Source organism: Salvelinus fontinalis, chromosome 14, assembly GCF_029448725.1.
Source record: "Salvelinus fontinalis isolate EN_2023a chromosome 14, ASM2944872v1, whole genome shotgun sequence".
Taxonomy (NCBI): domain Eukaryota; kingdom Metazoa; phylum Chordata; class Actinopteri; order Salmoniformes; family Salmonidae; genus Salvelinus; species Salvelinus fontinalis.
Window position 1 is genome coordinate 4261810 of NC_074678.1, and position 236035 is coordinate 4497844.

The 236035-nt window shown below is 44.8% G+C and overlaps 6 protein-coding genes and 1 long non-coding RNA gene across 12 annotated transcripts; 3 read left to right on the forward strand and 4 right to left on the reverse strand.

Moving 5' to 3' along the window:
* Positions 1-9852: 9852 nt before the first annotated feature.
* use1 (unconventional SNARE in the ER 1 homolog (S. cerevisiae)) lies at positions 9853-18092 on the reverse strand. Of its 2 annotated transcripts, none has more exons than XM_055943812.1 (8): positions 17738-18091; positions 16858-16907; positions 12942-13020; positions 12609-12758; positions 12443-12458; positions 12318-12348; positions 12014-12176; positions 9853-10903 (listed from the first exon to the last, which is right to left on the reverse strand). In XM_055943812.1, the coding sequence occupies exons 1-8, from the start codon at positions 17837-17839 to the stop codon at positions 10721-10723; spliced, it is 774 nt and encodes a 257-aa protein (XP_055799787.1). In that variant the 5' UTR covers positions 17840-18091; the 3' UTR covers positions 9853-10720. The 2 variants fall into 2 exon arrangements, with proteins under 2 accessions (XP_055799787.1, XP_055799788.1); XM_055943813.1 differs by having other exon boundaries at positions 10819-10903; positions 11941-12176; positions 17738-18092.
* Positions 18093-18328: 236 nt separating this feature from the next.
* On the reverse strand, positions 18329-30865 carry LOC129869417 (uncharacterized). 2 transcript variants are annotated; one of them, XM_055943815.1, is made up of 13 exons: positions 30719-30865; positions 30255-30527; positions 29418-29723; positions 28701-28757; positions 25915-25962; positions 25727-25783; positions 23343-23390; positions 23173-23229; positions 20836-20883; positions 20666-20722; positions 19251-19298; positions 19061-19117; positions 18329-18791 (listed from the first exon to the last, which is right to left on the reverse strand). In XM_055943815.1, exons 1-13 carry the CDS (start codon positions 30774-30776, stop codon positions 18631-18633), a joined length of 1275 nt encoding a protein of 424 aa, XP_055799790.1. In that variant the 5' UTR covers positions 30777-30865; the 3' UTR covers positions 18329-18630. The 2 variants fall into 2 exon arrangements, with proteins under 2 accessions (XP_055799790.1, XP_055799789.1); XM_055943814.1 differs by having other exon boundaries at positions 18329-18794; positions 30719-30864.
* A 2871-nt stretch (positions 30866-33736) lies between these two features.
* On the reverse strand, positions 33737-37518 carry LOC129869418 (torsin-1A-interacting protein 2-like). 3 transcript variants are annotated; one of them, XM_055943818.1, is made up of 8 exons: positions 37321-37518; positions 36776-36874; positions 36498-36677; positions 35843-35989; positions 35592-35735; positions 35393-35515; positions 35249-35299; positions 33737-35121 (listed from the first exon to the last, which is right to left on the reverse strand). In XM_055943818.1, exons 1-8 carry the CDS (start codon positions 37388-37390, stop codon positions 34322-34324), a joined length of 1614 nt encoding a protein of 537 aa, XP_055799793.1. In that variant the 5' UTR covers positions 37391-37518; the 3' UTR covers positions 33737-34321. The 3 variants fall into 3 exon arrangements, with proteins under 3 accessions (XP_055799793.1, XP_055799792.1, XP_055799791.1); XM_055943817.1 differs by having other exon boundaries at positions 35843-36004; positions 36776-36871; positions 37321-37517; XM_055943816.1 differs by having other exon boundaries at positions 35843-36004; positions 37321-37517.
* A 21957-nt stretch (positions 37519-59475) lies between these two features.
* LOC129869422 (torsin-1A-interacting protein 2-like) lies at positions 59476-68715 on the forward strand. Its single transcript, XM_055943821.1, has 5 exons — positions 59476-59641; positions 62721-63035; positions 65424-65672; positions 66915-67109; positions 67308-68715. Exons 2-5 carry the CDS (start codon positions 62753-62755, stop codon positions 68072-68074), a joined length of 1494 nt encoding a protein of 497 aa, XP_055799796.1. The 5' UTR covers positions 59476-59641; positions 62721-62752; the 3' UTR covers positions 68075-68715.
* A 98-nt stretch (positions 68716-68813) lies between these two features.
* Positions 68814-94205, forward strand: olfml2ba (olfactomedin-like 2Ba). The gene is made up of 8 exons (XM_055943819.1): positions 68814-69576; positions 69805-70068; positions 70388-70495; positions 71586-71750; positions 88154-88418; positions 90056-90994; positions 91580-91756; positions 91911-94205. The coding sequence occupies exons 1-8, from the start codon at positions 69343-69345 to the stop codon at positions 92525-92527; spliced, it is 2769 nt and encodes a 922-aa protein (XP_055799794.1). The 5' UTR covers positions 68814-69342; the 3' UTR covers positions 92528-94205.
* A 5196-nt stretch (positions 94206-99401) lies between these two features.
* Positions 99402-204663, reverse strand: atf6 (activating transcription factor 6). Of its 2 annotated transcripts, XR_008761902.1 has the most exons (17): positions 204394-204663; positions 199268-199344; positions 198103-198163; positions 197845-197942; positions 196995-197115; positions 196423-196626; positions 182799-182950; positions 163161-163346; positions 162846-162937; positions 162056-162190; positions 152313-152411; positions 148185-148287; positions 143432-143496; positions 139388-139499; positions 115369-115453; positions 103153-103721; positions 99402-103070 (listed from the first exon to the last, which is right to left on the reverse strand). XR_008761902.1 is itself a non-coding variant. In XM_055943820.1 (16 exons), the coding sequence occupies exons 1-16, from the start codon at positions 204488-204490 to the stop codon at positions 103525-103527; spliced, it is 1884 nt and encodes a 627-aa protein (XP_055799795.1). In that variant the 5' UTR covers positions 204491-204663; the 3' UTR covers positions 99402-103524. The 2 variants fall into 2 exon arrangements, 1 of the variants encoding a protein (XP_055799795.1); XM_055943820.1 differs by having other exon boundaries at positions 99402-103721.
* Positions 191205-195954, forward strand: LOC129869423 (uncharacterized). Its single transcript, XR_008761903.1, has 5 exons — positions 191205-191421; positions 192000-192059; positions 192145-192304; positions 195440-195505; positions 195704-195954. It is a non-coding gene; the product is annotated as an uncharacterized LOC129869423 (long non-coding RNA).
* Positions 204664-236035: the final 31372 nt, after the last annotated feature.

Sequence of the window (236035 nt, forward strand, 5' to 3'; positions counted from 1 at the left end):
TTTATTGCCTTACCTCCCTTATCTTACCTCATTTGCACACACTGTATATAGACTTTTTCTACCGTATTATTGACTGTATGTTTGTTTATTCCATGTGTAACTCTGTGTTGTTGTCTGTGTCAAACTGCTTTGCTTTATCTTGGCCAGGTCGCTGTTGTAAATGAGAACTTGTTCTCAACTAGCTTACCTGGTTAAATAAAGGTGAAATAAAAATATATAAAAAAAATAAACAAAGACTACCCAGCTAACTAGCCAACTTAGCTGCGTTCTTCTTTGCATGTGATTGACTGTGGTTTTGGGTGGCAGCGAGGCAGACAGGGCTGACTGTCAGGCATCGTTCAGGGCTTAAATGCCCCACGGAGGATTGCGACCAACGCAGCCACAGGCCTCCTCGATGAGGTGGTTATCGTGCATCTGGTACTTTTGATGATCTTCTGATCTTGACAAAACAACTTTTGTTATGTCTTTATCGTGATAAAAATAAGCCGCGATAGACATAACGAGGGACATTTTATTTTGATTCACATGTCCTCGATGGACTACCGTAGCTGCTGAGAAACCACTATGAAACAAAAAACAAAACAACAGCAGACTCCTCCTGCCAGCCTCAGCAGCATCAGTAGGGAGGGCACAGATTGGGATTGGTACCGGTGCCAGGCTGTGTTTACCAGACCCTATTGCCTACTGGCAGCATGTCATAGGTAGGACTGCCAATGGTCCGATGGATTGCAGGTAAACTAACATTACCTATAAATCTTCAAGAGAGACTTGTGTGGTTCAGGCCAGAGCAGGTCTACTAGCTTACAGGGGGTGGGGGTGGGGCCAGGCTTAACGGTAAGTTGACGGTAACGGTAAGTGATGTCATAGGGTGAACTTCAAAACAAGGAAATGTTCCTTCCAGTTAAAAAAATATTGATTGAAAACTGAGAGAGGAGGGGTTAGAAACCTTAATGTGGGATTTATGGCCGATTCTCTGACATGACAATATTCGACTTACAGTTACTACCTCATTAAAACGACATATGTAGCTGAGTAAAACCCGTTGTGAAAAGATGTCAATCAATCAAACAGAGTGTTATAGAAGATGAGCCGCAGGTCTCCTGGAGCTGAAGTTAAACTGACGACATAGGAACAGAGACAAGAGTGTGTTTTCTGAGATAATGTGTGTGACAGGGAGTGTGTGTGTGACAGGGAGTGTGTGTGACAGGGAGTGTTTGTGACAGGGAGTGTGTGTGACAGGGAGTGTGTGTGTGACAGGGAGTGTGTGTGTAACAGGGAGTGTGTGTGACAGGGAGTGTGTGTGACAGGGAGTGTGTGTGTGACAGGGAGTGTGTGTGTGACAGGGAGTGTGTGTGTGACAGGGAGTGTGTGTGTGACAGGGAGTGTGTGTGTGACAGGGAGTGTGTGTGACAGGGAGTGTGTGTGACAGGGAGTGTGTGTGTAACAGGGAGTGTGTGTGTGACAGGGAGTGTGTGTGTGACAGGGAGTGTGTGTGTGACAGGGAGTGTGTGTGTGACAGGGAGTGTGTGTGTAACAGGGAGTGTGTGTGTGTGTGTGTGACAGGGAGTGTGTGTGTGACAGGGAGTGTGTGCGTGACAGGGAGTGTGTGTGTGACAGGGAGTGTGAGTGTGACAGGGAGTGTGTGTGAGAGGGAGTGTGAGTGTGACAGGGAGTGTGTGCGTGACAGGGAGTGTGTGCGTGACAGGGAGTGTGAGTGTGACAGGGAGTGTGTGCGTGACAGGGAGTGTGAGTGTGAGACAGGGAGTGTATGTGTAGCAGGGAGTGTGTGCGTGACAGGGAGTGTGTGTGAGACAGGGAGTGTGAGTGTGACAGGGAGTGTGTGTGTGACAGGGAGTGTGTGTGAGACAGGGAGTGTGTGTGAGACAGGGAGTGTGTGTGAGACAGGGAGTGTGAGTGTGACAGGGTGTGTGTGTGTGTGACAGGGAGTGTGTGTGTGAGACAGGGAGTGTGTGTGTGTGAGACAGGGAGTTTGTGTGTGTGAGACAGGGAGTGTGTGTGAGACAGGGAGTGTGTGTGTGTGTGTGTGTGTGTGTGACAGGGAGTGTGTGTGTGTGTGAGACAGGGAGTGTGTGTGTGTGAGACAGGGAGTGTGTGTGTGTGAGACAGGGAGTGTGTGTGTGTGAGACAGGGAGTGTGTGTGTGAGACAGGAAGTGTGTGTGTGAGACAGGGAGTGTGTGTGTGTGAGACAGGGAGTGTGTGTGTGTGAGACAGGCCTGCTCTACTCTATTATGTGAGCTGTAGAAAGGAGGCATCCAGCCTGGCTGCAGCAGCCTTACACTGACCCAATAACAACACTGACCCAATAACAACACTGACCCAATAACAACACTGACCCAATAACAACACTGACCCAATAACTACACTGACCCAATAACAACACTGACCCAATAACAACACTGACCCAGTAACTACACTGACCCAATAACAACACTGACCCAATAACAACACTGACCCAGTAACAACACTGACCCAGTAACTACACTGACCCAATAACAACACTGACCCAATAACAACACTGACCCAGTAACAACACTGACCCAGTAACTACACTGACCCAGTAACTACACTGACCCAATAACAACACTGACCCAGTAACTACACTGACCCAGTAACTACACTGACCCAGTAACTACACTGACCCAATAACAACACTGACCCAGTAACTACACTGACCCAGTAACTACACTGACCCAATAACAACACTGACCCAGTAACTACACTGACCCAATAACAACACTGACCCAGTAACTACACTGACCCAATAACAACACTGACCCAATAACTACACTGACCCAATAACAACACTGACCCAATAACAACACTGACCCAGTAACTACACTGACCCAATAACAACACTGACCCAGTAACTACACTGACCCAATAACTACACTGACCCAGTAACTACACTGACCCAATAACAACACTGACCCAGTAACTACACTGACCCAATAACAACACTGACCCAGTAACTACACTGACCCAATAACTACACTGACCCAATAACAACACTGACCCAATAACTACACTGACCCATTCACTACACTGACCCAATAACAACACTGACCCAGTAACTACACTGACCCAATAACAACACTGACCCAGTAACTACACTGACCCAATAACAACACTGACCCAGTAACTACACTGACCCAATAACAACACTGACCCAGTAACTACACTGACCCAATAACTACACTGACCCATTCACTACACTGACCCAATAACTACACTGACCCAGTAACTACACTGACCCAATAACTACACTGACCCAATAACTACACTGACCCAATAACTACACTGACCCAATAACAACACTGACCGAATAACAACACTGACCCAATAACTACACTGACCCAATAACTACACTGACCCAATAACAACACTGACCCAATAACTACACTGACCCAGTAACTACACTGACCCAATAACTACACTGACCCAGTAACTACACTGACCCAATAACTACACTGACCCAATAACTACACTGACCCAGTAACTACACTGACCCAATAACAACACTGACCCAATAACTACACTGACCCAATAACTACACTGACCCAATAACTACACTGACCCAATAACAACACTGACCCAATAACTACACTGACCCAATAACTACACTGACCCAATAACTACACTCTAAATCTCAGCTAGCACTCATCCCTCTCCCACTCAGGGTGGCAGGCGAGGGGAGAAAGCACAGCCTTTTAACTCCTTAGGCAATCCTAAATCTGTAATTTTCATCATAGGTACACTTCAACTATGACAGACAAAATGAGAAAAAAAATTCCAGAAAATCACATTGTAGGATTTTTAATGAATTTATTTGCAAATTATGGTGGAAAATAAGTATTTGGTCACCTACAAACAAGCAAGATTTCTGGCTCTCACAGACCTGTAACTTCTTCTTTAAGAGGCTCCTCTGTCCTCCACTCGTTACCTGTATTAATGGCACCTGTTTGAACTTGTTATCAGTATAAAAGACACCTGTCCACAACCTCAAACAGTCACACTCCAAACTCCACTATGGCCAAGACCAAAGAGCTGTCAAAGGACACCAGAAACAAAATTGTAGACCTGCACCAGGCTGGGAAGACTGAATCTGCAATAGGTAAGCAGCTTGGTTTGAAGAAATCAACTGTGCGAGCAATTATTAGGAAATGGAAGACATACAAGACCACTGATAATCTCCCTCGATCTGGGGCTCCACGCAAGATCTCACCCCGTGGGGTCAAAATGATCACAAGAACGGTGAGCAAAAATCCCAGAACCACACGGGGGGACCTAGTGAATGACCTGCAGAGAGCTGGGACTAAAGTAACAAAGCCTACCATCAGTAACACACTACGCCGCCAGGGACTCAAATCCTGCAGTGCCAGACGTGTCACCCTGCTTAAGCCAGTACATGTCCAGGCCCGTCTGAAGTTTGCTAGAGAGCATTTAATGATCCAGAAGAAGATTGGGAGAATGTAATATGGTCAGATGAAACCAAAATATAACTTTTTGGTAAAAACTCAACTCGTCGTGTTTGGAGGACAAAGAATGCTGAGTTGCATCCAAAGAACACCATACCTACTGTGAAGCATGGGGGTGGAAACATCATGCTTTGGGGCTGTTTTTCTGCAAAGGGACCAGGACGACTGATCCGTGTAAAGGAAAGAATGAATGGGGCCATGTATCGTGAGATTTTGAGTGAAAACCTCCTTCCATCAGCAAGGGCATTGAAGATGAAACGTGGCTGGGTCTTTCAGCATGACAATGATCCCAAACACATCGCCCGGGCAACGAAGGAGTGGCTTCGTAAGAAGCATTTCAAGGTCCTGGAGTGGCCTAGCCAGTCTCCAGATCTCAACCCCATAGAAAATCTTTGGAGGGCGTTGAAAGTCCGTGTTGCCCAGCAACAGCCCCAAAACATCACTGCTCTAGAGGAGATTTGCATGGAGGAACGGGCCAAAATACCAGCAACAGCCCCAAAACATCACTGCTCTAGAGGAGATCTGCATGGAGGAATGGGCCAAAATACCAGCAACAGTGTGTGAAAACCTTACAGAAAACGTTTGACCTCTGTCATTGCCAACAAAGGCTATATAACAAAGTATTGAGATAAACTTTTGTTATTGACCAAATACTTATTTTCCACCATAATTTGCAAATAAATTCATTAAAAATCCTACAATGTGATTTTCTGGATTTTTTTTCTTCTCATTTTGTCTGTCATAGTTGAAGTGTACCTATGTTGAACATTACAGGCCTCTCTCATCTTTTTAAGTGGGAGAACTTGCACAATTGGTGGCTGACTAAATACTTTTTTGCCCCACTGTATATTGAAAATATTGGGTGTTCAAAAGCAACAGCATTGAACAGCATTCAACTTGTTCTTGTAGTCCAACTGTTAAAAGATCAACACAATTAACAGAGTCTCCACCACAAACATCTGGAGCTGCAGGAGATGGATAGACATGGTGCTGAACGAACACAGACAGGAAACAGAGGTCAAACACACTGCAGACTGAGGCCAGGCAGGACCATTTCACCAGGTTATTTATTAAAATAGGACACTTTTATATAACAATGTTTCTGTCAGAACATTAAGTTCTCACCACTTTATTTTGAGAATCACCATCCCTATGGCAACTGTAGAATCTGTCTGCAGACGGGAAATCGGGAGTGAAGGAGGGGCCTAGTCGGGAAGGGAGGAAGGGCCTGGTGGAGGAGGGAAGAAGGGACCTAGTGGGGGTGGGAGAGGGAGGAAAGGACCTAGTGGTGGAGGGAGGAAGGGACCTAGTGGTGGAGGGAGGAAGGGACCTAGTGGTGGAGGGAGGAAGGGACCTAGTGGTGGAGCGAGGAAGGGACCTAGTGGTGGAGGGAGGAAGGGACCTAGTGGTGGAGGGAGGAAGGGACCTAGTGGTGGAGGGAGGAAGGGACCTTGTGGTGGAGGGAGGAAGGGACCTAGTGGGGGAGGGAGGAAGGGACCTAGTGGGAGAGGGAGGAAGGGACCTAGTGGTGGAGGGAGGAAGGGACCTAGTGGTGGAGCGAGGAAGGGACCTAGTGGTGGAGGGAGGAAGGGACCTAGTGGTGGAGGGAGGAAGGGACCTAGTGGTGGAGGGAGGAAGGGACCTGGTGGTGGAGTGAGGGACCTAGTGGTGGAGGGAGGAAGGGACCTAGTGGTGGAGGGAAGGGACCTAGTGGTGGAGGGAGGAAGGGACCTGGTGGTGGAGTGAGGGACCTAGTGGTGGAGGGAGGGAGGGACCTAGTGGTGGAGGGAGGGACCTAGTGGTGGAGGGAGGAAGGGACCTAGTGGGAGAGGGAGGAAGGGACCTAGTGGGAGAGAGAGGAAGGGACGTAGTGGTGGAGGGAGGAAGGGACCTGGTGGTGGAGGGAGGGACCTAGTGGTGGAGGGAGGGACCTAGTAGGGGATGAAGGGACCTAGTGGTGAAGGGAGGAAGGGATCTAGTGGGGGATGAAGGGACCTGGTGGTGGAGGGACCTAGTGGTGGAGGGAGGGACCTAGTGGTGGAGGGAGGGACCTAGTAGGGGATGAAGGGACCTAGTGGTGGAGGGAGGGACCTAGTGGTGGAGGGAGGGATCTAGTGGTGGAGGGAGGGACCTAGTGGTGGAGGGAGGGACCTAGTAGGGGATGAAGGGACCTAGTGGTGAAGGGACCTAGTGGTGGAGGGAGGGACCTAGTGGTGGAGGGAGGGACCTAGTGGTGGAGGGAGGGACCTAGTGGTGGAGGGAGGGATCTAGTGGTGGAGGGAGGGATCTAGTGGTGGAGGGAGGGATCTAGTGGTGGAGGGAGGGACCTAGTGGTGCAGGGAGGGACCTAGTGGTGGAGGGAGGGACCTAGTGGTGGAGGGAGGGACCTAGTGGTGGAGGGAGGGACCTAGTAGGGGATGAAGGGACCTAGTGGTGGAGGGAGGGACCTAGTAGGGGATGAAGGGACCTAGTGGTGAAGGGACCTAGTGGTGGAGGGAGGGACCTAGTAGGGGATGAAGGGACCTAGTGGTGGAGGGAGGGACCTAGTAGGGGATGAAGGGACCTAGTGGTGGAGGGAGGGACCTAGTGGTGGAGGGAGGGACCTAGTGGTGGAGGGAGGGACCTAGTGGTGGAGGGAGGGACCTAGTGGTGGAGGGAGGGATCTAGTGGTGGAGGGAGGGACCTAGTGGTGGAGGGAGGGACCTAGTGGTGGAGGGAGGGACCTAGTGGTGGAGGGAGGGACCTAGTGGTGGAGGGAGGGATCTAGTGGTGGAGGGAGGGACCTAGTGGTGGAGGGAGGGATCTAGTGGTGGAGGGAGGGACCTAGTGGTGGAGGGAGGGACCTAGTGGTGGAGGGAGGGATCTAGTGGTGGAGGGAGGGACCTAGTGGTGGAGGGAGGGACCTAGTGGTGGAGGGAGGGACCTAGTGGTGGAGGGAGGGACCTAGTGGTGGAGGGAGGGACCTAGTGGTGGAGGGAGGGACCTAGTGGTGGAGGGAGGGACCTAGTGGTGGAGGGAGGGACCTAGTGGTGGAGGGAGGGATCTAGTGGTGGAGGGAGGGACCTAGTGGTGGAGGGAGGGACCTAGTGGTGGAGGGAGGGACCTAGTGGTGGAGGGAGGGATCTAGTGGTGGAGGGAGGGACCTAGTGGTGGAGGGAGGGACCTAGTGGTGGAGGGAGGGACCTAGTGGTGGAGGGAGGGACCTAGTGGTGGAGGGAGGGACCTAGTGGTGGAGGGAGGGATCTAGTGGTGGAGGGAGGGACCTAGTGGTGGAGGGAGGGATCTAGTGGTGGAGGGAGGGACCTAGTGGTGGAGGGAGGGACCTAGTGGTGGAGGGAGGGACCTAGTGGTGGAGGGAGGGATCTAGTGGTGGAGGGAGGGACCTAGTGGTGGAGGGAGGGACCTAGTGGTGGAGGGAGGGACCTAGTGGTGGAGGGAGGGACCTAGTGGTGGAGGGAGGGACCTAGTGGTGGAGGGAGGGACCTAGTGGTGGAGGGAGGGACCTAGTGGTGGAGGGAGGGATCTAGTGGTGGAGGGAGGGACCTAGTGGTGGAGGGAGGGACCTAGTGGTGGAGGGAGGGACCTAGTGGTGGAGGGAGGGACCTAGTGGTGGAGGGAGGGATCTAGTGGTGGAGGGAGGGATCTAGTGGTGGAGGGAGGGATCTAGTGGTGGAGGGAGGGACCTAGTGGTGGAGGGAGGGACCTAGTGGTGGAGGGAGGGACCTAGTGGTGGAGGGAGGGACCTAGTGGTGGAGGGAGGGACCTAGTGGTGGAGGGAGGGACCTAGTGGTGGAGGGAGGGACCTAGTGGTGGAGGGAGGGACCTAGTGGTGGAGGGAGGGATCTAGTGGTGGAGGGAGGGACCTAGTGGTGGAGGGAGGGATCTAGTGGTGGAGGGAGGGATCTAGTGGTGGAGGGAGGAAGGGACCTAGTGGTGGAGGGAGGGATCTAGTGGTGGAGGGAGGGACCTAGTGGTGGAGGGAGGGACCTAGTGGTGGAGGGAGGGATCTAGTGGTGGAGGGAGGGATCTAGTGGTGGAGGGAGGGACCTAGTGGTGGAGGGAGGGACCTAGTGGTGGAGGGAGGGACCTAGTGGTGGAGGGAGGGATCTAGTGGTGGAGGGAGGGATCTAGTGGTGGAGGGAGGGACCTAGTGGTGGAGGGAGGGACCTAGTGGTGGAGGGAGGGATCTAGTGGTGGAGGGAGGGATCTAGTGGTGGAGGGAGGGACCTAGTGGTGGAGGGAGGGACCTAGTGGTGGAGGGAGGGACCTAGTGGTGGAGGGAGGGATCTAGTGGTGGAGGGAGGGACCTAGTGGTGCAGGGAGGGATCTAGTACTATTACGCTGTAAATAAAAGGGACTAGAACACTTTACACAATCAAACATCTGAACTTTTAAGGACTAGTGTCATAATATGAGCTCAGTTGGATGCCGCAGTGATGACGTCAAGTGCCTTCATGTTGAAAATACCTCTTCTGGTCTCATGGTACCATTACATTCCTACTCTTCTGAGAATGAAAAATACCCACCAGGAGATCCCAGAATACTACAGCCCCACAGCCATCTGCTGCAGCTAGGGCAGGGTAGGGCAGCAAGCCTGGACAAGTCAGCCAGCCCCCAGAATAGTCTCCTGTCACAGTGACAGCACCGGTGCGTTAAACACTGACACGGTGTCAGAGCCTGTGAATGACTTAATCAGTGTTTCCCCTACCACATCTTTATTTGGGCAGCCACCCAACCAGGCAAGGTCATCTCTCTCCCACTTTAAAGTATTTGAATATGATTGGTTTCAATTGGATATGGGTGTAGGTTCTTTGTGATCAGTCTACTGTATATAAAACTAGGGGGAAAACACTGCCCACAAAACTTCAGTGTTTCTTTTGTGATCAACCATTGAGATTCAAGGAGGCCTGTGTTCCTAACGGTCCATTCTTCTATCTGAATCCTCTGCCTTGCTCTCTGAAGAGGGCACTTGTTCACCACCACCTTGTGTAAGGATTCAAAAGCATGGGATTGGTGAAGGTATGGGCCAATCCCACCATATTTCCTTTCTCTCACCCCTCATCTTTTAATCCATACAGCAGAGTGAAGAGTACACACAGTCTTCAAAGAGAAGGGTAAAGAATTGGATGGCAGCCCTACTCTCTCTTTCCCAGGTCAAAGAGGTTGTTAGTAGCTGCTATGCAGAGATAGAGACTGCCACCTACAGGACTGGTCTGGTCACAGCTGTAATTTCCCTTTGCTAGCATTAGAGGGCGCTTGTCAAACTACTGAACATTCAGCTTTTTACAATGAGGCAAAGTGATCAGACTTTCTAAACAGATTTTTTTTTTTACATACATAAAGTTCTCAAATCTCTCATGTTAAAAACATTTAATCACACAGCTCAACACAGACCACAGCGATAAAGGAGGGAGAAATGGGTTGGGAAGTAACACTCATCCTTCCAAAGAGAGGGCCAATCATATTCACAATCAGGTCACCATAATGAATCTATCACTGTCACTCACCGCAGCTGGCAACTATTCATGCACATCAACACTGACAAAAACAATGGCCAGATTCACACTAATACACACACACAGAAAATTAACAATGGAAAAGGCATTAATGCAAGGGATTTTTTTTTAGGACCAAAGACATTGTCAAGTGGTTAATTAATCAAATCAGATTTTTTAGGACAAAATTATAACATTTTAGTTCCTCATATAGGACAGAATGCCTTAAATCTCCACTTGTTCCAAACTAACAGATGACCAATGAGATTACTGATATTATTTGCAGTCAATCAATGGTAACTTAATCTATACGGTACAGACTGGGCCATGCTACTGTGTACTGCTGCCATACAGACATCCCTGGATTGAGATTATCGGCTCTTAGTCACATCCATTTTCCATTTGATAAGACTAGGCCTCATCTCACTGTCCCTCACTCTAAATAAATATCTATAGATCTATCGCTAGCTATATTTGTGTGCATATTAGTTACCCATAAAGGAGCAGGAGGAAGCTACCCCCTAGACAGTGATCTAAGGTCAATTGTACATTTCTTCCATCTAATAGGATTGGAGAAGCTGGTTGAAGGATGAGCTGATCCCAGATCTGTGCTTACTGGGCAACTTCTAACCCGGTTGGAGGTACATATACACCTAGGCCCACATGTGAATATGTACAAGCAGTGCAGCAGTTATTCTTCTAGGTATGTCCAGTCATCATCATCATCATCATCTGAGCTTGGGGAAGATCCTGATGAAGAGGATCATACTGATGAAAGTGAAGGAGACCAGGATGAGCATCAGCCACAGGGTCCAGTTGACAGACTTCTTGGTGTGCTGCTCCAAGCGCTCCGACTCGACCTTCAGCTTCTCGAAGTTGGTGTCTGCCTGCCGCATAGACTGGGTCAGGGTCTGAGTGACAGAGGAGAGAAACAGATAACTATTAGATCAGATCCTCAGCTGTGGCTGACGGATAGACTGGGTCAGGGTCAGAGAGACAGAATCCTATGAATTTTTCTGCTGTGGCTGAAGGAGAGACTGGGTCAGTGTCAACATAGACAACACTTCTTCTGTTTAACTTTAAAGGGCTGTCACCAAACACTTGCACTTTTCATAAAGAGACTTTATTGGCCTTTGAAATGCATAGTGATGCATATTTTTATCCAAAAATGGATTGACCCTGGAAATGAACCCGCCTTCCATTTAGACTAGGGGAGTTCCAGGCCTCAGCAGCTGTTAAATCATATATCCCATAAGTTGTTCAAACGCTTCAGTTCTGGAACGTTTCTTATGTAATACCGCCACCTTCTGGACGGACATGAAAACACTTTTCTGTCAAACAGAATAGAAGCTTTTGCTGAAATCCAAGGCTCATATAAATGATAAGTAATATGGAAATAGCTTCAACTTGTTAGTCTGATAAGTTTGGTGAAATTCTCGCCATATTGGATAGACCTGTCCAATCCTTTGAGATCTACAGGAGTGTTATGCAGCAGGTAGCCTAGTGGTTTTTTGTTTGTCTGTTTTTTTACCGTTATTTTACCAGGTAAATTGACTGAGAACACGTTCTCATTTGCAGCAACGACCTGGGGAATAGTTACAGGGGAGAGGAGGGGGATGAATGAGCCAATTGTAAACTGGGGATTATTAGGTGACCATGATGGTAGCCTAGTGGTTAGAGCGTTGGCCTCGTAACCGAAAGGTTGTAAGAACGAATCCCCCCCCCGCTGACAAGGTAAAAATCTGTTGTTCTGCCCCTGAACAAGGCAGTTAACCCACTGTTCCTAGGCCGTCATTGTAAATAAGAATTTGTTCTTAAATTGATTTACCTAGTTAAATAAAGGTTAAATAATAAAAAAATGTAAGTGTTAGGCGCTAAAACCCCGGGGGGAATTAATCCTCATTCTTCTAACTCTACAATTGCAGAGAGAGTCTTCCTGTTGTCTGACCTGAGAATGAGGCTAAAGGTGGAATTGTAATTCAGCATAGAAACTGTTCAGCAGAGCTCGTCTTCCTCCACACCTGGTTGTCCTGTTTGATAATGTTCTGGGCCACCAGCGTGTTGTTCTTCAGGTTGCGGGCCAGGTTCAGCATGTCTTCAGCCAACTTCTCCTGTAGGTTGTGGTGGTGCTGCAGAACTGCATCCAGCTCAGCTGCTGACTGCCTTTCATCCAGCACCAAACCCCTGCAGGGCAGAGGAGGGACTGCTTTTATTGATTGATTTGATTGTGGGTATATAAAACAGACAAATGCGAAATCGTACATTTGGTAAGTCCGGTTTCACATTTTAGAGCAGAGCGAGAGGAAATTAGGTTTTAAATGTTACCTTCTGTTTCGCAAGTCTGTTTCCAAGTTTCCTATTTAATTACACAGAAAAGAATTACACTTTAAAATTATGCTCATAATATTGTACATTTGAATATATATTTCAAAAAAAAAACGAGTGTTTACCTTTGTTCGACAGACCCTATAAAGAAACGCAATAAAACAGTTAGCAGAAATAGCACTTTATAAAGACGACAAATCATGTCCATTAAACAATCTGTAAAATTCTCAAAGTAAAACACAGACTATTGAGACTCATCCAACAGTGATAGACACTAAGAGGTTATCTTACGGTGCCTAACAGCTCGTTCCTCATCTCCCCTGTGCACCGGGCTTTGGTCTGCATGTGAACTGTCTTACTGACTGGCATTCTCTCATTGGCTATGGTGGGGGTGCGTCCAGGAGCTAGGAACTGATTGGCCAGGGCTTTCTCTGTCCCCGACTATAAAAGAAGAACATAGGACAGGCAGTGTATCATCAGTTCAAGTGAAGAAAACATTTAAAAACAAACTTTGGTGAGAAGAAAACACTTGTATAAATGTAATGCTAATGGATTCAAACAGAATTTAAAATCAGTTGTTTCAGCTACGTATCAGAATTAAATCCTTGAGCGGATTATACTAACCAGTTTCTCTGCTTCTAGAAGTCCTTTCAAGAAGTCAACCTTTCGTGTGTAGTCTGTCATCACCTCTACTGTGGGTTTACTGAAGGGAGAGATGGAAAATAAAGAATTCATATTTAAAAAACAACGATTGCCACAGGAGGACATGAATTAGGCCAATACAGATCATTCAGAAAGTATTCAGACCCTGACTCTTTCCACATTTTTGTTACTTAAAAGCCTTATTCTAAAATAGATTAAATCGCCCTCCCACCCCCCACCCCCCTCCCCCCAATACCTCATAATGACAAAGCAAAAACAGGTTGAGAAATGTTTGCAAATGTATTAAAAATAAAAACAGAAATACCTTATTTTCATAAGTATTCAGACCCTTTGCTATGAGACTCGAAATTGAGCTCAGGTGCATTCTGTTTCCATTGATCATCCTTGAGATGTTTCTACAACTTGATTGGAGTCCACCTGTGGTAAATTCAATTGATTGGACAGGATTTGGAAAGGCACACACCTGTCTATAAAAGGTCCCACAGTTGACAGTGCCCGTCAGAACAAAAACCAAGCCATGACGTCGAAGTAATTGTCCGTAGAGCTCAGAGACAAGATTGTGTCGATGCACAGATCTGGGGAAGGGTACCAAAAAATGTCTGCAACATCGAATGTTCCCAAGAACACAGCGGCCTCCATCATTCTTAAATGGAAGAAGTTTGGAACCACCAAGACTCTTCCTAGAGCTGGCAGCCCGGACAAACTGAGCAATCGGGGGAGAAGGGCCGTGGTCAGGGAGGTGACGAAGAACCCAACAGTCACTCTGACAGAGCTCCAGAGTTCCTCTGTGGAGATGGGAGAACCTTCCAGAAGGACAATCATCTCTGTAGAACTCCACCAATCAGGCCTTTATGGCAGTGTGACCAGACGGAAGCCACTCCTCAGTAAAATGGCACCTAAAGCTGGGGTTCTTAAACTTTTTCAGCCTGGGACCCAAATTAGAAATTCTGTGTTTAGGAACATATGCAACTATACGTAAGTATTGGTACATTTTATTGCCCTTATGCCTAAAAATAAATGCAATATAGACAAAAACAAATAACAATTAAATGGCCATATAAATATATATTCATGTTTATTTCCCCCATTAAAACACTCTTACATATCTCTCTAGGTTGGACCTGTTGCTGCTAAAATACAATACATCATTTACATTCTGAACTGGAACAAACTGGTTGATCACATCACACAGATGAATAACAGAACAGACACACACAGGCTTTTTGATAGTGTTGCACTAAGTAACAGTACAGATGAAAAATGATCAGGCCTACTGTACATCTTACTGTAGAAATTATTGTCAAAAGAAAGTCTAGGTTGGAACTGTTGCTGTTAAAATAGAAAATCATAGTTTTATTCTGAACTAGAATAAACTGATTGATCCAGGCTGTATCACATCCGGACGTGAGTCCCATAGGGCGGCGCACAATTATCCCAGTGTTGTCTAGGTTTGGCCGGGGTAGGCCGTCACTGTAAATAAGAATTTGTTCTTAACCGACTTGCCTAGTTAAATAAAAGGTTCAATTTAAATATATAAAAATATTTTTTTTTAAACAATCACATGGATGTAGATCAGAAAACAAACACACACTCCTAATGAGAGGTGTGTGGCTGGTTGAAGTATTCAACAAGCATGTCTCTTCTGGGATCAGTTTGACAGTACAACACTGCTCAGCATTGACACTGTTTCTGTACTTGTTTTTTTAAAGTAATCCAGAGTTGAGAACCCTGACTGATATAGTTATGTGGGGCTAAACTGGACCAGGACATCTACTGCTTTCTCAGTTAGGCAGGAGACCGCTTCATGCTGTAGATGAGCAACCCAGAACTCTGTGTGTGTGTGTGTGTGTGTGTGTGTGTGTGTGTGTGTGTGTGTGTGTGTGTGTGTGTGTGTGTGTGTGTGTGTGTGTGTGTGTGTGTGTGTGTGTGTGTGTGTGTGTGTGTGTTTTTGCCTCAAAAAGTATCTTGCTTCAATAAAAATGACGACTTGTATTTTAACAGCAACGGTTCCAACCTAGAATTGTTTTCAACAATAATTTCTACATATGTATCATCTTCATCTGTACTGATAGTTAGGGTTGCACTATCAGTAGCTAGCTTTGGCTAACGTTAGCTATTAGCTGTGTAAAAGGCCAGGGGATTGTTTGAAAGAGAAACTCTCATATACTACTATGATAGTTAGAACTCTCTTTCTGCTTATCATCACCTGTTTTAAAATGACAACAATGCCCTGCTAGCTGACTTACTGTCCCACTGTCGAAGCTCTGTTTTCTGAAGCATTCTGCCCTGTTCTGAAAGAATTCCCTGGGTATACCGTCATGCTGTGGATGTTTGGTCCGGATGTGTCGTTATATGAATTTGTTCGTTTTGATTGACTCATTACTAAGGCACTTCCCCACACGAAACACATTGAGGGAGCTCCACGTTATTTCTCAAAGGTTGTATGAAAGAGAAACTCATCGGTGTATTGGCTTTTCATGACGATTGAGCTCAGTCAGAACTTGTTGCTAGCATGAGTCCATTTGGTGACATCGGTGAGTGGGAATGACAAGTCAGTGGCTGACAGCGCATCATCTGCTGCTGAACCACATCGCTACAGCGTGTGTCAGGGAGTGATCTTCAAAAAAAACTCCAGAAAAAATGATCCGGTAAACAGCGAATCACACGGGCATCTCCTTCTCCCACTCGCGCAGCTGCCAAACTGAGCAGAGAGCGCACTGAACAGAGACCACAGTTGCACTTGGCCAAATCAATTCCAGTAAATCATTAAATAATTATACATTTACTCTGACACGTTGCGACCCATACTTGAAGAAAGGCTGACCTAAAGGACTCTCAGACAATGACAAACAAGATTCTCTGGTCTGATGAAACCAAGATGGAATTCATTGGCATGAATGCCAAGCATCACATCTGGAGGGAACATGGCATCATCCCTACGGTGAAGCCTGGTGCTGGCAGCGTCATGCTGTGGGGATGTTTTCAGCCACAGACTACTCAGGATCGAGGGAAAGATGAATGGAGGAAAGTACCGAGAGATCCTTTATGAAAACCCACTCCAGAGGGCTCAGGACCTGAGACTGGGGCAAAGTTTAATCTTTCAACTGGACAATGATCCTAAGCATACAGTCAAGACAGAGAGATCCTTTATGAAAACGTTTGGGACAAGTCTCTGAATGTCCTTGAGTGGCCCAGCCAGAGCCCAGACTTGAACCCGATCGAACATCTCTGGTGAAGACCTGAAAATACCTTTGCAGTGACGCTCCCCATCAAACCTGACAGAGCTTGAGAGGATCTGCAGAGAAAAATGGGAGAAACTCCCCAAATACAGGTGTCCCATTTTTTATTTGTAATAAATTAGCAGAAAATTCTTTACCCGTTTTGTCTTTGTCATTATTTGAATACTGTGTGTAGATTGAGTGTGGAAAAAACAATTTAATCAATTTTAGAATAAGGCAGTAACGTAACAAAACGTGAAAAAAAGTCAAGGGGTCTGAATACTTTCAGAATGCACTATAAGTTAAATGCAGCTCCCTTCAAGTACAAGCCTATCAATAATAAAAAATTAAAATTCATAAATATCTGCATTATCATTATAGCAGTTTCTGACAGCTTGATTGAGGTGAAAGTATCACCTTTATGTAAAATTGGAAACAATAAATCCATGTAAGATTTAGTTGAGAGAGAGGAGGTTAGTTAGGTAAGTTAAGTAAGTTCAAAGTCTGGCATTGCCCTGTTTTAACAATTTTAAATTGCTCACAAGATCTACCTAAGGCTGTATTGTGAAGACTACAATATTGTACTGTTAGACAAGAAAGTAAACTGTTTACGTTTAAACTTTGACACTCATAGGTGAAAGGTCTCAGCTTAGATATACCTTGGACTTTTCCTCAAAGCCACCAACATCTCTTCAAGAGCACCAACATACTAGAAGAGAAAGAGCAAAAGTCAAGATCTACAGTTTGGTAGTCATAATAGGGCTGGTATTTAGAGAGAAGACCATTTCCAAGCTTCTTAAAAGCATAGGAACACAGTTTGAGCAGCTATGCAGAAAACAACTAGTCAGCAAAATCTTTTTTTGCAAACGATGACAAAGGCAGGCTATTCGGGAGTGTGTATCTGTTAGCGGTAACGTTAACTAGTTCGACTTTTCTGAAGTCGACTTTTCTGAAGGGGGGGGGGGGGGGGGGGGTCAGCTGTAACGTTAGTTAGTTGCCATCAAAACATATGACTGATTGGAAAGGCCTGAATGTAATCTCCTAGCGAACACAAACAGTTACAATTTTCCCTGTGAAAAAAATGTATCTTATAACTACTGTAGTTAGTTACACAACCTTGTCAAATGATCTAACGTTAGTTTGCCAACTAAACCTAGGTGTGAGATGATCATGGCTAGCTACATAACTACATATTTCGCAAGATTCATTGACCTGTCGTATTTAGATTATAACGTTAGTTAATCTTATAATATAAAATGGTACAAATATGTAATGTGCGCTTGCATTAGCTAATACTGTTAACTACTACGATTAGCTACTGATTTGCTGGAAAATACAATACAGTCAGTTGTAGTATAGTTAGCCAACTTGCTCGTTCCAAGCTGCTGGCGACGTGGCTATCTAGCATGCTAACCCATTGACAAGCTAACGTAACGTTAGCAGACACTGTCAACATCATTTGACAGGACATTCGTTTCTCATTGACTGCGTTTAAAGAAGGTTGCATTGGTCAACGACTACAACGTCTAAATGGCTTACCTTTTCCAACCTCCATTCCGTTTCCACTCGCTTCTCCGAAGCTATAGATTCGCAGCGGGACAATAATCGGATAAAATTTATTTCTAACCTAGACGAAGCCATGTTTGAATATGACAGGGTGTCGCAAAGATTTTGCGGAAGTAGTACCGTTTCCACTAGTTACCACATCTATATCGGAAACATTAATTCAAGTTAAAATAAATAAAACATGTAAGTTTACGGTTAGACATAAGGTTAGCAGAGTGGTTTGGGTTTAACATATTTTACTCATTGAAATTGTTTTTCTTCTGTGGATTTCTTTTATGGCGATTTACGACGATAAATTGTAGACATAGGCGTGGTTTATGAGTTTGTGTCTGTGGTAACTAGTGACGACCATACAAATCCCCCAGAATAAACGTTCCACATTTACAACGTTATGTCTTTAAAAAATCTAGAATCTTTAGAGAAAAATTCTATAAAATATATTTACAATTACAACTTATAAATCAAAATGTATTGACAACATTGTAATATATAACAAATTGGCCTGTTTTACAAGAGGAACACGGTATATTGGCTGGCCTAAATAAAACAGAAAAATCACAAAAATCCTGTTTCTCAAGAGGTTTATTATGAACATATGATATTAATCAAACAGCATGCTTTATGTTAGTTACAATGTTTATGTTTGACTGTTCTTCTTTGGCATTTTTCCAGTAAATTATTATTTGGTTATATGTTTGCTTTAATTTTAATAGTTAGGTTTAAAAAAAAAGTTATACAGCAGGCAGTACATGAGGAAAGTTGTTATAGGAAAGGTGCGTGTAGGCAGGCTAGAGACCTACATTGGCATTTAACACATAGGACAAAAAAAAACTTGAGAACATAAGATGAAGCTGATGTCATGGTGGTCAGCAGCCATCAGGATGGTTCTCGGGACCACTAGGGGGTGACTTGCGTTTCCTCTGTTTGATCAGGTGAGTCAGGGAGCCCAGGAAGCAGAGAATGGATAGGGATCCCACTGTGGAGCCCAGTGCAACCATGGCCGTGGTGGTGGAGCTGGAGGCCTCCACTGCTGGAGAACATAGTCAAACCATCATCACATTGATGAAGAGGTAGAAAACTCAACCAACCGCTTGTCAAATTGGCTTTACTTAACACCATGTAGATCACTGGTCTTTCATTGTGTTTGAAAAGTCCTGCATGCTACATGAATAAGTAGCCTAATGTTTACTTTAGTGATAAGTAGAATGTATTACTATCATTTTTAATGGCATTCAGACCTCAATCTCATCCATTAAATATACTGTAGAACTGCCTGCTCAGATTTATCCATCTCACCTTGACCTTTGCCTTCCGTACTGACAGGTTCTGACGTTTGTGTTTCCATCTGTTCAGCTGACAAAGGAATAACAGCACAGTAAAAAAAGAAGTAGGAACAAATATTCTATTAGTTTTATCTTCAGTCTGAAATGTGGAGACGCCCAAAAGATGACATTCAATTCTATTACATTTTATATAGAATACTCACGAGACGTGGCAGTGGTTCTGGGATCATTATAGTCATCACCAGCATCACCTGACAACAACAAATCAATCAACCGTCATCACACTAATGAAGAGGTGGAAACTCATTTTTAATGGCATTCAGACCTCAATCTCATCCATTAAATATCGAACTTCGTGCTCAGATTGATCTTCGTATCTCACATTGACCTCCGCCTTCCTTATTTAACATTTCTGCATTTACATTTTAGTCATTTAGCAGAAGCTCTTATCCAGAGCTACTTACAGTAGTGAGGGCATCTATTCTTGTGCTTTTCGTACTGAGTTTTTTGTACTTTGTCATACTTTTTGATACTGAGTACTTGAACTCGTGCAGCGTTCAAAACAGCTGGGAACTCGGCCTGGGAAATCTCTGACTTCTGAGCGTTCAAGACAACTGGTAACTCAGAAGAAACCAATTTCCGACTGGGAACTTTTTCTTTTAACGATAATCCAACTCGGAATTCCAAGCCGGGAAGTTGGGCCTCTTTCTAGAGATCTGATGTTCAGACCTGAACATGACTGACGTCAGAGTTCCCAGTTGTCGTGAAAGCACCATCGGGACTCTAAAATCTCTTACTTCCTACTTCACTGCCTTCAAGACAACTGGGAACTCGGGAAAGAAAACAAGCTCCGACTGGGAAAATCGTTATCAACGGTCATCCAACTCGGAATTCCAAGTCGGAAAACTCTGGCATCTTTCTAGAGCTCCCCTTGTCAAATTGGCTTTACTCAACCATGTAGATAAAAAATAAAAATAAAAATAAATGTACAAAGAAACAAGGTCAAATCATGACGTCAGTGATCTTCAGGTCCGAAAGTCGGAACACTAGAAAGATGCCAGAGTTTCCGACTTGGAATTCCAAGCTCATATTTTTCAGAGTTACCAGTTGTCTTGAACCCACTGAAGTTGGAAGTTGGAGATATCTGTGTTCACAGTTCCCTGTTGCTTTGAATGCAGCAACAGTCAAACCATCATCAAAGTTGCCACGTTCAAAACAACTGGGAACTCAGAACTCTCCGACTTCTGACTTTAGTGCCTTCAAAACAACTGGGAACTCAGAAATCTCCGACTTCTAACTTTAGTGCCTTCAAAACAACTGGGAACTCTGGGGAAAAAATGAGCTCCGACTTGGGAAAAATCATTTTTAACAGTCATCCAACTCGGAAACTCTGCCATCTTTCTAGAGCTCCCCTTGTCAAATTGGCTTTACACAACACCATGTAGATCACTGGTCTTCCATTGAGTTTGAAAAGTCCTGCATGCTACATGAATAAGTAGCCTAATATTTACTTTAGTGATAAGTAGAATGTATTACTATCATTTTAAATGGCATTCAGACCTCAATCTCATCCATTAAATATACTGTAGAACTGCCTGCTCAGATTTATCCATCTCACCTTGACCTTTGACTTCCGTACTGACAGGTTCTGACGTTTGTGTTTCCATCTGTTCAGCTGACAAAGAAATAACAGGAACAAATATTCTATTAGTTTTATCTTCAGTCTGAAATGTGGAGACGCCCAAAAGATGACATTCAATTCTATTACATTTTATATAGCATACTCACGAGACGTGGCAGTGCTTCTGGGATCATTATAGTCATCACCAGCATCACCTGACAACAACAAATCAATCAACCATCATCACACTAATGAAGAGGTGGAAACTCATTTTGAATGGCATTCAGACCTAATTCTCATTCATTAAATATAGAACTGCCTGCTCAGATTGATCTACGTATCTCACATTGACTTTCGCCTTCCTTATTTTAAATATCTGCATTTACATTTGAGTCATTTAGCAGAAGCTCTTATCCAGAGTGACTTACAGTAGTTAGGAAATACATTTTCTTACTTTTTTATACTGAGCAGGCAGTATTTAATGGATGAGATTGATTTCTGAATGCCATGAAAAAATGATAGTAATATATTCTACTTATCACTAAAGTAAATATTAGACTACTTATTCATATAGCATGCAGGACTTTTCAAACTCAATGAAAGACCAGCAATCTACATGGTGTTGAGTAAAGCCAACTTAACAAGGGGTTGGTTGAGTTTCCACCTCTAAATCAGTTGCTGCTTTCAAGACAACTGGGAAATCCTCCCCCAAAACGAGGTCAAATCATGACGTCAGGGATCTTCAGGTCGGAAAGTCAGAACACTAGAAAGATGCCAGAGTTTCCGACTTGGAATTCCAAGCTCATATTTTTCAGAGTTACCAGTTGTCTTGAACCCACTGAAGTTGGAAGTTGGAGATATCTGTGTTCACAGTTCCCTGTTGCTTTGAATGCAGCAACAGTCAAACCGTCATCAAAGTTGCCACGTTCAAAACAACTGGGAACTGGGAACTCAGAACTCTCCGACTTCTGATTTTAGTGCCTTCAAAACAACTGGGAACTCTGGGGAAAAAAATTTGCTCTGACTGGGAAAAATACATTTTTTCGGTCATCCAACTCAGAAACTCTGGCATCTTTTTAGAGCTCCCATTGTCAAATTGGCTTTACTCAACACCATGTAGATCACTAGTCTTTCATTGAGTTTGAAAAGTCATGCATGCTACATGAATAAGTAGCCTAATGTTTACTTTAGTGATACGTAGAATGTATCACTATCATTTTAAATGGCATTCAGACCTCAATCTCATCCATTAAATATCGAACTTCGTATCTCACATTGACCTCCGCCTTCCTTATTTAACATTTCTGCATTTTAGTCATTTAGCAGAAGCTCTTATCCAGAGCTACTTACAGTAGTGAGGGCATCTATTCTTGTGCTTTTCGTACTGAGTTTTTTGTACTTTGTCATACTTTTTGATACTGAGTACTTGAACTCGTGCAGCGTTCAAAACAGCTGGGAACTCGGCCTGGGAAATCTCTGACTTCTGAGCGTTCAAGACAACTGGTAACTCAGAAGAAACCAATTTCCGACTGGGAACTTTTTCTTTTAACGATAATCCAACTCGGAATTCCAAGCCGGGAAGTTGGGCCTCTTTCTAGAGATCTGATGTTCAGACCTGAACATGACTGACGTCAGAGTTCCCAGTTGTCGTGAAAGCACCATCGGGACTCTAAAATCTCTTACTTCCTACTTCACTGCCTTCAAGACAACTGGGAACTCGGGAAAGAAAACAAGCTCCGACTGGGAAAATCGTTATCAACGGTCATCCAACTCGGAATTCCAAGTCGGAAAACTCTGGCATCTTTCTAGAGCTCCCCTTGTCAAATTGGCTTTACTCAACCATGTAGATAAAAAATAAAAATAAAAATAAATGTACAAAGAAACAAGGTCAAATCATGACGTCAGTGATCTTCAGGTCCGAAAGTCGGAACACTAGAAAGATGCCAGAGTTTCCGACTTGGAATTCCAAGCTCATATTTTTCAGAGTTACCAGTTGTCTTGAACCCACTGAAGTTGGAAGTTGGAGATATCTGTGTTCACAGTTCCCTGTTGCTTTGAATGCAGCAACAGTCAAACCATCATCAAAGTTGCCACGTTCAAAACAACTGGGAACTCAGAACTCTCCGACTTCTGACTTTAGTGCCTTCAAAACAACTGGGAACTCAGAAATCTCCGACTTCTAACTTTAGTGCCTTCAAAACAACTGGGAACTCTGGGGAAAAAATGAGCTCCGACTTGGGAAAAATCATTTTTAACAGTCATCCAACTCGGAAACTCTGCCATCTTTCTAGAGCTCCCCTTGTCAAATTGGCTTTACACAACACCATGTAGATCACTGGTCTTCCATTGAGTTTGAAAAGTCCTGCATGCTACATGAATAAGTAGCCTAATATTTACTTTAGTGATAAGTAGAATGTATTACTATCATTTTAAATGGCATTCAGACCTCAATCTCATCCATTAAATATACTGTAGAACTGCCTGCTCAGACTTATCCATCTCACCTTGACCTTTGACTTCCGTACTGACAGGTTCTGACGTTTGTGTTTCCATCTGTTCAGCTGACAAAGAAATAACAGGAACAAATATTCTATTAGTTTTATCTTCAGTCTGAAATGTGGAGACGCCCAAAAGATGACATTCAATTCTATTACATTTTATATAGCATACTCACGAGACGTGGCAGTGCTTCTGGGATCATTATAGTCATCACCAGCATCACCTGACAACAACAAATCAATCAACCATCATCACACTAATGAAGAGGTGGAAACTCATTTTGAATGGCATTCAGACCTAATTCTCATTCATTAAATATAGAACTGCCTGCTCAGATTGATCTACGTATCTCACATTGACTTTCGCCTTCCTTATTTTAAATATCTGCATTTACATTTTAGTCATTTAGCAGAAGCTCTTATCCAGAGTGACTTACAGTAGTTAGGAAATACATTTTCTTACTTTTTTATACTGAGCAGGCAGTATTTAATGGATGAGATTGATTTCTGAATGCCATGAAAAAATGATAGTAATATATTCTACTTATCACTAAAGTAAATATTAGACTACTTATTCATATAGCATGCAGGACTTTTCAAACTCAATGAAAGACCAGCAATCTACATGGTGTTGAGTAAAGCCAACTTAACAAGGGGTTGGTTGAGTTTCCACCTCTAAATCAGTTGCTGCTTTCAAGACAACTGGGAAATCCTCCCCCAAAACGAGGTCAAATCATGACGTCAGGGATCTTCAGGTCGGAAAGTCAGAACACTAGAAAGATGCCAGAGTTTCCGACTTGGAATTCCAAGCTCATATTTTTCAGAGTTACCAGTTGTCTTGAACCCACTGAAGTTGGAAGTTGGAGATATCTGTGTTCACAGTTCCCTGTTGCTTTGAATGCAGCAACAGTCAAACCGTCATCAAAGTTGCCACGTTCAAAACAACTGGGAACTGGGAACTCAGAACTCTCCGACTTCTGATTTTAGTGCCTTCAAAACAACTGGGAACTCTGGGGAAAAAAATTTGCTCTGACTGGGAAAAATACATTTTTTCGGTCATCCAACTCAGAAACTCTGGCATCTTTCTAGAGCTCCCCTTGTCAAATTGGCTTTACTTAACACCATGTAGATCACTAGTCTTTCATTGAGTTTGAAAAGTCATGCATGCTACATGAATAAGTAGCCTAATATTTACTTTAGTGATACGTAGAATGTATCACTATCATTTTAAATGGCATTCAGACCTCAATCTCATCCATTAAATATCGAACTTCGTATCTCACATTGACCTCCGCCTTCCTTATTTAACATTTCTGCATTTTAGTCATTTAGCAGAAGCTCTTATCCAGAGCTACTTACAGTAGTGAGGGCATCTATTCTTGTGCTTTTCGTACTGAGTTTTTTGTACTTTGTCATACTTTTTGATACTGAGTACTTGAACTCGTGCAGCGTTCAAAACAGCTGGGAACTCGGCTTGGGAAATCTCTGACTTCTGAGCGTTCAAGACAACTGGTAACTCAGAAGAAACCAATTTCCGACTGGGAACTTCTTCTTTTAACGATAATCCAATTCGGAATTCCAAGCCGGGAAGTTGGGCCTCTTTCTAGAGATCTGACGTTCAGACCTGAACATGACTGACGTCAGAGTTTCCAGTTGTCGTGAAAGCACCATCGGGACTCTAAAATCTCTGACTTCCTACTTCACTGCCTTCAAGACAACTGGGAACTCGGGAAAGAAAACAAGCTCCGACTGGGAAAATCGTTATCAACGGTCATCCAACTCGGAATTCCAAGTCGGAAAACTCAGGCATCTTTCTAGAGCTCCCCTTGTCAAATTGGCTTTACTCAACACCATGTAGATCAAAATAAATAAAAAAAAATGTACAAAGAAACAAGGTCAAATCATGACTTCAGTGATCTTCAGGTCGGAAAGTCGGAACACTAGAAAGATGCCAGAGTTTCCGACTTGGAATTCCAAGCTCATATTTTCAGAGTTACCAGTTGTCTTGAACCCACTGAAGTTGGAAGTTGGAGATATCTGTGTTCACAGTTCCCTGTTGCTTTGAATGCAGCAACAGTCAAACCATCATCAAAGTTGCCACGTTCAAAACAACTGGGAACTCAGAACTCTCCGACTTCTGACTTTAGTGCCTTCAAAACAACTGGGAACTCAGAAATCTCCGACTTCTAATTTTATTGCCTTCAAAACAACTGGGAACTCATAACTCTCCGACTTCTGACTTTAGTGCCTTCAAAACAACTGGGAACTCTGTGGAAAAAATGAGCTCCGACTTGGGAAAAATCATTTTTAACAGTCATCCAACTCGGAAACTCTGCCATCTTTCTAGAGCTCCCCTTGTCAAATTGGCTTTACACAACACCATGTAGATCACTGGTCTTCCATTGAGTTTGAAAAGTCCTGCATGCTACATGAATAAGTAGCCTAATATTTACTTTAGTGATAAGTAGAATGTATTACTATAATTTTTAATGGCATTCAGACCTCAATCTCATCCATTAAATATACTGTAGAACTGCCTGCTCAGATTTATCCATCTCACCTTGACCTTTGACTTCCGTAGTGACAGGTTCTGACGTTTGTGTTTCCATCTGTTCAGCTGACAAAGGAATAACAGCACAGTAAAAAAAAGTAGGAACAAATATTCTATTAGTTTTATCTTCAGTCTGAAATGTGGAGACGCCCAAAAGATGACATTCAATTCTATTACATTTTATATAGCATACTCACGAGACGTGGCAGTGCTTCTGGGATCATTATAGTCATCACCAGCATCACCTGACAACAACAAATCAATCAACCGTCATCACACTAATGAAGAGGTGGAAACTCATTTTTAATGGCATTCAGACCTCAATCTCATCCATTAAATATCGAACTTCGTGCTCAGATTGATCTACGTATCTCACATTGACCACCGCCTTCCTTATTTAACATTTCTGCATTTACATTTGAGTCATTTAGCAGAAGCTCTTATCCAGAGCTACTTACAGTAGTGAGGGCATCTATTCTTGTGCTTTTCGTACTGAGTTTTTTGTATTTTGTCATACTTTTTGATACTGAGTACTTGAACTCGTGCAGCGTTCAAAACAGCTGGGAACTCGTAATGGGAAATCTCTGACTTCTGAGCGTTCAAGACAACTGGTAACTCAGGAGAAACCAATTCCCGACTGGGAACTTTGTCTTTTAATGATAATCCAACTCGGAATTCCAAGCCGGGAAGTTAGGCCTCTTTCTAGAGATCTGACGTTCAGACCTGAACATGACTGACGTCAGAGTTCCCAGTTGTCGTGAAAGCACCATCGGGACTCTAAAATCTCTGACTTCCTACTTCACTGCCCTCAAGACAACTGGGAACTCGGGAAAGAAAACAAGCTCCGACTGGGAAAATCGTTATCAACGGTCATCCAACTCGGAATTCCAAGTCAGAAAACTCAAGCATCTTTCTAGAGCTCCCCTTGTCAAATTGGCTTTACTCAACACCATGTAGATAAAAAATAAAAATAAAAATAAATGTACAAAGAAACAAAGTCAAATCATGACGTCAGTGATCTTCAGGTCGGAAAGTCGGAACACTAGAAAGATGCCCGAGTTTCCGACTTGGAATTCCAAGCTCATATTTTCAGAGTTACCAGTTGTCTTGAACCCACTGAAGTTGGAAGTTGGAGATATCTGTGTTCACAGTTCCCTGTTGCTTTGAATGCAGCAACAGTCAAACCATCATCAAAGTTGCCACGTTCAAAACAACTGGGAACTCGGAACTCAGTACTCTCTGACTTCTAACTTTAGTGCCTTCAAAACAACTGGGAACTCAGAACTCTCCGACTTCTGACTTTAGTGCCTTCAAAACAACTGGGAACTCTGGGAAAAAAATGAGCTCCGACTTGGGAAAAATAATTTTTAACGGTCATCCAACTCGGAAACTCTGGTATCTTTCTAGAGCTCCCCTTGTCAAATTGGCTTTACTTAACACCATGTAGATCACTGGTCTTTCATTGAGTTTGAAAAGTCCTGCATGCTACATGAATAAGTAGCCTAATATTTACTTTAGTGATAAGTAGAATGTATTACTATAATTTTTAATGGCATTCAGACCTCAATCTCATCCATTAAATATACTGTAGAACTGCCTGCTCAGATTTATCTAAACTCAGCAAAACAAGAAACGTCCTCTCACTGTCAACTGCGTTTATTTTCAGCAAACTTAACATGTCTAAATATTTGTATGAACATAACAAGATTCAACTGAGACATAAACTGAACAAGTTCCACAGACATGTGACTAACAGAAATGGAATAATGTGTCCCTAAACAAGGGGGGTCAAAATCAAAAGTAACAGTCAGTATCTGGTGTGGCCACCAGCTGCATTAAGTACTGCAGTGCATTTCCTCATGGACTGCACCAGGTTTGCCAGTTCTTGCTGTGAGATTACCCCACTCTTCCACCAAGGCACCTGCAAGTTCCCGGATATTTCTGGGGGGAATGGCCCTAGCCCTCACCCTCCGATCCAAAAGGTCCCAGACGTGCTCAATATTATTGAGATTCAGGCTCTTTGCTGGCCATGGCAGAACACTGACATTCACGCACAGAACGAGCAGTATGGCTGGTTGCATTGTCATGCTGGAGGGTAATGTCAGGATGAGCTTGCAGGAAGGGTACCACATGAGGGAGGAGGATGTCTTCCCTGTAACGCACAGCGTTGAGATTGCCTGCAATGACAAAAAGCTCAGTCCGATGATGCTGTGACACACCGCCCCAGACCATGACGGTCCCTCCACCTCCAAATCGATCCCTCTACAGAGTACAGGCCCCGGTGTAACGCTCATTCCTTCGACGATAAACGCGAATCCAACCATCACCCCTGGTGAGACAAAACTGTGACTCGCCAGTGAAGAGCACTTTTTGACAGTCCTGTCTGATCCAGCGACGGTGGGTTTGTGCCCGTTGTTGCCGGTGATGTCTGGTGACGACCTGCCTTACAACAGGCCTACAAGCCCTCAGTCCAGCCCCTCACACCCTATTGCGGACAGTCTGAGCACTGATGGAGGGATTCCTGGTGTAACTCGGGCAGTTGTTGTTGCCATCCTGTACCTGTCCCGCAGGTGTGATGATCGGATGTACCGATCCTGTGCAGGTGTTGTTACACGTGGTCTGCCACATCAGCTGTCCGTCCTGTCTCCCTGTAGCGCTGTCTAAGGCGTCTCACAGTACGGACATTGCAATTTATTGCTCTGGCCACATCTGCAGTCCCATGCCTCCTTGCAGAATGTTTAATGCACGTTCACGCAGATGAGCAGGGACCCTGGGCATCTTTCTTTTGGTGTTTTTCAGAGTCAGTAGAAAGGCCTCTTCAGTATCCTAAGTTTTCATAACTGTGACCTTAATTGAACAAGCATTGGAAACAGTGTTTAAACCCTTTACAATGAAGATCATTGGGATTTTTACGAATTATCTTTGAAAGACAGGGTCCTGAAAAAGGGACGTTTCTTTTTTTTGCTGAGTTTATTTATCTCACCTTGACCTTCGCCTTCCTTATTTACAGGTTCTGACATTGGTCCTTCCGTGGGTTTAACTGACAAAGGAATAACAGGAATAACAATAGGTTTCTATACAAATATGCTCAAAAGTCAAGCAGTTTAAAAAACATATACACGTTATAACAACAATAATGACAGAGTCACCCAGAGACCCTAGGCTAGGGGGTCTCCTGGTTACTTCCTGGTTTTGATTTAACCAACCTGGAAAACCATATCTGTTGAATTCAGGCAATCACTGAACTGATCAATTAGCTCAGTTGGTTTGGTGTGGTGCCTAGTAGGAACAGAACTCTGCAGTAGTTGCAGCACTCCAGGAAAAGGGTTCCCTACCCCTGCCATATGCTATCTGGGAAAGGTGTGTTTTGAGTTTTCAAAAAAATTATTATGAGTTGACTGCGTCTGTATAGCCTACTAACATAGAACCTACTAACATAGAACCTACTAACAAAGAACATACTAACATTCAGCCTACTAACATAGAGTCAACTAACATAGAGCCTACTAACATAGAGCCTACTAACATAGAGACTACTAACATAAAGCCTACTAACATTCAGCCTACTAACATAGAGTCAACTAACATAGAGTAAATTAGCATAGAGTCTACTAACATAGAGCTGACTAACACAGAACCCGACTAACATTTAACTGTATTAAATATACTGTATGAAATACCTAAAATTGAAACAACTTACCCTGGAAATGTATGGTAAGACGAGCCTTTTCAGTAAAGCTGTTAGGGCCAATAGTAAGTTTGGTTTCACACTGATAATCTGTTTTGCTAGTGCCCATCTGATTCCTAGAAGACCACGTGTGATCACAAAATCTGTCACCATCACAGTTTTTGGAGTGTTCTGTTTCAAGCTTATCATGGTGGAAGAGACGCATCTCAACGTTGTCATCATCTCTGTGGTAAACTTTTGTCAGTGTGCATTTCACCTTAAAAGGTTGACCAGAGACAGGGTTCTCTGGCACCGTGGACAGAACAGGCACCGGGAAAGCTAGAGGAGTAGAGACCATGATATATATCAGTTAAGGAGCAGAGAAGAGAGTAACTTTAACTAGCCGATACATAATCACAGTTAAGGAGTAGAGAAGAGAGTAAATTTAACTAGCCGATACATAATCACAGTTAAGGAGCAGAGAAGAGAGTAAATTTAACTAGCCGATACGTAATCACAGTTAAGGAGCAGAGAAGAGAGTAAATTTAACTAGCCGATACGTAATCACAGTTAAGGAGCAGAGAAGAGAGTAAATTTAACTAGCCGATACATAATCACAGTTAAGGAGCAGAGAAGAGAGTATTTTAGCCGGTAGAGAAGAGAGTATCTGAGCCGATATGTAATCATTAAGGGGTAGAGAAGAGAGTATTTTAGCCGGTAGAGAAGAGAGTATCTGAGCCGATATGTAATCATTAAGGGGTAGAGAAGAGAGTAACTTTAACTAGCCGATACGTAATTCCAGTTAAGGGGTAGAGAAGCTGACTTTTAAACCCATTGACCTACATAAATGATCCCAGGTCAGTAACTTACAGTAAACTCTGAGCTGGATTGTTTCCTTCTTCTGTTTTCTACATTTTACTGCTGTGCAGGTATACTTTCCCTCATGATTCGGGTGTACATCTGCAATATGTAGACAACTTCTGTTTTTTGTGGTATTCTGAGGGACATCGCTCTCGTCTAGTTCCATCCAGCGTGGTCTGCCCTGGGGGCAGGTTGTCTCACAGATCAAGGTCACAGCATCTCCCACCTTGACAAGGGGTTTGGCTGGGCTAACAGTGATCTCTTTAGCACAGAGTGCAGGATCTAAATAAAAGTTGTTAACCGGTAACAGTAAATGACATGGTCTATTGAATATGATTTTTTTTTTACAGTCTTATAGATAGCTTTGTTTTACACAAATCTTAAGTTAGTCACTTCAAACTTTTTTTAAACAATAAACATTACATTATTGTTAATACATATATTTAAGAAAAAGTAGAATGGAGGATGGGTACCTCTAAGAGCCAGCAGAAGGTAGCAGAGTAAACAGTGATAGGATTGCAGGTACTCCATTGTCCTCTTCAGTAGTCTCCTGTGACTGTAGTCTGCAAGAGCTCCAGTGGAACTGACGACTGAGATGAGGGGAATTCACATCAGTTCATACACTCTACAGCAGGCCAGGCAGTTCTTGGCCCCCCTGCAGGGCACTCTACAGAAGACTCCTTCCTGTCTTCCCAGGCCTGCCAACATCCTCACACGCAAACCCAGGAGCATTAACATTGGGACAATTGATATGTTTTTATCTGTGTGTGTGTCTGCACAGAATAACAATGGCTGTGTTTTTGTTTCAATTTTTTGCAATTTTGTAAGTTAAATAAAGCTCTTATCTAGAAATGATAATCTTCCAATGTCACAGATTAGCATTTTTCATAATCTAAGTATAAAAATAATATTTAGAATTCTTCTGGCCTCATTTCAAATTTAATAGGAAAAGGAGTAACGCAAAATATCTGTTTGTCTTGTTTCACATTCAGACAAAACAACTAAAACAGTCTTTTGAGATCTGAGGTAAATGAGTAGATTTAATATATGAGTATATCATGACATTACTTCAACAGCCTAATCAACAGGGAAACAGCCTTACTGACAAGGAAAGTGATGGGCAGGTTAAAACAAGGGGCTGGAGATTCCCTCTATCAAACCGGATGATTTTTTTATTGAACCTTTTATTTAACTAGGCAAGTCAGTTAAGAACAAATTGTTATTTACAATGACAGCCTACCCAGGCCAAACCTGGACGATGCTGGGCGAAATTGTGCTCCGCCCTATGGAACTCCCAATCACGGTTGGTTGTGATACAGCCTGGACTCGAACCAGGGTCTGTAGTGACGACTTTTGCACTGAGATGCAGTGCCTTTGACCGCTACGCCACTCGGGAGCCCATCCGGCAAGGAAGAGACGGGGGGGTTTGGATTTCCATATCTGGTGGGGGTTCCTGGGTAGTTAATTATCGCTCTATACCAAGGTCAGGAGGAAGTATTTAACAAAGGAACATTCTAGATTAAAGTCATTTCTGTGAAAAGCTTAATAAATAAATAAATAAAGTGTTACCTAATTTTACAGCCACCCCGTTCCATAAACAGTCAATGGTGCGGAAACTCAAATATAACCTCTGACCCCTTCTCTCAATGAAGAACAGGTATTTTTGTTGTAATAAATATGTATCTCTTTAAACCAGTGGAGCAGAAATATAATGACCAGAGAATCGTTTTATACAATGTGGAGAAGTCTTATTTTATTAAAATGTCTTCCTCCTTCAACATCAGCATGTTTCTGTATATTTTGCTTTATCAACAGGAACCATCTTATGCCACTTCATGAGAACAGCTATTGTTTCTACTGTGTGCTACCACCAAGGTCAGTTTTAACCTCTACCATTGAAATCCCCCTTTCCCTGAAAACTGGTGCTGGAGGGAGGGCTGCCACAACCTTACCTACAGGATAACTGCTAGAGAAAGAGTCAACTGGTGGACGAGAATAGGGCTGTCACGGTGCGTGATATCACGAAATGTACAAGAGTCACAAAGTTAAATGAGGTTATGATAACGTTACCATAGGATGTCAGTTGAGAAAAATTCCCTTTCGGTAACTGCCTTGGAAGCTTGTCTGTTGTTCTGTTATTCCACAAGATACAGTAGGTTTTATTCAGGGATAGACAGTTTATTTCCTGCCGATGTCAGTGTTCAAGAGTCCACACATTTCACATTCAGCTCTTCCTTTTGACACTCAACCCTCAGTGAGCGATTCTAACAATAGGCCATCATTACCAGCCCATTAGTGAGGGGAACAGGCCAAAGATAATATAAATCAAGAGACTTCCTGCAAAAAGACCATTAGTACTGTTCTAGAAAGAGCATCCCTGTGGATAACAGGTGAATAATCGTATCATGACACTATAACTTTGTTCCTCAAGCCAAGAAAAACCTATCCCCTCAGATTAATAGTCAATAAGCAACTATTAAAATATTTTATTATTATAGGAAAACCAAAACAATCAAAGAGAACATACTTATTCAGGTGACAGCAATACAGAATATCTTCGTTACAACAACAGAGCATAAAACTAGAACATATTTCTCAGTGGAAAGAAAATAGTTGGTGTGCTGGGACAGGTTGTTGAATTACTTTGTTCAATATTCATCTTCATCACTGAGTAATTTGGTACAACGTATCAAATATAATCTAAATCTCACCAATTAAAATATTCTATAAGGCACAATGTCTGACTGGCAATACCAGTTATGTAATATACATTTTTGATTGACTGTTTCAATCAGTTCAGATTATACTGCTAAATTATGCCAACACTTATTCTGCAAATAATCTAGAATTGTTTACTTCATTAAGACACTCAAGCATTTTGAGAAAAAAAAAAAAAAAAGCATCATAGCAGTAAGAATCTGACCAATTACAGCGATCTCTCTCTCCTCCCAGAATTCTTGGAATTTCAGTGTGAAAAGTATCATATTCAACATGTCTTCTCTGTACCCCCCCCCCCCCCCCCCCCCCCCACCGCCGGCCAACTTGTCCTATAAAAATAGAACTACCACTGAACAATTATTTGAAAATATTTCCAATATAGTCATTTAATAATATTTTTCATTTAGCAAATACTATAACACAAACACACACACACACACACACACACACACACACACACACACACACAGAGAGAGAGATAAACAAACCTAATGCAGCATCCCAAATTACGATTATTTCCGTCTTCATGTCTGCCAATCCTCGAGGTAAGCTGGTAGGTTGAAAATGTAAAACCAGAGAATTAGTGCAAGACATTTCAGCCAAATATGCAGGGAATGGAGGTATTTAAATTATGTTTTTAAAATATGTATACATGAGTGTTTAACAGCAGAAAAGGAACTCAGTTTCAGTCATTTTACCAATGCATGGATCAGGGGTTGAAATCCTGGAATTTAAACTCAGATTCAATTTCATGCAGCAACAAACACTTTAAGTGGAATAGCAAAACGACTTTCTTTTTATCAATTAAAAACAAGGTAACGATTTCATTTTCAGTACAGTAGAAAAGACAAAACAAGAAAAACGTGAAACAATAGACATCATATTATAAAATCAATGCTGTACATCTTCCCTATAAAGCAAACTTTGGGTCTGAAATAAAAACAGCCCACAACAAACTGTTGTCCTCAACTCAGACCGTCACTCTGTAATTACTTCCTGATTTCAGCAGCTGGCCGTTGTGAAATGATCAGAAATAGGACAGAGGACCAGAAAGAGAGGACATCTCAGTTAAAACTAGACAGTGCAGTTGGGCTGAATATTAAATGTTGGTTTTTAATCTGTCAGCATAGAAATCTCTATTAAGAGCATATGACCTCTGGAAGATATCACCTCTAGGTCCTAGAGTTCACCTGTGAAGTCAAAAAAAAAAACAGAGACACAGAGCACCTCGGTGTGTCTTCATACCATCACCCCTCAGCTACAGAGCCACAGCTACTCCAGAGCTCCATAAAGACGGAGAGGAGCCCAGCCCAGCGAGCCTGCTCCTACCTAGCCAGACGTCTCCTGTAGCTGCCAGTTCAGTCCATGCATCCTCCCTGCTCTATGCTCTCCTCTACTGCCACCGGCAGGACCAGGTGGGAGATACGGCTCCATAGTCCACTCAGCTTGTCCAGGTCCATCCGATTATAGGAGCCAGGCTTGTCTGAGCTGTTACTTTCCACAAAGGTGTCCGTAATATAATCCTGGACCCTCTCCTCCACCTCATTCAGACTGAGCTCCTTCCCTAACTCCTCCTCAGGCAGCAGCACAGTGAAGAGCAGGAACACCTCTTTGTAGGCTGCATTCTCGTGGTCACAGTAGCGGTAGAATATGATCGTGGAACCCGGGGGCAGCTCCTCAAAGCGATGGATGACGGCTACGGGCTTGTTTCCCTCGAAGGCTCGCCCCAGCTGGGTGTCGATGTCCAGCTTGACCTGGTCGCTGTCCTGGCCAGCCATGCTGGCCCCGTCGATGTGGATGGAGGAGGCGTTGAGGGCAGAGGAGAAGGCGGAGGCCAGACGCAGGGCAAGGCAGTGCAGCGTCTTCTCCCCCCTGCGGCCTGCTGTCAGCATCAGGCTGACTGGCTCCGTGGGCCGGGCCGTCTGCAGGTGCCTCTCCAGGTGGATCCTGCTCCTCCTCCACAGCTCAGAGCGTTGCCCGGGGAACAGGGCCTCCAGAGCAGATAACTGAGAAACAAACTTCCCCTCTCTCACAGGCCAGGCTGGATGGTCTCCACCCCCTGAAGGCCTACGGTGCAGTGGGAGGTGCTGGTAGGCCAGAAGACCCAGAACACCAGAGACAAGCAGCACCAGAGCCTGACACAGTTTCCACATGCACCCTGCAGGGATGAGAAGATGACCATGTTTAATTCCAGAAACAAATGCAAATATAAATAATATTAAAATGCCTCCTACTTTAGGACAATTCAAGGAGAATTAAAACATTTATTTTTTATTTAAACTTACCCCCAAAATCTTTCCCAGGAATTGCCTTGATAACAGCTGATTTCTTAATATCTTAAAATAGAAATATATTCATATTGAAATAATACTGAAATAATCTCAAACACTACTTCCTCAATAAAAATGCACCAGTATACATAACGGTACCTTGTTTTCTGAGTTTGGTAGTTTGTTTTCGAGTAGGAATATTGTTCACCCGACAGCTCGATGTGTAGGACTCTTCAGAGGTGGGGTAACCTCTCATACTATGATGATTAGCGCTGGGCAATCCTACACAGAGAACAGTGTTTAAAATACATAACACTTTAGATTGACTAGGAAAACTTCATTAGCTCTGTCATTTTACCAGTTCTTTTGTCTTTCCTCTCCATATTATCCTTGTACTCTGCCATGCTGCTAGTCTTGTAAGTCAGAATCTCTGGTCGGTTCTCCAGGGGTCTGAGTTGGGTTGCAGGCTTGGTACCAGACGCAGCTCTTCTTGACGCTTCCACTGAAAACAAACAAAACACATGAAAAGCCCCTTCAGAGAAAAATATCAGTCTGATATTCTCTGATCTTTAGAGATCGTCAAGATTACAGGTTAAAATTAGGTCCTACTTCTCTTGGTTTTCAACAGATCTGTTTTCAGTTCCTCGGGTGTATGAATGGAACTGCGACTCGTCAGGTACAACCTGGGATCTACAATCTCTTGGGAGCCAACACCGACCGTCTTCGGTACGTTCACATTCATGCGCCCCATCAAAGCTGTATCAAAGGGACCTGTTACAGGATGGGTAAGCCACAGGACAATCATCAAGCCTAGTATGCACCATTAAAGCTGCAATATGTAACTTTTTGGGCACACCAACCAAATTCACATAGAAATGTGAGTTATAGATCTGTCTTTATAGATCTGTCTTTCTCAATGAAAGCATTTCTATGCTTCCCGTTATTACGTTTTTTTGTGTGCGTCTTTTACTTTGGGTTTTGAACACCGGCTTCAAACAGCTGAAAATACAATATTTGTGGTTATTGAAATTATATTTCACAGCAGTTTAGATGGTACAATGATTCTCTACATAATGACTGCTTGTTTTGACACAAACTGAAATTAGGCAAACTAGTTTTTGCAACCAGGAAATGGCGGAGCAATTTTTGCATATTGCACCTTTAAGTGGGTTAAGGGGAAAAAAACATCAAGACTCAGTTAAGTTTCCTATATGTGAATTTGGTCGGGTTGGGGTGAACGGTAATGCGGTCCTCCTAAACTCACGTTTATGCTGTGTGACATTGTGATGGGAGGAGTCTTCCTCTGAACTCATCTCCTGGTCTTCGTTCAGCTCCGAGTCCAGATCTTCATCCCCAGTGGTCTCCTGGACATCCATCTTATCCTCATCACAACTGCCATCCCCTGCCACTCCAATCTCTGACTTGGTCTTCTTGCCAGGGGACTCTGAGTTGGGAAAGGAAAGCAGTAGATAAAGTAGTACAATCTCAATCATCTGTTTAACCTCCTCAAGCCTCTACGACTAGTAGCCTATTGACTTTTACCATCGTCGTCCATGGAGCCATTGACAGGTGAGGACGGGAGCTTGATCTCTTCCCTCCTCCTCTTCAGCGGACCTCTGGGTGTCAACTCCACAGCAACTGCTGGCAAGGGCGAGAAAAGGAGTTTAGTGATTGACAATAACGTCAGCTAAAAGTTACATCCAAGCTGGATATATCTGACTGTTGACTTCCAAATTATTGACAGGTTAACCATTAACTTAGCTAGCTAACGTTAACTCATAACTAATTAAATTGGAAAGGCTGAGTTTGTAATGAATTAGTAACGTTAGCTCCGGTTAGGCTATTTAATGAGGACCATGTTAATACTTTTAATGACTGCTAATAAAGAGATAGCTAAGTTAACTAGCTAACTAACATGTCAAAACATCGTGTTAACTAGCAAATGTTTGTTTTCATTCATTTTTACGATATAGCCAATTTTGACTTTGTGGGTGTGTTATCTAGTTTACGGAAACAGCTAGAGGAAACGGAAGGCTGGCTAGCTAGGTTATGTAGATAGGATTAGGGTAGCTGCCTGGCTGACAAACCTTTCATCGATTGCCTTGTCGACCTCCTCGCTGGTTGAGCAGAGTTGTTTTGTAAAATCTTAGGATCCATGGTTACACTCTAAATTATACCTTATAGCGCAAATTAAATATTCACACCTATAGCGCAACTTCTCAAACGCATTTCCTAGGATGGGCCGTTTTTTACAAAACAGGAAATAAGTTGTACGTTCTACAGATTTCGTTGGAAACACATAGCTGGCGAATCTATGTTCCGGATGTAAGCGGTCATTCTGCGACTCCACATCTGTCACATTTGTTTTTGCTCCTCTGCAACAAGGGGCAAATTCAAAGCTGGTATTTATCTGAGGAATACGATACAGTGGGTATGTTCATAACACTATAGAAATGCAAATAATGCTGGTAAATGACCACTACAGGGTTTATACGAATAACATTAGCTTGCTAGCCCAAGGATGTACTCTTACATAACACTTCAAATTCTAATAGGGGGGTCTGAGTTTATGTGACAAAAGAAGCACTCAGAGTGTAGCAGAGAATCATTGTACTATGTCAGGGGTTCCCACATTTTTTCACTCAGGCCCCCCTTCCAGAACTCTCTAAGGTATACAATGACAAAACATCACAAGAGGAACTGATGATGCACTACCCGATTTCGGAATTGCACATTACAACTTTCAAGAAAACATTTAAAACCGGACTGAGTTCCTTTTTTGGGGGGGTGGTGGGACCCCACCTGCCGACTCCTCGGCCCGACAGTTTGGGAACCACGGTACTATGTAAACCGGTGTTAAATATATTTTCAATAAGCCAAAAATTGTATTTACAGTTGTTTGAAGCTGTGTACAAAACCAACATTTTAAGGGATACTTTGGGATTTTGGCAATTAAGTCCTTTATCTACTTCCCAAGAGTCAGATGAACTCATGGATACCATTTTTATGGCTCTGCATCCAGTATGAAGGAAACTAGTCAGCAATTGCGCTAACGCTAGTTAGCAATCTCCTTCAAACTTTAAGAACAATACATAAAAATGGAATCCACGGGTTCATTTGACTCTGGGGGAAGTAGATAAAGGGATTCATTGACAAAATCCTGAAGTATCCCTTTAAGAACAGGAAGTATAGCAATAGCTCACATTGAGTGGCTCAGCAGTCTAAGGCACTGCATCTCAGTGCTAGAAGTGTCACTACAGACCCTGGTTCGATCCCGGGCTGTATCACAACCAGCCGTGATCAGGAGTCTCATAGGGCGGCGCACAATTGGCACAGCATCGTCCGGGTTAGGGGAGGGTTTGGCCGGGGTAGGCCATTAATGTAAATAAGAATTTGTTCTTAACTGACTTGCCTAGTTAAATAAAGGTTAAATAAAACATTAAAAAATGTAATTTAACAGATCTAGAGCTTTTTAGACTTGCTTTCAATGAGTGCCAGATCTATAACTCACATTTCTATGTGAATTTGGTTGGGTCACCCAAGAAGTTACATATTAAAGATTTAAGCCAGAGTGTAGGCGAGCCGACCGCGTTACTCCTTCGTTCAAGGACCTTGTGTTATATTCAGAGGTAGACTGGCTCTGGTAAAATACATCCAAATACTCCATCTAAATGTGAATCAATTTTCAATTGCGATACGGTTCTAGAAACATAAAGCCCTTTACTTTAATATGACATCAAAATAATTTCACAAATGCTAAATATTCACTTACTGTTGTCACGTTCCTTACCGGTTTTCTGTTATTTTGTATGTGTTTGACGGTCAGGGCGTGAGTTTTGGGTGGGTAGTCTATGTTGTCTGTTTCTATGTTTGTTAAGGGTGACCTGTTATGGCTCTCAATTAGAGGCAGGTGGTTTTCATTTCCTCTGATTGAGAGCCATATTAAGGTAGGTGTTTTCACACTGTTTGTTTGTGGGTGGTTGTCTCCTGTGTCTGTGTCTGTGTCTGTGTCTGTGTCTGTGTCTGTGTCTGTGTCTGTGTCTGTGTCTGTGTCTGTGTCTGTGTCTGTGTCTGTGTCTGTGTCTGTGTCTGTGTCTGTGTCTGTGTCTGTGTCTGTGTCTGTGTCTGTGTTATGTTATGTTACGCCACATGGGACTGTTTTGTTTGTTGTTTTATGTAGTCAGTTTTCCTGTTCATGCGTTCTTCATGTTTCATGTGAGTTCGTCGTTCAGGCCTGTCTACGTCGTTTATTGTTTTGTAACTATTCAAGTGTTCGTCGTGTTTTCTGTTTTTTTATCTAAAAATCATGTCATTTCACAACGCTGCGTTTTGGTCGAATCCCTGCTCCTCCTCTTTGTATGAACAGGAGGAGGAAAGCCCTTACAACTGTACACTGTTTTTACCGGCTTAAATTAATTAAACGAATCAAATCTAATCTTTATCACAGTTGCAGATGACAGTATTTTTCAGTGACAACACGTTTCTTGCGGCCTTCTTCCATTACACACAGGTATTAGGAGCATGCTAGATTTGCCTTCCATCTGTCTTCCGTAAAAATTTTGATATGGTGTACCCCAAGAAATTGTGACAGATCTAGGTGCAACCTTCTTATCTAAGGTATCTATTAGGTTTCAAATGTATTAGGACCACTCCCTACCACTCACAGACAGATGGTCTTGTGGAGAGGTACAACCAGACGTTGAAATCCATGTTGAGGAAGTTTGTGACAGAAAATGGAAAGGACTGGGACCATTGGCTGCCTTACCTGTTGTTTTCATACAGAGAGGTTCCCTAAGCATCCACTGGATACTCACCTTTCGAACTCCTGTATGGAAGACAGGTCAGAGGAGCCCTGAATGTCCTCATAAACACCTGGGACAAGCCAAAGATCCCAGAGCCAGAATCCATTCCTCAACTACGTACTGCAAATGGAGAGAAAGACAGCCATGGAAACATGTTGGTTTGAGACAAAAATGTTGGTTTGAGAAGAAAGATAAAGACAGGGTCTTTGAGCCAGGACAACAGGTTATGCTGCTCTTACCTACCTCAGAAATCAATTGGTTAGCCCAATGGCAGTTGCCCTTTAAAGTCCTTTGAAATATGGGTCCGTCCTTCCACCTATGAAATTTAAATGCCGGCGTGCAGAAAGACAAAAACAGACCTTCCATGTCAATCCACTGAAAGAATGGAGGTAAAGAGATGTTCCTGTCAGTCAGCAACTGTTTGTCAGGGCAGTGAAGGAAGACGAAGACGAAACTGAACAGTTCTTCCCTTCAAAGTCTAATCAAACGGTTGGAGATCTGGATTTATCTCATTTGTCTCCATAGCAGAAGGAGTTGGAGGCCATCTCCAACTGGGGCTGCAGGTAGCCAAGTGGTTAGAGCGTTGGGCAGGTAGCCTAGTGGTTAGAGTGTTGGGCAGGTAGCCTAGTGGTTAGAGTGTTGGGCAGGTAGCCTAGTGGTTAGAGTGTTGAGCAGGTAGCCTAGTGGTTAGAGCGTTGGGCAGGTAGCCTAGTGGTTAGAGTGTTGGACAGGTAGCCTAGTGGTTAGAGCGTTGGGCAGGTAGCCTAGTGGTTAGAGTGTTGGACAGGTAGCCTAGTGGTTAGAGTGTTGGACAGGTAGCCTAGTGGTTAGAGTGTTGGACAGGTAGCCTAGTGGTTAGAGTGTTGAACAGGTAGCCTAGTGGTTAGAGTGTTGAACAGGTAGCCTAGTGGTTAGAGTGTTGGACAGGTAGCCTAGTGGTTAGAGTGTTGGACAGGTAGCCTAGTGGTTAGAGCGATGGGCATGTAGCCTAGTGGTTAGAGTGTTGGACAGGTAGCCTAGTGGTTAGAGCGTTGGACAGGTAGCCTAGTGGTTAGAGCGTTGGGCATGTAGCCTAGTGGTTAGAGTGTTGGACAGGTAGCCTAGTGGTTAGAGCGTTGGACAGGTAGCCTAGTGGTTAGAGCGATGGGCAGGTAGCCTAGTGGTTAGAGCGTTGGGCAGGTAGCCTAGTGGTTAGAGCGATGGGCATGTAGCCTAGTGGATAGAGTGTTGGACAGGTAGCCTAGTGGTTAGAGCGTTGGACAGGTAGCCTAGTGGTTAGAGCGTTGGACAGGTAGCCTAGTGGTTAGAGTGTTGGACAGGTAGCCTAGTGGTTAGAGTGTTGGACAGGTAGCCTAGTGGTTAGAGTGTTGGACAGGTAGCCTAGTGGTTAGAGTGTTGGGCAGGTAGCCTAGTGGTTAGAGTGTTGGACAGGTAGCCTAGTGGTTAGAGTGTTGGACAGGTAACCGGAAGGTTGAGCTGACAAGGTAAAAATCTGTCGTTCTGCCCCCTGAACAAGGCAGTTAACCCACTGTTCCTAGGCCGTCATTGAAAATAAGAATTTGTTCTTAACTGACTTGCCTAGTTAAATAAAGGCAAATTTTTTTTTTACATCTCTCCTCCTGAACTGTGTTCAGACACGCCAGGTTACACCACACTGGTGGAGCACAAGATCCCACTCAAACACCCCACTCCAGTTCACCAGAGAATGTACAGGATTCCAGAGCGGCTGCTCCCGATGCTCAAGAAAGAGCTGGGGTTGATGAAGTCTCTAGGGGTCGTTGAAAGGTCAAACATTGAGTGGAGTAGCCCTGTTATTCTTGTCCCCAAGAATTCCATGCGCTCGTATTTAGAATGTTGTGTGGGAACCGCCAAGGTTTTGAAGGTAGCTCAGCTATTGAATTGTTTCTCAGCTATTGAAGGTAGCTAGCTAAGTTAGCTAAACAACTACCGGTAGCCATATCTATGACTAAAAATCTTTAGTATCTCGATTGTAAAACCTCTTCTATTTTTAGTCGTAGATATGGCTATTAAACAGCAAGCTACAATGTTACAACCAGCCACCTAATGCTAGGTTTACCAGCAAACTAGATGGCTAGCTAGTTAGCCTGGCGCCTGCTAACTTGTTATGCGCCTCGCCTCACATTTGTCACTTGTTAGCAAACGTGTAAGATCAGCAACTGCAAATAATTTTATTAGCTAGCTATGTAACATAACTGACGAGGGTTGACATTGGTTATGATTATGATCGTGGATGCATTTCAGTATCACAAAATTATAGGCATGACGCAAGATAGGATTCCAAACAGATGTAAATAACATGTATATCCAGCAAGCTAGCTAGCTAAGTTTAATAGTAAACAGTGATAAGAAACAATAATACAACAATTTATTGTTGTAAATCTCTGAAACTGAAGCTGGTTTTATTACACAAATATTTGGCTAAGCATGCTTAATAGACATGGCTGTAGGTAGATACTGTCTGTCTGCCTACATTTGTACAGTCTGGTCACTGTGCAAAGCTTGAGGGTTATGGCACATTTCTTTCTATTAGGCTAAATATTGTTGTAAATGTAATCTCTGTGCCTGTGCACATGTATGCATGTTCATCTAGTCTACTATAATGTTGATGTTATGCTGGCACAGTTCAACTGTCGTTCACAAAGTACAGTAGAGTATAATTTATTATAATTTTTTGTCTTACAGACAATACAGTGTGGTGCCTGGACTTCATCCTTGATTTCTAGTTGATTCTAGATACAGAAACAGAATTCCTGCCTGCGTGTGTCATTGTAGCGGAATTGTATCCCGTAAACTGTATCTCTCTCTCTCTCTCTCTCTCTGTATCTCTCTTTCTCTGTATCTCTCTCTCTCTGTATCTCTCTCTCTCTGTATCTCTCTCTCTATCTCTCGGGATTAGACATTATGCTAGATTTCAAGCAAATGACTCAGGAATGGCAGTTAGATCATGATAACACTCCTTCCACAGCTTTACAAAGTATTCCCTGAACTTTACTACACTGATCAAGCTGTGTTGTCTTACTGTATGTTTCTTTGTGAATGGCAATTTCATCATGACCACCAGTTCTATTAGCTTCAGGTTGGTACATCAGATAATGTGATTTAACCAACGATTTGTGGTATATATTACTGGGAGTTACAGAATAGGTACTGCTTGGTGTAGCACATAGAATTTTCGACCAACCTTAGCGATGAGGTCTTCGTCCTCAATTTGGGGAAACCGGACTCTCAAAATGTCAGTGTCCAGTTGCAGGGGTTCAGTTTGAATGTAGAAAATGCTCCGTTCTTAAAATATAGATTTTTTTTCTCCATTAAGTAATCCAACAATGTGTACTCCAGCTGGGCCAGAACAGAGAGGCATGTCTTGCTCTTCATTGTAATCAGAGGGCTGATATAAATACTATGCATGCCAGTCTCTCTTGGCTATGAGTTGAGGAGAGACTGACTGCATCACTTCTGATGTTTCTAAGAAATATTCATGTGTTGAAAATCGCAAATTGTTTGCATGTTATACATACAGACAGCTCTGACACACACACACTTACCCCACCAGACATGCACCAGGGGTATTTTCACAGTCCCCAAATCCAGAACAATTCATGAAAGCGTACAGTATTATATAGAGCCATTATTGAATGGAACTCTGTTCAATCTCATATTGCTCAAATAAACAGCAAATCTGGTTTCAAAAAACGCCTCTCTCCTATTTGACATAGATAGTTTGTGTGTATGTATTGATATATAGGCTATGTGTGCCTTTAAAAAAAAAATGGAACATTTCGGGGATCTTTAATTTCAGCTCATGAAACATGAGACAAATACTTTACATGTTGCGTTTACATTTTTGTTCAATATAGAACTGAACCGACTGGGGAAAATCGTTATGAACGTTCATCCAACTCGGAAACTCAGGCATCTTTCTAGAGCTCCCCTTGTCAAATTGGCTTTAGTCAACATCATGTAGATCACTGGTCTTTCATTGAGTTTGAAAAGGCATGCATGCTACATGAATAAGTAGCCTAATATTTACTTTAGTGATAAGTAGAATGTATTTTATCCCGTTCCGTTTGCTTCCATTGAAGAAAAGTTTTTCAACAGAATCAGAAGAATGAATACACAGTTCACTTTTCAAAACAGCACGATCACTTTGCTCGTTGTATTTATAATTCCTTCTCACAACTATCTCGTTCAAATATTTTTTATTGAACACACACAGGAATGGTGTATAGGTATGAAAGGCAGGTATACAATTTTTAACTAAACATAAAAGAGCAGACAGAAATAAAAAGATCCAGAGTTCTGGGTACAAAACAATGATTACAAAACAAGACATACAAAACAAGGACAGGTAGAAAGAAAGAGGGTGGGTGTCACCCCCCCCTTATTCCCCCCCTTTATCCCTCCCCCCCTTTATCCCTTTCCCTTATACCCCTCCCCGCTGCTCGGGTGGCGGTGCCAGCACGCGCTGCCCAGAGGTGGATTAAAATATTACAATGGAGAGTGCGTTAAAAAGTACAAATTCACAGCGCCGAATGGTCCAAGTAAGAGAGGAAAGGCTGCCAGATCTGATCAAATGTTAATAATTTATTGTTCAGAATATATCTAATCCTTTCTAAGTGTACAGTGTTTGCCAATTCGCTGAGCCATAATTTGGTAGTGGGCGCTTCCCTCTTTTTCCAGAACAACAAGATTAGTTTTTTTGCCGAAATGAGACTGTAAGAGATGAGTTGTTTTTGGGGGTTGGTTAGTCCGATTAGGGAATCAGACACTCACAGGATTATCAGAAGCGGGTCTAGGTCAATTGAAGTCTCCAGAACTTCAGAGAGGATCCTAAAAATTCCACACAAGTAACCATGCAAGCTAGAGCATAGGGCAAAGCAGTGGAGAAGTGTACCCTGTGCAGCCTGACATTTATCACACATAGGGGATGTATCAGGAAATATCCTATGCAGTTTGGTTTTGGAATAGTGTAATCTGTGTAATACCTTGAATTGTATGAGCCGATGTCTGGAGTTAATGGAGCAGGTGTGGATATACTCCAAGCTATCTTCCCAGTCTGCCATCGAAATGTCAGTCCCTAGTTCTTCCTCCCATTTTGCCTTAATGGCATCTGTAGAGGGTGTGCTAACCGATTGAAAAGAATCATATAAACGAGATATCAGTTTGTCTGAGGTGGGGGATGTTTTTATGCATCCGTCAAACATGGAAGGCTTAGCGTTCCCAAATGTTGGGAGGTGTTTCCTAACATAGTCTCTGATTTGTAGGTATCTGAAAAAGTTACTTCTGGGAAGATTATAAGTTTCCCTCAGCAACTCAAAGGAAGCAAAGGTCCCTTCTATATATAAATCCCCTATGGTACTTATCCCCAACTCTCCCCATTGCTCAAAGGTCTTATCAAGGTTGGAGGGGGCAAAGGAGGGGTTCCTGGCAACAGGGAGCATGAATGACATTGGTCTAAGCTCAAAGTGGGTTTTAATTTGCTTCCAGATTCGGACTGTGCAATGTATAATAGGATTGTTACGATAAAGTGACCTCTCCAGATTGACAGGCGACAAAATCACAGCACCAATAGAGAAGGGGTGACACTCCTCCCACTCCATACTAAGCCAGGTGGGTGACGGACGTGCGTCATCCAGCAAAAACGTAACCGCACGGAGGTTGGCGGCCCAATAATAAAATATAAAATTTGGGAGAGACAATCCTCCTTCCATCTTGGATTTGCAGAGGTGTTTTTTACCTATCCTGTGTGTTTTATAATCCCAGATGAAAGGATTGATAATTGAGTCCAGTTGTTTATGAAAGGATTTAGGTATGTATACTGGGATGTTCTGGTATAGGTAGAGCAGTTGTGGGAGGAAGACCATTTTAATGGCATTAATTCTTCCGAGCAGAGAAATTGGGAGAGTTCTCCAAAATTGTATGTTTGTCTTTAGTTTTTGCATCAGCGAGGGGAAATTCTCTTTAAATAGTAAGGAATATTGTTTGGTAACTACAATTCCTAGATAGGTAAATTTTTCTGAAGATAACTTAAGTGGAAGATGTTCTAGCCAGGAGGTGTTTTGTAACCGTATGGGCATTAATTCACTCTTGTTCCAATTTATTCTGTATCCCGAGAAGGTACCAAACAAATTAATCACATCAAGGATAGCTGGAATACTAGCTTGGGGTTCTGTTACATAGAGGAGAATGTCATCTGCGTATAGGGAAATCTTATTTAGAGTATCTTTAGTATTATAGCCGTGTATTGCTGCATCAGATCTAATCGTTTGAGCGAGAGGTTCAATGATTAGGGCGAAGAGCATAGGCGACAGCGCACAACCCTGCCTTGTCCCTCTGTAGAGGTTAAATCTGGGCGACAATGATTGGTTAGTGAGTATTCTCGCACAGGGGTTCCTATATAAAAGCTGGATCCAATTTATGAACCCATCTCCAATATTACATTTCTGTAGGACTTTGAATAGATAGGACCACTCAACTTGGTCAAAAGCCTTCTCGGCGTCAAGAGATATAACGGCAAGGTCTACGTTTGGTAACCTCTGAGAATACATAATGTTGAAGAGGCGCCTGAGATTGAAGAATGAGTTTCTGTTCGGGATAAAGCCGGTCTGGTCCGAATGGACCAGTTTGCCAATTAAAGTGCTAACCTGTTGAGGATGGGGGCGCTGTTGAGACTATTTATGTTAATTGGGTAATTTTTGAAACGGCTTCCCACAAAATCCTTGATCGTACAATATGCATATTATTATTATTATTGGATAGAAAACAGTCTATAGTTTCTATAGGAGTTGAAATTTTGTCTCTAAGTGGAACAGAGCCCATTCTACAGCAATTTCCCTGACATGGAGTCAGATTTCAGAAATGTTGGCCACTGTTCTGAAGTCAGTTAAAAGGGCACTGTTATTGCTATGACTATACGGACACTTCTTACGTCTTCCCCTGGATGCCTTTACGTGATGACGATTCCAATGGGGTCGATTGCGCGTTCACAGGCACTACAAATTAAAAAACCCTGTAGCTAGCAAGTCTTTTCTTGGTGCGTAACGCGCGTGGAGGACACCGACCCTCTCCTGTTCCAAGCGTTAGTTTAGCCTGTTATATTTCTCCGGTCATCTTTTCACTCGTTATAGGAGTTAAAAACATCATAAGGTAGTTAATTTAAAGCGTTTTATAGCAATTTATATCCGTTTAGTGCGATTTTGGGACATTTATTTTTGAAACGATGTGAATAGCTGGGCACGCTTTTCAGTTCATCCCGAACGCAGTTGGCATTTCCACATGGCAAGAGGACAGCTTTCCACCAAAAGACGATTACTCCCAAGAAAGGATCCTTTGCCCAAGATACTGATGGAAGAACAGCTCAAAGTAGGACATTTTTATTATGATAAATCGTGTTTCTGTCGAAACATTTTAGTGGCTTAGGACGCCATGTTTTTTGACGTAGCTTCGCTTGGCGCAAACTGTATTGAAAAGTAAGGATAAATTAAAAAATGTAATTCCGCAATTGTATTAAGAATTAAATTGTCTATCAATCCCTGTCCACCCTATATTTTTTAGTCACGTTTATGAGTATTTATGTATAAGAGTAGATCACTGTCTAAGTGGCGCAAGGACATTTTCTGACCAGCTGAGTTACATTTCACATTGTCTAACCATGATTTTGGTGGCTAAATATAAACGTTTTCGATCAAACTCTATATGTATTGTGTAATATGATGTTACATGAGTGTCATCTGAAGAATTCTGAGAAGGTTAGTGAAAAAATTAATAAATTTTTGGCGATGTTGACGTTATCGCTCACTTTGGCTAGAATCAATGCTGGGCTGCTATGTGCTATGTGCTATGCTAATATAACGATTTATTGTGTTTTCGCTGTAAGACACTTAGAAAATCTGAAATATTGTCTGTATTCACAGGATCTGTGTCTTTCGATTCGTGTATGCTGTGTATTTTTACGAAATGTTTGATGATTAGTAAGTAGGTAAACACGTTGCTCTAAGTAGTTTTTCTATTCCATTTGTGACGGTGGGTGCAATTGTAACCTATGCCATCTACCTGAAATATGCACTTTTTTCTAACAAAACCTATCCCATACCATAAATATGTTATCAGACTGTCATCTGATGAGTTTTTTTGTTGGTTAGGGGCTATAAATATCTTAGTTTAGCCGAATTGGTGATGGCTACTGGTGTTGGTGGACAAATAAAAGATGGTGGATTATGCTAATGTGTTTTTAGGTAATAGATGTACATCTTTACATATTGTGTCTTCCCTGTAAAACATTTTAAAAATCGGACATGTTGACTGGATTCACAAGATCTGTGTCTTTCATTAGCTGTATTGGACTTTAATGTGTGAAAGTTAAATATTTAAAAAAAAAAAAATTTTTGAATTTCGCGGCACTGGTTTTTCAGTGGGGGGGGGGGGGGGGGGGGGGTGTGGCGCTAGCGGCACGCTGATCCTAGACAGGCTAAGCCTGTTAGCCAGGGTTTTTGCTAAAATCTTTTGGTCTGTATTGAGGAGGGATATTGGTCTGTACGACCCTACCTCTTCCGGATCTTTACCCTTCTTATGTATAACTGTAATGAATGCTTCATCCAAAGTAGATGGGAGAGCTCCATCCTCTCTGGACTGAACCAACATTTTGTGCAGGTAGGGAGAGAGCATGTTGCTGAATGTTTTATAGAATTCACCCGGGTATCCATCTGGGCCCGGGGTCTTGCCACTCTTTAGAGTTTTGATTGTTTCTCGAATTTCTTCAAGAGATATTTCCTTATTCAGGAAGTTAGAATCTTCCTGGTTCAGGGCAGGAAGATCACAGTCATCCAAAAAGTTTTGCATAATTAAGGGGTTAGAATCGGCTTTAGATGTATATAGAGTCTCATAAAACTTGATGTCTTTGGGGGAAGAGAGTAATTCCCCAGATGCAGATTTAACTTTGTGAATCATTCGGTCACTCACAATTTTTCGAAGTTGTCTGGCGAGTAATTTGTGTGGTTTGTCACCAAACTCATCAACCAAAAAGTAGTCAATTCGAGTATAAACATTGTGAACATGAGAGTGAAAGGAGTATTCCCTACCCGTAGGGTTAGTGATCCTCCATATATCAAATAAGTTAGAATTCTTTATGTAGGTATTCAAGAATTCACCTGAATAGGAGGTGGGGGTTCGCGGGGTAGAGGATCTGTCCAAATATTGGTCTAGCACGCAGTTAAGGTCCCCTCCAATGATCAGGTTAGTATGGGAGATATCTGGAATCAGGGCAAGGACTATTTTGAAAAAAGAGGGGTTATCAATGTTTGGCCCATAGATATTTAGTAGAGTTACAGAAGTAGAGTGGATCTCTCCTATTACGATCACATAACGACCCTCTTTATCCACAATAGTGGTTTTATGTAGAAAGGGAATTCCTTTCCGTACCAGAATCGCTGTGCCTCTCGTTTTGGCAGAGAAGTTAGAGTGATACACTTGCCCCACCCACCTACATTTAAGTCTGCTGTGAGAATTATTTTTCAGATGGGTTTCTTGCAAAAATATGATATCAGACGAGAGTGCTTTCAAGTGGGCTAGGACCTTGCCTCTCTTAATTGGTTCGTTTAAGCCCTTGACATTCCAGGAAGTGAATGTGAGCCCCGCTCCCCTCTCATTTGTAGTTCCTATGGTGGCCTGCATAACTTGTAACTCAATAAAAAGGTAAGAAAGCGCACCAAACCATCACGATCAGCATATGTAGCAGCTACACCCGAGCAGTATCCAACCAGCCCCTCCCCCCCTGCAAGCCCCTTTACTTCCCACCCTGTTCCCCTACTTTCCCCACTATTTACCCCCCGATCAACCCACCTTTAACAGGCATACACAAATAGGAGAGAAAATAAAATAAAAATAAAAATAATAAACACATTGTCTGGCCGATGCCAAAAAAGCACGGCGCGACCTCGAACAAGAGGTGAAACAGAAATAAAATCCCAACTGTACGTTCACCTCTCACTATCCTAGAACTTCTACTAACATATGAACTGAGGAGGCTCCCGCGAATAAAGTGTCCAATTAGCATCTAATAAACCTAAAGAGAATAAGTTGCAACCTAAACATATTGCGCACTTAAGCGTCATCTTGGGTCTATCTATCCCTGAGATAAGCAAGATATAGCATCACAAGATTATTTTGCTAAGCACTGCCGGTCTAAACATGAACCATCAGCAACCAACTTAGACAGCCGTACATTTACATATTGTGGGTTAAATCGGAAACAAGAATTTTTCTAAATTAAACGTATCCCCCAGTCAGAAAATAAATAAATAAAAAGGTTATATACATGTATACATACACACACATACACATACTTACCCATATATATATATATGTATATATATATATATATATATATATATATACATATACATACATACATATACACACATATATATATATATATATATATATATACATACACATACACACACACACATACATACATATACACACATATATATATATATATATATATACATACACATACACACACACACATACATACATACATACAAACACATACACACACATCCCCAAAAAATACATATAAAGGTATATATTTAAAAAAATATATATATACATATACATACACACACACCCATACATATATACATATGCGCATATACACATACATACCCATACATACAGAAACATTCATGCCCCAGAGTAATAATCTACACTAATTTAAAATATACACATACATAATAGTAAAATGCTAAGAGAAAATAATTATAAAGTACAAATAATAATTATATGTACGCACACCTACCTAGACACTACAGAGGGCTGGTAGGGATCTAATCGGGAGAGCGGCCCTCGGCTATATCAAAGGCAGAACGGCACAAAACATCAACTTGCTATCCAGGTGTCTGTGTCTGCCCCTTCCCCACCATCACCCCCAGTCCCCTGCAAGCTTTAAATAAATGGTATTGTAATAACAATAAATGTAAGAATTAAAAAATAAATAACGAAACAAAAAAAAAACAAAAAAAAAATAAAACTGGGGGGAATATAAGTATATTCATCCGAAAGTGTCAATGATCAAACCTGGAAGGCATCCTAAATAGGCATCGCTCTGAACACAGCCAGAATGAAAGTGACTTTAATTGAGAGCCAAGACCGCCCTCCACAGCATCTTACATGTTCGGTAGCCCTTGTTGAGACCGTTCAATACGGTTTCACCCGTTATGGTTTAGTATGGATTCGATTCCATGAGCAGACCCTAACACACAATGACAAGGCACTCTAACCTGTACGGGGGATTGGCGTATGTTCCCGGATAAACTTCTCTGCGTCCAAAACCGAGGAGAGACAAATCTTCTCACCGGAGGGCGGGGTAATTCTTAGTCTTGCAGGGAAGAGCAAGGCTGGGCGAAGATGGAGTTTGTAGAGTTTGGCCATGACATCTCTGTAGCCGCCACGGTCCTTTGCCACATCGGGCGCATAATCATCATAGACACGGAAGGGGTGCCCTTTATGTAACAGGTTGCCCCTCATTCGGGCCTCGCGCAGGATAAGATCCTTGGTCTTGAAACTGTGACAACAGATGATTACTGGGCGAGGGCGTTGACCCGGTCCAGGCACTGGGACAGGGGCGCGATGTGCACGGTCCAGCTGGGGGTCCGAAGCCAAAACGTCCGATCCCATTGCATCCTTCAATAGCTTGGCGAAGAAGTCGGTGGGGCGAGAGCCCGCCTCTACCCCCTCTGCCAGACCAACAACGCGAAGGTTATTACGTCTGGAACGGCCCTCCAGGTCGACCACTTTCACAGAAAGCCTCTGCACAGTACCCTGTAGTGACGAGCACAGCTTCTCTAACTCGTCGATCCTACCAGCGCTGAATTCAGAAGCCCTCTCAAGGTCCACAATACTCTGGCCCTGCGAAGCGACCGCTCGAATGGTGCCCTCGATTTTGGTGTCCAGTTCAGCAATAGTAGCCTTAAGATCCTCAGCTAAAGCAACACGTAGTTCTCCCAAAGCCTGGGTAAGTTCTTTAAGTGTCACGTTGTTGCCTGTGCCTTCCGCCATGTCTGTCTCGTTGTTTGGTGTGGAGTAGGCCTCCGATGTGGATTTATTGTCCTTTGGTCGCTTATTACTCGGCATTTTTACACAGAAAGTTACGATGTTGTATTAGAAAGAAACGTTTGTTGTAAAAAGTATCATAAAGTAGGTTAAGTTAGATTATTTCGGAAAAAAGTTGCAGGAGCCTCTCACACGCAGCCGTTCACTCCAACATGCTAGCTCCGCCCCCTTCTCACAACTATCTAAGTGTTCTCCTCCTATCACCTTTCCCTTCGCTTGTGGACTTCAGTGCACAACACATCAGCTGTCTGTGACCAGGCAAAAACCTTTCCAAGCCAAACCCTCATAACATGACTGCTATTACCGCTACACACAGCCTTCATCGTTGTCACATCATAGTCAACATAGCTACTAGAACTAACGAGCTAGTTAACCCGCTACCAATCATACAGTACAGTATACAGTCAGAAAGGAGTTTAGCAGTTACACCAGTGGGCCCTAGTGGCAATACATTTATGAATTTCAGTGAGGAGGATGGTCCTCCCCTTTCTCCTCTGAGGAGACTCCACTGACCCAAACATACACACAGTCAGTTGTCTGCTTGTGTTGAACATTGAGAGGATTCTACTGTTGATACTTTAATCCAAAGACAAAACAATACAATTGACAGGGATTGACTGATATAACAAACAGAATAACAATGGCTGTGATTTTGTTAAACTTTTTGGCAATTTAGTAAAAAATAAATAATAGTTAAAACTCTTGTCTACAAATGATAATCTTCCAGATGTCACAGATTAGCATTTTTCATAATCTAAGTATAAAAATAATATTTAGAATTTTTCTGGCCTCATTTCAAATTTAATAGGAAAAGGAGTAACGCAAAATATCTGTTTGTCTTGTTTCACGGGCCGACAAAACAACTAAAACAGTCTTTTGAGATCTGAGGTAAATGAGTAGATTTAATATATGAGTCTATCATGACATTACTTCAACAACCTAATCAACAGGGAAACAGCCTTACTGACAAGGAAAGCTGGAGATCCCCTCTATCAAGCATATCAAACCTGACGTATGTCCTGCAAGGAAGAGACAGGAGTTTGTCATTCCATATCTGGGAGGGGGAGGGGGGGGGGGGGTTATATCAGGGTGTGACTATAAGATAGAAAGTCTCCTGGGTAGTTAATCAACACTCTACACAGAGGTTAGGAGGAAGTTTTTAACAAAGGAACATTCCAGACCGAAGTCATTCCTGGGAAACGCTTGTTGAATAAATAAAACATTTCCATCCCCCCGTTTCCAATACGGTCTATGGTGCAGACACTAATATAACCTCTGACCCCTTCTCTCAATGAAGAACAGGTATTTTTGTTGTAATAAATATGTATCTCTTTAAACCAGTGGAGCAGAAATATAATGACCAGAGAATCATTTTATACAATGTGGAGAAGTCTTATTTTAGTGAAATGTCTTCCTCCTTCAACATCAGCATGTTTCTGTATATTTTGCTTTATCAACAGGAAACATCTTATGCCACTTCATGAGAACAGCTATTGTTTCTACTGTGTGCTACCACCAAGGTCAGTTTTAACCTCTACCATTGAAATCCCCCTTTCCCTGAAAACTGGTGCTGGAGGGAGGGCTGCCACAACCTTACCTACAGGATAACTGCTAGAGAAAGAGTCAACTGGTGGACGAGAATAGGGCTGTCACGGTGCGTGATATCACGAAATGTACAAGAGTCACAAAGTGAAATGAGGTTATGATAACGTTACCATAGGATGTCAGTTGAGAAAAATTCCCTTTCGGTAACTGCCTTGGAAGTTTGTCTATTGTTCTGTTATTCCACAAGATACAGTAGGTTTTATTCAGGGATAGACAGTTTATTTTATTTGTTTCTTTTTTAGGGGGTGGATCAGCTTTAATATTGAAGATAGATTGTAGCTTCCATCAATGTAACAAGTTGAGTATCTGGAGCATCAGCATTTGTGAGTTTGATTACAGTCTCAAAATGGCCAGAAACAACTTTCTTCTGAAACTTGTCAGTCTATTATTGTTCTGAGAAATGAAGGCTATTCCATGTGAGAAATTGCCAAGAAACTGAAGATCTCGAACAACCCTGTGTACTAATCAACAACGACGAGACGGCCTACAGGGAGGAGGTGAGGGCCCTCGGAGTGTGGTGTCAGGAAAATAATCTCACACTCAACGTCAACAAAACAAAGGAGAGGATCGTGGACTTCAGGAAAAAGCAGAGGGAGCACCCCCCTATCCACATCGACGGGACAGTAGTGGAGAAGGTGGAAAGTTTTAAGTTCCTCGGTGTACACATCACGGACAAACTGAATTGGTCCACCCACAGACAGCGTTGTGAAGAAGGCGCAGCAGCGCCTCTTCAACCTCAGGAGGCTGAAGAAATTCGGCTTGTCACCAAAAGCACTCACAAACTTCTACAGATGCACAATCGAGAGCATCCTGTCGGGCTGTATCACTGCCTGGTACGGCAACTGCTCCGCCCACAACCGTAAGGCTCTCCAGAGGGTAGTGAGGTCTGCACAACACATCACCGGGGGCAAACTACCTGCCCTCCAGGACACCTGCACCACCCGATGTCACAGGAAGGCCATAAAGATCATCAAGGACAACAACCACCCGAGCCACTGCCTGTTCACCCCACTATCATCCAGAAGGCGAGGTCAGTACACGTGCATCAAAGCAGGGACCGAGAGACTGAAAAACAGCTTCTATCTCAAGACCATCAGACTGTTAAACAGCCACCACTAACATTTAATGGCCGCTGCCAACATACTGACTCAACTCCAGCCACTTTAATAATGGGAATTGATGGAAATTATGTAAAAATGTATCACTAGCCACTTTAAACAATGCCACTTAATATAATGTTTACATACCCTACATTACTCATCTCATATGTATATGTATATACTGTACTGTATATCATCCACTGCATCTTGCCATCTTTATGTAACACATGTATCACTAGCCACTTTAAACTATGCCACTTTATGTTTACATACCCTACATTACTCATCTCATATGTATAGACTGTACACTATACCATCTACTGCATCTTGCCTATGCCGTTCCGTACCATCACTCATTCATATATCTTTATGTACATATTCTTTATCCCTTTACACTTGTGTGTATAAGGTAGTAGTTGTGGAATTGTTAGGTTAGATTACTTGTTGGTTATTACTGCATTGTCGGAACTAGAAGCACAAGCATTTCGCTACACTCGCATTAACATCTGCTAACCATGTGTATGTGACAAAAAACATTTGATTTGATTTGACTAATCCCTTCACAGCACAGTGCAAACTGGCCCTGACCAGAATAGAAAGATGAATGAGGCCCCGGTACACAACTGAGCAAGAGGACAAGTACATTCGTTTCTAGTTTGAGAAACAGACGCCTCACAAATCCTCAACTGGCAGCTTCATTAAATAGTACCCGCAAAACACAAGTCTCAACGTCAACAGTGGAGAGGCGACTCCGGGATGCTGGCCTTCTAGGCAGAGTTCCTCTGTCTAGTGTCTGTGTTATTTTGCCCATCTTAATCTTTTATTTTTTTAGGCCAGTCTGAGATATGTATTTTTCTTTGCAACTCTGCTTTTGGCCATTGACAGGTGAGGATGGGATCTTGTTCTCTTCCCTCCTCCTCTTCAGCGGATCTGTGGGTGTCAACTCTACAGTAACTGCTGGCGAAGGCGAGAAAAGGAGTTTAGTGAGTGACAATAACGCAAGCGAAACATTACATCTAAGATGGAGATATATATATATCTCTATATCTATATTTATATCTCTATATCTGACCGCCAACTTCCACATTTTTGACTGGTTAACCATTAACTTAGCTAGCTACTAGCTAACTCATAACTAATTAAATTGAAACACTAAATTCTTAGCTAGGTATGTAGCTTCAACAAGCTAATTAATGAGTAATGTTAGCGCCGGTTAAGCTAATTAATTATGACCATGTGAATACTTTTAATGACTGCTAATGAAGAGATAGCATATTTTTTGTTTTCATGAGTTTTTAAGATATATCCAATTTTGACTTGTGGGTGTGTATCTAGAAACAGTTAGCGGAAACAGTTAGCTCAGGGGATCGCAAACTTTAATTCGGGCCCTCATTCCAGCAATGGAGAACATCCCACCCGCGCCACGGCTACATCTATGGGCACAAGCACTGTTCATGACACAAACTGTTAACACCCTTATTGTTGGTGGAGAGAATTTTGCAGGTTTAAAGCTTATTTCCTGCAATTTGACACATTTTGTCACGGGCTGCAAAGAAAATGTTGCAGTTTTAAAGCAAATTTTCTTGCAGATCTATACATTTTTACATGCGTAATGTGTATTCATGTACTATTTGAGTGACCAAAAAAATTACAACAATATCTATGGGCTAAAAAACCTAAATAAACATAAGCTGAAATGGGCTAGTTGATCTGGATATTTCAGGCAAGTTATAAATAGCTCTCTAAGGTATGCAATGACTAACATGACAAGAGGAACTGATGATGCAATACCCAATGCATTCTACTATTACCACTTTCAAAAGTAAGTTTAAAGCTGGATTGAGCTCAAAAAAATATACAGTACAAGTCAAAAGTTTGGACCCACCTACTCATTCAAGGTTTTTTCTTTATTTGTACTATTTTCTACATTGTAGAATAATAGTGAAGACATCAAAACTATGAAATAACACATATGGAATCATATAGTAACCAAAAAAAGTGTTAAACAAATCAAAATATATTTTATATTTGAGATTCTTCCATGTAGCCACCCTTTGCCTTGATTAAAGCTATGCACACTCTTGGCATTCTCTCAACCAGCTTCATGAGGTAGTCACCTGGAATGCATTTAAATTAACAGGTGTGCCTTGTTAAAGGTCAATTTGTGGAATTTGTTTCCTTCTTAATGCGTTTGAGCCAATCAGTTGTGTTGTGACAAGGTAGGGGTGGTATACAGAAGATAGCCTGATTTGGTAAAAGACAAAGTCCATATTATGGCAAGAACAGCTCAAATAAGCAAAGAGAAACGACAGTCCATCATTCCTTTAAGACATGAAGGTCAGTCAATCCGGAACATTTCAAGAACTTTGAAAGTTTCTTCAAGTGCAGTTGCAAAAACCATTAAGCGCTATGATGAAACTGGCTCTCATGAGGACCGCTAAAAAAAAGGAAGACCCAGAGTTACCTCTGCCGCAGAGGATAAGTTCATTAGCGTTAACTGCACCTCAGATTGCAGCCCAAATAAATGCTTCACAGAGTTAAAGTAACAGATGCATCTCAACATCAACTGTTCAGAGGAGACTGCGTGAATCAGGCCTTCATGGTTGAATTTCTGCAAAGAAACCACTACTAAAGGGCACCAATAAAAGAAGAGACTTGCTTGGGCCAAGAAATACGAGCAATGGACATTAGACCGGTGGGAATCTGTCCTTTGGTCTGATGAGTCCAAATGTGAGATTTTTGGTTCCAACCACCGTGTTTTTGTGAGACACAGAGTAGGTGAACGGATGATCTCTGCATATGTGGTCCCACCGTGAAGCATAGAGGAGGAGGTGTGATGGTGCTTTGCTGGTGACACTGTCTGTGATTTATTTGGAATTCAAGGCACCCTTAACCAGCATGGCTACCACAGAATTCTGCAGCGATATGTCATCCCATCTGGTTTGCGCTTAGTGGGACTACATTTGTTTTTCAACAGGACAATGACTCATAACACACCTCCAGGCTGTGTAAGGGCTATTTGACCAATGAGAGTGATGGAGTGCTGCATCAGATGACCTGGCCTCCACAATCATCCGACCTCAACCCAACTAAGATGGTTTGGGATGAATTGGACCGCAGAGTGAAGGAAAAGCAGCCAAATGCTCAGCATATGTGGGAACTCCTTCAAGACTGTTGGAAAAGCATTCCTCATGAAGCTGGTTGAGAGAATGCCAAGAGCGTGCAAAGCTGTCAAGGCAAAGGGTGGCTACTTTGAAGAATCTCAAATAACATATTTTGATTTGTTTTACACTTCTTTGGTTACTACATGATTACATATGTGTGATTTCATAGTTTTGATGTCTTCACTATTAGTCTGCAATGTAGAAAATAGTAAAAATAAAGAAAAACTCTTGAATGAGTAGGTGTGTCCAAACTTTTGACTGGTACTGTATATATATATATAATAATAAATATATTTTAAAAAATTGGTGGGGGGGTGGACACACAGACAGATGATGAAACTTTGGGTTTCCACAACCAATTAATTTCTGTACAAAACTGTCTCAGGGAAGCTCATTTGCGTGCTCATCGTCCTCACCAGGGTCTTGACCTGACTGCCGATCAGCATCGTAACCGACTTCAGTGGGCAAATGCTCACCTTCCTGGCCTGCTGGACAAGTGTGCTTTTCACTGATGAATCCCAGTTTCAATTGTACTGGGAATATGGCAGACAGTGTGTATGGTGTCGTGTGGGTGAGTGAGTGGATTTGCTGATGTCAACGTTGTGAACAGACTGCTCCATGGGGGATGGTGGGGTTATGGTATGGGCAGGCATAACCTACGGACAACAGACACAATTGCATTTTATCGATGGCACAGAGATACCGTGACAAGATCCTGAGGCCCATTGTCATGCAATTCATCCACCGACATCACCTCATGTTTCAGCATGATATTGTACGGCCCCATGTCACAAGGATCTGTACACAATTCATGGAAGCTTAAAATGTCCCGGTTCTTCCATGCCTTGCATACTCGCCAGTCACCCATTAAACATGTTTGGGATGCTCTGGATCAACATGTACAACAGTGTGCTACAGTTCCCGCCAATATCCAGCAACTTTGCACAGCCATTGAAGAGGAGTGGGACAACATTCCACAGGCAACAATCAACAGCCTGATCAACTCTATGTGAAGGAGATGTGGCGCTGCACAAGGCAAATGTTGGTCACACCAGGTACTGACTGGTTTTCTGATATACATCCCTACTTATTTATTTTACTATAAATCTGTGACCAACAGATGCATATCTGTATATTCACAGTAATTTGAAATCTATAGAATAGGGCCTAATGAATTTATTTCAAGTGTCTGATTTACTCATTTGAACTGTAACTCTAACATCTTTGAAATTGTTGCATGTTGCGTTTATATTTTTGCTCAGTGTAGATGCTTGACATTCGTCAATTGTTTTGTCGACCTCCTCGCTGGTTGAGTAGGGTTGTTTAGTAAAATCTCTGGATCCATGGTTACACTATAAATTATACCGTATAGCGCAAATTAAATATTTAGACTAGCTAGCCACATAGTTCTCAGAAGCGTTTCCTAGGAGAGCCGTTTCGACAGAACACCGGAAATAAGTGACACGTTCCATAGATTTCGTTGGAAAACAATTGCTAACGAATCTATGTTCCGGCTATGAGCGTTCATTCTGCGACATCTCTTATTGCTCCTCTGTACCAAGAGGCAAATTCTAAGCGGATATTTATCTGAGGAAGGCGATACAGTGGGTAAGTATACTCATAACACTATAGAAATGCAAACAATTCTGGTAAATAACCACTACAGTGTTTATACTAATAGCTAGCAACACTAACTTTATCACTTCAGATAAACAGAAATCGTTCCGCCATTTTATGTTTGCTAAAATTCTAACAGTTTGCCTAATTTAAGTTTATGTGACAAAACAAGCACTAAGTGTACAGAATCATCGCACCATCTAAACCGTTGCGAAATATGTATCCAAAAATGTTGTTTTTTCTGTTTTTTGAAGCTGGTGTACAAAACCTAAAGTAAAAGAGCATAACAAAAATTAAAGGGACACTTCGGGATTTTGGCCATTAAGGCCTTTATCTACTTCCCTAATGTCAGATGAATTTCTGGTTACCACTTTTGTGTCTGCATCCAGTATGAAGGAAGCTAGTTAGCAACTACCGTCAAACTGCAAACAGAGAAATAAAAGGAATCCATGGTTCATCTTATGAGGAAGTAGATAAAGGGCTTTATTGTCAAAATCCCGAAGAATCTCTAAGAACGGGAAAGCATATAAATAGCGCACATAGAACAGATATACAGCTTCCTAGACTTGCTTTCAATGAGTGACAGATCAATAACACACTTCTATGTGTACTTTATTGGCTCGTCCATACAGTGACATTAAATCTTTAAGCCAGAGTATAGGCGTGCCTACTGCGTTACTCCTTGGTCCAAGGACATTGTGTTATTTTCAGAGGTAGATTAGCTCTGGCAAAATATAGCCAATGACTCCATCTAAACGTGAATCGATTCTCAATTGTGATACGGTTCTAGAAACATGAAGCCCTTTACTTTCATATCACATCAAAATAATTTCACAAACGCTAAATATACACTTACTGTACACTGTTTTAACCAGCTTAAACTAATTAAACAAATCTCATCTTTAACACAGTTGCAGCTGACAGTTTTTATTACATGTTGCTGGCAGCTTTTCATTACACACAGCAGCATTCTAGATAGCTAATAGGCGCAGGTGTTTGCCTCTGTCTTCCGCCTGTCTTCTGTATACACACTGTAACATGGAGATATGGTGTAGTAATTTAACCTTTGTTTTAGGAAAAAATATTTCTTGCTGATATGAAAGATATATATATATATATCTTTCATATCAGCAAGAAATATTTTTTCTTGTTACAGTACAGTATATATATATCTTTCCTTATGTTTCCAAAACTGTACCTCAAGCAATGTGTGTTCACGTTCAGACCGAGCGTCGGGGCTGTTAACAAAACTCCCCGGGAAGAAGATGCCTTCATCATAGGCACTAAAGGTAGTTAGCTTCTATGAATGGGGTAAACTTTAACTAGGGAAAGGCTGTATGGACACGCCTGGTGCCAATTACCTAACTTAACAACAAGCCTGAGGAGGCTGAAAAGATTTGGCACGGGCCCTCAGATCCTCAAAGTTCTACAGCTGTACCATTGAGAGCATCTTGACGGGCTGCATCACCGTTTGGTATGGCAACTGCTCTGCATCCAACCGCAAGGCACTCCCTGCCATCCAGGACCTCTATACCAGTCGGTGTCACAAGAAGGCCTTAAAAATTGTCAGACTCCAGCCACTCTAGACTGTTCTCTCTGCTACCACCTGGGAAGTGGTACCCCTACTTAAAAAAAAAGCTATCTATGACCATCCGATGCAAATCTGTATTCCCAGTCATTTGAAATCCACAGATTAGGGCCTAATGATTTCCACAACCGATTTCCTCATATGAATTGTAACTCGGTCAAATCTTAGAAATTGTTGCATGTTGCGTTTTTATATTTTTGTTCAGTTTAAATTGACCCGTTTCTTATCTATGATGATTCCCCAAATCAAATTGTATTGGTCGCATACACATTTAGCAGATGTTATTGTGGGTGTGGCAAAATACTTGTGTTTCTAGCTCCAAAAGTCAACTAATATCTAACAATTCATAACAATACACATTAATCTAAAAAGTCAAAGAATGTCATTAAGAACGAGCAATGTCAGTGTGTGTGTGTGGGGGGGGGGGAATTTATAGGCAATATGTGGATTGAATATGTAGTATATCTGAAGAAAACATAGGATAGAATAGTATATGGACAGCAATAGTTAAATAGAATGGGCTAGAATACAGTATATACATTTGAAGTGGCTAAAACAGTGTGTAAACATTATTCAAGTTGACCAGTGTTCCATGTCTGTACATAAGACAGCAGTGTTTAAGGTGCAGGATTGAGTAACCGGCTGATAGCCGGCTAATGACAGGGACTAAAGTTCAGGGCAAGGTACTGGGCGGAGGCCAGCTAGTGGGGACTATTTAAGTCTGATGGTCTTGAGATAGAACCTGTTTTTCAGTCTCTCTGTCCCAGCATTGATTAACCTGTACTTACCGCGCCTTCTGTATGGTAGTGGGATGAACAGGCTGTGGCTCGGATAGCCGGGGTCCTTGATCTTCTTGGCCTTCCTGTGACACCGGGTGCTGTAGTTGTTCTGGAGGGCAGGCAGTGTGCCCCTGGTGACTCGTTTCGGCAGGCCGCACCAATGTGTCGGGCTGTATCACTGCCTGGTACGACAACTGCACCGTTCACAACCGCAGGGCTCTCCAGAGGGTGGTGCGTCCTGCCCAACGAGTCACAAATGTAATCCCTTTTTAGATGTAATGTTTTGTACACTGTTTGTTGCCCTAAGAGTTGTGCAAGGTTGGAAGACTCTTATTCAAAAGGATTTACTTCTGTAATAGCTGCCAAAGCTGCTTCCACCAAGTATGAACTCTGGGGTATAAAGACAAACACAATCAAGACATCTCCATCTAAAATCTATCATTTCTTTACCTTTGAAAATGTGGAGTAGGTTGTGTAGATCGGTAAGAAAAACATCTAATTTCATCATTTTTTGTTATTTAAATTGATAGAAGCAAAATGGAAAAGGGGGATACCTAGTCAGTTGTACAACTGAAATGTGTCTTCCACATTTAACCCGACCCCTCTGAATCAGAGAGTTGCAAGACTTTGCAAGAGGTGTGTATACTTTCACCAGGCACTGCTTATTGTGTTCATCCTCTGTTTGTGTTTCCTGTGGCTCTAGTAAAAAAGGAGACGGGGCCTTCTGCTGCAGTGATGGAACAGCCAGGCAGTGATCCAGAGGAGAACAGCCCCACTGCCCAAGTGGAGAGCAGTGAGAGCCACTCTACAGAGAAAGATGCTCAGGTAGAGCAGAGAACCGCAGATATAGATGCTCAGGTAGAGCAGAGAACCGCAGATATAGATGCTCAGGTAGAGCAGAGAACCGCAGATATAGATACTCCGGCAGAGCAGAGCAACCAGAACCAGGATTCCTCTTTACCCTCAAATACATCAAGTGGTCAGGGGAGCCAGAACTTGGAGGATCTTGATACCGAAGGTGAGAAAAGTTGAATGTTTCACCCCCCAACAAAATGGTACCATCTAATTCCCTGATTCTGTCTTATTGCAGGTCTTGACATGAACACTTGTCCTCTTTCCAGGACAAGTTAAAAAAAATGTTGGACACAAAAAATATAGATTTCAGTTTTCCAAATGGATAAGTAAAAAAAATCACACTTCACAATCTCAAGGAATTTCTACGATCAGTGAGGCCAAATCAAATCAAATCAAATGTATTTATATAGCCCTTTGTACATCAGCTGATATCTCAAAGTGCTGTACAGAAACCCAGCCTAAAACCCCAAACAGCAAGCAATGCAGGTGTAGAAGCATGGTGGCTAGGAAAAACTCCCTAGAAAGGCCGAAACCTAGAGAGGAACCAGGCTATGAGGGGTGGCCAGTCCTCTTCTGGCTGTGCCGGGTGGAGATTATAACAGAACATTGCCAAGATGTTCAAATGTTCATAAATGACCAGCATGGTCAAATAATAATAATCACAGTAGTTGTCGAGGGTGCAGCAAGTCAGCACCTCAGGAGTAAATGTCAGTTGGCTTTTCATAGCCGATCATTAAGAGTATCTCTACCGCTCCTGCTGTCTCTAGAGAGTTGAAAACAGCAGGTCTGGGACAGGTAACACGTCCGGCGAACAGGTCAGGGTTCCATAGCCGCAGGCAGAACAGTTTAAACTGGAGCAGCAGCACGGCCAGGTGGACAGGGGACAGCAAGGGGGTCATCATGCCAGGTAGTCCTGAGGCATGGTCCTAGAGCTCAGGTCCTCCGAGAGAGATAAAGAGAGAGAGAGAGAGAGAGAGCATACTTAAATTCACACAGGACACCTGATAAGACAGGAGAAGTACTCCAGATATAACAGACTGACCCTAGCCCCTCGATACATAAACTACTGCAGCATAAATACTGGAGGCTGAGACAGGAGGGGTCAGGAGACACTGTGGCCCCATCTGATGATACCCCCGGACAGGGCCAAACAGGCAGGATATAACCCCACCCACTTTGCCAAAGCACAGCTCCCGCACCACTGGAGGCATATCTTCAACCACCAACTTACCGTCCTGAGACAAGGCCGAGTATAGCCCACAAAGATCTCCGCCACGGCACAACCCAAGGGGGGGCGCCAACCCAGACAGGAAGATCACGTCAGTGACTCAACCCACTCAAGTGACGCACCCCTCCTAGGGACGGCATGAAAGAGCACCAGTAAGCCAGTGACTCAGCCCCTGTAATAGGGTTAGAGGCAGAGAATCCCAGTGGAGAGAGGGCAACCGGCCAGGCAGAGACAGCAAGGGCGGTTCGTTGCTCCAGAGCCTTTCCGTTCACCTTCACACTCCTGGGCCAGACTACACTCAATCATATGACCTACTGAAGAGATGAGTCTTCAGTAAAAACGTAAAAGTTGAGACCGAGTTTGCGTCTCTCACATGGATAGGCAGACCATTCCATAAAAATGGAGCTCTATAGGAGAAATCCTCCAGCTGTTTGCTTAGAAATTCTAGGGACAATTAGGAGGCCTGCGTCTTGTGACCGTAGCGTACGTGTAGGTATGTACGGCAGGACCAAATCGGAAAGATAGGTAGGAGCAAGCCCATGCAATGCTTTGTAGGTTAGCAGTAAAACCTTGAAATCAGCCCTTGCCATAACAGGAAGCCAGTGTAGGGAGGCTAGCACTGGAGTAATATGATAAAAAATGTTGGTTCTAGTCAGGATTCTAGCAGCCGTGTTTAGCACTAACTGAAGTTTATTTAGTGCTTTATCCGGGTAGCCGGAAAGTAGAGCATTGCAGTAGTCTAACATAGAAAAAGCATGGATACATTTTTCTGCATCATTTTTAGACAAAGTTTCAGATTTTTGCAATGTTACGTAGATGGAAATGTGGAGTACATCTGTAGGATAAAACAATCAAATATAATCCCTTTTTAGATGTAATGTTTTGTACACTGTATGTTGCCCTAAGAGTTGTGCAAGGTTGGAAGACTCTTATTCAAAAGGATTTACTTCTGTAATAGCTGCCAAAGCTGCTTCCACCAAGTATGAACTCTGGGGTATAAAGACAAACACAATCAAGACATCTCCATCTAAAATCTATAATTTCTTTACCTTTGAAAATGTGGAGTAGGTTGTGTAGATCGGTAGGAAAAACATCTAATTTAACTTAAAATTATTTAAATTGATGGCAGCAAAATGTGAAAGGGAGGGAAAGGGATTAAGCTAGTCAGTTGTACATCTGAATGTATTCAACTGAAATGTGTCTCCTGCATTTAACCCAACCCCTCTGGATCAGAGAGGTGCAAGACTTTGCAAGAGATGTGTATACTTTCACCAGGCACTGCTTATTGTGTTCATCCTCTGTTTGTGTTTCCTGTGGCTCTAGTAAAAAAGGAGACGGGGCCTTCTGCTGCAGTGATGGAACAGCCAGGCAGTGATCCAGAGGAGAACAGCGCCACTGCCCAAGTGGAGAGCAGTGAGAGCCACTCTACAGAGAAAGATGCTCAGGTAGAGCAGAGAACCGCAGATATAGATACTCCGGCAGAGCAGAGCAACCAGAACCAGGATTCCTCTGTACCCTCAAATACATCAAGTGGTCAGGGGAGCCAGAACTTGGAGGATCTTGATACTGAAGGTGAGAAAAGTTCAATGTTTCACCCCCCAACAAAATGGTACCATCTAATTCCCTGATTCTGTCTTATTGCAGGTCTTGACATGAACACTTGTCCTCTTTCCAGGACAAGTTAAAAAAAAATGTTGGACACAAAAAATATAGATTTCAGTTTTCCAAATGGATAAGTAAAAAAAATCACACTTCACAATCTCAAGGAATTTCTACGATCAGCGAGGCCAACATTGGAATAATATTTAAATAAATGTTTAATGTAGCCTAAATAAAAAAATATCCTACATGACAATGTGTATGTGATATGCATATTGGCTACAGCCTCATGTCCCCAAACCAGTGATGCACAAAACATTAAGAACATCTTCCTAGTATTGATACACGGATTGAAGTGGATTTAACAAGTGACATCAATAAGGGATCAAAGCTTTCACCTGGTCAGTCTCATGAAAAGAGCAGGTGTTCTTAATGTTTTGTACACTGTGTATATCCATAGTTTTTGTCAAATTTGCTCCAGCTCAGTTCATTTGTTTAGGAATCATTGATGGACAGCAATACTGAAACTGTCTCTGATTTTCAAGCAATTTTAAGTCAGGACTGAGACTGGAACACTCAACCTACTGGAAAGCCATCATGGTGTGTCCTTGGCAATATATTTAGTTTAATTCTAAACCTGGGATAGTTTTAGTTTTCAGAAGACTGATATGGGTTTTTCTCTTAATGTTTTACCTGGGCTTTGTTCCTTTCATATTTCTTCTGATCCTGACAAACTCCCCAGTCCCTGCTGGTGACAAGCATACCCATAACTGCTGCCAACACAATACTTGAACATGCAGAGGGTTTTACTCGTATTGGATTTGACCCAATCTCATTTTTAATTTAGGCCAAAAAGTGAATGTCTTTGCAGTGTTGTCTTGCAGTATTACTTAACGGCCTTGTTGCAAACAGAATGGATGATTTGGAGTGGATTTTGTTTCACTTTGAAAATGTGGAGTAGGTTGTGTAAATTGGTAGAAAAAACATCTAATTTAATACATTTTTATTATTGAAATTGATGGCAGCAAAATGTGAAAGGGAAAGGGGGATACCTAGTCAGTTGTACATCTGAATGTATTCAACTGAAATGTGTCTTCTGCATTTAACCCAACCCCTCTGAATCAGAGAGGTGCAAGACTTTGCAAGAGGTGTGTATACTTTCACCAGGCACTGCTTATTGTGTTCATCCTCTGTTTGTGTTTCCTGTGGCTCTAGTAAAAAAGGAGATGGAGCCTTCTGCTGCAGTGATGGAACAGCCAGGCAGTGATCCAGAGGAGAACAGCGCCACTGCCCAAGTGGAGAGCAGTGAGAGAGGCTCTACAGAGGAAGATAAGGATGGAGCTGTAGATCCCCAGATCCCACCCCTCATCACAGAGCAGAGGGTTACTAAAGAACGTGGAGACCCATCCTGTAAGACTGCCACTTCCTTTCTGTTTTCATTGGTTAGTAGACACTAGGTAGTCTTGGACTGATTTGATGGGGCACTTGCAATTCAAGGAAATAGGCTATAGTGTTAAAAAATATATATATATTTTCCCTCAGGACTAATTCTAAACCATGGAAATCAGAACAACAAATAACTGAAGCCTGTTTCTGCTTTTTCTACAGGTAATGCGTTATTGTCGATTTTCTTTGGGGTTCTAGTGTTGCTGCTGGCCGTGGCGGTGGGGTGGTTCAACCATGTGTCTCTCACTGGGAACCCAGCGATGAACCAAACAGAGACCTTCCACAGAGAGATGAAGAAGGTGGAGGCCCTGTTCCCCGGGCAGCGCTCTGAGCTGTGGAGGAGGAGCAGGATCCACCTGGAGAGGCACCTCCAGACAGCCCGGCCCACGGAGCCAGTCAGCCTGATGCTGACAGCAGGCCGCAGGGGGGAGAAGACGCTGCACTGCCTTGCCCTGCGTCTGGCCTCCGCCTTCTCCTCTGCCCTCAACACCTCCTACATCCACATCGACGGGGCCAGCATGGCTGGCCAGGACAGTGACCAGGTCAAGCTGGACATCGACACCCAGCTGGGGCGAGCCTTCGAGGGAAACAATTCCGTAGCCGTCATCCATCGCTTTGAGGAGCTGCCCCCGGGTTCCACGATCATATTCTACCGCTACTGTGACCACGAGAATGCAGCCTACAAAGAGGCCTTGCTCATCTTCACCGTGCTGCTGGGGGGTGAGGAGGAGCTGCCGGCCAGCCTGGGACTGAGTGCCGTGGAGGAGATGGTGGATGACCACCTGCAGGACAAGTTCCTTTCCTCTGACCAGCCGGCCGCCTTTGACTTGATGGACTTGGACAAGTTCAGTGGTCTGTGGAGCCGCATCTCTCACCTGGTCCTGCCAGTGGCAGCAGTGGAGAGGATAGAGCAGGGGCACTGTGTGTAAAACCCCCTGTCTATTTTTACTGTTTCACCTTCTACTAGCCTGGTCCCAGATCAGTTTGTGCTGTTTTGTTTTGGTAATCACAATTCCATAGGGAGTTGACCAGAGAGCAGGAAGACTGGCACCCAGGCTAATCTTCTGATACTCCAATCACTGAACTATCTGACACTTCTATCCTCACATGCTTCATAACATTGCTATTATTATTATCATCATCAGTTGTGATGTTTTAATGATGGTCACAGCACACAGGGACATGAATAGCAATGGTTGACCACTTGCCACTTTATAAGTTTATAAGTCTACGACAAAAGGCAGAGCCAAGAAAGAAAGACACACACCCAGAGAGACGTTGCAGTAATGTAGTGATCTGGAAGACACTGCAGGGTGTGTATTGTATGTACAGCATGTATGAGATTGGGTTAATTAGGGTTATGTGATTATTATGAGTCTGTTTACTCTCATATTTTAATTATCCTATATATGTCTATTGAAGAGCAGCCTTCTGGAGTGTGTGTGTGTGTGTTGATGTTGTAACCAGGGGTTTACCTTGTCAGGATTACCCAGATTGCCTCACCTGTCAAGGACTTTGACGAGGACAAAGATATCAAATAAAACAATGTGCCTTAAATGGAAATAATTAATATGGGGAACATGTGTATTCTGTTCTTAGTAGAATGAGTGTATATTTCATGGGCTGGCTCGTTCTCGAGAAATATAGAAATGTCTAAATGACAGGTGCAACGTAGTTTTTGGTCTGCCTCGCGAAGTACCACCAGAGGGCACCAAAGACCATATTGCGTGGCTGTAACTTGGTTCATTCTCTTCTGTCTAGGAAAGTTGCTTCATAAACTATTTAAAGATAAACTACTAACAAAATGTATGTGGCGGATAATATCATGATTCAACCATTTTAAATGGACACTCGTATTCATTCTTATATTTACAACATGGTTATCCTTTATGTATTACCGTGTGCGCCACTTGGCATTTCCCCTTTGCAGCAGTTAAACTCCTCCTTGCCCCCGTTCTTTCAGGTCCTCTCCTTTCTCTCGTCCGTCCTAGGACTCCAGCGCACTGAGCCCAGTCCCCCTCATCCCCCCGCAGTCACTCCCAGCAGATGCACTTACACACACAGAGGACCACAAAACACTTGCTTTTCACTCACCAAGCAGGAAAAGGCGATTTGCTGATGAAATAGAAAGATGCAATTCATCTGGGATCAAATGAAAATACAATCTCAAATTTAGAGTGATAGGCAGTTTTTTTTTATGCTGTTTTTTTTCTTCTGGGCCTTAGCCTACATGATGTGTAAAAGGGTTTTCCTGTGCGTAATTTGGTGCGCGTTTTTCGCGTTGTGTTCAGCTGCCCCAAAGGAGTGCGCGGGCACGGCCATACCTGCGGACACTAATCCTGGGATTAAACCCGAACATAAAGAGGACCTTGGAGATCAGAATGACACGCTTCAGGAAGAGATGGACACGCATCATAACATTCTGACCCAGGTAGGTCCATGGTGACATCACCTAGCCTAGCATCAACTGGAAGAGTTATTCATGTCAACAGATCTATTTGCATTAGTCAATATTGATTCAGTATTTTAAAATGAATAATATTTGGGGGCGCTGAAAACATGCCTAATACTGAACATATGGTCAAGATGCATTTGTATCAAGTAAAATGTGTTCTGATTATACGTGGTGGAAAATGCGTCCGTCCTCTTCTCTTTGTAGCTGCTGGGTGATTATGACAAAGTGAAAGCCCTCTCGGAAGGCTCTGACTGTCGCTGTAAATGTGTTGTCAGACCCCTGAGCAGGAGCGCCTGCCGGCGGATAGAAGACGGCAGCGGCACGGCGCAGGACTACTACACCATAGAGACTATCACCTCGGGGCCAGAGTGCAAGTGCGCCTGCATCGCTCCTCCGTCGGCGGTCAATCCCTGCGAGGGGGACTTCAGGTTGAAGCAGCTACGGGAAGCTGGGAAGGACAACATCAAGGTGATAGCCTGGATCCACTCCATCATCTTTCAAATGATGGCTCTGTCTGGGTCCTCCTCATCAGTGTCAAGTTGACTAGGGGCTATCAGTGTCACTGCAGCTTCTGTCTTCTGACACCTTTTAGGATTCATTTGAGGATTTGGATGTTCAATTTTGAATTTTATACTCATGGATGGGCTAGGGAGTTTTATGGCATGTCTGTGCTGAGAGAGTAATCCCTATGGATGGGCTGTGGGAAATAGTTTGATTATGGCAATGTCTGTGCTGTGCTCAGAATGAGAGCAACACCGTCTGATGGAAATTACTTCATCCGTTCTAGCTCTCCTTGATTACTGAATTGCTGGAGGGATCCTTCTATGGCCTGGATCTCCTGAAGCTCCACTCCGTCACCACTAAGCTCCTGGACCGTGTGGAAAACATTGAAAAGGTAAGACCTCCATCACCGAGGAAGACAACCCTATCTCACCTTGTAAAGAGTAGACTATATACATCATTGGGCTGACGTGCACATACAGTACTTGGACAAAGGGAGTGAAGTGAATCTGAGATGTGGTGAGCACAGCAGTACGCCCACACACGGAATGAAACCAGAGCTCCATATGAAACAGTAAATAGACTGGGTGTATACTGTATGGTGTAGATTAGAACAACCAGACGGGCCAGCTGAATGGAAGCAAACCAATCACTTAGAATAGAACGGGTCTCCCAGGAGCCATTACTCTGCTTTATGAGTGGTTCTGATGCCACAGGCGACTTGCCTTTATGGACCTGGAAGTTGTGTCCAACACACTCCATTTAAATGATGGAAATTAGAAATGAATTATGCCTGAAGCATAACTTTTCTTAATAGAGACTCTTATCTCCCTCACTAGCTTTAAGCACCGGCTGTCAGAGCAGCTCACAGATCACTGCACCTGTACATAGCTCATTTGTAAATAGTCCATCCAACTACCTCATCCCAATACTGTATTTATTTTGCTCCTTTGCACCCCAGTATCTCCACTTGCACATTCATCTTCTGCACATCCTACCATTCCAGTGTTTAATTGCTATATTGTAATTACTTTGCCACCATGGCCTATTTATTGCCTTACCTCTCTTATCCTACCTCATTTGCACACACTGTATATAGATTTCTCTACTGTATTATTGATTGTATGTTTGTTTATTCCATGTGTAACTCTGTGTTGTTGTTTGTGTCACACTGCTTTGCTTTATTCTTGGCCAGGCCACAGTTGTAAATGAGAACGTGTTCTCAACTAGCCCAACTGGTTAAATAAAGGTGAAATTAAAAAAAGTATAAAATAAAAATAGTGAGTTGCATACATTTTATGTCTTGAAAAACACCCTTCTTTGGTCAAGGTCCCCTTTTCCCAGAAAACATCCTCACTTACTGAGTGCCTGATAGTTATTTAAATGTAGCTGCTTGTGAATGAGATACAGTCTATTATAAAGTACTGACAAACATTGTCATCATTATTTTACCACAAGAAAACATCCTATGTGTGTCCAACTAGAACCAAGCAGTCTCTCAGAACCACAGCCAGGATGAGGCTGGTCCAGGCCAAGAGAAGAGACCCTCTATCCAGCCACAGCAGGTGAAGGAGACACCACCCCCCTCGCTCCCCATGAGGCAGGAGAAGAGACTGAGTGATGTGGCTACAGCCTATCAGAATAAAGAGGTGGGTAGGATCTGGGAGTCATCAGGTTTGGTAGCACTGCAGCACCAATGCTCTCGAGTGGCTTTACAAAAAAAAAACACATTGGGATCCCATTGTATCAACATCGATTACTTTCTTCATGCCAGCAGCATACCACCCTGCATCCCACCACTGGCTTGCCTCTGAAGCTAAGCAGGGTCGGTCCCTGAATGGGAGACCAAATGCTGCTGAAAGTGGTGTTGGAGGGCCAATAGGAGAAACTCTTTCCTCTGGTCTAAAAAAATATCCCAATTCCCCAGGGCAGTGATCGGGGTCAATATAAATAGTCCAGGTGGCTATTTGATTAGTTGTTCAGCAGTCTTATGGTTTGGGGGTAAAAGCTGTTAAGGAGTCTTTTGGACCTAGACTTGGTGCTCCGGTACCATTTGCCGTGTGGTAGCAGAAAGAACAGTCTATGACTTGGGTGACTGGAGTCTGTGACAATTTCTATGGCCTCCCTCTGACACCGACTGGTATAGAGGTCCTGGTTGGCAGGAAGCTTGGCCCCAGTGATGTACTGGGCAGTACGCACTACCCTCTATAGCGACTTACGGTCAGATGCAGAGCAGTTGTCATACCAGGCGGTGTTGTAAACGGTCAGGATGCTCTCGATGGTGCAGCTGTAGAACCTTTTGAGGATCTGGGGACCCATGCCAAGTCTTCTGAGGGGGAAAAGGTGCTGTCATGCCCTCTTCACAACTGTCTTGGTGTGTTTAGACCATGATAGTTTGTTGGTCATGTGGACACCAAGGAACTTGAAACTCTCGACCCGCTCCACTACAGCCCCGTCGATGTTAATGGGGGTGTGTTCGGCCCTCCTTTTCCTGTAGTCCACGATCAGCTCCAATGTCTTGCTCATGTTGAGGGAGAGGTTGTTGTCCTGGGACCACATGGCCAGGTCTCTGACCTCCTCCCTATAGGCTGTCTCATGTCAGTGATCAGGCCTACCACTGTTGTGTTGTCAGCAAACTTAATGATGGTGTTGGAGTCGTGCTTGGCCACGCAGTCATGGGTGAACAGGGAAAACAGGGGGGGACTAGGCACACACCCCTGAGGGGCCCCTGTGTTAAGGATCAGCGTGGCAGATGTGTTGTTGGTTACCCATACCACTTTGGGGCAGTCCATCAGGAAGTCCAGGATCCAGTTGCAGAGGGAGGTGTTTAGTCCCAGGGTCCTTAGCTTAGTGATGAGCTTTGTGGGCACTTTGGTGTTGATCGGTGAGCTGTAGTCAATGAACAGCATTCTCACATATAGGTTCCTTTTGTCCAGGTGGGAAAGGGCAGTGTGGAGTGCGATTGATATTGCGTCATCTGTGGATCTTTTGGGGCGGTATGCGAATTGGAGTGGGTCTAGGGTTTCCGGGATGATGGTGTTGATGTGAGCCATGGCTACCGACGTGAGTGCTACGGGGCGGTAGTCATTTAGGCAGGTTACCTTCGCTTTCTTGGGTACAGGGTCTATGGTTGTCTGCTTGAAACATGTAGCTATTACAGACTCGGTCAGGGAGAGGTTGAAAATGTCAGTGAAGACACTTGCCAGTTGGTCTGCGCATGCTCTGAGTACACGTCCTGGTAATCCGTCTGGCCTTGTGAATGTTGACCTGTTTGAAGGTCTTGCTCACATCAGCTATGGAGAGCTTGATCACACAGTCGCCCGGAACAGCTGGTGCTCTCATGCATGCTTCAATGTTGCTTGCCTCGAAGCGAGCATAAAAGGCATTTTGCTCGTCTGGTAGGCTTGCATTAGTGGGAAGCTCACGGCTGGGTTTCCCTTTGTAGTCCGTAATAGTTTTTAAGCCCTGCCATATCCGATGAGCGTCAGAGCCGGTGTAGTAGGATTCAATCTTAGTCCTGTATTGACGCTTTGCCTGTTTGATGGTTCGTCTGAGGGCATAGCGGGATTTATTATAATCATCCGGATTAGTGTGCCGCTCCTTGAAATGTATACTCTTTGAAGAGGTAGGGTTTAGGTGCATTTGTAAGATGGGCAGGGTCCCAGCTTCAGGGGTAAACTGGTTCCACCATTGGGGTGCCAGGACAGAGAAGAGCTTGGACTGGGCTGAGCAGGAGCTGCCCTCCCGTAGGGGTGGGAGGGCCAAGAGACCAGAGGTGGCAGAACGGAGTGCTCGGGTTGGGGTGTAGGGTTTGAGCATAGCCTGAAGGTAGTGAGGGGCAGTTCCTCTTGCTGTTCTGTAGGCAAGCAGCATAGTGGATGCAAGCGCCGACTGGAAGCCAGTAGAGAGTGCGGAGGAGTGGGATGGGAGAACTTGGGAAAGTTGAAAACTAGGTGGGCTTGATGGCACAAGCAGGGAGCCCAGCCAACAGTGAGTTGCAGTAGTCCAGACGGAACAGGATTAGGACCTGCGCAGCTTCCTGTGTGAGGTAGGATCGTACTCTACGGATGTTGTAGAGCATGAACCTGCAGGAGCAAGTCACTGCTTTGATATTTGCAGAGAACGACAGGATTTAGTCCAGGGTCATGCCAAGGTTCTTTGCACTCTGGGAGGGTGACACTGTTGAGTTATCAATCGTGATGGAGGGGCTGCTTGGGTAGGATGAGAGATGATAGGGGCTGCGTGGGTAGGAGGAGAGATGGGTATGGGCTGCATGGGTAGGAGGAGAGATGGTAGGGGCTGCGTGGGTAGGTGGAGAGATGGGTAGGGGCTGAGTGTGTTGGAGGAGAGATGGGTAGGGGCTGAGTGGGTAGGAGGAGAGATGGGTAGGGGCTGAGGGGTAGGAGGAGAGATGGGTAGGGGCTGAGTGGGTAGGAGGAGAGATGGGTAGGGGCTGAGGGGTAGGAGGAGAGATGGGTAGGGGCTGAGGGGTAGGAGGAGAGATGATAGGGGCTGCATGGGTAGGAGGAGAGATGATAGGGGCTGAGGGGTTGGAGGAGAGATGGGTAGGAGCTGAGTGGGTAGGAGGAGAGATGGGTAGGGGCTGCATGGGTAGGAGGAGAGATGATAGGGGCTGAGTGGGTAGGAGGAGAGATGATAGGGGCTGCATGGGTAGGAGGAGAGATGATAGGGGCTGAGTGGGTAGGAGGAGAGATGATAGGGGCTGCATGGGTAGGAGGAGAGATGATAGGGGCTGAGGGGTTGGAGGAGAGATGGGTAGGAGCTGAGTGGGTTGGAGGAGAGATGGGTAGGGGCTGCATGGGTAGGAGGAGAGATGATAGGGGCTGAGTGGGTAGGAGGAGAGATGATAGGGGCTGCATGGGTAGGAGGAGAGATGATAGGGGCTGAGTGGGTAGGGTAGGAGGAGAGATGGTAGGGGCTGCGTGGGTAGGAGGGGAGATGATAGGGGCTGCTTGGGTAGGAGGAGAGATGGGTAGGAGGAGAGATGGATAGGGGCTGAGTGGGTAGGGTAGGAGGAGAGATGGTAGGGGCTGCGTGGGTAGGAGGGGAGATGATAGGGGCTGCTTGGGTAGGAGGAGAGATGGGTAGGGTAGGGGGAGAGATGGTAGGGGCTGCGTGGGTAGGAGGGGAGATGATAGGGGCTGCTTGGGTAGGAGGAGAGATGGGTAGGGTAGGGGGAGAGATGGTAGGGGCTGCGTGGGTAGGAGGGGAGATGATAGGGGCTGCTTGGGTAGGAGGAGAGATGGGTAGGGGCTGCTTGGGTAGGAGGAGAGATGGGTAGGGGCTGCTTGGGTAGGAGGAGAGATGGGTAGGAGCTGAGTGGGTTGGAGGAGAGATGGGTAGGGGCTGCGTGGGTAGGAGGAGAGATGGGTAGGGTAGGAGGGGAGATGGGAGAGAAAAAGAAACAAAATAGTGATCAGAGACCTGGAGGAGGGCTGCAGTGAGATTAGTAGGAGAACAGCCTCTAGTAAAGATGAGGTCAAGCGAATTGCCTGCTTTGTAAGTGCGAGGGGATTGTGAAAGGGTGAGGTCAAAAGAGGCAAGGAAGGGAAAGAGAGAGTTTGAAAGAAATTAATCGAAGACAGACGTCGGGAGATTGAAGTTGCCAAGTACGAAGAGCGGTGAGCCATCGTCAGGAAATGAGCTCATTCAAGGTCATTGAGGAACTCTTCAAAGGCAACTGGTGGGCGATAGAAGACAATAATGTAATGTTTGAGTGGACAAGTGACAGTGACACCATTGAATTCAAATGAGGAGCTGGACAGGTGAGACATAATCAAATCCCCAGTTAGGAGAAATGAGTCGCCCTGTGCCGTCACCACGACGACCAGATGCTCTCGGACTATGAGAGAAAACGTAGTCAGATGAAGAGAGAGCAGCTGGAGTAGCAGTGTCCTCTGGGGTGATCCATCGCTCCGTCAGGGACAAAAAGTCAAAGGACCGAGGGGCAGAATAGGCTGAGAGGAATTTTTGACCGCAGATTGGCAGTTCCAAACGCTGCCAGAAAAAGGAATTCCACATGGGTTGTGCGCTCAGGGTCCACTAAATTATACGAGTTGCAGCGTCTGTAAAGCCTACAGGAAGAGGAGTGAACAGGTAGAGAAAACACACACAAAATAACTAGGTAAGATACTCAAGTGAGAGACTCTAGTTCCTTCCTCGAACAACTCCGCAGAACAACGCGGCATAACCGTCTTTGTTACGGTGATGGTCTTACTTTTGCAGACGAGACCGCCACCTATAGCTCCCGCTGAAAAACCAGGGGAGACTAAAGTACTAACACTATTTAATAGTTGCCTAGCAGAGGTGAAGAGCATACCTCCTTGTACTAATTGCTGATTGCCTAGCAGAGGAGAAAGGATCCTGGTTGATGGGTCAACTATCATCTGCAAGTTATGAGCAGGAAGCAGTTCACACACCAAGTAAGCTGCTGGGAAGACAGGAAGCAGTTCACACACCAAGTAGGCTGCTGGGAAGACAGGAAGCAGTTCACACACCAAGTAAGCTGCTGGGAAGACAGGAAGCAGTTCACACACCAAGTAAGCTGCTGGGAAGACAGGAAGCAGTTCACACACCAAGTAAGCTGCTGGGAAGACAGGAAGCAGTTCACACACCAAGTAGGCTGCTGGGAAGACAGGAAGCAGTTCACACACCAAGTAGGCTGCTGGGAAGACAGGAAGCAGTTCACACACCAAGTAGGCTGCTGAGAAGACAGGAAGCAGTTCACACACCAAGTAAGCTGCTGGGAAGACAGGGAGCAGTTCACACACCAAGTAGGCTGCTGAGAAGACAGGAAGCAGTTCACACACCAAGTAGACTTCTGAGAAGACAGGAAGTAGTTCACACACCAAGTAGGCTGCTGAGAAGACAGGAAGCAGTTCACACACCAAGTAGACTTCTGAGAAGACAGGAAGTAGTTCACACACCAAGTAGGCTGCTGAGAAGACAGGAAGCAGTTCACACATCAAGTAGACTGCTGAGAAGACAGGAAGTAGTTCACACACCAAGTAGGCTGCTGAGAAGACAGGAAGCAGTTCACACATCAAGTAGACTGCTGAGAAGACAGGAAGCAGTTCACACACCAAGTAGACTTCTGAGAAGACAGGAAGCAGTTCACACACCAAGTAGGCTGCTGAGAAGACAGGAAGCAGTTCACACACCAAGTAACCTGCTGGGAAGACAGGGAGCAGTTCACACACCAAGTAGGCTGCTGAGAAGACAGGAAGCAGTTCACACACCAAGTAGACTTCTGAGAAGACAGGAAGTAGTTCACACACCAAGTAGGCTGCTGAGAAGACAGGAAGCAGTTCACACATCAAGTAGACTGCTGAGAAGACAGGAAGCAGTTCACACACCAAGTAGGCTTCTGAGAAGACAGGAAGCAGTTCACACACCAAGTAGACTTCTGAGAAGACAGGAAGCAGTTCACACACCAAGTAGGCTGCTGAGAAGACAGGAAGCAGTTCACACACTAAGTAGGCTGCTGGGAAGACAGGAAGCAGTTCACACACCAAGTAGACTGGTGGGAAGACAGGAAGCAGTTCAGTTCACATACCAAGTAGGCTGGTGGGAAGACAGGGAGCAGTTCACACCAAGTAGGCTGGTGGGAAGACAGGGAGCAGTTCACACACCAAGTAGGCTGCTGAGAAGACAGGAAGCAGTTCACACACCAAGTAGGCTGCTGAGAAGACAGGAAGCAGTTCACACACCAAGTAGGCTGCTGGGAAGACAGGAAGCAGTTCACACCAAGTAGGCTGGTGGGAAGACAGGAAGCAGTTCACACACCAAGTAGACTACAGGGAAGACAGGAAGCAGTTCACACACCAACTAGACTACAGGGGAGACAGGAAGCAGTTCACACACCAACTAGACTACAGGGGAGACAGGAAGCAGTTCACACACCAACTAGACTACAGGGGAGACAGGAAGCAGTTCACACACCAACTAGACTACAGGGGAGACAGGAAGCAGTTCACACACCAAGTAGACTACAGGGAAGACAGGAAGCAGTTCACACACCAACTAGACTACAGGGGAGACAGGAAGCAGTTCACACACCAAGTAGACTACAGGGAAGACAGGAAGCAGTTCACACACCAAGTAGACTACAGGGGAGACAGGAAACAGTTCACACACCAAGTAGACAGCTGGGAAGACAGGAAGCAGTTCACACACCAACTAGACTACAGGGAAGACAGGAAGCAGTTCACACACCAAGTAGACTACAGGGAAGACAGGAAGCAGTTCACACACCAACTAGACTACAGGGGAGACAGGAAGCAGTTCACACACCAAGTAGACTACAGGGGAGACAGGAAGCAGTTCACACACCAACTAGACTACAGGGAAGACAGGAAGCAGTTCACACACCAAGTAGACTACAGGGGAGACAGGAAGCAGTTCACACACCAACTAGACTACAGGGAAGACAGGAAGCAGTTCACACACCAAGTAGACTACAGAGAAGACAGGAAGCAGTTCACACACCAACTAGACTACAGGGAAGACAGGAAGTAGTTCACACACCAACTAGACTACTGGGAAGACAGGAAGCAGTTCACACACCAAGTAGACTGCTGGGAAGACAGGAAGCACTTAATATAGATGGCCCTAGCTAGCAAAAAGACAGTAGTAGACAGCAGATAAAGACAACAATTATACTTATCACTCCTGTAGATATCTAGCTATAGAATGAAGCAGACAGGAAGATGAACACAGTCATGTGACCATTGCTTACAGAACACCAGTAATCATTGATTCCACATGGTGCTGATTGGTGCAGTCAGGCTTTGACCAATGTATGACACTAACAGGCTGTATTATTTTTTTATTTGACCTTTATTTAACTAGGCAAGTCAGTTAAGAACAAATTCTTATTTTCAATGTCAACCTAGGAACAGTGGGTTAACTGCCTTGTTCAAGGGCAGAACGACAGATTTTTACCTTGTCAGCTCCGGGATTCGATCTTGCAACCTTTCGGTTACTAGTCTAACGCTCTAACCACTAGGTCCAGTCAGTCAAAAATGTGATATTTCTGTATTTTATATCTATTTCCACACCGAGGTTGGAGTCATACAGTGAAATTGTGAAAAGGTTGACAACCCCCCCTCTCTGAAAAGACTGCCTGAAATGTCAGCCTGTTTTTAGTTAATAGACCAATAAGAATGAGAGTTCCAAACCTCTGCCAATAACAGAGTTTTTTGTTCTTCAGTTTTCCCTTTCCCACTCACACCACTCCCAGGTAAATTCTTTCTTGAGAAATTGCTCTGCTAAGAAGCTATTTCTGTTTATTGTTTACCATTTTAATTAAGTAAGGTACTTCATTGTTAACCAGCAATGATTTCATAGGGAGAAATAAAAAAAAATGTCTGCATTCAACCTTTAACACAATTTCCTGACAAACACATTTATAAATTCAAAATATGACTTTTAATTTTCATCAAACAGTCACATCACCTCCTTAGTCCTACTTATTACCAGGAACACTCAGTCCTCCTTACTGCCAGGAACACTCAGTCCTACTTATTACCAGGAACACTCAGTCCTCCTCACTACCAGGAACACTCAGTCCTCCTCACTACCAGGAACACTCAGTCCTCCTCATTACCAGGAACACTCAGTCCTCCTCATTACCAGGAACACTCAGTCCTCCTCACTACCAGGAACACTCAGTCCTCCTCACTACCAGGAACACTCAGTCCTCCTCACTACCAGGAACACTCAGTCCTCCTCACTACCAGGAACACTCAGTCCTCCTTACTACCAGGAACACACAGTCCTCCTTACTACCAGGAACACTCAATCCTCCTTACTACCAGGAACACTCAGTCCTCCTCACTACCAGGATCACTCAGTCCTCCTCACTACCAGGAACACTCAGTCCTCCTCACTACCAGGAACACTCAGTCCTCCTCACTACCAGGAACACACAGTCCTTCTTACTACCAGGAACACACAGTCCTCCTTACTACCAGGAACACACAGTCCTCCTTACTACCAGGAACACTCAGTCCTCCTTACTACCAGGAACACACAGTCCTCCTCATTACCAGGAACACTCAGTCCTCCTCACTACCAGGAACACTCAGTCCTCCTCACTACCAGGAACACTCAGTCCTCCTCACTACCAGGAACACTCAGTCCTCCTCACTACCAGGAACACTCAGTCCTCCTCACTACCAGGAACACTCAGTCCTCCTCACTACCAGGAACACTCAGTCCTCCTCACTACCAGGAACACTCAGTCCTCCTCACTACCAGGAACACACAGTCCTCCTCACTACCAGGAACACACAGTCCTCCTCACTACCAGGAACACACAGTCCTCCTCATTACCAGGAACACTCAGTCCTCCTCACTACCAGGAACACTCAGTCCTCCTCACTACCAGGAACACTCAGTCCTCCTCACTACCAGGAACACTCAGTCCTCCTCACTACCAGGAACACTCAGTCCTCCTCACTACCAGGAACACTCAGTCCTCCTCACTACCAGGAACACTCAGTCCTCCTCACTACCAGGAACACTCAGTCCTCCTCACTACCAGGAACACACAGTCCTCCTCACTACCAGGAACACACAGTCCTCCTCACTACCAGGAACACACAGTCCTCCTCACTACCAGGAACACACAGTCCTCCTCACTACCAGGAACACACAGTCCTCCTCACTACCAGGAACACACAGTCCTCCTTACTACCAGGAACACACAGTCCTCCTTACTACCAGGAACACACAGTCCTCCTTACTACCAGGAACACTCAGTCCTCCTCATTACCAGGAACACTCAGTCCTCCTCACTACCAGGAACACTCAGTCCTCCTTACTACCAGGAACACTCAGTCCTCCTTACTACCAGGAACACTCAGTCCTCCCCACTACCAGGAACACTCAGTCCTCCCCACTACCAGGAACACTCAGTCCTCCTCACTACCAGGAACACTCAGTCCTCCTCACTACCAGGAACACTCGGTCCTCCGTACTACCAGGAACACTCGGTCCTCCGTACTACCAGGAACACTCGGTCCTCCGTACTACCAGGAACACTCGGTCCTCCGTACTACCAGGAACACTCGGTCCTCCGTACTACCAGGAACACTCGGTCCTCCGTACTACCAGGAACACTCGGTCCTCCGTACTACCAGGAACACTCGGTCCTCCGTACTACCAGGAACACTCGGTCCTCCGTACTACCAGGAACACTCGGTCCTCCTCACTACCAGGAACACTCGGTCCTCCTTACTACCAGGAACACTCGGTCCTCCTCACTACCAGGAACACTCGGTCCTCCTTACTACCAGGAACACTCGGTCCTCCTTACTACCAGGAACACTCAGTCCTCCTTACTACCAGGAACACTCAGCTGCCTGATTTTCAAACTGGAAACAAATAATGATGTTAATAATAGCCATGTCACATGTTGTTCCTTCATCAAAACGGCCAAGAACGGCCATGTTTTTTCCACACCTTTCTCCGCAATAAACCCAGAGACTTTAATATAACGACACATCGTATATTTCAGATAATAACCACAGTCATTTGTGGCTTGGCAGGTCCAGTGGTATAGGAGTGGATGTGGATATTACAGAGGCCTCCAGCCAGGCTAGTGGATGTGAATATTACAGAGGCATCCAGCCAGGCTAGTGGATGTGAATATTACAGAGGCCTCCAGTCAGACTAGTGGATGTGAATATTACAGAGGCCTCCAGCCAGGCTAGTGGATGTGGATATTACAGAGGCCTCCAGTCAGACTAGTGGATGTGGATATTACAGAGGCATCCAGCCAGGCTAGTGGATGTGAATATTACAGAGGCCTCCAGTCAGACTAGTGGATGTGAATATTACAGAGGCCTCCAGCCAGGCTAGTGGATGTGAATATTACAGAGGCATCCAGCCAGACTAGTGGATGTGAATATTACAGAGGCATCCAGCCAGGCTAGTGGATGTGAATATTACAGAGGCCTCCAGCCAGACTAGTGGATGTGAATATTACAGAGGCCTCCAGCCAGACTAGTGGATGTGAATATTACAGAGGCCTCCAGCCAGACTAGTGGATGTGAATATTACAGAGGCATCCAGCCAGACTAGTGGATGTGGATATTACAGAGGCATCCAGCCAGACTAGTGGATGTGGATATTACAGAGGCATCCAGCCAGACAAGTGGATGTGGATATTACAGAGGCATCCAGCCAGACTAGTGGATGTGAATATTACAGAGGCATCCAGCCAGACTAGTGGATATTACAGAGGCATCCAGCCAAACTAGTGGATGTGAATATTACAGAGGCATCCAGCCAGACTAGTGGATGTGAATATTACAGAGGCATCCAGCCAGACCAGTGGATGTGAATATTACAGAGGCATCCAGCCAGACTAGTGGATATTACAGAGGCATCCAGCCAGACTAGTGGATGTGAATATTACAGAGGCATCCAGCCAGGCTAGTGGATGTGAATATTACAGAGGCATCCAGCCAGGCTAGTGGATGTGAATATTACAGAGACATCCAGCCAGACTAGTGGATGTGAATATTACAGAGGCATCCAGCCAGGCTAGTGGATGTGGATATTACAGAGGCATCCAGTCAAACTAGTGGATGTGAATATTACAGAGGCATCCAGCCAGACTAGTGGATGTGAATATTACAGAGGCATCCAGCCAGGCTAGTGGATGTGAATATTACAGAGGCATCCAGCCAGACTAGTGGATGTGATTTTTTTTTTTTTTTTTTTTTCACACCTTTATTTAACCAGGTAGGCTAGTTGAGAACAAGTTCTCATTTGCAACTGCGACCTGGCCAAGATAAAGCATAGCAGTGTGAACAGACAACAACACAGAGTTACACATGGAGTAAACAATAAACAAGTCAATAACATGGTAGGAAAAAGAGAATCTATATACAATGTGTGCCAAAGGCATGAGGTAGGCAATAAATCGAATAATTACAATTTAGTAGATTAACACTGGAGTGATAAATCATCAGATGATCATGTGCAAGAAGAGATACTGGTGTGCAAAAGAGCAGAAAAGTAAATAAATAAAAGCAGTATGGGGGTGAGGTAGGTAAATTGGGTGGGTAGTTTACAGATGGACTATGTACAGCTGCAGCGATCGGTTAGCTGCTCGGATAGCAGATTTTTAAAGTTGTTGAGGGAGATAAAAGTCTCCAACTTCAGAGATTTTTGCAATTCGTTCCAGTCGCAGGCAGCAGAGAACTGGAAGGAAAGGCGTCCAAATGAGGTTTTGGCTTTAGGGACGATCAGTGAGATACACCTGCTGGAGCGCGTGCTACGGGTGGGTGTAGCCATCGTGACCAGTGAACTGAGATAAGGCGGCACTTTACCTAGCATAGCCTTGTAGATGACCTGGAGCCAGTGGGTCTGACGACGAACATGTAGCGAGGGCCAGCCGACTAGGGCATACAGGTCGCAGTGGTGGGTCGTATAAGGTGCTTTAGTAACAAAACGGATGGCACTGTGATAAACTGCATCCAGTTTGCTGAGTAGAGTATTGGAAGCTATTTTGTAGATGACATCGCCGAAGTCGAGGATCGGTAAGATAGTCAGTTTTACTAGGGTAAGTTTGGCGGCGTGAGTGAAGGAGGCTTTGTTCCGGAATAGAAAGCCGACTCTAGATTTGATTTTGGATTGGAGATGTTTGATATGAGTCTGGAAGGAGAGTTTGCAGTCTAGCCAGACACCTAGGTACTTATAGATGTCCACATATTCTAGGTCGGAACCGTCCAGGGTGGTGATGCTAGTCGGGCGTGCGGGTGCAGGCAGCGAACGGTTGAAAAGCATGCATTTGGTTTTAATAGCATTTAAGAGCAGTTGGAGGCCACGGAAGGAGTGTTGTATGGCATTGAAGCTCATTTGGAGGTTAGATAGCACAGTGTCCAGGGAAGGGCCGGAAGTATACAGAATGGTGTCGTCTGCGTAGAGGTGGATCAGGGAATCGCCCGCAGCAAGAGCAACATCATTGATGTATACAGAGAAAAGAGTCGGCCCGAGAATTGAACCCTGTGGTACCCCCATAGAGACTGCCAGAGGACCGGACAACATGCCCTCCGATTTGACACACTGTACTCTGTCTGCAAAGTAGTTGGTGAACCAGGCAAGGCAGTCATTAGAAAAACCGAGGCTATTGAGTCTGCCGATAAGAATATGGTGATTGACAGAGTCGAAAGCCTTGGCCAGGTCGATGAAGACGGCTGCACAGTAATGTCTTTTATCGATGGCGGTTATGATATCGTTTAGTACCTTGAGCGTGGCTGAGGTGCACCCGTGACCGGCTCGGAAACCGGATTGCACAGCGGAGAAGGTACGGTGGGATTCGAGATGGTCAGTGATCTGTTTGTTGACTTGGCTTTCGAAGACCTTAGCTAGGCAGGGCAGGATGGATATAGGTCTGTAACAGTTTGGGTCCAGGGTGTCTCCCCCTTTGAAGAGGGGAATGACAGCGGCAGCTTTCCAATCCTTGGGGATCTCAGATGATACGAAGGAGAGGTTGAACAGGCTGGTAATAGGGGGTGCGACAATGGCGGCGGACAGTTTCAGAAATAGGGGGTCCAGATTGTCAAGCCCAGCTGATTTGTATGGGTCCAGGTTTTCCAGCTCTTTCAGAACATCTGCTATCTGGATATGGGTAAAAGAGAAGCTGGGGAGGCTTGGGCGAGTAGCAGCGGGGAGGGGGGGGGGCGGGGCTGCTGGCCAAGGTTGGAGTCGCCAGGTGGAAGGCATGGCCAGCCATTGAGAAATGTTTGTTGAAGTTTTCGATTATCACGGACTTATCAGTGGTGACCGTGTTATCTAGCCTCAGTGCAGTGGGCAGCTGGGAGGAGGTGCTTTTGTTTTCCATGGACTTTACAGTATCCCAGAACTTTTTGGAGTTCGAGCTACAGGATGCAAATTTCTGCTTGAAAAAGCTGGCCTTTGCTTTCCTGACTGACTGCGTGTATTGGTTCCTGACTTCCCTGAACAGTTGCATATCACGGGGGCTCTTCGATGCTATTGCAGTTCGCCACAGGATGTTTTTGTGCTGGTCGAGGGCAGTCAGGTCTGGAGTGAACCAAGGGCTATATCTGTTCTTGGTTCTGCATTTTTTGAACGGAGCATGCTTGTCTAATATGGTGAGGAAGTAACTTTTAAAGAATGACCAGGCATCCTCAACTGACGGGATGAGGTCAATATCCTTCCAGGGTACCCGGGCCAGGTCGATTAGAAAGGCCTGCTCGCAGAAGTGTTTCAGGGAGCGTTTGACAGTGATGAGGGGTGGTTGTTTGACCGTGGACCCGTGACGGATACAGGCAATGAGGCAGTGATCGCTGAGATCTTGATTGAAGACAGCAGAGGTGTATTTGGAGGGCAAGTTGGTCAGGATAATGTCTATTAGGGTGCCCATGTTTACGGATTTAGGGTTGTACCTGGTGGGTTCCTTGATGATTTGTGTGAGATTGAGGGCATCAAGCTTAGATTGTAGGACTGCCGGGGTGTTAAGCATATCCCAGTTTAGGTCACCTAACAGAACAAACTCTGAAGCTAGATGGGGAGCGATCAATTCACAGATGGTGTCCAGGGCACAGCTGGGAGCTGAGGGGGGTCGGTAGCAGGCGGCAACAGTGAGAGACTTATTTCTGGAGAGATTAATTTTTAAAATTAGAAGTTCGAACTGTTTGGGCATAGACTTGGAAAGTATGACAGAACTTTGCAGGCTATCTCTGCAGTAGATTGCAACTCCTCCCCCTTTGGCAGTTCTATCTTGACGGAAAGTGTTATAGTTGGGTATGGAAATCTCAGAGTTTTTGGTGGCCTTCCTAAGCCAGGATTCAGACACGGCAAGGAAATCAGGGTGTGCTAAAGCGGTGAGTAAGGCAAACTTAGGGAGGAGGCTTCTGATGTTGACATGCATGAGGCCAAGGCTTTTTCGATCACAGAAGTCAACAAATGAGGGTGACTGGGGACATGCAGGGCCTGGGTTTACCTCCACATCACCCGAGGAACAGAGGAGTAGTAGGATGAGGGTGCGGCTAAAGGCTATCAAAACTGGTCGCCTAGAGCGTTGGGGACAAGGAATAAAAGGAGCAGATTTATGGGCGTGGTAGAATAGATTCTGGGCATAATGTGCAGACCAGGGTATGGTGGGGCACGGGTACAGCGGAGGCAAGCCCAGGCACTGGGTGATGATAAGAGAGGTTGTATCTCTGGACATGCTGGTCTCAATGGGTGAGGTCACCGCATGTGTGGGGGGTGGGACAAAGGAGGTATCAGAGGTACGGAGAGTGGAACTACGGGGTCCATTGCAAACCAAAACAATGATAACTAGCCTGAACAACAGTATGCAAGGCATATTGATATTTGAGAGAGACATACAATAAGGCATAAAGTGATTGCAGGTCATGATTGGGAGAGCTAGCTAAAACAGCAGGTCAGATAACAGCAGCTAGTCAGCTAACACAGCAACAGAAGGTAAAAATGGCGACGACTGGGCAGAGAGGGTCGGATTAACTACACACAGATCCTGAGTTAAGGCACAGAGCCGACAGATAAAACACAAATAAACAGAATGGAGTACCGTGAATTAATGGACAGTCAAGCAGGCATCAGCTATGTAGCCAAGTGATCATAGTGTCCAGGGGGCAGCCGTAGATGGAGTAGTGAGGCCTCCACTAAGCTAGCCCGCGGCGTTTAAAGTTAGTAGCCCGGGGGGGTGGTCTGCTCAGACGGAGGGGGTCTGCTCAGACGGAGGCCGGTTGAGGGCACAGCGGATGGGGTGTTTGTCGGCAGAGGCATCCAGCCAGACTAGTGGATGTGAATATTACAGAGGCATCCAGCCAGACCAGTGGATGTGAATATTACAGAGGCCTCCAGCCAGGCTAGTGGATGTGAATATTACAGAGGCATCCAGCCAGGCTAGTGGATGTGGATATTACAGAGGCATCCAGCCAGGCTAGTGGATGTGAATATTACAGAGGCATCCAGCCAGACAAGTGGATGTGAATATTACAGAGGCATCCAGCCAGGCTAGTGGATGTGAATATTACAGAGGCATCCAGCCAAACTAGTGGATGTGAATATTACAGAGGCATCCAGCCAGACAAGTGGATGTGAATATTACAGAGGCATCCAGCCAGGCTAACGCTAACCTCTTTATAGGGCACTACTTTTGATTAGAGTAGTGAGCCCTATTAGAGCCCTGTTGGAGCCCTGTTAAAGCCCTATTTTAGCCCTGTTAAGAGCCCTGGTCAAAAGCATTTTAAAATGTTTATTTAACTAGGCAAGTAACATTCTTATTTACAATGACGGCCTAGGAACAGTGGGTTAACTGCCTTGTTCAGGGGCAGAATGACAGATATTTACCTTGTCAGCTCGGAGATTTGATCTTGCAACCTTTCGGGTTACTAGTCCAAAGCTCTAACCACTAGGCTACCTGCCGCCCTAAAAGTAGTGCACTATATCGGGAATAGGGTGCCATTGGGTCCTGGTCTAAAGTAGTGCACTATATCGGGAATAGGGTGCCATTGGGTCCTGGTCTAAAGTAGTGCACTATATCAGGAATAGGGTGCCATTGAGTCCTGGTCTAAAGTAGTGCACTATATCGGGAATAGGGTGCCATTGGGTCCTGGTCTAAAGTAGTGCACTATATCGGGAATAGGGTGCCATTGGGTCCTGGTCTAAAGTAGTGCACTATATCAGGAATAGGGTGCCATTTGGGATGCACACAGGGAGACGGTCCAGCAGGGATGGGCGGACCTGGACACTACTTTCAAATGATCCAATATATTGATATGTTGTCTCGAGAGTGTGTTCAGTTCCTTTCAAATGTTTCTTGTTTTCACTTATCAAAACATACTCTGACAATAAATGGCACAACTTGAGGGGAATGGGAATAAGAAAACAAATCCAGGACAGAACTCAATTTGTAGTGTCTGTCTTCTGCCAGGTATTGTGTAATCATTGTGCTTGTTTATCAGGATACTTCTGACAGTTTCTTTGTCAAACTGATAAGAATGGGTATGTTTCATCCACTTGACAGGAGAGGCACGAGGAGAGATTTGATGGAGGCCATGAGTCCTCCAGACCCTTAATTAAGACAGATGCTCCAGGACCAGGACCCAGCCCCACCCCCCAGGTGACTGCCCAGGTGATCCCAGAGGTGACCCCCCAGGATGGGGCTAGCCAAGAGAGCCAGGGGGTGTCCCAGGGGGTGAAGACTGGCCCCAAAGGGATGGTGATCAGGGGGATGACCTTCTACAAATTTGACCAAATGGTGGCTGATGACGGGGAACCAGGGGAGAATTGTGAGTTCTGACTTTTGAGATCTCAGATCTTATTGACCTCATCAGACGGACAACATATCTATCTCTGTCTTTTCCACAAACTGCTATTTAGAATGGCTGGTCCCTGGCTAATGGCTGGTCCCTGGCTAATGGCTGGTCCCTGGCTAATGGCTGGTCCCTGGCTAATGGCTGGTCCCTGGCTAATGGCTGGTCCCTGGCTAATGGCTGGTCCCTGGCTAATGGCTGGTCCCTGGCTAATGGCTGGTCCCTGGCTAATGGCTGGTCCCTGGCTAATGGCTGGCCCCTGGCTAATGGCTGGTCCCTGGCTAATGGCTGGTCCCTGGCTAATGGCTGGTTCCTGGCTAATGGCTGGTCCCTGGCTAATGGCTGGTCCCTGGCTAATGGCTGGTCCCTGGCTAATGGCTGGTCCCTGGCTAATGGCTGGTCCCTGGCTAATGGCTGGTCCCTGGCTAATGGCTGGTCCCTGGCTAATGGCTGGTCCCTGGCTAATGGCTGGCCCCTGGCTAATGGCTGGCCCCTGGCTAATGGCTGGCCCCTGGCTAATGGCTGGCCCCTGGCTAATGGCTGGTCCCTGGCTAATGGCTGGCCCCTGGCTAATGGCTGGCCCCTGGCTAATGGCTGGTCCCTGGCTAATGGCTGGTCCCTGGCTAATGGCTGGTCCCTGGCTAATGGCTGGTCCCTGGCTAATGGCTGGTCCCTGGCTATGCTGAAACAGCAGCTGTAAACAGCTGATGTAAAGTCACAGGCAGCCAGGGTCATTTCCACACAGCCTCAGCATCACAAGCAGCCAGGGTCATTTCCACAGAGCCTCAGCATCACAAGCAGCCAGGGTCATTTCCACACAGCCTCAGCATCACAAGCAGCCAGGGTCATTTCCACACAACCTCAGCATCACAAGCAGCCAGGGTCATTTCCACACAGCCTCAGCATCACAAGCAGCCAGGGTCATTTCCACACAGCCTCAGTCACAAGCAGCCAGGGTCATTTCCACACAGCCTCAGCATCACAAGCAGCCAGGGTCATTTCCACACAGCCTCAGCATCACAAGCAGCCAGGGTCATTTCCACACAGCCTCAGCATCACAAGCAGCCAGGGTCATTTCCACACAGCCTCAGCATCACAAGCAGCCAGGGTCATTTCCACACAGCCTCAGCATCACAAGCAGCCAGGGTCATTTCCACACAGCTTCAGCATCACAAGCAGCCAGGGTCATTTCCACACAGCTTCAGCATCACAAGCAGCCAGGGTCATTTCCACACAGCCTCAGCATCACAAGCAGCCAGGGTCATTTCCACACAGCCTCAGCATCACAAGCAGCCAGGGTCATTTCCACACAGCCTCAGCATCACAAGCAGCCAGGGTCATTTCCACACAGCCTCAGTCACAAGCAGCCAGGGTCATTTCCACACAGCCTCAGCATCACAAGCAGCCAGGGTCATTTCCACACAGCCTCAGTCACAAGCAGCCAGCGTCATTTGGCTCTTTTAATACTGTTTGTATTTCTTTCTGGAATTACTCCTCTTGGTGTCACAGTCAGAAGTGTCTGCCTTACAGGCCGTCATCTCTCCTGTTTAACATTAAACTGCCCATTTTGTCCTGATGTGTAAACTATTGTTTGTATTGTTTTCTCTGACCAGTCTTTGAGTATGATACGTTCAGTGGCGACGGCCCAGTCAACCTCCTCATCGAGGAGCAGCTTATCCAGCACAGAGCCCCTCAAAGAGCCAAAGAGAAGGCGGGACCAAGAGCTGCTCGGCCAAAGAGCAGAGACCAAGTGGGAGGGGCCAGTCAGATCAGCCAATCAACACATGCCATCCAAACGCAACCCGACACTGTAACAACAGTGACTTCTAAGACGACTGCATCGCCCACAGGACATACAGCAGAGGACCAGACGGTCACCGCCACCAGGAACGCTGATATTAACTCAACTATGGCTGAGACCACTGGTCAGACCACCACTAGAGGAACTGAGAGGCCCGTCCCCATGATAGTCAAACCAGCCGGCATCACTCAGACCACGGAGGGACCAGTCACTACAACAACCACTCAGGTATCCAAGGAGACCATGAGGTGGACGACAGTCAGACCGACTGACACACCTGTCATGGCCTTGGAAAGCACTGGTTTGGAATCACTAAGGGCCTTGGAAGTGAAAAACAAAAGACCATCAGAGACCATTGCAAGCACTAGTACAGTCGATAAGCTCAACACTCAACGACTAACAATAACTACAGAGGCTTCGACCATCAACACAAAGACCACTACAGTTGGCACGACAACTGCTGCCGTGACAATAACTCCTAAAACGCCCACAACAACGGTTTTGCTAGCGACTACTACATCGCCAATGGAAAGCTCTAGGTTGACTTTGTCTCCCACAACACAGAGGCAGACCACCCCCCCCTCCACTAGACCACCAGCCACCACCACCACCACCACCGCCACCTCTACTACCACCACCATTGGTAGGCCTCAACCTGCCAGACGCAGATACAGCATCAGCTGGGAGGAGGAGGGGGGGATCCCTGAGGACCCAAAGGAACCAGGGCAACAAACATCCACCAGGAAGCTTGGTAGGTTCTTCTTGTCAGTTCCTCAAGATGGCTTTTCGTTCCACATTAAAATACTACCTGGGTAGGTTAATGTCATTCATTAAGGGTTTATGATTATTTAGTTTAATCAGGTGCATCAGTATAGGGTTAGAACACAAAACGTGGACTCTCTGGGTAGCGGTCCCTCAGGAGAGGGTTGTGATTGGACTGTCTAGGTAGCGGTCCCCCAGGAGAGGGTTATGATTGGACTGTCTGGGTAGCGGTCCCCAGGAGAGGGTTGTGATTGGACTGTCTGGGTAGCGGTCCCCCAGGAGAGGGCTGTGATTGGACTGTCTGGGTAGCGGTCCCCAGGAAAGGGTTGTGATTGGACTGTCTGGGTAGCGGTCTCCCAGGAGAGGGCTGTGATTGGACTGTCTGGGTAGCGGTCCCCAGGAGAGGGTTGTGATTGGACTGTCTGGGTAGCGGTCCCCCAGGAGAGGGCTGTGATTGGACTGTCTGGGTAGCGGTCCCCAGGAGAGGGTTATGATTGGACTGTCTGGGTAGCGGTCCCCAGGAAAGGGTTGTGATTGGGTACACTGCTCTAACTGACAATCTGTGTATCCACAGGAGAGTGTAAGGACACTCTGTCCACCATCTCTGAGCCGGTCCTCCATAACACCTACGGCCGGAACGAGGGGGCCTGGATGAAGGATCCTCTGGCCAACAACGACAAGATCTACGTCACTAACTACTACTACGGAAACAACCTGCTGGAGTTCCGCAACATGCAGACCTTCAAATCAGGTATTTAGCAACTTTTTTATTAGTTACGAACCCAGCTATTTTTTTTCACAATCCTTCATGTTCCTTGCCTCCTCAGAGATGAACTTGTCATTAGATTTTATAATAGTGTTATACTGTGGCCAGACGTTATCTCTTTGTTTTCTTTCCCCACAAGGCCGCTTCACCAACTCCTACAAGCTTTCCTACAACTGGATCGGAACGGGACACGTGGTCTACGACGGAGCCTTCTACTACAACCGCGCCTTCTCCCGTGACGTCATCAAGTTCGACCTGCGTCTGCGCTACGTGGCGGCCTGGACCACGCTGCACGACGCCGTGTTCCACGATGTCTCCACACCATGGCAATGGCGAGGTCACTCCGACGTCGACTTCGCAGTGGACGAGAGCGGCCTGTGGGTCATCTACCCTGCACTGGACGATGAGGGCTTCCTACAGGAAGTAATCGTCCTGACGCGGCTGAACCCCTCTGACCTCAGCACCCAGAGGGAGACTACCTGGAGGACAGGCCTCAGGAGGAACCGCTATGGGAACTGCTTTATCGTGTGTGGCGTACTGTACGCCGTCGACAGCTACAACGAGAAGGACGCCAAACTGTCGTACGCCTTCGACACGCACACCAACACCCAGATGGTTCCCAGGATGCCCTTCACCAACAACTACACCTACACCACACAGATCGACTACAACCCCAAGGAGGGAAAGTTGTACGCCTGGGACAACGGACACCAGGTCACGTACAACGTCGACTTCGCCTACGTTTACCCCTTGTAAGAGGTCGGGAAAGGTCACTTTGTTTTTGTATAAAATAATTACCAGAAGTGAAGAGAGCAAAGAGATTCTATGAGTTGAAGTGGATTGTAGACCAGTCCTCCTGGCCACTCATGTCAGCCTTTATAAAGTCTTTATAGAGCCTGCTGTTCTGTCACTGTGTTTGATTTGTTTTTATTGACCTGACAATTTGTTTAAACAGTAGAGAAGCTACAATATGCAAAACTTTTGCTGTAGTCTAAAGAACATATGTTGTATATAGTGTAATATAAACCATTGTGAGAGAAATTAATGTACTGTAGAGGAATACAACATTGCACTCAAGACTTGGGCTATAGATGAAGACATTACTTCACCAAAACAGTTAGTTCCCAACCGTGACAACAGCAGTGTGGATTAAAATGTCACTAGATATTTTGTTTTATACTCATTTTTATACCTACAGTTCCTTCAGAAAGTATTCATACCCCTTGACTTATTCCACGTGTTACAGCCTGAATTCAAAATGGATTAAATATATTTGGTTTCTTACCCATCTACACAAAATACCTGATATTGACAAAATAAAAACATGTTAGCCCACTGCGCCACCCGGGAGGCCCTGCATCGCAGTGTTAGCTGTGCCACCAGAGACTCTGGGTTCGAGCCCAGGCTCGACCGGGAGGCCCATGTGGCGGCGCACAATTGGCCCAGTGTCGTCCGGGTTAGGGAGGGTTTGGCCGGCAAGGATATCCTTGTCTCATCGCACACTAGCGACTCCTGTGGCGGGCCGGGCGCAGTGCACGCTAACCAGGTAGCTAGGTGTATGGTGTTTCCTCCGACACATTGGTGCGGCTGGCTTCCGGGTTGGATGCCCGCTGTGTTAAGAAGCAGTGCGGCTTGGTTGGGTTGTGTTTCGGAGGACGCATGGCTCTCGACCTTCGCCTCTCCCGAGTTCGTGCGGGAGTTGCAGCGATGAGACAAGACTAACAACTGGATACCACAAAATTGGGGAGAAAAAGGGGGTAAATAAATAAAATAATATTTAAAAAAAATTTAAACAATAAACCCATGTTTTTAGAAATGTTTCAAAATTTTTTCAAAATTAAATACAGAAATATCTAATTTACATAAGTATTCACACTGTTGAGTCAATACTGTCAAGCTGGTATTAAGGATTTGGAGACAGGCGCAGGAATACCCAATAGGGGTTTTTAATACACCCAAAACAAACACGTATACAAAAAAAACTGGGTTGTACCTAAACAAAAGAGCGAGGGTAAACCTCGTTGAACGACACGGGACGATACCCGTAATACACAATATATATACACTGCTCAAAAAAATAAAGGGAACACTTAAACAACACAATGTAACTCCAAGTCAATCACACTTCTGTGAAATCAAACTGTCCACTTAGGAAGCAACACCGATTGACAATAAATTTCACATGCTGTTGTGCAAATGGAATAGACAAAAGGTGGAAATTATAGGCAATTAGCAAGACACCCCCAAAAAAGGAGTGATTCTGCAGGTGGTGACCACAGACCACTTCTCAGTTCCTATGCTTCCTGGCTGATGTTTTGGTCACTTTTGAATGCTGGCGGTGCTCTCACTCTAGTGGTAGCATGAGACGGAGTCTACAACCCACACAAGTGGCTCAGGTAGTGCAGTTCATCCAGGATGGCACATCAATGCGAGCTGTGGCAAAAAGGTTTGCTGTGTCTGTCAGCGTAGTGTCCAGAGCATGGAGGCGCTACCAGGAGACAGGCCAGTACATCAGGAGACGTGGAGGAGGCCGTAGGAGGGCAACAACCCAGCAGCAGGACCGCTACCTCCGCCTTTGTGCAAGGAGGTGCACTGCCAGCGCCCTGCAAAATGACCTCCAGCAGGCCACAAATGTGCATGTGTCTGCTCAAACGGTCAGAAACAGACTCCATGAGGGTGGTATGAGGGCCCGACGTCCACAGGTGGGGGTTGTGCTTATAGCCCAACACCGTGCAGGACGTTTGGCATTTGCCAGAGAACACCAAGATTGGCAAATTCGCCACTGGTGCCCTGTGCTCTTCACAGATGAAAGCAGGTTCACACTGAACACATGAGCACATGTGACAGACGTGACAGAGTCTGGAGACGCCGTGGAGAACGTTCTGCTGCCTGCAACATCCTCCAGCATGACCGGTTTGGCGATGGGTCAGTCATGGTGTGGGGTGGCATTTCTTTGTGGGGCCGCACAACCCTCCATGTGCTCGCCAGAGGTAGCCTGACTGCCATTAGGTACCGAGATGAGATCCTCAGACCAATTGTCAGACCACATGCACATTTGTGGCCTGCTGGAGGTCATTTTGCAGGGCTCTGGCAGTGCACCTCCTTGCACAAAGGCGGAGTTAGCGGTCCTGCTGCTGGGTTGTTGCCCTCCTACGGCCTCCTCTACGTCTCCTGATGTACTGGCCTGTCTCCTGGTAGCGCCTCCATGCTCTGGACACTACGCTGACAGACACAGCAAACCTTTTTGCCACAGCTCGCATTGATGTGCCATCCTGGATGAACTGCACTACCTGAGCCACTTGTGTGGGTTGTAGACTCCGTCTCATGCTACCACTAGAGTGAGAGCACCGCCAGCATTCAAAAGTGATCAAAACATCAACCAGGAAGCATAGGAACTGAGAAGTGGTCTGTGGTCACCACCTGCAGAATCACTCCTTTTTTGGGGGTGTCTTGCTAATTGCCTATAATTTCCACCTTTTGTCTATTTCATTTGCACAACAGCATGTGAAATTTATTGTCAATCAGTGTTGCTTCCACAGAAGTGTGATTGACTTGGAGTTACATTGTGTTGTTTAAGTGTTCCCTTTATTTTTTTGAGCAGTGTATAAAGCACCAACACATAGGTACTCGCACCACCAACGGACATGAGAACAACAACCGACAGAGGGAACAGAGGGCACATATATAACATACTGATCAGGGGAAATGGGAACCAGGTTGTGTGTAATCAGACAAGACAGTCCGGGGTTGATGATAATGAATCCCGTTCAGTGAAGCCTAGAAAGCCGGTGACGTAGACCTCCGGAACTGGTGAACAGAATGAGCATAAGTACCTTAGTACTATATAAAACTCAGTACTATATCTCAGGCATTGGTAAACTAAGGGATCCGTTTGTAGATACGCACAATGTGGCGATAAAGGGTCAGTCCGTGACAAATACTTTGTAGAAGCACCTGGATTGTGCAACATTTGCCCATTTTTCTTTTCAAAATTCTTCAAGCTCTGTTAAATTGGTTGTTGATTATTGCTAGACAACCATTTTCAGGTCTTGCCATAGATTTTCAAGCAGATTTAAGTTAAAACTATAACTCGGCCACTCAGGAACATTCAATGCCATCTTGATTAGTAACCCCAGTGTAGATTTGGCCTTGTGTTTTAGGTTATTGTCCTGCTGAAAGGTTAATAAATCTCCAACTCTCTAGTGGAAAGCAGAATGAAACAGGTTTTCCTCTAGGATTTTTGTCTGTGCTTAGCTCCATTCAATTTATTTTTTATTCTGAAGAACTGCCCAGTCCTTAATGATTACAAGCATACCCATAACATGATGCAGCCACCACTATGCTTGAAAAAATGGAGGGTGGTACTCCGTAATGAGTTGGATTTGGCCCAAACATACTCTATATTCAGGACAAAAAGTTAATTGCTTTGCCAATTTTTGGCAATATTACTCTCGTGCTTTTTTGCAAACAGGATGCATGTTTTGGAATATTTTTATTCTGTACAGACTTCCTTCTTTTCACTGTCAATTAGGTTAGAATTGTGGAGTAACTACAATGTTGTTGATCCATCCTCAGTGTTCTATCACAGCCATTAATCTCTATAACTGTTGTAAAGTCACCATTAGCCTCATGGTGAAATCCCTGAGCGGTTTTCTTCCTCTCCGGCAACTGAGTTGGGAAGGTCACCTGTATCTTTGCAGTGACTGGGTGTATTGATACAACATCCAAAGTGTAATTAATAACTTTACCATGCTCAAAAGTATATTCAATGTCTGCTTTTAATTGTTTTATACATCTACTAACAGGTGACCTTCTTTGCGAGGAATTGGAAAACCGCCCTCGGTGTTTGAAATTCACTGCTCGACTGAGGGACCTTACAGAAAATTGTATGTGTGGGCTACAGAGATGAGGTAGTCATTCAAAAATTATTGTAAACAGAGTGAGTCCATGCAATTTATGTGATTTGTTAAGCAAATGTTTACTCCTAAACTTATATAGGCTTGCCATAACAAAGGGCCGGAATACTTATTGACATTACAGCTTTTAATTTTTAATACATTTGTAAAAATCTGAAAAAAACAACAAAATGTGGATAAAGTCAAAAGGGTGTGAATACTTTTTGAAGGCACTGAGTGTACAAAACATTAAAGAACACCTTCCTAATCTTGAGTTGCACCCCCCTTTTGCCCCCAGAACAGCCTTCATTCCTCAGGCATAGATTCTACAAGGTGTTGAAAGCATTCCACAAGGATGTTGACTCCAATGCTTCCCATAATTGTGTCAAGTTGGCTGGATGTCCTTTGGGTGGTGGACCATTCTTGATACACACGGGAAACTGCTGAGCGTGAAAAACCCAGTAGCGTTGCAGTTCTTGACACACTCAAACCGATGTGCCTGGCACCTACTACCATACCCCGTCTAAAGGCATTTAACTAATTTATCTTGCCCACCCTTAATGGCACACATACACAATCCATGTCTCAATTGTCTCAAGACTTTCAAATGTTTTTTTAACCTGTCTCCTACCTTTCATCTACACGGATTGAAGTGGATTTAACAGGTGACATCAATAAAGGATCATGGCTTTCACCTGGTCAGTCCATGTCAAGTAAAAAGCAGGCGTTCTTAATGTTTTGTCCGCTCCTTGTATATCTACAGTACCTTTGAATCTCTGTATAGATACTTTACATAGCAGTTTCCCTTAGTCTTGTGGAATGCACTTATTATTTTCCTATCAGATTGTACTGTTTGTAGAGACTGCAATAAAGAAGTGAAACTACACCAAAAAAAAATCTCCATTGTAGGTTTTAATATATAGTTGAAGTCCAAGTGGCCATAATTAGCTCATGTAAGCAGCAATCTAATCTGAACTGTCAGGATGGAAAACGACCAGCTAAAAACAGAAACACACCAGACAAGACTCGAGACCCACAACTCTACAAAGTGCAGAAGGAAGGAGCATTTCACTGTAATCTCCCTGGTCTCTGATTTATATCCATGGAGTTACTGTAACACACAGAGGTCAACCTAAAGATAACCCATTTTAAACCCTTATTTCTCAGAAATAACATTTCTGGAATGACTTGAAAAGTAAATAGATGTCGTGACTTTACTTTCATTCATCTGATGACTGTTATTGCTTCCACTATGTTTAATTGACTCATGTAACAATTAAATAATTTAGATTTGGGGCACCACGGAAAAGGTTGTTTAAAGAGTTACCATCTCCTGAATTAAACTCTATAAGGTGTATATCTATTTCTTCAATAAACAGTCATCTGATTAATCATGACCTCTTATATCATCATTCTGAACAATCATCTTATGATAAGAGGCAATGATTAATATCATTCTGAACAGTCGTAACCTTATTGGATCTGAGAAAAACCCCAGCCTTGCTCATTATTCAGTACTATACCAATTTGTTTAATTATTTATTTACTAGCTAACCAAATAATAACACAGAATACACACACTTACTACATGAGACAAAGGTCCCTAGCAGACTGACACAATATGGCATTTTTTTCCAGAGAAAGAGAGCAAAAGAAAGAGCGAGAAAGAGAGACTTATCATAGAGACATTCTAGAACTATTCTCACAATCATATAGTTTGCACACGAACCGCCGCACGTTTGGAATAAGAAATCATTAAAGTATTTACGTGTGGGTGCCTTTGTCCGTCGTGTAGTCCTGAACAGAACTACAGAGTTCACAATTCCATTCGCTCCTGAAGTTGCTCATTTGAAGATAAGCCAGCCGTGCCGATGGTTCTAGTGGGGTGATGAGAGTAGCGTATGGTGATTTGAGACTCGTAGTAGGATCTGATGGTTAAGAGTTTGAGATATTTGACTCCAGACAGCTAATCAGCTGTACCAGTGATTGTCTGAGAGGGGAGTTTGTCACCTCATACTCCTCGTGTTGATTATTCAGGGGAAGGTGCGTTTATTTCTTCACCTCGTGTTGAGGTTAAAAGTTTCAACCATTACAAACATGTAGCAAAACGCCTCATGTTTCCTGGTCGACAGGTTGATTTCTCTTCCAAGCTTTTATGCACTCTTGGTCAAAAGGGTGTTCCGTCATGCTGACAAGCTCTCTGACCTCACTCGGGGCGTGGCTAGTTACTGTGAAAAGTATTCATCAAAAACAATTATCTTATTAGAAAACTAAAATCACATTCCTATCTTAACAAAAATACTTTAATCGTTTTCCATATTGGATGAAAACTTGACAGATAAAGAGGATATACTTTTCAAGTTACAATATTTCCGTTATACCGTTTTTAATGACATCACAAAATGAAAACCAATATTACATTTGTTTTCCATAGTTCCCCACATTATTATGTTCGAAATATTGTTCCGGTATTCACTTTTTGAACGTTAAGAGTTTTGGACGGGCAAAAGGTCTCTGGAGACAAAATTACATTCCTTTAGCCAATACTGGAGAGTAGAAAGAGAGAGTCCTCTTCTGCTTCAGTTACGACCGGGTGTGGAGGTGTCAAAACCTCCACACCCCAGTCCCCTCATCCCCTCTGCGGGTGAGAGAAGATCTGGTTATTGTCAGCGATTGCCAAGCTGATCTGACCCATTGTGATTCTCACCATGACAACACACACACACACACACATCCAAAGTTTCATCCAGTGTTTTATTTACTTGCATTTAGCAATATTATACAAAAATCTTCATCAGGTGGAAACTGTCATAATTTTCCTCTCAGCTCCCTGAATAATCATGGGTACATAGCCAAAATGACATTACTCTGAATAAAACGTGTTTTTTAAGCAAATAAATGCACAATATAACTGCTGGGGTCACAAACACAGACATGAGTGGATAGAGGGTCACATTTAAAGGTTGAATCGCTGTTGCGCTAGTCAGAACACTCGTTCAAACACAATGCTTATAAACGACAATATTTGGGGGAGAAAAATCATCCTGTTGCTTTCTGAAACGAACCAGCAATCGTACAAAGGATATTATAAATCAGGACTCCCAGCCAGAGAACAGCGCGCGTGGATACACCAAACTGAGTCACAATAGTATTACAAATCAAAACTATTTTAACATTAGCAAATGCAGTTGGGAAGTGAGTTAATCAAGTGAGTGAATCAAGATCTAGACTTTTGAGACAAGCAGGTTGCCTAGCAATGGTGCAAAACTATTTAATGTTTAAAACAAAAAGTATTATGCCCTATCATTTCACAAAGCGTTCCCGTGGCAACTAATTCTTTATATTTTTTTATTTTTATTTTTATAAACGCTCTTTTCCGTAAGCTAAATATTATAATACACATAATATATACCATTTGGCTGACGCTTTTATCCAAACGACTTAGTCATACGTGCATCCATATTCTGAGCATTGGGATCCTCTGCCAACAGAAAAGGTTTATTTTTGTTAAAGTGCACTTCAATAAAAGTGCAATCAGGCCAAGTGGACAGACGGGTTAGGGTTAACATCTCGGGTCACTATGACAACTGACATGGGTCAACATGAACTCCTCTTTACTCACTAGGATTAGGTCTTCCAAACGCTGCTGCTCCTTGCCAAACGGTTGAATCTAAATGACTTTTTTTTAAAAACGGTTGGATTTTTCAAAGACGAGCGTTAAGACTGTGACACATTGATATTTCATAGAGATAATTTCTCATCTCTTTTCTGATATTTCAGCTGCTAACAGTCCATTCATCAATGTGTAAGTATGTTTTCTATTTGTCCATGGAAATTAAAAGTCCTGGGGCTTATATAAAATAAAAAACAATGACCTTCAAATAGCCAACACCATACTACCCACACTACAATCCACTCTCTCCACTTACCCACACTACTATCCACTCTCTCCACTACCAACACTACTATCCACTCTCTCCACTACCCACACTACTATCCACTCTCTCCACTACCCACACTACTATCCACTCTCTCCACTACCCACACTACAATCCACTCTCTCCACTACCCACACTACTATCCACTCTCTCCACTACCCACACTACAATCCACTCACACTACTATCCACTCTCTCCACTACCCACACTACAATCCACTCTCTCCACTACCCACACTACAATCCACTCTCTCCACTACCCACACTACTATCCACTCTCTCCACTACCCACACTACTATCCACTCTCTCCACTACCCACACTACTATCCACTCTCTCCACTACCCACACTACAATCCACTCTCTCCACTACCCACACTACTATCCACTCTCTCCACTACCCACACTACAATCCACTCACACTACTATCCACTCTCTCCACTACCCACACTACAATCCACTCTCTCCACTACCCACACTACTATCCACCCTCTCCACTACCCACACTACAATCCACTCTCTCCACTACCAACACTACTATCCACTCTCTCCACTACCCACACTACAATCCACTCTCTCCACTACCCACACTACAATCCACCCTCTCCACTACCCACACTACAATCCACTCTCTCCACTACCCACACTACAATCCACCCTCTCCACTACCCACACTACTATCCACTCTCTCCACTACCCACACTACTATCCACTCTCTCCACTACCCACACTACTATCCACTACCCACACTACTATCCACTCTCTCCAAATGAAACTTCTAACTAAACGTCTACAATGACATAGTCACACTATACAATATGATTTATCCCCAAATAGAACATATATTTGGGGAATAATAACTATCACATCAATGAAATATACTGTATGTATATTATATACTTTCATTAGGTATGACAACATTTCATTACAGATGTGGCATCTATTCAAAAACAGAGGATAGCACTTCAACAAATAACATTTTCTGTAGAGGATAACATTCCCCAAAGTTTTTCGCACAGTGCAAACAGAAGTAAAAAAAAACAAAAAACACATCCAATAGGAATTTTTCATCGTAGCTGCACTATATTGAAAACAAAACGTAAAACAGAGAAACAACGGTGACCAAGATATTTCATCTTTCTAGTGGTTGGACAGCTTTAGCTTTAACACGTTGACATTACTTCCTGAGTGTATGCCACTATTGCTGTAATCATTTCAATGGTATCAGACGAGGGTGATAATAACTTGAATCAGCATGAAATACTTCTATATAAAACCTCAATAAAACAAAAGAGATGTGAGGGATGGAGACTGAAGAAGAGAAAGAGAGAGAAAGAAAGAAAGGGAGAGAACAACATGGCAGCCTTGGGGTGAAAGTATTTGTGTTATGTTGGGGTGACTCAGGGTTCAATGCTCGGCCCCCTGCTGTTGCTCAGCAATTACCCTGGTAAGAGGAGTGTAGGGCCACAGTCAATCAGTCCAGACACACACAGAGCCTGGCTGTGGTCAGTCCAGACACACACAGAGCCTGGCTGTGGTCAGTCCAGACACACACAGAGCCTGGCTGTGGTCAGTCCAGACACACACAGAGCCTGGCTCTGGTCAGTCCAGACTGAAAACAGAATGGCTAACTGACCCTGACCATTTGAGCTAGCTTAGTATTGCATAATCCAAATCAAGGATAAGGGAGAAAACCTGATACTAAAGTTCAGTCAAATACATTTGAGTATATAATCGTTTAAAAATTCTCTCTGATCTGTAGAAAATTAAAAAAAAGAATGCAAGGTAAATAGAAACATGTGACCTGTTGTTATTCCATCTGTTAAACTGGTGGAGCAGAACAGACTGTTATTCCATCTGTTAAACTGGTGGAACAGAACAGACTGTTATTCCATCTGTTAAACTGGTGGAGCAGAACAGACTGTTATTCCACCTGTTAAACTGGTGGAGCAGAACAGACTGTTATTCCATCTGTTAAACTGGTGGAGCAGAACAGACTGTTATTCCATCTGTTAAACTGGTGGAGCAGAACAGACTGTTATTCCACCTGTTAAACTGGTGGAGCAGAACAGACTGTTATTCCATCTGTTAAACTGGTGGAGCAGAACAGACTGTTATTCCATCTGTTAAACTGGTGGAGCAGAACAGACTGTTATTCCACCTGTTAAACTGGTGGAGCAGAACAGACTGTTATTCCATCTGTTAAACTGGTGGAGCAGAACAGACTGTTGTTATTCCATCTGTTAAACTAGTGGAGCAGAACAGACTGTTATTCCATCTGTTAAACTAGTGGAGCAGAACAGACTGTTATTCCATCTGTTAAACTAGTGGAGCAGAACAGACTGTTATTCCACCTGTTAAACTGGTGGAGCAGAACAGACTGTTATTCCATCTGTTAAACTGGTGGAACAGAACAGACTGTTATTCCATCTGTTAAACTGGTGGAGCAGAACAGACTGTTATTCCATCTGTTAAACTGGTGGAGCAGAACAGACTGTTGTTATTCCACCTGTTAAACTGGTGGAACAGAACAGACTGTTGTTATTCCACCTGTTAAACTGGTGGAGCAGAACAGACTGTTATTCCATCTGTTAAACTGGTGGAGCAGAACAGACTGTTATTCCATCTGTTAAACTAGTGGAGCAGAACAGACTGTTATTCCATCTGTTAAACTAGTGGAGCAGAACAGACTGTTATTCCATCTGTTAAACTGGTGGAGCAGAACAGACTGTTGTTATTCCACCTGTTAAACTGGTGGAACAGACTGTTATTCCATCTGTTAAACTGGTGGAGCAGAACAGACTGTTATTATTCCACCTGTTAAACTGGTGGAGCAGAACAGACCTTTGTTGCTGTTCCATCTTTTCAATTGGTTGGTGGAAGTTAACGGGTTTGTGAGTCCATTCGATTGGTTGACAGAGGTTACGCGGAACCCATGAGCACCTGGACAGGAGGCGTGGCCTCGCTGTCCGCAGGTGAAGGCGGGTACAGGGTGCCGGTGCGGTTGACACGCAGGAATGGTGGGATACTGGAGGACTTGATGTGAATGATCCTGGTGTCTGTGACCTCACAGTCAATCTGCATCATCACCTCAAACTCCTTGTCCTTGATCACACGGTCTGTTAAGGAGACAGGGAGAATCAGCGCATTAGAAAAAAAACAAGCAAGATTCCTCAGTTGAAGCCTAGCTGGGCCCGGCTATACCTTCCCTCCTCATACCCCTCCCTATGACAGAGAGAGAGGGAGTAGATGCCACTAGCATAGTAGTAGAGTGGAGTGGGCGGTTAGTTAGGGGTTAAGAGCCAGAGAGAGGGATGAAAGGAGAGGTAAACAGAGGAGAGGTGAGTCACCCACTGGCACTCTCTCCTGTAGAGAGAAACACAACAGCTCTAAACAAAGACAGACATGCAAACCAGAGAGAGAAATAACAAATAAGTAAAGCCTCTGTGTGTGTGAGTGTGTGTGAGAGAGTGAGAGATGGGGAGAGAGAGGAAGATGGGGAGAGCGAGGAAGAGGGGGAGAGAGAGGAAGAGGGGGAGAGAGGTAGAGGAGGAGAGAGGAAGATGGAGCATGGAGAGTGTGTTTGAATGGCTCCCTGCAAGCGGGTTAGGTTTACATCACCAAACCACTGACACTTCATATCTCTTACTATGTCTATAGCACTGGTAGTGGTGGGTCTGTGGTGAGAGAGGGGGGGTCCCTATATGATGTCTCTATATCCAGCTGCATGGAGGGGGGTCCCTATATGATGTCTCTATCTCCAGCTGCATGGGGGGGGGGGGGGGGGGGGGGTTAAAGTAGTTTTACAGGCAATGCAGAAAGTCACCTTAGAGAGAGGGTTTTGTACAGCCAGCTACATTTGCTTGAAATGGGGGTATGAGAGGCTAGGCCATGAGAAACCCAACACCGATGGCATTACAGCATGTGTGGGCTAGAGAAACATCATGAAATATAAGTTATTCCTAAAACTGGGTTTCTGCACATTGTTGGCAAACATTTCTAACAAATTACCAAACGTCCCAACTCTCCTTAGCCCGCTGACTGAGTGGCCAAAACACTGAGACAGCCAGGACACGCAAGCACACACACACACACGGATGGTCCCACTTCAAACAGCATGACTTTGAGGTACCTACCAAAAGCCCCCCAGGTCTGTGTCTGTGTGTGTGTGTGTGTGTGTGTGTGTGTCCGTGTGTCAGGTCTCTCCTTTCCCCTTTTCCTCGTGCCACCTGGACACCTTCCAGAAAGCTCCTTCCTTCCCACACGGAACGTCAGTGGCAGTCTGGCACGATAGTCTTCTGTGTGCCAGTGTGTGTGTGTGTGTGCGTCACTCCCCTTTGTTTTGATTCAGCCTCTGGGTCTGACAAAACAACATTAGTGGAAATTCAAGAGGGAATTTGGGATTCAGTGGTCAGCCAGTTTGACAAAGATTATGGAGATAAGAGCGGGCACTGGGCCCAGTTTGGAATGTTTGTTTTCCTGGCATCCAAAACTAAGCAATTCGTCAGCAAATTAAATAATGGAATTGTTAGAGGCAATTTTAGTCAACAAAAACAAATTATGTTCTAAGAAGACAGTCAGTCAGTGGGCCATTTAAAATGCTTCTAACAACCGAGCTACCAATCCAGCCAACCGAGCTACCAATCCAGCCAACCGAGCTACCAATCCATCCAACCGAGCTACCAATCCAGCCAACCGAGCTACCAATCCAGCCAACCGAGCCACCAATCCAGCCAACCGAGCTACCAATCCAGCCAACCGAGCTACCAATCCAGCCAACCGAGCTACCAATCCAGCCAACCGAGCTACCAATCCAGCCAACCGAGCTACCAATCCAGCCAACCGAGCTACCAATCCAGCCAACCGAGCTACCAATCCAGCCAACCGAGCTACCAATCCAGCCAGTTCTCCTTCAATACTAAAGCATCAAAACATAAAAATATTCCCATCATGCATTGTTGACTGCAGGTAATAGAACATCAACTCCTCTACTGCTGAGCAATTAACCAAAATTCAGTTTTTGGGGGGTTATTACAGAACTAATTGACCGAAGTTGGTTAAATTACTTCAATTTTATTTAGTTATTTTTTTCTGTGAGCTCAACGTGACGTTTCTTTAGAGAGAAACCAAATAATTCACAAGAAAAACTAAGTGAAGAACTATGCAGGACGCTAGGCTGAAGGGACTTGCAGTTTTCATTAGGCAAATGTTCAGCTTGTAAACGTGGTAATTAACTACAATGCCCATAAGCCATTGCGCCTGTTATTTCCTGCCAAGGACACAGACCATATGATGAGAGAGGAGTGACACAACACAACAACGAGAGGGATAGAGTCAGTTCCTGAGGTAGCTCTACCTGATAGATAGTTGAAGAAATTGGTAATAAGTAGTCTTGAAAGTATGCCTTATCTACTTCGAAGTAGTAGTACCGTTATTTAAAAATCAGCCAGCTAGCTACTACTAGCCTCGCTAAATAGGATGACTCGTTCAAATGGGGAGAACAGAGATAACAGATGCTTGTCTGGCTGGCTGCTACTACCTGAGATGAGATTATTATTTTTCATTCCTTAAAGTAATTAAGTCATCAGATAAAACCTAAGTAATATACACTGAAATATTAAAATATTAAAATAAAGTGTTAAGTGATTAGCAGTAATGGACAATGACTACCCTCATGGGGCTGTTTATTCATTGTTTTATTCTGTGTTCTTACAGCATTCCACCCACTGTCAGTCTCAGGAAGAAGGCTGGTGATGGCTGAGGGAAGCTCGAAAATCATTTTAATGTCATGCATTTGGGGGGGTGATACAGAGTGCTGCCTCCACCAAACTTTACAGTTGGCACATTGCATTGGAGCAGGTAGCGTTCGCTTGGCATTCGCCAAACCCAGATTCGTCTGTCGGACTGCCAGATGGTGAAGCGTGATTCTGTGAGCTTGTGTGGCCTACCACTTCGCGGCTGAGCCGTTGTTGCTCATAGACCTTCCCACTTCACAATAACAGCACTTACAGTTGACCGGAGCAGCTCGAGCAGGGCAGAAATTTGACGAACTGACTTGTTGGAAAGGTGGCATCCTATGATGGTGCCATGTTGAACGTCACTGAGCTCTTTAGTAAGGCCATTCTTCAGCAAATGTTTGTCTGTGGAGAATGTATGGCTGTTTGCTCGATTTTATACACTGGTCAGCAGAAATAGCCAAATCCTCTAATTTGAAAGGGTGTCCACATACCTTTGTATATTTAGTGCACATACATTGTAAACTGAGCTCCATACTGAGATGTGCTGTCTGTCCCCACCCTGAGCGTTGATGTTTGATCATGCAGATAGCAGAGAAAAGGCCGTAGAGAAGACAGATTTACACATTGCATATCATTTAACGGTTCCATTTCAGGTCATGATGTTCATAGAAATAATGTAAACTCAGAAAAAAAGAAACGTCCCTTTATCAGGACCCTGTTTTTCAAAGATAATTTGTAAAAATCCAAATACCTTCACAGATCTTCCTTGTAAAGGGTTTAAACACTGTTTACCATGCTTGTTCAATGAACCATAAATAATTAATGAACATGCACCTGTGGAACGGTCGTTAAGACACTAACAGCTTATAGACGGTAGGCAATTAAGGTCACAGTTATGAAAACTTAGGACACGAAAGAGGCCTTTCTACTGACTCTGAACAACACCCAAAGAAAGATGCCCAGGGTCCCTGCTCATCTGCGTGAACGTGCCTTAGGCATGCTGCAAGGAGGCATGAAGAATGCAGATGTGGCCAGAGCAATAAATTGCAATGTCCGTACTGTGAGACGCCTAAGACAGCGCTACAGGGAGACAGGACGGACAGCTGATCGTCCTCGCAGTGGCAGAACACGTGTAACAACACCTGCACAGGATCGGTACATCCGAACATCACACCTGCGGGACAGGTACAGGATGGCAACAACTGCCCGAGTTACACCAGGAACGCACAATCCCTCCATCAGTGCTCAGACTGTCCGCAATAGGCTGAGAGAGGCTGGACTGAGGGCTTGTAGGCCTGTTGTAAGACAACGTCGCCTATGGGCACAAACCCACCGTTACTGGATCAGACAGGACTGGCAAAAAGTGTTCTTCACTGGCGAGTCCCAGTTTTTTTTTCCAGTTTTGTCTCACCAGGGGTGATGGTCGGATTCGCGTTTATCGTTGAAGGAATGAGCGTGACACCGAGGCCTGTACTCTGGAGAGGGATAGATTTGGATGTGGAGGGTCCATCATGGTCTGGGGCGGTGTGTCACAGCATCATCGGACTGAGCTTGTTGTACCCCCGGACTGAGCATGTGATACCCTTCCTGCAGGCTCATCCTGACATGACCCTCCAGCATGACAATGCCACCAGCCATACTGCTCGTTCTGTGCATGATTTCCTGCAAGACAGGAATGTCAGTGTTCTGCCATGGCCAGCGAAGAGCCCGGATCTCAATCCCATTGAGCACGTCTGGGACCTTTTGGATCGGAGAGTGAGGGCTAGGGCCATTCCTCCCAGAAATGTCCGTATACTTGCAGGTGCCTTGGTGGAAGAGTGGGGTAACATCTCACAGCAAGAACTGGCAAATCTGGTGCAGTCCATGAGGAGGAGATGCACTGCAGTACTTAATGCAGCTGGTGGCCACACCAGATACTGACTGTTACTTTTGATTTTGACCCCCCCTTTGTTCAGGGACACATTATTCAATTTCTGTTAGTCACATGTCTGTGGAACTTGTTCAGTTTATGTCTCAGTAGTTGAATCTTATGTTCATACAAATATTTACACATTTTAAGTTTGCGGAAAAGAAATGCAGTTGACAGTGAGAGGACGTTTCCTTTTTTGCTGAGTTTATTCGAATTTACCGGTTTTCCGCAGTTATTTATCCCAGGAAAAGGGAGTTTGGTTTGGGTGGGAAATCTGGGTATCTCGGTATCCAACCCTACAAAGTACAAAGCATGAGCTCTCAAAAACCCCATAGGTGGCGTAAACAGATAGTTGGACGTCTATGAACACGCTGTCATACATCACCCCAACGAGTCATCACATTGATGAGAAGTGGGACATGAAGTCCCTCCCATGTACTGACCACTGAGAACATGGAGGAGAGGAACACAGCAGAGAACCTGAAACGGCATTAACTACCATTGTTGCTGAGTGGGTAGGGGACAGCAGTAAGGTGAACATCGTCTGGTAGCCAGGACTGTGGTAGATGGAATTGCACTGCCTCCTAGCGGTCATACGCAGGACCATATCTGCACTGTGAATTCACATGTATTTAAATAATTCCCCCCCTTGTCGTTTAAACTATTTTAAAAAATGGCAGTTTAAACATTAAGACAACGTTTTACATTTTTCACATCCCTAACGTCTATAGAACTGGTCTGATATAGAGTGACGTCTATAGAACTGGCCTGATATAGAGTGACGTCTATAGAACTGGCCTGATATAGAGTGACGTCTATAGAACTGGCCTGATACAGAGTGACGTCTACAGAACTGGCCTGATATAGAGTGACGTCTACAGAACTGGCCTGATATAGCGTGACTTCTACAGAACTGGTCTGATATAGAGTGACGTCTACAGAACTGGCCTGATATAGAGTGACGTCTATAGAACTGGCCTGATACAGAGTGACGTCTATAGAACTGGCCTGATATAGAGTGACGTCTACAGAACTGGTCTGATATAGAGTGACGTCTACAGAACTGGTCTGATATAGAGTGACGTCTACAGAACTGGCCTGATATAGAGTGACGTCTACAGAACTGGCCTGATATAGAGTGACGTCTACAGAACTGGCCTGATATAGAGGGACGTCTACAGAACTGGCCTGATATAGCGTGACTTCTACAGAACTGGTCTGATATAGCGTGACTTCTACAGAACTGGTCTGATATAGCGTGACGTCTACAGAACTGGTCTGATATAGCGTGACGTCTACAGAACTGGCGTGATATAGCGTGACTTCTACAGAACTGGTCTGATATAGCGTGACTTCTACAGAACTGGTCTGATATAGAGATATCTATATAACTGGTAGGGGCTCCTCTCCTAGGTTTCTGTCCCCAGTGGTCAGGTTGAGTTAGGAGTAGGACCATTTGAACACAACTACTGCTGACAGCACTGTTGTGCTCAACCTTTAACTCCTGTTACACTCAGATCGGAAAGACGCAGGGGGGTTGTGTGTGTGTGTGGTGTGGTGTGGTGTGGTGTGGTGTGGTGTGGTGTGGTGTGTGTGTGTGTGTGTGTGTGTGAGAGAGAGAGAGACGATAGCCCACAGTAAAAACACCTGTAATCAAAAAATGATGTCAGTCATTTCTAAACATTCTTCTATTCTAAACACGTCGCTTCCAATCGATTGAGCTCCTTTCAAACGAAGGGGATCGTTAAACATAACAGAGAGAGTCCTTCACTCTATTTAAGGAGCCAACCCTTTCAGCCAGAAATATTTGGGAAATCATTGAACGTCAACTAACTTTTACAGAATCAATGAACCATAGACATACCACTGTTCAGAAATAGCCAATGACCTACATCAAATCAATTCAATGTATTTATAAAGCCCTTCTAACATCAGCTGATGTCACAAAGTGCTGTACAGAAACCCAGACTAAAACCCCAAAACAGCAAGCAACGCAGGTGTAGAAGCACGGTGGCTAGGAAGAATTACATCAAAGTCCCAATCCCGAATTCGAAATGCATGTTATTGTCCAGGACAAACCAAACGATGGTTCCCTATTAGCAAAACCGATCCACTCCCTCCAGATGAAAGCCATTTGGTGACTGGGGGGGGGGGGGGGGGGGGGGGGCAATGCAGAGCAAGGCAGAGCTGGAAAGAATTACCCTCCCTTCCTCTGCCATGGAGCAATAATGGTATTGAGAGAGTTTTTTTCTATTTTAAGGGTCTGGCCCAACTAAAGATGCAGTCGGAAAGTATTCAGACCCCTTGATCTTTTCCATATTTTGTTACAGCCTTATTCTAAAAAGGATTAAATACATAAAAATATTCATCAACCTACGCACAATACCTCAATAAACAAAAAGCGAACAGGTTTTTACAAATATATATTTTTTTTTAAATACCTTATTTATATAAGTATTCATACCCCTTGCTATGGGACTTGAAATTGAGCTCAGGTGCATCCTGCTTCCATTGATCCTCCTTTAGATGTTTCTACAACTTGATTATAGTCCACCTGTGGTAAATTCAATTGATTGGACATGATTTGGAAAGGCACACACCTGTCTATATAAGGTCCTGCAGTTGACAGTGCATGTCAGAGCAAAAACCAAGCCATGAGGTGGAAGGAATTGTCCGTAGAGCACCGAGACAGGATTGTGTTGAGGCACAGATCTGGGGAAGGGTACCAAAAAATGGATGCAGCATTGAAGGTCCCCAAGAACACAGTGGCCTCCATCATTCTTAAATGGAAGAAGTTTGGAACCACCAAAACTTCTCCTAGAGCTGGCCGCAAGGCCAAACTGAGCAATCGGGGCAGAAGGGACTTGGTCAGGGAGGTGACGAAGAACTCAATGGTCACTCTGACAGAGCTCCAGAGTTCCTCTGCGGAGAAGGGAGAACCTTCCAGAAGGACAACTATCTCTGCAGCACTCCACCAATCAGGCCTTTATGGTAGAGTGGTCAGACGGAAGACACTCCTCAGTAAAAAGCACCTGACAGCTCACTTGGAGTTTGCCAAAAGGCCCCTAAAGACTCTCAGACCGTGAGAAAACAAGATGGTCTCTCTGGTCTGATGAAACCAAGATTGAACTCTTTGGCCTGAATGCCAAGCGTCATGTCTGGAGGAAACCTGGCACCATCCCTACGGTGAAGCATGGTGGTGGCAGTATCATGCTGTGGGGATGTTTTTCAGCGGCAGGGACTGGGAGACTAGTCAGGATCGAGGGAAAGATGAACAGAGCAAAGCAGCAAGAGATCCTTGATGAAAACCTGCTCCAGAGCGCTCAGGAACTCAGACTGGGGCGAAGGTTCACCTTTCAACAGGACATTCTGAGGGCCTGAGTGCTCTGGAGCAGGTTTCCATCAAGGATCTCTCGCTCCCCATCCGACCGGACAGAGCTTGAGAGGATCTGCAGAGAAGAATGCATGTGTGTCAAACTTGTAGAAGACTATAATCGCTACCAAAGGTGCTTCAACAAAGTACTAAGTATTGTGTTCTTGGGGACCTCGGCACAATCCTGTCTTGGAGCTCTACGGACAATTCCTTCGACCTCAATGCTTGGTTTTTGCTCTGACATGCACTGTCATCTGTGGGACCTTATAGACAGGTGTGTGCCTTTCCAAATCATGTCCAATCAATCTACCACACTTCCTGTAATTCAAATGGACATAGTTTATTATACCACAAACATCTTACAGAGTCAGTATAATCTCCTTGAATACAACCACAATCATTGTTGGGGATTCAGGACATTTAGTGGGAAAACGGCTATCGGATTTCACTATTTACGTGACTTCAGTAAACCAAGTGACCCAGTGTGGCCTTAAGCATTCCACCCCGACGAGATGGACCAAGAACAATGTTTACCTTCATTCATCTTCTACAACGCCCCAGAGAGCGAGAGTCTTTACCAATATAATGCCGTGCTCTTCCCTCCCTGCTGAGTAACAATATCAAGTTCCACTGACTGACTCACTCCCTCCCTGGGTTAGCTCACCGCTAATCAATTCAGATGCTACATACAGAGCCAGAATGAAGGGAGGAAGGGAGAGGGATAAATAGAGAGGAAAAGAAAGATCTAGAAAGACAATAAACACAATTTTGCCAAAAAAAAAGAGAAAATGTGAAGAGAGAGCAAGAATCATTCTGTAATAACGGGGCCAGTTGAAAAGCCAAGAACAACAGAATCATTCATTTAATTATTCACACTCATCTTTTGGCTCAGTATCTCGCAACACGACAAAACCCTTCCAAGTCAGTTTAATGCTCTTGTTCACTGGGTGGGGAGGGTGGGTGGGGGGGGGGGGGGGGTGATGCTAACCCACTCCAGACAGTACTGCAGAGATAAGGTACAGTACGTAGCCTACCATGGATGCCAAACATGGAGTCGGGTCATCTCTATGGCCTTTGTTCTCCCATTAAATCAGTATCAGTGGTCCAGCCAACCAAGAGAAGGACCATAGAGAAAACAAGACCACGATGTTGTCATGGAAATCAAGGCCAAAACACAAACAGATGTTCAGTTAGGACAACACAGAAAATACTTTGGGCCACAAGAGAATGACAAATATAATAAAGAACTAGTTCCGACAGAAATGTTAACCGATCACACAGGTCTTGAGGTGAACAGGTTTGCTTGTGGAATGAGATAAGAGAACTTGATCGAATCCTGTGGTGCCCAAAGCAACAGTGTGGTTTTTGTGTAATAAAGGACTGGTTTCTGAGACCTCCTTACACCCTAGCATAGTGAACAACGACTTGGATGACTGCTCTTCAAATGTGCTGATAGCTCAAAACACACTTCCTAATGGTTAACACATACAGAATTATGTGAAAATATAGCTACGTGGCCTGATCGTGATTGGCTCTAGTGGGTCCCAGGCGTGCTCAATGGGATTGAGATCCGGGCTCTTCGCTGGCCATGGCAGAACACTGACATTCCTGTCTTGTAGGAAATCACACACAGAACGAGCAGTATGGCTGGTGGCATTGTCATGCTGGAGGGTCATGTCAGGATGAACCTGCAGGAAGGGTACCACATGAGGGAGGACGATGTCTTCCCTGTAACGCACAGCGTTGGGATTGCCTGCAAGCTCAGTCCGATGATGCTGTGACACACCACCCCAGTCCATGACGGACCCTCCACCTCGATCCCGCTCCAGAGTACAGGCCCCGGTGTAACGCTCATTCCTTCGACGATAAACACGAATCCGACCATCACCCCTGGTGAGACAAAACCGCAACTCCTCAGTGAAGAACACTTTTTTCCAGTCCTGTCTGGTCCAGCGACGGTGGGTTTGTGCCTATAGGCGACGCTGTTGCCGGTAATGTCTGGTGAGGACCTGCCTTACAACAGGCCTACAAGCCCTCAGTCCAGCCTCTCTCAGCCTATTGCGGACAGTCTGAGCACTGATGGAGGGATTGTGCATTCCTGGTGTAACTCGGGCAGTTGTTGTTGCCATCCTGTTCCTGTCCCGCAGGTGTGATGTTCGGATGTACCGATCCTGTGCAGGTGTTGTTACACGTGATCCGCCACTGCGAGGACGATCAGCTGTCCGTCCTGTCTCCCTGCAGCGCTGTCTTAGGCGTCTCACAGTACGAACATTGCAATTTATTGCCCTGGCCACATCTGCAGTCCTCATGCCTCCTTGCAGCATGCCTAAGGCACGTTCATGCAGATGAGCAGGGACCCTGGGCATCTTTCTTTTGGTGTTTTTCAGAGTCAGTAGAAAGGCCTCTTTAGTGTCCTAAGTTTTCATAACTGTGACCTTAATTGCCTACCGTCTGTAAGCTGTTAGGGTCTTAACGACCGTTCCACAGGTGCATGTTCAGTTAATTGTTTATGGTTCAATGAACAAGGATGGTAAACAGTGTTTAAACCCTTTACAATGCAGATCTGTGAAGTTATTTAGATTTTTATAAATTATCTTTGAAAGACAGGGTCCCGAAAAAGGGACGTTTCTTTTTTTGCTGAGTTTAGAAGCACAAGCATTTTGCTACAATCACAATAATATCTGCTAAACATGTGTATGTGACCAATACAAATGTATTGTATTTTATTTGAGTTAGCCAATCAACAGCCTGATTGAGGTCTTACAGTACCATACTGTTGAACTAGCCAATCAACAGCCTGATTGAGGTCTTTACAGTACCAGTGCCAACTCTCTAACATGGCAGCCTTCATCTGAGAGCTTTAAAGCCGGTTTTACATTTACATTTTACATTTAAGTCATTTAGCAGACGCTCTTATCCAGAGCGACTTACAAATTGGTGCATTCACCTAATGACATCCAGTGGAACAGCCACTTTACAATAGTGCATCTACATCTTTTAAGGGGGGGGGGGGGGGCAGAAGGATTGCTTTATCCTATCCTAGGTACACTTTTATCCAGAGCGACTTACAGAGCGAGTACTGAGTGCATCAATTCTTGTGCTTTTTCGTACTGGTCCCTTCCCTTCTAGGCAGAGTTCCTCTGTCCAGAGTCTGTGTTCTTTTGCCCATCTTAATCTTTTCTTTTTATTGGCCAGTCTGAGATATGGCTTTTTCTTTGCAACTCTGCCTAGAAGGCCAGCATCCCGGAGTCGCCTCTTCACTGTTGACATTGAGACTGGTGTTTTGCGGGTACTATTTAATGAAGCTGCCAGTTGAGGACATGTGAGGCGTCTGTTTCTCAAACTAGACACTCTAATGTACTTGTCATCTTGCTCAGTTGTAAACCGGGGCCTCCCACTCCTCTTTCTATTCTGGTTAGAGCCAGTTTGCACTGTTCTGTGAAGGGAGTAGTACATAGCGTTGTACGAGATCTTCAGTTTCTTGGCAAGTTCTCATATGGAATAGCTTTCATTTCTCAGAACAAGAATAGACTGACGAGTTTCAGAAGAAAGGACTTTGTTTCTGGCCATTTTGAGCCTGTAATGCTGTTGCTCCAGATACTCAACTAGTCTAAAGAAGGCCAGTTGTATACATCAATCAATGTGTGAAGAAACCCAGAGAACAGGAAGAAAAGAGAGCGAGAGAGACAGAGTGGAGAAGCCATTAAATGTATAATGGTGACAGATCTGTAGTGGAGTTGACTTACCATTAAGGTTCATGGCTGGCAACACCACGGACATCTTGGGCCTACTTCCTTTGTTGTGGCTGGTAGCGGGAAGTAAAAGGTGATCCTGAGAACAAGGAACAGTCAAAAAAGGTCAAAGGTCTAACAGAATGAAGCACACTTTGACCTTAGCAAAGACTTCAACACACCAGATCAACAGGATGTCAAACTGGAGTTCAAATCTTAGCACACCTTGACCCACACATCAAATACCACGTAACATCAGGCTGTATGTTCATCAGATAGCTGGCTTTACAATGAAGGATTAGGGTTAAAGGTCATAGGCATGAAGCACACCTTGACCCACACATCAAATACCACGTAACATCAGGCTGTATGTTCATCAGATAGCTGGCTTTACAATGAAGGATTAGGGTTAAAGGTCATAGGCATGAAGCACACCTTGACCCACACATCAAATACCACGTAACATCAGGCTGTATGTTCATCAGATAGCTGGCTTTACAATGAAGGATTAGGGTTAAAGGTCAGAGGCATGAAGCACACCTTGACCCACACATCAAATTGTACATGTTCAACGTTTAATTAATAACCACATGGCAGTCACAGAAACTGAAAAACACATGGATGTTCATCAGACAGATGGCTTTATAGTGAAGGTGGGAAAGGAACCCTGTGGTCGCTACTTGTAAATCAAAGGGGAAAAACCCCCATCGACCCACAGCCCCGTCTGTATGACGTCAATCTGTCTGTCTGTAGCGTGTCTCGAAGACAGTTTGACCAAATTCAATCCAGTCAGTCAGTGGATGAGCTACTGACCAACTGCTAACTGTAGAAAGCAGCAATCTCTCTACTGCTCCACTAAACCCTATAGTACATCTATAGTGTCATCACACTACAGGACAATATCTCTACTGCTGCACTAAACCCTATAGTACATCTATAGTGTCCTCACACTACAGGACAATCTCTCTACCGCTCCACTAAACCCTATAGTACATCTATAGTGTCCTCACACTACAGGACAATCTCTCTACCGCTCCACTAAACCCTATAGTACATCTATAGTGTCATCACACTACAGGACAATATCTCTACCGCTCCACTAAACCCTATAGTACATCTATAGTGTCATCACACTACAGGACAATATCTCTACTGCTGCACTAAACCCTATAGTACATCTATAGTGTCATCACACTACAGGACAATATCTCTACTGCTGCACTAAACCCTATAGTACATCTATAGTGTCCTATAGTACATCTATAGTGTCATCACACTACAGGACAATCTCTCTACTGCTGCACTAAACCCTATAGTACATCTATAGTGTCATCACACTACAGGACAATATCTCTACTGCTGCACTAAACCCTATAGTACATCTATAGTGTCCTCACACTACAGGACAATCTCTCTACTGCTGCACTAAACCCTATAGTACATCTATAGTGTCCTCACACTACAGTACAATATCTCTACTGCTCCACTAAACCCTATAGTACATCTATAGTGTCCTCACACTACAGGACAATCTCTCTACTGCTGCACTAAACCCTATAGTACATCTATAGTGTCCTCACACTACAGGACAATATCTCTACTGCTGCACTAAACCCTATAGTACATCTATAGTGTCCTCACACTACAGGACAATATCTCTACTGCTGCACTAAACCCTATAGTACATCTATAGTGTCCTCACACTACAGGACAATATCTCTACTGCTGCACTAAACCCTATAGTACATCTATAGTGTCATCACACTACAGGACAATCTCTCTACTGCTCCACTAAACCCTATAGTACATCTATAGTGTCATCACACTACAGGACAATATCTCTACTGCTCCAATAAACCCTATAGTACATCTATAGTGTCATCACACTACAGGACAATCTCTCTACCGCTCCACTAAACCCTATAGTACATCTATAGTGTCATCACACTACAGGACAGTGAGGCACCAATACAGACAATCCAAACATAATCCAGAGTTTACAGTGAGTTCAGGAAGTCACAGCTAAAGGCCACAAGCAACATGAAAGCACCACACATCTCTTGTCATAAACATGCTAATCGCAAACATGCTAATGGCTACCATATGGGATAGTCTCTGTCAATGGTCTCTCTCCCTCCACGACTTCAATAAGCAGTTAAATACTTCCGCGGTGAAATAACGCCCACCAAAACTCTTAATATTCATGCCTGGCTCTGCCTTTAGATGTTTAGGGAGATTAACAACCCTTGGTCTCTGAGACAATTACAATTACATAAAGGCAAGGATTATAACCCCAATATGGTATTAATCTTGAAGTGACAACTGAAATGTGGAACTCAATTTGTAATAAATGAGACAGCAAACACAGAGAGAGCACCATCGCCCTTTATGGTTGTGAGGGCTGGGGTCCGCTCACCAACCAAGAATTCACTAAATGGGACAAAGGCCAAATTGAGACTCTGCATGCAGAATTCTGCAAAAATATCCTCTGTGTACAACGTAAAACACCAAATAATGCACGCAGAGCAGGACGATACCCGCTAACTGTCATCACCTACAGAGAGAAGAACCTGGAGATGAGTCCCCAAAGCAAGCTGGTCCTGGGGCTCTGTTCACAAACAGACCCCACAGAGCCCCAGGACAGCAACACAATTAGACCCAAACAAATCATGAGAAATCAAAAAGAAAATTACTTGACACATTGGAATTTTTTTTTTGAAAACAGAGCAAACTAGAATGCTATTTGGCCCTAGAGATTACACAGTGGCAGAATACCTGAATACCGTAGGCAGACTTGGCTCTCAAGAGAAGACAGGCTATGTGCACACTGCCCACAAAATGAGGTGGAAACTGAGCTGCACTTCCTAACCTCCTGCCAAATGTATAACCATATTAGAGACACATATTTCCCTCAGATTACACAGAACCACAAATCATTTGAAAACAAACCCAATTTTGATCAACTCCCATATCTACTGGGTGAAATACCACAGTGTTCCATCACAGCAGCAAGATTTGTGACCTGTTGCCACAAGAAAAGGGCAACCAGTGAAAAACAAACACCATTACAAGTATAACCCATATACAGTTGAAGTCGGAAGTTTACATGCACTTATGTTGGAGTCATTAAAACTCGTTTTTCAACCACTCCACATATTTCTTGTTAACAAACTATAGTTTTGGCAAGTCGGTTAGGACATGTACTTTGTGCATGACACAAGTCATTTTCCAAACAATTTTTCAAACAACAGATTGTTTCACTGATAATTCACTATGTCACAATTCCAGTGGGTCAGAAGTTTACATACACTAAGTTGACTGTGCCTTTAAACAGCTTGGAAAATTCCAGAAAATGATGTCATGGCTTTAGAAGCTTCTCATAGGCTAATTGACATAATTTGAGTCAATTGGAGATGTACCTGTGGATGTATTTCAAGGCCTACCTTCAAACTCAGTGTCTCTTTGCTTGACATCATGGGGAAATCAAAAGAAATCAGCCAAGAACTTTTGTAGACCTCCTCAAGTCTGGTTCATCCTTGGGAGCAATTTCCAAACTCCTGAAGGTATCACGTTCATCTGTACAAACAATAGTACGCAAGTAGAAACACCATGGGACCACGCAGCTGTCATACCGCTCAGGAAGGAGACGCGTTCTGTCTCCTAGAGATGAACGTACTTTGGTGCAAAAAGTGCAAATCAATCCCAGAACAACAGCAAAGGACCTTATGAAGATTCTGGAGGAAACAGGTACAAAAGTATCTATATCCACAGTAAAACGAGTCCTATATCAACATAACCTGAAAGGCCGCTCAGCAAGGAAGAAGATCGTACTTTTTGGAGAAATGTCCTCTGGTCTGATGAAACAAATTTACATTTACATTTACATTTAAGTCATTTAGCAGACGCTCTTATCCAGAGCGACTTACAAATTTAGAACTGTTTGGCATAATGACCATCGTTATGTTTGGAGGAGAAAGGGGGATGCTTGCAAGCCGAAGAACAACATCCCAACCGTGAAGCTCGGGTGTGGCAGCATCATGTTGTGGGGGTGCTTTGCTGCAGGAGGGATTGGTGCATTTCACAAAATAGATGGCATCATGACGAATGAAAATGATGAGGGTATATTGAAGCAACATCTCAAGACATGAGTCAGGAAGTTAAAGCTTGGTCGCAAATGGGTCTTCCAAATGGACAATGACCACAAGCATACTTCCAAAGTTGTGGCAAAATGGCTTAAGGACAACAAAGTCAAGGTATTGGAGTGGCCATCACAAAGCCCTGACCTCATGCCTATAGAAAATTTGTGGGCAGAACTGAAAAAGCGTGTGCGAGCAAGGAGGCCTACAAATCTGACTCAGTTACACCAGCTCTGTCAGGAGGAATGGGCCAAAATTCACCCAACTTACTGAGGGAATCTTGTGGAAGGCTACCCGAAACGTTTGACCCAAGTTAAACAATTTAAAGGCAATGCTAACAAATACTAATTGAGTGTATGTAAACTTCTGACCCACTGGTAATGTGATGAAAGAAATAAAAGCTGAAATAAATAATTCTCTACTATTATTCTGACATTTCACATTCTTAAAATATAGTGGTGATCCTAACTGACCTAAGACAGGGAATTTTTACGAGGATTAAATGTCAGGAATTGTGAAAAACTAAGTTTAAATGTATTTGGCTAAGGTTTATGTAAACTTCCGACTTCAACTGTATATTATTACTTGTGAATGATGCCCAGATTGTGTGCAGTAAGGCAAGAAGCACATTATACCACTTTAAATCTTGTCTGCTAAATTAACTAGCGTAGCCCGCAGCCATTTGGCATAGCAAGATCAGGACCTAACATAAGGACAATTCAGAGTATTCTGTTCTTCTGAAATAGATTACATTTTCTTCATATCATGCTTCTTTAGACCTGTCTAAAATAAATCACGGATTAGAGAGAGAGAGAGAGACCTAGAGAGAGAGAGAGAGACCTAGAGAGAGAGAGAGAGACCTAGAGAGAGAGAGACCTAGAGAGAGAGAGACCTAGAGAGAGAGAGAAAGAGAGACCTAGAGTGAGAGAGAAAGAGAGACCTAGAGTGAGAGAGAGAGACCTAGAGTGAGAGAGAGACCTAGAATGAGAGAGAGAGAGACCTAGAGTGAGAGAGAGAGACCTAGAGTGAGAGAGAGAGACCTAGAGTGAGAGAGAGAGACCTAGAGTGAGAGAGAGAGACCTAGAGAGAGAGAGAGAGAGACCTAGAGAGAGAGAGAGACCTAGAGAGAGAGAGACCTAGAGAGAGAGAGAGAGAGACCTAGAGAGAGAGAGAGAGAGAGACCCAGAGAGAGAGAGACCTAGAGAAAGAGAGACCTAGAGAGAGAGAGACCTAGAGAGAGAGAGAAAGAGAGACCTAGAGAGAGAGAGAGAGAGAAAGAGAGACCTAGAGAGAGAGAGAAAGAGAGAAAGAGAGACCTAGAGAGAGAGAGAGACCTAGAGAGAGAGAGAGACCTAGAGAGAGAGAGAGAGAGACCTAGAGAGAGAGAGCGAGAGAGACCTAGAGAGAGAGAGAGACCTAGAGAGAGAGAGAGACCTAGAGAGAGAAGTGGTTCTAATCTAGATGAAATGACAGAGGCTGAATGTTGTTTAGATAGAGACATACATAGCTAACATGTGTGACCCAGCCGCGCTCTCCTGAGACTGCCTACATATTGACACTTCTGTCACTATCAACCTGCTCTGCTCAAGGCCCACGTTTGAACCTACATGGTCACATAAACTCAGGGCCTTAGATTCAATGATACAGCTGAGAGACGGACAGAAAGATAGCCCCCTTTAATTCTTCTATCTGGAGTTAAGTAAAAAGTCAGAGAGGGAAACAGTAACAGCCATTAAGCACGGGGAGGGGGAGGGAGGGAGAGACAGATGAGAGAGAGACAGAGAGAGAGACAGAGAGAGAGATACAGAGACAGACGAGAGAGACAGACGAGAGAGAGAGAGACAGACGAGAGAGACAGACGAGAGATAGACAGAGAGAGAGAGCGCGACAGGGGAGAGAGAGACAGGGGAGAGAGAGAGACGGGAGAAAGAGACAGAGAGAGAGACAGAGACAGACGAGAGAGACAGACGAGAGAGAGAGAGAGACAGACGAGAGAGACAGAGACAGACGAGAGAGACAGACGAGAGAGAGAGACAGACGAGAGAGACAGACGAGAGAGACAGACGAGAGAGAGAGACAGAGAGAGAGAGCGCGACAGGGGAGAGAGAGAGACGGGAGAAAGAGACAGAGAGACAGAGAGAGGTAGAGAGACAGAGGAGAGAGAGACAGGGGAGAGAGAGAGAGGGGAGAGAGAGAGACGGGGAGAGAGACAGAGAGACAGAGAGAGGTAGAGAGACAGAGGAGAGAGAGACAGAGGAGAGAGAGAGACAGGGGAGAGAGAGACAGGGGAGAGAGAGAGAGGGGAGAGAGAGAGACGGGGGAGAGAGAGACAGGGGAGAGAGAGAGACGGGGGAGAGAGAGAGACAGGGGAGAGAGAGAGACAGGGGAGAGAGAGAGACAGGGGAGAGAGAGAGAGAGACGGGGGAGAGAGAGAGAGAGAGAGCGCGACAGGGGAGAGAGAGACAGGGGAGAGAGAGACAGGGGAGAGAGAGACAGGGGAGAGAGAGAGACGGGGGAGAAAGAGAGAGAAGAGACAGGGGAGAAAGAGAGAGAGAGACAGAGAGAGGTAGAGAGGCAGAGGAGAGAGAGTTCTTCTGCTGCTCTGGGGTTTATTCCTGCACCAACATTGACAACGTTTTGGCAACATGGTTGATCATTACAAAATGGTTGATCACCACAAAATGGTTGATCACCACAAAATGGTTGATCATTACAAAATGGTTGATCACCACAAAATGGTTGATCATTACAAAATGGTTGATCACCACAAAATGGTTGATCATTACAAAATGGTTGATCACCACAAAATGGTTGATCATTACAAAATGGTTGATCACTACAAAATGGTTGATCACTACAAAATGGTTGATCACCACAAAATGGTTGATCATTACAAAATGGTTGATCATTACAAAATGGTTGATCACTACAAAATGGTTGATCATTACAAAATGGTTGATCACCACAAAATGGTTGATCATTACAAAATGGTTGATCACTACAAAATGGTTGATCACTACAAAATGGTTGATCACCACAAAATGGTTGATCATTACAAAATGGTTGATCATTACAAAATGGTTGATCACTACAAAATGGTTGATCACCACAAAATGGTTGATCATTACAAAATGGTTGATCACCACAAAATGGTTGATCACCACAAAATGGTTGATCACCACAAAATGGTTGATCACCACAAAATGGTTGATCACCACAAAATGGTTGATCATTACAAAATGGTTGATCACTACAAAGACTGAAAATCTAGAGAGAATGAACAGGGTCCGTATCCACAAAGTCAGAGTTCGGCTTGCGAGGTATACAGTATATTCTGTAAATAGAAGGCCACGGAATGTTTTTTCAATAAATCTGAATATTTGTAGCTAATTTTTAAGTTAATACCTGCAGTCAACATTTAAGTCATTTAGCAGACGCTCTTATCCAGAGCGACTTACAAATTGGAAAGTTCATACATATTCATCCTGGTCCCCCCGTGGGAATTGAACCCTGGTCCCCCCGTGGGAATTGAACCCACAACCCTGGCGTTGCAAGCGCCATGCTCTACCATGCTCTACCAACTGAGCCACACGGGACCAGTCAACTTGTGCAATACATTAGGAGATAAAGCAGACTGGGTTATTAATTTCACCAGTCACATTATTTGATATATTATGAAGGTTACTGTAGTTCCCTAGAACAGTTGAGCCAGTCACGTGTTGATTTGTAAATAGCACAACGGGAAATGGCGGGAGCTGGTGAGTCCATAGCGTTGTTATACATACACACACACACACACACACACACACACACACACACACACACACACACACACACACACACACACATACATTAATTGTGCGGCTCATATGAGGTGATGACGTTGCACTTGTATGCAATTCACTGCTAAATGTTTGCCATCAGATATCTTAATTGCTTTCTGTCAGAAATTCAAAGAGCTCTGGATGAGTTGTCTGTAGAGCTGCCATTTTGTCCCTGTGCTTCCTGCTGGCGTTTTTTCCCCTCCTCCTCCGTTCTTCTCCCCTCTGCTCCGTGTACACATGCTGCTCTTCCTTCAGATGGCGTCGCAACATTTTCTCTCATTCGCTTTCACCTGTAAATGTCCACACTCACTGAAAATGACTTTCGGTAGCTACCAGCTATGCTTGTATAACTTTATAAGCTGGTATTTGCCTGTCTATCTAATTAGTTTATATTACTTTTCACTCGTAGCATTCAGCTAACAACGTCTTTGTGATTTCGCAATAATTTTTTGCAAATGTTGCTAGCATTCTGGTAATAGGGGCCCAATGGGGTTTTCTTGCGTTTTTAGCGCCCCCTTGTGTACTAAGCCGGCAATACCCTAAATCCCGGGATGGGAGAAGGACGGTATGACGATATGAAAATCTGAATACCGCCCAAGCCTAGTGGGAGGGGCTAATCTTATTCATTATGATCTAAAAGGCTAAACTGATCCCAGATCAGCACTCTTACTCAGAGCTTTGTGGATATGGGTCCAGGTCTACGTTTCAGTTATATCATTAAGGAAAATCAGACTAAGTTGAAGAACTAGACCCCAGTCCTGCTGCTCTTCTCATCAGAGCCCTGCCTGCTGCAGAGGCTGCCTGCCAATCTGACATGGCTGCTGCTACCATGGCGACGGTCAGAGCAGGTTGCTGGAACTTTACTGGACGCCGGTCACAGGAACCGCTGACCTCACCTCAGCTCACACTTCCATAAAGCCAGTAAAGCCACAGGTACAGCATACTGAGACGATGGTGCCCGCGACATGCCCGCAAAATGACTGGCTTTTGTCCAGATCTATTCTTCCCGTCACCTCAGTCTCATTTCACACTGCCACAAAACTACCGGTAACGTAAAGCTATAAATGCGGCAGCTCTGAACGTTACAGTCCACAGGGTCAGAGTGGATACAGGGTGCAGAGACTGACCACAGTACAGTACCGGAAGGCAAGAATTAGTGCCTCTAGTTAGTCAGCTATAGAAAGTGTTGGATTTAAAACAAAAACAAATCTCAAATGAAGTCCAGAGCTTTGGCAGGCTTTGGCAGTCACATCACCATCACACGAAGGGGAACAAAAACAGAAGCCACACCCCCTCTCAGGGAAACACCCTGCTGAAACCCAGGAAACACCCTGCTGAAACCCAGGAAACAAAACACAAGCAAATAATAAAGCGGCAGAGCTAATAAAGGGCTGTAAAAATGTAAACGATCACCGTGGACAACGGGGTGACATGCTGTGGGCTCAGCACGTCACAGAGCTAGAGGAGTTCCCTTCCTTCAGCGCTCTCCATCCCTCCATCTTTCTCCGTTTCAGACTCCCCCCATCAATCTCTACCTTCATCCCCTCTCTCATAAAATCATTACAGAATTGATCCCCTTTAAGCCTCTCGTGATGCAAGGGCGGAAAAGTCAGCCATTAACTATCCCAATATAAAGTCAGACTTCTGATCCACCTTTTCCCTCAGAGATCATGAGGAATATGGCTGTGTCTCAACAGAGATCATGAGTAAGAGACATCCAATATGGCTGTGTCTCGACAGAGATCATGGAGGAAGAGACATCCAATATGGCTGTGTCTCGACAGAGATCATGGAGGAAGAGACATCCAATATGGCTGTGTCTCGACAGAGATCATGAGGAAGAGACATCCAATATGGCTGTGTCTCGACAGAGATCATGAGGAAGAGACATCCAATATGGCTGTGTCTCGACAAAGATCATGAGGAAGAGACATCCAATATGGCTGTGTCTCGACAGAGATCATGAGGAAGAGACATCCAATATGGCTGTGTCTCGACAAAGATCATGAGGAAGAGACATCCAATATGGCTGTCTCTCGACAAAGATCATGAGGAAGAGACATCCAATATGGCTGTGTCTCAGAGAACAAGTATGGTTTAGAGGCTTAAGACTATTGACGAGTGAGCACTGAGGTCAAAGGTTAGACAGGGCAGAGGTTAGTGGTCTTTCCCTGGTCAGACTACGCTGTCCAGTCCAGTCCTGCTCAGTTCCTTCTGTAACCAGATAGATTGGCACTTGACCTTCAGATTTTTTTACAATTCAGGGCTTGATTCAATCCGTGGCGTAGAAAACCTGCTTTGTAGTAGCGCAGTTTAAATGTAAAGGTATTTTTAGATTGTGCCGACATATGCAGCGTTCACCGTGAATGCAGTCTCCGCAAACTCGGAAACATTGCCTTTAAATGTCAATCGAGCAATAACGCGGATCTTCTGTCCTACTTATTGAATCAAGCCCTTAACTTTCATTTAAACAGGGAGTCTTCACTGAGGTCAGAATATCTCCTTCCCATCAACAACATGTAATGACCAAAGAGAACACAACGGTCGTCATGGTTTCTGTAGTCGCCATGTCAACACTTCCTCAACAAGGGTTTGTTTGTGATTTCCTTTGTGACAACAGTTCATGACATGAACCCTGACCTTAGCAATCATTGGATGCCTGCCATAGCCTGAGGGACGCTGAATAATAACGTCTGCACAGTAAGAAGTAACTTACTTATTTTTAGTATTATTGTTATTATCATCATCATAATCATTATTGTTGTGATTATTACTACAAATAGCAGCTGTACGAGTAATAGAGGTGATGGTAATGCAGTAGTAATGATGGTAGTGGTGGTAGTAGTAATAATGGTAGTGATGGTAGTAGTAATAATGGTAGTGGTGGTGGTAGTAATAGTAGTAGTAGTAGTGATGATGGTGGTAGTAGTAGTAGTAGTAGTAGTGATGATGGTAGTGGTGGTAGTAGTAATAGTAATGATGGTAGTGGTAGTAATAGTAATGCTAGTAGTGGTGGTAGTAGTAGTAGTAATGATGGTAGTAGTAATAATAGTAGTGGTTGTAATAGTAATGATGGTAGTGGTGGTGGTAGTAGTAGTAGTAGTAGTAGTAGTGATGATGGTGGTAGTAGTAGTAGTAGTGATGATGGTAGTGGTGGTGGTAGTAATAATGGTAGTGGTGGTGGTAGTAGTAATAGTAAGGATGGTAGTGGTGGCGGTAGTAATAATGGTTGTGGTGGTGGTAGTAGTAATAGTAATGATGGTAGTGGTGGCGGTAGTAATAATGGTTGTGGTGGTGGTAGTAGTAATAGTAAGGATGGTAGTGGTGGTGGTAGTAATAATGGTAGTGGTGGCGGTAGTAGTAATAGTAAGGATGGTAGTGGTGGCGGTAGTAATAATGGTTGTGGTGGTGGTAGTAGTAATAGTAATGATGCTAATAGTAATGATGGTAGTGGTGGTAGTAGTAATAGTAATGATGCTAATAGTAATGATGGTAGTGGTGGTAGTAGTAATAGTAATGATGGTAGTGGTGGTAGTAGTAATAGTAATGATGCTAATAGTAATGATGGTAGTGGTGGTAGTAGTAATGATGGTAGTGGTGGTAGTAGTAGTAGTAATGATGCTAATAGTAATGATGGTAGTGGTGGTAGTAGTAATAATGGTAGTGGTGGTGGTAGTAATAGTAATGGTGGTAGTAGTAATAGTGTTAGTAGTAATAGTAATGGTGGTAGTAGTAATAGTGTTAGTAGTAATAGTAATGGTGGTAGTGGTGGTAGTATTAATAATAATAATGGTAGTGGTGGTAATAGTAATGATGGTAGTGGTGGAGGTAGTAATAGTAATAGTACTGATGGTAGTGGTAGTAATAGTAATGGTGGTAGTGGTGGTAGTAATAATTGTAATGGTGGTAGTAGTAATAGTAATGATGGTAGTGGTGGTAGTAGTAGTAATAGTAATGGTGGTAGAAAATAATTGTAATGGTGGTAGTGGTAGTAGTAATAGTAATGATGGTAGTGGTGGTGGTAGTAGTAGTAGTAGTAGTAGTAGTAGTAATGTGGTGGTAGTAATGGTGATGGTAGTGGTGGTAGTAGTAGTAGTAATGATGATGGTAGTGGTGGGAGAAGTAGTAGTAGTAGTAGTAATGATGATGGTAGTGGTGGTGGTGGTAGTAGTAATAATGGTAGTGGTGGTAGAAGTAGTAGTAGTAGTAATGATGATGGTAGTGGTGGTAGAAGTAGTAGTAGTAGTAATGATGATGGTAGTGGTGGTGGTGGTAGTAGTAATAGTAATGATGGTAGTGGTAGTAGTAGTAATAGTAATGGTGGTAGTAGTATTAATAATAATAATGGTAGTGGTGGTAATAGTAATGATGGTAGTGGTGGAGGTAGTAATAGTAATAGTACTGATGGTAGTGGTAGTAATAGTAATGGTGGTAGTGGTGGTAGTAATAATTGTAATGGTGGTAGTAGTAATAGTAATGATGGTAGTGGTGGTAGTAGTAGTAATAGTAATGGTGGTAGAAAATAATTGTAATGGTGGTAGTGGTAGTAGTAATAGTAATGATGGTAGTGGTGGTGGTAGTAGTAGTAGTAGTAGTAGTAGTAGTAATGTGGTGGTAGTAATGGTGATGGTAGTGGTGGTAGTAGTAGTAGTAATGATGATGGTAGTGGTGGGAGAAGTAGTAGTAGTAGTAGTAATGATGATGGTAGTGGTGGTGGTGGTAGTAGTAATAATGGTAGTGGTGGTAGAAGTAGTAGTAGTAGTAATGATGATGGTAGTGGTGGTAGAAGTAGTAGTAGTAGTAATGATGATGGTAGTGGTGGTGGTGGTAGTAGTAATAGTAATGATGGTAGTGGTAGTAGTAGTAATAGTAATGGTGGTAGTAGTAATAGTGTTAGTAGTAATAGTAATGGTGGTAGTGGTGGTAGTAGTAATAATAATAATGGTAGTGGTGGTAATAGTAATGATGGTAGTGGTGGAGGTAGTAATAGTAATAGTACTGATGGTAGTGGTAGTAATAGTAATGGTGGTAGTGGTGGTAGTAGTAGTAATAGTAATGGTGGTAGTGGTGGTAGTAGTAATAATAATAATGGTAGTGGTGGTAATAGTAATGATGGTAGTGGTGGAGGTAGTAATAGTAATAGTACTGATGGTAGTGGTGGTAATAGTAATGATGGTAGTGGTGGTAGTAGTAGTAATAGTAATGGTGGTAGTGGTGGTAGTAATAATTGTAATGGTGGTAGAAAATAATTGTAATGGTGGTAGTGGTAGTAGTAATAGTAATGATGTAGTGGTGGTGGTAGTAGTAGTTGTAGTAGTAATGCTGATGGTGGTAGTAGTAGTAGTAGTAGTAGTAGTAATGTGGTGGTAGTAGTGGTAGTAGTAATGGTGATGGTAGTGGTGGTAGTAGTAGTAGTAGTAGTAATGATGATGGTAGTGGTGGTAGAAGAAGTAGTAATAGTAATGATGATGGTAGTGGTGGTAGTAGTAATAATGGTAGTGGTGGTAGAAGTAGTAGTAGTAGTAATGATGATGGTAGTGGTGGTGGTGGTAGTAGTAATAGTAATGATGGTAGTGGCGGTGGTAGTAATAGTAATGATGGTAGTGGTAGTAGTAGTAGTAATGATGGTAGTGGTGGTAGTAGTAATAGTAATGATGGTAGTGGTGGTAGCAGCAATAGTAATGATGGTAGTGGTGGTAGTAGTAGTAGCACTGATGGTAGTGGTGGTAGTAGTAGTAGTAGTAATGGTGGTGGTAGTAGTAGTAGTAATGAGGGTAGTGGTGGTAGTAGTAGTAGCACTGATGGTAGTGGTGGTAGTAGTAGTAGTAATGGTGGTGGTAGTAGTAGTAGTAATGAGGGTAGTGGTGGTAGTAGTAATAGTAGTAGTAATGAGGGTAGTGGTGGTAGTAGTAATAGTAATGGTGGTAGTAGTAATACTAATGGTGGTAGTGGTGGTAGTAGTAATAGTAATGATGGTGGTGGTAGTAGTAGTAATGATGGTAGTGGTGGTAGTAGTAGTAGTAATGATGATGGTGGTGGTGGTAGTAATGATGATGGTAGTGGTGGTAGTAGTAGTAGTAATGATGATGGTAGTAGTAGTATCAGTAATGATGATGGTGGTGGTGGTGGTAGTAGTAGTAATGATGATGGTAGTGGTGGTAGTAGTAGTAGTAATGATGATGTAGTGGTGGTAGTAGTAGTAGTAATGATGATGGTAGTAGTAGTATCAGTAATGATGATGGTAGTGGTGGTAGTAGTAGTAATGATGATGGTAGTGGTGGTAGTAGTAGTAGTAATGATGATGGTAGTGGTGGTAGTAGTAGTAGTAATGATGGTGGTAGCGGTGGTAGTAGTAGTAGTAATGATGATGGTGGTGGTAGTGATGGTAGTAGTAGTAATGATGATGGTGGTGGTAGTGGTAGTAATGATGATGGTAGTAGTAGTAGTAATGATGGTGGTGGTGGTAGTAGTAGTAGTAATGATGGTGGTGGTGGTAGTAGTAGTAATGATGGTGGTAGCGGTGGTAGTAGTAGTAGTAATGATGATGGTGGTGGTAGTGGTGGTAGTAGTAGTAATGATGATGGTGGTGGTAGTAGTAGTAGTAGTAATGATGATGGTGGTGGTAGTGGTGGTAGTGGTAGTAGTAGTAGTAATGATGATGGTAGTGGTAGTAGTAGTAGTAGTAGTAATGCTGATGGTAGTGGTGGTAGTAGTAGTAATGATGGTGGTAGCGGTGGTAGTAGTAGTAGTAATGATGATGGTGGTGGTAGTGGTGGTAGTGGTAGTAGTAGTAGTAATGATGATGGTAGTGGTAGTAGTAGTAGTAGTAGTAATGCTGATGGTAGTGGTGGTAGTAGTAGTAATGATGATGGTAGTGGTAGTAGTAGTAGTAGTAATGCTGATGGTAGTGGTGGTAGTAGTAGTAATGATGATGGTAGTGGTGGTAGTAGTAGTAATGATGATGGTAGTGGTGGTAGTAGTAGTAATGATGATGGTAGTGGTGGTAGTAGTAGCAATGGTAGTGGTGGTAGTAGTAGTAGTAGTAGTAGTAATGATGATGGTAGTGGTGGTAGTAGTAGCAATGGTAGTGGTGGTGGTAGTAGTAGTAGTAGTAGTAGTAATGATGATGGTAGTGGTGGTAGTAATGATGATGGTAGTAGTAGTAATGATGATGGTAGTGGTAATAGTAGTAGTAATGATGATGGTAGTAGTAATGATGATGGTAGTAGTAATGATGATGGTAGTGGTAATAGTAGTAGTAATGATGATGGTAGTGGTGGTGGTAGTAGTAGTAGTAATGATGATGGTAGTGGTGGTGGTAGTAGTAGTAGTAATGATGATGGTAGTAGTAATGATGATGGTAGTGGTAATAGTAGTAGTAATGATGATGGTAGTGGTGGTGGTAGTAGTAGTAGTAATGATGATGGTGGTGGTAGTAGTAGTAGTAATGATGATGGTAGTGGTGGTGGTAGTAGTAGTAGTAATGATGATGGTGGTGGTAGTAGTAGTAGTAATGGTGATGGTAGTGGTGGTAGTAGTAGTAGTAATGATGATGGTAGTGGTGGTAGTAGTAGTAGTAATGATGATGGTAGTAGTAGTAGTAATGATGATGGTAGTAGTAGTAGTAATGATGGTGGTGGTGGTAGTAGTAGTAGTAATAATGGTAGTGGTGGTAGTAGTAGTAGTAATGATGATGGTAGTGGTGGTAGTAGTAGTAGTAATGGTGATGGTAGTGGTGGTAGTAGTAGTAGTAGTAATGGTGATGGTAGTGGTGGTAGTAGTAGTAGTAATGATGATGGTAGTGGTGGTAGTAGTAGTAGTAATGATGATGGTAGTGGTGGTAGTAGTAGTAGTAGTAATGATGATGGTAGTGGTGGTAGTAGTAGTAGTAGTAATGATGATGGTAGTGGTGGTAGTAGTAGTAGTAGTAATGATGATGGTAGTGGTGGTAGTAGTGGTAGTAGTAATGATGATGGTAGTGGTGGTAGTAGTAGTAGTAGTAGTAGTAATGATGATGGTAGTGGTGGTAGTAGTAGTAATGATGATGGTAGTAGTGATGATGGTAGTGGTGGTAGTAGTAGTAATGATGATGGTAGTAGTAGTAATGATGATGGTAGTGGTGGTGGTAGTAATAATGATGATGGTAGTAGTGATGATGGTAGTGGTAGTAGTAGTAGTAATGATGATGGTAGTAGTAGTAATGATGATGGTGGTGATAGTAGTAATGAGGATGGTAGTGGTGGTAGTAGTAGTAATGATGGTGGTAGTGGTGGTAGTAGTAGTAGTAGTAGTAGTAATGATGATGGTAGTGGTGGTAGTAGTAGTAGTAGTAATGATGATGGTAGTGGTGGTAGTAGTAGTAGTAGTAATGATGATGGTAGTGGTGGTAGTAGTAGTAGTAGTAGTAGTAATGATGATGGTAGTGGTGGTAGTAGTAGTAGTAGTAGTAATGATGATGGTAGTGGTGGTAGTAGTAGTAGTAGTAATGATGATGGTAGTGGTGGTAGTAGTAGTAGTAGTAATGATGATGGTAGTGGTGGTAGTAGTAGTAGTAGTAATGATGATGGTAGTGGTGGTAGTAGTAGTAGTAGTAGTAGTAGTAGTAGTAGTAGTAGTAGTAATGATGATGGTAGTGGTGGTAGTAGTAGTAATGATGATGGTAGTGGTGGTAGTAGTAGTAATGATGATGGTAGTGGTAGTAGTAATAGTAATGATGATGGTAGTGATGGTAGTAGTAATAGTAATGATGACGGTAGTGACGGTAGTAGTAGTAGTAGTAATGATGATGGTGGTGGTGGTGGTAGTAATGATGATGATGGTAGTGGTAGTAGTAGTAGTAATGATGATGGTAGTGGTGGTAGTAGTAGTAATGATGATGGTAGTGGTAGTAGTAGTAGTAATGATGATGGTAGTGGTGGTAGTAGTAGTAATGATGATGGTAGTGGTGGTGGTAGTAGTAGTAGTAATGATGATGGTAGTGGTGGTAGTAATGATGATGGTAGTGGTAGTAGTAGTAGTAATGATGATGGTAGTGGTGGTAGTAATGATGATGGTAGTGGTAGTAGTAGTAGTAATGATGATGGTAGTGGTGGTGGTAGTAGTAGTAGTAATGATGATGGTAGTGGTGGTGGTAGTAGTAGTAGTAATGATGATGGTAGTGGTGGTGGTAGTAGTAGTAGTAATGATGATGGTAGTGGTAGTAGTAGTAGTAATGATGATGGTAGTGGTGGTAGTAATGATGATGGTAGTGGTAGTAGTAGTAGTAATGATGATGGTAGTGGTGGTGGTAGTAGTAGTAGTAATGATGATGGTAGTGGTAGTAGTAGTAGTAATGATGATGGTAGTGGTGGTAGTAGTAGTAGTAGTAGTAATGATGATGGTAGTGGTGGTGGTAGTAGTAGTAGTAATGATGATGGTAGTGGTGGTGGTAGTAGTAGTAGTAATGATGATGGTAGTGGTGGTAGTAGTAGTAGTAGTAATGATGATGGTAGTGGTGGTAGTAATGATGATGGTAGTGGTAGTAGTAGTAGTAATGATGATGGTAGTGGTGGTAGTAATGATGATGGTAGTGGTAGTAGTAATGATGATGGTAGTGGTAGTAGTAGTAGTAATGATGATGGTAGTGGTGGTGGTAGTAGTAGTAGTAATGATGATGGTAGTGGTGGTGGTAGTAGTAGTAGTAATGATGATGGTAGTAGTAGTAGTAATGATGATGGTAGTGGTAGTAGTAGTAGTAATGATGATGGTAGTGGTGGTAGTAATGATGATGGTAGTGGTAGTAGTAATGATGATGGTAGTGGTAGTAGTAGTAGTAATGATGATGGTAGTGGTGGTGGTAGTAGTAGTAGTAATGATGATGGTAGTGGTGGTGGTAGTAGTAGTAGTAATGATGATGGTAGTGGTGGTGGTAGTAGTAGTAGTAATGATGATGGTAGTGGTAGTAGTAATGATGATGGTAGTGGTGGTAGTAATGATGATGGTAGTGGTAGTAGTAGTAGTAGTAGTAGTAATGATGATGGTAGTGGTGGTAGTAATGATGATGGTAGTGGTGGTAGTAGTAGTAATGATGATGGTAGTGGTAGTAGTAATGATGATGGTAGTGGTAGTAGTAATGATGATGGTAGTGGTGGTGGTAGTGGTAGTAGTAATGATGATGGTAGTGGTAGTAGTAATGATGATGGTAGTGGTGGTAGTAATGATGATGGTAGTGGTGGTAGTAGTAGTAGTAGTAATGATGATGGTAGTGGTGGTAGTAATGATGATGGTAGTGGTGGTAGTAGTAGTAATGATGATGGTAGTGGTAGTAGTAATGATGATGGTGGTGGTAGTAGTGGTAGTAATAATGGTAGTGGTGGTAGTAGTAATAGTAATGATGATGGTAGTGGTGGTAGTAGTAGTAGTAGAAGTAATGATGATGGTAGTAGTGGTGGTAGTAGTAGTAGTAGTAGTAATGATGATGGTAGTGGTGGTAGTAGTAGTAGTAGTAGTAATGATGATGGTAGTGGTGGTAGTAGTAGTAGTAATGATGATGGTAGTAGTAATGATGATGGTAGTGGTGGTAGTAGTAGTAGTAGTAGTAGTAATGATGATGGTAGTGGTGGTGGTAGTAGTAGTAGTAGTAATGATGATGGTAGTGGTGGTAGTAATGATGATGGTAGTGGTGGTAGTAGTAGTAGTAATGATGATGGTAGTGATGGTAGTAGTAATAGTAATGATGACGGTAGTGACGGTAGTAGTAGTAGTAGTAATGATGGTAGTGGTGGTAGTAGTAGTAGTAATGATGATGGTAGTGGTGGTAGTAGTAGTAATGATGATGGTAGTGGTAGTAGTAGTAGTAATGATGATGGTGGTGGTAGTAGTAGTAGTAATGACGGTAGTGACGGTAGTAGTAGTAGTAGTAATGATGATGGTGGTGGTAGTGGTGGTAGTAGTAGTAATGATGATGGTAGTGGTGGTAGTAGTAGTAGTAATGATGATGGTAGTGGTGGTAGTAGTAGTAGTAGTAGTAGTAGTAGTAATGATGATGGTAGTGGTAGTAGTAGTAGTAGTAATGATGATGGTAGTGGTGGTAGTAGTAGTAATGATGATGGTAGTGGTAGTAGTAGTAGTAATGATGATGGTGGTGGTAGTAGTAGTAGTAATGATGATGGTAGTGGTGGTAGTAGTAGTAATGCTGATGGTAGTGGTGGTAGTAATGATGATGGTGGTGGTAGTAGTAATGATGATGGTAGTAGTAGTAGTAGTAGTAATGATGATGGTGGTGGTAGTAGTAGTAGTAATGATGATGGTAGCGGTGGTAGTAATGATGATGGTGGTGATAGTAGTAATGATGATGGTAGTAGTAGTAGTAGTAGTAATGATGATGGTGGTGGTAGTAGTAGTAGTAATGATGATGGTAGCGGTGGTAGTAATGATGATGGTGGTGATAGTAGTAATGATGATGGTAGTAGTAGTAGTAGTAATGATGATGGTAGTGGTGGTAGTAGTAGTAGTAGTAGTAGTAATGATGATGGTAGTGGTAGTAGTAATGATGATGGTAGTGGTAGTAGTAATGATGATGGTAGTAGTAGTAGTAGTAGTAATGATGATGGTAGTGGTAATGGTAATGATGGTGGTGGTAGTAATAGTAGTAGTAGTAATGATGATGCTGGTAGTAGTAGTAGTAGGAGTAATGATGATGGTGGTAGTAGTAGTAGTAGGAGTAATGATGATGGTGGTGGTAGAGATATTAGAGGTAGAAATGATACTAGTGGTAATGGTAGTAGTAGAGATAAATGATACTAGTGGTAATGGTAGTAGTAGAGATATCAGAGGTAGAAATGATACTAGTGGTAATGGTAGTAGAGATATTAGAGGTAGAAATGATACTTGTGGTAATGGTAGTAGTAGAGATATCAGAGGTAGAAATGATACTAGTGGTAATGGTAGTAGAGATATTAGAGGTAGAAATGATACTAGTGGTAATGGTAGTAGTAGAGATATTAGAAATAAATGATACCAGTGGTAATGGTAGTAGAGAAAGAGGTAGAAATGATACCAGTGGTAATGGTTGTAGTAGAGATATTAGAGATAAATGATACCAGAGGTAATGGTAGTAGAGATAGAGGTAGAAATGATACCAGTGGTAATGGTAGTAGAGATAGAGGTAGAAATGATACCAGTGGTAATGGTAGTAGAGATAGAGGTAGAAATGAAACCAGTGGTAATGGTAGTAGAGATATTAGAGATAAATGATAGTGGTAATGATAGTATAGATAGAGGTAGAAATGAACCAGTGGTAATGGTTGTAGTAGAGATATTAGAGATAAATGATACCAGAGGTAATGGTAGTAGTAGAGATATTAGAGATAAATGATACCAGAGGTAAATGGTAGCAGTAGAGATATTAGAGATAAATGATACCAGTGGTAATGGTAGTAGAGATATTAGAGATAAATGATATCAGAGGTAATGGTAGTAGTAGAGATATTAGAGATAAATGATACCAGAGGTAATGGTAGTTGTAGTATTAGTGTAAATAATAGTAGTGGTAGCATTCATTCATTCATTTTAGTAGTAATAATAGTAGTAGTCCATATTATTTAGTAGATTTTCCTATTACTCTTCACTGATACTATTTGATTGTTATTTTAAATGATGTATTCTTATAGTAACTAATCACTTTAAAATGATTATAATTCATTATTTTATTACAACGTCAAATCAAATTGTATTAGTCACGTGTGCCGACTACAACAGGTGTAGACCTTACAGTGCTTACTTACGAGCCCCTAACCCACAATGCAGTAAATAAATAAAAAAGGATAAGAATAACAGATAAAGGTAACAAGTAATTAAATGCGGTAGCAGAGAGAACAGTCTATGACTAGGGTGGATTTGACAATTTTTAGGGCCTTCCTCTGACACCGCCTGGTATAGAGGTCCTGGATGGCAGGAAGCTTGGCCCCAGTGATGTACTGGGCCGTTCGCACTACCCTCTGTAGTGCCTTGCGGTCGGAGGCCGAGCAGGTGCCATACCAGGTAGTGATGCAACCAGTCAGGATGCTCTCGATGGTGCAGCTGTAGAACCTTTTGAGGATCGGAGGACCCATGCCAAATCTTTTCAGTCTCCTGGGGGGGAATAGGTTTAGTCATGCCCTCTTCACGACTGTCTTGGTGTGCCAAGGAACTTGAAGCTCTCAACCTGCTCCTCGGCAGCCCCTTTGATGAGAATGGGGGTGTGCTTGGTCCTCTTTTTCCTGTAGTCCACAATCATCTCCTTTGCTTTAATCACGTTGAGGGAAAAGGTTGTTGTCCTGGCACCACACGGCCAGGTCTCTGACCTCCTCCCTATAGGCTGTCTCATCATTGTCAGTGATCAGGCCTACCACTTGTGTGATCGGCAAATTTAATGATGGTGTTGGAGTCGTGCCTGGCCGTGCAGTCATGAGTGAACAGGGAGTACAGGAGGGGATTGAGCATGCACCCCTGAGGGGCCCCTGTGTTGAGGATCAGCGTGGCGGATGTGTTGTTACCTACCCTCACCACCCGGGGGTGGCCCGTCAGGAAGTCCAGGATCCAGTTGCAGAGTGAGGTATTTAGTCCCAGGGTCCTTAGCTTAGTGATGAGCTTTGTGGGCACTATGGTGTTGAACGCTGAGCTGTAGTCAATGAACAGCATTCTGATACAGATGTTCCTTCTGTCCAGGTGTGAAAGGGCAGTGTGGAGAGCAACAGAGATTGCATCATCTATGGATCTGTTGGGGCGGTATGCAAATTGAATTGGGTCTAGGGTTTCTGGGATAATTGTGTTGATGTGAGCCATGACCAGCCTTTCAAAGCACTTCATGGATACAGATGTGAGTGCTATGGGTCGGTAGTCATTTAGGCAGTTTACCTTAGTGTTCTTGGGCACATGGACTATGGTGGCCTGCTTGAAACATGTTGGTATTACAGACTCGGACAGGGAGAGGTTAAAAATGTCAGTGAAGACACTTGCCAGTTGGTCAGCACATGCTCGCTGTACACGTCCTGGTAATTCGTCTGGCCCTGCGGCCTTGTGAATGTTGACCTGTTTAAAGGTCTTACTCATATCGGCTGCGGAGAGCGTGATGTATGTATATTGTATACATTGTTGCTCACGGCAATAAAGCAGCTTGAATTAGAGAGTGCGAGAGAAAAAGAAAGAGAAAGAGAGAGAGCCTAGAGGTGGTGAGAAGCAGGTCAGTTTTAATCCTCCGGTCTGTTCCGACTCAGCCTTGGCCCCAGGACCATGAACACGTCTTTGTTTGAACGGACGGCAGGAAGAGTTTCAAATTTACAAGCCTGTTTTTGACTGCAATTAGTCATTACCTAATGTTAGCTATTTTTCCAATAAACAATGTCATTAAGTGTCCTTTTTTTCAGTCCTTGGCCCAGTTTAGAGTGTCTGAAAGTGCAGCAGTATAGTCTACAAAGGGATGGAACCGAGAACATGAGGATCCAGGGCTTTATGGAAGTAATTATAATTCATGGAAACTTGTGCAACATTTAACAGACTTGGTTTCCTTTTGTTTAGTCAGAGCTAGAGCACAAGAAGTGTGTACGGGAGAGGTCAATCCAGGCTAGGTTACGTAGAGCTGTGTCTGCTCGCCAGGGTTGGGTAGGTTACTTTCTAAATGGAATCCGTTACAGTTACTTGTTAACCTGTCCAAAATCGATATCAGTAACGTAACTTTCAGATTACCCAAACTCAGTAACGTAATCGGATTACTTTCGGTTACTCTTCTATTACTTTCCTCTTAAGAGGCATTAGAAGAAGACAAAAATGATCCATCAAACACATTTGGTGTGTCATCATAGAGGTCTCTGATTGGTGGTCATCATTAGGTGTGTCATCACAGAGGTCTCTGATTGGTGGTCAGACTCTCTCAGGTAAAACAAAGTTCAATTCAGTAGTGGAGGTCGGGTAAAATCACCGGGGAAGCTTTCTCCAGAAGAAATCTCCATATTACAACCTGTTCTTTGCTAAGTACGTTGTTCGCTGTATAACCTGAGAGTTCATAGGACTTGAAAAAGAAAAGAGGAGAGTCGTACACTCTAGGAGCTCAGATGCAATAATTGTATAACCAACGTTAACAGACAAACTGTCTTCATATGCCTTGCCACCGTGATATATAGGCCTTGGGACGAGGCAACAAGAAGACACAGCGGCAGAATAAATTCAACCACACCGTTGTTTCATCACAAAAGCAGAGAGTAACCTCTAGACACGGTTTAACTGATGATTATGAATGGCCTGGGGATAGGCTGGAAAGAGGAACTACACCCTTCCTTTCCTTCCCACCCAAATCCAGACCTTAACACAGACAGAGGTGTGAGCTGACTGATGCTAACGTCTTGGACCTGGCCCCTGGATGTAGATTAGGCCTAATAGCCTCTCTCAAGTGTCTGATGACTTTACAGGCTTTCACCCTGCATCTGTGACGTTCTACCTAGACAATACATCACAGACATGTACAGGCTTTCACCCTGCATCTGTGACGTTCTACCTAGACAATACATCACAGACATGTAACAGGCTTTCACCCTGCATCTGTGACGTTCTACCTAGACAATACATCACAGACATGTAACAGGCTTTCACCCTGCATCTGTGACGTTCTACCTAGACAATACATCCCAGACATGTACATTTGAGTCACATTTGAGGCATCTCACTGTTCCCTCTCTCTTCGAGAGAAAACATCAGGTCTCTCCTTTAGAGAAGAGTGAGGAGCACACAGGGTGGCCAAGAAGAGCGGAGCAAACATTTGCAGTGTTTTTCCTTTTACATGTTATTAATAATCCATAAGTCGATCCATATGTATCCCATCAGCGTTTGCAGCGTTTCTCTAACCAGCCCTAGGGACATGGAAATAACGTCCCTGGAAGCCTGCTACTAAACCCCCCCCCCTTAGGTGACATCTACTCAGTAATATAAATCAACTATCAAACATTATTTTATGTGAACTAGCCAGCAGGTATAGATTATGTTCAGGTTACCTTTGAAGTGGTATAATATGTATAAATAACTTAAATCAAATGAACGAACGTTCTAAAGTCATTCCAAACTCACCCTGCGGAAAGACACCACGTAGAAGGTGTCTCCACGGCGATGAATCTCGTCAAAGAAGTCGTTGTAGGTGCGGTGAGGAGCGTAGTACACCTGCAGCTCATTACCTGGGCTCCTGTGGGGGAGAGAGAGAGACAAATACAATATTTACTTCAGTTACAGGCTCCGCTGTATACAACAATCACCAGAACGGATTCTAAACTCCTTTCCTCAGGGACATTTGCATGAATATGCAGTTGAGCTTTTGTTTTCACAGGAATCAAACATGTGCATTCTTGCAGTACAAGAATGCACAACAGATGTAATATATTTTGACAGAGTTGATCAACTCTACAGCCAAAACATCAGGAGAACGCACCACTACACACCAGCCTCAGTCTTAGGACCTCACAAGCCCTAGTCACACCAGCCCTAGTCACACCAGCCCTAGTCACACCAGCCCTAGTCACACCAGCCCTTGACACACCAGCCCTTGACACACCAGCCCTTGACACACCAGCCTCAGTCTTAGGACCTCACAAGCCCTAGTCACACCAGCCCTAGTCACACCAGCCCTAGTCACACCAGCCCTTGACACACCAGCCCTTGACACACCAGCCCTTGACACACCAGCCTCAGTCTTAGGACCTCACAAGCCCTAGTCACACCAGCCCTAGACACACCAGCCCTAGTCACACCAGCCCTAGAGACACCAGCCCTAGAGACACCAGCCCTAGTCACACCAGCCCTAGTCACACCAGCCCTAGTCACACCAGCCCTAGAGACATCAGCCCTAGTCACACCAGCCCTAGTCACACCAGCCCTAGAGACACCAGCCCTAGTCACACCAGCCCTAGAGACACCAGCCCTAGAGACACCAGCCCTAGTCACACCAGCCCTAGTCATTGATCACGTTTACACACTAATATCCTGTTATTATTCGGGATACTTAACGTCATATCCCATTTACATTAACCCCAAAAAACAACGTCTCCCGGTCATGAGAAACCTGGATAAGATGCCTGATATTTGCTGTTCTTAGACGGGATACTCTGGCATGTAAACATCTTATCCCGTTTAGTGTTTTTGCGGTCTGCACAGGGTCAGTTTCACATATCATTGGTGTTGTGTGATAATGTTTTCATCTGATTGTCAAACAAATCATTTTAAAAAGTAGGTTACCTGCTCAGTTTGATCCACCATACTAATTCCATCATAAATAGTTTTGCTGCTACTCCATTCTGGACCGTATAGTCTACTGGCTTAGGCTACTTTCACCCTCATTTAGATATGTTTCTGCTTATATGTTTCTGCTTATAATTTCAGACATTTGGTAGGCCATATTACTATAATTTCAGACATTTGGTCGGCCATATTACTATAATTTCAGACATAGGCCATTTGTTTGTCAACTATAGTTTGATACACGCAGCTACATTTCTGTCATAAATTGTTGCCCCAGAAGACTAAATGAACTAGGGCTCAGCTGAATTTAATTTGACCTTTATTTAACTAGGCAAATCAGTTAAAAACAAATTCTTATTTTCAATGACGACCTAGGAACAGTCTTACATAGATAGAATGAATGCATTAGTAATCTAGTTTACACCGGCAAAGTTGTCTGTTTCGTTTAGGGACCGGGGAGAAAATACAATACATTTCAAAACAGTGGAAAGATTGTTCCCATAGCAAAAATGTACAAATGTCATCAGCTTGACCAGTTTTAAGGAAATGAAAAGCTGAGAAGACTATGAAACAAGTTTCTGATAAGACTTCAGTTTGTCTTGGGTGCATAACTTTGTGGTTGAAAAACTGTCTGCTTGCATAATAGTGTCAAATATAACAGTTATATGCACAGCACACTTGTGTTTTCTCAAGAGATGCTGAAAGAAATCGTATTTCCCTACTCCTGTTCCCGAGACAAAATGTACATTTTTTTTTGTCGAATTTTTCTGCAAGAAATGCATAATTCTGCATGAGTTAATATTATATTACATGTGAGAGGTTATGGGCATACAGTCAGTGTCCAGATTTCAGTTACTATTCCATTTTACCCTTATGAACTTAAATGAAGAATATTCTGTTTATTCATGGAAACAGGGATACTTGTGAGCGGGATATCAAGAGGTGCATGTAAACAGCTTATCCCGCATAAGACCTTAAGCGTGATACGAGCTACTATCTGGGAAAACTGTGAGCATGTAAACGTGGTCCTTCTCTGCAGTCTGTATCCCACTTTAATGACAGACAGTCAGGGTCAAGGTTAAAGGTTTGGCAAGGCCTGCTACTATGCCCCAGAGAGTGTCTGGTTGGCCATCAACTTGATTTTCAAATGTGGGAAAGTCAAAAGCATGAGGAAAATGTAGGACCAAAATAACATATGATTGCAAACAGAAACATTAGTCCTCTTGGGGCACAAATACAAAATGTCATATTTAGAATATTATAATTTTTCCATTTCATACTAAAAACGGAACTTGTACTGCAAGTGAATATGTCTGTTTTTAATGTTGTATGGTGTCCTGAAAAGTTGAAAGCTGTTTTACAAATCGGATTTACAAATGGGAAAAGCTTCGTGAGGCCAAAAACTCAAACGTCCATAAGGCAGATCTAAGAGTGTAAGTCAAAAAGCCAGCAGTAAAGACATCTGATAGATACTTCCTGGCAGACTGACGCAGTAAAGACATTTGATAGATACTCCCTGGCAGACTGACACAGTAAAGACATCTGATAGATACTCCCTGGCAGACTGACGCAGTAAAGACATCTGATAGATACTCCCTGGCAGACTGACACAGTAAAGACATCTGATAGATACTCCCTGGCAGACTGACGCAGTAAAGACATCTGATAGATACTCCCTGGCAGACTGACGCAGTAAAGACATCTGATAGATACTCCCTGGCAGACTGACGCAGTAAAGACATTTGATAGACACTCCCTGGCAGACTGACGCAGTAAAGACATCTGATAGATACTCCCTGGCAGACTGATGCAGTACAGACATCTGATAGATACTCCCTGGCAGACTGACGCAGTAAAGACATCTGATAGATACTCCCTGGCAGACTGACGCAGTACAGACATCTGATAGATACTCCCTGGCAGACTGATGCAGTAAAGACATCTGATAGACACTCCCTGGCAGACTGACACAGTAAAGACATCTGATAGATACTCCCTGGCAGACTGACGCAGTAAAGACATCTGATAGATACTCCCTGGCAGACTGACGCAGTAAAGACATTTGATAGACACTCCCTGGCAGACTGACGCAGTAAAGACATTTGATAGACACTCCCTGGCAGACTGATGCAGTAAAGACATCTGATAGATACTCCCTGGCAGACTGATGCAGTAAAGACATCTGATAAACACTCCCTGGCAGACTGATGCAGTAAAGACATCTGATAGATACTCCCTGGCAGACTGATGCAGTAAAGACATCTGATAGATACTCCCTGGCAGACTGACGCAGTAAAGACATTTGATAGATACTCCCTGGCAGACTGACACAGTAAAGACATTTGATAGACACTCCCTGGCAGACTGATGCAGTAAAGACATCTGATAGATACTCCCTGGCAGACTGACGCAGTAAAGACATCTGATAGATACTCCCTGGCAGACTGACGCAGTAAAGACATCTGATAGACACTCCCTGGCAGACTGACGCAGTACAGACATCTGATAGATACTCCCTGGCAGACTGACGCACTAAAGACATCTGATAGATACTCCCTGGCAGACTGACACAGTAAAGACATCTGATAGACAATCCCTGGCAGACTAACGCAGTAAAGGCATCTGATAGATAATCCCTGGCAGACTGACGCAGTAAAGACATTTGATAGATACTCCCTGGCAGACTGACGCAGTAAAGACATTTGATAGACACTCCCTGGCAGACTGACACAGTAAAGACATCTGATAGATACTCCCTGGCAGACTGACACAGTAAAGACATCTGATACTCCCTGGCAGACTGACGGTCTGAACACTGGAATAAGGTAAACATACATACATCTAGAAATCAGATATGTTGTATATATACACTCCTCCACTCACTTCTCTGTGGAGTCAGTGTACTGGACTGTTAGGACCTGGGACACCTCAGCCTTCTTATCCTCTTTCTGTATGGAAAGAGACAGAGAGAGAGGATAGAGACAGAAAGAGACAAGGGAGAGAGACAGAGGAGAGAGAGAGAGGGAGAGACAAAGACAGAGGAGAGAGACAAAGACAGAGGAGAGAGAGACAGAGGAGAGAGAGGAGAGAGAGAAAGAGACAGAGAGAGGAGAGGAGGAGACAGAGGAGAGAGAGAGACAGAGGAGAGAGAGAGACAGAGGAGAGAGAGAGACAGAGGACAGAGAGAGACAGAGGACAGAGAGAGACAGAGGAGAGAGAGAGACAGAGAGAGTTAGTTAGTGGTTAGAACATTTTAATGAAGTGAAAACTACTGGAGACACATTTGTTGGCTGTGTATGTTGGTACAGTATAGTATGTTGGTACAGTATAGTATGTTGGTACAGTATAGTATGTTGGTACAGTATGTTGGTACAGTACAGTATGTTGGTACAGTACAGTATGTTGGTACAGTATGTTGGTACAGTACAGTATGTTGGTACAGTATGTTGGTACAGTATGTTGGTACAGTACAGTATGTTGGTACAGTATAGTATGTTGGTACAGTATGTTGGTACAGTACAGTATGTTGGTACAGTATGTTAGTACAGTATGTTGGTACAGTACAGTATGTTGGTACAGTATGTTGGTACAGTACAGTATGTTGGTACAGTATGTTGGTACAGTACAGTATGTTGGTACAGTATGTTGGTACAGTATGTTAGTACAGTATGTTGGTACAGTATGTTGGTACAGTACAGTATGTTGGTACAGTATGTTGGTACAGTACAGTATGTTGGTACAGTACAGTATGTTGGTACAGTACAGTATGTTGGTACAGTACAGTATGTTGGTACAGTATAGTATGTTGGTACAGTATGTTGGTACAGTACAGTATGTTGGTACAGTACAGTATGTTGGTACAGTATATGTCCAGGTGTGTATGTGTCTTCATCCCACGCAGTCAATAACAAGCTCCCTGGCCTCCTTTATTCCAGCAGAGAGCTGGGTGACACTCTATCCATTTCAGGAAGACGTCACATCATCAAGGCTGTGTTTACACAGGCAGCCCAATTCAGATTTTCTTTTGCCACCAATTGGTCTTTTGACAAATCAGATCACATCTTTTGCCACCAATTGGTCTTTTGACAAATCAGATCACATCTTTTGCCACTAATTGGTCTTTTGACAAATCAGATCACATCTTTTGCCAATAATTGGTCTTTTGACAAATCAGATCACATCTTTTGCCACTAATTGGTCTTTTGACAAATCAGTTCACATCTTTTGCCAATAATTGGGCAAAAGATCAGAATTGGGCTGCCTGTGTAAACACACATCCCAAGTCACTGACCACCTCTACCTCAGGGACCATGCCAGCCACACAGTTTCCCCCAGACAAATGACATCGCTCCAGGCATAACTCAAGTGTTTTTTCTTGTGGGAGCATAGCTGGGCCCTCCTGGGCTGGGCATAATGGATGGTTCTCATTAAAACCTTCAAACCAAGGCCTTAGGGAAACAGCTAGCTGTGAATACCTCCCAAACAAATGGCTCAAAAACTAAAAAGAGACATGTCTCTTTGCTCATTTATTTGAATGAGTAGAAATTAAACCAAAAAATGCTAATGTTGTTTCTATTCAACTGGCCGGCTAAGACTTTTCCAAGTAGTCATGGTGGGTCAGGGGGCTGTGTATGGTACATACAGGGGAAACAGAGGTGTGTCACGTTTCAGGGGGCTGTGTGTGGTACATACAGGGGAAACAGAGGTGTGTCACGTTTCAGGGGGCTGTGTATGGTACATACAGGGGAAAACAGAGGTGTGTCACGTTTCAGGGGGCTGTGTATGGTACATACAGAGGAAACAGAGGTGTGTCACGTTTCAGGGGGCTGTGTATGGTACATACAGGGGAAAACAGAGGTGTGTCACGTTTCAGGGGGCTGTGTATGGTACATACAGGGGAAACAAAAGGTTCAGCTCATTGCTGAACAACTCAACTGTTTCCTTTCAGTAGAAACTCACTCAGTCATTCTGACTTAACTAAGCCACAAGTTTCTTGTTGAACAGTTCATTTTACCTGCTTCACATTTACAAACTATCAATATTACTTCAATTAGCTAACCTCCTAGCTTCACAGAACATTAACACAAGTACAAATCCTTTCTTGAAACTAAATCATGATAGTCTACTAAATGTCCTGTCCAATAAACAAACAAACTTATCCTCAATCTTTCCACCTCTACATCTGTCCAATAAACAAACACTCTGAGTTAGTGGACCTGCCCACTCCTAAAAACACATTGTAGAGTGGTGCTGTTCTGTACTGGAATCATTCAACATGTTGGAATCACCCAAGAACCCAAGAAGTCTATAGGGGTCCTGGGAAAATATATCTCCAGGTTCTCTGACACAGTGCCTGTGTGGACTGGAGAGAGTGGGAGTATTGGACTGTCATGGGATAACACATCCACCCGTCATCAGCTGACATAAGACTGTTTAGATGAGGGATTGGTTCATTCTGCTAAACAAAGAGGAAGAGAGAGAGCAGAGGGGAAAGTGATTACTAAAATCCTTCCTCTAACAGTTGTGTTTACTTTCCCAAGACTGCTGGATTAGGTTCATTCCCATGAAGAGAGAGGGAGAGGGGAGGAAGAGAGTGTGGCAGGGTAGAGAGGATAAAAATAGTCGAAAGAAATCCAAAAGACCTAAGAATTTAAAACATGAACTGACGTAACATAACAGATCGTTTATTAAACTGACGTAACAGATCGGTTATTAAACTAACGTAACAGATCGGTTATTAAACTGGCGTAACATAACAGATCGGTTATTAAACTGGCGTAACAGATCGGTTATTAAACTGACGTAACAGATCGGTTATTAAACTTGCGTAACAGATCGGTTATTAAACTGGCGTAACAGATCGGTTATTAAACTGGCGTAACAGATCGGTTATTAAACTGGCGTAACAGATCGGTTATTAAACTGATGTAACATCACAGATCGGTTATTAAACTGACGTAACAGATCAGTTATTAAACTGACGTAACAGATCAGTTATTAAACTGACGTAACATCACAGATCGGTTATTAAACTGACGTAACAGATCGGTTATTAAACTGACGTAACATCACAGATCGGTTATTAAACTGACGTAACATAACAGATCGGTTATTAAACTGACGTAACATCACAGATCGGTTATTAAACTGACGTAACATCACAGATCGGTTATTAAACTGACGTAACAGATCGGTTATTAAACTGACGTAACATCACAGATCGGTTATTAAACTGACGTAACAGAACAGATCGGTTATTAAACTGGCGTAACATCACAGATCGGTTATTAAACTGACGTAACATCACAGATCGGTTATTAAACTGACGTAACATCACAGATCGGTTATTAAACTGGCGTAACATCACAGGTCGGTTATTAAACTGACGTGACGTAACAGATCGGTTATTAAACTGACGTAACGTCACAGATCGGTTATTAAACTGACGTGACATAACAGATCGGTTATTAAACTGACGTGACATAACAGATCGGTTATTAAACTGACGTAACATAACAGATCGGTTATTAAACTGACGTAACAGATCGGTTATTAAACTGACGTAACAGATCGGTTATTAAACTGACGTAACAGATCGGTTATTAAACTGACGTAACAGACCGGTTATTAAACTGACGTAACAGATCGGTTATTAAACTGACGTAACATCACATATCGGTTATTAAACTGGCGTAACATCACAGATCGGTTATTAAACTGGCGTAACATCACAGATCGGTTATTAAACTGGCGTAACATCACAGATCGGTTATTAAACTGGCGTAACATAACAGATTGGTTATTAAACTGACGTGACATAACAGATCGGTTATTAAACTGACGTAACAGATCGGTTATTAAACTGACGTAACAGATCGGTTATTAAACTGACGTAACATCACAGATCGGTTATTAAACTGACGCAACATCACAGATCGGTTATTAAACTGACGTAACATCACAGATCGGTTATTAAACTGACGTAACATCACAGATCGGTTATTAAACTGAAGTAACAGATCGGTTATTAAACTGACGTAACAGATCGGTTATTAAACTGGCGTAACATCACAGATCGGTTATTAAACTGACGTAACATCACAGATCGGTTATTAAACTGACGTAACATAACAGATCGGTTATTAAACTGACGTAACAGATCAGTTATTAAACTGACGTAACAGATCGGTTATTAAACTGACGTAACATAACAGATCGGTTATTAAACTGACGTAACAGATCAGTTATTAAACTGACGTAACAGATCGGTTATTAAACTGACGTAACATAACAGATCGGTTATTAAACTGACGTAAGATAACAGATCTGTTATTAAACTGACGTAACATCACAGATCGGTTATTAAACTGACGTAACAGATCGGTTATTAAACTGACGTAACATAACAGATCGGTTATTGTACAGTTTGAAAATCTTAGTTTATTATATGTGTGAGTGTGTGTGTGTGTGTGTCAGTGTGTGTGTGTGTGTGTTGGTGGGTGTGCATGTGTGTGTGTTGATGTGTGTGTGTGTGTGTGTGTGTGTGTGTGTGTGTGTGTGTGTGTGTGTGTGTGTGCGTGTGTCAGTGCGTGTGTGTAGGGTGCTGCTTTACTAGATGCATCAGTACTGTGCGTACAGGGATAGTCCTGTTGGCTCGGTGTTGGCTGTTGCTCATGCGTCTGGTCTTGGTCCGCTCCACCTCGTGTCGATGGACCCAGCCTCGCAGCTCATGGTTCAACCTGTAAATCAAATCACTGAGTCATTTAGACATTTGCACATACATGTGCACTCCGTGGACTGGAAGAGATCTGGTTGGCTGTCTCCCCCCCACAAATAACCAGTCTGCTTTGCTGTGATAGGTTTCTCCATCTAAAGCCTATAAGTTGTGTCCTTACTCTGTCTACATCTCGGATTTGAATTTTCATTCAGCCATTGTAGCACTTTGAGATAGTACTAATAATAATAAAACACTTTAAATTGATAAAACTCTCTCTCTAATTAAAGCCAACAATAAGACAAAAGACTTAAAAGCCATCTAAATGGATTCAGGATGAAGGCATATCTTTATGACATGTAAAGAAACACTACATCTGATTAATTGTTCCATAAAGCTTGGGAGCCAATTTGCTGCAGTGATGAAGAGAGTCCATATGGAGTCCAAATGCTGAACCTCCAGAATGTTCTGAGCGTGCATAAAACTAAACCTTAGATGGTTTCCATCTAACGATTGAAAAAAGAACCAGGACAGATATTCATTCACCTGAATCAGATATGGACATTGCTTTACTAAATCTTGTGGTTTAGAATGTTATTTAAATGGCGTAGATAGTCTTAAGGCCTAATGTGGAGGAATTAGAGATGGGACTAAGTAGGGTTGGTTTAATGTGGAGGAATTAGAGATGGGACTAAGTAGGGTTGTTTTAATGTGGAGGAATTAGAGATGGGACTAAGTAGGGTTGTTTTAATGTGGAGGAATTAGAGATGGGACTAAGTAGGGTTGGTTTAATGTGGAGGAATTAGAGATGGGACTAAGTAGGGTTGTTTTAATGTGGAGGAATTAGAGATGGGACTAAGTAGGGTTGGTTTAATGTGGAGGAATTAGAGATGGGACTAAGTAGGGTTGGTTTAATGTGGAGGAATTAGAGATGGGACTAAGTAGGGTTGGTTTAATGTGGAGGAATTAGAGATGGGACTAAGTAGGGTTGGTTTAATGTGGAGGAATTAGAGATGGGACTAAGTAGGGTTGGTTTAATGTGGAGGAATTAGAGATGGGACTAAGTAGGGTTGGTTTAATGTGGAGGAATTAGAGATGGGACTAAGTAGGGTTGGTTTAATGTGGAGGAATTAGAGATGGGACTAAGTAGGGTTGGTTTAATGTGGAGGAATTAGAGATGGGACTAAGTAGGGTTGGTTTAATGTGGAGGAATTAGAGATGGGACTAAGTAGGGTTGGTTTAATGTGGAGGAATTAGAGATGGGACTAAGTAGGGTTGGTTTTATGTGGAGGAATTAGAGATGGGACTAAGTAGGGTTGTGTGTAACAGTATATAACCCTAGGGGCAGAGTGAAACAGTATATAACCCTAGAGCAGAGTGTAACAGTATATAACCCTAGAGCAGAGTGAAACAGTATATAACCCTAGGGCAGAGTGTAACAGTATATAACCCTAGGGCAGAGTGAAACAGTATATAACCCTAGGGGCAGAGTGTAACAGTATATAACCCTAGGGCAGAGTGTAACAGTATATAACCCTAGGACAGAGTGAAACAGTATTTAACCCTAGAGCAGAGTGAAACAGTATTTAACCCTAGAGCAGAGTGAAACAGTATATAACCCTAGAGCAGAGTGAAACAGTATATAACCCTAGAGCAGAGTGAAACAGTATATAACCCTAGAGCAGAGTGAAACAGTATATAACCCTAGAGCAGAGTGTAACAGTATATAACCCTAGGGCAGAGTGAAACAGAATATAACCCTAGAGCAGAGTGAAACAGTATTTAACCCTAGAGCAGAGTGAAACAGTATTTAACCCTAGAGCAGAGTGAAACAGTATATAACCCTAGGGGCAGAGTGAAACAGTATATAACCCTAGAGCAGAGTGAAACAGTATATAACCCTAGGGCAGAGTGAAACAGTATATAACCCTAGGGGCAGAGTGTAACAGTATATAACCCTAGAGCAGAGTGAAGCAGTATATAACCCTAGGGGCAGAGTGAAACAGTATATAACCCTAGGGCAGAGTGAAACAGTATATAACCCTAGAGCAGAGTGAAACAGTATATAACCCTAGAGCAGAGTGTAACAGTATATAACCCTAGGGCAGAGTGTAACAGTATATAACCCTAGAGCAGAGTGAAACAGTATATAACCCTAGGGGTAGAGTGAAACAGTATATAACCCTAGATCAGAGTGAAACAGTATATAACCCTAGAGCAGAGTGTAACAGTATATAACCCTAGAGCAGAGTGAAACAGTATATAACCCTAGGGGCAGAGTGTAACAGTATATAACCCTAGAGCAGAGTGTAACAGTATATAACCCTAGAGCAGAGTGAAACAGTATATAACCCTAGAGCAGAGTGAAACAGTATATAACCCTAGAGCAGAGTGAAACAGTATATAACCCTAGGGGAAGAGTGTAACAGTATATAACCCTAGGGGTAGAGTGAAACAGTATATAACCCTAGAGCAGAGTGAAACAGTATATAACCCTAGGGGCAGAGTGTAACAGTATATAACCCTAGGGGTAGAGTGTAACAGTATATAACCCTAGAGCAGAGTGTAACAGTATATAACCCTAGAGCAGAGTGTAACAGTATATAACCCTAGAGCAGAGTGTAACAGTATATAACCCTAGGGGCAGAGTGAAACAGTATATAACCCTAGAGCAGAGTGTAACAGTATATAACCCTAGAGCAGAGTGAAACAGTATATAACCCTAGGGGCAGAGTGAAACAGTATATAACCCTAGGGCAGAGTGAAACAGTATATAACACTAGAGCAGAGTGAAACAGTATATAACCCTAGAGCAGAGTGAAACAGTATATAACCCTAGGGCAGAGTGAAACAGTATATAACCCTAGGGCAGAGTGAAACAGTATATAACCCTAGAGCAGAGTGAAACAGTGTATAACCCTAGGGCTGAGTGTAACAGTATTTAACCCTAGAGCAGAGTGAAACAGTATATAACCCTAGAGCAGAGTGAAACAGTATATAACCCTAGGGCAGAGTGTAACAGTATATAACCCTAGAGCAGAGTGTAACAGTATATAACCCTAGGGGCAGAGTGTAACAGTATATAACCCTAGAGCAGAGTGAAACAGTATATAACCCTAGAGCAGAGTGTAACAGTATATAACCCTAGAGCAGAGTGAAACAGTATATAACCCTAGGGCAGAGTGTAACAGTATATAACCCTAGGGCAGAGTGAAACAGTATATAACCCTAGAGCAGAGTGAAACAGTATATAACCCTAGGGCAGAGTGTAACAGTATATAACCCTAGAGCAGAGTGTAACAGTATATAACCCTAGGGGCAGAGTGTAACAGTATATAACCCTAGAGCAGAGTGAAACAGTATATAACCTTAGGGCAGAGTGAAACAGTATATAACCCTAGGGCAGAGTGTAACAGTATATAACCCTAGGGCAGAGTGAAACAGTACATAACCCTAGGGCAGAGTGAAACAGTATATAACCCTAGGGCAGAGTGTAACAGTATATAACCCTAGGGCAGAGTGAAACAGTATATAACCCTAGGGCAGAGTGAAACAGTATATAACCCTAGGGCAGAGTGTAACAGTATATAACCCTAGAGCAGAGTGTAACAGTATATAACCCTAGGGGCAGAGTGTAACAGTATATAACCCTAGAGCAGAGTGAAACAGTATATAACCCTAGGGCAGAGTGAAACAGTATATAACCCTAGGGCAGAGTGTAACAGTATATAACCCTAGGGCAGAGTGTAACAGTATATAACCCTAGGGGCAGAGTGTAACAGTATATAACCCTAGGGCAGAGTGAAACAGTATATAACCCTAGAGCAGAGTGTAACAGTATATAACCCTAGAGCAGAGTGAAACAGTATATAACCCTAGAGCAGAGTGTGACAGTATATAACCCTAGAGCAGAGTGAAACAGTATATAACCCTAGGGCAGAGTGTAACAGTATATAACCCTAGAGCAGAGTGAAACAGTATATAACCCTAGAGAAGAGTGAAACAGTATATAACCCTATGGGGCAGAGTGAAACAGCGTGTAGAACTGACCTGAGGCATTTGGTCCTGTTGACAGGCGGCAGACAGGGAGGAGGAGGTCCGAAGAACAGAGGATCCTTCTTCACCACCATCAGAGCCTTATCCTCCGAACTAAGACAGACAGACGGACGGACGGATGGAGGGAGACAGAGACAGAGACAGGGAGAGAGACGCAGACAGAGAGGGAGACAGAGAGGGAGAACAGTGAGAGAAAAGTTAAGATTTCTTTTACTTTGGCGGCAAAAAAAAAAAAACTATTCTTGGATACAGGTGAGAGATTCCCCACTGTGAGGTAATGAGTGAAACCAAGACGGCCCTGCCTCTGCCTACCAAGGCCACGTGGAGCCCTGAGACTACCCACAGAGTAGTGTACAATGACACTCGCAACTCTTCGATATGGAGGTCATTAATCCCATGTTAAATGATACCGGCGTGTACAGGATGCCAAACTAGGCCGTGAAACTGACATGTGCAGAGTTGGCGGTGGGCGTGCGTTTAGGTCTGAAGACAATTTAAAAAATGATGAGTCGTACCATCCAGCAAGTGCTGATCTGTTCAATACAATGTGTCCACAGTCTGTCACAGGCTGGGGAATTACCACGGACACCATTCGGGATCACGCTGCCAATAACAGAACTCTGGGATAAGATTCTGCTGACACCGAGATATGGCACGGAGAAAAGACGAGGGAAAAGTGCAAACTCGACAACTGACGAGTTGAAATACGGTGAGTGGGCTGAGCCTAAATAATGGAAATGGAATGGGGGCCAGACTAAACACTCAACAGAATATCACAACCAAGATAAAGAAAACTTACATAACACCGGGAGGGAGAGAGGCCGGGAGGCAGGGATGGAGGGAGGCAGGAAGGGAGGCCAGCGTATTGGGCACAGATGCTTTGGAGAAGGTCTTGAAGGAAGGTTTTAGTTGGCGGTAACAGATGAATGGGTTTCTATAGTATGGATCTTCTGAAATCTTCCTCCATCTGGTTTCATTACCGTGCCTCTAATGTAAAGCTCTACATGAGGACCCATAATCCATGCTGCTTAATGTATATATTTTTTTTACTTCCTCAAACGTCATTTAATTACATAAAATTAAATGGCTGGAGATTCAACGATAATTCTATGAGAATTCCTGGTGACTGAGGCAGTGAGTGGTTAGGAACTGATGATGTTTCAACTGTCCACCTGCAGACTCGGGGCCCTGTTACCCACGACGACGACCGACAGAACTCCACCTACCCCCTCAGTCTTTCTGTCCATCCATCTTAGCTAACGTGCCCTAGGCCTATATGCATTCGTCTCAGTGGATCCAGTTTCTCGACAGTCTGGTCTGCCAACGGTTCCGCCAGACAGAACACGGCGAACAGAACATGAAGGCCTTATAACTCAAAGCCAGGGGTGAGGGGCGTAGGGCAGGGGTGCGTATTAACCCTGTCCAACTGCTGAAGAGGACCCCTGGGTTCGTTTCATAACCTCCCACCTAGTTCTGTCTCCACCCTGTTACAGCTAATGTGTTCCTTCCTGCCGGAGCTGGCATAATGGCACTTGGGAGAAACGTGATACCACAGAAGAAGAAATGGTTCGTATGAAACGTGACCTGCCTCACGCGTCGGCCCAGATACTACGACCCGTCATTTTAAGAAGGCACGAGAGGCTATGAAAGCTGTGCAGAAAAATAACATTTTCAAAAGAGTGCTCGCGTTCGGCACGACCGACCTCACGTCATCAGAGCGTGACGTGTGCTGAACGAGAGACCTCGGTTTATTGTTGCAAAGTTGTGACAGTGTTTTCTCGTAAAGTTTGGTTTATGTACTTTTTGATTTTGGATCGCGCGATGCGGCTAGCCTCAGTTGCTGTGACCACTACTATCTGTCCCAGGATCCTGCGAGACAAAAACAGTCTGAAGCTGTTTGCCGTAGCTAGCTACTAGCCTAGCTATTAAGCTAGCAGGGTTTTCCACAAACAGCTTGAACACAGCCCGTGACACGGATAGCCCTTGTGGACCACGGAGGTGGCGTCTCGTGCTAATTGTGGCTGTATTCCCTGGTGCTTGTTGCTGTTTCCCTACAACCGGACCTGGCTGGAACTGCGTGGTATAGCTACCAACTTTAGCCGACTCTGCTACCATGCCACCTAAAGCTGCAGAGGAAAATGTTTCTCTAGCGCATGTGAAAGATCGTTTAAACCAACATAAATGACTCTACAAGGAGCTGTTACAACAGCAGGAGAATAGCTTTAAGAGCTTTGTTCAAATATTGGTGGATACAACAAGTAAAATAATGTATGATCTGACCAGAGAGGTCCAGGACTTGAAAAAACGCTTTGCAATTCTCCCAGAGAGCTTGATGTGATGAAATAGGACTGCAGCAAGATGGCAACTAAGTTCACGAGAAACAACGCCTGTGAATCTACTCTACCATAAAGGACTGCTTGGTGGAGAGCTGCAGAGATGGTTGTCCTGAGGCCTCCCAAGTGGCACAGTGGTCTACGGCACAGAGCCTGGGTTTGAGTCCAGGCTCTGTCGCAACCGGGAGACCCATGGGGCGGCGCACAATTGGCCCAGCGTTGTCTGGGTTAGGGGAGGGTTTGGCCGGCAGGGATGTCCTTGTCCCATCGCGCACTAGCGACTCCTGTGGCGGGCTGGACGCAGTGCACAGTGACACATTTCGGAGGACGCACGGCTCTCGACCTTCGCCTCTCCTGAGTCGGTACGGGAGTTGCAGCGATGAGACAAGACTAACTACCAATTGGATACCAGGAAATTGGGGAGAAAAAGGGGGATCATTCTTTTTTTTGTTGGTACCCTTCCCCAGATCTGTGCCTCGACACAATCCTGTCTCTGAGCTTTACGGACGATTCCTTCGACCTCATGGGTTGGTTTTTACTCCGACATGCATAGGGCTGTGGCGGTCATGACATTATAGCAGCCGGTGATTGTTAAGCAAATAACTGCCGGTCTCACAGTAATTGACCGTTAATTAACACAGCCTACAAGACACTGATGCAGACCTTTGGAACATCTACATTTTTTAAAATTGAATAAATCCATGTAATATAGCCTACACCTTCACAATAAATCCATTATTTATTTTAGACAGGTCTAAAGAAACATGATGTGAAGAAAATGTAGTCTATTTCAGAAGATCAGAATACTCTGAATTGGCCCTGATCTTGCTATGCCATATGGCTGCGGGCTACGCTAGTTCATTTAGCAGACAAGATTTAAAGCGGTTTAATGTGCTTCTTGCCTTATTGCACACAAGCTGGGCATCATTCACCAGTAATAATATATCATTCACAAGTGATAGGCTAATATTGACACCCATGAGACAATCCCTGATTTAATCTGGTCTTTACATACAGTTGAAGTCGAAAGTTTACATACACTTAGGTTGGAGTCATTTAAAACTTGTTTTTTATCCACTCCACAAATTTCTTGTTACAAACTACAGTTTTGGCAAGTCGGTTAGGACATCTACTTTGTGCATGACACAAGTAATTTTTCCAACAATTGTTTACTGACAGATTATTTCACTTATAATTCACTCTATCACAATTCCAGTGGGTCAGAAGTTTACATACACTAAATTGACTGTGCCTTTAAACAGCTTGGAAAATTCCCCAAAATTATGTCATGGCTTTAGGAGCTTCTCATAGGCTAATTGACATAATTTGAGTCAATTGGAGGTGTTCCTCTGGATATATTTCAAGGCCTACCTTCAAACTCACTGCCTCTGCTTGACATCATGGGAAAATCAAAAGAAAACAACCAATACCTTTTGTAGACCTCCACAAGTCTGGTTCATCCTTGGGAGGAATTTCCAAACGCCTGAAGGTACCACATTCATCTGTACAAACAATAGTACGCAAGTATAAACACCATGGAACCACGCAGCCGTCATACCGCTTAGGAAGGAGACGCGTTCTGTCTCCTAGAGATGAACATACTTTGGTGTGAAAAGTGCAAATCAATCCCAGAACACCAGCAAAGGACCTTGTGAAGATGCTGGAGGAAACAGGTACAAAAGTATCTATATCCACAGTAAAAACGAGTCCTATATCGACATAACCTGAAAGGCCGCTCAGCAAGGAAGAAGCCGCTGCTCCAAAACCGCCATAAAAAAGCCAGACTACGGTTTGCAACTGCACATGGGGACAAAGATCGTACATTTTGGAGAAATGTCCTCTGGTCTGATGAAACAAAAATAGAACTGTTTGGCCATCATTATGTTTGGAGGAAAAAGGGGGATGCTTGCAAGCCAAAGAACATCATCCCAACCGTGAAGCTCGGGGGTGGCAGCATCATGTTGTGGGGGTGCTTTGCTGCAGGAGGGACTGGTGCACAAAATAGATGGCATCATGACGAAGGGAAATTATGTGGATATATTGAAGCAACATCAAGACATCAGTCAGGAAGTTAAAGCTTGGTTGCAAATAGGTCTTCCAAATGGACAATGACCCTAAGCATACTTCCAAAGTTGTGGCAAAATGGCTTAAGGACAACAAAGTCAAGGTATTGGAGTGGCCATCACAAAGCCCTGACCTCAATCCTACAGAAAATTTGTGGGCAGAACTGAAAAAGCGTGTGCGAGCAAGAAGACCTACAAACCTGATTTAGTTACATCAGTTCTGTCAGGAGGAATGGGCCAAAATTCACCCAACTTATTGTGGGAAGCTTGTGGAAGGCTACCCGAAACGTTTGACCCAAGTTAAACAATTTAAAGGCAATGCTACCAAATACTAATTGAGTGTATGTAAACTTCTGACCCACTGGGAATGTGATGAAAGAAATAAAAGCTGAAATAAATAATTCTCTCTACTATTATTCTGACATTTCACATTCTTAAAATAAAGTAGTGATCCTAACTGACCTAAGACAGGGAATTTGTCCTTGGATTAACTTCACTAGGGTAGGGGGCAGCATTCGGAATTTTGGATGAAATGTATGCCCAATTTAAACTGCCTGCTTCTCGGGCCCAGAAGATATGATATGCATATAACTGGTAGATTTGGATAGAAAACACTCTAAAGTTTCCAAAACTGTTAAAATAGTGTCTGTGAGTATAACAGAACTGATTTGGCAGGCGAAAACCTGAGAAATGTTTTTGTTTGTTGGTTTGGTAGTTTTCTATTCAATGCCATTACAGTATCCATTGACTTAGGACTCAAACTGCAGTTTGCCTTCCACTAGATGTCAACAGTCTTTAGAAACAGTTTCACGCTTGAATTCTGAAAAATTAGGGAATAAGAGCATTCGAAATGACTGGACGCTAAAGTGTCGCAGAGCTTTTTCATGCGCTCGACAGAGAGAGCAATTCTTGTTTACCTTTTAAATTAACGCTATTGTCCGGTTGAAATATTATCGATTATTTAGGCTAAAAACAACCTGAGGATTGAATATAAACATCGTTTGACATGTTTCTAGGAACTTTACGGATACAATTAGGATTTTTTTGTCTTCCTGTTTTGACTGCGTTTGAGCCTGTGGATTACTGAAGAAAACGTGCGAACAAAACTGAGGTTTTTGTATATAAAGAGACTTTATCGAACAAAAGAAACATTTATTGAGTAAATTAATGTCTGCTGAGTGAAACCATATGAAGATCATCAAAGGTAAGGGATTCATTTTCTCTATTTCTGACTCTGACTGTTCTACTTGGCTGGTTACTGTTTATAATGAATTGTCTAGTGGGCTATGTTCTCAAATGATCGTAAGGTATGCTTTCGCCGTAAAGCATTTTTTAAATCTGACACCGTGGTTGGATTCACAAGACGTTCATCTTTAAACCTATGTAAAATATGTTTTGTTTTCTGAATTTTTATAATGAGTATTTCTGTATTTGAATTTGGCGCCCAGCAGTTTCACTGGCTGTTGAAGAGGTGGGACGCACGTCCCACATACCCAAGAGAGGTTAAATGTCAGGAATTGTGAAAAACTGAGTTGAAATGTATTTGGCTAAGGTGTATGTAAACTTCCGACTTCAACTGTATACCAAATAATATATGTGTGAAATTTGTTTTGATTTAGAATGGACCATTATCATGCACCTGTCTCAAAACATGGGGCAGGGGAATAAAATACATAGCGAATAGACAACGCTTTCCCCAGTGCTTCATTTTCTTGCCAGCCAGGTAGGCTATACTCCTGTTGTAAAGACAAGCAATGTGCTTGATATTAGGAAAATTAAGGAAGATTTTTTTATTTATTTTCTCTTTATTTATTTAAATAGGCAAGTCAGTTAAGAACAAATTCTTATTTACAATGACAGCCTAGGAACAGTGGTTTGACTGCCTTGCTCAGGGGCAGAACGACAAATTTTTACCTTGTCAGCTCGGGAATTTGCTCTACCAGCCTTTTGTTACTGGCCCAACGCTCTAACCACTAGGGTAACTGCCGAAATAAATATAGTAAGCCTAGCCTATCAATGCTGATGGGATCCTCCTCTTTTTAATAGAGGCCATCACTCTGTTTTCTCACGCAATTGCATAGCCTATAGAAATGTTGTGCAACATGAGCTCATGGAGTGTTTGATTAGATTTTCGAAAACATTTGTATTGATGTCTGAGTAATTAGAGGGACAATAGAGTGCTGAGTACCAGGCAGTTATCACATTTAGTAGGCTACTAATGACCATCAGCAGCATCAGAGCTTTTAGAAGTCTACAGTGACTAAGCGGTCACGTGGAATGTGACTGCAATCCGTGCTTGTGACCGCCGGTGTGGCAGTAATACAGTTACGTAACAGCCCTAGACATGCACTGTCAACTATGGGACCTTATACAGACAGGTGTGCCTTTCCAAATCATGTCCAAACAATTGAATTTACCACAGGTGGACTCCAATCAAGTTGTAGAAACATCTCAAGGATGATCAATGGAAACAGGATGCACCTGAGCTGAATTTCGAGTCTCGTAGCAAAGGATCTGAATAGTTACGCAAATAAGGTATTTCTGTTTTACATTTTTTATAAATTTGCAAACATTTCTAAAAACCTGTTTTGGCTTTGTCATTATGGGGTATTGTGTGTAGAATGTTGAGGACAATTTATTTCATCCATTTTAGAATAAGTCTGTAATGTAATAAAATGTGGAAAAAGTGAAGGGGTCTGAAATACTTTCCAAATGCACTGTTTATTACATTTTTGTAGTTGAGTCCTCAAGCTGTTCTCGTCTATTAATGTTCTGTTTTATGTCATGTTTTATGTTCTGTGTGGACCCCAGGAAGAGTAGCTGCTGCTTCAGCAACAGCTAATGGCGAAAAAAACTAAAAAACCTGACGACATATCAAAGCCGCATGTTATTGAAGTAATTTACAAATGAGGTCCAAGGACCGATGTCGCGTTTCCCAAAAATATCGATAACTCCTCCGTACAACAAACCCTAACTAGTAAATGCACTGCCTCCTATCCCCCAAACCTAGCCTCTACCTCTACCCCCCCTCTCTAGTCCAGGTCAACCTAACCCAGCCTCTTCCTCTACCTCCTCCTCTCCAGTCCAGGTCAACCTAACCCAGCCCCTTCCTCTACCTCTCCAGTCCAGGTCAACCTAACCCAGCCCCTTCCTCCTCCTCTCCAGTCCAGGTCAACCTAACCCAGCCCCTTCCTCCTCCTCTCCAGTCCAGGTCAACCTAACCCAGCCCCTTCCTCTACCTCTCCAGTCCAGGTCAACCTAACCCAGCCCCTTCCTCCCTCTCTCCAGTCCAGGTCAACCCAGCCTCTACCTCCCCCTCTCCAGTCCAGGTCAACCCAGCCTCTACCTCCCCCTCTCCAGTCCAGGTCAACCCAGCCTCTACCTCCCCAGTCCAGGTCAACCCAGCCTCTACATTTTTTTTTTTTTTTTTTTTACAGCCTCTACCTCCCCCTCTGCAGTCCAGGTTAACCTAACCCAGCCTCTACCTCCCCCTCTCCAGTCCAGGTCAACCCAGCCTCTACCTCCCCAGTCCAGGTCAACCCAGCCTCTACATTTTTTTTTAATTTTTTTTTTACAGCCTCTACCTCCCCCTCTGCAGTCCAGGTTAACCTAACCCAGCCTCTACCTCCCCCTCTCCAGTCCAGGTCAACCCAGCCTCTACCTCCCCAGTCCAGGTCAACCCAGCCTCTACATTTTTTTTTAATTTTTTTTTTACAGCCTCTACCTCCCCCTCTGCAGTCCAGGTTAACCTAACCCAGCCCCTTCCTCTACCTCTCCAGTCCAGGTTAACCTAACCCAGCCCCTTCCTCTACCTCTCCAGTCCAGGTCAACCTAACCCAGCCCCTTCCTCCCTCTCTCCAGTCCAGGTCAACCCAGCCTCTACCTCCCCCTCTCCAGTCCAGGTCAACCCAGCCTCTACCTCCCCCTCTCCAGTCCAGGTCAATCCAGCCTCTACCTCCCCCTCTCTAGTCCAGGTCAACCTAACCCAGCCCCTTCCTCCCTCTCTCCAGTCCAGGTCAACCCAGCCTCTACCTCCCCCTCTCCAGTCCAGGTCAACCCAGCCTCTACCTCCCCCTCTCCAGTCCAGGTCAACCCAGCCTCTACCTCCCCCTCTCCAGTCCAGGTCAACCCAGCCTCTACATTTTTTTTTATTTTTTTTTACAGCCTCTACCTCCCCCTCTGCAGTCCAGGTTAACCTAACCCAGCCTCTACCTCCCCCTCTCTAGTCCAGGTCAACCTAACCCAGCCCCTTCCTCCCTCTCTCCAGTCCAGGTCAACCCAGCCTCTTCCTCCCTCTCTCCAGTCCAGGTCAACCCAGCCTCTACCTCCCCCTCTCCAGTCCAGACCAACCCAGTCTCTACCTCTCCAGTCCAGGTCAACCCAACCCAGTCTCTACCTCTCCAGTCCAGTCCAACCCAGTCTCTACCTCTCCAGTCCTGGTCAACCCAATCCAGTCTCTACCTCTCCAGTCCAGTCCAGACCAACCCAGTCTCTACCTCTCCAGTCCAGTCCAGACCAACCCAGTCTCTACCTCTCCAGTCCAGCCCAGACCAACCCAGTCTCTACTTCTCCAGTCCAGACCAACCCAGTCTCTACCTCTCCAGTCCAGTCCAGACCAACCCAGTCTCTACTTCTCCAGTCCAGACCAACCCAGTCTCTACTTCTCCAGTCCAGACCAACCCAACCCAGTCTCTACCTCTCCAGACCCACCGTGGTCATCTTACAGTGGAACATGGAGTCTGATCTGTTCTAAGACAGTGTTTTTAAACTTTGTTTTAATACATGGGATCAGCAAATATACAAAATTAGTGTCAGGTAACCAACCATCTCAGAGACAAGCCAGCAACGTCCCAAGTTCTGGCCCTGGTCCACGAAACTGAGACAGACCGTTTATCTAAGGCACTGCATCACAGTGTTGCGGCGTCATTACAGCCTGAGGTTCGATCCCAGGCTGTGTCATTACCGGCCGTGACCGGGAGTCTCATAGGGCGGCGCACAGTTGGCCCAGCGTCGTCCGGGTTAGGGGAGGGTTTGGCCGGGGGGGCTTTACTTGGCTCATCGCTCTCTAGCGACTCCTTGTGGCGGGCCAGGCGCCTGCAGGCTGACTTCAGTTGTCAGTTGAACGGTGTTTCCTCCGACACATTGGTGCAGCTGGCTTCCGGGTTAAGTGAGCGGGTGTTCAGAATATCCTGACCTGGACAACACTGACGTACACTGCCGTGTGTGTGCGTGCGTGCGTGCGTGCGTGCAGTATAAACATAGTTAAAGTGCAGAGTGAAGCGGAGGCATGCAGCATGTCCGCCACAGCCAGGTGTGTGGTGATGCTGAGTTAGGTCATTACCTGTGGGTCGGAGGGGTGGTCTGGAGGGATTCGGGGCCCACCGGGGTCTCTGTCTCTTGGGAGAAGTCCAGCAGATGTCTGCCGCTGTGCATAGAGCCAGCCTGGAGTTTAGAGCCACGGCCACCTTCAAACAAACTGAAGCAGGACGGGACAGGGAGAGGGTGGGAGAAGGGGAGAGATAGGGAAGGGGAGAGGATGGTAGAAGAGAGATGGAGAGAGAGAGAGAGATGGAGACAGAGAGAGGAGAAAAAGAAAGAAAGACATGATCAAAAACCCCTGAGTAAAAAAGGCTGAAATCAATGATCCAACTGTTTGGGGAACACAGGCTACGATATGATTTTCTACCCTTCTCTCAGTCCCATAAGTGGGCACTTGCTCACTCCCCCTGACCTTTTCAAAGGCATTGCAGTGGGAATAAACAAGTGCACACTGTGGTAGAATGACAGAGACTCACCTCAGTCCCAGGCAGACTCACCTCAGTCCCAGGCAGACTCACCTCAGTCCCAGGCAGACTCACCTCAGTCCCAGGCAGACTCACCTCAGTGCCAGGCAGACTCACCTCAGTGCCAGGCAGACTCACCTCAGTGCCAGGCAGACTCACCTCAGTGCCAGGCAGACTCACCTCAGTGCCAGGCAGACTCACCTCAGTGCCAGGCAGACTCACCTCAGTGCCAGGCAGACTCACCTCAGTGCCAGGCAGACTCACCTCAGTGCCAGGCAGACTCACCTCAGTGCCAGGCAGACTCACCTCAGTGCCAGGCAGACTCACCTCAGTCCCAGGCAGACTCACCTCATTGGTCCAACATTGAGCATGAGGAACACCAGCACAACCATGAGACAAATGGCCCGCCTCTTAGGAGCACTGGTCTTCAGAACCGTGTTCTACAGGAATAGGAAACGCATCATCACATTATATCACAGGAAACGCATCATCACATTATATCACAGGAGACGCATCATCACATTATATCACAGGAAACGCATCATCACATTATATCACAGGAAACGCATCATTACATTACACATCCACTCCCAGCCTGGCCCAGAAAACATTTTCTCTTAACTGTTTAATATAGTTGACAGGTGTTTGTGGCCTAACTCTGACCTCTGACAGTAGTCCCTCCAGCTGTCTCTTCAGGGTGCCGTTCTCGTCCTTGAGCAGCTGGTTCTCAGACAGCGCCATCTTGAGACGGACCTCCAGCGTCAGCAGGTACTCCTTCTTCTTCTTACGGGACTGAAACGCTGACTCCCTGTTCTTTATCATCCTCTGCTGCCGCTGGGACACCTTCGACTGGAGGAGAGAGCGGGGATGAAGAGAGAGAGAGCGAGAGACGTTAGCCTATACGGGCCATTTGATGGCCACCAGATTATCGCCATCTGATCTGTCGTTAAACCATCAATATATGCTGAAATCATCCGCAAAGCTGATCTCCCATTATTGGCCACCGATTTACCTCTCCCTAAAGCAGATGTCGGGGTTTAGTCCACCGATTTACCTCTCCCTGAAGCAGATGTCGGGGTTTAGTCCACCGATTTACCTCTCCCTGAAGCAGATGTCGGGGTTTAGTCCACCGATTTACCTCTCCCTGAAGCAGATGTCGGGGTTTAGTCCACCGATTTACCTCTCCCTAAAGCAGATGTCGGGGTTTAGTCCACCGATTTACCTCTCCCTAAAGCAGATGTCGGGGTTTAGTCCACCGATTTACCTCTCCCTAAAGCAGATGTCGGGGTTTAGTCCACCGATTTACCTCTCCCTAAAGCAGATGTCGGGGTTTAGTCCACCGATTTACCTCTCCCTGAAGCAGATGTCGGGGTTTAGTCCACCGATTTACCTCTCCCTAAAGCAGATGTTGGGGTTTAGTCCACCGATTTACCTCTCCCTAAAGCAGATGTCGGGGTTTAGTCCACCGATTTACCTCTCCCTGAAGCAGATGTCGGGGTTTAGTCCACCGATTTACCTCTCCCTAAAGCAGATGTCGGGGTTTAGTCCACCGATTTACCTCTCCCTAAAGCAGATGTCGGGGTTTAGTCCACCGATTTACCTCTCCCTAAAGCAGATGTCGGGGTTTAGTCCACCGATTTACCTCTCCCTAAAGCAGATGTCGGGGTTTAGTCCACCGATTTACCTCTCCCTAAAGCAGATGTTGGGGTTTAGTCCACCGATTTACCTCTCCCTAAAGCAGATGTCGGGGTTTAGTCTCACCGATTTACCTCTCCCTGAAGCAGATGTCGGGGTTTAGTCCACCGATTTACCTCTCCCTAAAGCAGATGTCGGGGTTTAGTCTCACCGATTTCTCTCTTGACATGTAAGGGATAATCAACGAGGGTTATGCGTTCTCTGAAAAATAATGAACGACCTACGTGGAAGGTGTGTTCCACGACGTGCTAGCGGAGTGAAACTGACCTTCCACTGAGTTGCAGTGTATGCTGTGCATTTTCCATAGAACGCATAGAGCCCCGAGTTAATTTTCCCTTTCATACCATGGCTATAATTAAATTAAATTTACACATTTAACTGCAACAAATGTGTTCATTTGCAGGTAGAAATGTGTTCAACATTCACTGAAGTAGCATGCAAGTTTACTAGATAGATACAGTAGTTGCCCTGGTAACCAAACAGACTTGCTAGTTTAGCTAACCAAGCCATCAGTCCTAGCTTGCTAATATGAATTTAATTATGTTTTCAATTAAACTTTTGCTTTCAAAAGCAGCTCAATAGAACAGTAAGAATGAACTACAGCCACTGAATTCTACCTTGCTAATATTCCGTGCATTATAGGGAAATTATGCATGCTCTAGAATGCCCTTCAAGCCAATCAGAAACGATTATTCAACAATGCCATGGTATAACTGAAACTAAATGGTGATTGTGTTGTATTTTTTCCTCAAATTATCTTGTATTCTAATACAGTTATTTAAAACAGACAGATTTTTATGGGGATTTGTATTATTATACTAATACGATTTCTGCTGTGGCATGGACATCGACTCTATGTGGTTAAAGTTCTACAAATGAAATGATCATTATTATTATATATATTTTTTTTAAACTGTTAATCGCTTTGAAAAACAAAACATACAGCTTGGCGTGATTGTGTATGTGTGATGAGCTGGTGGTTAGGCTCAGAGGCATCATGGCCACAGGGGCCTGTACCCACATCAAATACTTCCCGTTGAAAAAAATGTACTAATAAAATCTGTAATACTACTAGCCACCTAGCAATTTTATGAATTTGGCTTCATTTAGCTAGCCCAGATAGGTTCCCAATCTCCCAACCTCATAACTAGCCTTGTAGTTAGCTTGTCTAACTATTTTAGCTGGCAATGTTGGTAGACATTAGAAAAGCAAACAATAACAACATTTACTAAATACAACTCACATTTAGCAGAGATGCAGAGTAGCACATTTAGTTTCTTTAACCTGTTTGGGATAGGTGGCAGCATTTTCACTTTTGCATGAAAAGCGTGCCCAGAGTAAACTGCCTGCTACTCTGTCCCAGATGCTAATATATGCATATTATTAGTAGTATTGGATAAAAAACACTGAAGTTTCTAAAATTGTTTGAATGATGTCTGTGTATAACATAACTCATATGGCAGGCGAAAACCTGAGAAAAATCCAACCAGGAAGTGGGAAATTTGAGGTTTGTAGTTTTTCAAAGCTTGATAGGCTACATTTCCAGTTGAATAATTACATTTCAGTTATATTCTTCTATTTCTCTTTTTCCTATTTTGATTTGGTTGTTCCTGATAGGATGTTACTTCATTGGGGCGGGCCGAGTGAACACAGACAACGACCATTTCGGACCATTTTGGAGTATCAAGCCGCCTTGACACCGTGACAACGTCAGATCAGCTGGTCTAAATAGTTTACTCTATCCCGCTGTTCTTTTCGTTGCAACTAGGGTTATTTTAGTGTGGAGATCCATGTAATCTCCCGTTAAGAGTGTTAAGAAATCCAACGCTGACCTGCAGGTGTGCAATGCACCCCCCGTAACTTTGTTTCATTGACATTTCTACCTAGGTTACTTCCATCCCAGTCCCGTATCACAGCTGATTGAAATGAAAAGTGTAAACATCATGATGAAAGGGTAAAAAAACGACATTCGTTAGAAAAAAGGTTTGATCTGTGAGTGCCCTGGGGACCTTCTGTCCCAAGCACCTGTTGGTCTGTGGATTAAGGTTAGTACTCAGCAGGAGGGTGGTTCTAGTTCTCTGGGGTGGTTCTAGTTCTCTGGGGTGGTTCTAGTTCTCTGGGGTGGTTGTAGTTCTCTGGGGTGGTTGTGTCAACAGGAGAAGGGCATTTCATCATTCATATCATCTGATTTATCAGCTGGACTAAAACAGGTGGCAAAGGATGACGTACCCATGAGCACTCATAGTCCGGGAGAAAGAGAGAGAGAGGGGGGGGGGGATCTGGCACAGAACACCAGTGAGCATCACTCAGGAATGTGGCTCCTTAAAATAAAGAGTGAGAACCATAGGAGAAGAGAGGGGGATGTGTGAGAAGAGAGTGGGTGGGAAAGGAGCGACAGAAAGCGAGAGAGAGTGAATGGAAAGAAGGTGGGGTTAACATAAAAGCTAGCCTTGCTCTACTTCATTTCCTGGGATAATTATTTAGCCTTTGATGGCTACCGCTTGCTGATGGCTACCGCTCGCTGATGGCTACCGCTCTCTGCAGCAGAAAATAATAAACAGACATCTAAGACATGTGACATCGTAAACGGTTCCCCCGGCAACACAGCATGCCACATTTGTGGCCTGCTGGAGGTCATTTTGCAGGGCTCTGGCACATCTCCTGATGTACTGGCCTGTCTCCTGGTAGCGCCTCCATGCTCTGGACACTACGCTGACAGACACAGCAAACCTTCTTGCCACAGCTCGCATTGACGTGCCATCCTGGATGAGCTGCACTACCTGAGCCACTTGTGTGGGTTGTAGACTCCGTCTCATGCTACCACTAGAGTGAGAGCACCGCCAGCATTCAAAAGTGACCAAAACATCAGCCAGGAAGCATAGGAACTGAGAAGTGGTCTGTGGTCACCACCTGCAGAACCACTCCTTTATTGGGGGTGTCTTGCTAATTGCCTATAATTTCCACCTTTTGTCTATTCCATTTGCACAACAGCATGTGAAATTTATTGTCAAGCAGTGTTGCTTCCTAAGTGGACAGTTTGATTTCACAGAAGTGTGATTGACTTGGAGTTACATTGTGTTGTTTAAGTGTTCCCTTTATTTTTTTGAGCAGTGTATAATGTTTGGTATAGCCAGTGAATATAATGTTTGGTATAGCCAGTGAATATACTCTTTCGAAGTTGAAGCTTTAAACACTTTAGCCTATCAGAGATGGCTCTGTCTGAGAACCAGGCGCCAAAGAACCAGAACGGCATCTTGAAAAGACAGCTGGAGGGACTACTATCAGAGGTTAGAGTTAGGCCACATACACACACTAGAAATAAAATGTAATTTGCCCCAGTAAAAAACTTTTAGCCGGAGAATCTTAACCCTTATCGTCCTGAACATCACCTCTTATCCCGAGGATTTAAATCAACACTCAATCATCCTAACCCAAACACACACTTCCCCCATGTGTGTGAATGACAGCTAAACACATCCCCTCCCAGAAACCTGCCTGCACCCCTCTCCCCCCCAGCAGCAGTAAGCCTGTAAGACACTGGCTCTAATGGACCAGCTGGTTGATTAAGTTATTTGGATCCGGAGAGCAGACGAGAGGAGGAGAGATGACAGCTCCATAACTGTTTGTATTCCGTCTCCTGAGAAACTCTCCCGCTCTGTCCTCCCGGCCCAGATCTGGGATCCGTGCCACCACCAGGGCCTGGGAACGCCGGGAAACAGAGGTTACCGAGACACGGGGTGGGCTCTGGTTCCATTGCCACATCAACAGAACCGGTAAGGGGGGGGGGGGGGGGGGGGGGGTTGAGTGCCACTGGCAGGCCTGGTAACTTTTCGCTGATAGATTCCAACTGCCTTCAGTTGGTAGCCTGAACCTCAACCGCTTCCCAGCACCTTATCTTGAATTCTCGATTCATAAGACTCACGTTTTGAGGTTTGGCACACGAGACAAGTCAGAGGGAAATAAACAGAAGCACCACAGAGCCTGTTTCTTGATCAGCTGACCTCCCTGGTGTTGTTCAGGACTGTTCTTTCCATTCAGGTCACCTCAAGAGGTCAGAGGTTAATTCAGGAGGAAGTGTGTGATGATCCGTTAACCCTTCAAAATTGAGATCTTTTAACAAGATGAGAAGTGTTTCCACAGGCCAGCATCTGGATACACATCGTACCCAGGATCACAGCATCCTCCCCTGGCCTGGTGTCTACCCGTGTTGGGGGCTTCCCCGGGGCCTGTAGTGTAATGATTTACAGCCCAGAACGTAGCAGAAAATCTCAAAGGAAATCTGAGCATATTATTTACAAATAGCTCCGTTTTTCCAGCTTTGTCAAATCCCCACTCTACTCGACACCTGTCCCAATATTTAGCTTTTCACATCCTCACATTTACAAACAGTGCATTCGGAAAGTATTTAGACCCCTTCACCTTTTACAAATGTTGTTACTTTACAGCCTTATTCTAAAATGGAATCAATTTTTGTTAAATTCCTCATCATTCTACAAACAAACCCCCATAATGACAAAGCGAAAACAGATTGTTTGCAAATGTATTAAAAATAAAAACAGAAATACCTTATTTACATAATTATTCAGATCCTTTGCTATGAGACTCGAAATTGAGCTCCGGTGCATCCTGTTTCATTGATCATCCTTGAAATGTTTCTACAACTTGATTGGAGTCCACCTGTGGACAATTGATTGGACATGATTTGGAAAGGCACACACCTGTCTATATAAGGTCCCACAGTTGCCAGAGCAAAAACCAAGCCATGAAGTCGAAGGAATTGTCCGTAGAGCTCCAAGACAGTATTATGTCGAGGCACAGATCTTTGGAAGGGTACCAAAGAATGTCTGGAGCATTGAAGGTTCCCAAGAACACAGTGGCCTCCATCATTCTTAAATGGAAGAAGTTTGGAACCACCAAGACTCTTCCTAGAGCCAGCTGCCCAGCCAAACTAAGCAATCAGGGGAGAAGGGCCTTGGTCAGGGAGGTGACCAAGAACCCAACAGTCACTCTGACAGAGCTCCAGAGTTCCACTGTGAAGAAGGGAGAACCTTCAGAAGGACAACCATCTCTGCAGCACTCCACCAATCAGGCCTTTATGGTTGAGTGGCCAGACGGAAGACACTCCCCAGTAAAAGGCACATGACAGCACGCTTGGAGTTTGCCAAAAGTCACCTAAAGGACTCTCAGACCACGAGAAACAAGATTCTCTGGTCTGATGAAACCCAGATTAAACTCTTTGGCCTGAATGCCAAGCGTCATGTCTGGAGGAAACCTGGCACTGAATATCCTTGAGTGACCCAGCCAGAGACCGGACTTGAACCCGACCGAACATCTCTGGAGAGACCTGAAAATACTTGTGCAGCGAAACACCCCATCCAACCTGGCAGAGCTAGAAGACCAGCATCCCGGAGTCGCCTCTTCACTGTTGACGTTGAGACTGATGTTTTTCGGGTGCTATTTCACGAAGATGCCAGTTGAGGACAAACTAGACACTCTAATGTACTTGTCCTCTTGCTCAGTGGTGCACCGGGGCCTCCCACTCCTCTTTCTATTCTGGTTAAACACAGTTTGCGCTGTTCGGTGAAGGGAGTAGTACACAGCGTTGTACGAGATCTTCAGTTTATTGGCAATTTCTCGCATGGAATAGCCTTAATTTCTCAGAACAAGAATAGACTTACAAGCTTCAGAAGAAAGTGCTTTGTTTCTGGCCATTTTGAGCCTGTAATCGAGCCCACAAATGCTGATGCTCCAGATACTCAACTAGTCTAAAGAAGGCCAGTTTTATTGCTTCATTAAAATCAGGACAACAGTTTTCAACTGTGCTAACATAATTGCAAAAGGGTTTTCTAATGATCAATTAGCCTTTTAAAATGATAAACTTGTATTAGCAAACACAACGTGCCATTGGGACACAGGAGTGATGGTTGCTGGTAATGGGCCTCTGTACGCCTATGTAGATATTCCATTTAAAAAATCATCCATTTCCAGCTACAATAGTAATTTACAACATTAACAATGTCTACACTGTATTTCTGATCAATTTGATGTTATTTTAAACAGACAAAAAAATTGCTTTTCTTTCAAAAACATTTCTAAGTGACCCCAAACTTTTGAACGGTACTGTATGTAAATGTGATATTTCAGTTTTTTATTTTTAAAACGTGCCAAAATGTCCCCAAAACTTTTTTTGCTTTGTCATAATGGTGTATTGCATGTAGATTGATGAGGGGGGGGAAAAAAAACATTTTCAATTTTAGAATAAGGCTCTAATGTAACAAAATGTGGAAAAAGTCAAGGAGTCTAAATACTTTCCGAATGCACTGTACACACAAACACTCTCACAGCTCAAAAACAGACTGGCACTGAGGACTGACACTGACGTAAACACACTCAAACACCTGCCTGAAGTAGACCACGCAGTTAACTGATCACTCAAACCACCGTGCTGTGGCCAAACCACAACGACACAGTCAAAACAGCTGCGATGGGTCAACACACACACACACACACACACACACACACACACACACACACACACACACACACACACACACACACGGCTCAACTGCTTTGTGTGGGCCAAAGCGGCTGAGTCATGCAAAAAGCAAAAAGTCTGTTTAAGGCAGCACACCTGGCCTAACACAACAGACACAACTAAACCATTTACCACAGCTTTTCAGCGTATAAAAATATCTGACAAACAGAGTTAAAATACGTGTTAATTCTCTGGAACCATGGATAGACTATTTATCCCGAGTGATATTCTGGTTTATTATTTCAGCTCCAAAAACCTGGTCCTGGTTTTAACGCTCTTCTCACAATGAAACCACTCTTGACTCTGTCAGGTTTGTAAAACGGCCTGAGTGGCTGGTTTGTTTTGGCCTCTTCTAGATCGGCGGCATTCCTGGTCAATGCTCTCTCTCCAGACGCCTCCTCTCCAGACGCCTCCTCTCCAGACGCCTCCTCTCCAGACGCCTCCTCTCCAGACGCCTCCTCTCCAGACTCCATCATGATTATTTAACTACCAGACCAGACACTCCCAGTCCTCGTCTCCACTCAGCTGTTTTAGAGCTGTGTTTGCACAGTCCGAGGTTAACCATTACCATTCATAAAAACAACAACTGGAGAAATATTGCTGGGTTAACGTTCCATGTTAATGTCAACAGCAATTTTTCAGTGGACTGGACTGGCATAAGAGATAACAGAGAGGGTTGTCTAGGTTATTCCTCCAGAGCAGGGATGGGCAACTTTGATGGAGGTGGGGACCACAAAAGAATCGTAACTCATCATGAAGGGGCACACATTGGCTCGCAGGTCTGCGTACCCACATCCATACCTACAAATGCAGTCAGAGACACCCCAAGTCTTTTGGGGGCCCTAAGCTAAACTGTTGAAAACCAAATATTGAAATTACACCTTGTGTATTCTACTATTATAACTCTGAGTCATTAGCTCGTGGTTTCTTATGAGTCATTAGCTCGTGGTTTCTTATGAGTCATTAGCCCGTGGTTTCTTATGAGTCATTAGCCCGTGGTTCCTTATGAGTCATTAGCTCGTGGTTCCTTATGAGTCATTAGCCCGTGGTTCATATGAGTCATTAGCTCGTGGTTTCTTATGAGTCATTAGCTCGTGGTTTCTTATGAGTCATTAGCTCGTGGTTTCTTATGAGTCATTAGCTCGTGGTTTCTTATGAGTCATTAGCCCGTGGTTCCTTATGAGTCATTAGCCCGTGTTTCCTTATGAGTCATTAGCCCGTGGTTCATATGAGTCATTAGCTCGTGGTTTCTTATGAGTCATTAGCTCGTGGTTTCTTATGAGTCATTAGCCCGTGGTTTCTTATGAGTCATTAGCCCGTGGTTCCTTATGAGTCATTAGCCCGTGGTTCCTTATGAGTCATTAGCCCGTGTTTCCTTATGAGTCATTAGCCCGTGGTTCATATGTGTCATTAGCTTGTGGTTCATATGAGTCATTAGCTTGTGGTTCATATGAGTCATTAGCTCGTGGTTCATTATGAGTCATTAGCCCGTGGTTCATATGAGTCATTAGCTCGTGGTTCATATGAGTCATTAGCTCGTGGTTCATTATGAGTCATTAGCTCGTGGTTCATTATGAGTCATTAGCTCGTGGTTCATTATGAGTCATTAGCCCGTGGTTCATTATGAGTCATTAGCTCGTGGTTTCTTAAGAGTAATTCCACTAACAATATACAGGACTCTACTTTCACGTGTAAGTTTAGGTCCACAAAAATAAGATTTAGGTGCACAAAAATACATTTAGGAGCACAATGAGAAATATTTGTAAATATTAAAAGTAAAATAAAAATTCTAGGTTGCACAGCAAAATATTTAAGCGCATATGTGAGTAAAATGGTCGCACTGTAGAGTCCTGATCAGAGCTCTGCTACCCAACAGGCCCCGATATTACAAATGTTTTCTTCATCAATAACTAAGGTACGGGCAGGGTATCACTAATATTTAGAAGCTGCTCTATTGTACAGTCAAATGACTAAGATCATCACATGGTGTCAGAAGTGCTTCAGCCTTGTCAAATATAAGACAGGAGAGATTATTTCACAAGGCAGCCCATTTAGAGTGACCGTTGCTACGGTTACTCACAGAGCAGCCCGTTTAGAGTGAGCAGAGCAGCCCAAGCGGAGTGTTGCTACGGTTACTCACAGAGCAGAGCGAGCTGAGCGCAGGGAGAGAGTGACAGACAGAGGAGCAGCTCATGGATTTACTAACAGAGGAAGTTATTTCTGATTTGGGGTTCGGGTTTCAGGCAGAAGCAATCGGGCCTGGGTAGAGTAGGGCCTGAACGTGGCAGGTATGGGTAATGTTAAAACTCCTGCCAGTGCAGGGCTCTAGCCCTGGTATGATGAGGACTCCACTATCATTTACACAACATTTTACATTATAGTCATTTGGAAAATGCTCTCATTCAAAGCGACATCATTATATTGTAAAACATAGGGCTAAAAGCAAAAGAGAGAGAGAGAGAGGGGGGGGGGGGGACACAGAGAGATTATACATTCAAATCTGTCAACCAGTTTACCATCTAGCTCCAACTGTTTACTGGTGGTAACCATAGCAACCTGGCCACTGAGGCAGTGAGCAGCAGCAGCAGAGACAGAGACTCCTCCCCCCTTTAAAAAAATAAAACCTTACAGCAGAAATCAGAGAAAGGAAGAATCAATTTTAAACACAGAATTCTGAGGGAGAACCCAGAAACTTTTGTTTTTGCCGACTGCTCACAAAACAGGACTGTTACAAACCTGTTATTCTACACAGACCACACTACTGCCTAGCATAAAGCTGGAACCAGGCATTTCAGCTATACCACAAAGAAAGGCATCTGCAAGGGAAGGCAAATCCACATGAGGACAGTGAGAAGGACCAGGAAAACGGGTTTCTGACGGTAAACATGTACCAGAACGGTACTGTCATGGTCCAGGGCAGTGAGGCTGCACTCAGCTCTGTTGTGCAGGACTTCCCCACCCTAACGAAGATAGCGGAAACCAAAAAAGACAAGGACAGCACCCCGACCTCTCCCCTCACCTCAGGCACCCCAACAGCAGGACCATCCTCCCCCCTGCCTGCCTACAACCACCAGAGCCTTACCACAGCTCTGGAGGAGGTAAAGGTACCATGATGAGAGAGTCTTACCACAGCTCTGGAGGAGGTAAAGGTACCATGAGGAGAGAGTCTTACCACAGCTCTTGAGGAGGTAAAGGCCACCATGAGGAGAGAGTCTTACCACAGCTCTGGAGGAGGTAAAGGCCACCATGAGAAGAGAGCCTTACCACAGCTCTGGAGGAGGTAAAGGTCACCATGAGGAGAGAGCCTTACCACAGCGCTGGAGGAGGTAAAGGCCACCATGAGAAGAGAGCCTTACCACAGCTCTTGAGGAGGTAAAGGCCACCATGAGGAGAGAGTCTTACCACAGCGCTGGAGGAGGTAAAGGTACCATGAGAAGAGAGCCTTACCACAGCGCTGGAGGAGGTAAAGGTACCATGAGGAGAGAGAGAGAGTCTTACCACAGCGCTGGAGGAGGTAAAGGTCACCATGAGGAGAGAGTCTTACCACAGCTCTTGAGGAGGTAAAGGCCACCATGAGAAGAGAGCCTTTCCACAGCGCTGGAGGAGGTAAAGGTCACCATGAGGTGAGAGCCTTACCACAGCTCTGGAGGAGGTAAAGGTCACTATGAGGTGAGAGCTGGTGCAGGTAAAGGAGGAGATGGAAAAAGAGTTGTCTGTCATCAAGAGGGTGCTGCAGCACAGAGAACAGACGGTAGAGACTCCTAGAGAGAAGCTTCAGCCCCTAACACCCCCCTGACCCACCATCACCCACGACCCCTACCAGACCACTGCACCACCAAGGAGCCCCAGGCCCCCTCAACGCACCACCAGACCCAGCGCACCCCACTGGCCCCACCCACCACCAGAACATCACCACTTCCATCGGCTTAGCCAGACCGGACCGGGCCCAGCCTACTACCCCCGCACCAGACCCCCACCTCTACCAGACCAGAGATGAGATCAGAGGTAGCCTGACTGAGGTAGCCTGACTGCCATTAGGTACCGAGATGAGATCCTCAGACCCCTTGTGAGACCATATGCTGACACATGCACATTTGTGGCCTGCTGGAGGTAATTTTGCAGGGCTCTGGCAGTGCTCCTCCTTGCACAAAGGCGGAGGTAGCGGTCCTGCTGCTGGGTTGTTGCCCTCCTACGGCCTCCTCCACGTCTCCTGATGTACTGGCCTGTCTCCTGGTAGCGTCTCCATGCTCTGGACACTACGCTGACAGACACAGCAAACCTTCTTGCCACAGCTCGCATTGATGTGCCATCCTGGATGAGCTGCACTACCTGAGCCACTTGTGTGGGTTGTAGACTCCTTCTCATGCTACCACTAGAGTAAAAGCACCGCCAGCATTCAAAAGTGACCAAAACATCAGCCAGGAAGCATAGGAACTGAGAAGTGGTCTGTGGTCACCACCTGCAAAACCATTCCTTTTTTGGGGGTGTCTTGCTAATTGCCTATAATTTCCACCTTTTGTCTATTCCATTTGCACAACAGCATGTGATATTTATTGTCAATCAGTGTTGCTTCCTAAGTGGACAGTTTGATTTCACAGAAGTGTGATTGACTTGGAGTTACATTGTGTTGTTTAAGTGTTCCCTTTCTTTTTTTGAGCAGTGTATATATGTATATATGTATTTATATATATATATATATATGTATATATATATATATATATATATATATATATATATATATATATATACACACACATACATACATACATACACACATACATACATACATACATACATACATACATACATACATACATACATACATACATACATACATACACACACACATTCAGGCAAATGGCAAAAGAAGCACAATTGAAAATGATAAAAAAACTAAACAAAAAAGATCACAGATGACAACTGGTTTGATGCATATTTTAAAATTATAAGGAAAAAACTTTGAACACTATCCAACCAAAAGCACAGACACCCAAATAATGGTGAATTACACCTTCCTTACTGTGAGACTTTTAAACTCTATAAACGTAACACTCAGAACCAAAAAAGCCCAGTACAACAGCAAGCAGCTGACACCAATTGAGGAGTCCATAAACACAAACAACCTCTGGCACAATTGGAAAAAACAAAAAACAAATCGAAACAAGAGGAATTAGCGATACAAAATGGTGACGTATGGACAACCCATTTTAAAACACTCCACAACACCATTCAAATTGACACAAACGCAGAACAACGTCAAATTCATGAGAAGTTGAATGGATTAGAAAAGGCTATAAAGGACAATCAAAATCCATTGGACTCCCCAATTACTGACCAGGAGCTCTATAAGAAACTTCAGGCCCTCAGATTTAAAAAAGCATGCAGACCTGATGGCATCCTAAATGAGATGCTCAAACTCACTAGTGCAAAATTTCAATTGGCTATATTAAAACTGTTTTATTTTATCCTGAGTGTAGGTTATTTCCCTGATATCTGGAATCAAGGAGTCATAACCCCAATCTTTAAGAACGGAGACAAATTTGACCCTAACAATTACAGAGGCATTTGTGTGAACAGTAACCTGGGTAAGGTTTTCTGTAGTATTATAAATGTAAGACTTCTAAACTTCCTTAATAAGCACAATGTCTTGAGTAAAAGACAAATTGGATTCATACTAAAACATTGCACGACTGATTTTATTTACACCCTACACACCCTGATAGATAAACATGTCCACCAAAATATACGCTTGCTTTATCGACTTCCTATAAGCATTTCATTCTATTTGGCATACAGGACTGTTCTACAAAGTCATTGAAAGTGGTGTATGGGGTAAAATATATGACATAATTAAATCAATGTATACTGGCAATACGTGCAGAATTAAAATTGTCAAGAAAATAACAGAATTCTTTAACCAGGGGCCTTCGCCAGGGTTGCAATCTGAGCCCTGCACTCTTCAATATTTACATCAACGAAATGCCCACTATTCTAGAAAAATCGTCAGCTCCTGGTGTTAGTCTCCACAATTCAGAGGTTAAATGCCTACTCCTTGCAGATGACCTATGCCTGCTGTCACCCACAGCACATGGCCTACAGCAGAGCCTGGACCTGCTAGAGCAGTACTGCCAGACCTGGGCCCTGGCAGTAAACCCCAAAAAGACTAAAATAATGATTTTCCAGAGAAGATCCAGATCTCAGGGAATTAGACCAAAGTTCTCAATTGGTACAAAATACACTACAATTACTTAGGTTTAAAAATAAGCTCAACTGGACACCTTAATGATGCAGTGAATGAACTGAGAGAGAAAGCACGCAGGGCAAAACACAAATTCAAATACCTTTTCAAATTTGGCTAAATCTAATTGAATGTGTCATGGAACCAATTGCACTTTATACCAGCGAGGTGTGGGGTCCACTTGCAAAACAAGATTTCACCAAATGGGACAAACACCCCATTGAAACCCTGCATGCAGAGTTCTGTAAGATTCTCCTACATGTCCAGAAGAAAAGTACAAACAATGCATGCAGGGCAGAATTAGGCCAATATCCACTAATAATAAAAACTCCAAAAAGAGCAATTCAGTTTTGGAAACATCTAAAATACAAATACACCCCCTCTCATATCACTACCAAGCCCTGCAATGCCAAGTGCTGAGCAAAGAAAATAGTCCCCTCATCCAGCTGGTCCTGAGTTCACAAACCTGCTCTACTAACACACTGAAGCCTCAGTCCCCTGATCCAGCTGGTCCTGGGGCTGAGTTCACTAACCTGTTCTACTAACACACTGAAGCCTCAGGACCAGAACATCCAATCAATCAGAATAAACCAAATTACAACACAGTCAAAACAAAACTACATTACTTATTGGTAAACACAAACACAAAGCAAAATGCAGTGCTATCTGGCCCTAAATGGACAGTACACCGTGGCTAACTCTTTGACCATGGTTACTGATTAAAACCTTAGAAAAACCTTGACAAAGTAGGGTTGACACAGGAAAACCTGGCTCCCTGTAGAGGAAAGGCTGTGCAACCACTGCACCACAGCAGAACCTGAGACAGAGCTGCATTTCCTGATAAAATGTAAAAAACATAAAACAATTAGTGTCATTTCCACAAATTTGAAACCCTTATTTAAGGTTTCAAAGACCTCTCTGATGAGAATAGGCTACCCGTCCTATTGGGGGAGGACGCAGAGAGAGAGAGAGAGAGAGAGAGACACAGAAGGAGAGACAGAGAGAGAGAGAGAAACACAGAGAGAGAAAGAGAGAGACACAGTGAGAGACAGAGAGAAAGAGAGAGAAAGAGAGAGACAGAGAGACAGAGAGGGACAGAGAGAGAGACAGAGAGAGAGAGAGAGACAGAGAGAGAGAGAGGGACAGAGACACAGAGAGGGACAGAGAGAGAGAGGGACAGCGAGAGAGAGGGACAGAGACACAGAGAGGGACAGAGACACAGAGAGGGACAGAGAGAGGGAGGATGTGTGCTTCTGAAAGATCCTTGTGAAAACCACAAAGGCTGTTGCAAGTGGTGGTTACTGTAAGGAATTACTGGTACTCACAGCCACAGGAATGACATTTTACTACCTGCTGGCTATATGAAGGATCCTTCTAGAAACCAAGACCAATCTAAAAGCAATAAGCCCGAGTTCAAACAGCGCTCTATCGAACACTGAACAAAAAAAAATGAGTCACTTTCTCTTTGGAAGAGGTTAAAGTGCCATCTGAAACATTAGTGTGAGTCTCTTCCACCCTCTCTGTGCAGAGCTGCTGAAGAACGCCTGTGTTTGATGCAGCGCACCAGAGAAGTTCTTCTACTGTCGGGAGAAATGCTAACGCATGTTAATATATGTTAATTGCATGCAAATGGAAAGGTTGCTTCTCTATCACACCCACAACGGAAGCACAACCATGGCCCTGGATTAGCAGGTGGAGGACTTCTGTGAGAGGTCAGTTATGCCCGAATTCAACCCAAAACCAAACGAGCTTGAGAGCGGTTGTATGAAACCATTCGGTATGTCAAGAAAAGCTTTTTAAAACGTGCCAGCCCACTTTTACATTTCTATTCAAGTTTGACTCGCCATAAATTCGGCGTCTGAACTGTGCGTAAGCCGCCATTTTCAAATGAAAAGAAAAAAGAAACAAACTACCCCTTAGATTTTAATAGAGAACAATGAAAGCTGCCCCCTAAAACAAAACCAGCACAAAAGACACAGAGGACTTTTACTGAGAAACCACAGGCTAGTATAAACCAAAAAAATACGCTATAACTGACTATTCTTGTTTTGTTTGAGCCTGGTTTGCGTTTTTGGACGGCCTCTGCCGAAATGAAATAATACCTTGTCTGAGCTGAAACCAGTGTAGTGTGGTGTGTAGGACTTCCCAGTACTGGTAATTACACCGCCCTGCGAAAGATGACTGGGATAGTGTGTAGACACCACAGGAGGTCATATCACTAGTGTGTACGTGTTGCAGCTGTCCTTACATCAACCTAGATGATGTAAAAGCACTGGACGGACACCCCTTTGACCTGTCACATGATATTTCCTCCAACAGACTGTAGCCAGCTGTTTTACCATTCCATTACTGCAACACATTCTGACTGTAGCAAGCTGTTCCATTACTGCAACACATTCTGACTGTAGCCAGCTGTTCCATGACTGCAACACATTCTGACTGTAGCAAGCTGTTCCATGACTACAACACATTCTGACTGTAGCAAGCTGTTCCATTACTACAACACATTGACTGTAGCAAGCTGTTCCATTACTACAACACATTCTGACTGTAGCAAGCTGTTCCATGACTACAACACATTCTGACTGTAGCAAGCTGTTCCATTACTACAACACATTCTGACTGTAGCAAGCTGTTCCATTACTACAACACATTCTGACTGTAGCAAGCTGTTCCATGACTACAACACATTCTGACTGTAGCAAGCTGTTCCATTACTGCAACACATTCTGACTGTAGCCAGCTGTTCCATTACTACAACACATTCTGACTGTAGCAAGCTGTTCCATTACTACAACACATTCTGATTGTAGCAAGCTGTTCCATGACTGCAACACATTCTGACTGTAGCAAGCTGTTCCATTACTACAACACATTCTGACTGTAGCAAGCTGTTCCATGACTGCAACACATTCTGACTGTAGCAAGCTGTTCCATTACTACAACACATTCTGACTGTAGCAAGCTGTTCCATTACTGCAACACATTCTGACTGTAGCCAGCTGTTCCATGACTGTAGCAAGCTGTTCCATTACTACAACACATTCTGACTGTAGCCAGCTGTTCCATGACTGTAGCAAGCTGTTCCATTACTACAACACATTCTGACTGTAGCCAGCTGTTCCATGACTGTAGCAAGCTGTTCCATGACTGTAACACATTCTGACTATAGCCAGCTGTTCCATGACTGTAGCAAGCTGTTCCATGACTGTAACACATTCTGACTATAGCCAGCTGTTCCATGACTGTAGCAAGCTGTTCCATGACTGTAACACATTCTGACTATAGCCAGCTGTTCCATGACTGTAGCAAGCTGTTCCATTACTACAACACATTCTGACTGTAGCAAGCTGTTCCATTACTGCAACACATTCTGACTGTAGCAAGCTGTTCCATTACTGCAACACATTCTGACTGTAGCAAGCTGTTCCATGACTGCAACACATTCTGACTGTAGCAAGCTGTTCCATTACTACAACACATTCTGACTGTAGCAAGCTGTTCCATTACTACAACACATTCTGACTGTAGCCAGCTGTTCCATTACGACAACACATTCTGACTGTAGCAAGCTGTTCCATTACTACAACACATTCTGACTGTAGCAAGCTGTTCCATTACTACAACACATTCTGACTGTAGCCAGCTGTTCCATTACGACAACACATTCTGACTGTAGCAAGCTGTTCCATTACGACAACACATTCTGACTGTAGCAAGCTGTTCCATTACTACAACACATTCTGACTGTAGCCAGCTGTTCCATGACTGTAGCAAGCTGTTCCATTACTACAACACATTCTGACTGTAGCAAGCTGTTCCATTACTGCAACACATTCTGACTGTAGCCAGCTGTTCCATTACGACAACACATTCTGACTGTAGCAAGCTGTTCCATTACTGCAACACATTCTGACTAGCAAGCTGTTCATTACGGCGGCTTCCTACCGCAAGGCACCACAGATGGTAGTGCGTACGGCCCAGTACCATTACTGGGGCCAAGCTTCCTGCCATCCAGGACCTCTATACCAGGCGGTGTCAGAGGAATGCCCTAAAAATTGTCAAAGACTCCAACCACCATAGATTGTTCTCTCTGCTACTGCATGGCCACCGGTACCGGAGTGCCAAGTCTAGGTCCAAGAGGCTTCTAAACAGCTTCTACCCCCAAGCCATAAGACTCCCGACTCCTAATCAAATGGCTACCCAAAATATTTGCATTCCCCACCCACTTTAACTCTGCTGCTACTCTGTTTAATATCTATGCATAGTCACTTTAATAACTCTACCTACATGTACGTATTACCTCAATTACCTCGACTAACCGTGTCCCCGCACATCGACTCTGTACCCTGTACCCCCCTGTATATAGTCTCCACATTGACTCAGTACCGGTACCACCTGTACATAGTCTCACTCTTGTTATTTTACTGCTGCTCTTTAACTACTTGTTACTTTTATTTCTTATTCTCAACTGCATTGTTGGATAGGGGCTCGTAAGTAAGCATTTCACTGTAAGGTCTACTACACCTGTTGTATTCAGCATTTCACTGTAAGGTCTACTACACCTGTTGTATTCAGCATTTCACTGTAAGGTCTACTACACCTGTTGTATTTAGCATTTCACTGTAAGGTCTACTACACCTGTTGTATTCAGCATTTCACTGTAAGGTCTACTACACCTGTTGTATTCAGCATTTCACTGTAAGGTCTACTACACCTGTTGTATTCAGCATTTCACTGTGAGGTCTACTACACCTGTTGTATTCAGCATTTCACTGTGAGGTCTACTACACCTGTTGTATTCAGCATTTCACTGTGAGGTCTACTACACCTGTTGTATTCAGCATTTCACTGTGAGGTCTACTACACCTGTTGTATTCAGCATTTCACTGTGAGGTCTACTACACCTGTTGTATTCAGCATTTCACTGTGAGGTCTACTACACATGTTGTATTCAGCATTTCACTGTAAGGTCTACTACACCTGTTGTATTCAGCATTTCACTGTAAGGTCTACTACACCTGTTGTATTCAGCATTTCACTGTAAGGTCTACACCTGTTGTATTCAGCATTTCACTGTAAGGTCTACTACACCTGTTGTATTCAGCATTTCACTGTGAGGTCTACTACACCTGTTGTATTCAGCATTTCACTGTAAGGTCTACTACACCTGTTGTATTCAGCATTTCACTGTAAGGTCTACTACACCTGTTGTATTCAGCATTTCACTGTGAGGTCTACTACACCTGTTGTATTCAGCATTTCACTGTGAGGTCTACTACACCTGTTGTATTCAGCATTTCACTGTGAGGTCTACTACACCTGTTGTATTCAGCATTTCACTGTAAGGTCTACTACACCTGTTGTATTCAGCATTTCACTGTTAGGTCTACTACACCTGTTGTATTCAGGATTTCACTGTGAGGTCAACACCTGTTGTATTCGGCGCATGCGACGAATAAAATTTGATTTGACATTAAGCTCAGCTGTATGTCAATCCTGAATGCTGCGAATCTAGTTTCTGTCAGTCTAGAAAAAAGACTGACAGCATCATAAATAATAATGGTGGCTAGTTTTTTCTAGCTGCCATTTTGTTTTTTCGTATTTCACCCAGGAATTAAAATCAATGAACTGAAGTGAAGAGAAACCAGCACCACAGAGGGAGATACAGTCTTCAGAGGGAGATACAGTCTTCCATTGTTGTGGAAAGGAGAATGAAATCAGAGGCATACGAGCATGATCAAACACAGACATGTAGGACGGACACACACACACACACACACACACACACACACACTCTCACACACACAGCAGACAAGGCACACACACTTACATCTTCGTCAGAGCCAGGGCTGTGGAGTGTGACTGCAATGGGGGCGGGCCTCTCTTGGGTCAGTGTTGGCATGGTAACCAGGTGCCCGGTGACTGCCTGTGGCGTGTGGATCTGCAGCACCTGGGCCGGCTGGCACAGCACCAACGGACCACCTGTTAGGAGGGGACAAACAACACTTAGATGATATACTGTACCCTTTACTGAGCTGTTATTAAATAATAAGCTGTGTGTTTCGGTATTCCTCGCCAGTCGCTAACCACACAAACAACAGAGCACTTGGTCACCTGTGACAGCTGGGAGTCAGTCTGGATATTATCAGCAGCCCCTCTTCCCCAGTGCTACTGTCTGGGCCGTCTTAAAGAGGTCCTCCTTCCCCAGTGCTACTGTCTGGTCCATCTTAAAAAGCGGTCCCCCTTTCCCCAGTGCTACTGTCTGTGCAGAGTGCACCCAGAGCTCCTTCTACCCTCTGACCTCTCAGCGACCCTGCATTAACCCCTGAGCTTTAATAGAACTCCCTTCTCCCCACCTGTAGGAGAACTGAACACTGAGGAACTAACTGGACAGATATTAACCATCAGGGTCAATGACCGGTCACATTCCTCCCCTCCTACCTGTATTAAAGGGAGGGAAGAACAGACAGAAAAATGGAACATGTCTGTCTGTCTGTGTACATGATTAGATTTCTCAATAGACGGTCTCACGGTAATATATACTAATGTAATACAATACTATGTTTATAAAACACCATATCCATGGTTTAAAGCTGCGGCCCACAGTGCAGTGTCAAACCACTCTCTGTGCCAGGAACCATCCGTCACACAGAAACACTGGCACTGTCTCCTGCTAAATGACCTGTCAGCGTTCATGGTGATGAGATTAGACAAAGCTACAGCGCTGATAAAGGAACGTGGATGAGATGAGGACTGCTTCCTTTAGCAAGTCAAATAGTAGATCTAGAGCAGAGCTACCAAATTAAATCAAGCTTTATTTATACAGCACATTTCAGACATGGGAAAAAAATGAATAAAAACAGAAATATTCACAACAAACATCAGCGGATAAACAAACTAAGGAATAACAATAAAAATTGAAAGACTAAAGCACAGTGAGGAAAAGCAAAGCTAAGGTATGTTGATCTCTTCAATACGTCCACAGTGTCAGCCCCCCTGGGAGGCTATTCCAGAGGCTGGGGGCATAGTAACTAAAGGCTGTCTCTCCATGCCTCCTGGTCCCCACTCAGCCCCTCTGGCAGGCTATTCCAGAGGCTGGGGGCATAGTAACTAAAGGCTGTCTCTCCATGCCTCCTGGTCCCCACTCAGCCCCCCTGGGAGGCTATTCCAGAGGCTGGGGGCATTTTAACTAAAGGCTGTCTCTCCATGCCTCCTGGTCCCCCCTCAGCCCCCCTGAGAGGGTATTCCAGAGGCTGGGGGCATAGTAACTAAAGGCTGTCTCTCCATGCCTCTTGGTCCTAGGCTTTGGGATAGTTAAAAGGCTGTCTCTCCATGTCTCTTGGTCCTAGGCTTTGGGATAGTTATTAGGCTGTCTCTCCATGCCTCTTGGTCCTAGGCTTTGGGATAGTTAAAGGCTGTCTCTCCATGCCTCCTGGTCCCTAGGCTTTGGGATAGTTAAAAGGTTGTCTCTCCATGCCTCTTGGTCCTGGGCTTTGGGATAGTTATAAGGTTGTCTCTCCATGCCTCTTGGTCCTAGGCTTTGGGATAGTTAAAGGCTGTCTCTCCATGCCTCTTGGTCCTGGGCTTTGGGATAGTTAAAAGGTTGTCTCTCCATGCCTCTTGGTCCTGGGCTTTGGGATAGTTAAAAGGTTGTCTCTCCATGCCTCTTGGTCCTGGGCTTTGGGATAGTTATAAGGTTGTCTCTCCATGCCTCTTGGTCCTAGGCTTTGGGATAGTTAAAAGGCTGTCTCTCCATGCCTCTTGGTCCTAGGCTTTGGGATAGTTAAAGGCTGTCTCTCCATGCCTCTTGGTCCTAGGCTTTGGGATAGTTATAAGGTTGTCTCTCCATGCCTCTTGGTCCTGGGCTTTGGGATAGTTATAAGGTTGTCTCTCCATGCCTCCTGGTCCCTAGGCTTTGGGATAGTTATAAGGTTGTCTCTCCATGCCTCCTGGTCCCTAGGCTTTGGGATAGTTATAAGGCTGTCTCTCCATGCCTCTTGGTCCTAGGCTTTGGGATAGTTAAAAGGCCAGTGGACCTGAGGGACCTACTGGGTACATAACTTAAAGCATGTCTGACATGTATTGGGGTGCACAATCATGGATTAATTTAAAAACCAATAGAAGAATATTAAAATGTATTCTAAAACTCACAGGCAGCCAGTGTTGAGACTTTAAAACCAGTGTAATATGTGCTTTCTGTCTGGTCTTGGTCTGTATCTGTGCTGCAGTATTCTGTATGTTTTGCAGTTGACCAATGGCTTTCTTGTGTAGACCAGACAGGAGAGCATTACAGTAGTCAAGCCTGCTTGTAATAAAAGCATGGAATGAGTCTCTCTGTACCAGCCTGAGAGAGAAATGGCCGCACCTTTGCAATGTTCCTCAGGTGGTAAAAACTATTTTGGTCACATTCCTAATGTGTGATTTGAAATTTAGTTCAGAATCTAAAATGACACACAGGTTTTTTAACCTGGTGTTTAATCTTTATTTCCCGTGAATTAAAATGTGCTGCCAGATTCTCTCTCTGTACTTTGGCTCAAACAATAAGTAACTCTGTCTTTTCTTGATTTAGTTAGAGAGGAAGTTGTGAGCCATATACACTATCTTTCAAAAGGTTGGGGGTCACTTAGAAATGTCCTTGTTTTTGAAAGAAAACCTAGGTGTCATTTTAGATTCTGAAATAAATAGAAGGCTTAAGTTGTGATATCACTTTGCTGAGCATGTCTGTGTCAACCAGGGAAAATAACTCCCTAGTACCTTTGCGTGGTAGGCTAGGGCACATATCAAAATTCTTATCAGGTCTATCTTGACTGATACCCAGCCTAATGTTTGTTATCTTATCTCTAAAATATTCCGCAAACTCACCACATTTCGATGTGGAGGAAAGTTCATATACAGTAGGTTTGCAGGTGTAGGATTTCTCTCAAATGATTAGCGATCAGATCCCGTCTGGCATTTAGAAAGTATTTAGACCCCTTGACTTTTTTCACACTTTGTTACATTTTAGAATAAGGCTGTAACGTATTTAATTGCCCCCCCCCCCCCTCATCAATCACTCACAATACCCAATAATGACAACGCAAAAATAAAACTGAATTTCCATAAGTATTCAGACCCTTAACTCTGGACTTTCTTGAAGCACCTTTGGCACGGTTACAGCCTCAAGTCTTCTTGGGTATGACGTTACAAGCTTGGCACACTTGTATTTGGGGCGTTTCTCCAATTCTTCTCTGCAGATCCCCTTAAGCTCTGTCAGGTTGGATGGGGAGCGTTGCTGCACAGCTATTTTCAGGTCACTCCAGAGATGTTCAAATCGGGTTCAAGTCTGGGCTCTGGCTGGGCCAGTCAAAGACATTCAGAGACTTGTCCCGAAGCCACTCCGGCATTGTCTTGGCTGTGTGCTTAGGGTCGTTGTCCTGTTTGAAGGTAAACCTTCTCCCCAGTCTAAGGTCCTGAGCGCTCTGGAGCAGGTTTCCATCAAGGATCTCTCTGTACTTTGCTCCATTAATCTTTCCCTTGATCCTGACTAGTGTCCCAGTCCCTGAAAAACATCCTCACAGCATGATGCTGCCTCCACCATGCTTCACCATAGGGATGGTGCCAGGTTTCCTCCAGACGTGACGCTTGGCATTCAGGCCAAAGAGTTCAATCTTGGTTTCATCAGACCAGAGAATCTTGTTTCTCATGGTCAGAGTCCTTTAGGTACCTTTTGGCAAACTCCAAGCGGGCTGTCATGTGCCTTTTACTGAGGAGTGGTTGTCCTTCTGGAAGGTTCTCCCATCTCCACAGAGGAACTCTGGAGCTCTGTCAGAGTGACCATCGGCTTCTTAGTCACCTCCCTGACCAAGGCCCTTCTCCCGCGATTTCTCAGTTTGGCCGGGTGGCCGGCTCTAGGAAGAGTCTTGGTGGTTCCAAACTTCTTCCATTTAAGAATGATGGAGGCCACTGTGTTCTTGGGGACCTTCAATGCTGCAGCAATGTTTTGTTACCCTTCCCCAGATCTGTGCCTCGACACAATCCTGTCTCGGAGCTCTACGGACAATTCCTTCCACCTCATGGCTTGGTTTTATCTCTGACATGCACTGTCAACTGTGGGACCTTATACAGACAGGTGTGTGCCTTCCCAAATCATGCCCAATCAATTGAATTTACCACAGGTGGACTCCAATCAAGTTGTAGAAACTTCTCAAGGATGATAAATGGAAACAAGATGCACCTCAGTTCAATTTCGAGTCTCATAGCAAAGGGTCTGAATACTTATGTAAATAAGGTATTTCCGTTTTTATTTTGAATACATTTGCAAACATTTCTAAAAACCTGATTTTCGCTTTGTCATCATGGGGTATTGTGTGTAGATTGATGAGGACATTTTATTTAATCAATTTTAGAATAATGCTGTAACGTAACAAAATGTGGAAAAAGGGAAAGGGGCTGAATACATTCTGAATGCACTGTATATGCCAAGTTTTGCTCTCAGAAAATCATAATGGACCTTTGACTTTCTCCACTTTTCTAATTGATTTAGTTTCCTCACTCATCCAAGGAGCTTCTCCATTTGGATGTGGCTTTTTTCAACCTTACTGGAGCTATGGCATCAATGGTTGTCCTTCATTTGCTAAAGTTATCAACTAAATCATCACAAGAGGAAGGCACAATAGGTGGTGGAGTATTGTTCATTAACTCAATAAAATCTGTAGCAACTTCAGAGGTAAGATAGCGTTTCTTAATAATGTGTTCAGTATTCCTCTTTGCGCCGGGCAACAAGGTAGTAAAAAAGACCAACAGTGATCAGATAAAGCATCATCAACAATAGAGGATATGTCACTAGAAAGCCCCTTGGTAATAACCAGGTCCAGAGTATGGCCACGGTTATGAGTGGGCCCAGTAGAAAGCCCCTTGGTAATAACCAGGTCCAGAGTATGGCTGTGGTTATGGGTGGGCCCAGTAGAAAGCCCCTTGGTAATAACCAGGTCCAGAGTATGGCTGTGGTTATGGGTGGGCCCAGTAGAAAGCCCCTTGGTAATAACCAGGTCCAGAGTATGGTCACAGTTATGGGTGGGCACAGTAGAAAGCCCTGGGTAATAACCAGGTCCAGAGTATGGCCACGGTTATGGGTGGGCCCAGTAACATGTTGGAAAAGGTCCATGAAGCTCAAAATAGTCATGAATTCAATGACTGGAGTCAGTCTCTTTGTCAACATGAATATTAAAATTGCCCAACACAATGATTTTTAAAATAAAGAGTGAAGGAAAAGCAGCCAACAAGTTGGAACTCCTTCAATACTGTTGGAAAAGCATTCCAGGTGAAGCTGGTTGAGAGAATGCCATGAGTGTGCAAAGCTGTCATCAAGGCAAAGGGTGGCTGCTTTGACAAATCTCAAATATGAAATATATTTTAATTTGTCTAACACTTTTTTGGGTTACTACATGATTCAATATGTGTTATTTCATAGTTTTGATGTCTTCACTATTATTTTACAATGTAAGAAAATAGTAAAAATAAAAAGACAAAACCCTGGGATGAGTAGACGTGTCCAAAATGTTGACTGGTTCTGTATGTGAGTGACTATGGTGTCAATATTGGAGTAGTTGGCCAGAACTGTGGGCAGGAGGGAGTTGTTGTCATGGACACAGGCTCCTGGGTGACAGGTGATCTTGGTCGGTCCACAGATCGTAGGCAGGCCAACATTTTTCACCATCGAGCTGTCCACAATGATGGTGGTCTTGATGGAATCAGATGAGGGAAGAGGGGGAGCAGGATGGGAACGTCTTGGGCAGGGGGGGGGGGGAGGCTTTGAGACAGGCTAGCCCGACTCTTAGCACCAGCAACAGCACCAGCAGATGATGTCGGAAACCCCAGGAAGGTGGAAGATGGCCCGAGACCCTTCTGTCTTGAGTCAGCGACCTGCTGAACTGTGGTGGTCGTGGAGAGGGTGCCACTGGGCGGCCGCCAGCTGGTGGTATACTCCCAGGATCCGTGCTGACTCACGGGACTGCTAGGTCCGTCTCGGGGCAAAGCTCTTTGATAGCTGGATCGGATCTTCTCAGATAGAAACAGGGTGGCCAGACTGCCTCCCTGATCTCCTATGCCTTGCGAGTGTCCAGTCTCACATGGGGCCGTGGAGTTGAGCTGAACATCTGTCAGTTGGATTGGGACAGATTAACGCCTCCTGACTCATTGACAGCTTTGCTACAGGAGGGATTTCAAAATGAGATTCGGTTTGCCTGGGTTACAGCAAGGTTGGTGTACTTAGAAAGCAGCTAATCCTTTTCTCGCAGCCAAGCGAGCAGCTGGAGGATCTCTTCCCTGAGTTGCTTGATGGTGGTGCATTTAGGGCAGACAAATCCCTGTCCATTGTTCAGTTCCACCTTATCTTCATCTTGTGATCGTGTGGAAATCGTCTCACACCTGAAGCATTTGTGCCCAGTCGTGGATAAAAACACTAGAAGGGTTAGCACTACTAGCGTTAGCCTGCTCCGTTTCCATGACGGCTAGCAGCTAACTGCTACTTAACAGGAACACAAACTTGAGATCCCAGCCGTAAAGGCTAACAGCGTTGGGGAATCCATAGCAATACAAACTTTAGCTATGATTAATGAAAACTATTTCATAAACACAACAAACTGAGTTTAGACAGTACACTGTTCTGTTGCACGCTCCTGTAGGTTTACACCAGGGCTCTCCAACCCTGTTCCTGGAGAGCTACCCTCCTGTAGGTTTACACCAAGGCTCTCCAACTATGTTCCTGGAGAGCTACCCTCCTGTAGGTTTACACCAGGGCTTTCCAACCCTGTTCCTGGAGAGCTACCCTCCTGTAGGTTTACACCAGGGCTCTCCAACCCTGTTCCATGAGAGCTACCTTCCTGTAGGTTTACACCCACCAGGGCTCTTCAACCCTGTTCCTGGAGAGCTACCCTCCTGTAGGTTTACACCAGGGCTCTCCAACCCTGTTCCATGAGAGCTACCTTCCTGTAGGTTTACACCCACCAGGGCTCTTCAACCCTGTTCCTGGAGAGCTACCTTCCTGTAGGTTTACACCAGGGCTCTCCAACCCTGTTCCATGAGAGCTACCCTCCTGTAGGTTTACACCAGGGCTCTCCAACCCTGTTCCATGAGAGCTACCTTCCTGTAGGTTTACACCCACCAGGGCTCTTCAACCCTGTTCCTGGAGAGCTACCCTCCAGTAGGTTTTCACTCCAACCCCAGTTGTGACTAACCTGATTCAGTTCATCAACCGGCTAATTGTCTAGAATTATGTGCGCTAGATTAGGGTTGGAGTGTAAACCTACAGGACGGTAGCTCTCCAGGAAGAGGGTTGGAGAGCCCTGATCTAGAGAGAAAGTTCTATTCAAACTCTAAACTAAAAATGGGTTTTGATTGTGGTTCAAATTCACATTCAAGACTACAGAGGTCAGATATTCCAGTGTTGTTTTAGTCCCGGGCAGACTGTGGCATAACTGTTTGTATTGGCCCAGACTCAGCTGAGGTAGAAGATCAGGAAGAGGATCTGATTGGTAGGTCTGAATGAAACACAGGCTGGTGGGCCGAGGTAAGGAAACACTACTAAAACATTGACTCACAAATTATTAAACACAGATCCTAAAAAGAGGGTCAACGAAAGTAGAGATAGGGTGACACCTGCTGGCCAACGATACACAACACCCTCCCAAACTCACCCAAAACTTCCCTAATGCTTTACAGATCGACTGCCCCTAAAAACCAACGTGGCATCGATATGAGTCCGAAACATTTATTATAGTGTCATAATTGACTACAGAGTGTAAATAGGAAAATGTTTGGTCATAAAGGCAGTTTAAAACTGAGTTTGGAACCTCGTCAGAACGAGTAAATTAAGGTTGGGTTTTTATATACAATGTCAACATATCATGCCTCCTTTCGCCAAGCTCCACGTGCAAATTGCCCCTCCGCTCACTGTGCTTCCTATTACACTGGCCGCGTTGAACCGACAATGGACCACCACGTCAACGCGTGAAAGAATGGAGGGAAGATCACCCTTCTCAAATCAAACAGTAAACTAATCTGCTCCGCTTGGTCATGTTGTCTACAAGCAAGCTAGTTGCATCGTCCAGAAACATACATCACTTTTCCATAAAATAAGTGTTTAAATTGTAAAACTAGTTTTCACTGGGAAGGCAGATAACACGTTATCAAAAGCAGTCACTTCTGCATGTGAAAACACTGAATCCTACTCATCACTCCACGTGATTATTATTTGTTTTGAGACGACTTTGCCGTCGGCCAGAGCGGGAGGCAGCCCGGTTCCAAACCGAATGCAATCACTTTTTTACCCGGATCAAACTCCTCCCACCGGGGGAACCCGGGACAGAAAAATAAACCCATAGAATGGGGCTCCGTCTCCCCCAAAACGTTGAAATCAAAAGGATCACGGCCGTTTGAGACTGAACATCCCTATACGGATTGACCAACCTGTGGTGGTGAGTATACCGGTTGCTAGACTATAGACTGCTGGTGATGTATATTTTGATCATCATTATCTCTATCATAGCTGACGTTAGCTAGCCAACTAAGATTGAGGGGACCCCTGTATTTTAACTAGCTAACATTAGCATCGGTAGCTATTTTTGACAAACTTTGCTAGCTGTTTCCTACTATTTATTTGCCTACTTTAGCTATGTCATTGTATTTCCATTCCACTCTAAATTAGTGTAATTTAGACGAAACAGTCACATTAGCCTCTGAGGAGCAACCCATGTCTGGTGCACAAATAAATATTGGATGCAGCGATGGTAGAATTAGCTAATGTATGTCTGACTAGGACTACAACAGTGTACTGGCAGCAACAAACTCAAACCAACGCAGGGCCATAGCAGAACATGTCACCGTTGGTTGCACAGTGTAACAGCGTTACCGGCCTGAATCTAATCCCATCTGGAGCCGGTCAGTCTACATCTGTAAATCATAGAATTAGTTTACAAACGAGATTACGTTATTTCTCAAAATATGTTTATAATTGAGGGATGATGACAATCGTTGACCCTGTTTTTCCTGTTAGACCAAGTGTAAGACTGATCCCCGGGTCATGAACGGATGCCGGCATACCAGAGAAGCAAAGGTGGGTATCATAACATGTCCAACAATGTGATTGCAATGGTTTAGCGACCTCCAAAAATAATTTAATTAACTTGCTATTTTCACAGTTGGTCAGGCAAGACCTCAGAATAAAAGTGTCATGCAACACAAGTACCCTTGTGACACCTCCTCTGCTGTTGCCAGTCTCCCTCAACTCCTATGAAAAGGACACGCTATCATGAGGCCTCTGATAGTGACCCGAGTTACTGCCCTGATCAACAACGACAGGTAATGTGTGTTATGTAAAAAAGAAAAGAAAAAATTAAAAGTTGTATTCAAAACTAACCAGGTTGATAAACTAGTAGGCTAATTCTCCAGCCAAGCAGATACAACTAAATATAGTCATTTTGGTTGTGAAGTGCATTAGCAAAAATATTTGTCCTTTCTTTGCAATTTACCACTTGGCTGTCTATTATATCACACTGTCACACCACCTCATGAGATTGCATGCTGCAGTGGTTCGAGAGATGTCCAGTTTTCAGCCGAACATGCAGCATAGAGAAGACCAGCAAGGGGGCTCATCAGCATCATGCAGACATGCCCTGGCTGTGAGCATTCCTATAAATAGATCAGTCAGCCACATGCTGGCAAGTATACTGCCAGCAACCTTCACCTGTCAGTGGCAACAGCTTTCAAAGGCTCATCATTTGTATAAATACAGGAAGTAACCCACTTCATTACTTTGACACATTAGATAATTTATGTAAACTGATTATTTTCTACATCTTAGATGCATATAAATGTCCAGAGTATTACCTAGTAGACCCAGGACGATACCAGTATCGTGGCACTCCTTAGTAATCGTGGCGCTCATTAGTAATCGTGGTAAGGGAACAAAACAAGACGCTGATTTAACTTCTTTTGGAAAACATCCCTAATGTTGCAAACAGACATCATGATGTCATCCAGAGTCACATGTATCTATAGCAACAATACTTTACATACAGCAGGTTAAAGATTAGATTTTTGCCATGGAAAATATATTGCGATAATGGTACCATCTCGGCCCTATAACCTAGCCTAGTGGAACCAGCCTGATTGCTGTGTTCACCATATAACTGCATAACTATTCACCCCACCAAAGTCAATACTTTGTAGAGCCACCTTTTGCAGCAATTACAGCTGCATGTCTCTTGCGGTATGTCTCTATAAGCTTAGCACATTTAGCCATGGGGATTTTTGCCCATTCTTCAAGGCAAAACTGCTCCAGCTCCTTCAAGTTGGATGGGTTCCGCTGGTATACAGCAATCTTTAAGCCATACCACAGATTCTCAAGTGGATTGAGCCCTGGGCTTTGACTAAGCCATTCCAAGACATTTAAATGTTTCCCCTTAAACCACTAGAGTGTTGCTTAACCAGTATGCTTAGGGTCATTGTCCAAACTGGTTTCCCTCAAGAATTTGATTGTATTTAGCGCCATCCATCATTCCTTCAGTTTCCTAGTCCCTGCCGATGAAAAACATCCCCACAGCATGATGCTGCCACCACCATGCTTCACTGTGGGGATGATATTCTCGGGGTGATGAGGTGTTGGGTTTGCATCAGACATAGTGTTTTCCTTAATGGCCAAAAAGCTCAATTTTTGTCTCTTCTGATCAGAGTACCTTCTTCCATATGTTGGGGAGTCTCCCACATGCCTTTTGGCGAACACCAAACTCGTTTGCTTATTCTTTTCCTTTAAGCAATGTCTTTTTCTCGCCACTCTTCCGTAAAGCCCAGCTCTGTGGAGTGTACTGCTTAAAGTGGTCCTATGGACAGATACTCCAATCTCCACTGTGGAGCTTTGCAGCTCCTTCAGGGTTATCTTTGGTCTCTTTGCTGCCTCTGTTTAATGCTTTCCTCGCCTGGTCCAGGAGTTTTGGTGGGCAGCCCTCTCTTGGCAGGTTTGTGGTGCCATATTTTCAATTTTATAATAATGTATTTAAATGGTGCACCGTGGGATGTTCAAAGTTTCAGATATTTTTTTATAACCCAACCCTGATCTGTACTTCTCCACAACTTTGTCCCTGACCTGTTTGGAGAGCTCCTTGGTCTTCATAGTTCCGCTTGCTTGGTGATACCCCTTGCTTAGTGAGGTTGCAGACTCTTTGGCCTTTCAGAACAGGTGTATATATACTGAGATCATGTGACATATCATGTGACACTTAAATAAAGTCTACCTGTGTTCAATCTAATTAATTATATGACTTCTGACGGTAATTGGTTGCACCAGATCTTATTTAGGGGCTTCATAGCAAAGGGGGTCAATACATATGCACGCACCACATTTCCGGCGTTTTTTTTGGTTGAATTTTTTGAAACAATTTTTTCCCCATTTCACTTCACCAATTTGGACTATTTTGTGTATGTCCATTACATAAAATCCAAATAAAAATAAATTTAAATTACAGGTTGTAATGCAAGAAAATAGGAAAAACACCAAGGGGAATGAATACTTTTGCAAGGCACTGTAATGTCCAGGGTATAATCTAGCCTGGTGGAACCAGCCTGATCACCATATAACGTCCAGGGTATAACCAGCCTGATCACTGTGTTCACCATATAATGTCCAGGGTATAACCTAGCCTGGTGGAACCATCCTGATCACTGTGTTCACCATATAACGTCCAGGGTATAACCAGCCTGATCACTGTGATCACCATATAATGTCCAGGGTCTAACCTAGCCTGGTGGAACCAGCCTGATCACTGTATTCACCATATAACGTCCAGGGTCTAACCTAGCCTGGTGGAACCATCCTGATCACCATATAATGTCCAGGGTCTAACCTAGCCTGGTGGAACCATCCTGATCACCATATAATGTCCAGGGTATAACCTAGCCTGGTGGAACTAGCCTGATCACTGTGTTCAACATTCTATTTCACTTCACATTTTATGATCTTTGACGTGAAATAGAAATGCAAAGGCAGTGATCAGGTTGGTTCCACCAGGCTAGTCATAACCACCATAGATAATGTAATCAGTGTGTGTGTGTGTGTGTGACCAACCAGTATCTTTGAGGGCCCAGGTGCTAATCTACACTGCTATGGCCATCAATCGGGGCTCTGGCAAAGACCTTATCTCCAGCGTTACCTCTTGCCTGCTTTCCAACGGTCGTCAATGGGGAGAACAGAATTAGGTAAATTTAGTCTGACAGGTTTAAACTTCAACATAGTATCTGTTTGTGTGTGTCATGTCACCTATCCCCAACTGCCATTGGTAATAGAACAGTGACTGTGTGTTCACTGATGCATGAGATGCAGAGAGACCTGGCACTCAACACGTCCACAGTGAGGTGATTACTAATAACGCAGTCCAGTAATAGCAACAGCCTTTTCATTCTGTGTTTCACTGATCAACTCTGCCTACTGTATTTCTACAGCTGGACTGGAGATGCTTTTTTGTCCGACGGCAGCCTGAGTCGTTTGATGGGGAGACCCATAGTAGGGTAGGTTTTATCTGACCTGTTCAGTCTTCAACATAGCATATGTAATATCTGAAACACAAACAGGTGATAACTGCCATTGGTAATAGAACAGTGTGTGTGTGTGTGTGTGTGTGTGTGTGTGTGTGTGTGTGTGTGTGTGTGTGTGTGTGTGTGTGTGTGTGTGTGTGTGTGTGTGTGTGTGTGTGTGTGTGTTCACAGAAACATGTATGGAGCTAGGACATGGATACTTGCAAGATGATGTGATGAAGTCCAGACAGACATGCTTGATACTGATGTCTCTGAATGGAGAGAGACCTGGCACTCTGACAGATAGGCTAGATACTGATGTCTCTGATACTGATGTCTCTGAATAGACAGAGACCTGGCACACTGACAGACAGGCTAGATACTGATGTCTCTGAATGGAGAGAGAGACCTGGCACTGCAATAAAAATGTTTGTAGACACTTACTTGTATTGTCTTTTTTATTTTTTATTATTTAAATAAATGGTATCAGTCAATATCAGGAGGGAGAAACGCTGTGTATTCTGCACCAGGCTCCTGGAACTCCTGTTTGTGGTACATTGCGTTGTGCCTGGATACATCGCTTAGCCGTGGAATATTGGCCATATATCATAAACCCCTGGAGGTGCCTTATTGATATTATAAACTGGTTACCAACACAATTAGAGCAGTAAAAAGAAGTTGTCATACGGTCTGATATACCACGGCTGTCAGCCAATCAGCATTCAGGGCTCGAACCACCCAGTTTATAATTGCTATTATAAACTGGTTACAAAGATAATTAGAACAGTAAAAATAAAATGTTTTGTCATACCTGTGGTATAGTGTCTCATAACACAGCTTTCAGCCAATCAGCATTCAGGTCTCCAACCACCCAGTTAATAATATGTATTTGAGTGCAGTTTTAAACTCACCTATAGGTGGCGCTGGCTGTATGCTGACAGGGGCAGGTTTGACCACAGCAGGGTGAGGCACCAGGGTGGTCTGCAGGGGCTGGATGATAATGGTCTGGAGAGGGCCCGCGGCGTGCTGGGGTACAGCTGTTACAACTGGTCTGGGCTGGATGGACACCTTGGGGGTGAGCTGGATAGGCCTCTTCACTGCCTGGGCTGGCTTGACTGTGAGACGGATCATAATTCATAACTGTTTCCATTTTTTTAAATGGAGCTTTCTTCCCCCTCCAGATGCCATTGTATGTATCATCACAAAATATTTGGTCCATTGAAAGCAGGGCGAATGGAATTGAACCAATAAACATCTGTTGTTTGGTTGTACTAATGTTTGGCTTGAGTCGTCATAGTTTTAATGGATCGGGAAAAAGTAACAAAGTCAATCAATAACATATTTCCAAATCAGAAACAGACTAGCGAGGGAGAGTGACACAGTATTTTCACTGAAAGCCAATGTAACTACAGGAAGAAATGGCAGCCTGATATGAAAGAAAATATCAAAGAAAAGGAGGATGATGGAGAGGTGTCTGTCTGACCTCGCGTGGCCTGACTGGTCCTCTTGGGGGCCCTCTTGGCCAGGGGGGGCTCTGAGAAGCCGCTGGACTCGGAGCAGACAGAGACGGCAGGAGAGGGCTGAGGAGATAGGGCTAGATCATCCTGTAGAGGGAAGCAGAGAGAGATGGGCCATCATGCTTCACTGCTGTATGGGGTTTTACATTACCTCCTGAAGATCCAGTGTTCCATGCATTTAGACACAGCGCACCACCACTGCTAAATTGTGGCCACCACTGCTAAATTGTGGCCACCACAGCAAAAATACAAAAATATTTTTGTGTTATAATGTCGATTGTATAGATGTATGGCCAAGGAAGGCCCCATCTACCTCCACCGAAAATCTTGCTAAAAGGAACTACAAAGTTCTTGAAGACTGATGCCTTTGGCAACATCCAAAATATCTTTGAGGTGTAAGCACAAATGTCCTTGATCATAATGGCAGGAGAAATAAACAGTGTGCAGTGTAGATCTAGTCCTCTTTCTGACATGCTGTGAAAACAACTGCCTGCTACATTATGTTAATATGGCCAGAGTTGTCATCACCTCATTTTAACGAGGGGGCGGGGCCACACCTCTGGCAGATGGTGGATAATTAGTCTGACAAGGTGCTTCAGACCTTCCTTAATGAGGTGCTCAAGTGTGTGTGTGTGTGTGTGTGTGGATTGCGAAAGCAGATGGCAGAGGTAGCAACGTGTGTAATGGCACCATGTGGGGCGAAAACACACAAACTAACACAGATGGGCCTAGACGCACACTGGAAATAGGCACGTCAAACACATAAATGCAAAACGACCTACAGTGAAACACACTGGAAAGAGACAGGGGACTTACTTGTATGGAGTAAGGTGACAGGGCCTCTCGGGATGCAGGCGAGGTGACAGAGCTCATGGTATGGGCAGGAGAGAGAGAGTCCACACTCAGATCCCCATCTGCAGACAAGGACACAGAGCTCATGGTATGGGCAGGAGAGAGAGAGTCCACACTCAAATTTACACGAGAGAAATACTGGTACTGACATGTTTAAACTATTTTTGTCCAATACATTATCACCTTATACCATAGACCTGATTAGACCGGTATTAGACACACCTGTGTCAGTGCTCCAGGGAGGCAGGTCCATGTCAAAGTCGAGGTCAGGGGCATCGCCGGCCTAGAGGGTTAAACAGAGCACACACACAATCACTGTACTTCACATTATCATGGTTCACTGTGAATCTGGTCTGTTACGATTTTCTAAAGTGGAACTGACGGTGTTTTAGCAACATGAAATCTTGTTAAAAAAAATATGTTCATATACAACCCCAGGGAAGAATATGACGCTTTTTTACTTTAAAAAAAACATTTTATGACAAGGGAGCATTTAGATATGGTAATTCATAGAATGTTTGGAAATGATGTATACTAAAGGCATTTGTGAAAATTCTATAGCAATATATATAGTGGGAAAGTGGCCGTGCGTTGGTACAATTAATAGACACTGCAGTAAATAAAACCTAATGAAAAAACAACAACATCTGTCTTGTCCAGTACCGGAGTCTACACAGACCGTTGTGCCATAGCCAATCAGAGCTAGAGTAGGCCTATATGCAAATAAGCCATTTACCACACGGGCCTGGCATCGTTTACTATAAACACTAAAAGGGCTGGGCGATATATCTTTCTCAGGAGGGGAGTCGGCCAATCACCCACTCGTCCAATGACAACATCCTCCCAGCAGCTAGCTAGCTAACATTACACTCCGTTTTTGTTTTTAGCTTGGTAAATAAATAGCTAACTAAATAGATAAGCTAACCTATTAGCCATGGTACGACTGACCTGGGATCATTGCCATTGCTAGTTTGATTGTCTTGACATTCCCAGCTTTTGTTAGATTCATCTGTTTTTACCCAAAAAGATTGAGTCTTTGAAACTGAAACAGTGCATTCCTCAATAGCTGGAGGAACCAAACAATGTTAACAGGCCAGCTGTGATTTAAAACCTGATAGCAATATTTGTGGGACTTCCCAAGAGATTTATTGGTGAATTATATGAATCATGCATTGAACCACATCCATCTATTCTGCCAACAATACCTTACTCTATAATCAAATAGAACCTATTGTTTTTGTAGCAGAAACTGGGAATTTGATATTTTCTTTTACTGATATTATGATTGTCTGTTTGTTTCATATCTGCAAAGTAGTTAAAACGCTTGTCAGTTCCACTTTAAAGGAACAGTGTTGCCTAGAGTGTGTCTGTGTAGTCCTGTACTCACATATCCCACGCACTCCAAGGCCTGAAGAAGTTCGTCTGCATCTCCAAGGTTGTCCAGCTCGTCAAACAGGCTGATGTCTGCTTGAGACACACACACACACACACACACACACACGTCTGATTTAACAGTAGCCTTACATGAAAACAATACAGTAGCCTTACATGAAAACAATACTTTAGTTGCCTTCGCCAAAGACTAACTACCGTTTTCATCAAAGGCTGGTTTAACAGATGTCTTGACATGTTTCAGATAGTTATCCACAACGTCAGGTCAGACAGTTAATCACAGTTTAGCCATATGGGGCTACAAAGAAGAATTCATATTGTAAACGGCTTCTTTTATGTCATAGATACGGCTATTCATTTATTATTTACACATTGTTACTGCATAACTGACGGCCCACTTGTTTAATCAAATTAGTAAACATTCCATTTACGTTTTCCTGTTTGTAAGGGCTCCCGAGTGGCGCAGCAGTCTAAGGCACTGCATCTCAGTGCTAGAGGCATCACTACAGACCCTGGTTCGATTCCAGGCTGTATCACAACCGGCCATGATTGGGAGTCCCATAGGGTGGCGCACAATTGGCCCACCATCATCCGGGTTAGGCCGTCATTGTAAATAAGAATTTGTTCTTAACTGACTTACCTAGTTAAATAAAGGTTAAATAAAAACATTTTAAAAAATTGGAATGTGCTGTAAAATGACTAAAACCAAATCTAAACTGTGTAGACATAATGGATCTACATTCATAGTACATTTTCTTGAAATGTCCAGTTCACTAAAAATCACAAAGAAATAAGGGATAGAGGACTATTTTTTGTTCATTTTGACCATGAGGAAACATAACCAATTTTCACTGTGGCCCTTCGGATCTCGTTGAAGACAATGCTTCTGGGCTGCATCATGTTAGCTCCCCTCTCATACTGACTCTAGTCTGTCCTGAAGAACCACTACACTCACTGGGAGTCTGGACTGCATCATGTTAGCTCCCCTCTCATTCTGACTCTAGTCTGTCCTGAGGAACCACTGGGACTGTATCATGTTATCTCCTCTCTCATTCTGACTCTAGTCTGTCCTGAGGAACCACTGGGACTGTATCATGTTATCTCCTCTCTCATACTGACTCTAGTCTGTCCTGAGGAACCACTGGGAGTCTGGGCTATATCATGTTATCTCCTCTCTCATACTGACTCTAGTCTGTCCTGGGGAACCACTGGGAGTCTGGGCTGCATCACATTATGCTGCACAGAAGTTAACTCACTTGATCGACGCAACACGGCATGTAGAAATGTTGAAACGGTTAATTACTGTTCCCAAAACAATGGTCCATTAAAGGCTAGAACACTTTACAATGCAAGAAGACACCGGTAGCTTCTAGCTTTATAGGCTAGCTTTCTTTGCTAGTTTACAGCTGAAGCTAACATCACTTCACTACCCTATTACCTTGTTTGTGATGCACACAATAACGCAAAATATTGCTGGAATTACAAAGCGGATTGTCACCAAAAACTTTATTCGTTCACTTTGTCTCCCCCAGTCAAGATCATCTTTGCTCGAGCGTCGAACAGACTGTGTGTAAATGTCATGGGTCTCAAAGCAGCAATCAGCAGTAGAAACAATAACAAAACCCGCATCCCCGCCCCTGGTACAGTGAAAAGCTGAGGGATGTGGCTGGAGAAATGTAAACACAAATTCATAGACAGAGGTGTGGATGCAAGGACTGACCATCCATGATATCAAAATGATATTTTTAACCATGTTTTGAGGCTATATAGTGTTTGTTTACACCGTTGCATTAAAACAAGCTTGTATTTTGGGTTCTGATAGGGTATGACACTTGAACTAAGCTCATGAGGCATTTATAAGTTATATTCTTTAAGACTCAATGGATACATATCAGTACATTTATAAGTCCAAAAATTGATGTAGCAACTGCTGATTGCCCCTTTAAAGAGACGGTGCACACTTTTATAAAAGAGATTACTTCTTCTATGCAAATGTTGTTGATCAGCATAATAAAATAAGACCCAAATGGAAGAGAAACAGATTTATTTTCATCCATGAAAAATCAGTCAGAACAAGCTCAATAACTCAATGCATGCACACAGTCCTATTGGATATGCATTCACCTGTATTGTGAATAGGCCTAGTAACTCAATGCATGCACACAGTCCTATTGGATATGCATTCACCTGTATTGTGAATAGGCCTAGTAACTCAATGCATGCACACAGTACTATTGTATATACATTCACCTGTATTGTGAATAGGCCTAGTAACTCAATGCATGCACACAGTCCTATTGTATATACATTCACCTGTATTGTGAATAGGCCTAGTAACTCAATGCATGCACACAGTCCTATTGGATATGCATTCACCTGTATTGTGAATAGGCCTAGTAACTCAATGCATGCACATAGTCCTATTGGATATGCATTCACCTGTGTTGTGACTAGGCCTAGTAACTCAATGCATGCACACAGTCCTATTGGATATGCATTCACCTGTATTGTGACTAGGCCTAGTAACTCAATGCATGCACACAGTCCTATTGGATATACATTCACCTGTATTGTGAATAGGCCTAGTTACTCAATGCATGCACACAGTCCTATTGGATATACATTCACCTGTATTGTGAATAGGCCTAGTAACTCAATGCATGCACACAGTCCTATTGGATATGCATTCACCTGTATTGTGAATAGGCCGTGGCTACATCTTGATTTACCCAGTTTATCAACAGACTACAGATTTACTATTCAAACAAATGATTACTATTATGTGGTTCGAAACATTGTATAATTGATTCATTCATGAATACATAAAAAAACAAGTGACTAATGTAATGAATGATATTGAAATCAAAAGATCTGTCTGGATCAAGTGCCATTCTGTGACTTTGGCTAATATGCCTTATTTAGCCCTGGTATCATTTTGGTGTTGTTTTGGTAGATTATCGTGATGGTATCGAGTATTGTGATACTAAAAGGTATCGAAGTCAAAATTCCAGTATCGTGACAACACTAGAGCCTACATGTTACGCCTCGATCACACCGACAGCGCCATGGCGTTTTGGTACACCAGAAGTCCATTCTAATGAAACGCTATGTTTTCCTTGCAGCATTGCGTTGTTGAGGCAGTTCCAGTGCGTTCTGTTTGGTGCGTACGTTGGATTTATCGAACGTATGCATCAAATTGTACGTGTAGACGGCTTGGCAGAAATGGCAGCAGAAGGTGAATGTTGAACTTTTGTTGCACACAAATCCAATGATGCTGTGTACCATTTTGCACAATGACCCTGTAGGTGTGAGAGAGGTGAGTAAGCATTTCACTCTTGGATTCTAAAAGGTCTTAGGCTAGCCTGGCCCATTGCTCATCCACATATGTATACATTCTTATGGTTTACTTAGATTTGTGTGTATTCGGTATTTGTTGTGGAATTGTTAGATATTGCTGCACTGTCGGGAACTAGAAGCACAAGCATTTCTCTACACTCGCAATAACATCTGCTAACCATGTATGTGACCAATACATTTGATTTGACCATGACTCTCAGTTCCATTACATAATGTAACAGTATAACTTTACGGCGTCCCCTCGCCCCGACACGGGCACGAACCAGGGACCCTCTGCACACATCAACAACAGTCGCCCACGAAGCATCGTTACCCATCGCTCCACAAAAGCCGCGGCCCTTGCAGAGCAAGGGGAAACCCTACTTAAGTCTCAGAGCAAGTGACGTAACTGATTGAAATGCCACTAGCGCGTACCCGCTAACTAGCTAGCCATTTCACATCCATTACAATAACACATAAGAGTCATTGGACCAAGGTATCTTCTGTATGAGGGAGTTGTGTTAAGAGCCCCTACGCTCGTTACAGCACATATTTACGGAAGACAGCCGTAAAACAAAGCCACCTGTGGAAATTAGCTGTCTAGCATGCTCTGAACACCTGTGTGCAACTGAAGAAGGCCACCAGAAACGTGTTGTCACTGAAAAATTAAGTTGGCTGCAACTGTGATAAAGCCGGTTAAAACTGTGTACAGTAAGTGTATATTTTGCATTAGTGAAATGATTTTGATGTGATATTAAAGTAAAGGGCTTTATGTTTCTAGAACCCTATCGCAATTGATAATCGATTCACGTTTCGATTTGGGTGTTTTGGCCACCAGAGCCAGTCTACCTCTGAAAATAACGTAAAGTTCTTGAACATTAAGGCAAAGCTTTTTACAACTAACCCAAGCAAGACCACACAGCATGTCGTTTCTAATGGGAGCAAATTACACCAAGTGGGCAGAGACTAGAGCCGATTGGCGCGTTCTAGCATGTATTTGCATATTTCCGTTAGGGAAGGCCTACTCTGTGAAGTGCGAGTACACTCCTTCTAAACAACGCAATTTTGGGGAAACTTTGGTAAAGGGTAAAGTCTACAAGCATGTGTCCGCTCTGTTCGTAATAGATTCTAGTTTTAGAAACAGAAAACTGCACTAAGATCAAATGTTTAATCGATGAGTAAATAAGCAGAATGTCGGCCAAAAATCCATCTCGCTCCAACTTGGTAGTGATTGGAAACACCAACCGGATGCTTCACATTTATACATCCGGTCAAATATCTGTCTCAATTTTCTATCTTTGCTTAAAATGTAACAGTTGGCTCCCAAGAGTACATGTTGGGCTAAGGCTAGCCATATCTATGACTAAAATGAGAAGACGTTTTGTAATCCATTTTTTTAAAATCTCTTCTCGCGAATTCATAACCCTAACCCCCTAACAGGCTAGCTAGCACAGGGCAGAGATAATGGTTACAAATAATTTAACTTCGATTGTAGAGAATTCAGATTGTAAAACGTTCTCTTTTTAGACATGGCAACAGCTACAAGTGGGCGATAGCGGTTACTGACTTGAGGCAGTTATAGCTAGCCAGCTTGCCAAACAACTAGCTAGCTACAATGTTAGCAACAAGCAGGCAAATGAAGAACATTCATTCGATCGACTATAACCATCGTAAACACAACCAACATGTTGACATTTGTGGTACACATTTCCGAGGAGTAAGTGTCTCGCTGTAACGCTACACTAGCTAGCTAACGTTAGCTGTTGGCAAGTGACGCTTGCTTACCCCACTCGCCATCCTGGTCGATGGACATGGTGCCAGTTTCACTGTTCATCATTTCTTGTTCTTGAGTCTCGAAGTCTAACATTAACTCGGACGACATCCTTCCTCGAATACATTAGTAACCGATTTTAAAGAAATAGGTTATAGTTTATTCTAATAGGTCAAAAGCTTAGCATCGGCTGTACATGTTGCTGGTTCGTATTCACAGATAAATGTTCTTCCTGTTCTACGAAAACAAGATACACGTCTTGCTTTACCGTAAATCTACGGCTCCCGAGAAGGTTATATAAATCCCTCGGTGGTTGTAATGACGAGATACACCATGAGGTTGCAGCAAAGCACAGGTTCTAAAAATTATAATTTTCCTCAACCAGTGGGTACACACAATTAGCCATATCCGTCACCCCAATTTAAAACAATTCTTTATATTACTCCTAAAGTGAAGGGGACAGATATTTTGTCAACAATAGGCTTAGGGTTAGAAGGGCATCATTGGTTTAGTAGGGTTAATGTATGCAGAGAAAGCTGACGTTCTGATTTAATCATATAGCGACTTTTGGCCTCTATTCATGCCTTTAAATGAAAAACACAACTACACCCCAAAAACACAATTATTCACCAGTTCCACCCCAGTGGCAGCCTCAAATATGTTTCAATTAACAAAATAGTCCTACAATTAGTGAAAGAGGCCTTGTCCACTCAGACTATGGTCTACTGTAGACTATATCTGGACACGCTGTATTACACATTTGAAAGGTGAGACAGCAACAGTCAGCCAGTTCCATAGCCAGGTTTCCTTTCCAATCGATCAGACAGACAGATGGGGACATGCCAGCCAGTTCAAGCTGGGCTGGGGGCCCTGTTCTGTGGTAACAATAGAAGCCTGTTCTTTCCAGGTATATTCTTAGACCTTAGTGGTGATTCCTAAATGCCCCAGCCGCAGGTCACTCACATTGGCATAGTAAAGATCAGTAGCAAGTGCCTGCCTGGAATAATCTGTCCTGGGCAACTTGGGACAGGGAAGGCTTAACCCGAGGTGGTCTTCCTGATTACCTCCCTACGCATTGGACGGATTGGATCCGCTCTGTTCTATAAGAACAGCTCCAGATAAAGATATTTAACCTCTTTCTTTACTTGATCATTATGTGACAAAGTAACAAGACCATTAAAACATAATCAACACTGTTGGTAGGTTGATGTAGTCTTGATTGTCTTGTGTTACTAACTGATAATGACATTGAATGGTAGTGGTAGTTGTTTGGAGGCGCATGGTATGATGGGTAGTGGCGTTGGTGTTTTAACCTGACGATAGGTCCAGGTCTAGGAGGTCCCATCATGGTGATTGTGTGTTAAGCCCCTAGAACCAGACAGGAGATTAACAGGTTACCCTAATGCCAGAAGTCAGAACGGTTAAACGGAACATCTGTGTAAAATTGATTAGGGGCTTTGGATACATTCGTTGCTATGGAAATTGCTATGTCTGGTATGATTCGTTTTTCCGTTAGATCATAACTGGTAGGTATATCTGAAGCACAGCATTGTAATTACATTGTAATTTGCATAATTCATAACAGACCATTAATATACTATTGTCTTGATAACAGTCCATTCAGACTATCTAACCAGTGAGTTAGTTACTGGTTTCCTGTAATCCTTTCTGTTTGTTTACAACAGGATTCAATGCTGTCTAAGTGAACATAATACAGTTAGTTGTACCTGTACATGATGAGGAGATGAGGTGGGATAAACAGCGCTAGCACACATGTGACTGACAACTCCTTACAATCCTGTTACACTCATATACTGGCGTCTGTCTTCAAAAGTGTTCCAAGAATGAGACTCAACATTGTGTCTTTTGAGACCACCAGTTTGTTTGTATCATGGATTTGCGATAGACTGTATTAGGTCTGTTCCCCTCTTTAACTCTACACTCATTGGTTGTTCCCAGAGAACCAGTGGAAAGCCAACCATTTCATGTTGCATGTGCCTAGACCCCCCCCCCCCCCCCCCCCCCTTTACTGGGGCTGGCTATCAAGGATGCTGGTGAAAGACAACAGCCAAGGAAAGAATATGGAGGTGGAGAGGGAGAAAGAAAGAAAAAGAAAGAAAGAGAGGGAGAGAGGGAGGGAGAGAAAGAAAGCGAGAAAGAGCAGATCTGATTCATATGGGAATTTAATACTAGCCCAGCTCTATCATCGAGACTCATGAAAAATATTCTCATTCCTGGCATGCTCACCAGAGCACTTTCCCTGCCAACTAACCACACAGGGAAGGAAACAAAATGAGATAAAGAGGACCCCAAGGAGATGGAGAGACAGAGAGAGAGGGCGGTTAGAGAGACAGAGTCCCTGGACCTGGAGAGAGAGAGAGGTAGACAAGAGCTTGCTTAGTTATAAACAAAAATAAAGATCCCTCCCTTCCAAACAGAATCCCTGTCTGCCACATTTCATCTTTTGTGTTTGTGAGATGGATGATGTTCGTTACTGTTGTGTGGCATTGTCTCATCCCAGCAGCCACAGGGAAGGGGAACATTTATCATCTCAAGCCTATGTATGGGGAGGGGGGTAGGGGTGTAGGTGGTCGGGGGAGGGGAGCAGAGGGGTTTGATAAAGCATGATGGAGATGGGTTAATGAGGACAGAAGCAGATGAAGAGAGAACCGTCTCCCATGACTTCCCTTAAACACACTATAAGCACAGCCAAAGAGAGAGGGGAAAGAGTGTGTTTTTGCAGGCATGCATGCATTGGCTGTTTTGTGTTCTGTATTCTGTATTCTGTATTCTGTGTTCTGTATTCTGTGTTGTGTGTTGTGTATATGCGTGTTTCATTCAACATGGTTATTTATGCTGTGCATGTGTAATGGGGGTCGTTCGGTGAACTAGGCTCATGTGATGAGTAACATCTGCCTTAGATCTGAAGACTATGAGATCTTCAAGCTTAATGCATAGGCTTTAGTTCAGTGGGCTAACACATTCCTGACTCTAGGTTGATAAGTGTTGCTGCTTCTCTGTTCTGCATCTGTCCTCCACTATAAGAGCTGTGCTAGCAGGTGGCCCAGGTCTGTTGTGTTGGGTGAGGGATTAGGCTTTAGGACATTGTTTGGTGGGAATGGTGCTGTGAATACAAAGGGATTAGTCCAAAGGGTTGCTTCATTGACCGTGTGTGTGTGTGTGTGTGTGTGTGTGTGTGTGTGTGTGTGTGTGTGTGTGTGTGTGTGTGTGTGTGTGTGTGTGTGTGTGTGTGTGTGTGTGTGTGTGTGTGTGTGTGTGTGTGTGTGTGTGTGTGTGTGTGTGTGTGTGTGTGCGCGTGCGTGTTTGTGTATATTTGTGTTTGGGAGGTGGCTTGGAATTTAGGTGATGATGGTAGAGATCTAGATGGAATGGCAAAACAAAACAATGCATTTGCCAGTAGTCTAACACCCCACAGCTTCAGTAGTCCAACACCCCACAGCTTCAGTAGTCTAACACCCCACAGCTTCAGTAGTCCAACACCCCACAGCTTCAGCAGTAAAACACCCCACAGCTTCAGTAGTCTAACACCCCACAGCTTCAGTAGTCCAACACCCCACAGCTTCAGCAGTAAAACACCCCACAGCTTCAGTAGTCCAACACCCCACAGCTTCAGTAGTCTAACACCCCACAGCTTCAGTAGTCTAACACCCCACAGCTTCAGTAGTCTAACACCCCACAGCTTCAGTAGTCCAACACCCCACAGCTTCAGTAGTCCAACACCCCACAGCTTCAGTAGTCTAACACCCCACAGCTTCAGTAGTCTAACACCCCACAGCTTCAGTAGTCCAACACCCCATAGCTTCAGTAGTCCAACACCCCACAGCTTCAGTAGTCCAACACCCCACAGCTTCAGTAGTCTAACACCCCACAGCTTCAGTAGTCCAACACCCCATAGCTTCAGTAGTCCAACACCCCACAGCTTCAGTAGTCCAACACCCCACAGCTTCAGTAGTCTAACACCCCACAGCTTCAGTAGTCTAACACCCCACAGCTTCAGTAGTCTAACACCCCACAGCTTCGCCTATCTTTGAGGTAATGTTGACAATAACATTAGGCCTTCTACTCAATCATGTTGAATATTTGCACAAGCCCCATTCCTTGACTGCCATACAAATGAAATGCCATTTAAGAGATAGGCTAAAAGGCTATTTTATATGACCTCAGTCTAGGCAACATAAAAGCATGGTATGGTGTTGTGATTGTAAATCTTACATCTGATTTCCTCCACTAAATTTCCCGCTCCATGTGGTCCATAAAACCATGTGCAACCCTTTAAAAAAAATCCCAATGCCTTGAACCACATGCAGCCATTAGGAACACACAAAAGAGAGAACTGACAAATAGCCCTTTTAATGCCTCTCTTTGACTTTAATGAATTTATGTAATCTAATGGAGGTGGTGGGGGTGGGGATGAGGAGGGGTAACAAATGAAAAGCCCTGATCAGTGTACAATGACTGGAGAAAAAATACCATTCATCTTGGGTAGCATTCTCCGGTGCTCGTTGTTACATGGCCGCGGGTCGAGGTGCTTGTTCCATTAACAGGGCAGCGAAAGGCTCTCTCTCAGTGGTCAGGGACCGGCGTTGACAGAGCGTCTGCGCGGCCTGCTCCCCCAGTTCAAGATTGTGAATCCCTCAGCGCGGGTTGACTCCTGAGTAACCTTCTGAGGTACCGCGAACTCACCCTCAAATGACCCCAAACTCCGAAGAAAGATCTAGGGGATTCCAGGGGGTCACGAGATCCGGACCCGCACTTTTCAATAGGTAAACCGCTGCTCTGGGTTGCCGGAGAGAGAAAAATAACTATATATCACTACATAAACAAAAACATTGCACACAGGCGTTCAGATTACACATAGGATACATTTCACACATACGCACACACGGACACATTTTTGTTCATTTGAATCTATCCAATTTAAAGGAAATGGGCCTAATCATATTCAAAACTAAGCTAAATGTGTGAACATAATTCAGAAGGTGAAAATATTGTAGGCTATTAAAATCGGTAAGCAGCCTATTCACACAATTTATGACGAGGGACTGACTACACGAAACAATATGCCTACTGGCCCTACAAAATGTCTTATTGATTATTGCCAGGTCGCAGTTGTAAATGAGAACTTGTTCTCAACTGGCCTAAATAAAGGTGAAATAAAAAAATACATTGTTCAATAAATCAAAATGTAATTACAGAGTAATTACAAAACATAGCCTAAAGGCAAAGATTAGACAAAAATATTATTTGTTTTATTGTTGAAATTATGAATAGGTTTTATTTGGTAGGCTATAAAACATACAAATGAAATGTAGCCTAAAATAAAATGAGTGTAGAAGTAGAGCGTATAAAAAGGCTTTTGGAAATGTGGAAACATCCACCTGATTTCACTTGGTTTAAAAACCCACGACTCTGGCTTTTAGAACGCCATATTGGATTTTTTTCTCGTTACTTTCTGTTTGCGAAAATGATTTGTGTCACGTTTTATACATTCTAGGTTGCAACGTTGTAACGCTGCGAGGCGAGAAGTGTCGTCAGGTTCGTGGGCTAGATATCTCGATGACTGTTGTCATTGGGAGGAGACCTGCTTTTGCCACCCCCTTACTGGGCCCCGCGTTGACCTGCCCTTGCACAGTTTTCCCGGTTGGGGAGTGTTATTCGCTGGGATGCTGTTGCTGCCTGTGACGGCGCGGCTACAGAGAACGACACAGCGCTAACTCACACATTATGGACAGAAGGCACAATGACCCTTATTTACACCCCAGTAAGTATCTTTCCTTGCTCTGTTTGAAATACGTTTATCCCTCAATAGTCGTTGTATAGTTCTGCTATTTGGAGACGGTTCATGGCGTCTTTTTCTCGGAGTGCCAGCGGGCGAGCTAGATGGAGCAGTCCACGGACTCGGCTGGAGATTTCCCTCCATAGATATTTATTCAATGGTCATGTTTAGTTGTCCTGTTTAGCACTCGTCCGGCTGTAGTGCCTCTTGATATGAGGGGCTGCGGCCAATGTAAAAGTCAGGGGATTGCGGTTCTCCTGTTCAGACAAGGTCAGAGGTTGGCAGTTTAATTGCGCTTAAATGTATGTAATTTATGATGGTGGTCCGACATTTCTTGCTAACTGTTTTTGACATAAACACAATTTATTGGTTTACAATGGTGTTTTCCCTATCGTGGACGATATGTTTAGGCCTAACGATCGAAAGAGTGGGGCTTTTCTGTCCAGGTCTTCAACAAAACTTTCCCGAGTGGAAAAAAAAAAAAATCGTATGGGGCTCCCTGGTCAATGTGGAGACTGGAGGCTGCCCAATTGGAGTTATGGTTCACACATACATACCTCTTGTATGCATACCACGAACTTATTCAGACAAGAGAAACTGCACAGAAAACAAGAAGAAAAAAACAAAGCATTTGAAGAGCCTAGGCAGCAAATAGGCCCATAGCTAATAACACTGTTATTTATTATGTATTGGTTGTAGCCCAGTCTGCAGCCTACTAATGTAATCATAGTGCAAGATGTGTGTAAAAGGCATTACATGCTGAGGTGAATACTAACATGCTGTGAGACTTTTGTGATGCTTTCAGTCTGTGATTTGTGCGCAGTTAAGTTGCAGCCCAGGGCATCTTTAAGTCCACATAGTGAGTCACACACTACATGCATCATTTATCATGTGATGTTCTCCTTGAATGAAACATTCATTGCCAAGCCACTGCAATATAGCATGATGTTATTATCATCAACAGTGCTTTGTGACAATGTCGGGGGATCTCGAGTGTGTTGGGCTCCCCGAGTGGTGCAGTGGTCTGAGGCATCACAACAGACCCTGGTTCGATTCCAGGCCGTATCACAACCGGCCGTGATTGGGAGTCCCATAGGGAAGCGCACGATTGACCCAGCGTCGTCCGGGTTTGGCCGGGGTAGGCCGTCATTGTAAATAAGAATTTGTTCTTAACAGGCTTGCCTAGTTAAATAAAGGTTCATTAAAATAACAAATCTAAAACCACATTAAAGGGATTGGAGTCTCTTGAAGTCATCTATCTTTGGCATGTTGTTGCCTGACTTGCCTCCTAGATATTTCAGCAGAATGTATGTGGGTGAAACTACCATCGCTGTGAATGGTTGTGTCTCCTGTGGTCCCGTGTGGCTCAGTTGGTAGAGCATGGCGCTTGCAACGCCAGAGTTGTGGGTTCAATTCCCACGGGGGGACCAGGGTTCAACTCCCACGGGGGGACCAGGATGAATATCTATGAACTTTCCAATTTTTAAGTCGCTCTGGATAAGAGCGTCTGCTAAATGACTTAAATGTAAATGGTAATGGGAGACTGTTGTAAAGCGGTGAGCAAACAGATGACAGAATATTCATAAACAGACCATTTGTATCCCCTCAGACTAGAATCTTACTCAGTTCACTTCTGTTATGTCTTGTTGAAATTGTTATACCTACCAGTGTACTGTAATAACAAGTTCCTATGTCTAATAAGGTGTTATTTTATTCATGTTCCATAACAGACATCAGAGTTATGATATGAAACATTAAATTCTATCTTCTTTTTTTTATGGTTTATTATTTGGTAGTCAACACAAGCTGTTGTAGCGACACCGAGTTCTGTGAAAGCTGTAACAGGTCATTCCTGTTAACTGTAAAGTCATTAAATTGACACACTGTTCAGCACAACCTACTGTACAGGAAAGCATATTTAATAGCTATAATATAGTGTTGTTTCAGAGCCATGGACGATCACATTGACAAAATAAAAAAAAACTATCCCTTGGAATTTGTAACATGTAATAGAGAATCTGTGCATCGAGCAAACCGTAGAGATCCTATAGGATGTTATCAATAAAACGTCACAATACGGTGCAGAGTGTTCGATTTGGAAAGGAGACCCCCAGCTCCCTTAAAACCATTGACAACTACAAGCCGTTTTCAAGGGATTGTTAAATAAATGTTATAACTATTTGGTTTTAATATCACGTCTTGAAGAGCCTCGTCAGAACTACACATTTCAGATTATTCCACATTTATCTCTTATCATCAAGAGTTATACAGGATGTAACTGCATGCTTTTCATGATCAGTAAACATCAATTGATCATGTAGTTTCAGATATGTGAGGGTAGCCTATCAATTTGGCATGTAGCTAGTATGCTTGGGCGGTATCCAGATTGTCCTACCTTCATATCGACCTTGTGCCATACCCTGGATATTCGGTAATACCGTCACTGAACACAAGGGTCGCTGTTTTCAAACCCTACTGATCCTCTGTAATCCAAAGGTGCCAATGCTGTGCACGTGGAAGGATCTGACATTTGTAGTACTATGCTCTTCAAGAAAATAGATGTACAGTATAGCGGTTTGGAAATAAACTCTTCAAAATAGAGTTCATAAGGCTTTTTATACCAATTTTCTGTATACCGGTAAATAGCCTCTAAAATATATGTAAACAGACTATAATGTCCTCAGATGTATATTTCTTGTGAAGCTGTGAGTGATGTTATATGATACAATATTAGTACTTGTTGCATTTACAACTTGTCTAAGTCCTTGTCAACAACTGATTTCAACCAGTGTATGGCTGTGGATTGACTGCATTGGTTGAACGGAAGGTTGGCATATCGGCAGTTCATTAGAAGCATGTGTAGAATCATTCCTCTGAAGATGGCTAGCTAACAAACATACAGTACAGGAACATTCTTCAAGTTCATTATTTTACACTATCTTACACAGCAATGGCAAATCACGGTTGACCAATTCCCTGACCAAAATGGCTGACCTTTATCACATCATAAGAAGGTTCATGTCCATTCTAGTATTCCAATTCCTAATTCTATGAAGCAAATCAGGGAGAGGACAGACTCAGCAGCACATCATAGTTTAATAAAGTTTGGAGAACTTCTGTGGATTATGCCAAGTTATAAATGTTCTTGCTTTTTGGCATTTCTGTGGTTTCCCGTCTCAGTCTGGGGGTTCACAGACGTGCAGGCATTCACTGCTGCTGCTGTTCAGGGAAACGATGCGCACATAACTCGCAGATCTGTGGAAGTCCTGGAGATAAAGACAGTCAATGGAGATGGGGTGTAAAATAATTATTGGAATGGGAAAGAAAGAGAGAGAGAAGAGGGAGAAAAGAGAGAGGGAAGAGCGAGAGAAGAGAGAGTGAGAAAGAGAGGAGAGAGAGAGAGAGAAGCGAGAGAGATGCAAGAGAGGGATGAGCGAGAGACAGAAGAGAGAGAGAAGAGAGTGAGAAAGAGGGGTCCCACCAGGACTGGTTGACAGTAGCACTCTGAACTCTTGTTGCCAAGGGTCAATGATCCTCTTGATTTCTGTTTGAGTAACCAAATCAAATTTTATTTGTCACATGCGCCGAATACAACAGGTGTAGACCTTAGAAAGGAAATGCTTACTTACAAGCCCTTAACCAACAATGCAGTTTTAAGAAAATACCTATAAAAAAGGTAAGAGATAAGAAAAACAAATAATTTAAGAGCAGCAGTAAATAACAATAGCGTATAAGGAGAAGCGGGGGGTGGGGCAATGCAAATAGTGTGGGTAGCCATTTGATTTGCTGTTCAGGAGTCTTATGGTTTGGGGTAGAAGCTGTTTAGAAGCCTCTTGGACCCAGACTTGGTGCTCCGTTATCGCTTGCCGTGCGGTAGCAGAGACAACAGTCTATGACTAGGGTGGCTGGAGTCTCTGACAATTTTTAGGGCCTTCCTCTGACACCGCCTGGTATAGAGGTGCTGGATGGCTGGAAGCTTGGCCCCGGTGATGTACTGGGCGGTACGCCCTACCCTCTGTATTGCCTTGCGGTCGGAGGCCGAGCAGTTGCCATACCAGGCAGTGATGCAACCCGTCACAATGCTCTCGATGGTGCAGCTGAAAAACCTTTTGAGGATCTGAGGACCCATGCCAAATCTTTTTAGTCTCCTGAGGGGGAATAGGTTTTGTCGTGCCCTCTTCACGACTGTCTTGGTGTACTTTGAACATGTTAGTATGTTGGTGATGTGGACACCAAGGAACTTGAAGCTCTCAACCTGCTCCACTACAGGCCCATGGATGAGAATGGAGGCGTGCTCGGTTCTCCTTTTCCTATAGTCCACAATCATCTCCTTTGTCTTGATCACGTTGAGGGAGAGGTTGTTGTTGTTGTCCTGGCACCACACGGTCAGGTCTCTGACCTCCTCCCTATATGCTGTCTCATCGTTGTCGGTGATCAGGCCTACCACTGTTGTGTCATCTGCAAATTGAATGATGGTGTTGGAGTCGTGCCTGGCCGTGCAGTCATGAGTGAACAGGGAGTACAGGAGGGGACTGAGCACGCACCCCTGAGGAACCCCTGTGTTGAGGATCAGCGTGGCGGATGTGTTGTTACCTACCCTCACCACCTGGGGGCGGCCCGTCAGGAAGTCCAGGATCCAGGTGCAGAGGGAGGTGTTTAGTCCCAGGGTCCTTAGCTTAGTGATGAGCTTTGAGGGCACTATGGTGTTGAACGCTGAGCTGTAGTCAATGAACAGCATTCTCATATAGGTGTTCCTCTTGTCCAGGTGTGAAAGGGCAGTGTGGAGTGCAATAGAGATTGCATCATCTGTGGATCTGTTGGTGCGGTATCCAAATTAGAGTGGGTCTAGGGTTTCTGGGATAATGGTGTTGATGTGAGCCATGACCAGCCTTTCAAAGCATTTCATTGCTACAGACGTGAGTGCTACGGGTTGGTAGTCATTTTGGCAGGTTAGCTTAGTGTTCTTGGGCACAGGGATTATTGAGGTCTGCTTGAAACATGTTGGTATTACAGACTCAGACAGGGAGAGGTTGAAAATGTCAGTGAAGACACTTGCCACTTTGCCAGCGCATGCTCGGAGTACATGTCCTGGTAACCCGGCCTTGTCAATGTCTTACTCACTCGATCACACAGTCGTACGGAATAGCTGATGCTCTCATGCATGTTTCAGTGTTACTTGCCTCAAAGCGAGCATAGAAGTCGTTTAGCTCGTCTGGTAGGCTGTGCTTCCATTTGTAGTCTGTAATAGTTTACAAGCCCTGCCACATCCAACGAGCGTCGGAGCCGGTGTTGTACGATTCGATCTTAGTCCTGTATTGACGCTTTGCCTGTTTGATGGTTCGTCGGAGGGCATAGCAGGATTTCATAGAAGCTTCCGGGTTAGAGTCCCACTCCTTGAAAGCTGCAGCTCTACCCTTAGGTCAGTGCGAATGTTGCCTGTAATCCATGGCTTCTGGTTGTTGTATGTACGTACAGTCACTGTGGGGACAACGTCCTTGATTAACTTATTGATAAAGCCAGTGACTGATGTGGTGTACTCCTCAATGCCATCGGAAGAATATTCCAGTCTGTGCTAGCAAAACAGTCCTGTAGTTTAGCATCTGCTTCATCTGACCACTTTTTTATAGACCGAGTCACTGGTGCTTCCTGCTTTAATTTTTGCTTGTAAGCAGGAATCAGGAGGATATAATTATGGTCAGACTTGCCAAATGGAGGGCGAGAGAGAGGTTTGTATACTTCTCTGTGTGTGAAGTAAAGGTGGTCCAGAGTTTTTTTTTCCTTTCTGGTAGCACATTTAACATGCTGATAGAAATTAGGTAAAACTGATTTAAGTTTCCCTGCATTAAAGTCTTCGGCCACTTGGAGCGCCGCCTCTGGATGAGCGTTTTTCTGTTTGCTTATGGTGGTATACAGCTTATTGTGTGAGGTTTTATTGCCAGCATCGGTCTGTGGTTGTATGTAGACAGCTACGAAAAATACAGATGAAAATTCTCTAGGAAGATAGTGTGGTCTAAAGCTTATCATGAGGTACTCTACCTTAGGCGAGCAAAGCCTCGAGACTTCCTTAGATATCGTGCACCAGCTGTTGTTTACATATATGCATAGGCCACCGCCCCGTGTCCTGCCGATACAGTGTATAACCCGCCAGCTGTATGTTCTTAATGTCGTCGTTCAGCCACGACTCGGTGAAACATAAGATATTACAGATTTTAAATGTCCTGTTGGTAGGATATACGTGCTTTCAGTTCGTCCCATTTATTTTCCAGCGATTGAATGTTAGCTAGCAGGACGGAAGGCAAAGACAGATTAGCAATTTGTCGCCTGATCCTCACGAGGCACCCCGATCTTTTTCTGCAAAATCTCTGTTTCCTTCTCCAGCGAATGACGGGGATCCGGGCCTGGTCCGGTGTCTGTAGTATATCCCTCCCCTCTGACTCATTGAAGAAAAACTCTTCGTCTAATCTTAGATGAATAATCGCAGTTCTGATGTCCAGAAGCTCTATTCGGTAGCAGCAACATTATGTACAAAACAACAACGCAAAAAAACAAACAAAATAGCATGGTTGGTGAAGAGCCTATAAGACGGCAGCCAAGTCCTCCGACGCCATCATGGATACCCACTCTACGTGTACGCACGCACGCTCACTCACTCACTCACTCACTCACTCACTCACTCACTCACTCACTCACTCACTCACTCACTCACTTACTCACTCACACACACACACACTCCAATAGGCTATTACCAGGCCCATAATGCACAGCTATTGTGTGCCGTTTGCTAATACATATGACAGTTTTGAACTGCAGTTGGTCTGAAATGGCAGAATCCTTGTGCAAATATGGCTTGGTCGACACACCCACACCTGTATGGCTTGGTATTACCGGGCGGGGGCGGGGAGGGGGGAGTGGGGGTTTATAGAGGGAGAGTCAACTTGTGAGTTTGTTGTTTACAGGCTGGTTTGGTTTCATAGTCAAGTAGGCCCTCCCATTCATATGCTTCGTCACATGCCCATTTTGTCACATTGTCTTTTCTGCTATGCAGTGCTTGGATGTCTTTACACTACTTTTTAATTTAGTTCATGTACTTCAACTTTTACTAGAGCCAGGACGATACCAGTATCGCGATACTCCTTAGTATTGTTGCAAGGAAACAAAACAGATTTAACTTCTTCAGGAAAACAGCCCTAATGTTGGAAACAATCATCATTATGTAGTCATCCTGAGTCACATTTATTTATTTTCCAAACTATAGAACACAATATGTTACGTACAGCAGGTTTTTAAAGGACCAAAGAGTTGTCTGCTTCATGTTTTCTTTTTTTGCCATGGAAAAAAATATTGCATCACAGCCCTACTAACTGGTGTTAACCTCACCTGCTATCATCACAGCCCTACTAACTGGTGTTATCCTCACCTGCTATCATCACAGCCCTACTAACTGGTGTTATCCTCACCTGCTATCATCACAGCCCTACTAACTGGTGTTATCCTCACCTGCTATCATCACAGCCCTGCTAACTGATGTTATCCTCACCTGCTATCATCACAGCCCTGCTAACTGGTGTTAACCTCACCTGCTATCATCACAGCCCTACTAACTGGTGTTATCCTCACCTGCTATCATCACAGCCCTGCTAACTGGTGTTATCCTCACCTGCTATCATCACAGCCCTGCTAACTGGTGTTAACCTCACCTGCTATCATCACAGCCCTGCTAACTGGTGTTACCCTCACCTGTTACCCTCACCTGCTATCATCACAGCCCTGCTAACTGGTGTTATCCTCACCTGCTATCATCACAGCCCTACTAACTGGTGTTAACCTCACCTGCTATCATCACAGCCCTGCTAACTGGTGTTAACCTCACCTGCTATCATCACAGCCCTACTAACGGGTGTTAACCTCACCTGCTATCATCACAGCCCTAGTAACTGGTGTTATCCTCACCTGCTATCATCACAGCCCTACTAACGGGTGTTAACCTCACCTGCTATCATCACAGCCCTAGTAACTGGTGTTATCCTCACCTGCTATCATCACAGCCCTGCTAACTGGTGTTAACCTCACCTGCTATCATCACAGCCCTACTAACTGGTGTTATCCTCACCTGCTATCATCACAGCCCTGCTAACTGGTGTTAACCTCACCTGCTATCATCACAGCCCTACTAACGGGTGTTAACCTCACCTGCTATCATCACAGCCCTACTAACTGGTGTTATCCTCACCTGCTATCATCACAGCCCTACTAACTGGTGTTATCCTCACCTGCTATCATCACAGCCCTGCTAACTGGTGTTACCCTCACCTGCTATCATCACAGCCCTGCTAACTGGTGTTACCCTCACCTGCTATCATCACAGCCCTACTAACTGGTGTTATCATCACCTGCTATCATCACAGCCCTACTAACTGGTGTTATCCTCACCTGCTATCATCACAGCCCTGCTAACTGATGTTATCCTCACCTGCTATCATCACAGCCCTGCTAACTGGTGTTAACCTCACCTGCTATCATCACAGCCCTACTAACTGGTGTTATCCTCACCTGCTATCATCACAGCCCTGCTAACTGGTGTTACCCTCACCTGCTATCATCACAGCCCTGCTAACTGGTGTTACCCTCACCTGTTACCCTCACCTGCTATCATCACAGCCCTGCTAACTGGTGTTATCCTCACCTGCTATCATCACAGCCCTACTAACTGGTGTTAACCTCACCTGCTATCATCACAGCCCTGCTAACTGGTGTTAACCTCACCTGCTATCATCACAGCCCTGCTAACTGGTGTTATCCTCAACTGCTATCATCACAGCCCTGCTAACTGGTGTTATCCTCAACTGCTATCATCACAGCCCTGCTAACTGGTGTTACCCTCACCTGCTATCATCACCTGCTATCATCACAGCCCTACTAACTGGTGTTCTCCTCACCTGCTATCATCACAGCCCTACTAACTGGTGTTAACCTCACCTGCTATCATCACCTGCTATCATCACAGCTCTACTAACTGGTGTTACCCTCACCTGCTATCATCACAGCTCTACTAACTGGTGTTATCCTCAACTGCTATCATCACAGCCCTAGTAACTGGTGTTATCCTCACCTGTTAGCTTTGGATTGTTTCAGATCACAAGCTCGTAGGCCTATGCCTGTTTGGGAAGCCCTCAGTTTGGGCAGCGCACGTGGCAATAGGCCTAGCTGATTATTGACAGGCTGCTGTCAGTGTAATGCATATAAAATATATGTGAAGATAATGTGTCTTGAGTAGAATTTTAAATGTTGAGACAAGAAGAAGGGGAGGGGTGTGTTGTGAAGATATAGACTAGTCTCTCTCCAGAATGGCTCAGAAGGGTAGGGGGGGTGTGGTGAAGATATAGGCTAGTCTCTCTCCAGAATGGCTCAGAAGGGGAGGGGTGTGCGGTGAAGATATAGACTAGTCTCTCTCCAGAATGGCTCAGAAGGGGAGGGGTGTGGTGAAGATATAGGCTAGTCTCAATCCAGAATGGCTCAGAAGGGGAGGGGTGTGTGGTGAAGATATAGGCTAGTCTCTCTCCAGAATGGCTCAGAAGGGGAGGGGTGTGTGGTGAAAATATAGGCTAGTCTCTCTCCAGAATGGCTTAGAAGGGGAGGGGTGTGGTGAAGATATAGGCTAGTCTCAATCCAGAATGGCTCAGAAGGGGAGGGGTGTGTGGTGAAGATATAGGCTAGTCTCTCTCCAGAATGGCTCAGAAGGGGAGAGGGGTGTGGTGAAGATATAGGCTAGTCTCAATCCAGAATGGCTCAGAAGGGGAGGGGTGTGTGGTGAAGATATAGGCTAGTCTCTCTCCAGAATGGCTCAGAAGGGGAGGGGTGTGTGGTGAAAATATAGGCTAGTCTCTCTCCAGAATGGCTCAGAAGGGGAGGGGTGTGGTGAAGATATAGGCTAGTCTCTCTCCAGAATGGCTCAGAAGGGGAGGGGTGTGTGGTGAAGATATAGGCTAGTCTCTCTCCAGAATGGCTCAGAAGGGGAGGGGTGTGTGGTGAAGATATAGGCTAGTCTCTCTCCAGAATGGCTCAGAAGGGGAGGGGTGTGTGGTGAAGATATAGACTAGTCTCTCTCCAGAATGGCTTTGTTGTCAAAGTATTGTTGCTTCAATTTATCCACATAATTTTCCATCCTCATGATGCCATCTATTTTGTGAAGTACACCAGTCCCTTCTGCAGCAAAGCACCCCCACAACATGATGCTGCCACCCCTGTGCTTCACGGTTGGGATGGTGTTCTTCGGCTTGCAAGCATCCCCCTTTTTCCTCCAAACATAACGATGGTCATTATGGCCAAACAGTTATATTTTGTTTCATCAGACCAGAGGACATTTCTCCAAAAAGTACAATCTTTGTCCCTATGTGCAGTTGCAAACCGTAGTCTAGCTTTTTTATGGCAGTTTTGGAGCAGTGGCTTCTTCCTTGCTGAGCGGCCTTTCAGGTTATGTCAATATAGGACTTGTTTTACTGTGGATATAGATACTTCTATACCTGTTTCATCCAGCATCTTTACAAGGTCCTTTGCTGTTGTTCTGGGATTGATTTGCACTTTTCTCACCAAAGTATGTTAATCTCTAGGAGACAGAACGCATCTCCTTCCTGAGCAGTATGACGGCTGCGTGGTCCCATGGTGTTTATACTTGCGTACTATTGTTTGTACAGATGAACGTGGTACCTTCAGGTGTTTCGAAATTTCTCCCAAGGATGAACCAGACTTGTGGAGGTCTACATTTTTTTTCTGAGGTCTTGGCTGATTTCTTTTGATTTTCCAATGATGTCAAGCAAAGAGACACTGAGATTGAAGGTAGGCCTTGAAATACATCCACAGGTACACCTCCAATTGACTGAAATTATGTCAATTAGCCTATCAGAAACTTCTAAAGCCATGACATCCTTTTCTGGAATTTTCCAAGCTGTTTAAAGGCACAGTCACCTTGGTGTATGTAAACTTCTGACCCACTGGAATTGTGATAGATTATTTCACTTATAATTCACTCTGTCTGTAAACAATTGTTGGAAAAATGACTTGTGTCATGCACAAAGTAGATGTCCTAACCGAGTTGCCAAAACTATAGTTTGTTAACAAGAAATTTGTAGAGTGGTTGAAAAACAAGTTTTAAGGACTCCAAACAAGTGTATGTACACTTCCGACTTCAACTGTATATACGTCATGAACATGCGTCTGGTTCCTCTGTTCTGATCGCGTTGAGGGAGCGTGTGTCTGGTTTCTCTGTTCTGATCGTGTTGAGGGAGCGTGTGTCTGGTTTCTCTGTTCTGATCGTGTTGAGGGAGCGTGTGTCTGGTTCCTCTGTTCTGATCGTGTTGAGGGAGCGTGCGTCTGGTTCCTCTGTTCTGATCGTGTTGAGGGAGCGTGTGTCTGGTTCCTCTGTTCTGATCGTGTTGAGGGAGCGTGCGTCTGGTTCCTCTGTTCTGATCGTGTTGAGGGAGCGTGCGTCTGGTTCCTCTGTTCTGATCGTGTTGAGGGAGCGTGCGTCTGGTTCCTCTGTTCTGATCGTGTTGAGGGAGCGTGTGTCTGGTTCCTCTGTTCTGATCGTGTTGAGGGAGCTTGTGTCTGGTTCCTCTGTTCTGATCGTGTTGAGGGAGCGTGTGTCTGGTTCCTCTGTTCTGATCGCGTTGAGGGAGCGTGCGTCTGGTTCCTCTGTTCTGATCGCGTTGAGGGAGCGTGTGTCTGGTTCCTCTGTTCTGATCGTGTTGAGGGAGCGTGTGTCTGGTTCCTCTGTTCTGATCGTGTTGAGGGAGCGTGTGTCTGGTTCCTCTGTTCTGATCGTGTTGAGGGAGCGTGCGTCTGGTTCCTCTGTTCTGATCGTGTTGAGGGAGCGTGCGTCTGGTTCCTCTGTTCTGATCGTGTTGAGGGAGCGTGTGTCTGGTTCCTCTGTTCTGATCGTGTTGAGGGAGCGTGTGTCTGGTTCCTCTGTTCTGATCGTGTTGAGGGAGCGTGCGTCTGGTTCCTCTGTTCTGATCGTGTTGAGGGAGCGTGTGTCTGGTTCCTCTGTTCTGATCGCGTTGAGGGAGCGTTCTTTTGGTTCCTCTGTTCTGATCGTGTTGAGGGAGCGTGCGTCTGGTTCCTCTGTTCTGATCGTGTTGAGGGAGCGTTCTTCTGGTTCCTCTGTTCTGATCGTGTTGAGGGAGCGTGTGTCTGGTTCCTCTGTTCTGATCGCGTTGAGGGAGCGTGTGTCTGGTTCCTCTGTTCTGATCGTGTTGAGGGAGCGTGTGTCTGGTTCCTCTGTTCTGATCGTGTTGAGGGAGCGTTCTTCTGGTTCCTCTGTTCTGATCGTGTTGAGGGAGCGTGTGTCTGGTTCCTCTGTTCTGATCGTGTTGAGGGAGCGTGCGTCTGGTTCCTCTGTTCTGATCGCGTTGAGGGAGCGTTCTTCTGGTTCCTCTGTTCTGATCGTGTTGAGGGAGCGTTCTTCTGGTTCCTCTGTTCTGATCGTGTTGAGGGAGCGTTCTTCTGGTTCCTCTGTTCTGATCGTGTTGAGGGAGCGTGTGTCTGGTTCCTCTGTTCTGATCGTGTTGAGGGAGCGTGCGTCTGGTTCCTCTGTTCTGATCGTGTTGAGGGAGCGTGTGTCTGGTTCCTCTGTTCTGATCGTGTTGAGGGAGCGTGTGTCTGGTTCCTCTGTTCTGATCGTGTTGAGGGAGCGTGTGTCTAGTTCCTCTGTTCTGATCGTGTTGAGGGAGCGTGTGTCTAGTTCCTCTGTTCTGATCGTGTTGAGGGAGCGTGCGTCTGGTTCCTCTGTTCTGATCGTGTTGAGGGAGCGTGTGTCTGGTTTCTCTGTTCTGATCGTGTTGAGGGAGCGTGTGTCTGGTTCCTCTGTTCTGATCGTGTTGAGGGAGCGTGTGTCTGGTTCCTCTGTTCTGATCGTGTTGAGGGAGCGTGTGTCTGGTTCCTCTGTTCTGATCGTGTTGAGGGAGCGTGTGTCTAGTTTCTCTGTTCTGATCGTGTTGAGGGAGCGTGTGTCTGGTTCCTCTGTTCTGATCGTGTTGAGGGAGCGTGTGTCTGGTTTCTCTGTTCTGATCGTGTTGAGGGAGCGTGTGTCTGGTTCCTCTGTTCTGATCGTGTTGAGGGAGCGTGTGTCTGGTTTCTCTGTTCTGATCGTGTTGAGGGAGCGTGTGTCTGGTTCCTCTGTTCTGATCGTGTTGAGGGAGCGTGCGTCTGGTTCCTCTGTTCTGATCGTGTTGAGGGAGCGTGTGTCTGGTTCCTCTGTTTTGATCGTGTTGAGGGAGCGTGTGTCTGGTTCCTCTGTTCTGATCGTGTTGAGGGAGCGTGCGTCTGGTTCCTCTGTTCTGATCGTGTTGAGGGAGCGTTCTTCTGGTTCCTCTGTTCTGATCGTGTTGAGGGAGCGTGCGTCTGGTTCCTCTGTTCTGATCGTGTTGAGGGAGCGTGTGTCTGGTTCCTCTGTTCTGATCGTGTTGAGGGAGCGTGTGTCTGGTTCCTCTGTTCTGATCGTGTTGAGGGAGCGTGTGTCTAGTTCCTCTGTTCTGATCGTGTTGAGGGAGCGTTCTTTTGGTTCCTCTGTTCTGATCGTGTTGAGGGAGCGTTCTTCTGGTTCCTCTGTTCTGATCGTGTTGAGGGAGTGTGTGTCTGGTTCCTCTGTTCTGATCGTGTTGAGGGAGCGTTCGTCTGGTTCCTCTGTTCTGATCGTGTTGAGGGAGCGTGCGTCTGGTTTCTCTGTTCTGATCGTGTTGAGGGAGCGTGTGTCTGGTTCCTCTGTTCTGATCGTGTTGAGGGAGTGTGTGTCTGGTTCCTCTGTTCTGATCGTGTTGAGGGAGCGTGTGTCTGGTTCCTCTGTTCTGATCGTGTTGAGGGAGCGTTCTTCTGGTTCCTCTGTTCTGATCGTGTTGAGGGAGCGTTCTTCTGGTTCCTCTGTTCTGATCGCGTTGAGGGAGCGTTCTTTTGGTTCCTCTGTTCTGATCGTGTTGAGGGAGCGTGTGTCTGGTTCCTCTGTTCTGATCGTGTTGAGGGAGCGTTCTTCTGGTTCCTCTGTTCTGATCGTGTTGAGGGAGCGTGTGTCTGGTTCCTCTGTTCTGATCGTGTTGAGGGAGCGTGTGTCTGGTTCCTCTGTTCTGATCGTGTTGAGGGAGCGTGTGTCTGGTTCCTCTGTTCTGATCGTGTTGAGGGAGCGTTCTTCTGGTTCCTCTGTTCTGATCGTGTTGAGGGAGCGTTCTTCTGGTTCCTCTGTTCTGATCGTGTTGAGGGAGCGTGTGTCTGGTTCCTCTGTTCTGATCGTGTTGAGGGAGCGTGTGTCTGGTTCCTCTGTTCTGATCGCGTTGAGGGAGCGTTCTTTTGGTTCCTCTGTTCTGATCGTGTTGAGGGAGCGTGTGTCTGGTTCCTCTGTTCTGATCGTGTTGAGGGAGCGTTCTTCTGGTTCCTCTGTTCTGATCGTGTTGAGGGAGCGTGTGTCTGGTTCCTCTGTTCTGATCGTGTTGAGGGAGCGTGTGTCTGGTTCCTCTGTTCTGATCGTGTTGAGGGAGCGTTCTTCTGGTTCCTCTGTTCTGATCGCGTTGAGGGAGCGTTCTTCTGGTTCCTCTGTTCTGATCGTGTTGAGGGAGCGTTCTTTTGGTTCCTCTGTTCTGATCGTGTTGAGGGAGCATTCTTCTGGTTCCTCTGTTCTGATCGTGTTGAGGGAGTGTGTGTCTGGTTCCTCTGTTCTGATCGTGTTGAGGGAGCGTGTGTCTGGTTCCTCTGTTCTGATCGTGTTGAGGGAGCGTGCGTCTGGTTCCTCTGTTCTGATCGTGTTGAGGGAGCGTGCGTCTGGTTCCTCTGTTCTGATCGCGTTGAGGGAGCGTGTGTCTGGTTCCTCTGTTCTGATCGTGTTGAGGGAGCGTTCTTCTGGTTCCTCTGTTCTGATCGTGTTGAGGGAGCGTTCTTCTGGTTCCTCTGTTCTGATCGTGTTGAGGGAGCGTGTGTCTGGTTCCTCTGTTCTGATCGTGTTGAGGGAGCGTGCGTCTGGTTCCTCTGTTCTGATCTTGTTGAGGGAGCGTGTGTCTGGTTCCTCTGTTCTGATCGTGTTGAGGGAGCGTTCTTCTGGTTCCTCTGTTCTGATCGTGTTGAGGGAGGGTTCTTCTGGTTCCTCTGTTCTGATCGCGTTGAGGGAGCGTTCTTTTGGTTCCTCTGTTCTGATCGTGTTGAGGGAGCGTTCTTCTGGTTCCTCTGTTCTGATCGTGTTGAGGGAGCGTTCTTCTGGTTCCTCTGTTCTGATCGTGTTGAGGGAGCGTGTGTCTGGTTCCTCTGTTCTGATCGTGTTGAGGGAGCGTGTGTCTAGTTCCTCTGTTCTGATCGTGTTGAGGGAGCGTGCGTCTGGTTCCTCTGTTCTGATCGTGTTGAGGGAGCGTGTGTCTGGTTCCTCTGTTCTGATCGTGTTGAGGGAGCGTGTGTCTGGTTCCTCTGTTCTGATCGCGTTGAGGGAGCGTGTGTCTAGTTCCTCTGTTCTGATCGTGTTGAGGGAGCGTGTGCGCCTGAGCACGCATAGAAGTACCAGGCCTGCTGTGCGGAAATGTAGGAACGTTTTTTGTTGTTGTTTTACATCCCTTGCGAATGATCATTTATTCAAACTATAGTTCCTCACAGTAAGCTATTTGAAAAATCTGTCCAACAATCTCCCCCTCGATAATCACCAATCCCCAGTGTGAAAGAGCAATGGAAGTTATAGTCCTACTGCTGCATTGGTTTATGGGTTATGAGTTCCATGCGCTGATTTTCATTTGGATTTTTATGATTATCCACGTGACAATGATTTTGAGAAAGGAAAACGTTGTTTTTGAAATGAAACCGTTCCATGAAAATGCACATATGAGAATCAGAAATGGAACGCAGAACGGTAGAAATTGTAGGATAAATTGTAAGCCTGAAACTCACGTGCCACCTATAAAGTCTTTATAAAAGAATTGCCTCCACGTTTCCATGGTCGGATTTTACCTTGAAGGCTACGTTGAAACAATGTAAGACATGCCTCATAATATGAAATATAACATTTAGGTTTCAAACAATTAAGTATGTTTTCAAAATGCGTTCTGCCTCCAGCTCACATTGTAAAGTGGTGGGTGAAGAGCTGACAGCCTGTTGCCTGCCCTTGAATGGTGAATGGGAGGTGTGCTTCAAATTCCAGTTGAGAAATAAACACAGTATCTTCTTTTAATCGTCCATCAAAACGGTTTTTAACACGCGACTGCATTTGAAATTGTTGCGCAACGGAAGCACATTTTACTCCAGCAGCAACCAGCTGAGGTGCATCAGGAGAAATCCTGCTCAAAATAGGCTCTGTATGCTGTGCACATGTGATTCGTTGTGTTGTATAAATAAGATACATGATGACTAACGAAAATACACACAAGCCAATTGGATTCCACCAAATTATGCAAATTAACCTACAGACCGATAAACATGACGGTCAAATGTACTTACATGGACTGGTATTTCCATCAATGAGTAAAAAGCATTATTTTGCAGTGGCATTTTTTTTCTCCCAGTCATTATGGCCAGCAACAGATCAGGCAACAGTTTGATTTATCAGCTAAAAGCCATCAATTGCTGGCTAACAGAAACCCTGTGTGTGTGTGTTTTAGAGGAGTCTGAAGGGGGAGGTGTGGGGGTAAGAGGGAGGGGAGTGTTCTTTCAGCTAATTGTCAGTAATTACTCATTAGTGAAGAAGGTCAAAGTGTTGACGCTTTAATTCTTGCTTTAGTCAAACAACGTGCCTTTCTCATCTGCCCCTCCCCTCTGCTCTGCCCCTCCTCTCTCATCTGCCCCTCCCCTCTCCTCCGCCCCTCCTCTCTGCTCTGCCCCTCCTCTCTCATCTGCCCCTCCTCTCTCATCTGCCCCTCCCCTCTGCTCTGCCCCTCCTCTCTCCTCTGCCCCTCCTCTCTCATCTGCCCCTCCTCTCTGCTCTGCCCCTCCTCTCTCATCTGCCCCTCCTCTCTCATCTGCCCCTCCCCTCTCCTCTGCCCCTCCTCTCTCCTCTGCCCCTCCTCTCTCCTATGCCCCTCCTCTCTGCTCTGCCCCTCCTCTCTCCTATGCCCCTCCTCTCTGCTCTGCCCCTCCTCTCTCATCTGCCCCTCCTCTCTCCTCTGTCCCTCTCTCCTCTGCCTTTCCTCTCTCCTCTGCCCCTCCTCTCTCCTCTGCCCCTCCTCTCTCCTCTGCCCCTCCTCTCTCCTCTGCCCCTCCTCTCTCATCTGCCCCTCCCCTCTCCTCCGCCCCTCCTCTCTGCTCTGCCCCTCCTCTCTCATCTGCCCCTCCTCTCTCATCTGCCCCTCCCCTCTGCTCTGCCCCTCCCCTCTCCTCCGCCCCTCCTCTCTGCTCCGCCCCTCCTCTCTGCTCTGCCCCTCCTCTCTCATCTGCCCCTCCTCTCTCCTCTGCCCCTCCTCTCTCATCTGCCCCTCCTCTCTCCTCTGCCCCTCCTCTCTCATCTGCCCCTCCTCTCTCCTCTGCCCCTCCTCTCTCCTCCGCCCCTCCTCTCTCCTCTGCCCCTCCTCTCTCATCTGCCCCTCCTCTCTGCTCTGCCCCTCCTCTCTCCTCTGCCCCTCCTCTCTCCTCCGCCCCTCCTCTCTCCTCTGCCCCTCCTCTCTCCTCCGCCCCTCCTCTCTCCTCTGCCCCTCCTCTCTCATCTGCCCCTCCTCTCTCCTCCGCCCCTCCTCTCTCCTCTGCCCCTCCTCTCTCATCTGCCCCTCCTCTCTCCTCCGCCCCTCCTCTCTCATCTGCCCCTCCTCTCTCCTCTGCCCCTCCTCTCTCATCTGCCCCTCCTCTCTCCTCCGCCCCTCATCTCTTCTCCGCCACTCCTCTCTTTCTCATCTACCCCTCCTCTCTGCTCTGCCCCTCCTCTCTGCTCTGCCCCTCCTCTCTCCTCTGCCCCTCCTCTCTCATCTGCCCCTCCTCTCTCCTCCGCCCCTCCTCTCTCATCTGCCCCTCCTCTCTCCTCTGCCCCTCCTCTCTCCTCCGCCCCTCCTCTCTCCTCTGCCCCTCCTCTCTCATCTGCCCCTCCTCTCTCCTCTGCCCCTCCTCTCTCCTCCGCCCCTCCTCTCTCATCTGCCCCTCCTCTCTCCTCCGCCCCTCCTCTCTCCTCTGCCCCTCCTCTCTCATCTGCCCCTCCTCTCTCCTCCGCCCCTCCTCTCTCCTCTGCCCCTCCTCTCTCATCTGCCCCTCCTCTCTCCTCCGCCCCTCCTCTCTCATCTGCCCCTCCTCTCTCCTCTGCCCCTCCTCTCTCATCTGCCCCTCCTCTCTCCTCCGCCCCTCCTCTCTCCTCTGCCCCTCCTCTCTCATCTGCCCCTCCTCTCTCCTCCGCCCCTCCTCTCTCCTCTGCCCCTCCTCTCTCATCTGCCCCTCCTCTCTTCTCCGCCCCTCATCTCTTCTCCGCCACTCCTCTCTTTCTCATCTACCCCTCCTCTCTGCTCTGCCCCTCCTCTCTGCTCTGCCCCTCCTCTCTCCTCTGCCCCTCCTCTCTCATCTGCCCCTCCTCTCTCCTCCGCCCCTCCTCTCCCCTCTGCCCCTCCTCTCTCATCTGCCCCTCCTCTCTCCTCCGCCCCTCCTCTCTCATCTGCCCCTCCTCTCTCCTCCGCCCCTCATCTCTTCTCAGCCACTCCTCTCCCTCTCATCTGTCCCTCCTCTCTCCTCCGCCCCTCCTCTCTCCTCTGCCCCTCCTCTCTCCTCCGCCCCTCATCTCTCCTCTGCCCCTCCTCTCTCCTCCGCCCCTCATCTCTTCTCCGCCACTCCTCTCTTTCTCATCTACCCCTCCTCTCTGCTCTGCCCCTCCTCTCTCCTCTGCCCCTCCTCTCTGCTCTGCCCCTCCTCTCTCCTATGCCCCTCCTCTCTGCTCTGCCCCTCCTCTCTCCTCTGCCCCTCCTCTCTCCTATGCCCCTCCTCTCTGCTCTGCCCCTCCTCTCTCCTATGCCCCTCCTCTCTGCTCTGCCCCTCCTCTCTCATCTGCCCCTCCTCTCTCCTCTGTCCCTCTCTCCTCTGCCTTTCCTCTCTCCTCTGCCCCTCCTCTCTCCTCTGCCCCTCCTCTCTCCTCTGCCCCTCCTCTCTCCTCTGCCCCTCCTCTCTCATCTGCCCCTCCTCTCTCCTCTGCCCCTCCTCTCTCCTCCGCCCCTCATCTCTTCTCAGCCACTCCTCTCCCTCTCATCTGTCCCTCCTCTCTCCTCCGCCCCTCCTCTCTCCTCTGCCCCTCCTCTCTCCTCTGCCCCTCCTCTCTGCTCTGCCCCTCCTCTCTGCTCTGCCCCTCCTCTCTGCTCTGCCCCTCATCTCTTCTCAGCCACTCCTCTCTCCTCTGCCCCTCCTCTCTCCTCTGCCCCTCCTCTCTGCTCTGCCCCTCCTCTCTCATCTGCCCCTCCTCTCTCCTCTGTCCCTCTCTCCTCTGCCTTTCCTCTCTCCTCTGCCCCTCCTCTCTCCTCTGCCCCTCCTCTCTCCTCTGCCCCTCCTCTCTCCTCTGCCCCTCCTCTCTCATCTGCCCCTCCTCTCTCCTCTGCCCCTCCTCTCTCCTCCGCCCCTCATCTCTTCTCAGCCACTCCTCTCCCTCTCATCTGTCCCTCCTCTCTCCTCCGCCCCTCCTCTCTCCTCTGCCCCTCCTCTCTCCTCTGCCCCTCCTCTCTGCTCTGCCCCTCCTCTCTGCTCTGCCCCTCCTCTCTGCTCTGCCCCTCATCTCTTCTCAGCCACTCCTCTCTCCTCTGCCCCTCCTCTCTCCTCTGCCCCTCCTCTCTGCTCTGCCCCTCCTCTCTGCTCTGCCCCTCCTCTCTCCTCTGCCCCTCCTCTCTCCTCTGCCCCTCCTCTCTCCTCCGCCCCTCCTCTCTCCTCTGCCCCTCCTCTCTCCTCCGCCCCTCATCTCTTCTCCGCCACTCCTCTCTTTCTCATCTGCCCCTCCTCTCTGCTCTGCCCCTCCTCTCTCCTCTGCCCCTCCTCTCTCCTCTGCCCCTCCTCTCTGCTCTGCCCCTCCTCTCTCCTCTGCCCCTCCTCTCTCCTCTGCCCCTCCTCTCTCCTCCGCCCCTCCTCTCTCCTCTGCCCCTCCTCTCTCCTCCGCCCCTCATCTCTTCTCCGCCACTCCTCTCTTTCTCATCTGCCCCTCCTCTCTGCTCTGCCCCTCCTCTCTCCTCTGCCCCTCCTCTCTCCTCTGCCCCTCCTCTCTGCTCTGCCCCTCCTCTCTCCTCTGCCTCTCCTCTCTCCTCTGCCCCTCCTCTCTGCTCTGCCCCTCCTCTCTGCTCTGCCCCTCCTCTCTGCTCTGCCCCTCCTCTCTCCTCTGCCCCTCCTCTCTGCTCTGCCCCTCCTCTCTCCTCTGCCCCTCCTCTCTCCTCTGCCCCTCCTCTCTCCTATGCCCCTCCTCTCTCCTCTGCCCCTCCTCTCTCCTCTGCCCCTCCTCTCTCCTCTGCCCCTCCTCTCTGCTCTGCCCCTCCTCTCTCCTCTGCCCCTCCTCTCTGCTCTGCCCCTCCTCTCTCCTCTGCCCCTCCTCTCTCCTCTGCCCCTCCTCTCTCCTATGCCCCTCCTCTCTCCTCTGCCCCTCCTCTCTCCTCTGCCCCTCCTCTCTCCTCTGCCCCTCCTCTCTCCTCTGCCCCTCCTCTCTGCTCTGCCCCTCCTCTCTCCTATGCCCCTCCTCTCTGCTCTGCCCCTCCTCTCTCCTCTGCCCCTCCTCTCTGCTCTGTCCCTCCTCTCTGCTCTGCCCCTCCTCTCTGCTCTGCCCCTCCTCTCTCCCCTGCCCCTCCTGTCTGCTCTGCCCCTCCTCTCTCCTATGCCCCTCCTCTCTGCTCTGCCTCTCCTCTGCCCCTCCTCTATGCTCTGCCTCTCCTCTCTCCTATGCCCCTCCTCTCTCATCTGCCCCTCCTCTCTGCTCTGCCCCTCCTCTCTCCTCTGCCCCTCCTCTCTCCTCTGCCCCTCCTCTCTCCTATGCCCCTCCTCTCTCCTCTGCCCCTCCTCTCTCCTCTGCCCCTCCTCTCTCCTCTGCCCCTCCTCTCTCCTCTGCCCCTCCTCTCTGCTCTGCCCCTCCTCTCTCCTATGCCCCTCCTCTCTGCTCTGCCCCTCCTCTCTCCTCTGCCCCTCCTCTCTGCTCTGTCCCTCCTCTCTGCTCTGCCCCTCCTCTCTGCTCTGCCCCTCCTCTCTCCCCTGCCCCTCCTGTCTGCTCTGCCCCTCCTCTCTCCTATGCCCCTCCTCTCTGCTCTGCCTCTCCTCTGCCCCTCCTCTATGCTCTGCCTCTCCTCTCTCCTATGCCCCTCCTCTCTGCTCTGCCCCTCCTCTCTCCTCTGCCCCTCCTCTCTCCTATGCCCCTCCTCTCTCATCTGCCCCTCCTCTCTCCTCTGCCCCTCCTCTCTCCTATGCCCCTCCTCTCTCATCTGCCCCTCCTCTCTCCTCTGCCCCTCCTCTCTCCTCTGCCCCTCCTCTCTCCTCTGCCCCTCCTCTCTTCTCCGCCACTCCTCTCTCTCTCATCTGCCCCTCCTCTCTCCTCTGCCCCTCCTCTCTCCTCTGCCCCTCCTCTCTCCTCTGCCCCTCCTCTCTGCTCTGCCCCTCCTCTCTGCTCTGCCCCTCCTCTCTGCTCTGCCCCTCCTCTCTGCTCTGCCCCTCCTCTCTCCTATGCCCCTCCTCTCTGCTCTGCCCCTCCTCTCTCCTCCACCACTCCTCTCTGCTATGCCCCTCCTCTCTGCTCTGCCCCTCCTCTCTCCTCCACCACTCCTCTCTGCTCTGCCCCTCCTCTCTGCTATGCCCCTCCTCTCTGCTCTGCCCCTCCTCTCTGCTCTGCCCCTCCTCTCTCCCCTGCCCCTCCTGTCTGCTCTGCCCCTCCTCTCTCCTATGCCCCTCCTCTCTGCTCTGCCTCTCCTCTCTCCTATGCCCCTCCTCTCTGCTCTGCCCCTCCTCTCTCCTCTGCCCCTCCTCTCTCCTATGCCCCTCCTCTCTCATCTGCCCCTCCTCTCTCCTCTGCCCCTCCTCTCTCCTCTGCCCCTCCTCTCTGCTCTGCCCCTCCTCTCTGCTCTGCCCCTCCTCTCTCCTCTGCCCCTCCTCTCTCCTCTGCCCCTCCTCTCTTCTCCGCCACTCCTCTCTCTCTCATCTGCCCCTCCTCTCTCCTCTGCCCCTCCTCTCTGCTCTGCCCCTCCTCTCTCCTCTGCCCCTCCTCTCTGCTCTGCCCCTCCTCTCTGCTCTGCCCCTCCTCTCTGCTCTGCCCCTCCTCTCTCCTATGCCCCTCCTCTCTGCTCTGCCTCTCCTCTTTGCTCTGCCCCTCCTCTCTCCTATGCCCCTCCTCTCTCCTATGCCCCTCCTCTCTGCTCTGCCCCTCCTCTCTCCTCTGCCCCTCCTCTCTGCTCTGTCCCTCCTCTCTGCTCTGCCCCTCCTCTCTGCTCTGCCCCTCCTCTCTGCTCTGCCCCTCCTCTCTGCTCTGCCTCTCCTCTGCCCCTCCTCTATGCTCTGCCTCTCCTCTCTCCTATGCCCCTCCTCTCTGCTCTGCCCCTCCTCTCTCCTATGCCCCTCCTCTCTCCTCTGCCCCTCCTCTCTCCTATGCCCCTCCTCTCTCATCTGCCCCTCCTCTCTCCTCTGCCCCTCCTCTCTCCTCTGCCCCTCCTCTCTGCTCTGCCCCTCCTCTCTGCTCTGCCCCTCCTCTCTCCTCTGCCCCTCCTCTCTCCTCTGCCCCTCCTCTCTTCTCCGCCACTCCTCTCTCTCTCATCTGCCCCTCCTCTCTCCTCTGCCCCTCCTCTCTGCTCTGCCCCTCCTCTCTCCTCTGCCCCTCCTCTCTGCTCTGCCCCTCCTCTCTGCTCTGCCCCTCCTCTCTGCTCTGCCCCTCCTCTCTCCTATGCCCCTCCTCTCTGCTCTGCCCCTCCTCTCTCCTATACCCCTCCTCTCTGCTCTGCCCCTCCTCTCTGCTCTGCCCCTCCTCTCTCCTCTGCCCCTCCTCTCTCCTATACCCCTCCTCTCTGCTCTGCCCCTCCTCTCTGCTCTGCCCCTCCTCTATCCTCCGCCCCTCCTCTCTGCTCTGCTCCTCCTCTCTCCTATGCCCCTCCTCTCTGCTCTGCCCCTCCTCTCTGCTCTGCCCCTCCTCTCTCCTATGCCCCTCCTCTCTGCTCTGCCCCTCCTCTCTGCTCTGCCCCTCCTCTCTGCTCTGCCCCTCCTCTCTCCTATGCCCCTCCTCTCTGCTCTGCCCCTCCTCTCTGCTCTGCCCCTCCTCTCTCCTATGCCCCTCCTCTCTGCTCTGCCCCTCCTCTCTGCTCTGCCCCTCCTCTCTCCTATGCCCCTCCTCTCTGCTCTGCCCCTCCTCTCTGCTCTGCCCCGCCTCTCTGCTCTGCCCCTCCTCTCTCCTATGCCCCTCCTCTCTGCTCTGCCCCTCCTCTCTCCTATGCCCCTCCTCTCTGCTCTGCCCCTCTGCTCTACACAGAACAGAATGCAGCTCCACATATCTATTTTGAGGGCTCAGAGTGCCATGTCAGTCCAACCCATCACACGCACGATCACACTCACACAGACGCAGGATCACACTCACACAGACGCATGGACAGACACAGGCACATGCACGTACACACCCGTGCACACAGTTAAACACACACACACACACACACAGACACACACAATGTACTGATTGCTTCACAGCTGACTGTCCTTTTCTCATTTTTATTTTATTTCTCTGCTATCTATTATCCCTGTCTGTCAGTCTTATCGTTTTTATTTGATTTCTCTGGTATCTATTATCCCTGTCTGTCAGTCTTATCATTTTATTTTATTTCTCTGGTATCTATTATCCCTGTCTGTCAGTCTTATCATTTTTATTTTATTTCTCTGGTATCTATTATCCCTGTCTGTCAGTCTTATCATTTTTATTTTATTTCTCTGGTATCTATTATCCCTGTCTGTCAGTCTTATCGTTTTTATTTGATTTCTCTGGTATCTATTATCCCTGTCTGTCAGTCTTATCATTTTTATTTTATTTCTCTGGTATCTATTATCCCTGTCTGCCAGTCTTATCATTTTTATTTGATTTCTCTGGTATCTATTATCCCTGTCTGTCAGTCTTATCATTTTTGTTTTATTTCTCTGCTATCTATTATCCCTGTCTATCAAGTCTTCTCTGTTTTTTTATTTCTCTGCTATCTATTCCCCCTGTCTGTCAGTTATTTTCCTTGAAAACACACAGGGGTACAAAAGAAGTCACATGTTTGAGTCCTCAGCCCTGCCAAAATACACATTGTTCACAGTGTCCAGCCAGCGGTATTAGAGAACATGGAGAGAGGGAGGTAAGAAAACTAAACTGCCTCCTCCTCGTACATCAGGGACAGAGGGAGGTATGGAAACTAAACTGCCTCCTCCTCGTACCTCAGGGACAGAGGGAGGTATGGAAACTAAACTGCCTCCTCCTCGTACCTCAGGGACAGAGGGAGGTATGGAAACTAAACTGCCTCCTCCTCGTACCTCAGGGACAGAGGGAGGTATGAAAACTAAACTGCCTCCTCCTCGTACCTCAGGGACAGAGGGAGGTATGAAAACTAAACTGCCTCCTCCTCGTACCTCAGGGACAGAGGGAGGTATGAAAACTAAACTGCCTCCTCCTCGTACCTCAGGGACAGAGGGAGGGATGAAAACTAAACTGCCTCCTCCTCGTACCTCAGAGACAGAGGGAGGTATGGAAACTAAACTGCCTCCTCCTCGTACCTCAGGGACAGAGGGAGGTATGGAAACTAAACTCCCTCCTCCTCGTACCTCAGGGACAGAGGGAGGTATGAAAACTAAACTGCCTCCTCCTCGTACCTCAGGGACAGAGGGAGGTATGGAAACTAAACTGCCTCCTCCTCGTACCTCAGGGACAGAGGGAGGTATGGAAACTAAACTGCCTCCTCCTCGTACCTCAGGGGCAGAGGGAGGTATGGAACTAAATTGCCTCCTCCTCGTACCTCAGGGACAGAGGGAGGTATGAAAACTAAACTGCCTCCTCCTCGTACCTCAGGGACAGAGGGAGGTATGGAAACTAAACTGCCTCCTCCTCGTACCTCAGGGGCAGAGGGAGGTATGGAACTAAATTGCCTCCTCCTCGTACCTCAGGGACAGAGGGAGGTATGGAAACTAAACTGCCTCCTCCTCGTACCTCAGGGGCAGAGGGAGGTATGGAACTAAATTGCCTCCTCCTCGTACCTCAGGGACAGAGGGAGGTATGGAAACTAAACTGCCTCCTCCTCGTACCTCAGAGACAGAGGGAGGTATGGAAACTAAACTGCCTCCTCCTAGTACCTCAGGGACAGAGGGAGGTATGGAAACTAAACTGCCTCCTCCTCGTACCTCAGAGACAGAGGGAGGTATGGAAACTAAACTGCCTCCTCCTCGTACCTCAGGGACAGAGGGAGGTATGGAAACTAAACTGCCTCCTCCTAGTACCTCAGGGACAGGGGAGATATGAAAACTAAACTGCCTCCTCCTTGTACCTCAGGGACAGAGGGAGGTATGGAAACTAAACTGCCTCCTCCTCATACCTCAGGGACAGGGGGAGGTATGGAAACTAAACTGCCTCCTCCTCGTACCTCAGGGACAGAGGGAGGTATGGAAACTAAACTGCCTCCTCCTCGTACCTCAGGGACAGAGGGAGGTATGAAAACTAAACTGCCTCCTCCTCGTACCTCAGAGACAGAGGGAGGTATGGAAACTAAACTGCCTCCTCCTCGTACCTCAGGGACAGAGGGAGGTATGGAAACTAAACTGCCTCCTCCTCGTACCTCAGGGACAGAGGGAGGTAAGAAAACTAAACTGCCTCCTCCTCGTACCTCAGAGACAGAGGGAGGTATGGAAACTAAACTGCCTCCTCCTCGTACCTCAGGGACAGAGGGAGGTATGGAAACTAAACTGCCTCCTCCTCGTACTCCTCAGATCAACTTGAAGTA

What these genes read in the sequence shown, in the direction of transcription:
- use1 (XM_055943812.1), bottom strand. Translation starts at nt 17,839, where the DNA reads ATGGCTTCGTCTAGGTTAGAAATAAATTTTATCCGATTATTGTCCCGC. An exon ending in GCTTTGAGGAAAAGTCCAAG is followed by an intron (nt 13,021 to 16,857) that starts GTATATCTAAGC and finishes CTCTCCCTTCAG; the next exon opens with TAAACCCACAGTAGAGGTGA. An exon ending in TTATCAAACAGGACAACCAG is followed by an intron (nt 10,904 to 12,013) that starts GTGTGGAGGAAG and finishes TCTGTCACTCAG; the next exon opens with ACCCTGACCCAGTCTATGCG.
- LOC129869417 (XM_055943814.1), bottom strand. Translation starts at nt 30,776, where the DNA reads ATGGAGTACCTGCAATCCTATCACTGTTTACTCTGCTACCTTCTGCTG. An exon ending in TAAGGAAGGCGAAGGTCAAG is followed by an intron (nt 25,963 to 28,700) that starts GTGAGATAAATA and finishes TGTTGTTGTCAG; the next exon opens with GTGATGCTGGTGATGACTAT. An exon ending in CAGAACCACTGCCACGTCTC is followed by an intron (nt 19,118 to 19,250) that starts GTGAGTATTCTA and finishes TTCCTTTGTCAG; the next exon opens with CTGAACAGATGGAAACACAA.
- LOC129869418 (XM_055943816.1), bottom strand. Translation starts at nt 37,390, where the DNA reads ATGGATCCTAAGATTTTACAAAACAACTCTGCTCAACCAGCGAGGAGG. An exon ending in GACAAGGCAATCGATGAAAG is followed by an intron (nt 36,875 to 37,320) that starts GTTTGTCAGCCA and finishes CGCCCTTGCCAG; the next exon opens with CAGTTGCTGTGGAGTTGACA. An exon ending in TCCTGGGAAAGATTTTGGGG is followed by an intron (nt 35,122 to 35,248) that starts GTAAGTTTAAAT and finishes TCATCCCTGCAG; the next exon opens with GGTGCATGTGGAAACTGTGT.
- LOC129869422 (XM_055943821.1), top strand. Translation starts at nt 62,753, where the DNA reads ATGGAACAGCCAGGCAGTGATCCAGAGGAGAACAGCCCCACTGCCCAA. An exon ending in GGAGGATCTTGATACCGAAG is followed by an intron (nt 63,036 to 65,423) that starts GTGAGAAAAGTT and finishes CTGTGGCTCTAG; the next exon opens with TAAAAAAGGAGACGGGGCCT. An exon ending in GGAGGATCTTGATACTGAAG is followed by an intron (nt 65,673 to 66,914) that starts GTGAGAAAAGTT and finishes CTGTGGCTCTAG; the next exon opens with TAAAAAAGGAGATGGAGCCT.
- olfml2ba (XM_055943819.1), top strand. Translation starts at nt 69,343, where the DNA reads ATGCTGTTTTTTTTCTTCTGGGCCTTAGCCTACATGATGTGTAAAAGG. An exon ending in CGGGGAACCAGGGGAGAATT is followed by an intron (nt 88,419 to 90,055) that starts GTGAGTTCTGAC and finishes TTCTCTGACCAG; the next exon opens with TCTTTGAGTATGATACGTTC. An exon ending in AACATCCACCAGGAAGCTTG is followed by an intron (nt 90,995 to 91,579) that starts GTAGGTTCTTCT and finishes GTGTATCCACAG; the next exon opens with GAGAGTGTAAGGACACTCTG.
- atf6 (XM_055943820.1), bottom strand. Translation starts at nt 204,490, where the DNA reads ATGTCGTCCGAGTTAATGTTAGACTTCGAGACTCAAGAACAAGAAATG. An exon ending in TGGAGGGACTACTGTCAGAG is followed by an intron (nt 162,938 to 163,160) that starts GTCAGAGTTAGG and finishes CTATTCCTGTAG; the next exon opens with AACACGGTTCTGAAGACCAG. An exon ending in CTCAATGTTGGACCAATGAG is followed by an intron (nt 162,191 to 162,845) that starts GTGAGTCTGCCT and finishes GTCCTGCTTCAG; the next exon opens with TTTGTTTGAAGGTGGCCGTG.